This window comes from Schistosoma haematobium, chromosome 7, assembly GCF_000699445.3.
Source record: "Schistosoma haematobium chromosome 7, whole genome shotgun sequence".
Taxonomy (NCBI): Eukaryota; Metazoa; Platyhelminthes; class Trematoda; order Strigeidida; family Schistosomatidae; genus Schistosoma; species Schistosoma haematobium.
In genome coordinates this window covers 15,603,342-15,808,267 of record NC_067202.1, presented here as the reverse complement: position 1 = coordinate 15,808,267, position 204,926 = coordinate 15,603,342, and the positions used below count along the sequence as shown (strand labels likewise).

General features: G+C 36.7%; 4 protein-coding genes across 5 annotated transcripts; 3 read left to right on the top strand and 1 right to left on the bottom strand.

The window, feature by feature from the left end:
* The first annotated feature begins 20,957 nt into the window (after positions 1-20,957).
* On the top strand, positions 20,958-40,577 carry CSRNP2 (cysteine-serine-rich nuclear protein). The gene is made up of 7 exons (XM_012939258.3): positions 20,958-21,928; positions 23,312-23,454; positions 24,555-24,671; positions 26,187-26,609; positions 28,957-29,518; positions 30,564-34,881; positions 37,018-40,577. Exons 1-6 carry the CDS (start codon positions 21,043-21,045, stop codon positions 30,968-30,970), a joined length of 2,538 nt encoding a protein of 845 aa, XP_012794712.3. The 5' UTR covers positions 20,958-21,042; the 3' UTR covers positions 30,971-34,881; positions 37,018-40,577.
* Positions 40,578-44,826: 4,249 nt separating this feature from the next.
* AGTPBP1 (Cytosolic carboxypeptidase 1) lies at positions 44,827-110,832 on the top strand. The gene is made up of 20 exons (XM_051218096.1): positions 44,827-45,002; positions 45,047-45,208; positions 46,551-46,672; positions 47,943-48,038; positions 50,791-51,604; positions 54,555-54,701; positions 58,053-60,276; positions 61,968-67,386; positions 70,607-71,170; positions 73,577-73,655; positions 80,166-80,540; positions 82,838-83,486; positions 88,730-88,811; positions 91,242-91,398; positions 96,719-96,838; positions 98,312-98,560; positions 100,411-100,615; positions 102,286-102,415; positions 105,306-105,502; positions 108,599-110,832. Exons 8-20 carry the CDS (start codon positions 66,970-66,972, stop codon positions 109,218-109,220), a joined length of 3,846 nt encoding a protein of 1,281 aa, XP_051064533.1. The 5' UTR covers positions 44,827-45,002; positions 45,047-45,208; positions 46,551-46,672; positions 47,943-48,038; positions 50,791-51,604; positions 54,555-54,701; positions 58,053-60,276; positions 61,968-66,969; the 3' UTR covers positions 109,221-110,832.
* A 9,133-nt stretch (positions 110,833-119,965) lies between these two features.
* On the top strand, positions 119,966-161,968 carry SMC4 (Structural maintenance of chromosomes protein 4). Its single transcript, XM_051219602.1, has 16 exons — positions 119,966-120,016; positions 123,172-123,422; positions 123,470-123,666; positions 125,027-125,263; positions 128,399-128,680; positions 133,743-134,078; positions 135,581-135,997; positions 137,259-137,493; positions 138,355-138,581; positions 140,269-140,577; positions 143,515-143,793; positions 147,213-147,413; positions 153,823-154,273; positions 156,652-156,915; positions 158,396-159,138; positions 161,709-161,968. Exons 2-16 carry the CDS (start codon positions 123,194-123,196, stop codon positions 161,751-161,753), a joined length of 4,452 nt encoding a protein of 1,483 aa, XP_051064532.1. The 5' UTR covers positions 119,966-120,016; positions 123,172-123,193; the 3' UTR covers positions 161,754-161,968.
* A 2,118-nt stretch (positions 161,969-164,086) lies between these two features.
* On the bottom strand, positions 164,087-203,951 carry NSUN5_1 (putative 28S rRNA (cytosine-C(5))-methyltransferase). 2 transcript variants are annotated; one of them, XM_012939262.2, is made up of 13 exons: positions 203,892-203,951; positions 201,714-201,886; positions 198,024-198,375; positions 194,992-195,115; positions 193,582-193,726; positions 192,751-192,899; positions 191,150-191,579; positions 184,259-184,544; positions 180,646-180,719; positions 178,881-178,949; positions 178,541-178,813; positions 175,286-175,486; positions 168,825-169,328 (listed from the first exon to the last, which is right to left on the bottom strand). In XM_012939262.2, the coding sequence occupies exons 2-13, from the start codon at positions 201,822-201,824 to the stop codon at positions 168,939-168,941; spliced, it is 2,604 nt and encodes an 867-aa protein (XP_012794716.1). In that variant the 5' UTR covers positions 201,825-201,886; positions 203,892-203,951; the 3' UTR covers positions 168,825-168,938. The 2 variants fall into 2 exon arrangements, with proteins under 2 accessions (XP_051064531.1, XP_012794716.1); XM_051218095.1 differs by lacking the exons at positions 201,714-201,886; positions 203,892-203,951 and adding an exon at positions 164,087-164,199 and having other exon boundaries at positions 168,951-169,328; positions 183,351-184,544; positions 198,024-200,676.
* Positions 203,952-204,926: the final 975 nt, after the last annotated feature.

The window sequence follows — 204,926 nt, the reverse complement described above, 5'->3', positions numbered from 1 at the left end:
GTCTGTCCCAACAATCGAGAATAGATTCATACGTTATTTGTCCCCTCAGGATGTTGAAGTCTATGTGCACCATAGGTCCGATTCTCTCAGGTAGGTCCTCCGTACCCTGAGTTAGATGTTAACTTTCCATCTCAGTTGCTTAAACAACACTCCTGCCACGAAAAAAGATTGTTGGACTTCTCTGGCAGTGGCTGTGTGCACATAGCTGTACGATAGAATTTTAGTGAGAGAGCGGACTCTACTCACCTTCGTTCTTAACCAGCCCACTTCTGCACCAGCAAACATATCTTGTTTAGGCCGATGGTATGTATTTGTAGCACAACTCTTAACCACCTCTATCGATAAAGATTTGTGATCCCATCAGCCAATTAACTATTTGTGTCTATGAGGGAAAAAATTATCCACGAGACTGTGTTTGATTCACAACTGTTATGCAGTCCATGAATATCTGGTAACACACTTCTAACTTTTAGGTATTATCTATGCGTTCACCCAGTATGGTACTATACCATGTACACTTATTTTGTCGTTTGTTAATCTACTATCAGCATAATTCAACATAAATATTGTTGGATCTGGATTCACCCCAAAATAAGAAATTAATAAGATAATATGTCTAGGGGAAGTAGTACATACTGATTTCTGCTCTAGTATAAATTTAGATGTATAGTTTGGTTCTAAAACAGGAAACTTAACAAGAGGAGTAACAATAATAGTGAGTGTATGGTATCTATCGGTCCAAAATAATTTGATTAAACTTTTCGTACTTCTCAGCAACTTATTCATTTTGTGGCGTCTATCGGCAATAAGTGCTGATTGAAATCGAATTATTCCCTTATCCCTGGTCTAATCTGGCTAGCAGTTGCAAGCGATGCATAGCACGGCGCATCCGCTCATGATGTGGCGCGAATACGTGACCTCGAACATTCAGCTGGGTGTGCCCAGTAAAACTAATGAGGTCGTCGCCAACGTCGAAGACATACAGAACTATTTATTTTAGGATTTTATTTACCTCTACAACTGAATGATGTAGGGATTAATTGAGTAATGTTCGTCAACATCTACGAAAAGTACTCTGGTGTTTAAATTGATAGTAAACGTACATCAATTTACTACCTGTTATAATATGTGGTTTCTATTGTTGGTTGTCCTGGTAGCTTTGATCCTCTACTAGCCTGTTATGATTTAGACGATTACTAATGACTGAATGTGCTGTGAAGGTTTATCCCTCATCAGTACTGTAGTGAAGATGGAATAACTTTGATTTGTAACCAAACGATCCTTTAAGCTGAATCTATTCTGACCTCTAAGTTTCACCTCTGGACATTAAATTGTGAGTTAAAAATGGTGACAATCAATGTGGAAACACTATCGAAACTTTATGGTTCGGTCAGGCCTGCCTCCCCACTTTACCTCTATCACCTTTATATTAAATACATTGTTCTGTTGGTTAGCTTGTATTTATTCAAAGGTTCATACCAACCATTAATCCCGTCTAGCGCGATGAAGCGGGTCATGTTATGGCTAGACAACTACAATATATTATGTCCATTATCATAAATAGGTTCATTTGTAAACAATCACAGACCTAAATTTACACACTTTCTTTGAAAACTCTGAATGCTCAGTTGTATTTGATTTCCCTAGTCATGCAACCATTGTTTGTTCGCAAAGAAGCTGTTATTTCACAAAAGTTAAGTTGAATTTTTTTGATGAGCCTAAAGAGAAAGTATTAAAGGCGAGTCGACCTTTCTATATTAACTTGCTATATATATCTAGTAACAGTCAACTACAGGATACCTCACTAACCACCACTGATTAAATAATATAATATAACTAGGAGTGACTACGTCTTAGCATTCTATTGATCCATGAAATCAGTGATTGCTAGTTTGAACTGATCTTGAGAACTACATTTCTACGTCTACAACACGAGGTATAAATAATCTGTGACTTCATACCTTACGTAAAACGACCCACTTTCATTGTCAGTGAGCAAGTTACACCAATATTTCATAATTTCAGTAGTGAACTTTTAATTTCACTCGTTGATTTTTATTTAGGTTTTATTTACTTGACTGTGTGACCTTTAAGTACATACTGTCAATCTCCTGTCTCTTTACTTTCGAAAAGCTTGGTTATTCTAGGTTATATGTGTTTTCCAGGTCATTTATTTTATTCTATTTAAACACATAAACATTCGTACAAGGAGGCATCAAGTAGATATGCGCCACATAAATCATTCGATATGTGTGAGGGCTGTGATACTGCCCGGGTGCCCAGACCGAAGCAGGTGGTTTCCTTAGGAGGCCACACCCCGAGCCTTTGACCTGAAGGTCTGACCCACAAGGCAGTGGGGCATCGTGAGGAGATGCAGTCTCATGGTAGTCGGTGGCCAACAATTGGTTCATACGCCATTTGTTCCCTCAGGATACTGGAGCCCATGTGCACCATTGGTTTGGAATCCGGTTAAAGCGTCGGACATTCGCTTTTCGTCCTCTCACTTTCGTAAACAACACCCTGTCACGAGAAGGCAGTGAGTAGGACGTCCCTGGCAGATTCTGTGTACGCGTGGCCATGTAAGAACATTTGGAGAGGGAGGGGGGGCCCACCCCACTCTCGCCCATAGCAGGGCATTTGGGGTCTTTTCCAGGTCAAAAACCTCTGGAAGTGGCCGCTGCAAGATAGTTTTGGTATATTTCTGTGTTGATATGTTTAGATGCAGGTGAAAATCCTTCCATGTAAATGTTTTATGTGATAATAGCATTTTGTTTTACTCTTAAATGTAAAGCTTTGTTACTTCAGACACTTTCTTTTATGTACTTCGTGTATGTTTGGCTCTAGGTTTCATCAAAGATTTGTGTAGCCTATGTTCTGATGTTTCTCATTCTTGTGTGACCAACCTTTATTATGTGACTTTTGTTTATATTCGCCTCTTATATTCTGCTGAAAACTATTGAGGCTGGACTTGTTTTTGAGAATAGAATTATAGTCCTATTCATTTGGGAATGTTGCTGCTGACTAGTAATTACTTAACTGTTGTTTTATCAACCAGTTATAGTTGTACAGTAAGCCATTTTGTGCGAGAAGATATATTTGACTATGAAGTGGCTGTTATTATTGAGGCATTTTTCATTTTGACATGATTTATTATTGTTGAGTTGTGCCTTGCACAGAAAAAAAGCAGTGGTTCGGTTTAGTCGAAATAAATTTGGTTTTTCGAACTATATTCTGCGTTCAGATGAATATTCTTGGTTTTATTATCACACCTGTTCTTCGGACACTAAATTTGACATGAAGGATATAGATCGTCCTAAGCTTTCATGATTCTCGGCCATGTGTCGATACACGTATTTTGTTATTATTTACTGGATCTTTTTGCGGTGAATTTTGTGTGGATTTGAGTACGTAATTATTCAAATCAAGTTAGATAGAATGAATTTTGAACCAAATTCAATCCGAATGGGTTAAAAGTTAAGAAATCACTCATTTGTAGTGGTATTTAAGTCACACAACGTACCCCAACTAGGAGAATATATATCTGACATATTAAGTCTAATTTTGTGCATTATCGTTCATTAAAGGAAATCATTAGATCAAAGCATCTAACAGGTATTCTGTGATATTTATAAGTATTTGAATTATAGTATGAACTAAGAATCCCAGAAATAACGTAATAGGATCAAGAAGTACTAGATAACCACAAACGAATGTGCTGTATTTAGAATTCGAAATCAAGCATTCAACAAGTACGAGGGCATCATTAGTTCATTCAGACACCACACATTCCTAGGCTTAAGTCCATCTTGACATAACTTCATTTATAGACGTTTCCAAATAGCATGTTGTTCATATTCATTTTTATATGTAATTGTATCTTACTGTGAGAAATATTTCCCATCGGGCTAATTCGATGATACAATTAGGAATCAAAGAAAGTGAAAATCAAGTACAAAATTCTAATTTTTGTCTACTGGTTTTTGTTTATTGCCAAAATCTATTAAAACGGTCTGTGATGTTCAGCATTCTTATGTCGAAGTATTATTCAGTTATCTCACAGTGAATACGTTCTTAACTTCCAGTCTCCGCGATATCCTGATACATGTAGGTTGGCTAAACGCGATAATCAGCACGTGTCAAATAATTGGTTATGAAATATTCGCAATGGAGAATAACTCTGGAAAATAAATTATGTGACACTACTGTTGACTATACTTTAATGAAAATCAAGGATAACTACTAAATAATCGACATCTTGCTTCCAAGCCATCTGACCAAAGCAGCTTGTGTGGTCTGAAGTATAATCATTACGGTATATTCTCGTTTAAAAGTTACCTAGTCGAATTTGCCCTAGATAAAAACTACAGTTACAGTTTATGCACGAATTTTCACCAGATTCTTTACAAAACAGTCATGTCAACAAGTTTATAGCCACTACAAGAACTAATTTGCAATCAATAATTGGTCAAAGTTGTTCATATAGAGGATAGGGATATCTCTCAGTGATATACTCAGTGGGCGCTTCATCACTACTAGAACGATTAATTACCGAAAATGTGTCCCAGAAAACGGAGTGACAAACATTAGTGTTCCTACATGAGTTTGTAAAGGTTATGAATATTCTGCTCACTGCGTAGATTGTGATGACATATCTAAATACACCGAAGAGGCTATCAAGAACTAGAAAACACCATATAAATGAAGTTGGGTGATGATTAACTACAAATACCTACTGAGGATTTCAGTCTTAAATAGTTTGAAATAAGAAATATCTGTGGAGGTTGGTGTTGTGACTTTAAGTCTGGCGTTTTACCACGTGATTTATTTGCCAATCGAAATACGACTTCTCCACTCCCGTACTGTGCTAAACCAATGGCGTTCGGCCGATATGAGCAGCCCAGTGTCCTTATTGAGCCTTTATTCGCCTAGCCTGTCCAGTTGAGTCCAGAACGCCAATACCAGCTTTCACTATGCGAATCATTTATTTCAAACACGCAGGGTTTACATATCAGCCAAACAGACCGAATCGCACCATTAAAATAGGAGATAACATTAAGCCAAAAAAGTGGCTGTGAACGTGGTAGTAATTAATAAACTGAGTATAATTTAAGAACAGTAACTTGTATAATAATAATTTATAGGTCAAAAATGAAGGTTATAATAAGAGGAATACAAATATACATAATCTAGTTACTGAACAAATATGCAATAGGAATACATATTTATAATATTAGTCCATTAATAGATCCCAGAAGTTACCGGCAATTTAATCTTCACTAGGATATAACAGTTAGTTCAGACCCTCATTCTCCTGTCCAGCCGAAATCTAAAATAGAGTGCTGGGGTAAAAAACGATACTATACACAACTTCAAATTTACTTGTACATTATCACCGAAGCAAATATTACCACCCGGCTATTCAACCAATAGTTGTTCAACAGATAACCAAATCTAATTAACATAAAGTGGGTTAAGTGATAAAGGATATAAGATAGGTATTAATTTCAACAAATAGACGTTTCTGTTAGCAAAGACATATCATTCTCTCTTTTCTGGATATACCATGTACAGATAGTTCAGAAAGTAATATTTGACCATAAAAAATTATCAAAATAAAAATATCAAGAATTACTTGTCACAACACTGAGTGTTTTCAGTTCTGAAATCAGGCTTCAACTCACACCCAAAGAATGTACTACTGCTGTAGCACGTATTCTTAGCGTTTACTTGCAGGCAGGAGCAATCTGAAACACAACACAACAGTCAGGACTGGCAGATGCCACTCAAGTGAGAACACGGCGTGCGAGCACAACAGAGATATATTAAATATTGAAATACGCGGTTTTTGTACAAAAAGAGAAGTCTATTACAAAATAGTTTTACTCATCATCCAGCAGGTTTAGTTTGCGCAAGCTTTGTTCTATTTCTAATACGTTCACTTTCTGTTGTCCTGAAATAAGGAAAACAAACTTGCATCAGTAAAGTTACACGTAATGATTTTTGATACTGTTACACTATCCCCTCTCTTCATGAGGCACTGTCCTCAGTGCCTGGTGCTGGACATGGGTATGCTACCCCTCCTTCTGGTGGCACTTCATAATGGCTGACGGCAGTCGGGGGGTTGACAAACGGGGTATCTAAGTGCATCGTTGTCTTGTCTGGCTTTAATTGATTGTAGTGTACTGTTATAACATCGTCTTGGGGTCTTTGGAGGTTACGTAAGACGAATGTAGTGGGAGACCGCATAAACACAACTTCGTAGGGTCCTTGCCAAGGGTGATGGAACTTGCTGCATGTCCCCGGTGGAGCCAAAGGGCGGTGCAGCCACACACGATCTCCGGGTTCATACACAGGTCCGTTCGCCTTGCGATCGTACACGTCCTTTTGGTGCTTGCTGGCATTTTGTAGGTTGATCTTCACTAAGCGATAGGCGTCGGCTAGGCGGCTCCGAAGATTACGGATGTATACTACATGATCTTGGGCCTCGCATGGTAACAGCGGTAATTGCAGCTCAACGGGTAGGCGCAATTCATGCCCAAAAAGTAGGGTCGCCGGTGAAAATCCTGTAGATCCGTGCACTGATGAGCGGTAAGCTAACAGACATTGTGGTATCACGTCATCCCAGCATTCCGTCGACGACTTATTGATAAACGATTGAAGGAGAGCTTTGATGGTCCTGTTGGTTCTTTCCATCAAGCCGTTACCTTCTGGATGATATGCGGTAGTGTGTTTTTCGGATTCCCAATAATCGACATACCTGAGCGACGAGATGACTTTCAAAAGCTGAACCTTGGTCAGAATGGAGTGAAAGGGGAGCGCCGTACCGGGATACCCAATGATCAATGAAAGCCCGAGTGACTGTGAGGGCATCTTGTTGTGGTATAGGAACAGCTTCACACCATTTGCTGAAATAGTCTACCATAACCAGTAAATAACAGTTTCCGTTCTTTGACGTTGTGAGTGGCCCCATAATATCGATGCCAACTCGCTGATGCGTACCTTCTGTCGCCATTGGAACTAAGGGTGCGCGGGGTATTTGTCGGGGTGACTTGATAGCATAGCACGTGCTACAATTTTTGCAGAATTCTGCAACGTCTTCGTGGATGGATGGCCACCAAAACCTTCGGCAGATAGCATGTTCAGTTTTCCGTTTTCCTGAGTGCCCCAGTTCTCGGTGTACCTGCTCCATAATATTCTGAACTTGTATACGTGGTACTATCAATAGTGGTTGTTTTGATTCACTGACTATAAACAGCGTGTCTTCATACAATTTTAGACTGCCCCACTTGGCACAAAGACGGCGCGTCGCCAAGGAATGATCCTTTAACTCTATCATAGATGGTTTATTATTGCCATGTAGTTGCCTCTGATAAATAAATCGCAGATCTGGGTCTGCTGCTTGAAGAGACGGCCAGTCGATCTCGGGGGCTGTGCTAAGGACGGCACTAATGGCATCAGGAGAATAAGGTATACGAGATAGAGAATCAGCGTTTGTGTATCGGCTTCCGGGTCGGTATTCACAAGTAAAATCAAACTCCTGCAACCTCTCCTGCCAGCGCGCTACCTGAACTTCTGGTTCACGGAATGAACGAAGCCACTGTAGTGCACGGTGATCTGTGCGTACACGAAAGGGTCGTCCTAAGAGATAGTGACGAAAATGTTGCGAAAATTTTATCAAAGCCAGCATCTCTCGGCGCGTCGTAGACTACCTTGTCTCTCTCTTATCTGACCGCCGACTAGCGTACGTAATGACCCGCCCCCTGTCCATCTAGTTCTATTTGAGACAGGACTGCTCCAATAGCTGATGAACTAGCATCTGTATCGAGTATAAACTCACCTGCTTTAGCAGAAGTGTCCGGAAAAGCTAGTATGGGTGGAGCAGCAAGACACGACTTCAAAGTGCTAAATGCTTGTTGACATTCTGTGGTCCACAAAAATGTTCGTCCTTTGTGCGTCAGGCGATGTAGAGGTGTTGCCAGGGATGCGAAATCGCGTACGAAACGTCTATAATAAGAAGCGAGCCCCAGGAAGCTGAGAACATCCTCTGCAGATTTCGGTTGTGGCCAGTTAATAATGGCGCTCGTTTTTCCCTGATCTGTTGCTACTCCCTCTTCCGTAATGCGATGCCCTAAAAAGAGCACTTCTTTTTGCAATAGTCGACATTAAGATGGTTTTACTTTTAAGTTGTGCTGCTTAATACGTTGTAGAACTGCCCTTAAACTGGCATTATGCTGTTCCGGCGTGCTGCCATACACAATAATATCATCCAGGTAAATTAAGCACTTGTGTGGTACGAGATCATATGGAACTGTCTGCATCAGTCGTTGGAAGGTGACTGGGGCATTAGTTAGCCTGAAGGGCATCACTTGTAATTCATATAGACCATTGGGTACTATGAACGCGGTTTTTTTTTCTATCTTGAGGTCGAACCTCCACTTGCCAATACCCTGATGCTAAGTCTAGAGTCGAGAACCAGCGAGCGCCTTTCATAGCATCTAATGTAGCATCAATCCGTGGAAGTGGAAAAGAATCGCGTTTGGTTATAGCATTAAGGCGTCTGTAGTCTACACACAGTCGTAGGGAGGAGTCTTTCTTTTTCACTAAAACAATAAGCGATGCTCATGGTGATGAAGATGGTACAATGATCTTTTTCTCTAGCATATCTTTTATCATTGATTATAATTGAGGCTGGTAATGTACTGGTACTCGGCGAGGTGGTTGACGTAATGACATGTGATCACCTGTGAGGATGGAGTGCTGTACAGTGGTCGTCCGATTTCCAGAGATATTCTCAGAGAAAACGGAACTAAATTGTTGGAGTACATCAGTGGTTGCTCGACGGTCTTTTTCACTTATCATTTTATTATCCTGTACCTGACGTATAATTTCTGAAATTCCCACCTGGGCTACGGACTTAGTTGGTATTTCATGGTGTTGTATATGCACGACAACTCCACCAATACTCGCTTCTGACTTATTCATGTGTATAGAGACCTGGTATTTTAACATGAAGTCGACCCCGAGAATCATGTCCCAAGTCAGTGTGGGGCAAACCCAGAATTCATGTTGAAAAGACTTCTTGTCAATCGTTAGCTCTAACCCTGTCTTAGAACACGCTTTCAAGGGTTCTCCGCTCGCGGTAATTAAGGTAGAAGAGCATTGTTTACGCTGCGTGCTGTGGTTAAGTTTCTGCAAGAGGTCTTCCTTGATCAAGGATACTGAAGCTCCTGTATCTAATAGTATATTAATCTCAGTACTTTGCACTCTACCCCTAATAGTAACAGGGCACAAATGTTTAACATAGCAAGACGATATATGCAAACGACACTGCTTACCTCTGTTTTTCACGCGGTTATGCCCGCATTTCTTGGCATTTTTGCCGAAACGTCTGCAGTAGAAGCATTCTGTTTGCTGGTCTCGATAGTTGTCCCTTGACGACCGTCCGTTCCATGTGGAAGTCGGCTGCCCTCGTCTACTATTCCGGTCAGGGAACTCTCTAATAGCCGAGGCACTTTGAAAGCTATCTTGTCGATTAGGTTCGGTGGCTTCATCGATAGTCATCATGGTTGGTCGATAGGTCGCCAGTGGAACTGACAGTCTTTCAGCAGTCAAAAATCGAAGTGCCGTTCGTTTCAAGTCGGCTGTGTCAGCCGGTGGCACTCGAAGTAGATGTTCTCGCAGTGCACCTGGCAGCAGTCCTTCAATAAAACGGGAGCGTGTAATTTCTTCTCGCCCCAAGATGTCCAGGCTAGGGAATGCCTGGGTTGCTGTCTGCTGTAATGAGTGGAGATAGTCGATGGGGCTTTCATGAGGTTTCTGGTGGCGAGACAAAAATTGGATGGCTGTCTGCTGGGTATCCACCTTCAACGAAAAACATTCATCTAAAATCTTCCAATTTTGAGATGGTGAATTGCACGCAGTAAAGCCGTTAGCTGTCGCTCGTTTCGCTGCTTCGTCATCTAAGTAGGACAGAAGGTAGTCGAAGTGTTCCGAAGCTGAAACTCGACGTAGGCACGTCATTACTCTAATTTTCCAGATGTCATAGTCTGATGAGATGCCTAACAGTGGCGGTTGGCGAGGGGTTGTGTTGACTGTTAACTTGCCAGGGATGGCTGGGGGTTCATCATGTTTTGACGTAAACACCTCCATCACCACTTGTAGCACGTATTCTTAGCGTTTACTTGCAGGCAGGAGCAATCTGAAACACAACACAACAGTCAGGACTGGCAGATGCCACTCAAGTGAGAACACGGCGTGCGAGCACAACAGAGATATATTAAATATTGAAATACGCGGTTTTTGTACAAAAAGAGAAGTCTATTACAAAATAGTTTTACTCATCATCCAGCAGGTTTAGTTTGCGCAAGCTTTGTTCTATTTCTAATACGTTCACTTTCTGTTGTCCTGAAATAAGGAAAACAAACTTGCATCAGTAAAGTTACACGTAATGATTTTTGATACTGTTACACTGCAGTCACTTCAAACAGTGCGGTCAAAAAAGGGGAACGAATCAATATGACAACTGCCCTAACCAAAATGTCAAGTAAACTAACGTAGATATGGTTCATGAGAAACACAGAAATTCGGTTATCGTTTAATAAAAACAAATTCTGACATAAAAAGTAAGTAGTACCGTCCCCACTAGTATCCAGAGCTAAACGGAATGTACAGTTGGAGGGATCAAAAATAGGCAATTGCAAAGGTGCGCAACTCGAAGGATTATCATGCATAATCACGCAAAAAATCTAAAAAGATCTTACTCTAAAACTAGTCGAAAGAAAAAATTTTTACGCCGCTATCACCTTTATGAGAATTACATAAGTTCCCAATTATGCAGTATGAAGTAGTACTCATTCATTTCCTTTAACCTCTATTATAATGTCCTGTGTAACCTTTCGTGTTATACTGGTGATTTGAAATTCTTTAGGTTGAGCTTCATTTCTCAGATATTGGACAATATCGAGGTCTGTTGGCATTAGATCTCCAGGAATTTTCCTGTTTTAAGCTGTAGATTAGTCTTTCCTTTGGATAAAGGTGTTTGTCGAACATGTGTGATTAGTGCTTAAATGATATCATTTATATCTGGGATCATTATGCTTTCCCACTTGACCTATTCTGGAGCGATGTATCATCTCTAATAGTCCTACATCTGTTTTATTGCAATGAAGCGGGGTAGGTGTCCTTGCCCCAATTTATGAAGTGGACTAACGATGATATCTTAGAGTTCTCGACTCACTTAATAACCTTGTTAGTCACATATCTGGTGAGAGGGGGTATGTCCTTCTCAGGAGTAAGGGTAGACGAATATCGATTCACACGACTGATAACGTACATAAAGGATGGGGTCTGTTTGAAGTAGTTATATTAGCTCGTGTTAATGATGGCGATTGAAGTGTTACTGAGAACGTTGTCGAACGTGTGAGGTTTTTCTACTACGAGGAACACCTCAGTATTGAGACCTTTGACGATCCATAGAACCTTGTCGAAAGAGAAATGGATAGGATCAGCTGCACTATCTTGATATAAAATAAGTGAAGCCTGCAATTATCACAAGGGCTTAAAATGTAAAAATCGCATAATATAGCCTATTGACTTTTCATTAACTACTTGTTCTTCACATTCATTTTTCCAAACCTTATGAAGATTAGATGTTGTAGAAAGGTCTGTCTTACTGTTGCCTATCAGTTAAATCACTATTCAGTACAACCCTTCGAAGATATTTATACTTCCTTATAAAATCAGTACAAAACGCATTGTATATAGAACTTTTTTTTCGTCAGCGCGATGACAATGGTACAACCATCAGGAACCAAAATTGGTTGACCGTTCGCGGTTACATGTTTAGTTCAATGAGACGTACGTTCTAAATCATCATTTAGATTTGCTATGGTATCGCGCTCACAAATAATGTCGAAGAGAAAGTTTTTCGTGCAATATGGTACATGTATATGATGAAAAGTTCATCCGCTCTTGATAAAATTATGTTGAGGACGTTTATTTTCATCACTGAGCCACCTGGTATTCACAGCAGCTGGTGACTTGTAAGCGCCGGGAAAATAAGCTTCTAGTATGGAAGTTTTTACGGTCCGATACGGTTAACTGTTCATCACATATCCCGACCTATGTTTCTTTGGCTGCCTCACGTACTCATTTGCTGACTTAGCAGTGGTGACGGGATGATAATGTGAGCGGATAACATTGATCACAGCACCAGTATCTAATAAAAATCCAGCAACTCAAGACCTGTCCTAGATAAGAAACAGACTCCTTGCTCAGTGATCATAACTAGCCGTTCCTACTACTGTGTAGCCGATAGGTTTCCTTAGGGTTCTTTTGGATTAATGGGAAAGTCGGCATTAAGTTCACTTGTCTTTGCTACTAGACTAATAGATTTGCTATGGTGTGACCACCTAATCTGACTGTATGTTAAATTCACATCATTATCCATACTGACTCGTTATACGTGACAACCAATGGTTACTGCTAAGGATTTCTTAAGAATGCATTTGGGCTGAGTAAAGAATAGTATATCTGATATAAAAGATGCTAGAGGTCACATTAGGTGAACACAATTGCATGGTCGAGCCATAATATACGAGTCAAGATTCCTGTGTTCACCGTGTCTGATCTCCTCGAAGTACTAAGTGTAGACCTTCTCAGTTATCGTGTGTTCGGCTTTTAGGATCGTATGGTTAAGGACCAATTCCACTACATATCCATGGGACCATATGAAAACGTTCTAAATTGCTAAGAGATTTAACAGAGTTTGTCGCAAATCCTGTTAGCGTTTATTTTAGTAAATCTCCAACACAACGCAGATTACCAAAAGACAGGAAGAACGCCATAGTTCGTTCTGCCTTTAAAACAGCTGTGAGACATTAAATTATGAACCATGAACATGTAAAACTGATTTTGTGGTTACTGGAGTTTAAAAAAGGCTATTCGGAAGAATACTTTTAAGTGTTTAGCCGAAAACTGGTTTCTTTCTGAAAGGCAGCAAGGCTCTAGAACAGGTTACTCATGTCTCGCAAACTAATTAATGGTAATAATATATTTCTGCATGAGCAGGTACACGCCATTTTACAGGCACGATCTATAAATTACAACATTTGTTGGCGCACAGCATGCTTCCCAACTTATTAAGTCTATAGTTGTTATAAAGCAGTCTGGTTAAGCGCTTGCTGTAAACCATGACTTTGAGGAGACGCGTACGTCAAGTTTGTTCCAGACGTCAGACGTTCCATAGCTGTGCCCTCAGAGCAAGATTCTGAAGAAAAAAGAAAGACAGGAGAGCAGCAAGGCACTCGAATAGGAACGCCAAAAGTTGCTTAATATTTTGTAGTAGAACAGAGAGAGGTATAATAAATTAGATTAAATTCATATTATCTCTTGTTAGAGGGAAATGAAGTCAGAGGCTCCATATAAAAGAATGTAGTAATAAACAACAATGAGTTGTGATGCTTAACAAGTTGGAGTAAGCTCACATGAAGGGAGGGAAGTCAAGATTGGTACAAGGAAAGCGGTTTATTAGAAGGGAGTGTGCATATAGAGGGTAAAGTGTCAAGAATACCAATAGCTATATCTTTTGTTGTCTAATTTTTTATTTCTTTTCTCTTTTGTCCATCCGATGTCATCCACGCAATCCTACAGCAGAAGTCCGAGTTAGCATTTTATAAGTTGTCTTAGTAGAATAGCTAATCCAGCATAAAATTGGAAACATGTGTCTGAATGGTGAGCGTAGGAGAAGAACCTCAATATCACAGATTGATTAGCTTATTCTCAATCATAAAGAGCCTGATACATACAAAATGTTCTGCCCCACAAACACAGGTGGATTGAGGTCATTGCCCTCACCATTAATGCTTGCTAGTCAGTAACTCCCCACTCCCCCTTTTTGGATGTTAGGCTCATTTAAGCTTATTTTTGGATATATGTCATATCTCACACAGTCCTCTGTGTTTCACATTCTGTTGGAAAACACTATTTCTATAAGTGCCACTTTACAACTTATCAGGCAGTTACAAGTTATGGACTGTGGGTAAGGCATCGATGCAGTGCTTTAATTGACTATAGTACAAAGAATAGTTTGCCAATCGGACTATAAGCATTAAGAAGGGTATAATGTAGGATAGTTGTTTAATAAAGCAGGCGGAAAAGTATAAAAGTATATGAGTTGTAGATAGGATAACGAGTGAAGAAATAGTACTAACTGCTAGTCAGCATGGTGTACAGAAAAGTAAAAAGCTAATAAAGAATAAACAGAACGAGGCTCACACCAACTTGGTGCTGATGTTATTTTGTGTTGTCATAACCAGTTGATGGGTAACAGGCTCCATAGATGCAAGACCACTGGTAGTAGACAGTCGATTGTACGGTTCTCTTGACTTTTTTGAGGTGGTAATGAGTGTCCCTTAGCGACCGAGTTTAGTTGAACAGTATCGATAGGTCCAGTGAGTTACCTGTCTACTTCAAGTGAAGAAATAGGGTGGAAAAAGTAACCAACACAACTGCAAATTCGGAAAAATAAGGCAAACTGAACTTGAAGTCCATTTCGGTCTAGACATGAAGAGAGCCGATGATGTCTGAGTGGGGCGAAGATTTATTCGTACATGCTAGATCAGCGCCAGTGAGGGCTTGATTAAACAGTTTTACAAACGTATGCAATTCATCTGCCATGCGAATTTTGGACGGAAGACTGTTTCATATTATTGCATACTTGGTGAGGAAGAACTTTTCCCGAGGTTTTGATCTTTATTTCTCAACTTTGACGGTAGATACTTTGTTTCGAAGTTCGTATTCATACGAATCTTTGAAAAGAATTATCTTACATGTTGAATAAGTAAGGTTTTTGAGTAGTTTGAAGTAGAGAATCAAATTAGACCTAAGCGTTCTCTCCAAAAAGGGAGCTGTTCCTAAGATTTGGCATCGGGAACTTTAGTCAGTGACTGAGTCAGTCCTAAGTACTTCGCGGATGAAGTCTCGTTGTATTCCTTCCACCTTTAGTATATCAGATAAGTTGGAAAATAAGAACGAGCAGTATTTAACGATAGGTCTTACACAAACTTTATAAAGAAGGATTTTAGATTCATTTTGATAGGAATTACGGAGAATGAAGCCAAGCAATTTAGGCATTTTAGATGCTTTGGCTGAGATGTGTTCAGAGAAATTAAGACTGTGTGAGTAATGTACCCCTAGGTCAGTTGCTGATGCCAGTTTGGGAAGTGTGTTGTTGCTAAATGTTAGTGTTATTTTAAGAGACGTGTCTCCTAAGTATAACCAGCCGCATTTCTCTGCGTTGAGCTCTAATCTTCAGTGTTTGCACCAGTCGTCTACCATGTTGTGTTCATTTTGGATTGTTGGCATAGTACTACGTACATCGTAGATGTCAGTTTTATAGATTACTTTCAAGTCATAGGCATAGAGGTAGGTCTTACCTGTCTAAAGCACTTGCGAATATTGTTGATGTAGATTATAAAGAGCAATGGACCCAAGACACTACCCTGCACAACACCACTGGTTATTGGTCGAGGTGTGGATGTTGTAGAGTTAATCTTGGTTATTTGGTATCTTTTCGTAAGAAAAGACTTGGTCCATTACAAAAGGGGATTCACAACTCCAACTGACTTAAGTCTGTTGATTAGAAGATTATGAGGTACTTTATAAAAGGCGTTCTTAATATAGAAAGATGGTATAACCACTAGTTTCTTCTGGTCACGTATGCGATTAACCCCGTTAAAGAAGTTTATCAGACATGTACTACACAACTTTGTTCTAATGAGTCCGTGTTGTGACGGATCTATCAGATCTTCCTTAGGTATGTGATCAGATAGTTGATTTTGTATCACTTTTTCCATTATGCGTGATATAATTGGAGTGATATTTATTAGTCTTTAGTTTTCGACTAGGTTTCTCGGTCCGGATTTGTGTTTGGGAAGAACATACGTTACCTTCCAGGTTTCGGGATATGTACCTGTCTCTAAAGATAATGTGTATATTTTGAGTAATAGCGTCTGTATATCCGGTCCTGACATTTTATAAAGAATTGAAGGGATGTCATCGGCACCAGAACTCGCATTTGGCTTAAGGGTTTGAATGGCGGTATGTATACTCTTAATGTCGAGGTTTATGGTACTAAGATAGTTTTTGCTGATGCATTTTATGTTGATATCTGAAGCATGAGATGTATTCCCATTGTGGGAAAACCATCCACTTAATAGTTCACATATGATGGTCCGGTCATTATACGTCACTCCATCGTGCAATAAGAAGTGAATGTTGTGGTCTGCGTTATTTCTTATGCGTTTCGTGAGGAGACGACATAGGGCTTGGGCTTTAGATGCAGCAGTGAGTGCAGTACGTTCCTCTACATGTTTATGCTTGTTGTGTTGACTTTGTACTCCGTCAAGTACAGAGTATATCTGGTGCAGGGCACTGAAGTCTTTTGATATATAGTACGTCCTTTTCAGTTTTCGTAGTTTAGACCTAGTCTTTTGATTTATATAGGGAGTAATTGTTTTAAAACCAATTTTAGAGGGTATGGTAGTGTCTAATGCACATTTGGTGGTGGTATTGAATATTTCAAGTGTTTCTAGGAGGTTATCACTGGTAAAGAACCTGCCCCAGTCAGAGTGCTTTATTAGAAATCGGAAGTCTTCCCACTCAGCGTTTGCATAGTCTCTATATTGGAAACGCGTATTTAATATCTTTACTTTGTTGCACATGGCAAGAATCGGAAGGGTGCAGGGGACTATTTTATGATCGCTGTTGTGAAACTTTGGGGTCAGCCGCAGTGTCTAAATACTGTCCACAACAAGTGGTGCTTTTGTTTGGACTGACAAATGATATCGACTCTAACGTACGTGACTGCTCTTATTTATACCTACAAGCGAGATACAAGGTAGTGATATGTCATGCCCAAGTAAACTGTGCACATTTTGTGTAGCTGAAGGAAGATCAGAGTAGGATGCAGACTGATCAGTGTGTTTATAAGGTTTCAAATTATTCGCTTTATTAACTGATTTTGATCTTTTGCAGGTGCTATAGGTATCAGGAGGGATTATATGTTTTTTAGATGGCCTGGATATTAATGTAATGTAAACATAAAGTTTAATTAAGTGAACAGCGACAGTTATAATTTTACTTAATAGACGTGTAATGTTCTACGGAAGGATCAGATCTAGCATTATTTAAGAGCAAATATGTTACCGTCAATTAGTGAAAAGAGATAGACAGCGTGAAAACCAGCAAAATTAGTGTATGACGTTAAGTTCCAAAATGAGGTTTCAAGTTGATAGAACCCTATCAATGACGAATTATTTATCGATAATAAATAATAAATTAAAGGGAAAAACTAATAGGAAAATAAAATAGTACCATGTGAAAAAAAGTCAGCTCATGAGATTTGGTGTGCTTTAAATGAATAAAGTTTACATAATGATATGGCTTTTATTGACTACATTAAAGCTTCTGAAAAAGTTCCTCAAAACCGGCTGTTATCTATGTAGGTGATGTGGAGAACGGGGTCATTTTGTTTGTATGGATAAAAGAGCGTCAAATAAGTGTAGAAGTGGACTACAGATTGTCTAACTGGGAAACTGTGCTTATCGGAGTGACTCAAAGAAAAGTTTTGAGGCCAGTATTGTCCCACCTGTATTTAAATGACGTTCCTAGTCTCCTATCACCATCAGTTTTGTTATAAGCTGACGATGTCAAGAAAGGCAGAGCGAAAAAAACATGAAGGTGATGGTTCAGAGCTTCAAAAAAACCTGAAGAAATCATCTGATTTATTTGGGATTTGGCAGTTGCAGATAAAGGCTTTCAAGCGTATCGTGATGTGTATTGGTCGCCAAAGTATAAATATATACACAATGGGTAACACTGAGCTACCTATTATCCAGAATCACGGTAACATGGGTTTTGTAGTCAGCCTATACGTGAAAACTTCTAAATCTTGCCGTACGACAGCCCATAAAACTTTAGAACCCTGTCTTGCCGATGCTAGAATCCTGTTAACCTTGTGCGCAGTCTACGTTCTCTCTAAACTTCAGTGTTACACGCAAGCGGCTACTTATTTACGTCCGATACTGCTCGTCTAGTAGCATAGGACGCCCATCAGTACTGTCCGTGCAACTCTGCATTAAGCACTACTTATCAGTTTTTTCCAGCCGCCATCCATCCACCTAATGTCTTTCTTTTTCCATTTTACTTCAGGATACCACGTTAGGTGATGCCTCGTGATGCAGTTCAGTAATTTCCTCAATATATATTCTATCCACTTCCACCATTTTTCCTTTTCAACTGTAAGATGGTTTTTTCTTCTTCATAGTAGGATGCTGTTGGTGGTATCTAGCCAACAAACACTGAGTATCTTATGTAGACAATTATTTATAAATAAATGTACCATTTTGATGATGGTTGTAGTAGCTCTCCATGTTTCAGCTTCGTACAGTAGGACTGTCTTGAGGCTGCAATTAAACGCAACTCAATGTCGTAAATGTGCCCTTCAGCTTAGCAACCAACCAGAATGAGACGGGCATTATTATATCCGCCATCTTTGTAAGCAATGGCGGTCGGCTTTCTTCGTTCTGTGCTTCTTTCAGCTATTTCTTTTGTGTAGCTATGTAATTTAATGTTTCGGTGTGCTAAAATGCCGCAGTTAGTGTAATGTTCTATATGTTGGTGTGAAATTTATTTCGAATCAGCGATTTTTTCTGGTTTTTGCTGCTTCTACTCAAGTCAATGTATTTCTTCAGGCAATCTAGCTAGTCTTGTGTTATAAAATGTTAATGCGTTTTGTTCTGAGTTCTTTTTTTCAGATATCGAAAGCCAAGGTTAGTTTTGTTAGCTTAAATAAGTGTTGGGGCTGTATGGAACTCGAAATGTCGGCATAATCGTTCCTAACTGGCAGGCAAGCTCGTTTTTCTTATGTCATAAAATCTTAATCCGCCATATTTTGAGCACTGCTTTTTAGATATGGAGAACGTAAGTTAGTTTTCTTTGGCTAAAATAATTGTTGCTGCCGCATGTGACCATAACTGGCCGCATATTCGTTCCTAGGTGTTATTTATTGTTATCAGGAAGAATGAAAGATTTGTTATTTTCTGCAGTATTATGGATTACGCTACTCCATCAACCCGTCAAACTAATACTGAGTGTCCAGTGGCTGTGGATACCAGTGATGTCTTCGAAATGATTATGAGACCCAGTGCAACAAACCTTTCTTCAGTAAAACCATGCACTGAGTCTATCTGGAAACAATCAACTATGTAAATAAACTCACTATGACTTGAGATATCATCCCAGCGTGCAATGGACGTACAGTGTAACGCAGTCGGACGTGGCGAATAAAAATTAAAAACAGAGCAAAATTAACTACATAATCTAGCTATTTAATTAAAAATACATTTTGAAATGACAAAATCTGTGGTTACTTGAACGCACAGATGACCCTGTGCGATACATAAAGTTTACATGGTTGCGTTGCGGATAAATTCACCCCTGTCTTGACGTTTGTATTGAAGATTTTGATTTCGATGTTAACTGACGATTGTTTTGAGGTCCATATGTTCTTCAGTTGCAGGAATGAAGCCCTTGCCTTACCACTAATCGCCTTCACATCTATATCAGATCCTCTTTGTTTGTCGATGTTGTCCAGTTACGTGAAAGATTCTACCTCTTAAATAGTTTCCCCAACAAGTGTGATTGGGTTTGGTGTTCTCCATGTTGTATTTTGGGATCTTGCATTCTCCCCTGTTTATGTAGAGGGCTAGTGACGCAGAGGCTTTCGCCGCACTGTTTGTCCTGACATGAGTTTTTTGATATTTATGGGATTGTAGATCACCAACGTAGATGATCTATGTCGAAATGATTGGAGGCCGACTCGAGTTAGACGTGAATAGTGTGACGAACCAACTAACGTCGAAGTCACACCTCGTGGTCAGCACCTTACGTGGACTACCCCCATTGACGTAACAAGGTACTATAGATGCTTTGAAGACTGTACAACACAAAGGACGTTACTACAGAAATATATTAGTTAAGGTAGATACAGGCGAAAGTAAGACCACTGCCGCATGGGCCAGTCCATGGCGTATGATTAACTAATGCGCGTTGCTTGTACATGACCTTGGCAGGGAGCGATGATCTGTTCGACATTCAGTGATCCAACTGCCGGATGATTTGGCTAGGGCTCAGTGACATTTCACTGGCCCTACAGGATCGAAGAGCCAAGCAATCTGAGTTCAAATCGTCTAGTTGTATGTAAGCTGTACATTGTATTCCATGCTTCCCCCCAGATGTTGAGGTCTTTATAACCCAGTCAAATAACAGAAATAAGGCAATGAAGAGTAAATCAGCCTTGTCTAACACCGGCACTCACTTAGAATGCATCTGTCAGCTGTCCTTCACTCACAACTTCGCAGTGTTGTCCGTTGTATGAACTCCGGATAACACTGACGACTATCCCCTACCTGAGGAGGGACAGCTGTCTTTCAAAATAACTTCTTGAAACCGCAACCGACCTGATTTTCGGTATAGCGAAGCTTTGTACGATGATTGACTGGCTCAACTAAACAGTGTTTCCGAAGTCATATATAAAAACCAAAGGTGACTCGATCATAGTTTTTAAATTACTTAGTGACAAATTTTTATTTGGTATGAATTTATTTTTCCAGTCTTTCGAAAAAGAGGACTTACGAGGACACTCTAAAAATGTCCACAAGTCCAGAACAAGTTACTTGCCTATTGGCTACTGACATCGTATAACTCATTAACTCAACGCATGATTCAAGCACTGTCTGTCGACCCATTCGAAGTAAAGTTACATCAGTTAAGAGACCGACATCACCATGTTTAACACGGGCCACTCAGCCTCCTTTCCTTTCAAAACTGAAACTGAAAATTAAGACATTGGTTCTGCAAACAAGGTATTGTATATAGTACTAACACGTTGCAACTTCAAATAATATATGTGGAGGCTACTTTGAATGGGTCGACTCAGGCGTTCTGTACACGAAAGGCTCGTCATTTTCTTTAAGCGTAAAAATGCGCACGACTGTTGAATCAGATTGTTGCTTGGCTTCGGTGATCGGTGTTGATAAGACGGCGATTACCAGCAATGAGACTGAGATTCTCCTGAATTCGCAGACCGATCATGAATCGTGTTCTCCTTCGGTACAGTCATCTAGTTGCTGTTCCACAACACCACATCTTTCACAGGAGTATCCTCCTTCTCATAATAGCACTTGTCATACCAATCGAGAAGAAAGCAAGTGCAAGGATAATGTTGGAAAGTCTATTAGATTTTCTGGTGTTACTGTGTATTCGTTCGCACGTCAACAAGGCTTTTCATCGATTCCTGACAATGGCTGGTGCACTCTTGGTATGGCACAAAAACACTTTAGTGTTTCTCGGCTAGATCTTCGGCAGCATAGAATTTTACAGAAACTCCGACGCAGACAACAAAAACTGTTCTCCCAAAAATGTCAGTTTGTCGCCAATATATCTGGTCGCGGACGTGGCAAGAATAAGATTAGAGGAAAAGGTAAGCGTGCAAATGGACTATGTAGTCGTAGTCCCGGTGATTCATGTCGTGTACCAATTTTGTCACCACCTCCACCACTGTCTCCGCAAATCAGTTACGACAAGGTTAATTCTGTCGATCAAACAGACAACGCTATTCTTAGTTCTTACGCTACTCCTCCTCCACCTTGTTTGTCCCCTCCTTCACCAAGAAGGTTTCTCCACACTTTGGATGAATCTTTAGTCAACAACAATATATGCAACTCACTTGATTCTTTGGATACAGACTCTGAAGCTTCTCTTGATTATGTTCCTTCTGTAAACTCATCTAAACGTACACAAAATAATTCGCGAGAAAAGTTGATGCCTATACACTCAGCTGCAAGAATAAGACTTTTGAGATCATCCGGTAAGTGTTTACTTAGTGTTTATGATCTGTCTCTTGTCTTCGCATATGTTTTACTATGATAGCTTTTAATGTTGTCATTTACAAAATCTCATATACGTAAGATGATTTGGCGGAGCGATTTGAGCGACCGTGTCAAGCCTCTGACATGTTAATAGTAGATTTCAGCTTCATAATCTATAAACTTGGTAAGTTTCTGTAGAAGAAATTAATTGTACAATTAATGTCGACTAATTTGTCACTGCTGAAATTGACCGATTTTACATTGTTGACACTGTTAATTTATTTGTTCTGCACTCACATACAGGTTTTGTGTCAAGAAAATTAATGCAACAGAAATGTACCACTTTGCTTCCGTGCCTTTAGTTTTACCAAATCTGTGAGCTAGTGATTACACTTCGTGATAATTTGTGTTATCGAACCCATAGTCCTATTTAACCATGGTCAGGCTTAAAAGATAATTTGATTCTTTTGCCTTTCTGGTTGCAATTCTTATTTAAATGTGATGTTACAGAAATGTTTACAGTCCTTGCTCATAAATCATAACGCTTGAGACTAATTACATGAAATTGCGTTCAAAATGGAAACTCAGACTTGAGTTTTGGCCATTTAGATGGTACTCTCGAAATACTAAGATAACCTCTTGTGATCTACTTTCTTGCTTCAAGTTATAGTTTTAATTTTGCTAAAAATATGAAGGCTCGATATGGATAGACTGCTGAAAAGGCAGTTGGAACTCAGCCAAAAATACTCAGTGTTCTGTCCATCGGTCTAGTTAGTCTTGAAGTGAGTCACTGGTTCGTCTTTTTGTGCGCTAATTTCATCAACTATCAGAGTCATTATTTTTGATAATTTTGCAAAGTCTCATCACCAATATCTCTTCGGTCCATATTACTTTCGTTGCTTACCACCCTTCATTTGGTAGAATTAGCTTCGATTTGCGTATGAGTCGTTTAAATTCATATATGGGATCTACCAAGATACATTTTTTACTATTGATCAGTTTGAAAACATTTATCATAATTAATTGGCCTCCAAAATAAACTTACGGATATCATCGTATTGTAAATTTTGTGATTTCGGTGGTACTCAGCCATTTATGTACCCAATACACGGTCGGAATCTTAACTTTCCCACAAGCAACAGCAGTTTTCAATTATTTCCTGTGGTAGCTGACATAGCACTTTGATTCACTTATGTCCACTGGTAAGGTAGTCAGGTAGCCGGGTCAAGCGTTACTCCCTATTCCTGAAGTTGGAACTTGTTAGGAACGGGTGATTGCTAATAATTTGGTAGTAACATATGGTTTTTGTTATTTCAAAACTCTGAATGTCACTATGGTATTTCCCTTAAATTAAAAATATTCTCCATGTACCTTCACTTTAGGTGTTGTGGAAATTGATGAATCCGAACGTCTTGTGTGTTCGTTTATACGGGCTATGCGCTCCCGTGTTGGTTGCAACTGTGGTCCAAAGAATTCATGTATACCTGGTCAATGCTCATGCGCAGATGATGGAATTCCTTGTCAGGTAAAGTTAATGTAATCTAATTGCTTATTACTGAACCTAACCTAGTTGCTTTTACGTGATAGCTAGTTTGACTTATCATCACAGTGTTTATATGATTTATTAGTTTGGATCACGTGAAAAATTATATGGGCATGCTTTTTTCCTCTATTTAAATTATTAAACAGAGTAGCGTTCACATACTGCTTCAGCTAAGTAATGAATTCGTTTGTTTTTTAAAAGCAACATATTTCAACCCTGTAAAACCATATTAGTTGTTAATAATCTGTAAGAATGTTAACTGATAAGTAGTCCATTCCTCAAGTATCATAAAGACAAAAGAACTGTAGTTGTATTAAAGACGTAAAACACACGAAGCTTGTAATTCGAGAGCATTTAGTAAACTACTTTACGAAAATACTTTTATCATTATGGTAAAGTAAAATAAAATACCTATTCTTATAATGATGATGGTGATTAGTGATTAGTTGGTGATATTCAGCTAACATGTTTTTTAGTTTAGTTTTGCTTTGTAGCTGAGTTAATATGTTTGTTTTTAAGTGGAACTAACCTTATTCAAGTCAGAGGCATTAATATTACTATAATCATTGCAAATATGTAGAGATTAACAGCCCATAAATACTAGTTAAACGGTAAAACAATAATTTTGCCATTCGGCTTCAACTCAATGAATTTCAGGTCAGAATTTTCGTCTCATATTCTTTGTATAAAGTTGTCTGTTAGCGCCACCAGCACTCATACAAGTATACTTCATTTCATTACTACTACTATTATCATTACATTATTAAGAAATTGCTAAGCACTTAAATAAATACTTCACTTGTAACTACCTCTCAGTTCAACATGAACTTGATAAACTGTTTTATGGTGTATTATGGAAAATGTGCTGTATCATTCACAATAAACTTATACTGTAAACAGTATAACTGCATCCCATAGAATTCACTATTGACTTCCAAAATTAGCGTGGCTTTAGGATTATTTACCAATGATTAAATGAAAAAAATTATCTCAAAAGACAACAAATATGTTCGGTATCAACTGGCATCGGATCGTAGGAGACAGATTATTAATTCGTTGTTTTTCGTTCTGTCATAATGCAGGTTGATCGAGCATCCTTTCCTTGTTCTTGTGCAGCCAACGGTTGTCGCAACCCAAATGGTCGTAATGAGTTCTCTCGTGAACAAGTCCGTACACATACTCAACATGTATTGGCACGTGTAAGTTGATAGGATATTATTCTGTTTTTATCAGACCTATTTCGTCGTTAGTGCGAGTTTCGTGTTCAAATATTATGATTAGGATTGAAAAAAGGCTCTGTAACATCTAATATTGTGTACTTCAGTTAATCTGGAGTAAAACTAGGAAACATAACTGGGCAGTTTTGGGGATTAAATAGGAACACTTTGTATTTTTTATGTGACCAATGAAAATAAGCTTGGTCGTGTATTGCGATTCCTAAACTGCTGTATTCAGTAACGCGGAGACTTCGTCTGAACCGTGTTGTGATTCATGTATTCTTGTAACTCTAGTTAGTCATAATCAATATAGAGCCTGATACAAATTCACATCAGCTCAAGTCCCAATATCATATCAGAACGAAAAGCTAAAATCCAACTGATTGGTAACAAAGGAGTTGAATTAATTGTATCAACGATAATAGTGAAAAACACCAGACATTGAAAATATGGTCAAAAAATGAATGAATTTAGCCTATGAGAAACCCAGGATTTAATGGAAGGTAAGAAGATGTGTACCATTGTGACTTATTCCGAGTCATGTCACTCAACACTAACCGCTAATCGTGGCAAACAAATGCACCCTTGCCAAGTAGAGTGCATCGATCAACTTAGGCCACTTCAACAATCAATCACTTTATGGGCTGATGTCATGCTTTGGTTCGACCGCCCTTACGTTTCTTCTAACCTATCACCATATCAAGAAACATCCTGTGTCGAGGCAGATGGTGTTTAAGGATACGTAACGCATATGTCGACCATTTCAGCCGACGATTCACAGTCTCGTCAACCGGTTTGCCATATTTGACTATCACTATATCCCTAAGCGTAACATTACCTACGAAATGTTAATAATGCTTCAAAGGTACCTATGGTCAGAAAATTTTCATCTACACAGTCGCCCTCCCTGATAGTGTGTCTTCTGTTGGATACTTTGTTGCACTGGGAAATGCTAATTTTTATTCTTCATCCAAACATAGTTAGAACTTCATCGTCTGTCATGTCATTATGAGCTTATCTTTTCATCCCAGTATACATCAGAATTGTTCTGATTAGTTAAGGAATTTTTAACCGTCAGTGCTATTGTTTCTGTGTATGCAAGTTAAACAATGTAATTCTGTCATATTCATGTTTGTTCTGTCTGTGTCACATCTGTTATGTATGTGACGACCTTGTATCCGCGGTCCTGCTGTTTGTACGGTAACCACTGCAATTTGCACGGTACAAAGTTAAAACATTACACCTCGTACAAACGAAGATTTGTTGGTTGCATTCCGTTTACTCATATAAATATTTACGAAGATTACTTGACCACGGAAATCATTCTCAAACTAATCAAAGTCTTTAACTTGAATAAAATGCTTTGTGACACTTAGACTTGTTGTATACATTGTTTTGTTGTATTTTTTACACAAACATTTGTCTCGTTTTAATTTTTTTCATGTATATTTGTTGTTTATGTATCATAATAATGTTTCTTTTCAATTTTACTGCTAGTTGGCCAGTGATAATTCTGTTCAGCCTGTTAAATCTCCACTGGATATGTCAGAAGCAGTGCTTAGTACTCCGAACGGTGCTTGTTCACTCTGTTTGGACTATTCCAAAACAATGACAATGTCACCAAATAGTCCTATTTCTTTGTCCGGTAATAAATATTCTGAACCAGTCCAACAATTGAACTTATCTTTGGACAATCAGTTTCTTTTAACTTCATGTACAGATGTAACACACATAAAGGACTACAATATATCTCCTATAGATATAACCGAAGATAATTGGTCGGATCATAGTCCATGTTCCAAGCCTTTGAAAAGAAGTCGTTTAGTTTCAAATCATAATAACAGTGCTGATAATCAAGTTGTACAAAATTCTGTCGTCCCATCTCTTAGCTTTTCTGGCTCTCCATTGATAATCGATTTAGTGAGCAGTTTGTTTTTTCTGTTAATTTATTTAAACAGAAAATTGTGTATTCATACATAAACATGTTCAACTACAGAAGTGTTGTGTTGTTTATATCGACAAAGGGACGAAGTCCTAGCTTTTTCATTTATATACTATGTAACACGATACGAACCGCAATGTGTTATGTGGTTGAAGGTATTCCCCAGAAAACCTTAGGCCTTATGATTAGTCCTTATTGAAACGTTAATAAGGCGTACCTTCAGTCTTGGTGTAGCTGATACTTCCTGACAGATTTGAATTCGCATCACTCAGTTCACAGTCTGAGGCGTTACCACAACTATCCGGTTCACGTATGCTAGTTTTTTTGCAAGAAATGACTTTTAGTATGTAATTAATCATATTCTCCGTTCATTTTCACAACTGTATTATTGTCTATTAGTTTTGTCGCCTCACAAACTCTCATCAACTAATTATATGGTAAAAATCCGTGTTACATGTGTTAGTTATCGTAATGCAACTTGTTAAACTATTTTTACTAAGGTTAGTTATTACTATTATTTAGTGGTTACCAAGATGAAATTAGATGGAGTAATGATGCGGAGAATCTGCGAGCCAGTGTTGTTAGAATTACTTACAGAGTAAAACATTTATTTTATTGTCAGAGTTATGCGTGTATCATCTGAAATTTATCAAAAATAAAAATAAATCCATTGATAACTGGAGATCATTTATTCATTTGATTCACTTGAAATCTGGCTCCAAAAATAGTATCCTAGTTTTTTCGTAAAGGCTAGAACATTACTCCGGGTGCCCAAAGGGAAGCAAGTGGTTTTATTACGAGGGTACTTCCTGAACCTTGAACTCAGAGATCCTATCTACAAAAAAGTCAAACAACATCAGGAGATTCTGTCTCATGGCAGCTAGTGATCAGAAGTAAGTTCACTCGCATTAACTCCTTCAAGATCCTGACGACTAAATATAGTTGTTTTAAATTCGGGCTTCTCCAACATCCGTATGTGAACCTTCCGTACTCATCAACTCAGTTCAATCTCCGGACATTCACTCTTCATTATCTCATGTAAAAAGCACCCCTCCTACGTGAACTTGGTGAATAGGACTTTGTCGGTAGTGGTTATGAATGTATGACTACATAAGAGTATTTCAAGAGGGCGATTGGATTTTCCTCATCCCCAACTGCAGTAGTGGATTTAAGGAACTGTATTAATTAATAGGAAGCGATAAATGGCATGTCTCATTTTGTAACCAGTTTTAATCTCTGATAAAACTCTAGTGATAGTTTCAAATATCAGAAGGATTCTGTGAATTATAGTCTCATCTTACGGCATTTTATTGAAAGATTCTTACTCTACTCACCATAATTTGTTCTTAATGCAGATGAAATCGTTCTTTAATTGTGGAATATTATGTAATTGCTCATTTTCACTCAATTGGTTATCGTCTACTACTCTTCGACCTAGTAGATTTTTCGTTGAAATTGACATATTTACTGGATTCGGTCATAACGATAAAACTGATGGTTCTAGGTAACAATTTAATCATATACTTTTCGAGTATTAGACGTTTCTCAATCAATGGTTAAAAAAAACAGTCTAAGTTTTTTTACATGATTACAAAATAATTATATGTCAAAATTGACTTGTAATAATCCTATAAAAGAAAACCAATGTCGGCTTTCCAGTGAAAAAAATAACGAATCTAGAACTTTAACTAAATCCATCTGTTGTCGTTGACGCCATTAGAAGTTGTACAACTGTATGAGGTCGGTCACATAAGATTTCTGTAAGTGGTTTTTGGTGAGATAGCTTAAATTTAACACCTTGGCACTTGCACGGTAGTCCATGTAATGAGTTTAGGTGCACTGCTTTTAGTGGAGACGTTTACTAAATCCGCGTTGTGCGAATTCACGGTTGCTATAGATGGTGATTGAGGGGAACACCTTTTTGACTTCACACCCCAGCACAGTTAGCAGTGAGATTTCACCTCCAAACCATAAATTTATAGCTTTTATTCTTACCGCTCTCTAACTGACCTGAAAGCATGATAGGTCATAAAGGAATGGGTGTCTTAGTCAATGTACCTCGGTTGGATTATCATGATATTCAAGCCTGATCACCACATCGAGGTGAAAACTACAAACTTAGACTAAACGTCCATCAGGTCCTCCCTAGCTTCCAATACTTTCACAACTGATAACGGTCTGTAATTGTGATAAATCCCCATCGACAACGCATCTGAATTTATTAGTAATTCATGTTTTCATATCATTCATTTTTTGATTTAATATAATATTCCCACCATCCGTTTCTTATGAGTGTGGTTATTTTCCTTAAAATTGCCATTCTAGACGTTGTCACCAGATGAAGAATCACCCAATAACACTCGAAAATCTACTCGTGATCGGAATCGATTGACAAATAACGAACAAACACCCCTTAGTAAACAGTCAGGTCCGATGTATATTCCAAAAGTTCCACTTACAGAATGTGCTTTACAGGATGATAATTATATTACAACTAGTGATATTCCTGAAGCACCTAGATCATGTTTTACAAATGGAATTTCAAATGATGATTCATTATTGGATATTTCAGTAATTAATAACAATGATAATAATATCAATAAGGATTCTCAATCTGTGACAATAATCATTCATCGACGAAGATCACGTTCAGCTGATACCACAGGATCATGTGACGGTGATAATTTTCCCATGGAGATGAGAAATAATCATCCAAAAAATGTTGATAGCATTCTTAAGCATATCTTAACAGTAGATCCTGTTGTTTGCGATGTGACTAAGTCCAGTTCAAGTGTTAAGCAATTATCTGAAGTCCCCAATGAGTTTGAATATGCGAAATCAAATACTTGTTGGCCTGTTACTTCTATTATGAATGCCGATAATAAAGGTGATTTGTTTAATGATTGTTGTTATGCGATTACTATATATCGTTTTCTTGTGTTTTCATCCACACTAATATTTTTCCATGCAATTCACCAAGCACAGAACCCTGTACATAGTACTTTGAGCCACACTTTATGCATGATAGCTAGTGAAACTACCCGGTTACCTGAACTGGAATAAATGAAACAGGATTCGGATCTGTAACCTAACAGTTAGATCCCACTAGCCACAATCCAAATTGTTCAAATCACTTTTAATATTCTTTTCTTTAAAATGATTTTTCAGAGTGTACATTTTACGCTATTTTCACATAATTCATTGTTTTTCATGTCATTAGTTATATTTATATTTATATTGTTTGCTTAAAGCTGGGATCACTGGGTAAGCAATAGTGAGGTTAGACACAGGGTACTAGGGAATGTTGGTAAATCAGTTGATAAGTTTGTGAATCTTCATCGACTGAGATGGTTGGGTCACGTGTTACGTATGCCTGAACACCGATTCCCACGACGTGCAATGCTAATCGGTGTTGGAGATAGTTAGAAGAAAGTTAGGGGCGGTCAAACCAAAACATGGCATCAGTCCTTGAAGTCACTGACAAGTGAACTGAGCCATGCTGGTAAGTGTAAACTACCTGGTTGGGGACCGCGAGATGATAGCAACCGATGGTTAGGGACCCTGAATGACATGACTGAAAATCGTTTGCAATGGCACAAGTGCATTCGCTCTTTGTAATCTCCTAAATTCTAATCTTCCGAATTCTTCATGTCCCTTGTTTTTTCCTCTTTCCAAATTTATTTCACTGGATTATACTCCTTGAATAACATTTTCAAACCCCAATGTTTCCGATTACTGCTTATACTTTTACTATCTCTATCACTATGGGATTTGAATCGACAATTGTATCTTTGTGCTAACGTGGTACGGCAATTTGAACTGATGTATGTACGTAAGAAGTCCTACGTTGTTATTGACTGACTGACTAACATTTTATTATTATTATCAAACTTATAATTGTTTTCTCTGTTCTTCTATTCTTCATATTATAGATTGTCTTTTGTCAAAATCAGCACCAAATAGTCCATGTTTACAAAAAACTGATTTTCCATATGGTAGAATATCTTTACGTCGTCGTGCTATTCCACGTACTCCAATAATAACACCATCTAGAAAAGTATTAACACAATCTAATAATCGTTTTCATAAACAATTTAATTTATTATCAACTTCTAGAAATAAATCGAATGTATCGATTACTGATAATCTATCAACATCTAATTTACAGTCTTGTTATAATGATAATACTAGTAGTAGCAGCAGCAGCAGCTGCTGTAACAGCAATAATAATAATCTAATCACTGAAATTCCTTCACAACCATCATCATCATCGTCAGCAGCAGCATCATCAGCATCAGCTTCATCTAGTGACATGAAAATTCAATCCATTGTATATTAATCATTGTTATTATTGGATAAATTCAACAGATAATATATATGTACAAAGACTGTTAGCATTTTTTTTTCTACATTTTCATTTCTATCTTATACTCTACATTGTATGTTATACTTATGTGAATATTTAAAAATAAATGAATTCTAATCAATAATGATTAGTATCAGATGGGGTTTCTGTGTGGATATTCTTAGTAATTTCAATAGTTGAGATCATAAATTCATTGAAACTATAGACCATCAAAGTATTGGAGTTCCACAATAGAACAAAACAACAACCATCCAATACTTTCAAGTTTTTCTCATGATGATCTAATTACAATTGATTTATGATCTCAATTATTGAAATTACATCATGATTGATTACCTTAAAGTATTATTAATACAATACACATAGTTATCTAATTGATTTTCTCTTATTTTATTTAATTAGTAATACTACTATCAGCAATAATAGTAGTATCTTTCGGGGGCGGGGTGGTAAATAAAGAGACAATGAGAATTGTATCCGATTATATGTTTATTGATCATCTTCAATTCTCTTTCTCTCTCTATTTCACTATTTTTTTGTTTCATTCTTATAAAATAAGTTGATTTTGTAATCATAACTGAATACAATAAACATATCTTGTCCTTTTTTCGTTCTATTACTTTATTGAATGGTACTTTTTATAGCTGAAACACGTTTGTTAAAAACATTCGACTATCATCCAGCTGAACTCCTTGTTCGAGTCCTTCTTTATTTTCATTCTTTCGATTTTGGTCAACCGGATAGTATTTCATAATAAGAGTATGACTAATATCTAAATCATCAGGAAAAATGTTACTTTTTCTTTTTAATTTTCTCTTCTTTTTTTTCTTTATTCACATTTTTTGTATGTAATTTCTGCTTGTTTTTCTTTTTTTTTTACTTTCGAATTTCTCTTCTCTTGTCTTCTTTATTCACTTTCTCTCTTCTTAGTTTTGTTATTCAACTTATTTCTAATCACTTGATATTAGTTTCTTTCTTGTATTATTATTATTATTATTATCATCATCAAATTGTTTTCATTTCATTATCTAATCATCATTTTGGATTGAATACTTGTAAACTATATAGAATTGATGTGTAGTTTTCTATTGTGTATGATGTACATTAATATAGGCATAGATACCTACACATAGTTACTTAAGAAGAAAAAAGGAAAACGATGGTGATTAGTAATAAAAGAAATTATTCTATCGTCTTATTCTTCTTCTTTTAATAGTAACTAAATTTTTTACAGTTATTGTTTGTGTTTTTAGTGAATTCATTTATTGATGTGTGTGTGTGTGTGTGTGGTGTATATTTAAGTTGATTAATAATAATAATAAAAAGAAAATTGTGTTGGTTATATGAGCATGATGATAAAGTTGTAGTTGAATGATAAGTCAGTAGTTGAAGAACTTGACTTTTAATCATTACGTCGCAATTTCGAATCTCACTAGGTTGTGTTATTAAATTGACTCAAAGCCAGTTACACAAATTTTCACTTGGCATATGTGTCTTATTAATTACTAGTATTACAAAATTGGATAGCGTAGAAGATAATAACTCGAAAATATCTCAAATTCATAGTTTTAGTTAGTGAAATCCAATTTTGTAATTGTCTATCTATCCAGGGAGTTTGTGGTGATTATTGAATGTGGCTAATAATACCATGAACCGACTTAAATTAGACAGCACTTAAAAAATATAATCACTGGAAAGCTGTTTTGGTCTTAGTATAGGACTCCTCAACCCATGCTCATCCACTTTGGTCTCACTGCAAATGTTTACTCTTTGAATCACTGGACCAGCAAAACCTCAACATTCAGTCAATTCACGCCATTTCATATCTCCCTTTGCCACTTATCTCTAGTAAGATGAATAGTCAACATGACTAACTTGTTGTTGAATGGAGGTTTGTTAATGTACTTTTTCCTGATGATTGATGTTGAGTTTTCCAATGTTTGTTTTCACATTGTGATAAAAAGTCAAACTTTAGATTGTGAGGTTGTTACTTGATCATATGCATAAGGTTTCTCTATACCATTGAATTCGTACATCAACCCAATATCTTACTAGATGTTCAAATTACTTGTTAGTAGTAGTGCACAAAATTGTTGTTTACTCATAATAATTGAAAATCTTCAATGTGTTTAAGCCCACATATTCTAGTAAATCTGAATTGGATTGATATAATAATATTTGGATTATACATATTGTGTCTATTTCATCAATTAAGTAGTATATTCAGATGAATAATTAACTATTCAATGTCTAATTTCGTTACATATTTCATGATCTATCTTGTCAGGCTTGTACGTAATGCTTCTTTTTAGCTTATCAAAACACTCATATTGTCTGTAATCCTTTAACTGAACTATTGAAGTTATCCATTAGTGAATTCATGACAAACTATGGTATCAATCGCGAATGGATGTGCTTTAAAATCGATTATGGTTGCGTAGATTCAATCACTCTTTCTTTATCTTACTTTAGATGTTCAGTTTCGCTATTCCTTTGTGCATACTTTCTTTTCATTTCATCTTATTGAATCATATTCTCAATATTCAATCATCTTTATTATCATTGCTACTACTACTACATGATTTCGATCTCTATTACTATTCATTTGGTTAGTTTTGTGTCGGCATTTCAGTTTAACCTGAGAACTTGAACGGACTCGAATTCGGTATCAGACTGATAGTTCATTATAATTAATGGATTGAAAACCAACCTTGTTCGTTAAATATTGTCAAACTAAATTGACTTCTATTATTGAACTGTAAAGTATTCTGAAGTTGATTACATTTAGATTATTTTATCCCAGCACAAGATAATTTGTACTATGTTTATTCAATTATCATTATTGTGAGATGTATATATAGGGCTACATGTAGAGATAGTATACTATGTCTTTGAATTTGTAGCCTATCTACTTGTCACTATTCAATATGTGAGTGATATATCTAGCACTTTTTTCATTTATGTAATGACACATAAGAGGACAATTTTCCCTGAGAATTTCATTTCAAGCTCTAACTTGTACGTTGAGATGGTCTACAGTGGGTGTATTTACAGAAGACATATGTAGATAGGTTCAGATGATCAAAATGTAGTTACTAGTAGTGAGAACTGCACTCGTATGCAACACTGATGCACGAGATGAACGGAAAAATACTCGTAAATGCTATAATGCAGTTTTATTGAAGATTAAAAAAGGATGCTCTTTTCCGTACCTTGTAAAATCATGCATCATCTATTGACTTTACAACGTAGTTTTGAAATGCCGTGATTCGATCACTGGTAGGGTCATAGGTTCACAATAATGAATAGTTTGATCCTAAGACTAAGCAGCTGTCTATTAAAACCTAGTCATTTTACTTAGATCAGTCCATAATTCAACAGTCTTCATAAGTACTTTATCGTCATAACACATGTGCGCACTAGTAACTAATTTTTAATAGTAATTCACGGATTTCTAGTGGGCTTCCCTATTTATGTAGAGTGTAAGACAAATACTCACCAGTGATATTGAAAGATAGTTATGCAGTGTCGCAAATTAATTTAAGTTAGAAATTCAAACTACTGGACACCGACCTAGTGCTTCTTTCCAATCTATTGAATCTTGTGAATTTACTTTACTTATGACGTAATGGGTTATTTGTCTTAGTTCAATATATTTTCTATAATTTGTATACCCTCAGTTAAACATAAATTATTATAGTTACTGAGAGAATATTAAGATTGTTTTTCATTTCAGGTCGTTTTTGTTAATGGTCTTCATGGATTCTCCCAACGTCAGTAATAAGCAGATCTGGCCATTAGTTGATGTTAATTCAGACGACGAAGCATGTTGGGACGATAAAGATTTAATTGCTGAATATGATAGAATTGAGTCTCTTGTTCAGGTAAACAATTTTCCATTTTTATATTGACGACATGTTTTTCACAGAGTTGTTTATTTCCAATCACGTTTTTTTGTTGTCAGGATAATACTGCATTACCTATGGAATTTATTCATCAAGTACATGTTTGTATATTTGGACCTTCGAGGGACTTAATCTCGGTTGTTTTAAGTCTAGCAATGCTACCTCATTTGCCTAAACTGATATGGGTAGAGTAGAGTGGAACTCAAACCTGCTATGATTGATGTAATCACGAGTTCTCTTAATTTGCGACAGAACGAATACTCAGTGACAATTATCAAATCAGCTAATTATTCCAATATGCCCCAGTCCCGCTGACTAGAGAGAGAAGTTCGAGTTCAGAATAGGGAAATATATTCCACAAGCAGCCAGGAGCACGAACGACAACAACAAGCACAACTCAAGCGTATATATACAGCATAAAAATGTCCTAGGGAAACGATACAAAATAGCATATTAAAAGAGACAACGAACCAATGACATTTCAAGTCCTCTCAAGTGGGAAATACTACATGAAGGTGAAAACGGGTGCCTTTGACGCGAAAACGAGAAATTCAAATTTACAATATAAAATTGCAAAACTAAGACATTTATTAAATCAGTTCTGGGGATTTAACATCCCTACCTCTAAATGCCTTGGTACGGCCGAGAGTAGGGAGAGTCAGCTCTCCCTCTCGAAACGCTCTCAAGTGGCCGCGTGCATACAACCACTACCAGGGAATTTCTACTCACTGCCTTCTCGCATCATGGGTGTTGTTTACGAAACAGAGAAGACGAAAAGCGAATGTTTGACAGAGGCTTCAACCGGATTGGTGGATATGGAGAATCCACCTAGGGAATTTGGAAATCCCTCTTTTCAAACCACTGGTGCACATGGAATCCAGTATCTTGAAGGGAAAAATGGTGTTCGAACCTATTGTTAATCACTGGCTGCCATGGGACTGCATCTCGTGACGTTGTTCCATTTCCTTGTGGGTTAGACCTTTAGGTTAAAGGCTCTGGGTGTGGTCCTTTAAGAAAGCCACCTACTTCGGTCTGGGCATCCAAGCAGTATCATATCCCACACACAAATCGAATGACTTATGTGGCGCATGTCTGTTTGATGCCTCGTTGTACTAATGCTTATGTGTTTAAATAAGTAAAATCAAATAATTTAACATTCCCAACAAAACCTACAGTCTAATAGTTAAAAACCGAATGCTTTCACCCTTCAGTCATCAGTATACTTATATATGTTTTTTCAAATTACAGACATCTTTTAAAATCTAAATTGAATATCATTGTAATCTTTTTGCAAAACAAATGAAACGTGTGATTCAAAACGATTAGGTGTTACTTTGATTCGAATAAGGATGTATCATCATTGGTAAATGACCAAATATAATTGATGAATTTTATTGTTGAACTTGAACTAGTTCACATAGTATGATCGCATCACATATTACTTAGCTGATAGAATTCTGTTTAGGTTGTCAAATGGTTAAAAGTTTAATTTGATTTATCAACAACTTGGTCTTATTGTTATGATCCACTGTCTAATATCACATGACGAAAACGCTATTTGGAATCCGTTTACAGCGCGAACAACTGAGTTCTGAAATTGGTTCACGATTCTCTAACCTTTTTTTGCCTTGTATTGGAGTCGATGAATCAATAATCAACCCCTAAAACACGAATATTATAAATCATAACATGACTTAGATGTATCAAGTGATTGATTATTGAACTGATTCTTGTAGGTAAATACAAATCATTTGTTCAGAGTCACGCTAGATTGATTGATTTCTGCTATTTCTTCATTCATACCTTCTTTCCAAACTTTATTCTCACTGTTTAGTCCTTCTTCTTCTTCTTCTTCTTCTTCTTATTATTATTATTATTATTATTATTATTATTATTATTATTATTATTATTATCGTTACTCCATTATTTCTACTCTTTTGCTATTCATGTTGTCAATTTTGTTGTTGAGCTAATGTAGTACGGAAACTTAAGTGGATATATACAACACTTGTATTAGGCTTTAGTTGATTACAACTGACTTGATCACTTTTTTAAAGATGCAAATTCATCTTTAAATTGTTTTGGTATTTTTCATATTTATTTTATTTTTTTTAGGATAAATTAACAAGAGAACTGGATAAAAATGCAAAACACAAGTCTTATGGAATCAGTGGCAATTTCCATAAAAATTTAAATAAAAATTCATCCAGTACGTGTAATAAATCGAAGGTCTGTTACGTTTCGTTTAATCATATTTTGCCGTATATATATGCTTTCTGTTCCCGTTCTTTCCTTCTGGATCTTCTACTGAAATATATTCTATTATTGACCATCGTTATATACTACTTATGAGGATGTAAGTAGCTCATACCACACTCGTCCTCCCTTTAAAACATTCGTTCTTGCACTGGTTCTGCTCACCGTGCCACATCCCTCTTTTCTGCAGTCTGTGCCACGCTCGCCGTCAAAATTTCGAGTCTGCGGCGCTCTGACTTTTATAGCTCCGTCGACCTGCCGGGGTATCTACATCCGATATCCACCCGGCACTTAGGACGTTCAACGCCTCCCCTCCAGCGACCTGTTCAGCCATCTACATTCAATGTCCACCCGACAGCCGCACGTCTACGTCGACAGCACCCGTCACAACCAACGCCGCCCCGCCAGAACACTCCACACGACGTCACTTCTCCGCACCTGACCGCCCAAACTGGTACCTTAGATCCAGGCCCACAACGGCGTCTGCGGAACAGCACCCTTCCCCCTCCTTCTTGACAGCGACACCAAATGTACCTACACAAAGACTCATACACATATATGTCGTGTGGAAGTTTGCGTCATATTTAACCAATGACATGTCTCGTGCCCGACTCTGATGGTCAGCTGGGCTTGCGTGCAGAATGCCTGTGCATCAGTTTCAGGATCGGACATCGCATAACAACAGTTTTCTACAATTCTGTACATAATTATCTCTTAAACATTTAAGCTTCATAAGAAAATGAAGCCGAATCTTAGCCAATAGCGTGCACTTATCATTTGGCTGGTACATAAATACCATATTATATATATATATATATATATATATATATATATTGCGATTCCGTAAGTTAAGAAGCTTTAATATTGCATACAGATTTTGTGATTGATAAATTTGAATAAAACAAAACGAAAGAACCAACATGGAAGACTATCGTTGTGTATTTTCGTCATCCAGGTACACCATACTAAAGATATTCATGGAGAAAATGTCGGCTTAGCGAATATTCAACCACTCATTGTCAATAGCAATCCAGTTTGTGACTTCCAGTGGATTCCGCCGTGTTTAAAACCTCCGCCTCAATTATTTTCTAATTTGGCTTCACCAAGGTATTTTGTGCAAATCTCTATTTCGTTCAACCAATTATTGTATTTTATATTCAAATTAACTTTTGCCAACCTTTCGATAACTGTTTAAAGAAACACCTATTTCACTGAACTAAATATAGGGCTCACCCAAACAAGTTCTATTGTATTTCATATAGTAAATAACGACCTATTTCTAATGTCAATTTGCACATTATTAAGATATTGATTGAAACTTGTAGACATGGTTTTGAATTTTTCAGAGTTCTAACTAGTGCTTTCAAATTAGATTTGTGACCAACAGCATAAGTGCTGATAGACATCATTGCTCAGAGAAATACTCTCTGGCATATAAACCCTTACTGAAATCATGTATTAGTCACAAGTGCCTAGTTTCCACGATAACATTCCGTGGGCATTTTCCTCTTCCATAATATACCTGTGTCAGCCAATTTTATTGTCTTCTGTTTACCAGAAGTGACGGTGACAAACTGTTTGTCAGAAATGGTGACCGATCAGATAGTGGCAAATTCTAGTGTGGTAATCTAAAGCAAAAACTATCAAGGACTTTCTTATTAGTCAGAACTACATTTTGACCACAACTTGTTGATCAATTCATTAGCGCACACCATATCAAGCTTAATGAGAAAGCTAACTAATGAAGTTGAAATTCAGTTTTCCCCAGTGCTACTTTTGTGTTCTGTGTTGTGTGACAATCTTTTTCAACTTAGATATTCTCGCGAAGAATGTTGCTATAAAATCAGTGGTCTTTTCATCAGTTTCAACTAATTATATCATGTCACCTTCATATATTGACGATTCGAACACTGAGAAATGAATTCACAGTTCCTATGCCGTACGACAGGCTAACATATTGTACACGGATAAGCAGTAATCAAAACAAACAAGTAGAAATATAAGTTTACAACTGTGGAACAATTTTGTAGTTTCACATCCTGAGCTCTTTTAAAATCATTATCTCAACCATAAACGAAGCGGAAATTAAGTAACCATATGAAATATTATTTCTGAAGACTAATTAAAAGGCTAAAAAATATGCGAATCTGCATTATTGTCACTGACCCCTAGGAATAGTATTTGTAACTTTGATTAGGATTCACATTCGTTTGACGGATCGAAGAGAAGAAATCTTCACCTCTTCCAATTGTCTAGTTTGACAAAAAATAGTTTCATAGAAAAATGTAATAGTCGCATTGTCATGCTTTTCTGAAACGAAATATTTTTTTCACGTTCACTTAGTAAAGTTATCTCAAATCCTACGGTTTAGTGTATACTTGGATTATAGAGTTATCATATGTTTAAATTATTTTGAAACGTTTGTTATACAATTTTACAATTCTCTGTTTTCACTCATGTAGGAACAGTCATCATCCTAGTGATGTTCAACCTTCTGTTCCTTCTCAACCAATCTTTAATAGCACGAAAAGTGGCTTATCAACTATTGAGCCTATACTACGCTCCTGGTATGAAGCAGGTTACCAACTTGGTCGTTCACATGCTATGAAGTTGAAGCCAACCTCATCTGTACCTGCTGCAAACTCTTATTAATTTTTTTTACACTGAACGTGTACTGCTTCACATATTTTCGCACAATACTTCAGATTATCAATAAAATCCTTATTTATATTTGTATCAAGTGATGATTGTTAGTAGGAGTAGGGTAAATTCCTTTTCGGGGTGTCTGGATCATAAACTCGTCGGTTTCTGTTTTTGTTCAATATAATCCTTGAAGTGATAAAAATTGATTTTCCCTAGTTGATGGCCACCTACTCCTCTCTGTTTGTTTGTCCAAAATTTTAGTTCGGCGCTGTAAGTAGGGACATGTGTGTTTTACCCGCAACCCTCCAACATTAGCTGAAAACACGGCATCTGTTTTCATTATCCTGGTATTTTCGAAGATGTGCTATGTTTATTTATATCCCAATATACTTTACAGACAGGACTAAGAGCAAGGTCTAGTCCTGATAGCGTATGTGGTTAACTGCTATTTAATGTTACTGATAGTAGTCCATGGTCATGTACAGGTATGTATTGATACGCACCTACGTTTAATATTTGTTCTAGTCATCCAAGTTATTCTGTACTGAGATGCCGTTGTCACATGTGGTCTCGAACAACCTCTCTTATATACACGACATCATATTTATTTCCATCCAATTTTCATAACCTTCACCTGATCTATAGTAATTGAGAAATCGTATTACTTGCTGGGTCAATAGATTACTAGATCTCGGAGTTTTGTGTGTTTGCTACTTTTGTAACACTGGATGAAAGCATATATGAACTAGTGTTCAAAATGCGATTAGATCTAGACTTATCAATCATGTGTACACCTGGGATCGCACAACTGCTATCACTTAACTAGGGTCGATAGCGTATGTCAAAGTAGTGTTATGTACTTTTTATTGACTAGCCTCGTTAACATCAGTAGTTGAATAATATGGTATTTTAGAAATACAGGTTTTATTCATGCACATAAGGTGCATAAAGACAGGATACAAAAAATCCTTGAATAAAGCAAGCACTTCAGCCTTGTTCTGCCCAGGATGAACTCTGACCTGAAGTACGCGTAAAAGATGGTGTACGACCGTCATGTGCTTGTTGAGATACAATTTTCTTCATGTCTGGGTTTATGGAGTATGTCGAAGATTCTCTACACTATATATGTGAAGTTTTACCGACCTTAGAGGAGAACTAAGTAACTTCTTTCTGCAATGGTCCCATGAATTATAATGGGTACTTTAGTGCTTATAAATAAAGAAGTTCACATCACCATAAGCTAGAAATACTTGTAGTTAAATATGGAGAGACTAAGGTATTAACATGGTCTAAATACTCTTTGCTAGTTTCGTTCCATTCAGTCTGAATTCCTTCAATCGCTCCCTCAGTTTTTTTGCATCATGCATCGGTGACCGACATAAAGTCAATATCTTTTTCTAATTACCAAATTTATGCAACTGTCAGTGTGACATCCCAAGGAATAAACATTTCAGCATCTCTGCAAAAGAGATACGACTTTGAAGATCAATTAGAAACCCATAAAAAGCAAGATTTAAGTACCTTTTTCGTGCCTTAAGGTAACCCTTGTGCTATTGATAGAAGAAACTAACTTAAGCTGTTACACCTTCATAGTTTCGGGCAAAAATACATTAGCGATAGCTAATCGCTTGGATCTAAATCTTACGTTGCCTGATCGGCCGGTGGCTCTTCTGTCATTACCTTCAAAACTCATGGAGTCCCCGATGTGCGACAGTCTAAACGACTGTCTACTGTCCCCAACAGCACGGTTCCAGGAAGGGCTACTCTTGTATAACCAACCTGCTGACTGCGGTGGACAGATGGACAAGCATCCTCGATCGCAAGAGTAAGGTTGAGATCATCTACTTAGATTTCTTAAAAGCTTTTGATAAGGTCAACCATTTGTGTCTTATCAATAAGCTCAAATGACTAGGTATCAGAAAACCTCTAATCGATTGGCTTACTTCATACCTGAAAAATCGACACTTTAGGGTTGGGGTTAATTTCACTTTATCTCAGGCTATGGAATGTCCTAGTGGGGTCACCCAGGGCTCAGTACTAGGACCTCTTCTCTTCTTGATCTACATAAATGGTCTTCCTCAACAGGTAACGTCGGAGTTATTATTATTTGCCGATGATGTTAAACTTTGGAGAGAGATACGCAGTCAAGACGATATACAGGCACTTCAGGAGGATCTGACTCGACTTCAAAGTTTGGCAGACGATAACGGACTTACCTTTAACACTTCAAAGTGTAAAGTACTCCATCCGTTACATGTCGCAGACTACAGTTATAACCTAGGAAACTCCTCTCTAGTAGTACCTCAAGTCGAAAAAGGTTTAGGAGTCCTGGTGCCCTACGATTTAAAGTCTTATGCTAACTGTGACAAAAATGCCTTACGAGCAAACCTTGAGCTGGTAAAATTGAAACGCATTTTTGGCCAGTTTGACTGAAGAACTTTCCACATAACCTTCAACAGTTTTATTCGTCCCTATTTAGAGTATGGAATCATAGCATTTCCTCTCTCACTCCAAAAGGATAAGGACACTCCGGAACGTATCTGACCGCGAGCCACGAAATCAGTTCGAGGACTCAAATTTAAACCTTATGAAGAGCGGCTCAAATCACTTTACCTTTACCCATTAGAGTATAGGCGACTTAGAGGTGATCTATTAATGGCTTATAGTATTCTCAACACTTCTGGACATCCTCTAAAACACCTACTTAAGCTTAGTTCGAACACTAACCTAACACCCAGAAACTGGAGACACAACATAGCAACTGTTGTGGATGCGGAGGAATAGACCAATATTTATCATGTTAAGTCCAATGGTGTCCTTGGACTTTAAATGGACATTTCTTATTGGTCGATATCTGTTCACTTGTTGAATATTGTACAAAATGTTGTTTTCTATTTTATGGTACGATGTGGTATGCTTGATTGGTATATAAACAAAGTATGTTTGAAATATAATGGTTCATATCTCTGAGGCTGTGACTTGTGTTCTTGACTCAACTGGCTAAGACAGACAGCGAAGCAGAGCCAATCAGGGCACTAGGTCGTCCACTACGTGTAACCGTGTCACCGAATCGATCGATATAAAAGCTGCGTATCAAAACCTGCAGTCTCACACGTTACAACAATTGGCAACCTAAAGCCATAACAATTGGCGACGGGGTGGAGAAAAATTTTGAACCTTGTAATTGGACGAGATTCAAGCTAATCGTTTCGACCAATCAGAGTCCAGATTTATCATCAGCGTCCTTGAGCAACATTTGTCATTATTCCTACAGTTAATTTTCATTGCTGGTGCAGAAAAGAAAAAAATGACTACGTTTTCCGGCCAATTACAGCTTCTACTTGAGCAACAACAGCAGTGTTTCAAAATTAGCTAGTTGAATTTTTTAGAAAATTTACGCACACTGTTGGTAAATTTTCCATGTTTCGGAAATGCAACAGAAGTTGGTGAGTTCATTTCTCATCTGCAGACTGAGCTGGAAAACAACTGCAGGACATATGAAGCTGTTTATAAAAGCCTCTGTGGATCCCGGACGACCAGTGATGTAAACGAGACAGTTATTCATGATCCGCTCAGTTGTCCAGAAATGTCAAATTCCGAAACATTCCCTGTCGTGGGTTCAAATCCCACTGTTCCTGAAACGTGTACAGACAGTGATGTACCCAGCTCACAGGAAGAAGATCTCTCATTAAATGCTCATAAATTAATTACAGTACCCTCTCACAAGGAAACAGGAAACAAATCGTGCAGTATACTGAGTCGAGCTGCTCCAAACGGTCCTCATCAGTCAACAACAGGAGATTCTGACGAATCTTATTATCTAGATCATCTTGTACCAGAAAATGTGTTAGATGCACCAAATGATGATCAGAAGCTTAATACAATTTTGATAGATGTTAATTATCCCAGTGATCAACTATCCACAAATGAGATTTTCAAGGAATTCTATGATAATGTTCCAGAAGAATCGAACGTTGATGACCTCATATCAAGCGACGTTGGTCCACACTACTTAATCACTTTTAGTGACTTCTCTGTTCCATGTGACAATTACGTGTTAAATAAAGTCAAATTAATTTTAACTTGGGGATATGAGGACCCAACATCATTTCGTGGGGGAGGATGAACCCAGAAAATTTCAAAATCCGGATATCAACACCGGATCTTCAAAAAAAGGGGAGGTGTTGTGGATGCAGAGGAATAGACCAATATTTATCATGTTAAGTCCAATGGTGTCCTTGGACTTTAAATGGACATTTCCTATTGGTCGATATCTGTTCACTTGTTGAATATTGTACAAAATGTTGTTTTCTATTTTATGGTACGATGTGGTATGCTTGATTGGTACATAAACAAAGTATGTTTGAAATATAATGATTCATATCTTAGAGGCTGTGACTTGTGTTCTTGACCCAACTGGCTAGGACAGACAGGAAAGTGAGACCAATCAAGACTCTAGGCCGTCCGTTCGTGTTTACGTGTCACTGTAATCGATCGATAACACAGGGTAAAAATCGACAGCAACATAAAGCCATAACAGCAACATTACTTTTACTCATTGGGAGTTGTCAAATGCTGGAACTCGCTGCCGGCCGAGATGGTCCGGGCGACTTCCCCGGAGTCCTTCAAGAGGCAACTTGACCTATTCTTGAGGACCTAGGACAGCATCAGACTATGGTTTACCAATTACTTTTTCCTTATTATTGTTGACATATCCAGGTTCCTGCCTAGAAGATTTGGTGATCACCTGCTACTAGATATGGAAGCCTGTTAAGCGAAAGCTTCTTCTATTCTGTCCACAACCATTTGAACCATTTTGACGACGGATTCCATTGACATACTATAAAAACATTATTTTACATATGTTATATCTCTAAAGAGTAATAAACTCTGAAGAATGCTATTTTCATTTTTTTAAAGCTGATTATCTGCAGTCAACAAAGTTCAGTAATTCTCTTCATGAGAAGGTAAAAGTTTGTTTTAGTTCTTCAAAGTCTTAGGTCGTAGTTGTGGCAAAGTTTTGGAGTGATGTCAACCAAATGTTTGACTTCTTAACATAATTATGGAAGAAAAGCTGAGAGGTTATATGAGTTTGTTTGCCTCTTACTGCTCCGAGGTAAATGCTGTCAAATGTAAGGAGGAGGATTTGCAGTTTTTGAGAGCAAACGTTAAAAAAATTAGCCCACTGTTATCTTCGAGTAGTATGACATTATTTTGTGCGTATTATTTATTGTTCTGATTATAGATAAGTGTCGGAAAATGCTCTTTGAACATGAATCTTACTTTAGTGACTTTTCCTTTGCACTTCAAGTATCATACTAATATTACCGTTATTCTTAGTTTCTCAACGACAGGGTACTTAGGACACAAATTGTACTGATTCTTTTCAAATTGGTGAAAAAATCTAGTAAGTTTGATGTTTTACATGACAAAATGCTAAAAGTAGACTAAACGTTTTCATGTTTGTGGAGACGAATACCGACTGTTTGAGTTTTAGCAGGTGTGCATTTTATAATAAGTGTCGTCAAAGCTCCTACTCTGTTTTTAATACCTAATTTTTTATACACCTCATGCCCGTTTATATTTTCAGTTTAGACAACGATGTTGTTTCGATACTCTTCATACTTATTGTGCGTTCCATACCCAATTACTTGGTGAATGTGATATTTTCACAGTGGATTCCACGTCATATAAATTGTTTGCCACACATGGATTATTTTATCAGTCTCAGTTTACCATATACTTTATATTATGCATCCGTGTCTTCCACTTCTTATGACTCAAGATTTGTGGGTCCATAACTTTCCAGTTTCATGTTAATTATTCAGTCATGGGAAAGTTGCTTCGTTCCACTCTATAGTCACGAAAATGACCTATGCTGCATGCTTTATGGTTAGCTGTGAGTTTTGTTCCAGAAGGAAGACATTCTCAAATATGTCACTTGCTAAATATTAAAATCAATAGTAGTATGCAGTTGCACTCTAATCAAGTTAATGAGATTTCTCAGATCACCTGGTCATTTTCAGTGTAAGATGATTGTGAATTGTTTAAGTTTCATTCTCTAAGCAGCGTGTTCTTCCGTCCTTTATCTGAAAGCGTAGAAGTTTTCAGTAGTTTCTTGCTTCAGTATAAATGTTCATTTGACAAATATATCAACTTTTGTTCAAGCATACATAGGTTTTAATATTTTTGCTGGATATCGGGGTTTGTATTAGCCATCATATAAACTTATTTATTCTCAATTTGCTGGAATACTGTCCAGTTAGTCGGTAACATGTTAGATGAAAAATTTATTTAAAGGGTTACATAAATAAATATCAATTCATGTCGGCTCAAAGATTGTCTTAAACTTGTGAACACCGTTAAGTTTGTCTAATCAGGCTCAAAACTATCCGGTAATATATACTTTTAATTTATATAATGTTGAACTTAGTGCTGCCATGTTCTTTAAAGAGCACGTTTATTTTGTCGAATCGAATTGGGGACACAGCGATTTCATTGACTTCTCAAACTATCATGAAATTTACTACAAAAATATTCAGTTTATCTTTGAGAAGAATTATTCACTATGAATAGATGCGTATTCATTACTTATGGATAATATCTCAAACCGATTAAACCTATGATCTTACTATTTAATTGATAATAAATAATGTGGTATATACAATGCTTTTGTCATAAATAATAATGTTCAATTTTTTCAAGCAATAATTATTATCCTTGTTATGAAAAATTATTTTGTTCTTAAGCGCCCCAATTCCGGATCACAATGTTAATACAAAAAGGGATTACTAGAGCTCTATTTCAAGCTCTTTACATGGAATACTCTGAAGAAACTCCAAATGTTGAACTTTTATTAAAAATACATCAGGTGGGATTTTTTATGTTATGTGTTAATGGTTTTCAAAATATTCTTGGTTAAATGTAGTAACTCCACTTATACTTAGAATTTAATATTATTATTGGGGAATCTAGTTAGATCAACAAAGGGCTTTTTTAACATTTTTGTGTGAACATACAATCAGTAAATTATATGCGCTTACGCTACAAAATAGAAACTTTGATCAGTAGACTTAACTCATAAGACCAAACGCTAATCAAGATGGTATGACAGTGAGTTTGTCGCCGGATAGAAATTAATTAACGAAACACAAAAATGTAGTTCGAGAAACTATTCAGTCCTGTCGTGTTTCATTTTTAAATTAGAAAACAATACATTTAAAGCCAATCCTTTTGCAGTTGCTTGCAGTCAGCATAATCCCAGATTCCATCCAACTGCTATGCAAAATAGACGTATTAACGTTCTTGTCAAAATGATGTTTCTGCGTTCATTTGTTTTTATATTTATAGGAACCGTCACACATACCTACATAAGTAGTTATTCATCATATCATTTTACTAACAAAAATCATATCTAAGTTTATAATATGTTTATTAACCCTTATTTTGTTCGTGACTAGTACATTTGATTTTATTGAAGGCATTATTATCTTTTCAACGTAAGATTCAGTGACTGGTGTATTATTACGTATTGTCCTGTTCTATTAGAAATTTTTATTAAATGAAGTCTTTTATTAAAGTGAGAATTAGTAGTAGCGTAGTATTTGATGTCATAATCAGGAAATTCTCGTGAATGCATGAATTAACTATATACACATCTTTCATATTTCTGTACTTGTTTTGAAAAGAATAAAATCACCAGAACTCTTCTGTCAGTATTGTTTTTGAATACATTGAGGGTACTAGTATTCCTTATTGGATTTTTATCTACCTCATCCAGTTTTACAGTTTGAAGCATTGCCACTGACCTATCTGGGTCACGATTGACCTCCTGTAGAATTGAGAAATAGTTACAACTGTTTGATTACTAAATGTTATGTTTGTCTAGTAGTTTAGTGTTAATCGAATCCTGTCGATTAGTTTGCAATCTGTCCACTAGTTCTAAGTGACTCAAAAACCTGTACATTGTATTACACTATGTTTTCAAGCTCTTCCAAATATACCATCATGTTTTTTAAGTACACATATTGATCGTTTTTCTTTATTTAATTAGTTAATTATCTTAATTTAGTTACAAAATGATAACATGTCCTATTAACAACCATAATGCGCTGAAATGAACAATTTTTATGAAACTTTAGTTACTCTGTCGTCTTGGTCCGATGGATAAACGTTTTGGTATTCGAGCAAGAGTGAGCCATTGTATTCCAATTACAATCCATCTTCTAAGAATTCAAGTTAGTACAAATTATTTTGTTTTACCTGTTTCATATTTATATATTTTATAATCGTTAATAATTAAAAAGGATTACTTACGTTTAAGAGATTGGCTATGAATTGCAATATAATATAGGACACATGTTTTGTCCAGTTTCGGACTGGTCGGTTGGATTTATCTGCCTCGCAGTGTCAGTGTCCAAATTGGGGCTCAAACCTAGTGTATTTCACTCCAAACTCGCAATGAATTGTTCACTGCTATACTGAGTTCAGTTACCCATCAGCCTACTCAGTGGATATAATGTTTGTATGTTCATTAGAAGGGGCTTGGATTATACATTCCGGATACTCAGGATGAAAGTGTTATCAGTCTTAGCTTATGTGCATCCTATGCGGATTGGCTTATTATGTCTATTTCATCATAAGTTATTTTGAAATAAAGTCATCCTGGGGTTTATTGGTATTAAATGGAAATCTTATATTGACCAAAACCCAACTCAATATTTAATTCTTGAAGTAAGTGGTAAGCAGATATTCTCACCATTAAACCTGAATAAAAACGATTAAGAACTAATTCTCGTTAAACCTATAATATTTTTTATTCACGAGCGATCAAGATTATTCTAATACGAATGGGTTTATAACTGATTGATTGTTAGGTAGTGACCAATGTCAAGTCTTTCTTAGTGCTCATCGAATTCTACAGATCAATTTGCCATGTGGTCACTATTCTAGGTGACTTGATATCGCGTGAGCTATGTTAAGATGTAAATTGGTGGTCGAAAGTAGTTTGCAGGAAACCTTGAAGCAGGGTTTCATTCTATTCAACCTTCGCCAGTAAGGTGTGTCTGTAAACTTTATGGGATTGATAATTCCTGGTGGATTCGATACCATATCACCCAACTTCACAGTCTGAGACGTTACCACTGAGCTATTCAGGACGTGACTGACTTTCTGAAAATAGGTTCTAGTCCCCCATAAGGTCAGTCGCGACCCGAATATCTCACTGATAACCTCGCTGACTGTGAACGTGGATGACATGAGATCATCCGGCCAATAACAAATACTAGGTTTAGGATTTAGTGTTGAAGATTAGAATTTTAGGTGTGTTGCAGTTAAGATTGGGATGTAGAAATCAATATTACAGTTAAAATTGTTGTCAAATTTTACAATTTGGTTTAGATTACATGCTTACTTTATATATGTACCTTAATTCTTGATCCAATATCTAGCCCTAAACAATTATATTGTAATTAAAAAGCAGCAGAGTTAAAATCTATAGATGAACCGATTAGATTTAAGATAGAAATTTTTGGATTTCTGCATGAAACTCGTTCATCTGTATGGATAATTAACATTTTGGCATTATGGCTGATGTCATTTCGTGATGAAGACCCTTACTCTTAACTCTTACGTCTGGTCCTAATTCCTCACACTAACTTATAACTCTCTTTTGACCCTGGTAAGTGATTGACGTTTCTCAAGGCCACTTTACAATCATTCAAAAGTCGTTTATACATGATGTTCCTAGCTTTAAATACTAACCTTAAAAACAAAATCTAAACTCGTAATCTTAAAGCCTATCTCTTATTCCTTACCTTAGCTTAAGTTTCCAATAATATTTTCATTATTGAAATAAATTCCCTTTGGTCGAAAGACAATATTGTGTTCTGGTATACACTATGTGACATTGAAATGACCTGCTCTTTACTGATTGGTTCAGTTTTATAAGTCAGGTCTGCCAATTTTTTGATAGGTCCCCAAATGCCCTGGTACGGCCGAGGGTGAGGAGGGTCCGATCTCTCTGTCTCTAAATGCTCTCACATGGCCATGTCTTCTCGCACCACGGGTGTTGTTTACAAAATTGAAAGGACTAAAAGCAAATGTTTGGTGCTTTAACCGCGTTGATGGATATGGAGGATCCAACTAGGCGAGTTGGAAAACCGTCATTCCAAACCACTTGTACACGTGGGCTCCAAGATCCTGAAGAAACAAATGGTTTATGGACCTATTGTTGGTGAACGACAATCATGAGATTACATCCCATGACGTTGCTCTACTGCCTTGTGGATTAGACCTCTAAGTCAATGGTTCCGGGAGTGACCCTCTAAGGAAACTATCTGCTTCGGTTTGGGCATCCAGACAGTATCCCAGTCTTCACATTTATTGTCTTATTTCTAATCTAATGTTTTTCCGACCGTTGTTGCTACCTTGACGTGGTGGTCGAGCTTGCCTATCGTGATGAAGCAACCGAGCTACACTGGCTGGACCAACCGTTCCCCAAGGTCCTACCATGTCAGACAGGTCGGTTGAAGAGCGGTAAGACTAAAAGCAACAAACCTAAGGTCCTAAGACAAAGTCGTACTGTTGACTGTATAGAGGTGTGACAGCAGTGAGGTGTTTCCTTCAGACAACCAGCATGACAGCGATGCTGCCTTCCCACAAGGAGGGGTGGAGTTAGAAAAGGTCGACCCTGAAAATGCACACCTCGCCTTATCCCACGGATATCCATCTCCGGCGTTAAGGTCTCAACAAGTACGGAGCTAACACAAAAATTACTCATAAAAAGGTTGTGTGTGATCGACCTCAAGCAGTTGTCCCTTGAGCACTGCGGTCACGCTCCCAAGTCACTAAGACCACCTCTAATCCAGTTTCTTTTCCAGGCACTTCCAGAAGAACCCTTCCACGGTGTGGGCAACCAGGAAGTGATAACCGCCCTCATACGTCTAACAGCACTCAAGACCATAATCTAATGTTTTTATATATTTATAGGTTGCTCTATTAAATTCATCCATACGTACAACTCCTTCTAATTTTTATAAACAACTAAAGAATCTATCCAATTTTAATTTCTGTTATTCAACAATGAATTCAAATTCTTTTCAAAATAATATTAAACATCTTCATACTATAAATGAAATGTTACGTAATCATCGTCATCCTCCCCATCATCATTATGTAACTATGCCAACCGTTTCATCCATTATACAACATAATTTAAATATTATTTTACATATGATTTATTTATATATATCAGATAATGGTAAAACAAATTCATATTTATTAGGACGTAATGGTGTTGTAAAACTTTTAATACAATTAATTACTTTATTATCTGGACTTTATATATATCGTACATCATCTATTATGAATTCATTATTATCCTCATCGTCCGCAGCAACAACACCACCACCGCCGCCAGCAACAACCACAACGGTAACAAGAAGAAAGACAACCGTGTCACCAACTGATATTCCTGAACAGAATTTTATAAAAATAACTAAAAACTCAATGAATGATTACAATATAAATGAAAATGAATTGATTATGAATAATAGTCCAGTGAGATATATTATCATTGTCATGGCATCATTAATGAAAGGATTGGTGAAATCTCTTGATCATAATGAAAATCAATCATTTCTTGAATTTTTAACAGAATATGGTTTACATAATAATCCTGATTTAATGAATTCAATTATATCATTAATTACATTTAAGCCTACATTGATTGCTATTGGTGTAAAGCGTAATATTCATTTACTTCGTCTTCTAGTGAATACATTATATTGTCTTACTAAATATAGTAAGTCTAATTATGTGTAATAAGCTTAAAACTATATAGAATTTTAACAGTTGAAATCATAAATCGATCTAAGCTTAGGCCATCATTTCAAACATGGAAGCAATAGATGACCTTTTCATCTTAGTATGGGACTCCTCAGCTGCGCGCATTCATGTCCTCGTATGCGGGACTCGAACGTAGTACTTTCGGTTTCGCGAAACAACGTTTAGCTTCTAGACCACTGAGCCAGCATCGAACGGTATCAATGTCTGACTTCAATCGATCTATGGTTCTATATTTCTATTTTTAGTTGAAAATCTATAGTGCACTACTGAGGAGTCCTATTATACTAGAACAAAAATGTATATAAGGAAATCTAATTTTTTTTAAAGATTCGTCCGCTAATGCTGATTGATTGGAAAATGGACTAATGAACATACTCCGACTTGATCGTCACTTAACAATACAACATTCAATGTTTTTACAGGATACATACTTTGATAAACTTCCTAAGTATCAGATAAATGACAGAAAATGTAATCCATCATCAGAGATGATAAAAAATCGATCCAACTGTGAGACTATATTCTGACTCCAATTAGATCGTATGAATGATTGTTGTCACAATCTACATGCTGGCTATTCTCATATATAATTATCGACTTAACTCGCGTTAGTGAATAACGGAAATGCATAAGCCGAATACGAGAATGGAGTTTTGAATACATATTTACTGATCTGGACAGGAAATGAGAGGGATGAAGTAAAATGATGCACGGTGGAGAATGCATGGGAGCCAACTCGATTTAATCAAGCGTTAATCAATATTTATAGTCACACGAAATTAAGTTACAGACATGTGATGAATAGGATAAGAAGTGAACACACATACGCTCAAATAAGTACAGTTCAAGATTGATAAGCGGATAATTGAAAAGGTCAAAATGTAACTCAAGGAGAATGGATAAATTGGTCTGTCCAGAAGTAGAATAAATTATATGGGCTTAACATAGTAACGGATACTACAACATTATGGAGATGGCATGTGAGCATAAACATGTAATATATATTGAGTACTCTCCCCTCCAGCCTATCGAAAGTACATTCAGCATTCCTTGTTCATAATAATACTGATCTTGAATAGGAATTAAGGTTCAATCAATTTCGATCTAAAAAAGAAATGTTTTTTTAAATACATGCAAAGATATGCGTGTATTTTAGAGACGAACCAATCAGAGCTGAGGACGTAATATTCTCAGGTTCTTCCATGCAATCAAAATACATTTGTTATGATTTGTGACAGCCGATTAGAGAGAGCAGTGACTTATCGATCGGATCACGACGCGTAAAACACATGCGAACAGTCTAGAATTCTGACTGGCTCTGCTTCTCGCCTAGCCCAGCCAGTTAAGTCCAGAACACAAGTCTCAGCCTTTGCGATATGAATCATTATATTACAAAAATACTGAATTTATATACCAATCAAACAGACCATAACGTACCAATAAAATATTAAACAGCATTTGTACAAGAATTAGCCAGATGTGGCTGTGAATGAGGGAGGTAGTAATTAATATACTGGGTATAACTCAAGAATTGTAAAACGTATAATACTAGTTCATAAGTCAACATAAAGCTTATAATAAGAGGAATATGAATATGAATAGTTTAGTTATTTAACAATTATACGATAAAAATATACGTATAGTATTGGTCCATAAACGGATCCATAAAGTTACCATTCATTATGTTTATCGGGACATAACAACATTGTATAACGTGAAGTCGAAATACCTTTATATACTGTTCAAAACATTCCACGTAATCACAGAGAAGTAATTGTTTTTGACATGGTGAAGTAAAAATGATGTTCAATGTAGCAGCTCCTCGATCTTGTTTCTGTAAATTGCAATTACCAATGGAATCGACACTATCCCTAAGTTCTAACTCAAACCATTTAACTATGAAACAATTATTCATTATTTATTTATTTGAACACATACATATGCACCACACAATAATAATGAGAATGGGAAGAGATGAAGAATGTATCGCGCGTATAAGAAAAAGGGGGACGGTAACAAACAGCGAAGATTCTTCCAGCTAAAGAAGTCATATCTTTTCTTTTTGTGAAGAAAGTATAATAAGGTTACATCAGGATCGCCACTGGCTTCTATTCTAAGCCATATCTGATAACACCTCTAGCCACTGTGTTGCACCATCTCTAGTACCCCAATCTGGGAATTGTGATGAACTGACAGAAGCCATTCCTGTACAATGTTTTTTCATACTGTAGTGAACTGGTGGGGCGGCGTTGGCTGTAGCGAGTGATATCGATGAAGAAGAGTGGTTGGACATGCGACTGCTGGGTGGACGTCGAACGTAGATGGCCCGGTAGGTCGAAGGATCTATGAAGGTCAACGCGCCACAGACTCGACATTTTAACAAAGTGTCACACAGACTGCAGAAAAGAAGAAAGTGACAAGGCGAGCAGAACCACCACAAGAACGACTGTTTTAAAGAGAGGACATGTGTGGTGTGTGCTACTAATGTCGATAGATCTAAGTAGTATGTATCATCAGCCGAAAATGAAATGCCTGACAGCACAACGTTAGGAGGATCAAAGAATCGAGATCTAGAACATACAATGATTAATGTGGAAACGAAAGAACAATGAAGTCCGAGACAATTAATGAACATTTATAATTGAAGTATTTACTGTATGGTTCTCAGATTTTAGTAAGAGATTCTGTAATGTATTTAAACACATTCGACTGTCCCCACTTGTGTTCTCGTTCACTACAATACTACTTATATCTGTCGACATCAGTAGTAGCACATACCATAAGACAAGTAGTAAATATTCAAAATGGAGGCCTAGCATTCCATATGTTAGTTTTAATTATTCAAATGATTAAATAGTAGTAACAATAATTACACACTACAATGTTGTTGTTTTTTTCCTCCACAGAAAATAATGCTGTACGTGCTAACAATAATAATGCAGTCCCATTACTATTGGATTTATTCCTTGATATACATCGATGTGATTTACAATGGCGTTGGATTGATCTACAAAAAAGCTTGTTGAATTGTTTAAAACTATTGACAGAAATAAGTAATTTAAAGTTTAATCATTGCTTTTTGGGGGTGTGTGTATATATATGTATATCTGTATGGTCCCGACCGAAGCTGCTACCTTGACGCGGTGGTCGGGCTTGCCTATCGTAATGACCCAACCGAGCTATATTGGCTGGAACATATGTTCCTGTAGGTTCTACCATGCCAGGCAGGTCGATTGGTGAACGGTAAGACTAAAAGCAGCAACTCAAGGTCTGAGGGCGAAGTCGTACTGCTGACTGTAGAGGGGTGTGACAGCAGTAAGGTGTTTTCCTCGGACAACCAGCATGACAACGATGCTGCCTTCCCACAAGGAGGGAAGGGGTTAGAAAAGGTCAACCCTAAAAATGTCACACCTCACCTTACCTCACGGATTTCCGTCTCCGGCGGTAAGGCCCTTTGAAGAACGGAGCTAACACGTCAAAAACCTTCCACAAAAAGGCCGTGCGCGACCGGCCTCAAGCAGTTGTCCCTTGGGCTCTGCGGTCACGCTCCCAGGTCGTTAAGACCACCTCTAATCCAATTTCCTCTTCAGGTTCCTCAAGAAATACCCTTCCACGGTGTGGGCAGCCGGGAAGTGATATCAGCCCTCATACCCGTAACAACACACGAGACCAAGTTGGTCACATTCAAATCCTTCCTACACCTCCTAATACCTCTCTTATCTCCATGACTGACTGATATCTGTATGGCAGTTTCTTTTGGAGGTTTACTGTCTACCATATTCACCTTACTACTTATATCAGTCAGTAGTGAGAGCTGAAGAGATTATTTCGTCAATATAGAAAGTGTGGTACATCTTACAACATTATATGAAAGATCAAAGTGTTTTAGTATATGTCTATCAGATCATTATTGATATGATAAAGTATCAAATAGAATTTACCGGTTTTAAGCTCTTATATTCATTCAAGTTAATGAGTCGATGAGATTATAGTTTATAAATGACGTTTGAACAACGTTTAAGTGAACTTGATGTAATTTAACTACTCACTAGAGTTACTAGGATCCACTTAGAGGTGTTGGAAAACTCTTATTCCAAACCAATAGTGTATATGGACTCCAGGATTTTAAGGAAACAAATGTTGTATGAACCAATTGTTGGTGACCGGCTACCATGCTCCACTGCCTTGTGGATTAAGCCTTTAGGTCAAAGACTCGGGTTGTGGCCCCCTAAGAAAACCACCTGTTAGGGTTAGGAACTAGAATTAAAGTTTTCATCATGAATTGACATCAACTATGAGGCTAAAATATGATTTAACCATGTGGATGAATGAATTTCATGCTAAAATCGAAGACTTGCTAACTTCAATCTAACTGATTCATCCATAAATAATAATCCCGCCAATGAATCATACATTACGCTTACTTAGTCATTGTATACACTTTAGTATTAGAAATATTGGTTAGAATTATAAATGAAATATAATTGTGATAGACTGTTTCAAAAGATTTTATTAAGAACTACTAAGATGATGCTGTTAGATGGAATCAGATATTCACAGAAGGTAAAACATTTAAAATTCTTATTACTTGCTTACCTATACATGTTACCTGTCGTAGACTAGCTGAGTCATTTGCGAAATCTAAACCATTTAGTTGCATGCAAGCTGTACACTGTATTCCGTGCTTCCCTTCCGATGTTGAGGTCCTCACAATCCAATCAACCACCAGAAGAAAGGGAGAGAGAGAGAGTGAGCAACCTTGTCTGACTCCGGTCCTCACTTGGAATGCATCTGTTGTCTGTTTTTCATTCACGACTTTACTGTGTAGTCCGTCGTACAAATTCCTGATGATATTGACAATTTTCTCAGGTACACCATAGTGTCGGAAAAGGTACCATAACATCCTCCTATCCACACTATCAAATACTTTCTCATAGTCAATGAAGTTTATGTATAGTGACTAGTTCCATTCAATTGATTGTTCAACGATAATCTATAGTGTCGTGACTTGATCTTTGTACGACCGATTATATCTTTTCATTTTATAGTTATGACGTACATATTATTTTAATTATAAGCTTTCATTTAACCTATTAACTGTCGATGTATCTTTCATCGTACCGGAATAATGATAAATTAATTAGTGTAACACCTGATAACGTTTAGTGTGAGCGTTTTTTTTACGAGTTAGCTTTCTACGGGATCGGGTCGCTAACCTCATGCCTAACCCTCCTTTATCCGGACATAGGACCGGAAGTAGCCTCAAACGGGCTCCAGACGGAGCCCTGTATTGTATTATATATTTTTTTACATTTATTTAGAATTTTACTATTCTAAATACTTAATATATGTTGACTTACTTAATGATAATGGATGGCTTAAAAAACTCCACACTGAAGGTTCACGATATAAATTCCAAAGATGAGAAGAGTTTCCTCTATACTTTATGTGTAATTGACTGGTTATTAAGTAGTGATGTTTTTATCTAGTTTTTCAGTAATGATAGAATTTTATGAATCAAATTGCAATGTGGACAATAGTCTCAGTGATTTGGAATCGCGTGCATTAGGCTATAAGAGACTGTGTACTACAATTTCATGTTAGCTGATACACGTCAGTAGAGTTGATTTGAAATTTTAAGGGAACTAGTGACCACATTGAAACTTTATTGATATAATGTAGTCACTATTAAGGGATTAGACAAACATAACATTGTTCACTATTCAATGATTAGTCAGTTGTTAAAATCCTAGTCCTACAGGAGATCATCCACGGTCTAAATAGCTCATTGAAAGCTTGTCAAATGGTAAAACAGTATAAACGAAGTTCAAATCTTCTAGTAAGCATCAAGATTACGTGTATACTATGCTGACAAATCTCAATGAACATGAAACCTAGATTTACTCAGATCTACTATCATCTAACGCTAGCGATATACGATATTTTGTGTTGTTGAAATTCATTAATGACAAATCAATATGAGAAACAGCACATTTATTGTTTTCTCTACTGAATCATAAATGAGTTAATTGAAGCTAGACCACCATGGTAAACCTCGAAGCGTTGGACGACCATTTTGTCTTATTGTGGGACTCCTCAGCAGTGCGTATCCACTATCCTGCTTCTCAAGATTCGAACCCAGAACCTATCGGTCTCGCACGTGAACGCTTAACCTCTAGACCCCTGAATTGGCCGGCATCCAACAATGGTAATGTCCAAATTCAACTGTCCAGTGTTTCAAGATTTTCCATGGTTATCTAACTTCAACTGACTCATGATCTCAACCATTAAACTTACTATAATACCCACAAAACCCCTTCTGATATGAATGATAAATGTCATGTATAATTCATTCTAGATATGATCTTACTATTGTTTCTTTTATCCTATATCTTTCTATTTAGATTCTGGACGTAAAGCTTTAATGAAATCTGATGGATTTCATACATTATATGCTATTTGTATTGGTTATATAGGACCTGATCCACTGAATCGAACTAACCATGTTATCTTATCAAAAGTTATTTCACAATATAAAACTATAAAATCTTCTACTCATCATAATAAACAAATAAATCCAAATATTAATCAATATAATCAATTACATTGTAAAACAGGCTTAGCAACAACAACAACAACAATCATGGATACTGTTGATAGAACCTATTCATCATTAATAAATAAAAGGTTACATATAGAAAATGTATATTCTAATAAAAAGAATATTGATTTGTCAACTTGTTCATCTTCAATTTCATCGACTATCAAATCGCCATCATCATCATCAGCAGCAGCAGCAGAAGCATCACTATCATCATCAGCAGCAACAGCAGCAGAAGCATCGTCATCATCATCAACTTTATCTTCTTATAAAACTATCTGTAGAAATGTGAATCAACTTGAAATGAATAAATCGTACATCTTTGATAATGATCCAAATAGAATTCATAAACAAGATCGAATATATTCTGATCCAATTAAAATTCTAATACAAATATGTATATTATTACGTCGTTGTAGTCCAAGATGTAGTTTACCAATAATTAGTGCTGAAAATATTCTTAATTGTTTATTACCGTCTAATGGTTTGTAAATAAGAATTATTCTTTTTTTCTTCTTTAATTTGTGTATATTCATGATATGGAAAATGTGTCCCTGAATGCTCTGGTACGGCCGAGAGTGAGGAGAGTCAGCTCTCTGTCTCCAAATGCTCTCACATGGCCACATACATACAACTACAACCAAGGAAGTCCTACTCACTGCCTTCTCTTAGTCGGGGGGTTGTTTACGAATTAGAGAGGACGAAAAGCTAATGTCCGATGTTTTAACCGGGTTCGGTGGATATGAAGGATCCATCTAGGGGAGTTGGAAAACCCCCATTCCAAACCACTGGTACACATGGGCTCAGGATCCTGAGAGAACAAATGGTTTATGAACCAATTGTTGGTGACCGACTATCATGGGATTGCATCCCACGACGTTGCTCTACTGCCTTGTGGATTAGACCTCCAAGTTCAATGGTTCTTAGAGTGACCCTCTAAGGAAACTATCTACTTCGGTTTGGGCATCCAGACAGTATCCTAACCCTGACACAAATCGGATGATTTATGTGGCGCATATCTATTTGGTTCCTCTTGTGCCAATATTTATGTGTTCAAATAAATAAACATGGAAAATGTGGTTGGATACGAGATAAGTAGTAGTTTTTTATTGTATAAATGTAATGTAACTAATTATGGAATCTAGGATGTGTATTTCATAGAATTGGGGACTTAAGAATTAGATGTGTACCTACATTGCAAAGTTGATGTTCCTCTTCGAGTGTTAAAGAGATATAGATTGGATTAAAATATGTTCCATACAGGATTGCGTTGGGGCACGGTGATTGGCTATTTCTTACCCAATCAGCGTTAGTGGATACTTGGAGCAGACTCTAGAATCTTCTCATGTAAAAACTATAAATATATAAAACGTTTTATTGTGTTTCTTACTTCCATTTACCCTTCTTATTTGGAATATGATTTCGTTCCTATTCAACTGTGTTCTTATTTGGGGATTTGTCAAGTGAATTATTGTTCAAGAATACTAAGCAATAAGAGTAGCTGGGTGATCATAAGGGGAATTATAACACCGGGATTCGAACTCAGTACTTTTGGTTTCAAGTGGCAATGTGTTATCTACAACAAGATATCCCATACCATTATAAATTTTGTGTGCCAAATTTGACATTGAACATCTTACTTTGTTCGTAGTGTAAGTGATTTTTGAATTTTTGTGAATCTTATGGTTCATATCTTAAACGAATTATAACAAGTCAACAATCGAAAACCAGGAACTCCTAGAGATAACCATTTTTGTCCTAGAAAGCCATCCCATGCAATTGCATATCTATGACCTTGCTAGGATTCGGACTCAAGACATTCAGACCACGAGCAAAGCAGTAATTAACCATGGTACAAATTTTACTAGTCAATTATTTTGTAGTACATTTCATCAGTCATCAACGTAGATACTTTACAAAAAAAGTCAATCACCGGGTTCAACTTTCCTCTGAAGTTGTATTTATTTATTTATTTTAGACGCATCATCGGCTTCGTTGTTACGTCGCAATTTAGAGCCACTGATTCAGTGAGTTTACAAGCACATTGTTTTTTAACTTAAAATTTCCCCCTAATTCTAAAGTGTTTATTTTCAGTATGGGCCTTTGTTGAAATTGTTCAATGTCATTAGGGTCATAAAATGACATAAGTTTGACATCTATGAAAAATCAAGAAGCACTGAGCATCTATGTCGCCCTGCTATGGGTTTCCTCTGTCATCTGTAACCACATCCCATTCGGGATTATGAGGTAATTCGTAGAGTTCTGGTGAGAAACAATGATCGATCAGTGGAAGTTAACTGTATCAAGTAAGAGGCAGTTACCTACCGAATACAATGAAATGTGGTATCGTAATATCACAAATTAATTGAGTTTATACTTGTAAACCATTGGATATTAACTCAGTGATCTAGAGATTAGATGTTCAATGAGTGACCTAAAGGACATTGCCTCGACTCCCGTTGGTGAGGTCGTGAATGAACACTACTGAGGAGTACTTTTATAAGGCAAAACAACTATCTAAGTCTTCGTGATCTGAAGTGCTTATTTGGCGAGACTATAATATATGGATGACCTTTGAACGAGTCATAAGTGACCTTGAGAAACACTAGCCAATCAGAAAACGGTTAGTATAGAGTGAAAATAAGTTATGCAAAACCAAAGAATTAAAGTGGATACCCTTCTTTTACATGTTTCAAAAGTTTGTCAATGTAAGAAAAAGGTTTCAAGGTTCTAAAATCTTAATGTATACGGTAGAAGAACTCATCAATATGGCTCCATAATAGTCGGCCTTTGGATCCATGATAAGGTCGCAAAACTTTCAGTCTCGACCACATAGCTTAGATATCGTTCGTGTGCACTTCTGTTGTTGAGTCCACAAAATGCCACTTGTGGACGACGAAGTGATGCACATAATCAAGTCTATGTAGGCATCTGTACGGTTTCCAATCATCTGTATACATTGTAGTACTCGGCCGCAGCCACTGTTACTGGTGCTTTTATTATCCAGTTCGCAATTTGCTTTAGTCTCAATCTGAATCGAGCGAAAAACCATATTCTAGCAGACTTCTTATATATATATATATATATATATATATATATATATATATCCCGTTCTCTCTACAATCCTCTGTGAACCGATCGTACGTTTGCATAAGGTACTGAAATTGGCTCTGTGACCTTGAAATCCCTCAAACCCTTCTGATTGACTCGTCCATAAATTACAGTTTCGCCTTTTTTGGAGGGGGGTTGTTTTTACTTAAAGCTGATTAACGACTAAATTCTCTTTTCATTAGTATCAGTAATAGCACGTATAACACATCATGATTGAGTATTATTGGTAATTCACAAAGTTTGCAGTTTTTTTTTACAAATAGAGGACTGATGATGTATGGCTTGCACTGGAATAAAGGACGCGCATTTCATTTCATATGGGTTTCTTCAGTTAAGTGTATCTTCATCCTAGTGTTGATGTTTACACTAAGATTTGAGCCTGGTACCTTCACATTTCAAACACTCACGTGACTGATACTAATTACTTAGTTCTTTCCGATTCGTTTCTTATCATGCCTTGACAGTGATTTGTAACGTTACATTTGAATCAATCGCTTATCGATACTTTAGTAGTTAAGTATTAGAAATAAGATGATATTGATCGATATAATACTCTTATCTGTTCCAGTGTTTCTCTTTTTTTATCTACTTTTTTTCCATAGAAAAGATAAGTCCGCTTCACCTGGAATAGAAAAATCCAGTATGTCAGTTTTTGTTAATTTATTATATTAGTCCTCTTTTTTTTATCTCATTTGCCCAGTGGACAGTTAAAGTCCTGCAGTGGCTTATAGATCAAATCTCTTCTTTAATATATTTATAATATTATCCTTGTCCGTAGACCTATGTCTTGTTGTTTAAATAATTCAACAGATTAAAATATTCCCGTCAATTAAAAATTTTTTAATACCCCCCTGATAATAATGTTAACTATCGTACTTAAACTTGGACAAGACTTAGGCTAAGTACCTAGTTTTAACAGTTCTCACATCTTCCATATTGACAATTATCATGTCCTCACTAGTGACTAGAATCACGAAGAAAATTCTGGGATTCTAGAGAGCAGTCATGACTAGTGAAATTAAATTATGTCGGATATGAAGAGAGTATTCACCGAAGATAAAGGGAAATGGTCGCCTAATATTGTATGTTGGTTGAAGTTCAACTCCCACATAATTGTATATCGGCTCACTGGTTTGGGGGTGAGGTGTTTATACGTGAGATCGAAGGTTCATGGTTGAGTACTCGGATTAGGAGTCACGGATAGGCACTGTTGAGGAGTCCTATAATGGTGTAAATCGACCGTTTAGTGCTTCCATGTTTTCAATGGTTGTCTAATTTGGGCCGATCCGTGATTTCAAAGAAACACCTAATTCCTATAAAAAAAGTCGGTCTGGCAAATTCAACTAGTTTTATCGAAGCCAAATATTGAATATTTAGATCGTTGTTCCCGAATAATAGTTTAGTAAGCAAGAGTAGAGTTTCATGTTAAGATAGGAGTATGTACACTATTAACTACTATTATACGATTTACCATTCTTGAACTATTCTCTGTCTGTTAATCACTACCTCCCTCATTCACAGCCACGTTTAGCCAAACTTTGTACAGATGTTATTTTCTACTTTATAGTACGGTGTGGTCTGTCTGGTTGGTATATAAACCGAGTATGGTTGAAATAAATGATTCATATTGCAGAGGCTGAGATTGGTGTTCTGGACTCAACAGGCTAAGTTAGGCGGGAAGCGGGACCAATCAGGACTCTAGACTTCTCGAACGGGTTTGGTTCGATCGATAAGTCACTGCTCTCTGATTGGTGGTACCGTTGCGTTATCCAATATACAGGGCACACAAGTTCACAAGTTATAACACATATGTTAGCAGTACAAAATAATATGACGAATTTCTAACTGTTATTCAGGCTTGACTACTCGTATGATTCCTCGTTCAATAACTTACCGTCATTAAGCGTTCAATTTTCATCGATCTGTAAGCCATCAGCTAAGAAACCAGTATTTTTTTAGTGAAGTGTAATTTTGAATTGTTGTATTATGCAGTAATGGATACACTATTTATTTATTTGAACACATAAATATTGGTTTAAAAGGGCACCGAATACATATGCATCACACAAGTCAATTGATTTGTGTGTGAGCTGTGATACTACCCGGGTGGTCAGACCGGATGTTTTCATTGATCAGGAGCGAAAGTCAGAGTTTCGAAGACGACCATATACCCTCGTAGTTCTGACCATAAACGCTGCAAACTGACGATCCGCGTTTGTTCTATAATTGACATCGCGGGCAGTCCCCGGGAAACCTTTAAGTCTTTGGGCTCCTGGGGGAGTATGGTTGCAAAGCTGAAACTTAAAGGAATTGACAAAAGGGCACCACCAGGAGTGGAGCCTGCGGTTTAATTCAACTCAACACGAAAAAACTCACCCGGCCTGGACACTGTGAAGATTGACAGCTCTTTCTTAATTCGGTGGGTGATGGTGCATGGCCGTTCTTATTTGGTGGAGCAATTTGTCTGGTTAACTCCGATATTAGAAACACTAGCTCCTTAAGTATCCGAATTGAAAGACAACTGTACGCTCATATATGTATATATAATGTATTTCTTCCTTAGAACTTTAAACTACATATTCAACTATTGATATGCGTCCCGTTCCCTAGAGAAAGAAGCTAGATCTCAGTCACTATCAATGTCTGATTGATCCACTGTATCATAAGCTATTTCTACCTTTGAAAAATCCAGACCCTTAACATTGAAAATTAAAAAAAGCGTCTTATACAGGTTACTCTACCTTCAAGTAGGAAAAATAATGACGTATAAATTCGGACTGTCTATCTTCTTGAACCTGTTAAATAACTCCAACAGATTTCTCACAAGCAATGTACAAAGGTGTTTCTACTTCTTGTTATACAATTTACTGCTTTCTCGACTATAATCGGTTCATTCTTAGGTCATATTCTAACAATTTCAAGTTCTAGTTTAATTTGTAATGATTTAAATTATCCCATTTTTATCAGTATGGAGATTTTTGGAGATTCTAGTAATCTACACAGTTGAATTCACGAGTCGATCTATATTAAACAACCATTGTAAACCGATTTTTGATATTTTGACTGAAATTTCATCAGTTTACATTAGCGTATGTACAATCTGGTGTACTGTTACCGGATATGAGGGGTGATGTCACTTCCCGGCTGTCCACACCGTGGAGGGGTATTTCTTGACGAACCTGAAAAGGAAGTTGGACTAGTGTTGGTCTTAGCGACCTGGTAGCGTGACCACAACTGTATTGGATAACCGTTTCGTCCTAGTATGGGACTCTTCAGCAGTGAGTGTCCACGGTACCGCTCGAGGGAGTCGAACCGAGGACCTTCAGTCTGCAGGTTAATCGTTCGCCCGCGAGGCCAAAGGTCCTGGGTTTGAATCCTGCAAGAGGAATTGTGGATACGCACTGCTGAGGAGTCTCATACTAGTATGAAACGTCCGTCCAGTGCTTCCAGGTTTTCCATAATGGTCTAGCTTTAATCGATTCGTGAATTTAACTATTAAGAACTACTACAATCTCCACAAAACCCCATCGTGATTCTAATTTTATGTTTTAACGTCTTATGTGATTATTTCTTTTGTTTATACACATTTATTGTCAAAGTTGTTGCCAAATCTAAACTTAATCAACAAATATCTTGTTCAACTAATATTAATCCAATTTCAAATGTGAAAAAGAAGTAAGTATGCATTTACTGTTTGTGTAGATTAAATGTTAACACTTATCCAACCAATTCTATTCAATTATGCTATATGTAAGACTTCTCATTTGGATACATCATGATAGTAGTAAATATGTAGAGAGAAATTCAAGGGACTTTCTGTTATAAGCAAAGATGTATGGTGATTAGCAATAAAATCCAGAATGTTCATTTCGTCCTTCTTGGGACTTGTTTTTAGTTAGATGTTCTGTCGGACTCGAACTCAGTGCTGTTCGCTTCAAACATCATCGCATTATCCATTTAATTACTGCGTCCCGATAGCCACTTGGTTGTGCAATAGGGTGAAATATATATATAGTTATTATTGATAACCTCTTGTCATTCCGATTCTTTTCATCTACGTATATCAATTGTTTCACACTATATTTTACCTTAATGTAAACTTTCAATATATAAGTAGCTGATAAGGAAGCAAGAAATATATAATGAATTCATATTATTCTGTAACAATGTGTATTCTGGCTTTGTTTAAATTCATAAATGGAATTAATTGTGTGACATTGAAATCCTTGACTAATAAGACCATCACTATACTTTCAATCAACCGAGCATTTTGACGATGATTTTTTTCTTGATAGTTTTTTTCTTTTATTTTTGATTAGATGGTTGTCAAGTATACTGATAGTTGTGTTGAAATCACGAACTGATTCAAGTTAGACAACCATTGAAAACCTAGTAGCATTAGACGGCCGTTTCATATCAGCATAAAACACCTCAACAGTGTGCATCTACGACTTCCAATCCAAGTACTGAACCATAAATCTTCGATCTCACATATGAACACCTCATCCCCAGACAAGTGTTCTGATATCCAATCATGCTGAAGTCTAATTTCAATTAATACACGTTATTAGGCGACGATTTCGCATTATCTTCGGTGAATACTTTCTTCACACTCGACATGATTTAACTCCACTAGTTATGACTTCTCCCCGACCGTTGTTGCTACCTTGACGTGGTGGTTGGGCTAGACTATCGTGATGAAGCAACCGAGCTATGCTGGCTGGAACAACCGTTCCTCAAGGTCCTACCATGTCAGACAGGTCGGTTGAAGAGCGGTAAGACTAAGAGCAACAGACCCAAGGTCCGAAGGCGAAGTCGTACTGTTGATTGTATAGAGGTGTGACTGTAGTAAGGTGTTTCCTTCAGACAAACAGCATGACAGCGATGCTGCCTTCTTACAAAGAGGAGTGGGGTTAGAAAAGGTCGACCTTAAAAACGCACACCCTGCCTTATCCCACCGATACCCGTCTCCGGCGTTAAGGTCTCAACAAGTACGGAGCTAACGCAAAAATTACTCAAAAAAGGTGGTGTGTGATTGGCATCAAGTAGTTGTCTCTTGGGCACTGCGGTCACGCTCCCAGGTCACTAAGACCACCTCTAATCCAATTTCCTTTTCAAGCACCTCCAGAAGAAGCTTTCCACGGTGTGGGCAACCGGGAAGTGATAACCGTCCTCATACTTCTAACAGTACTCAAGACCACTTATGACTTCTCCCTAGAATTCCGGAAATTTCTTATCGAAAGTAGTTACGGGAATGAGACGTCTGCACAGAACTTTTAGGTTTTCAACGATTGTTTTACTTAGATCAATTTGTGATTCCAACATCATTTACTTGAAAATCACCCATATTTATATACATTCTCTTTCATATTTTATAACTTTTCTATGGTTCGTTTTTTTTCTTTCTTTCCTTCCTTCTACTTTTAAAATAATGAACCATTGATAAATTTATTTCTTTTTATTAATGAAAGAAAGTACATTTTACACCATGTTTTTTTCTTCATACATGTTTCACTGTAGATACATATGTTACAAATTCACTCATCTCTCCCCCCTCATCTCTCGTATATATATATATATACCCCCTATCCTTTTTAATCTATCTTTTCATGATTATTTTGTTTTCTGTTTTCCATTTTTTTCTTCTATTTATAACCTTTCCAAGGTCAAGTGGAACTTCACTCCTACACAAATCTTCCTCTATTCATGCTGGTGATGTAACCAACAATCGAAAATCTTCATCACAACAAATGAATTCAATTAATTTTATAACGAATAATCCATTTATTGGTGTAACATCATCTGATTATTCTAAATTATTATTATCACTATGCAACACTACTACTACTACTACTACTACTACTACTAATAATAATAATAATAATAATAATAATAATAATAATAATAATCCCAAGGTTATTCGAAAGAAATCCATTGATGATCGGAAACAATTAATCAATGTTAATAATAAAGGAATTACAACTAAATTAAATCAATCTTATTACTATGAAGTTAATTCTCTCATTGTAAGTGTATCGTTTGTTGTGAATTGTAATTAAATTGTGATCTAGATCATTTGTACTGTATAATTTGATCGTTTCATACAAAAAACAGAGTATTTATAAGCAAAGATGAATAGTGGCTAACAGTGGAATTCAGAACTCAGTAGCTAAGTGGATAACGCTATGGGGTTTGAAGCGAATAGTACTGAGTTTGAGTCCCAGAGTGGACATCAACAAGTCTGAGATGCAGGTATATATCCAGCTGACGAGTCCCAAATAGGATGAAACGCGCGTCAAACTGGATTCCACTGCTAGCCACTATCGATCATTGCTTACAAAAAGATGAATAGTGACTAGCAGTAGGATTACAGGATGCGCATTTCGTCCTATATGGAACTTGTTTTTAGCTGAATATATCTGCATCTTAGAATTAATGTTCACTCTGCGACTTGTATCTAGTACCGTTTGCTTTAAACGTCATCGTGTTATTCACTTAACTACTGACTCTCGATAGCCACTTGCTTGTGCAATGGGATGAAATTTAATTCACTTAGTTTTGTTTGCTTGTATATTTCCATTGTTGTTTAGGAGAGAAATTGACCAGTCTCATATTGACTTATGTGCATCTTATGCGTACTGCTTCAATATTGTCTTAATTCACAAACTTTATAAGCGAATATGGATAGCCACTATCCAAAGTATTTTTTGGTGATATGGAAAATGTGGTATAGTTTAATCTTCTTTCTGGCGAACTTAAGTGATTCCTGAATTGACCTTGAGAAAATGTCTACTCATCGTAGTCAATAGGGTGAATCTAATTTATTGGAACAAGTTAATCAGGAACGAAACTGTATTCAGCGAATCACGATTAAATATATATGGATGAATGATTTGTAATGCTGGGAATATGATTTATATTTTAGCATTAGGATTTAATTTCTATAAATGTTCATCAAAAACTGTACATTCTAACTTCTAATTGTAACTCAAACCCTTAATCCTGAACTCTATATTCTGATTCTGTATCTTAAATTTTATTCCTAATCTCAACTTGAAGCGTGTGCTTTTGTCATAAAAATTCAGTTAGTGATCTTGAGTGCTGTTAGAGGTGTAAAAGCGGTTCTCACTTCCCGATCGCCCACACCATGGAAGGGTTTTTCTGTTGGTACCTGAAAAAGAGATCAGATTAGAGGTGGTCTTAATCACCTGACCACGTGACCACACTGCCCAAGGGACAACCGCTTGAGATCGGCCATACACAACCTTTTGGTGTGTAATTTTCGTGTTACCTCCATACTTGTTGAAACTTTACCGCCAGAGACGGATATTCGTGGGATAAGACGAAGTGTGCATTTTTAAGGTCGACCTTTTCTAACCTCACCCTTCCTTGTGTGAAAGCAGAATCGTTGTTATGCTGGTTGTCTGAAGGAAACACATTACTGCTGTCACACCTCCGTACAGTCAGAAGTACGACTTCGTCCCCCAGTATTGGGTTTGCTGCTTTTAGTCTTACTGTTTCTGAATCGACCTGTCTGACATGGTAGGACCTTGAGGAACGATTGTTTCAGCCAGTATAGGTCGATTGGTTTATTACGATAGGCGAGCTCGACTACCACGTCAAGGTAGCAGCAACGGTCGGGTTATGTTTGTTCGATAAACAGCAATCTGTTTTAGTACATACACTTGGGCCTTGAAACAACTTGTTCATCCCTAATTAGCTCATAGTTATAATTTAGTTTTACCTGAAATAACTCTGTTAATGCTTTGCAGTTTTCAGCAACTTCGTAACTGATATCAGTTCACGACTGAAACTGTTATCAAAATAGTTTCTTATTTTGAATCTTGATTCATTGATACGAAATAACGTCCTATTCTATGGAAGTGATTTTATGTTGCGATTATTCGCTGAATTTTCATAGTGGAATGATATCAACTATGTAGTCAACTAAACACCAGTTTTAAACCTATCACATTCACCCTAGTGACTAGCTCCAAGATTCAATTCCTGGACATCTGGTGGAAAAAGTTAACTAGTAAAGTTCAGCCACGTTACATGTTAGATAGCTACCGAACGTAGGCAATGATCGAGGGTTGGGCAATATCGTGAATTGACTGAAGTTAGAGATTAACATCGTCGGACTCCGCGTCAGTGATCTAGAGTTTGGGTGTCCTCACGCGAGGTTGAAAGTCCTGTTCTCGGTTTCCACTATCGGAACCGTGGATACGTACTGCCGATATATCTCATACGAAGACGAAACAATCGTCCAGTGCTCCCAGGATTTCAGTTGTAGTTCAGCTAAGATCTGTTTTTGATTGAAGCTATTGGAAGTATTAACAAAAGTTCTATTATCGAATCTTTGACTCAATTTGCAAATCTCATATTGTACAATTAAGGTTCAATTAGAGCAATGATTTGAATATCATTCAACAGAAAATAATTCATGGGCTCTGATTCAAATGTCTTTCAATCTTTTCTCTATCTATTGTCACCGTTCGATAAATGCTAAACGGAGAAGAGGAAGGCCAAAGAACACATTGCCCTGAGAATTGAACGTAGAGATGAAAAGGATGCATAACAACTGAAAAGGATTGCCGAGGATATAGTGGGATGGAGAATGTTAGTGGGCTGCCTATACTCTACCATGAGGGGTAACAGGCGTAAGTTCCTTCACCAATCATAAGAATAATAATACATAACTTATTCCGTTGATATTTAATCATTAATGAAACAACCTCGTTTAATTATAACGTCTACCAACCAAACACTTCTGACTGATAGTCATCAAAGTGATCCGAAATGTCATTTTGTTTTTACTCCGAATAAGCCTTTGATAACCATACAGCCTAATAGTATATCGATATCTTGAGTGTCTTTTAAAGTACAAGCGCGTCCAAATGATGCATTCAGCCAATCAGATATCGACTGGATGATAGCCACATGTGATTGCTTAAGATATGGCTTCTTTTTTCTATTCCTCCAGATGCATCTTATTAGTGGGAAAATGTTTCTAAAATACCTAAGAGACAAATATTCAGTTGGTCAATAAAAAGCTTTCTTCTCATTCAAGTAGTTGGCTAGGTTCACAAATAGGAAGTTTATTTATCGGTATCAGAATTGGACAGGTAACAGTAGAACATTAACATCCCTGAAACCTGAATAAGAAGTACTCATTTTACATTGAGTATATTTAATTTCCCTGTGATGATAAACAATTCACACTATTATATACATTTGTATTTCTAGAATAAAAGGGTACCTAAAATCACCAATATGAATTCCAAAAATCTTCATAGTAAATCAATAAACGATCTGTATACAAATAACCAGGTATACAATAATTCATCAATAGACACATTCATCAGTCAGTCTTGTACAGAATTAGCAAATACACAACAATTGAATAAATTATGTCGTATACAGAAAGTGAAGATTCTACGAAGAGGAGAAGATGAGAATTCAAATCAACCTGAGAAGCAACAGGATTTGAACGGTGCAAAAAGTGATGAATTACCCGTTACCGGTGGCAAATTTACTTCATATCAACAGATCAGTTCATCTAATACATCATTAAAATCACCAGAAATATTCGATATAATTGAACAGAATACTCAGAATATTGATGGTGATGGTGTTGATGACAATGACGAAGAAGAATTGGAAGACGAAGATGACAACGATGATGATGAAGATGATGGTGCTAATGTAATTGGACACGAGGATGTCACAACAACTAGTCAACGATGCACATTTAGTGAATTAATTTCAAGTCATTTAAAATTTTTTCCCGAATGGTTTGATCTACCCAATGTAGGTGGTGTTTATTCTATACCCATCGTATATTAGTTTTGTAAAAATGTTTTTTCAAAATATGATTTTATCAAGAAACTAAATGTTTACAAACTTGAGATGGTGGATAGGATTTGTAGCTCAGGCGAATGGTTTTGATGGGGTTTTGTTCTCTGGGCTGGATGGTTTGGTCGTGGAGCTTTCATCGTTCTTCTGAACGACATCATCAGCATAAACTCCAGGTAGAAGTGGAGTTTGTGCTGATTATGTCGTTCAGAAGAACGATGAAAGCTCCACGATCAAACCATCCAGCTTAGTGTTTACAAACTGTTCAAACTTACACTTTTATATTTCTCACTGGACAAGATTACTTCATAATAGAATCTGCTAATTATGAACTTCATTTATACCTATCGAACTGATGATCCCCTCTTCGATCAATTACATAATGACTGAACCCCAAACGTCTGTTTTCCGTGATCTTCAAACTTCACTATCCAACCAGGGAATAAATACGAACCTTAAATACATGATCACAATAAACCACAAATATGTAAATAAAAACAAAATGGTTTAGTAGATATCTAATTCATTCACAATAACTCCAGAACGATTAGATATACAATGAGTAAGATAGAAGCTTACAATTAAAGAGGATATAAAGTATTATAACCCAATATTTATGTTAAATAGACATACCTTACTAATCAATGATTTAATATACTTGTATATCAATCAATTAAGGTTCAAGCGACTGATAACTATCAAAATGCCAGTAAATGATCAAGAAATATCGATGAAATAGTCGATAATATCGGAGTTCTGTTTTGTGATTTTGACATGTTACTGTGATTAGCGTCTCAGGACATAAAAGGTGTTAGTATAGGGTTGTGGAGATTGTTGAGTTTAGATTGAAATCATGAATGGTGGATAAATATTAGACCATTATTGAAAAGCTGGAAGTAGTGGACGACAGTTTTGTCCTAATATGAGATTAGTCAGCAGTGCGCCAACGCCTAACCTCTAGACCACTGAGCTGGCGTCCAGTGGTATCAATGTTTGACTTCAACCTATCCACGATATTGCACGACCGTCTTCCATTGTCTTCAGTGAGTAGCTACCTTACAACAGACACGGTTGAACTCTACTAGTTACGTCTTCTCACTAAACTTCCGAGAATTACCTCTCAAAGTTAGTCAATAGTGAGAACATAATAATTATCAGTATAGGGTTGTGTAGTAAAAATTCCAGCCTAAGCATTCACACTAGAATGCAGGTATATCCAGCTAACCTGTATCAAATAGAACCAAATGTGCCTGCTGACCTGCACTATAAACTACACACCAACTTTACTATACATACTAAAGTTTTCAATTTGTGCATTTTATTATGTCTTGAGACTCTGATCGCAATGGAAGAGGGTTGCGCAATATGGTGGATCGGTTGAAATTAGATATTAACATCGTTGGATGCCGGCTCAGTGGTTTAGAGACTGCAACAATACAATTATACAGTAAAAATATAAATAATAATCCGAGAAATGTTAAGCATAGATGGATAGTCGCTATCAGTGGAATCCAGGAAGCACGTTTCTTCTTATTCGTTGTCAGCTAAATGTACCTTCATTCCAAAGTTGATGTTCACTCAGGGACTGAATTCTGCTGCTAGTCACCATCCATCTCTACCTAAAATGCTTTCAACTTTATAGGAATATCGAGGCAATCTGTACATAATGCATTTATTTCAAAAGAGACTGATTAATCTCAGTCCTAAGCAACGACTGAAAGATTCAAATAACCAATACAAATGAATTTTTTTTAAATAGTACCGAAAGTTTCAACCTTTTCAATATTCTCCTTATTGAATCTTTCATCATATTTCTACAGACCTAATTAGTGATGATCGAATTCTATCGATCATATCACAATGTGACCACTTGTCTAATTGACTTGACATCACATATACTATGCCAAAATGTTAAGTTGTTGGAAGTAGTCGATAGTAAACCCTGGCTGGATATGTGTTTCGGCCTGGTGTTGACACTCGTCAGAAAGGCGAACATACACAACGTTGGTCACTTACCAGTGATCAATTAATTGTAAATATCTCAGTCCTACTAGAGGTCAGTCACGATCTGAACAGCTCAATAATAACATTTATGAATATGAATTTACCAGAGAGCAATGATTCTCTCAAGATTGCAGGTGTAGACCTTGCTGATGAGTACTGACTTGCATAAAACTCAGGTCATGCCATGGTTTCCTAGTAACTACATTCAACTACCACCTTATCTCTGAACTGAGTATTGATATTTAGTGTTATCTCATTGCATTTCTTTTTCCGATTACCTCCTATATCATTAAACATTCAATAACTTGTTTCTTTTATAATTACTCCAATAACTATTAACTTTGTATATTTCAACAGGAAATACCAAGTAGATTGATGAAAGAACAAGTTGAAAAACCATTGGATATGATGAATTCTGTCAATTGGCCTTATGAATGTAAGTTGTTTTCCTCTGATATACCTTTTAGTTATGATTACGGATCGATATTACATCATCTTAGAGACCTAATTGAAGTATTAGTCCTTAAGAGATATACACTTATATCAAATAATAATCATCTATTTTATATTCATTGGATTTATTCAGTTTTGTAGAGCAATAGATAGAAGGGAGTTGAAGTACAAGATGTGTGTTTCAACCTAGTTTAACGTGTCTTAACAGTGGACACACATTTTGTCAGATGTTGGCTAATATAGAATTATGTTTGAAGAAAGCTGAAGGAAGCCAAACTGAAAGGTGGTATCGGTCCATAAAGACTCCTCGGTTGGAATTTATATGATAATTACCACCAGTGGTTGCAGGCGACACATGAATTGGCTAATAATCATTAGCAGTGGCACATATTCACTCAATTTTTCTCTTCAATTGGATCCTGAGTTTTGAAATTATCTAATGAACTTTTATTACATAAATGTATTCTTCTCGAATCATATCGTCGATACTTAATCTTCCGTTAATCATTCTTCTACCTTGGGATTTGTCCTGGAAGTTTCATTTGGTTACACTAACATGGCGCGTAATGGCTGGAACTGATGCACATTTGTACCCAGGTTCTATGTCGCGTATGTCTGGTTGACGAACTCATACACACACACACACCACGTCATACAAGATCCTGAACAAACATGTTACTGGACTCATTTTTCGATTGCATCACTTGGGGAGTAGGTGAAATATTCGTCTACCAAGCAAAGGGCGAGCACACTGAGCAGCGGTTGGCTCTTCGTCACTCTATAACCGTGAAGCATTGTTTGTAAAGTTATATTTAGGGTGCAGGGTGACCTTGAAACACTGATAACATATATTTAAATGACCAATTTAGGAACGTTGAGTTTATAGATAGATTACTGGGCAAAAATGATAGATCGATTGACAAGGTCGTAAATTTTAAACAAATCGGTTATACTGAATTCATGCTTCATTTTCTTCGAGTTGTTATGTCCTAGTATTTCTTCATATATACCTTTTCTTTTTACGTTTATTCATATCAGATTCTCAATATTCATTGTTTCACTTTTGCATTAGCACTAGATTATATTCATTCCTTTATTATCAATCTTGTTACTTTCATCTCATCATGTTATTATGATGTATTAACTTGCCACATAACATTTGTGTCATGCCCTATATTGATTATATACAACTGTGATTGACAGATAGCTCGCTAAATATAATCCATTAAACAACTGACAGGATTCATTATTATTAGAGGATTTTATCTGTTACCTATGTACTATCATATTTATCCTTAAATAATCTTAAATAAAAACAATTATTTATTTAAACTAGAAAATGTTTACATAAGGTAAGATGATCAATATTGAATTCTGTCCATCATCAGTTTATATGTCTATCACCCTTACCCTAGTTACTTTTTTGAAGAATGATTATATAATCTGTTAAGTTCATTGTTATCTGATCCCAGATACTCTTTTAGCTTAGTTTGTCTTCAAATATTTTACCTCATTGAATCAAATCCTTAAAATCAAGATTTTTAAGTCATCGTCATTTATCTACTAGCGTCAATCGGCTACACCTGTTACTCCTTGTGAAAGAGCATAGGCCGCCCATCAGTACTCTCTATCCAACCCTGTCCTGGGCAATCCTTTCCAGCTCTTTACAGTTGTTATTCATCCTTTTCATATCTGCTATTTCCTGACGTAATGTGTTTTTTTGGCCATCTTCTTTTCCGCTTCCCTTCAGAATTCCAAGTTAGGACTTGCTTCGTTATGTAATTTGATGATTTCCTCAATGTATGTCCTATCCATTTCCATCGTCTTTTCCTCATTTCCTCCTCAGCTAAAGGTTGGTTTATTCTCTCCTACAGTAGGTTGTTACTGATGGTATCTGGTCAACAGACATTGAGTATCTTGAGTAGGCAATTGTTTATAGATATGTGTATTTTTCGATAATGGCTGCGGTCGTTCTCCACGTTTTAGCTCCGTACAGTGGGACTGTCTTGATGGTCGTATTGAATATTCTCACTTTGAAGTTGGTTGATGGTTGTTTTGAGTTCCATATGTTCTACAACTGGTGAAATGTAGTCCATTCATTGTCAATACTTACATTTACGTCTGCATCAGATCCTCCATGTTCATCGATGATGCTGCCAAGGTACGTGAAGGATTCAACCTCTTCCAGAGCTTCTCCATCAAGTGTGATTGAATTGGTATTCTCCGTCTTGTATTTGAGGATCTTGCTTTTTCCTTTGTGTATGTTGAGACTTTTTGATTAAGAGACTGCTGCTACATTAGTTTTCTTCACCAGCATTTGTTCGTGTGTATGGGATAGGAGAGCTAGGTCATCTGCAAAGTTCAAATTGTCTAATTGGTTCTGGGCTGTCTACTGTATTTCGTGCTGTCCCTCTGATGTCGAGCTCTTCATAATCCAGTTGAACACCAGGAGAAAGTGGAAGTAAGCGACCTTGTGTGACTCCGGTCCTCACTTGAAATGTATCTGTCAGATGTCCTCCATGCACGACTTTGCAGTTTGGTCTGTCGTATGAATTCCGGATAATGTTGACAATCTTCTCAGGTACTTCATAGTATCGAAGAAATTTTCATAATGTTCTCCTATCTACACTGATGTATAGTGACGAGTTCCACTCAATTGATTGTTCGACGATGATCCGTAGTGTTGCAATTTGGTCTGTGCACAACTTATTCTTACGGAATCCAACCTGTTGATCTCGAACTTTGTCGTCTACTTCATCTTTCATCCAGTTCAGCGACACCCTGTTAAAAACTTTTTCTGGTATTGACAGTAGTGTGATATCTCTTTCTTCAATCAAAGTTACTTACTTACACCTGTTACTCCTCGTGAAGGAGCATAGGTCGCCATCCCGTAGAAAACTAACTCGCTAAAAAAACGCTTACCAGAAAAAATAATTCAAACCATTTTAACTCTGCCCTGAGAGTTAGAAGGTCTTCATTTAGAAGAATTATGACGCTTCATGGTGAAAGCCGAATTCCTTCGGAAGCCACGAGGCCGATGCCCCTTCTAACAACCAGAGCAAAAATTTTTATAGGTACATGGAACGTTAGAACAATGTGGGAAACCGGGAAGACCAGCCAAATAGCAACGGAAATTAGGAGATACAACTTGGCAGTACTGGGAATCAGCGAAACCCACTGGACCCAAGCTGGACAGAAAAGGCTAGCTACGGGAGAGATGCTGCTATACTCCGGTCACGAAGAGGAAAATGCTCCACACACACAGGGAGTTGCTCTAATGCTGTCCAAAGTATCACGAAATGCGCTTGTAGGATGGGAATCTCACGGATCCAGAATCATCAAAGCATCATTCAAAACAAAGAAGGAGGGAATTACAATGAGTGTTGTCCAGTGTTATGTGCCCACCAATGATAGCAATGACGACGATGAAGATCAGTTTTACGATAGGTTTTAATCAATCATAGAGAAGTGCTCAAGAAAGGACCTCACCATTCTGATGGGAGATCTAAATGCCAAGGTCGGAATAGACAACACTGGATATGAAGATATTATGGGACGACATGGACTGGGAGAGAGGAACGAAAATGGAGAAAGATTTGCAAATTTGTGTGCATTCAACAAATTAGTCATAGGAGGCACAATATTTCCACACAAACGTATACACAAGGCTACATGGATCTCACCGGACCACACTACAGAGAACCAGATAGACCATATTTGCATCAAAAAAAAATTCCGAAGGACAATGGAAGATGTGAGAACCAGGAGAGGTGCTGACGTAGCTTCAGATCACCACCTAGTTGTAGCCAATTTAAAACTGAAGCTAAGAAAGAACTGGACAAGTGGACAAACAGCAATACAAAGGTTCAATACAGCCTTCCTTCGAGATACTGACAAACTCAATGAATTCAAGATAGCTCTCAACAACAGATTCCAAGCCTTTCAAGATCTACTGAAGGAAGAAGAAACTACCATGGAGGACAACTGGAAAGGCATCAAAGAAACATTGACTTCAACGTGTCAAGAGGTTCTGGGCCTAAAGAAACACCATCATAAGGAATGGATCTCTATAGAAACACTGGACAAGATCAAAGAAAGGAAGAACAAGAAGGAAGCAATTAACAACAGCCGAACACGAACAGAGAAAGTCCAAGCATAAGTTGAATACATAGAAGCAAACAAACAAGTGAAGAGGAGCATTAGAGCCGACAGGAAGAAATACGTGGAAGAATTAGCAACGACGGCAGAAAAAGCTGCTAGAGAAGGAAATATGAAACAGCTCTACGATACAACGAAGAAACTATCAGGGAAATACAGTAAACCAGAGAGGCCGGTCAAAGACAAAGAAGGCAAGCCAATCACTGAAATTCAACAACAGCGAAACAGATGGGTAGAATACTTCGAGGAACTCCTGAATAGGCCGGCTCCAATGAATCCACCGAACATCGAAGCAGCACACACAGATCTTCCTATAGATGTCAACCCACCAACGACGGAAGAAATTAGAATGGCCGTCAGACAAATCAAGAACGGGAAAGCAGCAGGACCCGACAACATACCAGCTGAAGCACTGAAATCAGACGTCGAAGTAACCACAAGCATGCTTTACCCTCTATTCAAAAAGATTTGGGAGGAGGAACAAGTGCCAATGGACTGGAAAGAAGGACACCTCATCAAGATTCCAAAGAAAGGAGATCTGAGCAAATGTGAAAACTACAGAGGCATTACACTACTGTCAATACCAGGAAAGTCTTCAACAGGGTGTTGCTGAACCGGATGAAGGATGCAGTAGATGCCCAACTTCGAGATCAACAAGCTGGATTCCGAAAGGATCGGTCGTGCACAGACCAAATTGCAACACTACGGATCATCGTCGAACAATCAGTTGAGTGGAACTCGTCACTATACATCAACTTCATTGATTATGAAAAGGCATTCGACAGTGTAGATAGGAGGACATTATGGAAACTTCTTCGACACTACGGAGTTCCTGAGAAGATTGTCAATATTATCCGGAACTCATACGACGGACTACAGTGCAAAGTAGTGCATGGAGGACAGCTGACAGATGCATTCCAAGTAAGGACCGGAGTCAGACAAGGCTGTTTACTCTCTCCCTTCCTCTTTCTTCTGGTGGTCGACTGGATTATGAAGACCTCGACATCTGAAGGAAAACACGGAATACAATGGACAGCTCAGAACCAATTAGACGATCTGGACTTCGCAGATGACCTAGCCCTCCTATCACGTACACGTGAACAGATTCAGATAAAGACAGCCAATGTAGCAGCAGTCTCTGCATCAGTAGGCCTCAGCATACACAAAGGGAAAACCAAGGTCCTCAAATTCAAAGCGGAGAACAGCAATCCAATCACCCTTGATGGCGAAACTCTGGAAGATGTAGAATCCTTCACATATCTGGGAAGCATCGTCGATAGACATGGAGGTTCAGATGCAGACGTAAAGGCGAGGATTGGCAAAGCAAGGGCCGCATTCCTACAATTGAAGAACATATGGAACTCAAAACAACTTTCAACCAATATCAAAGTGCGAATCTTCAATACGAACGTCAAGGCAATTCTACTGTATGGAGCTGAAACTTGGAGAACTACAACAACCACAATCAAGAAAGTACAAGTATTTATAAATAGCTGTCTACGCAAGATACTCAACATCCATTGGCCGGATACCATCAGCAATAGCCTTCTGTGAGAGAGAACAAACCAACTTCCAGCTGAAGAGGAAATTAGGAAAAGACGATGGAAATGGATAGGACATACATTACGCAAATCGTCAAACTGCATCATGCCCAACCCTCCTCCTTTACCCGGGCTTGGGACCGGCAGTAACTCTAGAAGAGCTACAGGCGGAGTTCTTCAATCAAAGTACTACAATATTATCCACTATGGAACATTATTATTTTATTTATTATTTAAACACATAAACATTGGTACAAGGCGGCACCAAGTAGATATGCGCCACATAAATCATTCGATTTGTGTGAGGGCTGTGATACTGCTAGGGTGCCCAGACCGAAGCAGGTGGTTTTCTTAGGAGGCCACACCCCGAGCCTTTGACCTAAAGGTCTGACCCACAAGGCAGTGGAGCATCGTGAAGAGATGCAGCCCCATGGTAGCCGATGACCAACAATTGGTTCATACGCCATTTGTTCCCGCAGGTTAGTGGAGCCCATGTGCACCATTGGTTTGGAATCCGGTTAGTGCGCCGGACATTCGCTTTTCGTCCTCTCATTTTCGTAAACAACACCCGTGGTGCGAAAAGGCAGTGAGTAGGACTTCCCTGGCAGAGGCTGTATCCGCGTGGCCATATGAGAGCATTTAGAAAGGGAGGGCGTGCCCTCCCCACTCTCGGCCATACCAGGGCATTTGGGGGAACACTTAAATTACAAATCCATATCACAAAGTTCCCATTTTTTTCTAACTGTTTACAACATTTAGATAACAATCTTATCTTTTGAATTTCTATGTAATAGATAACCATTCTAATGGTAATATAACCATACATCCTCCTACCAAAGATAATACTACTTTGGAATATTATTATTTTGCTCAAAGAGTAAAAAGTTTATTACCATTTAAAATCATAGCTTATCCTGATTTATTTGATGCACATGGATCAACTGATTGTGAACCATTTTATTCAACAGATCAATTAATTGAAAGATATTTTAATCAACAATCAAATCTATCCAATGATGATATAACTACTTCATCTTATTGTAAAAATAAATTATCCCAAGTTACATCAACTGTTAATGATAATGCGAATGATGATGTGGATGATGATGATGATGATGAGGAGGAGGAGGAGGAGGAGAAGTGTGCTCATTTATCAAAAGTTCATGAAGGTATGTAATTGATTCTAGCTATAAGTTTAATCAAATCATCTATTTCGCTTCTATTGTCAATCATCGTAATCTGAACTTATTAGGTCTTATAGCTGCTAACTCATATCACGTAACAAAACCACTAATCAGAATCATGATTTCTTTGATCTAGTATCTTTGAGTTGATCAATTACACATCCACTTGGCATTAATAAATAACCTTGAGTCAATTGCTAAGCACTTATTAATCCATGACCTTATAGCTTCTCTCTCTCTCTCTGCTTCGCTCCTTGAATCTAAAATTTAGTATCCATCCTCCATTATACGAATATTATATTTCAAAAATAAGATGTTATTTCCAGACCTAACTGACCACATCACAGCATAAAATGAGAAATAATAATGATTCATTATCAAGCTAAAAAGTGTCTGTACCTGCATCTCCGAGTTGATGTTCACTCTGGTACTCGAACCCAGTACCGTTCGCTTCGAACGCCATCGCATTATCCATTTAGTTACTGAGTCCTGATAGCCACTTGTTTGTGCAGGTACATCCAGCTGATGTGTCCCAAAGGGGACGAAACGCGCGTTCTGGATTCCACTGCTAACTACAATCCATCTCTGTTTAAAAAAGCTTGTGACTTAATGCTATGTCGACGCAATCCGTACAGGATGTACATATGCCAACATGAGACCGATCAATTGCAGTCCTAAATAACAATAGGAAGATACAAATATAACAACAAGTGAATTGAGATCAATTTTGTTCAGTAAGAATTTAAATACTGTAAAGGAATAACTTATTGGTATAAAAATAAAATGGCTAGGAGTTATAATTATAATGTCGAGTTAAAAGCTCAGATCAAACTTTAAATACAACCTATCCTTCTTTGTATATTTGAAATAGTTTGGATTATCCAGGAGTAAGGACCAACCCCAGGATGCATGTAACATCCAGCTGATGATTCGCGGAGTGGACGAAACGCGCGTCCTGGATTTCACTGTTAGCCACATTCTATCTAATTATCCTTCTTTGTTTTGTTTTTCTGAATTTTGCGCAAAAACCTAAAATCATCTATATCTGAATGGTCCGTCAAAGTATGACACTTTTACCAAATTATTTTGAGAAAGAAATACTATAGACGTTTATTTTTTTCTCTAGTTTTTTTGAGCACACAGAAGTATCGAACGTTTCTTATACAACGGAAAATAGAGTAACAGGCTACTTCAATTGTATTTGACCACGTGTGATCGGACCGCGATGACAAACAAGTGGTTGTTTAATCTCTCTCCCTCTTGTCCCGTTATGAATTAGTACCCTCATATTCCCAGTAGGACTGACCGATGACCTTCTGCTTACCACATGGCACACTGACTGATGAATAGCAACGAACATCTTAACGCCTGTTGGCCCTCGAGCCCCGTCTAACCCAGCAGACAATCAAAAGATAAGGATAGAAAACAGACTACCTCTCGATTGTACTCAATTCATTTTTAACTTGAAACATACTTGAAACGTCTGATTACACAACAACACTATCGGGAAATTACAATATGCATATAACTCAGTCATAAGTGATACAAAACCGGAGTAATAGAGAAATGATTCATTAATGATAAAGCTGGGTTAACGAGACGTGACAACAATTACTGAGTAAGATAAAAGTAAAGAAATAAGGAAGTATAAAAATACAAAAGTCTAAGGGTCTGCTAACTATATAACAAATATATATAATCCTTCGTATAATATTTTCAAAAGTTATAGTTTCTCACACTATTTGCCTCATTTTCAGTTTAATAGTTGAGATCATGAATCAGTCGAAGCTACATCACCATGTATAACCTGAAAGCACTGGACGGCTGTCTCGTCCTATTGTTGGACTACCTCAGCAGTGCGCATCCACGAACCCGTCTCACGAGACTCGAACCCAGGACCTAACGGTCTCACAGTGACCAGTGGAGTTCATTCGGGTCTGTTGTGCGATACTAACTCACTGATGACAATGGTGGATGCGTCGTTCAATTTCGTAGATTTAATGAAGTTAGACATTAATACCTTTAGATACCGGCCAACTCAGTGGTCTAGAGGTTAAGTGTTCGCGCGCGAGACGGATTAGTCCTCGGTTCGAATCTCGTAAGGTATGATCGTGGATGCGCACTGCTGAGGTAGTCCCACAATAAGACGAGACGACCATCTAGTGCCTCAAGGTTTTCCATAGTGATCTAACTCCAATTGTTTCATGAATTTAACTGTTGGAATTACCATAATACTTACAAAACCTCTATCTAATTATTACTGTTATATGTTTATTTTATAGCTGATGGCTCCACTAATCCGATCATCCAAACGAACTCATCTATAAACAATTTAAACAAAACTTCTAAATCAGTTAAATTAAATAAAACTATGAATAAATCATCATCAAATAATAATAATAATCAATCATTCCATAGACCATTTAATATATCTGATATACCACATATAGAAATACTTGATGATCTAAGACGATTTATTGAATCCAATGATTTAATCAATCGTGTTGTATATGATATAGATGAATTAATTAAATCTCAATACCAATCATTATCATTAAAACAAATTCATCAGTCTCAGGAGGAGGAGGAGGAACAACAGCGTCGACGACGACAACAACAACAAGAACAAGGTCAACATTCGTCAACATTGAAAATCAAATCAAATCAACTTTTATTTAATAGTAATTTAGAACATAATGTTAGTGATACAATTTCAGAAGTCTTAACTAAATCATCCAAAATGAACGTTCTATCATCAACAGTTATATCAACTTCTTGTGTACAAATAATGAATAATAATCCTACTGTAGATAATAGTTCGATAGATGGTACAAAGTTGACAAGTAATAATCATCAACAGGATTATCATTGTCCTTTAACCATATCATCTTCATTGGATAACTTCAACTTAACGAATCATGATGAACTAGTGTAAGTTGGCATTTATTAGTATGAGTTTATTCAATTAACAATATTCATAATCGATAAATAGTTATTTATCTTTGAAGTTATATAAAATCTAGAAATAATTGACGCTCTTACAATTCACAGTGGGTTTTATACCCGATTCATGAATGTCACCAGGAAACTATTTCAACCATGCATGTACATTGTTAAAAAAAGCTTCAAGCTATAATATGCCATATTTGAAGCGATGATGAATTCACTTAGTCTGAGAACGAAAAAAAGATTCTGTGATCAAAGATCAATGAGCTAGCTATTCTAACGCATCCCAACCCCGCTAACAAGAGAGAGAATTCCAATTTCGAAACGCGGAAATATATTCCGCAAACAGACAGAAGCTCGAGCAACAACAACAGACACAAATAAAACATATGTATACAGCATAAAATTGTCCTTGGGAAGCGTTACAATATAGCATACTGAAAGATACAACGAACCAATAGCATTTAAGATTCTCACAAGAGGGAAATACGACATGAAGGTGAAAATGAGCGCTTTTGACGCGAAGACAAGAAATTCAAATTTTTGAAATAAAATTCCAAAAATAAGGTATTTACCAAGTGAGTTCTGGGGTTCTAAAATCCCCAATATAATGCTGAACAACTGTTTACCATTAGTTGATCACTAGATATTAACCATTCTGATGTTTCTTTAATCCTTTAATGTTGATCGAATTCTATTGATCAAGTTTTAATGCAACTACTTGTTCCTCTAAGCTCTAGGGTACCGCCTGTTGACGTATGCCAACTAATACGAAACCTAGGTGTAGTAAAGGTTTACTGTCGACTGTCTTTAACCACTTAACAAGTGAGCATCTAGTTTATCGCACTCAAGTTTACTACAGTTCTCTGTGACGATGAGATGAAATAGATAATCCGATTCCATTATAGACTGTTTGATTGAGTAATTGTAAATGTGTCTCAGTGAAAGATCGTTTATCAAATAATTAATTATGACATACATTTCACATGCCTAATCACTTTCTACGTCGATAATGAATGATTTAGGAAATAGTTGGAAGGAAACTATGAGGGGGGTGACTAAAAACAGACCTGGCATGTTGTAACGGGACTTTTGTAATTGTTTTTCAAATTATGATCAATTATAATTTTATTGTATAAGTATTAAGTAAGCACCAGTCAAAAGCAAGGAAGGCAAGGTAATTACCAACATTGAAGAGCAACAAAACAGGTGGGTAGAACACTTCAAAGAACTCTTGAATCGACCAGCTCCACTGAACCCACCCAACATCGAAGCAGCACCCACGGACCTCCCAATCAATGTTGGCCCACCAACAATTGAAGAAACCAGCATGGCCATCAGACAAATCAAGAGTGGCAAAGCAGCAGGACCGGACAACATTCTAGCATAGGCACTAAAAGCAGACGTAGCGGCAACTGCAAGGATACTCCACATTCTCTTCAATAAGATTTGGGATGAGGAACAAGTACCAACAGACTGGAAAGGACTTCTGATCAAAATACCGAAGAAAGGCGATCTCAGCAACTGTGATAACTACAGGGGCATCACTCTTCTCTCAATACCAGGAAAAGTCTTCAACAGGGTATTGTTAAACAGGATGAAGGACTGCGTAGACGCCAAACTTCGTGACCAACAGGCAGGATTCCATAAGGATAGATCGTGTACAGACCAAATCGCAACTCTACGGATCATTGTGGAACAATCAATTGAATGGAATTCATCACTCTACATCAACTTCATTGACTACGAAAAGGTATTTGATAGCGTGGACAGAACAACACTATGGAAACTTCTTCGACACTACGGCGTGCCCCAGAAGATAGTCAATATCATACAGAACTCATATGATGGATTACACTGCAAATTTTTCATGGAGGACAGTTGACAAAGTCGTTCGAAGTGAAGACTGGTGTTAGGCAAGGTTGCTTACTCTCACCCTTTCTCTTTCTCCTGGTGATCGACTGGATCATGAAGATGTCAACGTCTGAAGGGAAGCGCGGGATACAATGGACACCTAGGATGCAGTTGGATGATCTAGACTTCGCAGATGGTCTGGCTCTTCTATCCCAAACGCAACAACAAATACAGGAGAAGACTAACAGTGTGGCAGCAGCCTCAGCAGCAATAGGTCTCAATATACACAAAGGGAAAAGCAGGATTCTCCGGTACAACACAGCATGCACCAATCCAATCACAGTTGACGGAGAAGACTTGGAAGATGTAAAAACCTTTACGTATTTGGGCAGCATCATTGATGAACAGGGTGGATCTGATGCAGATGTAAAGGCGCGGATCGGAAAAGCAAGAGCAGCATATTTACGATTGAAGAACATCAGGAACTCAAAACAACTGTCAACCAACACCAAGGTCAGGATTTTCAATACAAATGTCAACACAGTTCCACTGTATGGGGCAGAAACCTGGAGAACTACAAAAGCCATCATCCAGAAGATACAGGTGTTTATTAACAGTTATCTACGCAAAATACTTCGAATCTGTTGGTCAGACACTATTAGCAACAACCAACTGTGGGAAAGAACAAACCAGATCCCAGAAGAGGTAGAAATCAGGAAGAAGCGCTGGAAGTGTATAGGACACACATTGAGGAAAGCACCCAACTGCGTCACAAGACAAGCCCTCACATGGAATCCTGAAGGCCAAAGGAAAAGAGGAAGACCAAAGAACACATTACACCAGGAAATGGAGATAGACATGAGAAAAATGAACAAGAATTGGATGGAACTAGAAAGGAAGGCCCAGGATAGAGTGGGTTGGAGAATGCTGGTCAGCGGCCTATGCTCCATTAGGAGTAACAGGCGTAAGTAAGTAAGTAATTAAGTAAGCGGATTATTATGTTCCTATATTCCGTTTATCGTCAGCTTTGGTTTAATTCATTAATTACAGTTGTACGACTTGTTGTTCTCAAGTTCTTTTCAGTTTATTAATTATAGCTTGAACTACTCACAGCCACCTTTGGCCTGTTTATGTATAATTGTGATTTTTCGATTCATTGCATGATATGGTCTAGTATATATATAAGTTCGCATACGCTTGAAATATAGTATATAATAGAGGCTGGTTGCTGTCTTCTCTTTAGACACAAAGCAGAAGATGGAGAAGGGCTTACGGATGGTTAACCAAAAAGAGCTCAGCTTGCTCTGGTTCTACGTCAACTGTAAACGTCCGAACTTTAATTAGTCAGGTCGAGAACGCTAGGCTATAACCAAAATATTATATATGGGATAAAGAAAACTAGAATCGGAATTGCAATTGGGGAATTTTACATGTGATATCGATAGGCAATCTCAAGATATAACTATGCTATTAGTCCATGAAGTCACTGACTATTGATTTGAACCATATTGATGGGCGAAGACCACCTGGTTGGGATTTTCGACGTTTTGTTTTCACAATCGCAACAAGTGAAATATTATGTACAGAAAAATAAAATATTTTATTCTCTGAAGAACCCAGCACTCAACGATTTCCAACTTCACTCAGTCAGTCAGCTACAACGTAGGATCAGGCACATATGTGCATCGGTTCAAGTTGCCATACTTCATTAACACAACAAGATGGACACCGGATTCATATAAGTGGTTAATTCAGTGGTGGCAATGTATAAAAGAAAGATTGCAATAAGGATATAGTACAGGAAGAAAGAATTAGTTCGTAGAAAGAAAGATATGAAGCAATTTTAATCTCTTAGTTTAAGAGAAGACAGAGAGTGTATACACCGACGCCATTGTGACCGATTCTGAGCCATGTCACCAAGAGTCTCCAACCATTGGTTACGATAGTCACGTGGACCCCAACCAAGTAGTCTGCATCTACCAACATGGCTCAGACTAGGGGTTAGTGTCTTCAAGCACTGATGCCACGTTTTGGTTTGGCCGCTCCTAATTCTCTTCCAACGATCTCTAACACCGATTAGCATTGCACGACGTGGTAATCGGTGTTCAGGCATACATAACACGTGGCCCAACCATCTCAGTCGATGAAGATTCACAACCTCATCAACTGATTCACCATCATTACCTAATACCCTGCATCTAACCTCACTATTACTTACCCGGTGATCCCAGCAGATGCCAGCAATATTTCTAAGGCATCAGTGGTCAAATACTAATAGCTTACGAGTGTCTTCTACTCTTAGAGGCCATGTTTCGCTGCCGTAAAGTAAAACAGAACGGACTGCCGCGCAGTATACTCGTCCTTTTATTGATAGACGGATATCTCGCCTTCGCCATAGGTGACGTAAGTTGGCAAAAGCCAAACGAGCTTTTCGAATCTGTGTTGAGATTTCGTCCGATACCAGCCCATTAGGGCTGATCGGACTTCCAAGATAAGTGAAGTTGTCAACGTGTTCGACTACTTCACTCCCTATCCTTAGTTCTGGTGTTGACGCAGACCAGTCCTGAAGCAACAACTTGCATTTCGAGGGAGGGAAGCGCACTCCAAACATTCTGGCATTGTTGCTTAGTGCTACCAGAAGACTCTGCATTTTGTCTGCGTCTTCACCAATTTACAAGTTCCATACTAGGACGAGACGGCCATCCAGTGCTTCCTGGTTCTTAATGGTGGTCTAACAGTAATCAGTTCATGATATCAATGAAATTCAAAAATTTCCATATCCCCCTACCAGCAATCAAAATCTTTTTTAAATTATCATGTTTATTCTTGGTGATGACACTTTCACTGATTTAGGTATTCGGTGACATAACTCAAAATCATTCACAATTTCATCCATTAATTATTCTCGAATCATACAGATTGTGTGTATTATTTTCTTCTACTATTGCTACTCTGGTAATCTTGCTGTTGTGATGTTGTATGGTAATTTAAACTGATGCATAGATCGGTTAGGTTCCATGTTGTGCACAACTGACTGTCTAATCATTTTAGTATCTTTATTCATTCATAGGTCTTGGTCAAGTCTGACACCTATACCGCAAAATGTCAATTAATCATCTGAGACTTCATTGTTCGTTAGTTTTTCTACTAATCATTCTCTGTTCCTGTTCTCTTTTCTTCAATCTTCTTAATGTTGTACCGCCAGGTATTTCACTTTCGACTGGTGATACATACTACTTATATCTATCGATATCAGTAGTATATACCACAATATCTTTGTGTTTGTTGAAAATTTATTTTTAGGCTATGGATAAACTTATGGATATGAAAACGTATAGTCTATTGATATCATATGTTTGTTTCTTTTTACTTAGGATTGGTCAATTTGACGCTGAAAAAGGTCATTTAGAGTTTGAATCTCGTTTCGAATGTGGTAATTTGAGAAAAGCAATTCAAGTAAGTCAATCTAATTGAATGACATTTTTTCATCTGTATTCCAGTATCCCTTCATACAAACCTTTCAACTCTGTCTTTTCAAAGCATATTCCCAAGGTTGTGTCATTACTTTTAATCATTTTACCATATTATTTTGATCGGTTTTATCATTCACATCTGGTCTTGTTAATCCAGGTCATGGGGACTTGCACATATGTACCAGGCTGTATGCTATCGATATCTATTTATCCGTCTATATTTAAAAAATCTGCGACAAGATTCTACGTGAAAGTGAGACGCAATCATTTTTATGATTTTCTAAAAATTCAACAGAACGACAAGATACGCTAAACTATTCCGATGCATCCTAGCCCTGCTAACTATAGGGATAAGACCAGGTTTAGATATGCGGAAAGGTATATCCCACAAGAGGCCAGAAGCATGATCAACCAAGCACAAAAGTCAAGCATATATATATAGTATAAAAAGGTCCTTGGGAGACATCACAAAATAGCGTATTAATAGAGGCAACGAACCAATGACATTTGTGGTCGTTCCAAGTTCAAACTACAATCTTAAAGTATATATATTAACTTTGAATAATTTCTTATTTATTCACTGTTCCATATTTCAGAATACTTTCATTATCAAAAGGGTTTTTGTGGAGATTGTAGTAATTTCAATAGTCCAAATCATGAGTCAATTGAAGCTGGACTACCATGGAAAACCTGGAAGAACTGAATGACCGTTTCATCCTATTGTGGGATTCCTCAGCAGTGCGCATCCACGATTTCGCTTTGCGAGACTCGAACCGAGGGCTAATCGGTCTCGCGCGCGAACGCCTAACCACTAGATCACTGGGTTGGCCGGCATCCAACGGTGTGAATGTCTAAGTTCAACTGTTCAGTGCTTCCAGTTTTTTCATGGTGGTCTAGCTTCAACTGACACATGATCTCAACTGTTGGAACTTTCATCATCAATAAACCTATCTAGTCTTGGATGATAGTTCAATAAATCTTTGTTCAAACTGACCGTAAATTTATAAGAAATAGAATTAAAATAATGAATTCCGGCTTTTAGAATAAATCACTTTAAATAAGATCCAGTTAGAATTTCAATATATATATATATATATATATATATATATATATATATATATATATATATATATATATATTTCGAATTTGTACTTGTACCAGAAGGGGTTTTATAGATATTACAGTGATGTTTATAGTTGAGATCATGAGTCATTAATACCATTGGATGCCGGCCAGCTCAGTGGTCTAGAAGTTAGGCGTTCGCGCGTGGGACCGATAGGTCCTAAATTCGAATCTTGCAGGGGGACGGGATCGTGGATGCACACTGTTGAGGAGTCCCACAATAGGACGAAACGACCATCCATTGTTTCCAGGTTTTCCACGTTGGTCTAGCTTCAATTAATTCATCATAACTACTAGAATTTGTATTTATCAAGTAGAATCGAATTTAAGAGGAACTCTTGTATACCACATTTCAAAAACTCAGGTTAATATTAATCTATAATCACATATCATTGATTATCAAAACATGTCATGATTTATCAAGAATAACTTTATGAGGAATAGATTATGAGAAATTGTGAACAAATTGATGAATTCACAATAAGTAAAATACCATTTGTTGCATCAAAGATTAATGTTAAACAAATATTGAAAACTTGAAAGTGCTTAAAAGTTGTTTCGTCCTATTGTGGGATTTCCTGACGGTATACATTCAAGACTCTTATCTAGGATTGAACTCATAACTTTCGAGTTTTGTAATGATTTGTTTTACCTTTAAACTATTGAGCCTTCATTCAATAGGTTTCATTTCTAATCTCACTCAATTCGAATTATTACATAATCATCTTCCGTTGGCCTTTGACGGACAACTATCTAACAATGGAGTTGATTGAACTCTATCACTTTCTTGCTTTTTGATGATTGTCTAATTAAAAACCTGTCAAAAAAGTAAACATATTTAAGTAAATAAAAAAGATACTGTGGTGTATGCTACTTATATTGACATAAGTAGTATATGACGCGAGTCAAGAATGTAATGTCTGGCAGCAGAAGATTAGGAAGATCAAGAAAGGAAGAACGGGAATAGAAAGCAATTAGTATAGAAATGAAAGAACAATGAAATCCGAGACAATTATTGAACATTTTTGCAAATTAAGTATTATAGTGTATGGTTTTTCTATTTTACCAAGTAACTCTGTAATGTTGTGCAAAATATGATTCGATTGTCGTCAACTGTGTTCCCCTTCACTACAATACTACTCTATATAATATGCACACAAACGTAAAAATGGATGGTTGTTTTGTTTCCCTCCCTTCCCCGTCCCCCACTTTTCTCTTTATAATCAGTTCCTAATCAACCACCTTCATTATGTTGTTACCTTTTATGTATATTTTTTTTCTCAATATAAAGGTTCGTCAATATGAATATGATTTAATATTAAATCCTGATATTAATACAACTACTTATTTACAATGGTTTTACTTTCGAGTATCTAATATGGAATCGAATATTTCATATCGTTTCAATATTATTAATTGTGAAAAAGTAGATAGTCAATTTAATGCTGGTAAGTTATACATTGTGTACCTAGAAACTATATGTGTGTTCTGTTTGTTTATTTGTTTGTTTGTATTAAACCTTGACAATTTTCTATGCCAGTGACCAGTGAGTTACTTGATTGATTGAAAAACCGCTCAAGGTCTTCGTCAGGAGAGGTAAATTTTCCCGTTTGATGAAATATATAATGTTAATATCAGATAGGTTTTGTGGATATTACAATAATTTCAATGGTTCAGATCATGAGTCAGTTGAAGCTAGAGTTATATCCTGGAGTTCTAGTGAGAAGTAGTGACCAGTGGAGTTCAACCAGGTCTGTTGTGAAATAGTAACTCATTGAAGACAATGGTGGATGCCGGCCAGCTCAGTGGTCTAGTGGTTAAGTGCTCGCGCGCGAAACCAATAGGTCTTGGGTTCGAATCTCGCAGAGGGCGAGGTCGTGGATGTGCACTGTTGAGGAGTCTCATAGTAGGACGAGACGGCCGTACAGTGCTTCCAGGTTTTCCATGATGGTCTAGCTTTAACTGACTCATGATCTTAACCATTGAAATTATGTAATATTAATTTACAGAATATATATGGGTAAGATAGGGTGAGAGATGGTAGCTTAATTACAGATGAAAATCAATGTTTGGTCAAGGATTAAATGGCTGCACATTGTTGAAGAGTCTCATACTTGAACAAAATATCTGTGTAGTCCTTCAAGGTTTTTAATGATGATGTACCATAGATCAGTTTGTGATTTCGACAATAGAAATACTATAATCTCCACAAATTCCCTACAGTAACATGAATTAGGTAAGAACTAGTAAATACGGGTGGGTACTAACTAAATTCCTCAAAACGTTCGCCAGATTTCTATATATATATATTAGATAAATTTATGCTGTGAAAATACAAAGAAGAAGGCTGTGTACATTAATCAAACTAAAAGAAACGGTTGAACGTATTTCTTCTGAACGAAAAGCTCTGGCTTTTTGATCCAATTAGCTATTGCTTCAGTCATTTGAAGGATTCTTATTTTGATGGATTTAATCAGATAGCTATTAATACTATATATCACTGTAAATGATTATTCTATGTTGGTTGTATGACTCGTTTGTACTAGATGAATGACGATTAAGGTATTTACAGGTTTAACTATGCTTTTACTTAGTCGCCCAGAAAGATGCATCGCGACTACGAAAAATACAAATTCCTAGAACAGTTAACAATGTAAGTTGTTGTTCCACAAGAGCTGGTCGACATCCAACAACGTGAATATCTAGCTTTAACTAATCCACAAAATTGAACGACATATCCACCATTGTCTTCAATGAGTTACTATTTCACAACAGACCTGGTTGAACTCCACTGATCACTACTTCTCACTAGAACTCCAGGATATAACTCTAGCTTCAACTGACTCATGATCTGAACCATTGAAATTATTGTAATATCCACAAAACCTATCTGATATTAACATTATATATTTCATCAAACGGGAAAATTTACCTCTCCTGACGAAGACCTTGAGCGGTTTTTCAGCCAATCGAGTAACACTACTCAGTTATAAAACAATGAACAATACAAGATAGACAATTTACAACGAAACAATAATTTCAATATGAAAACTAATCCCATATGTGGTAATCTATTCATTATAATTATGGAATAAGGTTTATTTTACATAGAAAGAATTGGGTGTATGTATGTGTGTGTGTTGAAAGATAGATTGGGTTATAATTAAGTGATGACTCGCCATTCTTTTGACTGAAAAGTTGACAAACTTGAGGTATTTCTTGTGATCTAATTTAAGCGCTATGTCATATTTACTGTTTTGTTGAATGATAGACAATTTTTTTATTAATTTCAAGCATTTTACGAGGCAAATACTGTTATATCCTAATGAGGAATAAATTACGAGTAACTTCCGAGACCTATTGATGGACTTACGTACACCTGTTACTCCTCGGGAAGGAGCATAGGCCGCTCACCAGCATTCTCCACCCAACCCTGTCCTGGGCAATCCTTTCCAGTTCCTATTTATCCTTTTCATATCTGATTCTATTTCCCGACGTAATATGTTCTTTGGCATTCCTCTTTTCCGCTTCCATTCAAGATTCCAAGTTAAAGCTTGGCTTGTGATGCAGTTTGATGATTTGCGTAATGTATGTCCTATCCATTTCCAACGTCTTTTCCTAATTTCTTCTTCAGCTAGAAGCTGGTTTGTTCTCTCCCATAGAAGGCTGTTGCTGATGGTATCCGGCCGATGGATGTTGAGTATCCTGCGTAAACAGCTATTTATAAATAGTTAATGAACTAATATTATGTAAATATTCCTATTGTAAAACTATTCAGTAACTAGATTAGATATATTCATATTCCATTTATTATATGATTCATTTTGATCCATAGATTATTATTGTACGATTTACTGTAACTAAATTATGTTCAGTTTACTGATTACAGTTTCCCACGTTCACAGCCATTTTCTGGCTTGATCTTGTACAAACGTTATTTCCTATTTTATAATGTAATTTGGTCTGTTTGGTTGATATACAAACTAAGTATGTTTGAAATACATGAATTGCATAGTAGAAGCTGTTATTGTCGTTCTGGACTCAACTGGAAGAGCTAAGGGAACAAAAGACCAATAAGGACGGTAGGCTGCTCATACCGGTTGAACGTCATTGTTTTAGCACAGTGCTCAGATTGATCAAGTCACATTTCGATCGGCGAATAAATTACGTGATAATTAACCGGACTTAAAGTCACAACAAATACAACCAATTTTTATACTTACTTAATCATAACGTAGAAGCTTTGTAGCACTGCAGTTTCAATTTCGTGCAAAAGTAAACAAGGTGCTCTCTTACTTTTGATTGGTCGACTGAAAGCCGGCAGTACAGTATACTTTCACCTTTTTAACATATAAATTTATGCAAAATACCTTTACATATCTATCAAACCAACATTTACCATCTTAAGCAAAGATGGATAGTAGTTAGCAGTAAAATCCGGGATGCACGTTTCGTCATATTTAAGACTTGTCAACTGAATGTACATACATCTTAGAGTTGATATTCACTCTGGGATTCGAATCCAGTACCGTCTGATTCAGTCATTATCGCATTATTCACTTAGTTATATCACAATCCTGATTATAAACGATGTGTATGCCCCCCACCCCCCTTATTCATTTAGCGCCATAGAAAACTTCCATAGTGCTATAACTTGTAAAGGTGTACATACATTTTCTGATCTAGCTAAATAAATAACTGTTACATCGGAATACATGCATACAAAATGTATATATCCGTCAGCGACCATCTTGTAGTCGTCGTGTATCAATGTAAAATATACAAAATTTAATTTGTTCATAATAGCTAGACATGATCAAACTAATAAGAGTATAATGTGATAAGGATGAGTTCAAAACAACCGCGATGAATTTTCGACCAGTTTTTAACCAGTTAGAATGCAGATTTTGTAAATGGGTAATTAATGATGCGAAAAAGCATCAATAATATTACAAAGTGTACACAGCGTTCTTCATGTTTAATAAATCCAAGAAAAGTCAGTGTGCTTATGAATCGAAAAAGAACGGTGCATAAACTCATCCGAATGGTTATAGATTATCCGTCTTCTTGAACCTTTGAAAAGACTCAAACAGATTTTTAAGAATCCTTATATTTTTCTAAATTAGAGATCAGTTATTTCATGTTATTACTTACTTACTTACGCCTGTACTCCCAATAGAGCATAGGCCATTGACCAGCATTCTCCAACCCACTCTATCATGGGCCTTCCTTTCTAGTTCTATCCAATTGTTCTTCATTCTTCTCATGACTCCCCATTTCTTGACGTAATGTGTTCTTCGGCCTTCCTCTTATCTGCTTTCCTTCAGGATTCCAAGTTAGGGCTTGCCTCGTGATGAAGTTTGCGTAATGTATGTCCTATCCATTTCCAACGTCTTTTCCTAATTTCTTCTTCAGCTAGAAGCTGGTTTGTTCTCTCTCAAGGAGGCTGTTGCTGATGGTATCCGGCCGATGGATGTTGAGTATCCTGCGTAAACAACTATTTATAAATACTTGTACATGTTTGATGACGGTTGTAGTAGCTTATATTGCTTACCTTGAAGTTTTTAACCTTTTAAATCTATAAATGTCTTCTACTGTGCTACTGTAATATAGCATAGCATTCATAACTTGTTAATAGTATATTCCTCACTTAGAGAAATATTCCATGAAATCACTATTTTCAATATCCGAATAAACTTTCAACGGCACAGTGAACCTGAAGAGAACATCAACATCATGTGGAATTCATACGACAGACTACACTGGAAAGTCGTGCATGGAGGAAAGCTTACAGATGCATTCCAAGTGAAAACCGGTGTCAGACAAAGTTGATCACTCTCATCCCTTCTCTTCATTCTGGTGGTTGACCAGATTATGAAGACCTCTGTATTTGAGGGAAGGCACGGAATACAATGGACGTCTCAGAATTGTCTTGACAATTCGGACCTCCCAGATGACCTTGCCCTCCTATCCCATACACACGAACGAATGCAGGTGAAGACAACTAGTGTAGCAGTAGCCTCTGCACCAGTAGACTTCCATATACATAAAGGAATAATCAAGATACTTAGATTCAACACAGAGAACATCAACCCTATCATACTTGATGGAGAAGCTCTGGAAGTTGAGGAGTTTTTCACGTACATGGGAAGCATCGACGATGAACGTGTAGGATCGAATGCTGACGTAAAGGCGAAGATTGGTAAAGCAAAGACTGAATTCCTACAGTTGAAAACATATGCAACTCAAAACAACAGTCTGTCAACCAATATCAAAGTCAAAATCTTCAATGCAAACGTCAAGACAGTTCTGCTGTAAAAATCTGAAACTTGGAGAACTATTACAACCATCATCAACGAAGTACAAGTACTTCTAAACTATTGTCTGCACAAGATACCCAATATCCGCTAACCGAATAGTATCAGCAACAACCTACTATGGGAGAGAACAAACCAGCTTTCATCGGAAATGGAAATTAAGAAAGGACATATATTATGGAAATCACCAAACTACATCACGAGACAAGCTCTGACTTGGAATCCTGAAATTAAACGGAGAAGAGGAAAACCAAAGAACACATTGCATAGAGAGGATAACATCGAAAGAATGAATGGCAATTGGAAACAACTGGAAAGGCGAGTTTAAGACAGAGGCCTATGCTCTGCCACGAGGTGTAACACGCGTAAGTAAGTAATATCCGACTGAAGTCTTTCAAAAGCATTATGTTTTGAAGATTAAAGTCTTTTTTTAACTACAATTAATTTCTAGGTATGCAGCCTCTTCTTTTCTCAGTTCATGAATCACTTCAATCTCATCCATGCTGGCGACGTGTTGGTTCAAATATTATTTATTATAGAAACTATTTTACTCGACCGTCAACTCGTAAATGTAAGTATATAGGTATATATATAAGTCATTGTGGAAGTGTTTGTTGATAAGGCTATTGATGATAGAGCCTATAATATTTAAGTAAGCATCAACTTCACTGCAAATTCAGTCAATATTTAGTCTCATCACTCATTTGATTGATTGATTGTGTTAACTAGCAATTCCACTCAATCGATCATGTACAAACTAGAAAATCATGAAAAGTATTAACATCAGTGTCATTCAAAACATCCCAGGTAATCGTGTTACAGATAGAGACAGACCTTCATGAGTAACAACAGGAATTTCTTATTATATTTCTGAATGTATGGTTCCAATTAGTTGATTAGTTTTACTTCATATTTTTTATTTAACAGACAAAGAGGCATGATTCATAATCCTCAGCCAGATACTGAAAGGGTTAAATCCTAGTAACATCTTACTATTTTGGCAAGATCTTAGTTGTTTTCACACTTGTTTTGTCTAACCACTTATTATTTCTGTTCTGTAAGAACTCTAGGTATTGAAACTACTTTATGTATGAGTATAATTTTTCTGTATTAGAGTTAAAAGCCAATACCGATTGCTCGCTCTATGTTCACTTTTCTCCTATGAAAGGGATTCTGAATCTGCTATTTTAAACAATGCTTTTTGATCAATCTTAACTTTTCCATCTTGACTAGCCTAGTTAAGTCTTTTGGTGGTGGTGGTCAGTTCATAAGATGTAGTATTTTGTTATGATTAGTAACCTTACAATGAACTACCGTATGTGCATCCAATTTTCGGTTGGTTCTCTATAAGCTATATATTTGATAAGGTAGATTGAGTGATATCAAGATACACATAAGCATTCTAATGATTGGTCTGAACAGAAGCATATTTCTTGCTATTATGTTAATCAGTTCTGTTAGAAGCTACGATCGTCTTAAATATAAAATGATAAACAATGCACATTGTTGAATGTAGCCCATTATGCTTCCAATCAAGGTCTCCGCCTACCTGTCCTTGTCTATGTCGGAAGGAAGAATTGATACACACTAAAAAGAATTGTACATATTGTAAAACACGACATTTGGTGGGAAGAATGTATATTTATTGCGAGAAGTTACAATGTATTTGTATAATACACATACATAGCCTTCACTCGTTCACGTAGATCTTCCAATGTGTCCCACAATCTGAACTGTCTTCTCGACTAGCCTCCAAGTGCTCGACCAACAGCGTGCTTTCAATGCGCTGAAATTTTTCAATATTATTTGGTTTGCTTCCTAGTCGTTTCTCAATCTTCACTCTCCCTAATCTATGATTGGACAAGTTTATAAGAGAAATGTGTTTATCTATGGCTAAATCTGACGACCTCAGAGCGTCATAGTTAAAACGTTGAATAGGTCTCTCATAACCCAATGTATCTCTAATTTAGTGATTAACCTACATGATACACTTTCATCATCATCATCATCATCATCATTATCATTGTTGTGTTTTTTTTTCAAGGTAATTTGGATGGTGGAACGTATTATACAGCTACATTCACGATATGCTTTCCATATACTGGCGATGTCTGCTATCTTGCTTATCATTATCCATATACCTATACACGTTTATTAACTGATTTAAACAAATGGCAAAATAAAATATTAAACCAACCAAACAATATTTACTTTCGTATTCAACAGTTAACTTCAACTATCCTTTCCAATCCAGTCCCATTAATTACAGTAACACAAACTTCGGACTCTTCAAGTGAGCATTTATTTAGAAATTAATTTTCCTATACAAACTAGACAACTAGTGAAAATTATGAAACATCGGACACTTGCTTCATGTTATAATGGTATTCACGATCTATCCAGATCCATGATCTGAGACTTTGATGTTTGGTTATGAGCACTTAAACTATTGGACTACTGAGATGAAATGTGGTATTGCGAAAGCTCATTCCATTACCATTTAAAGGCAATTGTCTAACGCCCGATGTTGTTGAACTCCACTGGCGATGGTTTCTAACTAAAGCTATGTAGAATACCTTTTGAAATAGATCGCTAGTGAACAAATGATTATTTAAACATCAAGGAAGATAGTTGTACAATTTTTTGAATAGGTTAAAGTTAAGAACTCATACCAATAAATGTTGAACCAGTAGTTTATAGGTTAACCATTTGTCACTAGAACTGGAGGTCATACGTTCAAAACTCACTCCAGTCGTGGGTGCCCGCTACCACTTGGGAAATAAAACAACTGTCCAGTTCCTCTTTATTTTAAATGTATGTTTAACCAAAATCGATTCATGATCCAAATAATAGTTTTATTCATTCTAATATTTTTACCTTGAATGACATGATTAGAAATCGTTCGCAGTGGCACAGTTGCATTCACTCTTTGTGTTCGCCCAATTTCTAATCTTCTGAATTCCTCATATCCTTTTTTTTCTCTTTCCACTGGATTATACTCCTTGAGTAACATCTTCAAATTCTAATCTTCCCAATTACTGCTCATACTTTTACTACTTCTACCACTATGGGATTTGAATCAACAATTGTATCTCTGTGCTAATGTGGTATGGCAACTTCAACTGATGTACTCACGTTTTTATTATTTATTTATTTGAACACATAGATAATGGTACAAGGGAGCACTAGATACATATGCGCCACACTAGTCTCATTTGATTTGTGTGAGAGCTGTGATACTGACCGGGTTCCCAAACCGGAGCAAGTGATTTTTTTAGGAAGGACCACACCCGGAACCTTCGACCTAAAGGTCTGGTCCACAAGGAATTAAAGCAACGTAAAGAGATGCAGTCCCATGATAGCCGGTGACTAACGATTGGTTCATACGCCATTTGTCTCAATAGGATCATGGAGCCCATGTGCACCATTGGTTTGGAATGAGGGTTTTCCAACTTCCCTAGGTGGACTCTCTATATCCATCAACCCGGTTAAAGCCCTCACCGAACATTCGCTTTTCATCCTCTCAATTTTGTAAACAATACCCGTGGTGCGAAAAGGCAGTGAGTATGACTCCCCTGACTTCGGCTGTATACGCGTGGCCATGTGAGAGCATTTGAAGAGGGAGAGATGACTCTCCCTACTCTCAGCCGTACCAGGGCATTTTAGGGAATGTACGCACGTACGAAGTTCTACGTTGTTGACTGACTGACTAAATTTTGTTAAAATGTATGAGACTAACTATTGATTCGGCTTTCCGAGAACTGCAACGGAGCCTCCAGAGGCCCTAAAGGAGCTGAAGAGTCCTGGCCAATCAGAATATGATGGAGTTTTCTAGAATATCAACGTGGCGTGCTGCTATTGGTTAATAGCATAATATATCTTTTAGCGGATTGGTGAAAATATGATGTTGATTTAACAAATGTGAACATCTATGAATACCCGTATTTTTTGCGGGCCTTTTCTCTCGAATTCAAGTCACTGCATAGTTTCTAGCTTGCGAATTACCAGAATAGCTTAGGAACTGAATAAAGCGTTCAATTTAACAAGACTTATCATTAACACATTTGTATTTCAGTATCTTCTTGAATTCCTTTGCATTAATCCTTATTACATCATTTCTTAACAATTTGTATTCTAAATTAGATGAATCTACAAATATCAATAATCAACGTCCTTACATCATTCTTACATGTCGTGTACATCCAGGTGAATCAAATTCTAGTTGGATAATAAAAGGTTTAATAGAACAATTATTATCTAATGATAATATGAAACTGAATGAATTACGTAAAATGTTCATTTTTAAAATAATCCCTATGTTAAATCCTGATGGTGTTATTGTTGGAAAGTGAGTATTATTCAGTTAGTTGTCAAGGGAATTTTATGATGAGATTATAATTTATGAATGAACCAATCAGATTGAGGATAACAGGTCTTAGATTTTAGCGCGAAATCCATTCATCCATTTGGCTGAATAGGCTCTTGGCATTAATAGCTGATATCAGTTTGTGATGAAAACGCTAAGTCTAATTCCTAACCCTAACCATCAACTATGAATCATAATATTTATTCTTCAAACTGTTTTATAACCCTCGTTTAGCCCTGGTAACTAGGTAGACACTCTCAAGGTTACTTTGGCGTCACTCAAAGGTCGTCCATAAATTATAGTCTCACCGAAATTGTTTAATTTTATCCAGAAATGTTATTTTATTCGACATTTCTGGATCTGTAGACTATGGTAGGTGTTTGAAATGTACCGACTCGAACTTGAAAGATACAACGTCTAAATGACTTGATATAGAATGGCTTATTGAACATTTGACTGAGCCCTTCAGTTGGACGATAGAAAGTAGACAATCGATCTAACCTCTACAAATCTAACTCAGAAATTCACTTGATGAAATACAAGACTATAATGCACTGTAAATAAGAATTCATAACATGTATCAAACTGCTGCACTTAGGAAATAAAATTGGAATAGTTTGAGAATAGAAAAACATATGAGAACAGATCAATATGAATATTGATGCCTCCTGTTATTTCGACGAAAAGATTTCTTGAGCTTTATTGAATCCCATATGATCGTGTTGTAATGGCTGGAAATTAGTTGTGTGATTTCTTCCTCTGTTCTGATCATCGATTAGTGTACTTATATTGCCAGTAGGACCGGTGACTTATTTACTAGTTGACAAATCGACCAAGAAACAACAAGCAAGATCCTAAGGCTTATTGGTCCTCAAGCTCCTTCGAACTTCAGTGTCCAATTAGAGGGCGAAGATGGGAAGTAGATTAGTTCATTATTGTATTCAATCCAATCATAACTCAAACTTATATAATAATATACTTGAAGTATCTGACTAAACAACGAAACTAATTGGGAAGTGATACCAAACCGGGCTAATTAATTAACGATAATAAGATACAAAAACGATTTCTGAGTTAAACAAAAACTAGGAAATAAGAAAATATGATGTATGTCAGTCTGAGAGTCTACTAATCAATATAACAAAAATATGGTAGTCTAGCTTAGATCGACCCATGAATTCAACTGTTACTACAGTCTCCACAAATCCCCACTCTGATAATAATCATGTACTCACTAGTGACTAGCTTCAAGATGTATTTCCTGGAGCTCTCGTCGTGAAGCTGTGACAAGTGGAGTACAATCCGTATCGTGTATGAGACAGTTGCGCGAGATGATGGATCAATTGAAGTTAAAGATTAACAATGTTGGATGCTGGCTCAATGGTCTAGAGAATAAGTGTTCGCGGGCGAGACCGAAGGTTATGGGTTTGAATCTCACGTGCCGGATCATAGATGAGCACTGCGGAGAAGTGCCACAATAGAATGAACCGGTCGTCCAATGCTTCCAGGTTTCCAATGGTGGTCTAACATCAATCGGTTTATGATTTCAACCAAATACTTTACAATTACACAGTTTTTTTATTATTTTTGTTTGACTGATTTCATTTCTTCTGTCATACATATATCTCTACATATATGTTTTTTCTATGAAGTCATCGATGTTCAATATCTGGTAAAGATTTAAATCGTCATTGGATTAATCCATCATCTTTAATTCATCCAACTATTTATCATACTAAAATGTTAATGGAACTTCTTACATTTTGTGAACGTTCACCTTATGTAAGTCGGTTTGATATATATATTGATATGGGTTATTATGTAATTCATTGTTCAGTTCGGTTGTATATATACAGCTCTGATAATTAATCAGAGCAATTAAACAGAAGAAGAAGAAATCAGTTTTATCATAGCCTCCAAATGCTCTGGTACGATTGAGAGTGAGGAGATTCCGCTCTCGCCTCTCGAAATGCTCTCACATGACCACGTGTATACAATCATTGTCAGGGAAGTTCTACTCACTGTCTTCTCGCGGCATTAATGTCACTTACGAAATTGAGACGATGAAAATCGAATGTCCGGCAGAGGCTTTAACCGGGTTGGTGGACACTGAGAGTCCACTGGTCAACATGGGCTCCAGTATCCTGAAGGAACAAATGGCGTACGAATCAATCGTTGGTGACCGACTACCATGAGACTGCATCTCCTTGTAGTGTCGGTTATTATGTTAAGCCCATATACCTTATTCCAGCATTGGGAAAGCCCATTCTATTCATCTTACTTGAGTCACATTCTGACCTTGTTAATTATTCGCTTATCAATCTTGACTGTTTTTATATGAGCGCGTTAGTGTGTGTACATTTCTTATCCCATTACTCATCACATGTCTGTAACTTACTTTTGTGTAACTATAAATATTGATTAACGCTTGGTTATATGGGAGTTGGCTTACCGGTCATCTCCATTGTGCGTCGTTTTGATTCGTTTCATTCCATTCACTTCATACACAAAATCTATGTATTCAAAAGTCCATTCTCGTTATTTGACTTATCTAAATCCGTTATTGACTAACGTGATTAACGTCGATGATTATATACGAGGATAGGCGACATATATATTTCAATAACAATCATCATTACGATCTCCTTGGAGTCAGATCTCGGGTCACTAAAGTGGACAGCCCTTTCGACAACATCGTCCGATTTAAATGACGATTAAATAACGGGCCTCCACAGCTTACAACTAATCTATGTTTATAGATGATGAACGAATTGATTCCCCTTACAAATATGTCAATAGTAGTGGTGATGTTAACTAGATAAATAATTTATATATTCATTAATAACTTGTTGACGTCTATATTTCAGTCAGTGAACAATCTCATTGGGATCTGTTGGGAAGATCCAGAAAACTCCTCGAAAAAAACTATGAGAAGCTCTGAAAACACTGTGATGCACTTTATCCAATCAGCGTTTAGTAGAAGTTTTGCCAGAAAAATCTAGAAGTCAGAAAGTCATATTTTGAGTTTCTGATTGGATGACTACTATATTGCTACTATGTTTAGTAGCTCAATGGGCTAATGGTTAGGCGCTCGCGCGTGAGACTGATAGGTCCTAGGCTCCAATCTCTCAGAGTGGTGGGATCTTAGACGCGCACTTCTGAGGACTCCCATACTAGCACAAAACGGCCGTCCAGTGCTTCCACATTTTCCATGATAGTCTAGCTTCAATTGACTCATGATTTCGAATATTGAAATCTCTAAATTTTCCACTAAACCCCTCATGATATTAGAATATGTTATATAATATTAAGAGTAGTAACATTACATTTTTATTCAACTCCCTTATGAAGTATTAGTCAAAATATTTTTTATATTCCCTTACTTAATTACTTACTTTCGCCTGTTACTCCCAATGGAGCATAGGCCGCCGACCAGCATTCTCCAACCCACTCTGTCCTGAGCCTTCTTTTCTAGTTCTATCTAATTCTTGTTCATTTCTCTCATGTCTATTTCCATTTCCCGGCGTAATGTGTTCTTTGGTCTTCCTCTTCTCCTTTGGCCTTGAGGATTCCATGTGAAGGCTTGTCTTGTGACGCAGTCGGGTGCTTTCCTCAATGTGTGTCCTATCCACTTCCAGCGCTTCTTCCTGATTTCTTCCTCCACTGGGATCTGGTTTGTTCTCGCCCACAGTAGGTTGTTGCTAATAGTGTCCGGCCAACGGATTCGAAGTATTTTCCGTAGACAACTGCTAATAAACACCTGTATTTTCTGGATGATGGCTTTCGTAGTTCTCCAGGTTTATGCCCCATACAGTAGAATTGTCTTGACATTTGTATTGAAAATCCTGACCTTGGTGTTGGTTGACAGACAGTTGTTTTGAGTTCCAGATGTTCTCCAATTGTAAATATTTCGCTCTTGCTTTTCCGATCCGCGCCTTCAGATCTACATCAGATCCACCGTGTTTATCATTGATGCTGCCCAAATATGTAAAGGTTTTTACATCTTCCAAATCTTCTCCGTCAATTGTGATTGGATTGGTGCATACTGTGTTGTATCGGAGAATCTTACTTTTCCCTTTGTGTATATTAAGACCTACCGCTGCTGCTACACTGGTCGTTTTCTCCTGCATTTGTTGTTGCGTTTGGGATAGAAGAGCCAGATCATCTGCGAAGTCTAGATCGTCTAACTGCATCCTAGATGTCCATTGTATCCCGTGCTTCCCTTCAGATGTTGATGTCTTCATGATCCAGTCGATCACCAGGAGAAAGAGAAAGGGTGAGAGTAAGCAACCTTGCCTGACACCAGTCTTTACTTCGAACGAGTTTGTCAATTGTCCTCCATGCACGATTTTGCAGTTTAATCCATCATATGAGTTCTGTATGATATTGACTATCTTCTGAGGCACACCGTAGTGTTTATATTCCCTTGAAGTGGAATAATATGATTGAGTGAGTATATATTTAAAGTGCATTATCTATACTAACTAATTGACTTCATTCATGTATACTGTGAATATTCTGATTGAATCTCACTTTGAACTTTTGAATATCAATACCTTTCATAAAATTGCTACATCAGTTCCCGTTGCTAATCGTAATCTTATTTATACTTCTGTTTCTTTTCTTTCTTTCTTTCTCGTTTGTTTGTGTGTGTGTGTGTATGTATGAACAGATTTTCATTGATTTCCATGGTCATTCACGTATGAAAAATATTTTCTTATATGGATGTAGTTCCATTGAATCATGGTTATGTCCAGATATAAAAAATCCAACTTATCGTGGTATCAATCAATTAGAAGATAATTCATATCGTAAATTAGCTGATATATTAAATCAATTATCACCATATTTTTCAAAACAATCATGTTTGTAAGTTAATTTTTTTTGTTATGCTAATATATATACCAAACTCCCACGAGCGGGGTCGTCGATGCGCACTGCTAAGGAGTCCTACAATAGGACGAAACGGCCGTCCAGTGTTTCCACGTTTTCAGTGGTGGTCTAACATCAATCGGTTCATGATCTAAATCAAAAACATAACAATCTCCACAATCCCTAAACTTTCATTCTATTGACTTTATTTACTAGATTATGGATTAGTTGATAAATTTCCAGGTTTTAAATTGTTACCATAGTGTTTGTGAATATTATTGAATTTTGTAAAGGTTACATCATGGTTAGACAATCATTAAGAAACCAAAAGACAATGAGCACTTGTTTCATCCTAGTGTTGAACACCTCGGCAACAAGCATTTACGACCCCCCTTACACACATCACCATCACCATAACGATCGAATCGTGGATCATAGAATTTTCGTTTAACGATTGGATCATTGAGTAACTATTCAAAAGTTTATATATTTGATTGTAACCACTTCTTAATATTACACAAATATCATCTTTTTATATCATCGGTGATTAATTGCCTTACACTTAATATGGTTGAACTCAAGTGGTATGTGACTAATAACCCCATGTCTAAATATCTAGCGACATGACTGAGTACTCAGAGTTTTTCTAGCAAGGTTGTTTTCTAGGGGATGTGATTGTTGACTATATGCCTAGTAGTAACCTTAGAACAGTATAAGAAGGAGTTGTATAATAAAGTGGTTATAAACAATTGTTTACGTAAGATACTTAATGTCCGTTAACCGGATACCATAAATAACAACCTATGGTAGGAGAGAATAAACCAACTTTCATCTAAGAAGGAAATTAAGAAAGGACGCTGGAAGTAGAAAAGACATACATTGCAAAAATCATCAGACTGCATCACGATACAAGCTCTAACTTTGAAATCCTGAAAGGAAATAAATATGAAGAAGACCAAAGAACACATTACATCAGGAATTGGAAACAAATATCAAAGGAAATGAATAAGAACTGGAAAGGATTTCCGAGGATTGAATTAAATGCAGAATGTCAGTGATCGATCTAACGCTCCTTTATGAGGAGTAACAGGCTTAAGTAAGTAACCAAGTATTGATCGAGTATTTAAGTTAGTATTGTAAAATCACTGTAAACAGTGACAATCATATTAAACTTTCACGATGCAAAAGTTTGTTTTCTTATTCATTATCTTTTTTTGTAGTTTAAAATGTATCATTTTATGGATATGCCTAAAATTATATTGTCTCTATGTTTAGTCAGTCAGTCAGCTACAATGTAGGATAAGGGACATATATGCATCGGTTCAAGTTGCCATACCGCATTAGCACAACAAGGTGAACACTGGATTTATAGTAGTGGTGGTAATATATAAAAGAAAGATTGCATATACAGGAAGAAAGAATTAGTTGATAGAAAGAAAGATATGAAATGATTTTAATCTCTTAGTTTAAGGAAAGACAGAGAGTGTATGTTAACCGTTAGATACTTCATATGGGATTTATTCATTATCTATAAGATAATTCAATGTGTCAATAAAGTTTGTTTATTCCGATTTGTACAATCTATGTACATGTACGTGTGTGTGTGTGTGTTTGTGTGAAGGGAGGATTAATGAATGGACTAGTTTTAGGTCATAAACTATGAACAGGAATACATATCTAAATACTTTATCATTCAATCAAATTATGATCTATTTCTTCCTTTAAGAGTTAAAACTTTATATTCATATTTATAAAGCCTTCAAAATTCGAACCAATTCATCATTCAATTTAATAGTTTCTTCTTTGAATTGATTCAACATGCATTTCCCTGGAGTTTCTGGTGAGAAACTGTCACCAGTGTGCAGTCCAATCCATGTCGGATGTGATGTATAGTTATCTACCTCAAACAATAGATGAAGGGTTAAGCAAAATGATAGATTAATTGAAGTTAGACATTAAAACCGTTGAATACCGGTTTAATAATCGAAAGGTTAAGCGTTTTCATACGATACTGAAGGTCATATACTATGACTAAATGACCGTCCATTGTTTTCAGGTTTTTCAGGATGGTCTAGCTTATGAATCAAACCATTAATTTCATAAGTATTTTGCTCATATTAAAATGTCACATTAGTTTGAGTCCTATTCATTTTCAATTATTTTCATCATCAAAATCTAATCCCCTTCCTTATAGAGTTACCTTCGGGATCTCTCAAGTTCATCCCCATTCATTAGTCTTATTATATTTATAAATTTTAAGATTTTTTGTTGCTAAATGTTTCCAAAATTTACTTAACTTTAAACATGCATCAAACTACATGTCATTGTCATCTGAATCTCGCACAAATGTCCAACAGTCATTACTTGATCTGTTCATATTGTAATGTACGGCATGCGTTTCAACCAGATTAGTGGATATAGAGGATCCACCTAGAAGAGTTGAAAAACCCTCATTTCAAACCAATAATGCACATGGGCTCTAGGATCCTAATTGAACAAATGGCGTATGAACCTCTTGTCGGTCACCAGCTACGATTGAACTGCATCTCCTGACATTGCTTCATTGCCCTGTGGATCAGACCTTTAGGTCGAAGGCTCCAGGTGTGGCCCTCTAAGAAAACCACCTGCTTCGGTCTGGACACCCGGGCATTATCACAGCCCACATACAAATCACGTGAATTGTGTGGTGCATATGTACAGAATGCCCCATTGTACCAATATTAATGTGTTTAAATAACAATAATAATATTAATGCATACATATATACTGTTATTATTATGTTACACCTTTAATTATTTTTTGGCCCTTGCATTTGCCTAACTGTTTATTACTTCACGAATTGGTTCGAGCTAAACCAACATTGAAACCTAGACTTAATGGACGACCTTCCCGCCCTATCGTGGTATACTTTAGTCCCAGTTTGCAACTAAAGACCATTTACAAGGAAATGAACTCTTTGATCTAACGTGTGTCATCAGTTAACATCTATACCACTAAGCTAACATTCATTGGTTTTGGTGTCTAACTTCAAACAATTCACAATATTTTTTGCTCAACCTTCATTCATCATATTTCTTTTCTTTATCATTTCAGATATATAGTTAGTAAAGCTAAAGAGACTACAGCACGTATAGCTGTTTGGCGACAATTCAATGTAGTACGCTCTTATACAATTGAAGCTTCTTATTGTGGTATTCGCCGTAAATGGTATGATAATCAGTTAATTCCAAGAAAGATACAAGAAAAACACCAACAAGAAGATAATGATAATAGAACAATAAAAGGAAAACATTCAAATGAATCTGTAGTAGTTATTGAACATCAAATAAGACCAATTGATTTAATGAATTTTGGTTCACAATTATTAAATGCATTTTTATTGTTATCAGAAGAAGAAACAACAATATTGATGTCAAATACAAATAAAACAGTTTCATCCATATCTTCATCACCATCTTTAATGACATCTTCAATGTCATTATTCAATGTATCTTCCCCTGAACATCCATCATCATCCTTTTATACAAACATTATACCTCAGTATGGTGAAGATGATACTGACGTTTACGATGATGCTGATGAAAATAATAATAATAATAATAACAATGGTAGTAATGTAAACGACAAACCTAAAATATCGTTTAAATTACATTGTAGTAAAAGAAACTATCAATCTAAGTTAAAGAAGTTGAAACAACACAAACAAAAATCATAATAATTATAAGAACTACAATATGACAAATAGAAAGTCACATATATTTCGACTATGTTGCCTTCGTTTAGTATAGTGAAACTCAATTGTGTTCTTTATTCATGATCCAACTATTCATCTTTCTTCATGAATCAATATTATGATCATGATATAGATATAGAAGAATGGTGATGGTAATAAAGTGAACTAAATAAACTGTAAATAAATAAAGAGAGTATCATGTCATTGAAATGGAAAAGTTTATCTTTTTCAACATCTCATTGTATATTTTCAAATGTTTTTATATAATTAAAACTAAATTGAAACAGAATGTTGTAAAATAAACATTTATTTGAAAAATATTGATATTCAACGTTTCTTAAACAAGAAAAACACTATTTCCTTTTAAATCTGGATTATTTTTTTGTTTTTCATACTTAACCTACTTTTAAATTTGTCAGTAGTACAGATATTATTTTAGATTTTTATTGATCCTTTAGTTTTCATATTATACTTTTTTAAAAATCTGAATGAATGTATGATAACACTTGTTATGCTGGAATGTACTATTGTAGTGAATGAGAGGATAGACGGGGACAATCAAATGTATTTGAATACAAAATTACAGGATTTATTAGTAAAACCGTTATCAAGCGATCTAGCTGTGGATAAAACTATCGAAGTTGATTTTTTATCACTACATCACCCGTTACACCTAATAAAAAGTGAGTATCACTGTCTATCGTCTGTGGATTTCTGAAATCGAGAGAAAAAAACTTGAGTCCTTCGGGTTTATTAGAACCTGAGGAACGTCCTTCACAGCCATGTCCAATGCCATTAAAACTAAGTTAGTCCAAAAAGACAACTACAGGACAACCGAAAAAGTACAGTTCAATATCAGTTGGCTCCAAACAAACCATGACGATGAGAACTGAGTTTATTGTAATACTACATGCGATACACAGGGAGGAGATTAACATTGGTTGGTTCACCTGGAACTGATCAAACTTAACCAAACTCGAAAAAACCTGTACTGGTTTAGGTCATATAGGCAAAACACAATCTTTCGTACTGAAACAAACTTTTCTCCAGTCCGATAATGTTAAAGTTGCTTTTCCCAGGAACTTCATGGTTCTGGGATAAACACACTCATTTATATTTAAGAAGTATTAACTCTAGCTTACAAGTGGAGGTATATCGCACGTCGAGTATGCTGTGATGAGCAAACCGATCAGTTTGTTGGAGATCGCCAGTGAAGTAAATCCTCCGATGGAATGCGCACAAACTATCACTTCAACTAGTATCCAGCAAACTACAACTGTTCAATCAAAAGTAAAGATTCAAACAACAAGTCGGCCAGTATTTTAAATCAAACTCCGATTTTATCTTACAATGTTGCTAATGTTATATTGCTTCCCCATCTTTTAAGCGTTGCTTTCAATCACTTTCAATAATCTAAGCATAAGAAATTTCTTTTCTTTTTTTCACTTTTGCGATGAAAAGAACAACAATCCGTAAGACGTATAGTAATAGTTCAACACAATAGTAACAGAAACACATTAGTAATTTCACGACCATATCGGAACACAAAACGTGACAAGAAGTCACAACAAGATAAAGTTAACTTCTCTCTCACTCTGGTATCTGTAAAAAATAAACAAAACAAAGTCGTAAACCAATCTATTTAACAAATAACTTAGATATAAACGTTGGTGAACCATATATCATTTAGAGTAATATGCAGGTTTTAGGCAATTTTAGTGAACTATCATAGGTAACCGAGAATCGTCTCTGGTGTTTTTTCATTTCGTACCTAGATTCTGTTGAGACCCTGGCCATTTCATAAGGAAATGTCTATCCTTTGTATATTTTAGTAACTCTTTCCTCCCGGTAGGTCTTCAGTTTTCAACCATACTGGTTGTCAGGAAGCTCTATGACCCTTCTTATCATAATATTTATCCTTATGTTTCTGAACCACACCTAACTGTACTCGAGCCGTATTACAAAGCCTTGATATATCCTTCTGCAGCTTCACCACTATGTATGATAATAATAGAGGTTCTTAATATATGGATGATGTCAGTAACTTAAGTGGAAGCCTCATATACCTCTCTGTTTATAATAAGTGAGACATATGACCAGTAAACATATGGATGCTGCCGCAATATCCCAGTAAAAGTTTATTTATTGCTGAATCCAATGATCTAGCTTCTTTCTGACTACTAAACGCTCTCAGTAACGTTTTGAGAGTCCGATTGATTTGTTAGACAACCCTATTGTCAGTTGTTTGTTGTTTGCATATTTCCAAAAATTCGCATACTTCCTTAACTTTAGTACATCTATACGAATATAACTAAACTGGAGCACACCAACGAGCGACTCAAATTTCAAATACCACTAGCTACAGTTGGGGCATCCAAACTTTCCACAGGGATCGCTTCACGGTACTTCCTAAAGTGATCAATTATAAATAAAATATATTTATTTCCCCCACCAGTTTCTTGTACTGACCCACTATCTTGTTAGGATAAACTGGTTTCAGATTCGCAAAAGTTGGATTTGGGTTGTCTTTTGAGCTTTCAATCGTTTGACAAGCCTTACAAGATCTGACATAATTCCAGATATCTTTCCTTTGTTTGGGCCACCAACATACATTTGACAGTCTTAATCACTTTGGCCTCCATACCCCATGTCTTCATAAACTTTGTCCAAGACATGGACCGTATAACTACTAGTTGTCTCAAACAGTATGACCCGTAGCAAAAATACAAAACGTCACCTTTTATTATGAAATTCCGCATGGAACGTAGACATCTACCTTTTCAATAGACATCTTGGATTTCTTCTGAAGTTGACCGGGAAATTCGGATTCTCAATTTTCCGAATCTGTTGTTTGAATATAAGTCTATTTAATATCTACCATAATTTTCAGCTCTATTATATTCACTGTAGATGTGACGCACGAATGACAGTTTCCATGACGTTTATCTGCTCTACGTGATAAGGTGATCACGTTCCGATGGTGTTTATCAGGCTTGTGGATGCATTCGCAACCATATTCTAGTAAGCATTCCTGCTCTCCGGGATCTCTAAAATTCTGGCATTATATTTGATGTCAGTTCGTGATGTAAACCTCATATATAATTCCTAACTAAGACAAATTACGACAATTATTGCGAACTGGATAATAAAAGCACCAGTAACAGTGGCTGCAACCGAGTGCTTCAATGTATACAGATGATTGGAAACCGTACAGATGCCTACATAGACTTGGTTATGTGCATCGTGCCGTTATCCACAAGTAGCATTTTGTGTACTCAACAACCGAAGTGCAAATAAACAATAATGAAACTATGTGGTCGAGACTGAAAGAGTATTTGAGACCTTATCATGGCTCCAGAGGCCGACTATTCTGTCACCGTGTGGATGATTTCCTCTACTGCATGCATTACGATTTTAGAACCTCTGAACCTCTTTCTAACCTTGACAAGTTTTTAAACCATGTAAAAAAAGTGCGTACACTTTATTTCCTTGGTTTTGTATAACATATTTTTACTCTATACTGACTGTTTGCTGATTGGTCAATATTTCCAAAGGTCACTTAAGATTTATTTAAAGGTCGTCCGTAAACTAGAGTCTCGCCACAGACGTTCAACATAGTAACATAGGTAATAAAGTCACAGCTTTAGAAATGATTGGATTACATTGGTATAATAACTAAGTATCACACAGTTGTTAGTGTTAGTTATGTCCATAACTAACAACTCAAATCGTTGTTTAAGTGACAACCACGTTGATCTGGTCTGGTGTGTCTGTAAATTATCCCTGCTGCATGTTGCCTGCCAAGACATTATCCTATTATATTAATGTGACTCATAATTTTATTCATCTTCGATAAGACACGCAAAATTGGTCGAAACAGTTAGTCAGGTGAACGTTTAAAATGAAAACTCTTCAGGCTACGAATAGAATTAAAACTTAGTGGATAAATATTTTTGAATCGAAATTTGTAATATAATAAGGCAGCTTGGACCCTTCAATTCTACGAACTTTTGATATTCCAGAATCATTCAGAACAATGACCATTTCCCACTAGCTAATTGATAATCAACACTATAAGTAGATATTGTCAAAAATTATTGTCATGACTTGACAAGCACGTAATATGATTGATAGGATTGGTGAAATCACTAACAAAAGCTCGATCGTTAATCTTACTTATATTTATCATTAAATAGTGTTGCTTTCTTGTGCTTATCTTTTGTCTATTATCAATGATTTCAGTATGTTTCTCTATCAGTTGATCATTTAGTAAACATCTTAGAACCTTTTCAGTCTAGTTGATGGTTTAGCGACAGAATCATGCATGCAAATCATCGTAATAAGCAGTCTAGCAAATCCCCTCCAAACTGAAAATATCACTGTCAAATTTACTCCAACACTAACAGAGGTTCGTGTACTTCTCATGCTTATAGGTTACCCTCGTGCTATTGATAGAAGAAACCGGACTAGTAGTGAATAGGTCTTTATTGAGATCTTCGCGCACCCACAGTGGAGTGTGAGATTACCTGTTCAGACAAACATAGCTTCTCAACATCCAATATAAGGTAATGGGAAATATAATGCCTATACAAAATAAAGGAAGTGAATGAATACTTGAACTCTGTTGTTTTGACATATACTTAGTTGTTTTTGGTAAAATATAAACTAATCAACCTAAGCTGTGACATACTCTCCTTGGTTACAACTTATACTCTGCCTGATAATCACATAAGCGGCACTCATTGTTTAGCATCGTGTAAAGATTTATTTAACCGAAAACACCGTGCAACCCCATTTCACCTATATTTGTGGCACATAGGCTTTGTTGGGTTCAGCAATTTATAATCACTCTACTTCAAATAAGTCGTTTTCTAACTTGTGCTAAACTTTATACTTGCAACTAACTTATATGCACTATCAGGCGGTAAGTATGAATAAAAATAAAAGCATTGAATCTAGAGCAAGTATCTCACGGATTCATTCATGTTTTACGAATAACTGCTAGCTGTCTGTCCGAACTTCACACAGTTATCGTTGTTTTCGAGTGATAAAGTCATTTTGATAACAATTCATATGTTATGGTAGTACTACTAAATCTTATCACGTTCAAGCAATCATGAGGTCAACAAAGTCTCTTCGTAACTAAGTAGACCGTACTTAACAAACTAACTGCAACACTAGTTGAAATTCTTCTTTTCCGCGGTTACCCTACTTGTACAGATGCGATCGGAAATCAACTCATACAAACAGCATGTATGCATAAACATTAAACCACCTTCTAGATTAAACTGAACATAATCTTAATGTCAACATCCCTGAAATATTGATCGTTCCTCTATTTGTAAGCACAAAATAATGCTAGGCAACTTAACGTGACCTGTTAAAACATATATGCACTAAATCATTCTTAGTTTAGGTAATCCCACTTTGTATAATGTCCAAATAATATTCATGTAAATTTTCATTTTGAGTGCGTTGAGAATGACCCCGATTTTTCGGAGTTGTTACAAGCGTTTCACGATTAGTAGCTTCCGCCTTTTTGATTTATCATTCAGTCTATCAATACTCTTTAGGATTTGCATTATTCTTTTGATAACCTTCGGCGCACAACAATTCCAATCGGTATGGTATCGAACCAATGTCACGTTGATCCTAGTGGCAGAGTAATATAGTGGTGCTGGCTCCTAGCCACACGACCTTTGAAGCTGAGCGTATAATTGCTGAGTATTTGCATTCAAAATGTAACACTGAGACAAGGTAAAAAAAAAGGTGAACGCGGCTTCAAGTAACCGAAATGACATGGCTCGGCCATGCAGGCGAAGTCACTCCATACTATTTATTGCTTTTTGTATTGAATATATTACTCTCTATCCAGCTCAAATATATTCTTCATAGGTGCTAGACGTCATAGTGCCGATTGGTATGATGAGAAGAGTGGGTGTGGACAATGACGTGACGTTCAAGTAAGATCTTATAGATTAGGCAGTCACAACATGATATATCTACACTTTGGGGTCAGATCTATTATAACAGTAGAGGAGACAAATGTGCTAATATTTAATCAGACCATAATTTTACAATAACACTATTTTAGGAGCTGAACTGTAGAATTATGGTTTACATCGTTATTAGTACTGTTCTAATAATAGACCTAACCCTAAAGTTGTAGATTTGTCATAGTTATGTGAGTTTGTAGAGTTCTGGTCTACTATGATATTAGTACTGCACTAATAATAGACCTAATACTAAAATTGTAGATTTGTCCTGATATAACTGCATAATATATAAGATCTTACGTGGAAGCCACACCATCGACTACACCAACTCACTGTATCGTATCAATTACGAATACACGAAGTAGAGAAAGAACAATATATTTTATATGAATAGAAAACATAAGGTAACATTCAGCAGGGACCAAGCCTGCATGGCCGAGCAATGCAATTCGGTCAACTTCAATATATTGATCGCCTTCTCCACCGTTACGTATGTCCCCGAGTTAAATATTCAATATGCATTTTACGAGCAATCCCGTATTTAGCTGTCAAGAGTGTATGGTTATTGTCCAATGCCACTACAAGTTCCGTCTTGACTATTCATCATCAGCTTTTTACTCTCCAGTACACTATGTTGACTTGCTATTAGTTTTATTTTACCCCTCGGTACCATATCGATAACTCATATATTTCCATACCTTTGCGCCTACTTTGATAAACAAATATCCTACCTTATACCCTTCTTAATGCGTATACTCTGACTGGCAAACTATGCCTTATACTATAGTCAATCAAAGCATTGCATCGATAAGTTACTGACCAGCAAGTATTGATGGTAATGGCAATGACTACAACCCAACGGCATTTGTAGGGCAGAACATTTCGTCCGATTACTGAGCTTCATATTGGGCCACTCCCTCCTCATTTTAGACATGCCGGCCAATTTTCTTGAATTCTTTTGAATAAAGTACGCATCGAACGAAAGAATTCAAGAAAATTTTCCGGCATGGCTAAAAAGGGAGGACGCGGCTCAATAAGAAGCTCAGTAATCGAACACCTTGTAAACACAGGTCACCCTATCAAGACAGACTGTGTACAAAGTCATCTACAAGGTAAGTAGAAGTCTCCCAAAACAATTAGAATGCATCTTCTTTGCATTGCCGAAGCATTACCCATGCATCTGGAAAGACTAGAATTGTGTGTGCAAAGCGACAGGTGCAACCTCTTCTTGCACCATGATCCTGGTGTCTTACAACTTTTTATTTTGAATTTTTTATTCTTATTTTTATTTCATTTTTTCCCTTCTTGTTCTCCTTCTTCATACTCTTCTTCTTTTGCGAACATCTGCCTCACCGTCCACCTTCCACTTATATTTTCTACCTCCAACTGGTTTAATGTGTTTCCATGATCATCCTCATTACATTTAATCTCAATTTCAACATTTATCCTAGCATGCCGAGCTATCCTTTACCAATGATAATTAAACTATATATCCTTTGGTGAATACTTAAGCCGTTAACAATCAAACGATTATTAAACTTTCCTTCCTTTTAAAAGAATTTTTTAATAACTTTGTTTGTTCAACCTCAATGATAACATATCTAACAGAAGTTTATTATCAGTATTATTATCATCCTGTAAAAATAAGTATATATATATATATATATATATATGAGATTGTATAGCTTTGAAAGTGAATTTCCCGAAAAGAGAACTCTTCGCTGAACTAACCTTTCTTAGTTTAACGGCGAGCGTAATATATGGTGCGACAGGAACGCGTGAGGACTTATTATACATGAAAAACATGACAGATCCATACCGGCCAAATACAACTGTTTTACGCCTATGATATTCAAAAACCTAACACTAAGTCCTGTTACGATAATTTAACAAAAACGTGGACTCAATACATGCGTAAAATCAAATCATGATTGTTTGCTGTATTTACCTAACACCATTATACAAACAGTGAAAACGTAACTTAGTACAAACACATAGACACACAAACTACTTGGGTATAAATGGACGAAAAACACCCGTAGGGGATACTCAAGTGAAAATGTCATTTTTTATGATGAGATTTTATCATAAGTCTGAAAAAGAGCAAAATAGTCTACGGTGTGATGGCTAATGAACTAATAAGAGCAAAATAAATATTCTGAACAAATCTTTCTTGACGAAGACCATGTTGACCAATATTAGGCCCAAGACTGTGTTTTTTATTCAAGACAGAAGGAAAGGTCGTAAAACAGTAAAAGAATTACCGGTAAATATAAGGGTGACACGAACCATCCGGAGTTGAAGCCCCGCGTTCCTACGAATTTTAAAGAAAGCTCTGTGATAACAGGGTTCCAATACTCATTATGTTTTGTAACATTAACAGCACTGTACGATAGAATCAAAGTTTGATTTGTGATTACAGATTGATTGATTATTTGGATTTATGATCTAAATTGAACGGTTGTATGTAGTTGGAAACCAATGCGCATTTCTTCGGAGGATTTATTTCGGTGGCGATTTCATTGATAGGTTTGGTGAGAAATGTTAAAGATGGTTAAAAAACCTGTTAAATTCAAAAAAAGATTATACAATGGAACGCATGTACAAGCCAAATTAAAAAGTAAGTTGTTGAGGGCTATAACAATTGGAAAAGAAACTTAGCAGAAAAAGTCTGAATTTTGATACATGAATTAAAGAACTACAGTTAGGAACATGACAAGTGTAATATAGAATTTTCATAAGTGGTTAGTGTAGTTAGCCTGGTGACATTCAGAAACATGTGGTGATAATCAGAAAGAAGAAGTGTAGAATGAATTTTGAATGAAATACTGTTCTTCAGCAGAAATCACTATTTCTCATGCCGGTTCGTTGTCATTTGAATTCCATAAATATATCTTATCCCCAAAACGGTTTTGAGAGTGATTCATATCAGGTATAAACATAACTAGTTCAAGTAAAATATATACATGTTAAGAAGTATCAAAAACATGGTAAGTCATCCCGTAAAATAGTAAAACGTTAATGGATTATTTTCGGGATTCTGTTTATCAGCCACTTTTGACGTATATAAGACCGATTGTGTCAATAATGATCCAAAAAGAAACAGATTCAACCAAATCTGGTGTGAGCGTGATGCCATTAATTTTGTTACTTGGTTGATCTAGAAGAAAATTCAAAGGGTCCAGACAAGTTCGCACCTCTCACCATATGGACGATCCGAAACGTGCTTAAGATTGCAGAAACTTTACAGATTAAACCCGACGAAGCTCATGAAATATTGTCTTTATTGTTTCTCAATAGAACTAGAAAATTGGAAACTAGGCAGGCAATGGTCAAAAGAAAAGATTCTAAGAGATAGTCCACACGTAAAATTAGAGTAAAATGTTAAGTAAGGAAACAAGACGAAGAATTAGATCCCGATTACTATTTAGTCCTTGCCTACATTGTTGGCTAATATTAACTTGTAGGATGTGGTCTATTATTAAAGTAGTACTGATGCCGAACCAGACCATTATTCTACATCAAAATTAGTCGACAAAGTTTGAGTGAATATGGGGATTGATAACAGGCTGTATATTTATGTTGATCAAGAGCCATATATACTAGTGGTTGACGTTTTTACAGGTTTATGTCACCGAAACATGTAAATGCTACTAAAGTTTGTTAATGAACCATAATATCTAAACGTAAATGTAGACGATCAGTTATTAGAAGGGATCGATCTAGTAAGCTGAGTACTAACCAACTTTACAATACAATAATACACATGAGCGTTAGTAGAATAATAGGATAGTAGAATAGTGGGTTATAATTTTAAAACACCGATCGATTAAGTAAAAGTAAGTATGAGAATTAGTAACAGGCCTCATTTTTTTGTCAGTATCATCAATGTAGATAACTGTTTTTCCCAAGTTAATTCCTCACAAGTAGCTTTGAAGACGTAAGACAGTTGTTTCAATGACTGCTTTTGTGGTACTTGTAAGTTCATGCCTTCGATAAAATGATCAAGGACAGTAACCTCGAGTTCCTCTCTTAAATATTTTGGAAATGCTGCTGCTGCCAGTTTTTCTTACATTTTACGCAGCATGGAAAAACTTTTCTCAACAAAACAGGATGATTTGGAGGTCCAAATACTGTTTGCATTGTGGCAAAAGGACCACTTAGGCTTTCTATCCTCAGAATCACAATACTAAATAATCTTAGCTTCCTTAACGCTTTCTTATGTGGATCCACGTATATCGGTTGCTGGTGAAATTCGTCAAGTATTGCCGATATTCTAGTTCCCGAAAAGCACGTGATTCGCCTAAACTATATTCCTCTGGAGTTTGGCTTCGTGGTTCGGCTGACTTTATCTTTAAACTGATATTACTTCACAGTTTTGTTCAGCAGTACCAGAGTCGTTCGCTTATGCATTAGATTCAGACTTTAAGGTTAAATTTAATGCTAATGTTTTAGGCATACGGAAATTCCAAGTCTTCTATTACAGACCGAGCGAACATGTGGTGAGCAACTCTTTCAGTTTTCTGAAATCGTCGCCGAAATAAATCCTCCGAAGAAATGCGCATTGGTTTCCAACTACATACAACCGTTCAATTTAGATCATAAATCCAAATAATCAATCAATCTGTAATCACAAATCAAACTTTGATTCTATCGTACAGTGCTGTTAATGTTACAAAACATAATGAGTATTGGAACCCTGTTATCACAGAGCTTTCTTTAAAATTCGTAGGAACGCGGGGCTTCAACTCCGGATGGTTCGTGTCACCCTTATATTTACCGGTAATTCTTTTACTGTTTTACGACCTTTCCTTCTGTCTTGAATAAAAAACACAGTCTTGGGCCTAATATTGGTCAACATGGTCTTCGTCAAGAAAGATTTGTTCAGAATATTTATTTTGCTCTTATTAGTTCATTAGCCATCACACCGTAGACTATTTTGCTCTTTTTCAGACTTATGATAAAATCTCATCATAAAAAATGACATTTTCACTTGAGTATCCCCTACGGGTGTTTTTCGTCCATTTATACCCAAGTAGTTTGTGTGTCTATGTGTTTGTACTAAGTTACGTTTTCACTGTTTGTATAATGGTGTTAGGTAAATACAGCAAACAATCATGATTTGATTTTACGCATGTATTGAGTCCACGTTTTTGTTAAATTATCGTAACAGGACTTAGTGTTAGGTTTTTGAATATCATAGGCGTAAAACAGTTGTATTTGGCCGGTATGGATCTGTCATGTTTTTCATGTATAATAAGTCCTCACGCGTTCCTGTCGCACCATATATTACGCTCGCCGTTAAACTAAGAAAGGTTAGTTCAGCGAAGAGTTCTCTTTTCGGGAAATTCACTTTCAAAGCTATACAATCTCATATATATATATATATATATATATATATATACTTATTTTTACAGGATGATAATAATACTGATAATAAACTTCTGTTAGATATGTTATCATTGAGGTTGAACAAACAAAGTTATTAAAAATTCTTTTAAAAGGAAGGAAAGTTTAATAATCGTTTGATTGTTAACGGCTTAAGTATTCACCAAAGGATATATAGTTTAATTATCATTGGTAAAGGATAGCTCGGCATGCTAGGATAAATGTTGAAATTGAGATTAAATGTAATGAGGATGATCATGGAAACACATTAAACCAGTTGGAGGTAGAAAATATAAGTGGAAGGTGGACGGTGAGGCAGATGTTCGCAAAAGAAGAAGAGTATGAAGAAGGAGAACAAGAAGGGAAAAAATGAAATAAAAATAAGAATAAAAAATTCAAAATAAAAAGTTGTAAGACACCAGGATCATGGTGCAAGAAGAGGTTGCACCTGTCGCTTTGCACACACAATTCTAGTCTTTCCAGATGCATGGGTAATGCTTCGGCAATGCAAAGAAGATGCATTCTAATTGTTTTTGGGAGACTTCTACTTACCTTGTAGATGACTTTGTACACAGTCTGTCTTGATAGGGTGACCTGTGTTTACAAGGTGTTCGATTACTGAGCTTCTTATTGAGCCGCGTCCTCCCTTTTTAGCCATGCCGGAAAATTTTCTTGAATTCTTTCGTTCGATGCGTACTTTATTCAAAAGAATTCAAGAAAATTGGCCGGCATGTCTAAAATGAGGAGGGAGTGGCCCAATATGAAGCTCAGTAATCGGACGAAATGTTCTGCCCTACAAATGCCGTTGGGTTGTAGTCATTGCCATTACCATCAATACTTGCTGGTCAGTAACTTATCGATGCAATGCTTTGATTGACTATAGTATAAGGCATAGTTTGCCAGTCAGAGTATACGCATTAAGAAGGGTATAAGGTAGGATATTTGTTTATCAAAGTAGGCGCAAAGGTATGGAAATATATGAGTTATCGATATGGTACCGAGGGGTAAAATAAAACTAATAGCAAGTCAACATAGTGTACTGGAGAGTAAAAAGCTGATGACAGGACTTAGGTTTAGGCTTTTGAATATCAAAGGCGTAAAACAGTTGTACTTGTTTGGTATGGATCTATCATGTTTTTCATGTATAATATGTCATTAAATATACTCATTCCATATGACTTTTTTTCACCATTACATTCGATCTCATGTTGTCCTTTGATCTTGACATGCTTTTAAGTATGTACGTAATTGAAATACCTAAAGGTTATGAAACTTCACGGTTATTAGTTACTACGGAAACAAAATATGCATGTTGCGTTTAAGCCTTGTGTTGTAGTCGGCGAGACCATAATATATTGACGGACCGATCGGATTCTAGATAGTAAGGCTCGTTTTGTTTGCTCCAAATTCATTCATCGATACGGCTAAGTAATGTTTCGGCATTATAGCTGAGGTCAATTTGTAATCAAACTCATTCTCAACCATGTCGTCCAACTGTAGATCATAATTTCTCACACTAATTTATAATCGTCTTTTAACCCTTACCTATTTTATTTGAACACAAATATTGGTACAAAGGGGCACCAGATATATATGCGCAACACAAGTCGATTGATTTGTATGGACCATGGTACTGATCGGGTGCCCAGACTGAAGCAGGTGGCTCTCTTAGGCGGCTACGCCCGCAGCCTTTGACCTAAAGGTCTGACCCACAAGGCAATGAAGCAATGTCTTGAGATGCAGTTCAGTGGTAGCCAGTGTCCAACAACTGGTTCATACGCCATTTGTTCCTTCAGGATCCTGAAATCCATGTGCACCATTGGTTTGGAATGAAGGTTTTCCAACTCCCCTCGGTGAGCCCTCTATATCCACTAACACGGTTGAAGCCTCGGACATTCTCTTCCCGTCCTGTCAATTTCATGAACAATATCCGTGGCGCGAGAAAGCAGTGAGTAGGACTTCCCTGAGATTAATTGTGTGCGCGTCGCTATATAAAAGCATTTGGAGAGCGAGAGCTGACTCTCCCCTCCCTCAGCTGTGCTAGGGCATTTGGGGGCCATTTAGCCCTAGTGAGTTGGATATTCTCAAACTCACTTAAAAATCGCTCAAAGGTCGTTCATAAATTATAGTCCCACCGAAAATTCAGCTATTAATGAAGTCACTCCATTTTGATGTACGTAAGCGACTAAGTGGATGGTTCAGCTTATGAACTACAAAATGCAGTATACCATGATGTCACACTTCTTGGCAGATCAAATTCTAGTGTACTTACATAGCATATTCACCGGGTTGATCATTATCCTTTGATAATTCATCCACCTGACAGTCCCATTTCATTTAAGTTATCAGCGAAAGGTTATCAATTATTATCATCTATATGCTGTCTTCCGTTTGATTATTATGAAAATTCCTCATTGCCTTTTCAAGTTTCGTCAATTCAGTTGTGTGCAGGACAACATATTCATAATAAATATAGATAACACAACTGTCCTACTCAATTTTATCATCTAATTCGGGTTTTGTGTTGTGTTCTTATGTATTTTTTTCAGTCAGCATTGAACTAGTCCACAAATGACGAACACATCTGAACTCCTTAATGAATGTCCACCAATCATGAATGATGAAGATATTCTTAATGATTGTGGACCTGTAGATATCCCTCCACCGCCTCCGTTAGCACAGTCTTTAGATGCTAATGGCCCAAGATTAATGATCACTCAAATTGTTACGGAAAATTTCAAATCTTATGGTGGTATGCGTGTTATGGGACCATTCCATAAAAATTTTAGTTGTATTATCGGTAGGTGGACATGTTTTATTGTGTGTAATGAAAAAATATAATTTCAGGCCCTAATGGAAGCGGTAAAAGTAATGTAATTGATTCAATGCTGTTCGTGTTTGGTTATCGGGCATCAAAAGTTCGTTCGAAGAAAATTAGTCAACTTATACACTATAGTGAACTGGTACCTAATGCTAGTAGCTGTGAAGTGTCTGTACACTTTCAAAAAATTATTGATCATGGTCCTGGTGCTTTGGACTATGAAGTAAGTATATATATGTATTTATTTATACCTTCAGTTATTCAGACTTTTACTTTTTATTATCTCTCGTCGGATCATTGTATTTAAAGCTGCTCCATCCACTTTAGACTGGACATCTGTGTCGTGCCACTAATTCTTATATGCCAAAAGTTACTACTACAACAAAATTAAGGTCTTGTGCTTATTATTATTAACACCGAAGTTATTTTCAACTTGCTACGACCACATTCTATAACGCGAAATAGCAATCAAAATGTTAGTGTAATAAAGGGATCCTTTAAAGACTACTACTTCTATGAATCCGGTGTTCATCTTACTGTTCTAAAGAGGTATGGGAACTTGGACCGATGCATATATGTGCCTGGTCCTACGTTGTAGCTGACTGACTGAATTAATGAAAGACTATACTTACATGTGGTTGCTCAAATTCTGGAAAAGTTAAGTTTCTGCGAAACCAAACTTGAACTCTTTTGTTTATTATAATTTGTTTTGTGAAATGAAATGCTTTTCTTAGTCGCCTTCAGATACCTATCAATCAGTCATCTACAATGTAGGACCAGGCACATATATGCATAGGTCAAAGTTGCCACACCTCATTAGCACAACAAGATGAACACCAAACCTATTGAAGCGTTTACCTTAGTGATAATATGTAAAAAATTGCGTGTAAGGATATGATACAGGGAAAAAGAATTATTTTGTAGAAAGAAAGATATGAAGCGATTTTAATCTCACAGTTTAAGGGAAGACTGTGAGTGTATACACAGACGCCATTGTGATCGATTCTGAACCATGTGACACAGAGTCTAGAACCATTGGTTACGATAGTCACGTGGACTCCAACCAAGTAGTCTGCATCAACCAACATTGCTCAGACCAGAAGTTAGTGACTTCAAGGGCTGATGCCACGTTTTGGCTTGGTCGCCTCTAACTTTCTTCCGACCATCCCTACACTAGTCAGTATTGTGCGTCGTGGTAATCAGTGTTCAGGCATACGTAACACGTGGTTCAACCGTCTCAGTAGATGAAGATTCACAACCTCATAAACTGATTTACTATCATCATTCCCTAATACCTTGTGTCTAACCTCACTATTACTTACCCAGTGATCCCAGCAGATGCGAGCAATATTTCTGAGACATCTGTGATCAAATACTAGTAACTTACGAATATCCTCTAGCTCTAATGGCGTTTCGCAGTCAGCCAAGCTTTGTTTTTCCATTCTTACGTATTTTGTAGCAAAAAGCATTTTCCAGTTGTTTCGTAAGAAGAAAATTATGCTTATATAAATACTTATAAATAATTACGTTCAGAGCAGTCATATTATCCTGTTTCATGAAAAAGGTATTGCTTTTTGTGATAGGTTGTTCCAAATAGTCAGTTTGTTATTTCACGACGAGCATACAAAGATAATTCAAGTTGCTATTTGGTTGATGGTACTCGAGCTGTTTATCGTGATGTGGCTAATCTTTTGCGCAGTCATGGCGTGGATATTGATCATAATCGATTCCTTATATTACAAGGCGAAGTGGAGCAAATTGCTTTGATGAAACCTAAAGCTCCAAGTGAACATGAGGATGGATTTCTTGAATACTTAGAGGTAAACTACTGTTCATATTTTTATTTTGTTTCTAATATGTTTAAATAACCGCCCTCCTTCCAGCTAATAAAGTAAGGACACACAAACAGAACTATTTTGATCTACAACTAACAAATGCACTATAAACTTCTGTTTTTAATGATGACCTACGTATTATTCAAAGGTTCATATAAATTAACTACTAATAACTCTGCTTATTAGCTACATCTAAGCTTTTTAAATAAGCACTTGCTCACTAAATGATTTCTAGTGGTATAGACTGTTTCTGTTTGATTATAGATTTCGTTCTAGTCTTAGTCGTTTCTTGGACTGCATCTCATCTATCTTACCGTGTGACCGGCGGAAACTGTTAGCGGTACTAAGGAAGGTATATGTCCATTCTTTATGTAAAAATTTGTCGTTTTAAACGCGGGAATTTTCATAATTAATGGCCCTTCTCATTTGTAATTCTGTCTTCACATCTTAAGAATTAACCAGATCATCTAGTAGATAATCTCTGTTCATCATGTGTTTCATAGCTTATGATAGCATAGGAAACTTTGGCTATGTTGTTAAGGTTCTTAACTCTGTATCAATAATCAAGAGTTCAATCCCTATTTCTACACACAGACTTAAAGAAGAGGTACGAACAAATGAACTAACAATGTTATGGTAAAGTGCGACGATAGGTCATGTGATTTGGATTAAATATATCTTCATGTTTTATTATAATTAAATTCCCATTAGTAGTAGTACCCCTAACATTTTCTTAATCATCCTTACATCATTATTTTAACTAACTACAAAATCTTTGAAATAACTTCATATGTATTAGTTTATGGAAAAGACGACAATAATATTGCAATGTAGATCGAAAAAATCAACGATACATATACTCGTCTGGATGATTCTAGATTATCTACCTCCTGGAACCCCTAAAATAACAGATTTTTAAGTCTCTACATTTTTGCCAGTTAAAAATTAGGGAATTTGTGGTCAAGATTAAGGGTCCATGAACTGACATCAAATGAAGTGTAAAGTATTCTATTTATATTAATAAATGGATTTTGAACAAAAAAAGATTATAGGAGCTATCTGATTAGTTCGTCCATAAAATACAGTACCACCACCAGGTTTCAAGTTAGGATTTAGAGGTGATGTCGATTAGCCTGTTGTGTACAATCTAAAGAAATAGAATAGACCACTTGATAGGTTTAACATTATCATTTATACTCCATGGTTGCAAAAACGTTTTTCTGCTCTGTCATTTTAAAAATTTTGAGTAGTATACGAAGACATTTTTATTTCCCATATATATGCTATTTGAATTCCGCACAAAAACATGAAAGTCGTGTCCTCCATCATGGTATGCTCTTTCCTATGCCATATTTCTATCATTACTGAAGCAATGATTATTTTATCATTATTATTAATAATGGCTTTATTCAATATTATATCTTCGGTACAATACAGAATTTTCAGCATAAATCATTTCAATAAGCTTCCTCTTCTTATTTCTTGATCGATACTGACGAGATAAGTATTGAATGATCGTCAGTTAGATGTTAGCAGTTCAGGAATCGATATGTGAATAATGTTCATTCCTTTCAATGTATATTGCCAGCCATTACGATATTTCTGATTGTACTTTTTTGTAAGTTATATAACGAAAGGCTGTAAACTTTTCATAAACGCCACCTGAATAGGTTGTGCGACTGATAGACATAATGATGTATTAAAACAAACAAACAAAAAGCAGATAACTTGTTGAAGGCGGAACAGATAGTCCAAATATTTAAGAGGGCCATTAACACCGTTGGATGCCGGCTTAGTGGTGTAGAGGTTGTGTTCGCGTGCAAGACGGAAGGTCCTGGGTTCGAATCCTGCGAGCCGGATTGTGGATGCACATTGCTGAGGAGCACCACAATAGGACAGAACGGCCGTCCAATGATTCCAGGTTCACGAGCTTAATCAAAACAAAAGATAATTTTAATCTGTTTTACCATTCATTTTGTTACTTTACATACAAGTCATCCCAATATTGTAGTACAACTGTAGTGGAGAAGAACACGAGTGGGGACAATCGAATGTATTTGAGCACAAAATTACAGAATATCTCACTAAAATCTGAGAACCATATAGTCAATAGTTAATTTGCAAAATATCAATCCATCATCTCAAACTTGACTATTCCTTTCACAAAAAATCAATTCATTGTTCATGCATTTTCATACCAGTTGTGTTCTGTTCCGGTTGTTTCCTTCTCAATCTTCTACTGAAATACATTAGTCTACCTGACCACCATTATATTACTTATTATTATTTCAACACATAAATATTGGTACAAGAGGGCACCAAATATATGTGCACCACACCATATCTATGTGTGTGTGGTCTGTGATATTGCCCGGGTTCCCAGACCGAAGCAGGTGGTTATCTTAGGGCGCTACACCCCGAGCCTTTAACCTAAAGGTCTGACCCACAAGGTAGTGGAGTATCGTGAGGAGATGCGTTCCCATGGTAGCCGGTGACCAACGATTGGTTCATACGCCACTTGTTCTCTCAGGATACTGGAGCTCATATGCACCATTGGTTTGGGATCTGGTTAGAGCGCCGGACATTCGCTTTTCGTCCTCTCATTTTCGTAAACAACACCCCCGCCACGAGAAGGCAGTGAGTAGGATTTCCCTCACAGAGGCTGTATACGCATGGCCGTGTGAGAGCATTTCGAGAGGGGGCGGTCCCATCCCACTCTCGGCCATACCAGGGCATTCGGGGGCTACCACTACTCATATAGATATAAGGAACCCACACCATATAACAACAACTTGAACTAGATTACATATAGTATCTAAGCGTCTATGTGAATATTGACTGTGAACATAGACTATCAACAACTAAATATCATCTTTAAGATATTGTCTTACTTTTGAGATGATGATTTGTTTACTTGTTTTTTGTTGTTGTTGTTGTTTTCTTTCTTTTTTTCTTTATCACACACACACACACACACAAAACAAAAACAAACAAACCGAATATTATATTTATTTCTTAATTTTTATATATTTATTATTATTATTATTATTATTATTATTATTATTATTATTATTATTATTATTATTATTATTATGATATAAAAGCTTTCAATTCATCTAGGATATAATTGGTTCATCACGATTTAAACAACCATTAAATATATTTATAAATCGTATTGAAAAATTAAATGATTTACGTTTGGAAAAACTTTCACGTGTAAAATTAATTGAAAAAGAAAAAGATGAATTAGAATCTGTACGTAATGAAGCAATGGATTATTTACGTTTAGTAAATCAATTAATTAAAATGAAAAATATATTATATCAACAAAATTTATTCAATGAATATCATACTATTCAAATGATTAAAGAGAAATTAATGAATACACAAAAAGAAACTGAAGTAAGTAATGAATGAATGAATGGTGTTATCATTATTAGTTTTGTTATTTGTTGATCATTTTATTTGTCAGTTCTCCTTACTGAAATATACTCTCACATGGTTGTGGTCTTCTGATCGCTCTAAGCAACAAAGCAGGCATGTTTGGGATGCAAAATATATTACTTCAGGATTGGGTTGCATCGACACTTGAACTAATAATAGGGAGTGAAGTAATTGAGCGTGTCAACTGCTTCACTTATCTTGGAAGTCTCACAAGCCCTTGTGGTCTGGTGTGTGACGAAATCTCAGCACGGATACAGAAGGCTCAACTAGCTTGCTTTTGTCAACTTGCGTCATTTATGGCGTAGGCGAGATATCCGTCTATCAACCAAAGGACGTGTTTATTGATCAGCGGTTCGTTCCATCCTACTTTATGGCAGTGAAACATGACCGGTAAGAGTAGAGGATATTCGTAGCTTACTAGTATTTGATCATAAGTGTCTTCGAAACATTGCTCGTATATCCTGGGACCATCGAGTAAATAATGCAGTTGTTAGGAAACGGGTACTAGGTAAGGATGGCAAATCAATTGATGAAGTGTTGAAACTTCATCAGTTGAGATGGCTGGGACACGTGTTACGTATGCGTTCGTGTGTGCCATTGATCTGATCGATAGTACGCTTCGCTCCTATCTGCAGCCACGCACCACAACGGGTGGACTGCTGATTAGAGGGCAGCAGCGTATTTATCGATCGGATAGATGACACACACGAACTACCTAGAGTCCCGATTAGCCCTGCTTCGCTGTCTATCCCAGCCAGTTGAGTCCAGAACGCAAGTCTCAGCCTCTGAGTTATGAATCATTATATTTCAGACATACTCTGTTTATATACCAACCAAACTAACCACATAGTACCATAAAATAGAAAACAACATTTGTACGATATTTAACAAGTGAAATAAATATTGACGAACAGGGAATGTCCATTTAAAGTCCAAGGACATCATTAGACTTAACATGATAATTATTGGTATATTTTTCTGCACATCCTAACACCTCCCTTTTTTTTTTGAAGATCCGGAGTTGATATCCGGATTTTAAATTTTTCCGCGTCCATCCTCCCCCGCGAAATAGTGTTGGGTCCTCATATCCCCAAGTTACAATTAATTCGACTTTGTTTAAAACATGTTTCTCGCATTGAATGTAGAATCCACTAGAAATGACTAGATGGTAATGAACGATTTTTGATTTGAGGTCAGAGTTTGGTTCTTCTGAAGCATTATTTTCAAATTCATTAAGAATCTCATCAGCGGATAATGAGTCATTAGGAAAATCAACATCGAGCAAAATTAAATTACATCTTTGACCATCATTTGACTCAGTCGATATATTTTCCTCATTTTTGTGAGAAATTTCATCACAATTATGTGCATTATTATCAGAACCCATATCTGGTACACCGTCATTAGAAACTGGATAAGTTGATTCAATATAAATTTCTGTTTCTTTGTGGACGGGTACTGCAATACATTTATGAGCATTTAATATGACATCGTCTTCCTGTGGTCTGGACAATCCAGTGTCTGTACATAGTGTTTCGGACGCAATGGGACTTAAGCCCACGACAGGGCATGTCTCTGAAACGGACATTTCTGGACCACTGGACGGATCATGAACGACTGCTTCGTTTGTTTTACTGCTCGTCAGGGATTCATAGAGGCTTTTATTGGCACACTCATACATTCTGCAGTCATTTTCCAGTTCAGTATGCAAATGAGAAATTAAGTCATCAAGTTCTGTCACATCTCCGAAACATGGGAGATTTAGCAGTTGTGTGCGTAAATTGTCCAAAACATTTAACTGGCTCTTTCTGAAACGCTGCTGTTGGCGGTCAAGTAGTAACTGCAATTGATCATCGGGAGAGGTGACCATTTTCTGAATCAGCACAGTAATGAGAAATACCGTATGATTAACTAGCAACCGATGTCTCCCAAGGACACCGATGATAAATCTGGATGCTGATTGGTCAAATTAATTAGGCTGAATCTCGTCCAATTACAGGGTTCAAAATTCTCTCTACGCCGTCGCCAATTGTTGTAGCGTGTCGATTGCAGATTAGACGCGCAGCATTTATATCGATCGGATCAATGACACGTAAAACACGTAAGGACGACCTTAAGTCACGATTGGCCCTGCTTCCCTGTCTAGCCCAGCCAGTTGAGTCCAGAACACAAGTCTCAGCCTCTGAGATAACATCTTCAAACCCTAATGTTTCCGATTACTGCTTATACTTTTACTATCTCTACCTCTACGGGATTTGAATGGACAACTGCATCGCTGTGCTAATGTGGTGTGGCAACTCGAACTGATGTACGTACGTACGAAGTTCTACGTTGTTACTGACTGACTGACTGACTAACATGGTCATGTGCATACAATCACTGTCAGGAAAGTCCTACTCACTGCTTTCTCGCGATGGAGGTGTTGTTTGTTTACGAAATTGAGAGGATGAAAAGAGAATGTTCGGCGAGGGCTTTAACCGGATTGGTGAACACCAAGGGTTCACACAGGGGAGTTGGAAAACCCTGATTCCAAATCAATGGTGAACATGGGCTTCAGGATCTTAAAGGAACAAATGGCATGTGAACCAATTGTTGGTCACGAACTATTGTGGTACTGCATCTCCTAATGTTGTCCCACTGCTTTGTGGATTAGACCTTTAGATCGAATGCTTCGAGTATGGCTCCCTAAGAAAACCACCTGTTTCGGTTTTGGCATCCGGGTAGTATCTCAGCGCTCACATAAATCGAATGATATATGTGGCGCATAACTATTTGGTGCTTCCTTCTACCAATATTTATGTGTTTAAATAAAGTCAATAAATCATCTTATTATTATACAAATATTACTATGAAATATATCAATTATAATGTGTTGAATTATGTTAATGATATAGTTGTATTATTTCTTAACCTTACGGAGACGTTTGACTTTGTTGATTGTGAGATTCTGTGGTAGTGTCTGTCATTGATAGGTAAACTAAAGAAATACAATAACCTTGTACAGGTTCTCTACTCGAACATCACTGGTCAAGTCAAAGCTTATAGCGAACTGTTATAGGAACTGCTTACTTCGATTGGTGTTTGTCAGGGTTACTCGCTTTCGTCTTTTTTTTATTTAGCTTTGTCATAGATGTACTCTTAGAGATAATTTCGTCGTCTGACTTTTCTGTGGTTGATCTGTTACCAGGAGACTCATCTGTTGACGTGGAACACGCAGATGGTATAGTTCTGTTTGGTGAAGGCGCTGACAAATTACAGTCATCTGACCGCCTTACGCAACAATACAAGGATATTTGGGATGCTATCGTCTTCCTCAAAGTGTAAAATGTTTCTTTAAGATTGCTTTGCGTCAGCACTTGAATTAATGATGGAGTTTCTGGTGTCTGATGAAATCTCGGCACAGATTTAGAAGGCTTGATCGGCTTTAGCCTCCTTGCGTCATTTGTGGCGTAGGCGAGTTAACATGGCATCAGTTCATGAAGTCATTGGCAATTGATCTGAACCCTGTAAATAAGTATACACTATCTGTTTGGAGTTTACGTGATTATCGTAACCAGTGGTTAGAGACTTTTAATGACATCGCTCAAAATCGTTTACAATGGCTCAGGTGCATCCATTCATTGTCTTCCTCCAAATTCTGAATTCCTTATAACTTTTTTTTAATTTCACTAACTTTTATATTCTTGAATCGTATCTTCGGTACCTAATCCTCTCTATTACCACTGATACTATTACTATCTCTACTATTCTGGGATTTGGTCTGTCAAATTCATCTTTCTTTGCAAAAGGGGTATAGCAACTTGAACCTACGTACATACATACCAGGTTCTACGTTGTGACCGACTATTGGTGATACACAAGTTTCCTGTATTCAAACCCACCTAGCTAATTTAAGTAAAACAAACCAGATTGAATAGGAGAAACGAGACCTAAAACTAATGGAGTATATCTATCTTCCTCTAGTCAAATCATGACTGACAATGTGCACCCACTAGCATTTCTCTCTTATCATTTGGCCTTAAACTGATGTTCATAATCGACCAAGCTTATCATCTTTAACCTCAGAAAAATATCTCTAGGTTATTGGATTCTACGGCAAGAATTTAGTTCTGTATCGATCATGATATACAAAACGTCCAGACCATATTAGGTTTGATAAGTTTTGAATTCATAGCTAAATAGTTAAAGCCGACAAAATTGACAAACTATGCATTTACTCCATTCATATTGTAATTATATATATCGAGAAATTGGTTTGAGGATAGGATTTTATGGAGATTGGTTTAATTTGTAGATAGTATTTGTCTCAAATCGATTTCAATCAAGGTATAATCAGATATTTTAGATTGATTTCAATTATAAATGTGTACTGTTGTATGATAACCTAGTGGTCTAATAATTATGTGCTCGCCATGAGACTTTAAGATGGTGAGTCCGACTTTCAAGAGAATTATGGATGCACACTTCTGTAGAGTCCTATTCTAGGATGATAAGTCCGTTCAGTAGTGCTTTGTAAATCTCAGTGATATCCCAACTGAGCTCACTTTGACGAATACAACCATGTTTCATAACTTTAGAATTGTTAAGATCATCTGTTTACTTCAAACACTTATCATAATGTTATTCATTTAGTGCAAGTTAGTCGGCAGTTTATGTTATTTCTAGGACCATTTGATTTCATAGTTTTCAGCCTTAGTTGGGATATATTTATTTATATCCGATTTCTACAGGAAAATAACCTTTAATTGTTTTTGCTACTTCAATGGTTAAGTGCTCGATGTCTTGTGGGTAGGGCATTATTATTAGGTTCTAGGTCTTAGGTTTTCTGATAATTATGTTAGTCGAAAGAAATGTTTAGTATCTCCTTTTTCTGATAGTTTTTCAGAGGCCATTATCTAAGTTAATGAATTATTATTATTCACATTCATTTTTTATTGCAATGAGTTATAATTGTATTTTGTCACAAAGCTACGACGGTATTAACCACCGATGTACTTCATGTTTTCACCTGTTTTTTTAGAATTTATCAAGTCAGGTACGTGAAAAAACTCGACAAATTAAGCGATTAGAATCTGATCGTGATGAGCTTACTCAACGTCATGCTCAATTGCAAATAAGACATCGTGATGGGAAAGCAAAATTTGCTGAATTTGAAGCTCAAGATGGACAACTGCGTGATGAACATGCACATACAAAAACTTTAGCACGTCGTTTGGCTAAAGCAATTCAAGTAGAACGAACTAAGTTAGAAGAGTTAGAACGATTACCTGGAGAAGCAGATGCTCGTCGTGAAGCAATTAAGAAACAATTAGCAGAATTTGAAGAAGCTAAAAAGAAACATGAAGAAGTTTATAAGGCAAGTTTCTTCATCAATTCTGTATAGGCTGGATATGAGTACCTTCAAGAATTGTTTTTTTCTCAACCTGGAACTATTTTGTAGTTATAGTTGAAAACTACTATCCAATACTAATGTTTCTTTCTCTTCAGATGTGATCAGCCAAATACTCATGCATTTCAAGGAGGCAATGCGTAAAGCTTTTCCAGTCTCATTATTTGTTTGTTATAATGCATTGTTACGTCTTTGTTGCTTCACAAAAATTTCCACAGTCCCAGTGGAGTGTCTGATTGTTTCGTCAGTAGACATATCGATTTCCCGGTTTTTTGTAACTATGATCAGTCTACTTTTAAAATCTAATAATCTTTGATATTTGTAAGTCTCTGTTAAACACAGAACAAACCATACATGAACACTTGGAACTACAATCAGGGTTTGCAGTCATCCAGTAAACTGGTTACTAAGAAAAAAGGTTATCATCAAAGTAATTTTAAACAAGTGTTTCTCAAATATACTTAGTTGGTCGTAGTCTGCCTCGTTATTCAATCACAAATACATCGGAAATTCCTCAGCATAGTAGTGGGATAACATTCTGAAGATCATGTTGAAACATAAAACCTTTCGAAGAATCATTAACTGTCAATCTTATTGAATCTTTTGACCTTTGTGATCAAGAGTGGGTATATGAAGTTAAAGGCTAACTGTTTTAGTCATAGTAAACATATTTGAAAGTGATAACGGGGTTTATTTGTTGGCAAGATGATCTCGGGTACTGTTTGATGTATGAAGAAAGTTATCATTTCCCAGCTCCCCCAAACTGTGAGAGGATAATTATTGAGGGACTTGAAAAGAAAACTAGATTAATAGATGTCTTAAGGACCTAGAAGCGTGACCACAAAGGCCATGGGATATTTGCTTAAGGCCTATCACACGTGCCATTTGTTGGGTGTTTTAGGAATAGTTAACCCCATCTTTAAAGCCCTTACTTCCTGAGACTAAAATCCATGAGTTAACGTAGGGTGTGACACGTGTAGGGCAAATCTTTTCTAATCTCTTCCATTGTGGGGAGGCTGCATTTCTGTGGAGGTTATTCACCTTACTACCGTCGAACCCTTGTACAGTCGGCAGTATCATTTCACTTTCGCACCTCAGGTTGCTACTTTTAGTCTTATCTTTCACCAACTGATCTACTTAGCATGGTATAAGACATACAGTCAATGTAGCTCCATTGGGTCATCACGATTGGCAAGCTTGACTACCACATTTAGGTAACGGCTACGAAAAAATAGTCGACTTTTTAAAAATCAGTTTATAACGTTTTTCATCCTTGGACATACTCAAATATAACTGTTCTAAAATTGTTGCTTTCTTTTCGGAAAACTATCTCAGAACTCATCATCCTTTATAAAACTTGCTTTTTATGACTAAACCAATCCCAGGTTTAGGACGGTTTTCTTTCTCTCTGTTTTCATAATTTCATGTGATGTGATGTGATTGTTATATTAAATTGTTTATTGGTGTAGGAAACAGCTGATAATCTGTCTAAAGAATCTGCACCTTTACGAATTAAAGTTGAAGAAAGTGAATCCATGTTGGCTCCTTTGCAAACAGAAGCTGATCAAATTACAAGTAAACTAACACTGGAGCGTCAACAATATGATCTTATGATGGCTGGCCAACGAAGAGAATTAGAACGTATGGAAACAGCAAAGAAAAGTATGCAATCAACTCAAAGTAAACTTAAAGAGAGAGAACAAGAATTAGCTGATGCAAAAAAACAATTATCATCTTCGGGAAGTGGAGGAAATAAAGGCAATTTAGAGATGGCATTAGCATCAGCTACACGTGATCTAGCTGAAGTGAAAACACATGAAGCTGATCTGACAAAAGAACTAAATGATTTACGTAGCAAGTTGACAGAGTCAAAATCAGCTCTTCAGGTAAAAAGAAAATTAAGACAGTTTTGATTGTGGTCACCATAAGTTGGATTATGATTCTCTGTTGTTTTTTATAAACTGTATATAGTCGATAGAAATCGTAGTCGTGACTGAATATGACCAAAGTGTTGTAATCATATTCAAAGCATTGTAATTCTCAAATTGTCCAACTGCTTCATTAGTATGTGTTATAACATCGTTTATTAATATCAGTCATTATTTTCCTTTTCATGGTTCTGTTAGTAGTTTTAAAGGTGAGGCTATAATTTATGGAGCGACGCTACAGTACATGCCTACTAACTAGGACTAAATGAGGTTTATAAACCAGCACGAGGAGTTTGGATTATGATTTACAGTTGATGGTTAGGGATTAAATTCAAGGTTTTCACCACCAACTGATATCAGCTATAATTCCAAAATGGTGTTTAACCAAATGGATGGGAATGGATTCCGCGCCAAAGTCCAAGCCTTGATATTCCAAATCTGATTGGTTCATCCATAAATCATAGTCTCGCCGTTTTAAACTAAAAGCAAACTTTCAATCTCAGAATTTCGGTTTCCGACTGTTAACCATCATCATAGATTTTCTCATAATGAGCCTTGTATAGACATATTACGTAATAAATCTCGCGACCCTCCCATCTGGTTTCAATGTTGTTGTTCTCAATGGATCTCCATATTTTCAGCGTAGCCACCTATACAATGTAATTTTTTTCTCAACGAAGCACGTACTACTTATATTTATAAATTTGACTTGAGATGCCAATTCAAACTCTACTACAATCGTGTTTTAAATTTCATTAATGTAATTCATCTTACTATAAAAATACATACAAGTTGATCCGTTTAGATTTAAACCTAAGTTTTTGTGCTGTGGTACGACCGAGGGTGGCGAGAGTCAGTTCTCCCTCTCCAAATGCTCTCACATGACCAAGCGTTTACAGCCACTGTCAGGGAAGTTCTACTCACTTCCACAAGTCATTCTTTCCTTATTCTTTTGATTAATATCCTCGTTTTCTTATATGATCAAGTTTTACCATGCCTCATGTTATACAACATCCAACAAATTTATTTTCAAATGATCATTTTCATTAAAATGTTATAAAGATCATTGATCGGCTACACTATGTGTCACACATACTATAGATTAATATCTTGTTAGTGTTATACTGATCATTTCGAATTATCAATAGTTTTATATTGTCGTTGACCTTGTTCTCCCATGTGTTCAATATTTTCTTTGTTGTTTTGTTCTTGCAAACAGGCGGATAATTCAAGAAATCGTATGTTGAATGCTCTACTTGAAGCAAAACGTTCTGGAACATTGACTGGAATTCTTGGTAGACTTGGTGATTTAGGTGCAATTCCATCACGTTATGATATTGCAATTTCAACAGCATGTGGAGCTTTAGATCATATTGTCACAGATACCTTGGATACAGCTCAGAAAGCGGTGAATTTTCTGAAACAGAATAATCTAGGACAAACTACTTTTATAGGTAATACTGATTGATTGCTTGAAATTCTTGACAGTTTACTTAATATTTATTTATTTGAACACACAAACATTGGTAGAAGGAGAAAACAAATATATGTGCACCACATCAATCTTTCAATTTGTGTGAGCTTGGATATTGGTCAGGCGCCCAAACCGATGCAAGTGGTTTTCTTAAGGAGCCACCCCCGAAGCCTTTGACTTAAAGGTTTAATCCACAAGACAGTGGAACATAGAGTCTAACAGATGTGTACTCTAGCTTAGGTTGTCATACCATATAATAGGGCGAGTAGCGAAGGAATCGAAGTGATATAGTAGAAGCAGTAATGAGAAAGACTAAGTATTGAGAAAATAATTCAGAAAGACAAAATGAAAAGATACTTTTGGAAGAATACTGGCGCTTAAGATCTAGAGGAAGATAAAATATAAATTCATCTAGATGTGAATAATATCACCCGTATCCAACCACTGATCGCAGTTATCACACGAATATTAACTAGATTGTCTGCATCTCTATCTACACGGCTTAGACCAATAGTCAGTGACTTCATGAAATGCTGTCTCATTTTAATTTGACGGTCCCTGTTTCTTCCAGTGAACTCATACTGACCAACATTCCCCATCGAGGTAGATGATTGTTGAACATATCCTTACTACTTCAACCAGTGAAGATTCACAACTTCATCAATTGATTGATTCGCCATCAACAATATTTGTACGTATTGATAACCTTATGTAATTTGACAACCAATTAACGCTTAAGACATATTTCACTATTAAATCTACGTTCATTAATTTAGTTCTTTATCATTTTAAGAGAACATTTTCTCTAGGATTAACTGTGTTTTATGTATTTATTTTCTAGCTCTGGATAAAATGAAAAAATGGGCGGAAAAATCTTCAATTCCATTTAATATGCCTAAAGTATCATTTCAAGTGGAACGTTTATACGATTTAATTCAAACAGTTGATTCCAATGTGAAACCAGCATTTTATTTCGCTTTAAGAGATACTTTAGTAACAGAAAATTTAAATGCAGCTACAAAAGTTGCTTTTGGTCAACAACAACGTTATCGCGTTGTTACTCTTCAAGTAAGATTTCATTTATCTATGCAGTTTTTTTGTAATTTTCAAGATCTAATCTGATATGTTTTCGTTACCTTCTACTCACTCAACAACAGGTCTTTAGTGATTGCCAGGTTGATCCCGGATAAGTAGATATATTTTTGGATTAGTGATTGTATTCCAAAATATTATAGGTACAAGTACTTGTTTCTAAGTTTAATCAATTTTAAACATAAGCATTGAAACTAACTGCCTTGTTGACCCTTGACGAATTTCATAGATACATCATATTTTTATTATCTTTGTAGAAGATACTTAGGATAATCAATGTTCTTTTCACAGTTTTCGCTTCCAAAATGAGATTTTTGTTGACGGAGAAGTCATTTAAACAGTTATCAATGTATGAGAACGACTAGGACCTTGATTTGGTTTAAAGAAGTACTCAGTTTACTGTATAGGCCAGTGGTAAGGACTCTAACATGTTATAGATCAATCTAGTGAATTTCTGGATTCTATCAAACTTAATGAATGAATGGTTGGAAGCTCACTCCGACTAACTATGAATGAGAAATGAGACGAACTCAGCGAAAACTAATGATCATTATCTTGATGGTCAGAAAATACTGGTTAAATTGACAGAAGTGGATAGTAACCTCAATTTCCTAAAGTTTTCATGCGAAACATTTTCTGACCTTAGGATGACTGAGTGGAAGAGCTTAGAGAGTCAATTAATGCACAACATCGTACAATGAAATAAAATTTGTTTTATTTACTATGTCTTGTTACTCACATCATACCTTCCTGTACATTGTAAAATTCAGTGTCTTCATATATAACCGGTGATTGCATAATAATAGAAATAGTAAATATCCACTGTAGTAGTAAGCAAGATTTGGTATCAAGAAAGACCGATTTCAAGGTTCAGGATCTAAGGGAAGACAATGATTGAGTGCAACTACGCCGTTTCGAACAATTGTGAGCCGTGTCATTCAAATTCTTTAAATACTTGTAACAATCACACGGACGCTAACTAGGTAGTCTGCATCTATCTACGTCGTTCAATCTAATCACCAATTACTTTTTGAACTGATACCACGTCTTGGTTTGGGAACATCTAGCTTTCTTCCATCCGACTCCTACAGTGTACTGTATTCACAGAATGAACGTAAATCATATTAATCGTTTTCTACTTGTATTGTGTTCTTTAACATACCTATTTTATTATTTACCCTCTTGTTCCACAAAACCAACATCCCGTATATTTTGTATATCACTTGAATATCTTGATCCACAGTGTTGAGCGTTGAGTGTTTATAGGTTATCACCAAAATTCTTACAATTGGTTTTTTAGATTACTCAGCTAATGCTTAGCATGATATTGGGAACTTAATCAAGAGTGAGATTACTAGTCATTACTTCCAATCAGCGTACTGTAAATACTCCCGATACACTTTACAGTTAAAAAGTTTTTCATAATATCTTTCTGAGCAATTAAGCCGTTTGACTTTCTCCAACCAAGTCCGGGGTTCGAACTTCGTTCTGCTTACTTCGTTTCAGGCGATCTGATAGTATCGTTAGCCCTTACACAAGTCGATTGTGGCCCATACCATAGTAGCTAGTGAAAAATGAGTTTATTAATTGGCTACTTGTTATTGAATATTTGTAAAGTATGCTGTTTTGTTTTTTTTCTGTCTCGACTTCTTTCCTTTTTCAGGGACAAGTTATTGAAGTATCTGGTGCAATGTCAGGTGGTGGAGGTCGTCCACTTTCAGGTAGAATAATGGCAGATATTGTACAAGTGAAAAAACTTCATGAAGCCAATTATAGTTGTGAATCTAGACACAAACGACTATCAACCGATAGTTCCAAAGAAACAAACGATCTATCTGCATTAGAACGTCAATTAACTCAAGGGGATGCTGAACTTGGTCGTTTACGTGACACTCGATCACGTTTGGAAGAAATGATTGTACGTATGACTCGTCAACGTGATGAATCCGAGCGTACAATTAAACGGTGTGAAGTAAGTTGTTCACTCGTAAATTCGGAGATAATCAAACCCTTTCTCTGTGTGAAGCGTCTTTCATGTTTTCTGATATGTACTTTTACTTCTGAATACTGTAATAAGTAACTCATTCGTAAGTGTTTGTGTCTTCCCGTTGTTGATGTTAATATCTACGATTGATCAGACTCTTTTGATCTTATTTACACCTTGAACGGATTACCTCTATATTGCCATTTAGTCTCATGTTTTGTGAAGTAGTTGGATAGTGGCTAGCAGTGGAATCCGAGATTCACCTTTCGTTCTTTTTGGGACTCGTCAACTGAGTGTGCTTACATTCGACTGTTGATGTTCACACCGGTACTCAAACCCAATACCTTTTCTCTAAACTCTCAGCACGTTACTCCACTGAACTACAGAGTCCAGATTAATAACCAACTGCTTGATTAATTGCATTTGTTAACACAAGCAACAGGGAAATACATACACTTACAAATCAATTTAAAGTGATTTAGATTATCCCGTTGATATTTTAACTGAAGTTTCATCAGTCTTGGGGTCAAAGTCAACTCTTGGATACAAGTACAATCAGCTGATGATTCCGAAATAAAACGTCCGGAATTCCACTGCCAACCACATTTCATTTATTCTATATTTAAAATGCAAATTCGTACCCGTCGCACAATGAGTAATTGAAATTTCATATCAGTAATAATACAGCTGTAGTTGAAAGATGACGCAGGAAACTGGTCTTGATGAAAATTGTGGACTATGTGAAGTCCATCGAAATGATCACCATTTACCGCCCAAATGCCCTGATACGGCCAATGTTGAGGAGATTTTACCCTCCCTCTCAAAATGCTCTCATATAGCCACACGTTTATACCATTGCCTGGAAAGTCGTACTCATTGTCTTCTCGAGGAGAGGTTGTTGTTTACCGAATCGAGAGGGAAAAATCCGATGTTCGGTGGGGTTTAAATGGGGTTGGTGGGCACGGAGTGTCCACTTTGGAGGGTCGAAAAATCCTGATTCCAAACGAGTGGTGCAAATGAGCCCCAGGATCCCGAAGGAACAAATGGCGTATGAACCTATTGTTAGCCATCGGCTACCATGAGACTGCATTTAACGTTGATGCACTGTCATGTGGATTAGACTTCTTAGTCGATAAATCAGGGAGTGATCCATTAAGAAAGACATCTACTTTAGTTTGGGCACTCGGGTAGTATTCCAGTCCGCACACAAAACATTATGTGGCGCATATATATAAGTTGGTGCCAATGGTAATGTGTTTATATAACTAAACAAATCACTGCTTTATCAATGTTGCTACCCACGTAAGGATTTCGTTTGCTTTCTTTAACAGAGATGACATCGACAAGCATTAATTAATTGATTGATGAGTCAGTGACTTACAAAATTGATTTCCTCCAAACACCTATGATATTTTATCACGTTTATTCTCTCTTAATATTTTATATATAAGATTGTTGATGATAAGAACTTGTTTCTCTGACTAAAATGTCTTGTTGGTGAGACTATAATTCCTGGACAACCTTTGAGTGACTCCTTGGTGACCTTAAGAATATCCACCTAATTACCAGATGGTTATAAACCAGTGTGAGAAATCAGGATTATGATTTTTAGTTGGTGATTATAGTTGGGTATTAGATTTAGGGTTTTCATCACGAACTGACATCAGTTATAATGACAAAAATGTTATTTAGGCAAATAGATGAATGAATTTCGCGCCAAAATCCAAGACCAGTTATCCTAAATCTGATTGGTATGTCCATAAATTATAGTCTCACCGGTCTTGTCTTAGATATCACTCCATTCCACCACTCGACCACATTTATCCAGTTGCGTATATCTTTATCGACATCTATTCTATTCATTCATTTTAGCTAAAATCAATTCTCCTATATAACACAAATCGTATAATTTGTTCCATTCAAGTACCATTACATGGTCGAAATCTGTATATTTGTTGTAATGTAATAAATTATTTTCTGTAGCGATAAATATTTCACTTGAGATCATGAATCAATCACTGTTAGACGACCATTGAAAGTCTGAAAGTTCTAGTATGGGACTCCTCAACACTACACATCCACAATCCCGCGCTCGTGATTCGAAACCAGGATTTTCAGTCTCGGCCGTCTAGTACTTCCAGGTTTTCAATGGTGGTTTAGCATTGATCGATTTATGATCTCAATCCTGGCTACCATGGGACTGCATCTCCTAACGTTCCATTGTCTTGTGGATTAGACCTTTAGGGCGAATGCTCCAGGTGTAGCCCCCTAATAAAACCACCTGTTTAGGTTTGGGCACCCGGTCAGTATCACGGTCCTTACGTAAATCAAATGAGATTTGTGTGTCGCATGTTTGTCTGGTACCCCGTTGCACCAATATCTATGTGCTTAATCTGTTCTATTTACTTATTTATTTGAACACACAGATCTCATTTGATGTGTGAGGGCTGTGACCAAACCGAAGCAGGTGGTTGTTTTAAGGGCCACACTTAGAGCCTTTGACCTGAGGGTCTGATCCACAAGGCAGTGGAGCATCGTAAGGAAATGCAGTCTCATGGTAGCCGGTGACCAATACATGATTCATACGCCATTTGTCCCCTCACCATTCTAGAGCCGACGTACACTATTGGTTTCGGATCAGGGTTTTCGAACTCCCCTAGATGGATCCTCCATATCCACCAACCCGGCTAAAGCGCCGGACATTCGGTTTTTGTCCTCTCAATTTGATAAATAACACCCGTGGTTTGAGAAAGCAGTGAGTAGGACTTCCCTGGCAGTGGCTGTAAACGCGTGGCCATGTGAGAACATTTCAAGAGGGAGAGCGGAATCTCGGCCGTACCAGGGCATTTAGGGGCTTTAATCTGTTCACTATTTCAATTCACCCGAAAAATACTACTACTAATAATAATTTTTTTCTTTCTAAAGAATGAATGTGTTCGCTTACATGTTGAATTGAAAGCATTAACAGATGAAGTTAAACAATCTGAAGAACGTGTCAAATCAATAGGACCATCCGATATTGAACGTAAAAAATTTGAAAAACAATTAGAAAAACTTGAACATTTAACACAACAAAAATGTTCAATTGCCGCGAAAAAACGTGAAGAATTAGAAATTTTAAAAAATCAATTATTAAATTTTGGTTCAGATCGACTAGCTACTGTAAGAACTCGTCTTGATATTATGGAAAAGAAAATAAAAGATGTAAGTTTCTTTGTGAGTGTTTTTTAAGAAAAAAAGATTTTATTCAACTGAAATCATCAGACTGACTAACTGAATTCATCACAAACTGGTAGCTAAATACCTACTAGCTACTTACTTACTTACGCCTGTTACTCCTAATGGAGCATAGGCCGCTGACCAGCATTCTCCAACCCACTCTGTCCTCGGCCTTTCTTTCTAGTTCTATCCAATTTTCGTTCTTTTTCCTCATGTCTATCTCCATTTCTCGGAGTAATGTGTTCTTTGGTCTTCATCTTCTCTTTTGACCCTGAGGATTCCATGTGAAGAATTGCTTTGTGAGGCAGTTGGGTGCTTTCCTCAATGTGTGTCCTATCCACTTCCAGCACTTCTTCTTGATTTCTTCCTCCGCTGGGATCTGGTTTGTTCTCTCCCACAGCAGTTTGTTGCTAATAGTGTCCGGCCAACGGATCCGAAGTATTTTGCGTAGACAACTGTTAATAAACACCTGTATCTTCTGAATGATGGCTTTTGTAGTTCTCCAGGTTTCTGCCCCATACTGTAGAACTGTGTTGACATTTGTATTGAAAATCCTGACCTTGGTGTTGGTTGACAGTTGTTTTGAGTTCCAGATGTTCCTCAGTTGTAAATATTCTGCTCTTGCTTTACCGATCCGTGCTTTCACATCTGCATCCGATCTACCATGCTCATCAATGATGCTGCCAAAATATGTAAAGGTTTTTACATCTTCTAAATAGTCAATAGTTATTATGATTATCTGTGTTCAACAATTGTATGGCTTTAAATAGACAGAATAATTTGAATTGGTGTTGAGTATATCCAGAATATTGTTGGAAAAAAAACTCTAACGGGTCCTAAGATCACTGAGAAATAGTTTAGCCAATCAATAGCAATAAATAGAAGTTTTTCAGAAATATCTAGGAAATGATTAGATGACTACCTATCCTCCAGCTATGCTTAGTAGGGTTCCAAAAGCCTTAGGTCATCTGGACTGCTGCTATAGATATCCTCGACTTTCTGTACATGAACTAACATTAGACGTAAAGCGTTCTTTTCACACTTCATGCCTTCTCTCCCATGAGCATGTTGGGTGGATTTAGCCTGAGGTTGTTAGAAAAGTTTAGGAAACCAATTCAAATGTTCAGTCAGAAGATTTATCCATTGGTACATAAGGTCGCTGATTAGTTCCTTTCCAAATTATGGAAATCATTTGTCTTCGGATTCGCAATTGTTTATACTCACCAAAGAAAAAAAAAACTATAATCTCTCTAATCCAAAAAGTGGAATTCTTTGTTTTCCGATTAGCAATAGTTAAACAAAAGAGGAAATTGATAGTCAACAGGGTGACCTCAAGTTTTCCTGAGATTGTATAAATGGTTTCTACATCGCACAACATTATTTCTTTTCAATACAACTGAAGTAATTTTGAATTTAATCTATTCAAACAGTTGTTCAAAAGGTTGATCAGAAGGCCTTTATTAAAATATTCGTTTTCAGCATAACATGATTGAGTTTTCACTTTCAAAGTCTCACAATTGTTATCAAACAATGTTCTGCTTCATCTATTCGAAATGTATGATGATGGTTGATGTAACAGTCGGTTGGAAAAGTGCTAGTAGCGGACAAAACCAAAACATGGCATTAATCCATGGAGAATTACTATTGAACTGAGCCATGTTGGTTGGTGCAGACTACTTGGTTGACGTTCGTATAATTATTGTAACTAATGATCAAAGACTTTGGGTGGCATTGCTCAAAATCATTGTACATACTTTTTAGATCTCAGCACGGATTCAAAATGGTCGTTTGGCTTTTACCAACTTACGTGACGTAAGGCGAGATATCCGTCTATCAATAAAAGGACGAGTATACTGCGCGGCGGTTCTCTCTATTTTAATTTACGGCTGCGAAACCTGGAGATTAAGAGTTGAAGAAAGTCGTAAGCTACTAGTATTTGACCACAGATGCCTTATAAATATTGCTCACATCTGTTGGAATCACCGAATAAGTAATAGTGAGGTTAGACACAGGGTATTAAGAAATGATGATGATAAATCAATTGATGAGGTAGTAAATCTTCATCTACTGAGATGGTCGGACCACGTGTTACGTATGCCTGAACACCGATTACCATGACGTGCAATGCTAACCGGTGTTCGGGATGGTCGGAAAAAAGTTAAGGGCGGCCAAACCAAAACGTGGCATCTGTTCATAAAGTCACTAACTTCTAGTCTGAGCCATGTTGGTAGATACAGACTACTTGGTCGGGGTCCGCGTGGCTATCGTAACCAATGGTTGGAGACTGTGTGTGACATGGCTCACAATCGATCACAATGGCGTAGGTGTATACACTCGCTGTCTTCCCTTAAACTAAGAGATTAAAATCGCTTCTTATCTTTTTACGAACTAATTCTTTCTTCCTGTACTATATCCTTATTGCAATCTTTCTTTTATATATTGCCACCATTGAATTAACTACTTCTATGAATCTGGTGTTCATTTTGCTGTGCTAATGCGTTATGGTAACTTGGACCGATGCATATATGTGCCTGGTCCTACGTTGTAGCTGACTGACTGAGATTTTGATGTTGTTCACAACTGAAACTGATCTAACTCCGTTTGACAATTTGAAATTGATCCATGAATCTGTTAACAACTCTCTGAGAAAACCATTTTACTTTTGTTACACACAGTGTGGTACATTCAGTCACTCTGCGACCTGAAAGTTGCTTTACTTTAGTTATACCATCTAATAAGATCTCAAATAGCTGATATTCTCGTCAAGATTCTACTTGTTAGTCATTATGATAATATACAATGTCCATTTAACAATTCATTCACATTTACATACCTTGTAACATTCTTGGTTTGTCCAACCACTAGTCTTAACTCAATATACAACGAAAGAGTTGTCTCAATCTAGTTTACGGATAAGATCCAGTATGTCCCTTAGTAACGACCTTGAAATTTTTTACTTATACTTTAATTTATAGATAAGAAATTATCCCACTACTGATCTGATTAGTTGTCAAATGGAGAAAGTAAATGATTTAAATGGAATAGTATATATATATATATATATATATATATATATATATATATATATATATATATATATATATATATATATATATAGCATTTCAGATGACCTTAGACACTTGGAACCCTACTAAACATAGCCGGAGGATAGGTAGTCAGTCATCTAATCATTTCCTAGATATTTCTGAAAAACTTTTATTTATTGTTACTGATTGGCTAAACTGTTTCTCACTGTTCTCAGAACTCGTTAGAGCTCTTATTTTCTTCCAAGAATATTCAATTGGTTCCCTAATTCAATTCACACTTTACAGACATTATTATTCTCTTAACATTTATATGATTGTAATTATTTCTATGTTGTTTTTTTCTGATCTTCTTTATAGACAAATGATGAATTAACTAAATTAGAAGTTAGTTTAAAAACGGTTACACGTAATCAACAAAAATCTATGGATAAATTAAAAAATATGGAAAATGAAGCAGAATTATTAAAAACAAAATTAATGAATATTGATAATAAATTAAAACAATTAGAAGATGATGCACGTGCTTGTATGTTAGATTATCAAAATATTCAAAATGAAGTAAGTTATTTTAATGTAGTCACATTAATGTTGTTACTATGGCTACTAATAATGTGTGTGTGTGTGTGTGTGTTATGTTTCTAACTCTACATTTGACTCTGAAATCCATAATTGAGGAATTTCAATGATTTAAACGGTCTATAATTGTTTCTATGGGGTCACAAGATAGTTTTTGTACTAGAAGAATTATGAAGTAGCATGAGTGAAGAGTTGGAGAAAAGAGAAGAACAAAAGAGGATAGGTTGATAATAATGTGTGTGTTATGTTTCTAACTTTACAGTTGACTCTGAAATCCATAATTGAATAATTTCAATGATTTAAACGGTCTATAATTGTTTCTATGGGGTCACAAGATAGTTTTTGTACTAGAAGAATTATGAAGTAGCATAAGTGAAGAGTTGGGTTGTGACAACACAGCAAGCGCTTATACAATGCATTTACATGTATTAGAGAAAGCAATTGATAATGAACAGAAATAACACAAGTGTCAGATGAAGATAAATTGGAAATCGAAACTAGAATCAGATGTCTTAACTCGCTATAGATCACACTTACGAACTCCTTCCTGTCTCACTACATTGAGCTAGAAATATGAGTATTTAAAACAGTGAATTAATACTGTGGTGCGTGCTACTTATATTGATATAAGTAGTATATAACGTGAGTCAAAAGAACGTTACGTCTGGCAGCAGAAGATGGAGAAGATCAAGAAAAGAAGAGCGAGAAAACAATGGAATTTGTAAGAAATCGCATGAACAATGAAATGCGAGACAATGGATTGATGTTTGCAAAAGCAACAGTCCGGTTTGATATGATAGAATAATATTTTGCAAATTAACGATTTACTATATGGTTTTTCTATTTTACCAAGTAATTCTGTAATTTGTCCTAAATACAATTTGGTTGTCCTCACCCGTGTTCTCCTTCACTACATTTGGTGTCGCTGCCTCTACTAAGGATGAAGATTCCATGGCCGAAGGAGTTTGAGGACGGAGATGTGCTGAGCTTCCTGAAGGAGTTTGAGGCCGTGGCGGAGCTGGTGGGAGTGAAGGTGCCGAAGGCGAAGCTGGTGGTGCTGGGGACGCTTCTGAGAGGCAGGGCGAAGGCTGTGTATGACAGCTTGGACGGTGCTGGCGGGAAGACGACATGGGAGACAGTCACGGAGCGGTTGGCGGCGGAGTTTGACAGCCCGGTGGACAGGGAGGACGCGCTGCAGAAGTTCCGGCTGGCGAGGTTGCCGGTCGATGGTGACCCACTGGTGCTGGCTGTGGAGCTTACCAGATTGTCACGCCATGCGCTGCCGAGTCTGGATAAGGAGTCGGAGGCACAGTTGTTGGCGTCACAGTTTATCGAGAGTGTGCCTGCCACCGTCTCCTAACAGCTGAAACTGGTGAACGCAGCGCAACCGATGGATATCAGTGAACTGGCGAAGGTGACTCGTCAGCTGATGACGCGAACAGTAGCTCCGGTCGGGTGCGAAAAGCAGGAGATGAGTAATGTCGAGAAGAAGATTGAGGAGCTGGAGCGTGAGATTGCAGCAATACGAGTGAACAATAAAAGGAACGATAAATGTTACGCTTGTGGAGGGACAGGACATTGGAAGATAAACTGTCCAACAAGACGAAGACGCAGATATGTTAGACGTTACAACGAGTGTTCTTTCTATCCTAGGAATCTGGGGATTGTTGCGTTAGTAGACAGAGGGGCAGTATATACGAGAGTGAACATAAATGAGCGAGATTTAGTTTGTCTGATCGATACAGGTGCAGCAGTATCGTTAATAGGCAAAGAGCAATGTAAGAGAATCAAGCCGTGTACATTAGCTGTCCACACGATAGGGGGCCATATGTTAGAGGTGTTTGGCGTATCTAACAGTATCGTAAAGTTGGGGGATGCTGAGATAAATTTTCCGTTCGTCGTAACCACAAGCTTATCGAGACCGATATTAGGAGCAAATTTCCTAAGAGAAGTAAAAGCGATAGTTGACTTAAGAAGCGGTAAGGTGGTCACGAAATATGGTCCATTGACAATACACGAAAGTAGCGAAGTGGCTGAAATAAGAGTTGCAGCGGATGTCTCGTCAAAGAAACCAAACATTCACGAGTTATGCAAAAAGTATGCGAAACTATTCACTGGAGATGGGGAGCCGTATGGATTTTGTGACAGAGTAAAGCACGAAATACCGATAAAGAACAGTCGAGTAAATATATTTGCAACACGTCGTGTCCCGGTGCATTTATGGGCCGAGGTAAATCGTCAGGTCCAGGAAATGTTAAAAGAAGGTATAATTGAGGAAGCGGACAGCCCGTATAGCTCGCCGTTACTATTGGTAAAGAAACCAAATGGAAAGTATAGATTTTGTGTCGACTTCAAAGAATTGAATAATATAACAGACCTGAAGCCTTGTGCAATGCCAACAGTGGTGGAAACATTAGATCGGCTACAGAATGCCACGGTGTTTACAGTGCTGGATTTACGGTCAGGTTATTGGCAACTGCCTATAAAACAGAGTGATCGAAGCAAGACAGCGTTTACTGTACGTGATAAACAGTATCAATTTAAACGAATGCCGTTCGGGTTGGCGGGTGCACCGTTCACGTTCAGAAGATTAATGACACTACTGCTCAAGAATCTAGATAATGTCGAGGTATATGGCGACGATGTAGTTGTGTACAGTCAAACAGAAACAGATCACATCAAGCATGTGGAAGCGGTCTTAAAGCGAATTGACGAATTTGGACTTCGGATTAATAAGGACAAGTCGCAGATAGCGAAAAGTAGCGTCACATTGTTGGGACATAAAGTGGGAAATGGAGAAATAAAACCATTGCCGGAGAAAATTCTTACCATAAAAAATATTGCAGTACCTAATTCGAAAAGGAAGTTGAGACAGTTCCTGGGAAGGGCGGCGTTCTACAGTCGGTTTGTCAAGAATTTCAACGAAATAGCAGCACCCTTATATAAGTTATTGAACAGCACCAAGTTTACGTGGACTGAGACTGCCGAACAAACGTTCAACCGAATCAAAAACATGCTAGACGATCGCCAGATGACGCTTAGACTGCCTGAACCGGGAAGACTGTTTACAGTGGCCACAGACGCGAGTGATCATGGTATAGGTGCTGTGTTGAGTCAGGCTGATAGAGTGGTGGAATATGCGAGTCGCGTCCTCACACCCGCTGAACAGAAGTATTCAACCATCGAAAAGGAGTGTTTAGCGATCGTGTGGGCAGTGGAAAAATGGAGACCATACCTCTTAGGTAGACGATTTCACATTGAGACCGACCATAAACCCCTGCAGTGGTTGAAAACAGCAAGAGACCCCCGAGGGAAGTTGGCGCGATGGATGATACGCCTGCAAGAATACGATTTCAGTATCGGCCATGTTCCAGGAAAAGAAAACGTAATGGCGGATTACTTGTCAAGACCAGACATGGAAGCCGACCTGCCATTAACAGCATACGCGGTGAATAGTTTAGAGGGAGACCCATTAGAACTCGTCCGGCAGCAGAAAACTGACCCTAACCTTCGAGAGGTAATCAGAGTGATAAAAGAGGGAGCAGACGTAGATAAACGAACAATGGACAAGGAGGTAATAACGCTGCTTCGGCAAAAGGAACGACTGAGAGTGAACTCATATGGAGTCCTGACCTGGCAGGACGATGATGAAAATTGGGTGGCGGTGATCCCGAAAGACTGGCGGCGTAAAGTGATACACGAGTGTCACCAGGTAGCACATACAGGCATCGCAAGAACGACGGACTTACTACGACAAAGTGCATACTGGCCGAGCATGAGAGACGATGTGGCTGAATACGTGTTAACCTGCCAGCAGTGTCAGCTAATGAAAAGCGATCGATACAGACAACCGCCATTACAGTCAATCCCAGTAACCGCAGTCGGTGATCTATGGTCGGTGGATGTGATGGGACCGTTTCCACAGACGGCGAGCGGTAACCAGTACCTGTTAGTGATGACGGAACATGCTACACGTTGGGTAGATGCCGTACCCATTGCAGACCAGCGGGCAAGGACAGTGACCGAGGTGGTAATCCGGCATATTGTAGCGTGTCACGGAATACCGAAGATGATATTAACTGACCAGGGTCCCTGTTTTGAAAGTGACGAGTTTAAAGCCCGTTTAAAGCAGTTTGGCATCAAGAGAATACGAACTACACCGTATCATCCTCAGACAAACGGGCTTACAGAGAGAAACAATCGAACGTTAAAGGAATGGTTAGCATCAAAAGGAGGAAATTGGGAGAAAGAGTTACCATTGATTTTGCTGGCACATCGTTCCTCCACACAAGGAACAACCAAGAATTCACCTTTCTTGCTCATGTATGGCAGACAACCACGACTTCCAATGCATAATAAGACCTGGCCACAACAACAGAAGTGGACGACAACAAGGTTAAGAAAAGAGAGTAGAGAGGCAATAAGGAACGTGGAAAAGAAACAAATATCAGACACAAAGAAGGCAGAACAACAGAGGAGAACGTGGAAACCCTTTGCAGTGGGGGACCTAGTAAGGTGTAGAGAACGAAAAAGTAACATAGCAGGGGGAGCAGGGTCGGGGAAGCTGGCCTCAAAATGGGAAGGACCGTATGTTATCACGGAGAGACGCGGCTCGGTCTACACGATCCGGGGAGAAGACAAGCAGAAGCGCGTAAATGCTAGTCAACTACAGAGATGGTTTCAAGATCATCATGGGTGTGAATCACGAAAAGCACCAAAGAACACAGCGGTACGGAGATCAGAAAGACTACGACAGCAACTTGTTAAAAGGGGGGACGAGTGTGGTGCGTGCTACTTATATTGATATGAGTAGTATATAACGTGAGTCAAAAGAACGTTACGTCTGGCAGCAGAAGATGGAGAAGATCAAGAAAAGAAGAGCGAGAAAACAATGGAATTTGTAAGAAATCGCATGAACAATGAAATGCGAGACAATGGATTGATGTTTGCAAAAGCAACAGTCCGGTTTGATATGATAGAATAATATTTTGCAAATTAACGATTTACTATATGGTTTTTCTATTTTACCAAGTAATTCTGTAATTTGTCCTAAATACAATTTGGTTGTCCTCACCCGTGTTCTCCTTCACTACAATACTAGTGTGTTTGGTTTATGTTGTGTACACCGTCCGTATGCCTATCGTGTTGTATACATAATCTACCTAATTCCATATATCAAAATTTGGTGAATTCAATACAATGTGTAACTTGATTATCCTAGGTCCAGCTAAAAATTAAGCACACAACTGTTTCATTAAAACAAGAAAGTTAATTTCTCTTTTATTTAAATGTGATTTTAGTGACTTACTCTGCGGTCAACAAGAGATCCTGATCGACCTAGGTTTCGTGCTAATTGAGGCTCGCTAGCAAGTTGTACTTGTAATTTAGAGGGGACTGATACTCTTTGTAGGATTCGAATTGGCATCAGTAAACAAACTAAGATTTTGACAAAATAAAATAGAACTGATTGATTACTGAGTAGTGATGAATGTCATGTTTGATTAGTCTTTTAGTGATTGATAGATTACTATCCATCTAAAAGACTAGACAAACATAGTATTTGTCACTATTTAGTAATCACTCAATCGCACTTACTTAACCTGTTTAAATTTGTTTATTTACTTGAACACATAAACATTGGTGCGAGGAGGCAACAAATACATATGCGACAGACAATAACAATAAGTCCAGTAGCAGTTATCATTAATTAGTATGAGGGCTGTGATACTGACCGGGTGCCCGAACCAAAACAGGTGGTTTTCTTAGGAGGCCACAGCCCGAGTCTTCAACCTGAAGGTCTGATCCACAAGGCAGTGGAGCATCGTAAGGAGATGCAGTCCCATGGTAGCCGGTGACCAACAACTGGTTCATACACCAATTGTTCAATAAGGATCCTGGAGCCCATATTCATCATTGATTTGGAATCAGGGTTTTCTCACTCCCTTAAGTGGATCCTCTATATTCACCAACTCGGTTAAAGCGTTGGGTATTCGCTTTTCTTCCTCTCAATTTCGTAAACAACACCCCTAGTGCGATAACGGAATGAGTAGGACTTTGTTGGCAGCGGTTGTATACGCGTGGCCATATGAGAGCATTTGGAATGAGTGAGCTGACTCTCCCCACCTTCGATCGCAACAAGGCATTTGAGGCTAACCTGTTTAAAAACCTAGTTTATTTACTCATCCCCATTTAAGAGAGATATCAGGTATAATTGACGGAAGTTTTGCCGATTACCTGCAAAAGTTAAGTGAATATATTCACTAATCGTTTCAATGGATTTTTCAAAGTGATTAGGACAATAGAGTCGGTCAATCTATTTATAAGCAACCTAGTACTGGACATCTATGTTCAAGTTGCTGTAGCACCTTATTTATTGTGTTATTATTATTAGGTTGAAGAATTACAAAAACTTAAAGAAAAATGCCAAACTGAATTAACTGAAGCAGAAAATACTTTGGCAACGGTACAAAAGGCTGAAAATTCATCTCGTCGTTTAATTGGTCAATTCGAAAGTGAATTGGCTCAAGCTACAACCAATGCTCGTCATTGGGAACGTGAACTTAGAGGTCTTCGATTACATCGTATTGACGATGATGATGATGATGATGATGATGATGAAGAAGAAGAAGGAAAAGAGGGATTAGATGTTGTAATAGGAGAGGAAAATGTAACAGTATCATCAGTTTCTCAAGATGTTTCTCAATCGATTGTTAGAGATTCAGTAGTTCATTTGAATAATGAAAAATCACCAACTTTACAACTAAATGAACAACAACGAATCAATAGAAAAGCTGATCGTGAAACTAAGAATCTTCCGAAATTCACAGATGAGGAATTGCAAAGTAAATAATGATTGATTTAATTCGAGTTAATGGTCTAGTACTACTCTTCACTGTCATTAAAATTGATTAATTCACCACGTTGTATATTCACAGTTAATTTATAGTCTTGGTAGATTCCCTTTCTTCAGTGAGTTTGTTTTCACTACGTGCAACAGCTCTCCATATTTCTAGTACATTTTAGGATCTAATGTGGTTGGAGATAGTTGATTTCGGTTTCGTGACATTTTGCACTTGTCAGCGAGGTGTATCCAGGGTCTTGAGGCGAATGATACTCTTTATGGGATTTGATCCCATATCGCTTATTTTCACAGTCTCATACGTTACCACCTAGTCATTCGAGGCGCAATTGATTGCCTGTATGACTGATAAATATACAATTGACTCGTAACTAAGTGGTAATTAGCGTCATTTCATGACTGCCAACTACCACGAAGTCTAGGTTAATACAAAGGGTTACCTTCCAGCTAACATCTCAACATAATACATGCTTTGTCTAGTAAATTAGACTAGTGATCACAGTTCGAGTTCATCTATAGAATTCGGTCATCAGCAAAGCAATCGGACAAGCGTGAAATTAGTCACACTACTCAGTTAGTGACTAATCAATTACACTTAATAAGATGCATTTCATAAATTGGAACATAATGTAAAACACACTTCGATTTTTTATTGAGAATAAACTCATTTTGTGACACCTTGTTTCTCAAGTTTCTCCATGTAGTTCATGCTATTCAAATTTTAAATTGTTGTCTCCTCTTCATTGAATGACATCATTAAAATGGTTCTGAAATGAAGCATGTGGCGGTGGTATGACGCATCATAGGCTACACAAACCGAACATATTCAGTTGACTATCAACTCAGAGAAAATCAATCGTTCTCATGTTAAACTAGATACCCCTTGATTTCTTAAGTGTTGCCATATTTTGTTGACTTTAAGACTCTATATTATCTGTCTATTCGGAATAAACAATTTATTGTATCAATACAATAGTTCGAACTCGTTCACTATTTATGATACTTTAGATCCTTAGTTTTGAAATTATTTTATACCTTTCATTCAGCAAATTCATACTTTCTTCTTGATACATTGTTTATACCCAATCTTTGCTACCAATATTAATACTACTACTAGTTTCACTACTCTGGCTTTCATTTTCATAGTTTTGTCTCACTGTTCCGATAGTTTGATGCGGAAACATGTACCGTTGTACTTGTCCCAGGTTCTACATTGCGTATGACTGACTAACTGATCAGTACGAAATATATCATTAACATTATACTCTTTGTCGGAGAAACTTACTCATGAGGCATAGGCTATCGATGAGAGATCTTTATGCTTCTTTATCTTGGGTTCTAGTTTCCAGTTGTTGTCAAGTGGGACTCCGAGTCTTGATGTCTACCTTCAATTTCCAGTGCCATATGTTCTTTAATCTACCTATTCCTTTTCCCTTAAGCATTCCAAGTAAGGTCTGGCCCTGTGATGCAGTTTAATGATTTCTGTAAACAATCCACCTGAAACGTCTTTTCATGAGCTCCCTTTTAGTTGAAAGCTGGTTTGTTTTCTCGCAGAGGTAAATTATTCCTGACGGTCTCTGATCAATGTTTCTGGAGTATTTTGTGTAGACAACTGTTTATAAATACCTATACTTTTTCGACGTTGACTGTGGTGGTTTGTTTCGTATTCCAGATATTCTTCAACTGTAGGAATGTTGGTTTTGCATCGGACTGTACCTATTTATCAACAACGTTGTCCAGGTACGTAAAGGCTTTCACCTCTTCGTGATCTTCGCCATCTATCGTCTGTGATCTGATTGCTGATCTCTGTTCTGTTTTCCCTTGTGTAAGTCTAGGCTTACTTCTACGCTGACTGTCTTCATCTGAATTCGTCTCTGTGAATAAGTTAGTACAGTTAAGCCATTTGTGGAGTCCAAATCATCCCGTTGCATCTAAGACATTTTCCTAGATGTAAGGGCTTTCGTAATCCAGTTAACGGTTAGCTGACAGAGAAAAAAGAATGGTAACCTTGTTCGACAACAGTCTTCACTTGAAACCCATCTGTGAACTGCCCTTTGTGCAAGACTTTGCAGTTTAGTTCCTCTTAGGAGTTCGGAATAGTGGTGACAATCTTCTCTGGTACTTCGTAGTGTCAAAAACGTTTTCTATTTTTTCGTTATCAAAGAAGTTTATGTATAGTGATGAGTTCCATTCAGTTGACTGTACAACAGTGATCCATAGTATCGCAAATCGTTCGGCACACGATCATGGAATTAATTGTATGGAACAGCTGTGCAGCTTTATTATTACTATTATTTAAAAAAAAGGAATCCTCATTCATATTATCATTGATCTCTTTTTCTTTTGTTTCTAAATTTGTAGATCTTCATGCTGATCTAAATGAAATGAAACACTTGGAAGAGCGTATAACTGCAATGGCACCTAATATGGCCTCTATAGAAGAATATCGTCGTAAAGCAGAAAATTATTTAACACGTGTCAGTGAATTAAATCATATCACTAATATATTAGGTGAACAACGTAAACATATGGAAGATGCTAAATCAAAAAGATTAAGTGAATTTCTCGATGGTTTTCATGCTATTACAAATAAATTAAAAGAAATGTATCAAATGATAACACAAGGTTCGTGTTCTTTTGTTGTTGATGAATTGCATTAGTGGTGTTTCATTCAGTATCACATATTTTCCAATAAAGTCACAAACCAATCCAAGTTAGAAAACCATTAAAAACCTGGAAGGCCGATTTTTCCTGGTATTGAACTACTCAATAGTGCGAACCGATGGCTCCGCAACCGAGAATTGATCCCATGACCAACCGTCTTGCAGTTGGATCCTTAAATTCAAGACCACTGAGCCAAAATCTTGTGGTGTGCAAGTCTAGATTCAATTTATCCACGATATTGTATGACCATATTCTATGTTTGTCGTTACAAAACTGTCCCTGAATACATAAGGTGACAGACATTTTTGAATGAAACAAGCAGAGATCTCATTAATTCAAAGATAGTTACAATTTCCAACTGATTGTTCTGTTCTGTTTGACGCTAGCATATAAACTGAGGAACTAATATGTCTATCATAGTGTAAGGTAAACATTAAAATTATAACCACGTAAACTGAATCAGTGGTCTAAATGATCATGAGATCTGATGATCCCGGATCCTAATCTCTGGTGAGATCACGGAGTGATACACTGCTGAGAAGTTGGCGCATTCAATATTCATCCACAAAGCCCCACTCCACCTGCTCTGATTTTGGCGACCGAATAATGTCACTAAGCCAGGTGGTTATATTGCCTTATTTCTACCGAGTATCATTTCATCTTTGATTCTTGATCAAATTACACTGGACAGAACAGTTTTTTAAATATCATCTGGTTCATATTCCTAGGCACACATCTTATGACGATACTTTATCAGTATTTTGTACAGTTCATACTGCATAGTTTTTCTAAGTTGGACCTCGTCACCAAACTAGATTTTATTATATCCTGAGAGATAAATTGATTTTTTAGTGAGATTTTGTGACTGCTCGCTCACACATGATCATTACCGGGAGGTGCTATCTGTATATCGGAAATCGCGTAGTTACCATCCAGCACTGAGCTATTATTCATATCTATTCAAACATCAACAGTAACCACAATATATTAGTTGTTTATCACCAAGTTTGTTGTGTTTTGTTTATGAGATTCTTAATTAAGTATTCAACTAATTGAAACACTGATTAATTATGTAATCTTGAGGGAAATGATGCTCCCTGGGAGATAATACTCAGTAATTGACCAACTGTAAATACATCTCAGTCTTATATGAGTTCAGCCGAGGGTCAAACAGCTCATTGGTATCATTCCTGGCTGTGAATCTCGGTACCATGAAATCGAATCCTCCAGGAAGCATCAGTTTCCTCGAGATTACAGGGAAATGGCAAACAGAGTTATCTGTAAACTACCTTTACTCATCACCGACTTACGTCTCAATACAGCGCACTCATACCAACGGTAATCACATTATAATAGTTGTTTATCACCATATTTGTTTTGGTTTTGTTTATAAGATTCTTAATTATGTAATTTCTTTTCATTGATAACAAAAACAATATAGGTGGAGATGCAGAATTAGAATTAATCGATTCACTTGATCCATTCTCTGAAGGTATTGTATTTAGTGTACGTCCACCAAAGAAATCCTGGAAAAATATTGCTAATTTATCTGGTGGTGAAAAAACTTTATCTAGTTTAGCATTAGTATTTGCATTACATCATTATAAACCAACACCATTATATGTAATGGATGAAATTGATGCAGCATTAGATTTTAAAAATGTTTCAATTGTTGGTAATTATCTTAAAGAACGTACAAAAAATGCTCAATTCATTGTGATTTCATTAAGAAATAATATGTTTGAATTATCGGATAGATTAGTTGGTATATATAAAACATATAATATAACAAAAACAATTACATTAGATCCTTCACCATTAATGGAACATTTACGTAGTTTAGTTATGCGTGTAGCTACTGCACATGGTCATGATAAAGATTTATCATTGTTACCACAACAACAACAACTAAAACAATTATCACCACCACCATCCTCACAACAAAAAGCAATGATGATTATGAATTCATCAACGAATACAAATTGTTTAACACCAGTCAAATCAATAAACTATTCAAAAGTAACTAACTTAGAAAATCATGATACTGTTGTACTAAAATCAAATATTACAGAGATTATTCTAGTTAATGATGATAATGATGATGATGAAGATAATGATACGGATATGCAAACAAAAAGGATAACAATAAATGAAGAAATTGATAAACGAAAAACATTGATTACAGTAAGTTTGTTTTTCTTTTATATATATATATATATATATATATATATATATATATATATATATATATATATATATATATATATATACCTGGGGCTATCGCCGGTTCCAAACCTGAATAAAGGAGGAAGTTTGGGTATGGGGTTAGCAACCTCATCCCTTAAAAAACTAACTCGATAAAAAAACGCCAACCAGAAAAAAAAGATTCTGTAGATGGAGAAAAAAAATCAATTGTTTATTCTACTTGAAGTTTGTACTGTTGATATCATTCAAAAGAATGATGAATGCTCCATGATCAGACTATTCAGCTGAAAGAATAAAACTTCATCAAAATAATTGACTAAATTGTTATAGATATTGAATGAGTTCTATTCATATTGATGAATCGTATATTACTTATTTCAGTTAGTAAGTCAGTTGTAAATAACATAGAACCATATCAGATATGTTCATCGGTTGAAATTCTCATACTAGATATCATGACAGCTAGATAACAACGTAGTAGGAAGTACTATTTGTAATAGTGATACTAGTCAGTGTAAGATCATAGAATATCAGAATTAAAATAAAGAGTGAAAGTATCTATGTTATTGTAATTGATTCTGAGGCTACCTCAACTTACAAAGATAACTGATATTGCAAAATTGGTTATGTAGAGTAGAAGTGACCAAATCAAAATATGACATTCGTTCCAGTCTGTCAGCTACAATGTAGGACCAGGCATACCTCATTAGCACATCAAGATGAATAACGAATTCATAGAAATGGTGGTAAGATATACTAGATCCCATTTCATACTAGTCGACTAGTTTTCATCAGGAGGGTCTATTAAACTCTTCAAATTTTAATTCCGTTTCCTCAGCGACGGTCGTTATGCTCTAATCGGTGACTATACTATCTTATTTAATGAAAGAATCAATGTATCATTCGGAATCACTATTTTTCTTTGCTAAGTTATCGGATCTAAAATTCAGGTGAAGATATACTTCTTGTTTGAATTTCTGATCAGGTATTACCTCAGGTAACAGATCAGAATCACCTTCGCTTTCACTTCATTTGTCATGATTGGTGCTCTTTATCTAAACGGATGTCAGTCAGTCAGCTACAACGTAGGACCAGGCATATATATGCATCGGTCCAAGTTACCATACCGCATTAGCACAACAAGATGGACATCAAATTCATAAAAGCATTTACTTCAGTGGTAATAATATATAAAAGAATGATTGTTTACTAGAATATAATACAGGGAAAAAATCAGTTCGTAGAAAGAAAGATGTAAAATAATTTTAATCTCATAGTTTATGGAAAGACAAAGAGTGTATACACCTATGCCATTGTAATCGATTCTAAGCCACGTCACCCAGAATTTCCAACCATTGGTTACAATAGTCACGCGGACCCCAACCAAGTAGTCTGCATCTCCCAACATTGCTCACACTAGAAGTCGCAGTTAGTGACTTCAAGGACTGACGCCACGTTTTGGTTTGGTAGATATAAACTATCTGCTTGAAATTCATGTGTTTAAAAACTTTGGTTTTCATTTCTTAGAATCATTCACAATAGCACATATATATTCAATCTCTCGTTCTTGAATTCCTAGTATTCTATTTTGTCCTTTCAAAACCTATTCTTCATGCTTAGCCATTCCCATTATCACTGCTACTAACATTACTCCGATCTTATTTACCATACATCTTGTTAATTTCATTTCAAACTAACGAGTTTCGCAACTTTCGCCAACACATATTTGTGTTATACTCTATGTTTTTTTATGTCTGCTGATATACCGTGATAACTTGAATTGATACACATATGTGCCAATTTCTACACTGCATATGACTTACTGATTGAGGCATGTCACCCAACATCTTTAACCTATTGATAACGATAATCGCACATACAGTCAGTCTAGATTTATTTCCAACACAGTTCAGTTTAAAATTCAGTGACCTTACGAAAATTCTATCATGGTTTAACTTCTAGTTAGTTAGTTCTATTTCAACCCCTAAATGCCCCGGTACGGTCAAGGAGGGGAGAGTCCACTCTGTCTCTCGAAACGCGTATACAGCAGCTGTCAGGGAAGTCCTACTCACTGCCTTCTCGCACCACGGGTGTTGTTAACATAATTGAGACAACGAAAAGCAAATGTTTGGTGCTTTAACCGGGTTGGTGGACACCTGGGGGAGTTCAAAAACCCTGATTTCAATCCAGTAAGGCACATGGTCTCCAGGACCACGGAGGAACAATTGGTGTATGAACCAATTGTTGATCACTGGCTACCGTGGGACTGCATCTGCTTACGTTGCTCTATTGCCTTGTGGGTTTGACCTTTAGGTCAAAATCACCGAGAGTGTTCCCTAAGAAAACCACCTGTTTCTGTTTAGGCACCCGGTCAGTAACCCAGCCCTTAGACAAATCAATTGACTTGTGTGACGCATATAGATCATTCGATACCCCTTTATACCAATATTTATGTATTCAAATAAATAAATAATATACAACCAACGAAGTGTATTACACTCCATAATATTTAATAATTATCCCTTATCGTTTATTTCTGTTCATTTCAGAATCAGACTAATGATAATAACACTGAGTCTGCTATGGAATGTTGAATAATATATCTAATATAATGTAGTGAATGCGATGATGTTTGGAGTGTATATTATAGAAGTGTAATTGATAAATAAAAACATTAACGATGATGATAATGTTAACATTGTATATATTTTGTTTTGTTTATAAGATTTATGTCCTTTTTTTCTTGCATTTATAACTATGGTATTTATTATTCATATATGTATATATATATAAATACATAAATTTATGTAAAAAATATGATTTGTCTTCTGTATGCTTAGTCGTTTTAGTTCCCTGATGTTTTCTTCGGGGAGAAGGAATGTACGTTTACGTAACAACCCGTGAAGTTTGTGTTCATATCCTTCGCCAAGGCAGTGAAATTCGAGATTGACGACCAACAAAATCCTATAGTTAATATTGGTAGTCACTCACATGTTACTAATACCAAAGTCGTAACATTGATGGTGTACGAATATAAGTAACTAGATAATTTGATTAGTCTTATGCTATAAAACAATTATCTACTTATAAGCATAGAGGGTTTATGGGGATTGCTGAATTTCATAGTTTATGACAGAAATTGAGAATCAGGAAGCGTCGGATACCTGTTTCTTCCTGGTACAAGATCGTTTATTAAATAGAGTTAAGAATGTAGTCTATCCTATGCCATCTCAGTGGTCTAAAGTTTGTGTTCTCACCACGAATGTTCTGGGCTCTATTCCCTATGGTATAATCTAATATGAACTGCCGATAGTGGGACCCATTAACAATATAATTGATTTCACCGTCATGAAATATTGGCTTCGTTGACTCAGAAATTTAATGCGTGTATCGTCCCAGTCATTTCAGATTTTCATGTCTGTTCTCGACTCCAATAAGATTAAACGACTAGTGAAATGTATAGCCTATTAGTCTCGTATGTATTCTATCAATAAATCACCTTAGTAAAAGTCAAGCACAAATCTTATTTAAAATAGGTATATTTCAGGCATGCTAATTACTGAACCGTACAAAGACGAACGAAATATGCAACGATCTTATAGAGCATTATAGATCGCAAAACATAGCGACTTAAATAGCGTAGATAATACAGGAAGAGGGTAGAAATACATCCTCAGGGTCATAATTGAGTAATCGATTAAGCAAATGTGTGTGTGTAAGAGGATACATGGGATGGTTAAAATAGCTAGTTAGGATAAATCACATAGTTGTGAATTAATACGAATGGCTAAGATATCAAGGTAACATTGAAATGATTGTAGCATTTTAGTCTCAAAAAAGCTGTGGTGTGAGCTATTTATACCCACATAAGTAGTATTTAACGATGGACAGGAACAGAATGTATTTCAATAGAAGATCGAGAAGAAAACAACGGGAACAGATAGCAATTGGTATGAGAATACACGAACAGTGAAATCTGAGACGATGGACTGACATTTGCAAAAGGAACAGTGAGGTTTAAGATGATGGATTGATATTTTTCAAACTATTTCCTATATGGTCCTCAGATTTCAGTGAGATATTCTGTAATTTTGTACTCAAATACATTTGATTGCCGTCACTCGTGTTCTTGTTCACTACAAAAACACTTAATTATTCATTGGAACTATCGTATTAAACTAGTTCGGATATGGTGGCGAATTCAGTATAACATTCAATGACTAGCTTTATTATCAGTACAATACAGGCTTCATGTCTTCCAATGTAATATTTTAGTGAATGAGAACACAATTGGGGACAATCGAATGTATTTAAACACAAAATTACAAAACGACAGAGTACAATCTGAACACTATACAGTAAATACTTCATTTGCAAAATGTCAATTGATCGTCTCAGAATTCACTGTCCTTTCATTTCCACACCAATGATTCTCTAATCTCGTTCTCTTTCCGCCATACATTTCACTTTCGATTGATGATACATACTACTTATATTTGTCGGCATCAGTAGCATATACCATAATATTACTTCAATTAATAGATTTGCACAAATCTAGTGTACATTTTATGCAATATGACAGGTGTAAGCTTTCTCTCACTGAATTATGTTATTTGTACTATCGTATTCACGTGAAATTGCGATATTAATGAGTGTACTTGTTTTAATCATGATGTGATTTCGAACATGTTTTGAGTATACATTTATGGAGAGTCATTAAATGTTCATTTGAATCTGTGGTTCCCGTTTTCCAAGTATAAACAGTAAAATTGTGGATACAACAGACCCTTTATGTACATAACAGATGCTACCAGGACACAACAAATTTATTAGATAATTTTCTATCCGTGGTTTTGGGAAAATATCTGCATAATTGTATAATTAAGTAGTATAGGTTAATTAGAGTGTTTAATTTTGATTACCTCTGGATAGTACTCAATTAGAAATTATATATACAGTGGTCTTGAGTGCTGTTGGAGGCATGAGGGCGGTTATCACTTCCCGGTTGCCCACACCGTGGAAGGGTTCTTCTAGAGGTACCTGAAAAGGAAATTAGATTAGAAGTGACGTGAGAGCGTGACCGCAGTGCTCAAGGGACAACTGCTTGAGGTCGGTCACACACGTCCTTTTTATGAGCAATTTTTTTGTCAGCTCCGTACTTGTTGAGACCTTATCGCCGGACTGATATCCGAGGGATAAGGCGAGGTGTGAATGTTTAAGGTTGACCTTTTCTAACCCCATCCCTCCTTGTGGAAAGGCAGCATCGCTATTATGCTGGTTGTTCGAAGGAAACACCTTACTGCCGTCACACCTCTGTACAATCAGCAGTACGACTTCGCCCTTGAACCTTGAATTTGTTGTTTTTAGTTTTACTGCTCTTCAACCGACCTGTTTGACATGGTAGGACCTTGAGGAACGGTTGTTCCAGCCAGTATAACTCGATTGATTCATCACGATAGGCAAGCCCGATCACCACGTCAAGGTAGCAACAACGGTCGGGATAGTACTCAATTACTCCAACATAAATATAACTCATTTTTTCCACATAACATACAAAATCTATTTTGTCAGAACGATAATCATGTATTACATGAACCAGATGTCACGAACCCTTGGTGTTAGAAAAAAAATATATCTAACAGCTCATTTACTTAAATTCATGCTCACTATTGGATGAATGACAGAAGAAGAGGAAGAACAAAGATGACCATTTTCTATACTTAAAAATTTTATCAAATATGTATGTATATATTGTTATCGAGATATAACATCTAGCCCAAAACTACCGCTACATTTTTTCTTGAACACTCATTAATCACTACAATGATTGAAAGTAAGTAAATATGAATTCAAAAAAACCATCCATTTTTAATCTTCAATAAAACTGCATTATAGCATTTACGAGTATTTTTCCGTTCATCTCGTGCATCAGTGTTGCATACGAGTGCAGTTCTCACTACTAGTAACTACATTTTGATCATCTGAACCTATCTACATATGTCTTCTGTAAATACACCCACTGTAGACCATCTCAACGTACAAGTTAGAGCTTGAAATGAAATTCTCAGGGAAAATTGTCCTCTTATGTGTCATTACATAAATGAAAAAAGTGCTAGATATATCACTCACATATTGAATAGTGACAAGTAGATAGGCTACAAATTCAAAGACATAGTATACTATCTCTACATGTAGCTCTATATATACATCTCACAATAATGATAATTGAATAAACATAGTACAAATTATCTTGTGCTGGGATAAAATAATCTAAATGTAATCAACTTCAGAATACTTTACAGTTCAATAATAGAAGTCAATTTAGTTTGACAATATTTAACGAACAAGGTTGGTTTTCAGCCCATTAATTATAATGAACTATCAGTCTGATACCGAATTCGAGTCCGTTCAAGTTCTCAGGTTAAACTGAAATGCCGACACAAAACTAACCAAATGAATAGTAATAGAGATCGAAATCATGTAGTAGTAGTAGTAGTAGTAGTAGCAATGATAATAACGATGATTGAATATTGAGAGTATGATTCAATAAGATGAAATGAAAAGAAAGTATGCACAAAGGAATAGCGAAACTGAACATCTAAAGTAAGATAAAGAAAGAGTGATTGAATCTACGCAACCATAATCGATTTTAAAGCACATCCATTCGCGATTGATACCATAGTTTGTCATGAATTCACTAATGGATAACTTCAATAGTTCAGTTAAAGGATTACAGACAATATGAGTGTTTTGATAAGCTAAAAAGAAGCATTACGTACAAGCCTGACAAGATAGATCATGAAATATGTAACGAAATTAGACATTGAATAGTTAATTATTCATCTGAATATACTACTTAATTGATGAAATAGACAAAATATGTATAATCCAAATATTATTATATCAATCCAATTCAGATTTACCAGAATATGTGGGCTTAAACACATTGAAGATTTTCAATTATTATGAGTAAACAACAATTTTGTGCACTACTACTAACAAGTAATTTGAACATCTAGTAAGATATTGGGTTGATGTACGAATTCAATGGTATAGAGAAACCTTATGCATATGATCAAGCAACAACCTCACAATCTAAAGTTTGACTTTTTATCACAATGTGAAAACAAACATTGGAAAACTCAACATCAATCATCAGGAAAAAGTACATTAAAAAATCTCCACCCAACAACAAGTTAGTCATGTTGACTGTTCATCTTAGTAGAGATGAGTGGTAAAGGGAGATATGAAATGGCGTGAATTGATTAAAGGTTGAGGTTTTGCTAGTTCAATGGTTCAAAGAGTAAACATTTGCAGTGAGACCAAAGTGGATGAGCAGTGCTGAGGAGTCCTACAGTAGGACAAAACAGCTTTTCAGTGATTATATTTTTTAAGTGCTGTCTGTCTAATTTAAGTCGGTTCGTGGTATCATTAATCACCACAAACTCCCTGTATAGATAGACAACTACAAAATTGGATTTCATAAACTAAAACTATCAATTTGAGATATTTCCGAGTTATCTTCTACACTATGCAATTTTGTAATACCAGTAATTAATAAGACACATATGCCAAGTGAAAATTTGTGTAACTGGCTTTGAGTGAAACTATTTCTGTGAAAGTTAATGATATTACCAAGTGGCTTACATCGAAATACGTGGAATTGGTTTCGGACAGCTAGAATACATTGTTAGGAGTATTAGTCCACATGAAATTAACCTACTAATATTTTCAAGACACCCCACTAGCTCCCATTAGTTGAAAAAAGACTCATCTGCGAGTTTCGACGTGATCCTGACTTAGAAATGTAGATTTATGGACATTATCCTGCTAGATGTTATAAAATAATTTACTATCAAATCATATTCTACTTTACATCAACTAACCTAAAACACTTTACTGTTTGAAACGGGACGATAAGCTAGTGAATATCTCAAGGGGTCTAGGTTTACTTGATAGGATGTTTTATTTAAAGTTCTTCGTTTAAAATGTCTCACTATATTGTTAACATTGGAGTCAAAATTTTTTATCATGTATGATCGATGTGATGTGCTCCGGTATACTTATATGTAGGCCACGTCTATTTGATACATTAATATTACAGAAGCTGGTTGATACTTATCACCTCAAGGTATAAGTTAGAAACAAGCTTGTGAACAGTCAGTGCACCTATTAGAAGTTAGTGGTCGGTTCAAGGTCAATTCAGGGACACTAAGTGTTAGGATAGTCGGAAAAATATACCAATAATTATCGTGTTAAGTCTATGGTGGCCTTGGACCTTAAATGTACATTTCTTATTGGTTGATGTTTATTTCACTTGTTAAATATTTTGTAAATGTTGTTTCCTATTTTATGGTACGATGTGGTTTGTTTGTTTAGTATATAAATAGAGTATGTCTGAAATACAATGATTCATAACTCAGAGGCTGTGACTTGTGTTCTTGACTCAACTGGCTAGGACAGACAGCGAAGCGGGGCCAATCAGGGCACTAGGTCGTCCTTACGTGTTTTCCGTGTCACTGTAATCGATCGATCAATAAAACGCTGCTTATCAAAACCTGCAGTCGCGCACACGTTACATCACTAAGCTATACAGTAAATAATAAACCAAATTAAAATCAGGATACTGATCGGTGATTTGGAACGTGACACTGGTCAGAGATCTACAGGGCATAATATTAAGGGCTTCGAGAAATCAATAAGTTAGGAGATTGTTTCAAATATCGAACGAGTGCGATTAAGAGATTGTGTATCTGGAGACTCAGCAACATTTTCTTGTGGTCCTGCTGGAGTAGGTATAGTGCTAAGTTCGAAAATAGGACAAATAATTCTTGAGTAGATAACAGTAAACAGTCGCTTACAGGTTGCCAGAATAAATGTACAGTTAGAATTCTGAAATTCAGAGATATATGCCGATGTCTATTCGTTATTTTTGTATACGCCCCCACTGACTACAATGCAGATGAAATAAAAACTCAGTTTCATCAAAAGTTTCCTGACCTCTAGAACGGTAAAACATTCAGGTGAATTAGTTGTAGCCCGATTAGATAGATCAAGAAAACCTAAAATACACGTGGATGAGTCATATGTCATTCCAATCCAGAACGTAGATAAGTGACCGTCTATTACAACCATATGCATAGAAAACCGTTTATGTCCTAACTTCTAAGCATAAAGAAATGTATTGTCTAGCTTGGTGTCTATCAATATCATCAAAAAGTTGAACACAAATAAGTGAAGTTCCTATCAGTCATCACAGAAGCGTTGCGATCCGGTCCTCTTAGCGGATATGTCTGTATTACGAATGCACGACTATCGTAACCAATGATTGCAGACAGGGTGACATGGCTCAGAATCGATCACAATGACGTCACTGTATACACTTTCTATCTTCCCTTTAGTTTAAAGGGGATTAAAATCGCTTCATAACTTTCTTTCTATCAACTAATTCTTTCTTCCTGTAATATATCCTTATATGCAATTTCTCTTTTATATATTACCACCACTGAATTAACTACTTCTATGAATTTGATGTTCATCTTGTTGTGGTAATGAGGTATGGCAACTTTGATCTATGCACATATGCGCCTGGTGCTACGTTGTAGCTGACTGACTGACTGACTGATTGTAGACTTCGGTATTAACATTAAATCAGATGAAGCTTTTATTCAGTTAATGTAACTATCTCATTTCAAATGTTTGAGAGAGAAAAAATAAAACGGGAACATTTTTTGAAGTGGAGAATATATATATAATAAATTAAAACATAATCAATTGAATTATACACAAACCATTAATTTTCTTGGTGGTATTGCTTGTTTTAAACTTTCTAACCAAGTTTTTGTACCGGATAATACAGGACATAATGCTTGAAATACATGTAGAGTAGATAAAACAAATCGACCTTCAATATGTAAATTAATTTCTTTTAATGGTAATCTAGCTGTTCTATAACCACGTTCAATGGCTTGTTGATAACAATATCCTTTTAATCTATTATGATCAATTAAACCACCAATAACATAAATATCATCTTGAGTAAACTGAATAGTCTCATTATTGATTAAATTAGTTTGATACTTGGTATTAAAATGTTCTGGTAGAAGATATTCTGATTCAGCGCATAAATAAACAATTTTATCAGCTGAAAATAGTTTAGTAAAATCATCCTATAAAGATAAAGAAAAATTTTGTCTATAAAAAAACAGAAATCATTAAAAAAAGATATTGATAATAAACAATATTATCCGTCAATTATGTCTACAGGTTAGGGGTTCGCGCTCAACACCGAAGGTTCTGGGTTCGAACCTCACATGCAAGGTCGTCGATGTGCATTGCTGAAGAGTTGCACACCAGGACAAAACAACAGTCCGGTGTTTTTGATTGAGTTTTGTTCTCTGAGCTGAATGGTTTGGTCGTGGAGCTTTCATCGTTGTTCTGAACGACATCATAAGCACAAACTGCAGGTAGAAGTGATGATGATGTCGTTCGGAACAACGATGAAAGCTCCGCGACCAAACCATCCAGCTCAGAGAACAAAACTCCATCAAAATCAGCCACCTGAGCTACAAATCTTTTCCAACATTTCGACATCATATGAGCGTAATACGCTTCTCGTCGTTCGAAGATGGGAGAATTTCGCCAAAAGGCAGGCTTCTACTCGAAAACAACTGTATTTTCTCCACGACTGTCTTCGCCAGCATGTTCTACTAACATATGTAAGATACAGAACTCCAATCAACTGGCCAGTGAGATGGAGAATAGCTGAGCGAAGTGGAAGAAAAATGATACAACCAATGTTAACCATTCAGTGTTTCCAGGTTTTCAATGATGGTTTAACATTGATCGAAACATGATCTCATTCAAAAACTTAACAATCTCCACAACCCTATTCTGACTATAACTCGTATGTTACTCATTGACCAAGTTACCACCACCTAATTGGAACTTATAGTGATTGAGATGTTGTCAGCGAAATTTATCAAACGTTTGAATATAGATATCCGAATAACGGTATTAAGATCACATAGTGAACATCCGACACTGCATGAGAAAAAAATTTATTATAGATCTAAAGCTAGGATTGTGAAATGACGTATTGTAGAACTATTCTTTGACTTCAGAAGATCTATATTGATTCTTTTAAACTGATGATCACTGATAGATTAATAAATTATCACAGATTGAAATCATGAGTCAATTGAAGCTAGACCACCATGGAAAACCTGGGAGCACTGGACGGCCGTTTCGTCCCGGTATGGGACTCCTCAGCAGTGCGCATCCACGGACCCGCACCCCGCGGGATTCGGACCCAGGACCTACTGGCTTCGCGCGCGAGCACTTAACCATTAGACCACTGAGTCGGCATCCAACGGTGTTAATGTCTAACTTCAACCAATCCACGAAGTTGCGTCCCATACTAGGACGAAACGGCCGTCCAGTGCTTCCACGTTTTCCATGGTTGTCTAGCTTCAACTGACTCATGATTTCAATCTGTGAAAATTTCTAAAATCTCCAAAAACCCCTTCTGATAATAAATTATCGTCAATTTTTAATTAACATGATTCGGAATCGTTTGCAATGGCATAGATATATTCACTACTTTGTCTTTGCTTAGATACCTAGGTATCTAAATTATTGTATCAGTTTTTTTATCATTCCGCTAAACCATATTTCTTTTCTCGGAGCATATCTTTTATGTCTAGGCTTTGCTATTACCATTAATGTTATTATTATCTCTACTACTCGGGGATTGGCCCTGACAATTTTATCTCCCTATACGCTATTAGGAATGCAGCAACTTACATTGACATACACATATGAAACGTCTTAGATTGTGTTTGACTGACTGACCTCTATAATAAGGTGTGTATTTTCCTACACTTTTCATTGTCCTAATATCATTTGTCACTTTCTATGTTCAATTTTCATTACAATTGATGTTTTTGTTTGGTTTACATCAATTACATTAATTTCACCTCACACGATGCCAACGTGAAATAAGGCAATTTATATCGATGTGAATTTGTATAAGGTTATGTAGATACACTAATCTGTCACATATTAGTAACCAAAGTTTTGTTCTACCAGTCAATTCATCCAATGAGACCGATTAGGTGAAATGATTCGGGATTGTGGCATAGTTTGATAAGCTAAAACACTTTTCCAGTAACTGTGCATTTAAGAGACCGAATAATAGGTCTCCTCGGTATACAGCTCTTTGCAAAAATATGTTATTAAAATAATTATCGAAGATCAATAAATACTTTCTAGGGCTCTTAGGAAGTAGACGTTCTTGTTAGATGGAGATAGTCAACAGGGTGGTGATCAATCAATTGTGATTACATCTCAGTCCTACAGGTCGGTCGCGGCCCGGATAGCCCAGTGGTAACGTCTATGACTGTGAAGCTGGGTGACACGGGATTGAACCCGTTAGGGAGCATCAGTTTCCACAAGATTACAGGTACAGTTTACTGACGTGTGCCAAATAGCACGAAACCTAGGTCCAGGGTTTTCAGCCAACTACCTCCAACCACCATCTTATCTCAACATAGTGCACGAAATGTCGAGTCATCTAGACTAGTGCCTAGTGATCGGCACTACGAAGGACTTGACACACATAACATTGATCACCACCTAATGTTCAATCACTTATAAACGCTAAAGCCTCAGTATAGTAGATCGAGCATCCAACCTTAATGTGCTGATGATATCGATTTCATATCGATTTTATGCACCCAAGTTTAATGAATAAAATAACTCCAACATCATAAACCTAAAAGTTCGATATCTGGATAAGTTGAGTATACTGTTTAACAACACCATATATTAGATTCAAAAAATGTCAATACATTAGATTAACACTTTTCAAAAGTTCATTCTCTGTGTGTGAATTTATGTTATTTCATCAAAAGATGAACATATGAGGTTAAATTTACATTTTATTGGAAAAGTGTGAAGATAGGCCTGACAAACTTATTTTGTAAAAAGTATTTAACACTATTTGCATTTATTTTGTCAATATTTCACTGTATGTATATTTATCATTAAATGACTGTAACTGTTGTTTTAGTAAATGACCTCGAACTCACTTTCCGTTGTGATACTGACATAGCGTGACACACTTGTGGTTGTTGTCAAATACACTACTACACACACACACACACACCTTGTTCTACTCTCACTCGTTATTGAGCTAATTGCATGCTAAATCGAATATTATCCACATTTATAGACTGTGAGCTGAGACATATCGCACATAACAGTGGATTACATTATTGGAGAGTTCAACAACCTGTATGGAATTATCGAATATTTATAATTATGGATTTACAATACCAGACCCAACCAGAACACGCAACTCTTGGTGAATTTAAGTAAAGTCCATATTTTTTTATGTTGTATTAATAACTATTAACATTATTATTTATTCTTCATAACTTGGTTAACACTTTTTCGCGTTCATATTTGTCTGGTCCACCATAATTATTTGGTGAGCCTCGAATTTGTTATAGACATTTACTATTTATATATATTTATTATTATTACTTGGCACGCCACACCATTCTTGTTTCTCCCATTATGAACTCTCCCAGTAAACTTATTGATATAGATAGCCCATCGACCAACCCCTCAATTCATCACAACCAGAAGATAATGTTTTAAGCTCGATAAACGCCATTTCTGAGTTAAGATTACCAATGTACGGTGCCAATAATCCCAGAATTTGGTTTGCACAGGTCGACGCATTATTTATGGCACGAGACATACGATCACAGGCAACAAAGTATGCATATGTAGTCGGCGCACTCCCCATAGAGATTGCTGCAGAGGTTGGACACTTGATTGACCATGTGCCAGAATCAGAACACTATGATAAAATAAAGGCAAGAACAAATATTGGTGCAGAATAGTATGAATTCATATTATTTCGAGGTTTCTCGTCAGCTGCTTACAAACCAAAAATGTGATAGAATTTTTACATTGAGATAGAGTGAAAACAATTGACATAAATGAGTGTAAATAACTGAGTTACATTAATGACTATATATATATGACCACCCTCCGTTTTGCTGAAGCCATTATGATCAAAAAACTTAAACCTGACTTATGCATTCAAAAAGAGACTTTAATTAACTTATCAATACCCTGGTAACCAGTTTTTATATTTTTTTGTTTATTTTATTTTTATTTATTTTAAAATATTTATACTCCTCCTCTATTACATAATTCTTAAACCACATTATTATTCACACATTTCCAGGTTTTCAATGATGGTTTAACATTGATCGAATCATGATCTCATTCAAAAACTTAACAATCTCCACAATCCTATTCTGACTATAACTCGTATATATATATATATATATATAATATCTCAAAGAGTAGAAAAATTGTATTTCTGACGTTTCGTCACTTAATGTAAACCACTTCTTATTATGAGGAAGTATTCAAATGAGAATTGGTTCAAATGTTTGATTCATTGATTATTAAGTCAACTTAATAAACATCTATACAGATAAAATTTCCACCACTAGATCCTCTTAAATTATCTTAACTTTTCAAATTCTATTTAATTATTATTACGTAACCTGTCTTATGATTATTGAATTCCATTATTACACCACCCAACCCGAATTAATTCCTTTTGACCTCTGACCTGTTCTAGCATATATATATATATATATATATATATATATATATACGAGTTATAGTCAGAATAGGATTGTGGAGATTGTTAAGTTTTTGAATGAGATCATGATTCGATCAATGTTAAACCATCATTGAAAACCTGGAAATGTGTGAATAATAATGTGGTTTAAGAATTATGTAATAGAGGAGGAGTATAAATATTTTAAAATAAATAAAAATAAAATAAACAAAAAAATATAAAAAACTGGTTACCAGGGTATTGATAAGTTAATTAAAGTCTCTTTTTGAATGCATAAGTCAGGTTTAAGTTTTTGATCATAATGGCTTCAGCAAAACGGAGGGTGGTCATATATATATAGTCATTAATGTAACTCAGTTATTTACACTCATTTATGTCAATTGTTTTCACTCTATCTCAATGTAAAAATTCTATCACATTTTTGGTTTGTAAGCAGCTGACGAGAAACCTCGAAATAATATGAATTCATACTATTCTGCACCAATATTTGTTCTTGCCTTTATTTTATCATAGTGTTCTGATTCTGGCACATGGTCAATCAAGTGTCCAACCTCTGCAGCAATCTCTATGGGGAGTGCGCCGACTACATATGCATACTTTGTTGCCTGTGATCGTATGTCTCGTGCCATAAATAATGCGTCGACCTGTGCAAACCAAATTCTGGGATTATTGGCACCGTACATTGGTAATCTTAACTCAGAAATGGCGTTTATCGAGCTTAAAACATTATCTTCTGGTTGTGATGAATTGAGGGGGTTGGTCGATGGGCTATCTATATCAATAAGTTTACTGGGAGAGTTCATAATGGGAGAAACAAGAATGGTGTGGCGTGCCAAGTAATAATAATAAATATATATAAATAGTAAATGTCTATAACAAATTCGAGGCTCACCAAATAATTATGGTGGACCAGACAAATATGAACGCGAAAAAGTGTTAACCAAGTTATGAAGAATAAATAATAATGTTAATAGTTATTAATACAACATAAAAAAATATGGACTTTACTTAAATTCACCAAGAGTTGCGTGTTCTGGTTGGGTCTGGTATTGTAAATCCATAATTATAAATATTCGATAATTCCATACAGGTTGTTGAACTCTCCAATAATGTAATCCACTGTTATGTGCGATATGTCTCAGCTCACAGTCTATAAATGTGGATAATATTCGATTTAGCATGCAATTAGCTCAATAACGAGTGAGAGTAGAACAAGGTGTGTGTGTGTGTGTAGTAGTAGTGTATTTGACAACAACCACAAGTGTGTCACGCTATGTCAGTATCACAACGGAAAGTGAGTTCGAGGTCATTTACTAAAACAACAGTTACAGTCATTTAATGATAAATATACATACAGTGAAATATTGACAAAATAAATGCAAATAGTGTTAAATACTTTTTACAAAATAAGTTTGTCAGGCCTATCTTCACAAAATCATCTATAAAATAACTTACCTCACATAGATTCACATCCCAACTCTCACAGTTGCTTAACTTTAATCTATCATATAATCGGGTAGATATACATTTACCTTCAGCTAACAAATTATCTTTATTGTTGATGTTAGTCTCTGTGGTGTTATTGGAACCTAAACCGGTGATATAAAGTTGAACTGGATGTTTGGCACGTCTATTGATAGAATAACAATTAGCAACCTAGAGGGTGTAAAAAAAAATATGCAAAGTTTAAATGGGCTTCTTTAAGCAAATTCATCATAACAATCCATGATATAAATGAATCTGAAATTAGTAGGTTCCATAGTTTGATTACTTACTTACTTACTTACTTACTTACTACTTACTTACTTACTTACTTACTTACTTACTTACTTACTTACTCACTTACTCACTACTACTTACTCACTCACTACTACTCACTCACTACTTACTCACTCACTCACTCACTCACTCACTCACTCACTCACTCACTCACTCACTCACTCACTCACTCACTCACCTCACTACCTCACTCACTCACTCACTCACTCACTTCACTACTCACTCACTCACTCACTCACTCACTTCACTCACTCACTCACTCACTCACTCACTCACTCACTCACTCACTCACTCACTCACTCACTCTCACTCACTCACTCACTCACTCACTCACTCACTCACTCACTCACTCACTCACTCACTCACTCACTCACTCACTCACTCACTCACTCACTCACTCACTCACTTACTCACTCACTACTACTTACTTACTTACTTACTTACTTACTTACTTACTTACTTACTTACTTACTTACTTACTTACTTACTTACTTACTTACTTACTTACGCCTGTTGTTACGTGTGCGACAGAAGAGCCTGACCTTTTGCGAAGCCTAGATCGTCCACCTGCATCCTAGCTGTCTACTGTATTTCATGCTTCCCTTCAGAGGTTGACGTCTTCATGATTCAATTGTTCACTATTAACCAGTAACTAAGTTATTAATTTGAAACCATTACTCTTCTTGACTTTATGCACTAGAAACTCTTACAGATTAGTCATTAAATTATCTCGAATTAGTAGACTACACCATTATCTAGTAACAAGACTTAGATTAAAGAGATATGTTTTTGATAAGTTCTAAAATAAAACCGAACTCTTCAACCCTCACTTGATTTCAGCTATGATATGACTTGGTACTAGTTTATTTTGAAAAGTTATAAATAACAAAGAAAAGAAAGAACACTATGATGTATGCTACTTATGTTGACAGATATAAGTACTATGTAACACTTAGTTAGAAGTGGAATGGATGCCAGCAAAAGATTGAAACGAATAGAATAGAAAAGTTTATTGAAAGCAATCAAAATAACTAAAGGAACGAAGAAACAATGAATATTGTAAGAGACAACTGATGGAAGATGTGCAAACGATGGATTTAATGTATGATTTTCATATTTTACGAAAGCACTGTAACTTTCTCGTTTACTACACTACTAACATTAGTATGAATGTTATAGATTAAGAGATATAAGGTGTTAAAAGATTTTGTGGATGATAAAGAATAAACAAATCTGTACTACCATAATCAATTTCACGCATTACCTTTCAGATTAGTTCTCAATATTTCAAGGAATCAAACAAAACGCCGAGAGAGACTAATACCTGATGAATTTAAAAATGAAACAGCCTACTCTATATTGAGTCACCAGTACAACGTGTAACACGAATCCGAATAGAAGAAATCAATTTCAGGTTCACAATATTATGGATCAAATCAATTTTCTTGACTGATAACACACATTTTTGTTAGATCTGCTACTGCATAGTATTTTCTTGTACATTACATCGTCCAACTCAGCGGACAGAACTCCACCAAAAATAATCCATCTGCGCTACAAATCTTCTTGACAATCTTAAAATCAAATAAGCGTAACACACTTTTTGCTGCTCGAAAATAGAAGAATTATGTCAGAAGCTAGGCTTCCATAAGAGAACACCTTTACATATTCCATAAATATTTTCTTCAATATGTTTTTGTTGGGAATGTTAGATCCCCAGAACTCACTTGGAAAAGGACCTAATTTTGTAATTTTATTTAGAAAATTTGAATTGTTTTCGCGCCAAAAGCGCTCTTTTTACCTTCATGTCGTATTTCCCACTTGAGAGAATCTTGAACGCTGTTAGTCCGTTGTGCCTTTTAGTATGATATTTTGTAACGCTTCCTAAGGACGGTTCTGTGCTGTTATCGCTCGTGCCTATGGCTTTTTGCGGAATATACTTCCCAGTTCGGACTTCGACTTCTCACTCTAGTTAGCGGGTCTGGGACGCAATAGAATAGCTAGTTTATTGGTCTTTGATCACAAGTCTTTGTTCCGTTCGCAGTCTAAGTGAACCCGTAATCGCCTCAAACTTAGTAGTTTTGTTAACACACGATTAAACTATCCAGATTAGAGAAAGACACTCCAACCGAAACTCTTCCCAAATCAGGACAAGAATCCAGTCAGTCAGCTACAACGTAGGACCAGGCGCATATATGCATCGATCCAAGTTGCCATACCTCATTAACACAACAAGATGGACACCGGATTCATAAAAGTAGTTAATTCAGAGATGGTAATATATAAAAGAAAGATTGTATATGAGGACATAGTACAGGAAGAAAGAATTAGTTGGTAGAAAGAAAGAAGGGAAGACAGAGAGTATATACACCGATGCCATTGTGATCGATTCTGAGCCATGTCACCCAGAGTCTCCAACCATTGGTTACGATAGTTGGAGACAAGATATATCCAAGTGAACTGGAACAACAAACATATGGCGTAAAGAATATAAGAGTATTGAGTATCCTCTCAAACAGTTAGAAACGGGTTAATCAGCGTGCTACGACTTGATGTTAACTTAATATTAATTCACTTGATAGTTTTACTTGAATCTTCCCACTGATGTTTTAGGACTGAAATTGATCAGTCTCTTATTGGCATATGGACATACTGTGCGTACGCCTCGATATTGCCTTAATTTACAAGCATTATAAGCAAAGATGGATAGTGGCTAGCAGTGGAAACGCGCGTCCTGGATTCCACTGCTAGCCACTATCCATCTTTGCTTATAATTAACTTAATATTAGTTTACAAATTTAAGTTTATTATTATTATCATTACTATCATTATTATTACGATTATCACTAACAAGGTGATGGGTAATGTATACATATTATCAAATATATAATAAAAACTGTGAATATGGATCTATGTATAAAATCTACTTACTTGACTAGCCAATTTACAGATATCTTTGAATGACATCAAATGATCATATGCACAATCAATGACAACTTTAGTTTGACACAATGATTCTGACATTTTTAAACGTTGAATTTTGTGTGAAGTAAAAGTATCATTTGGAATTGAAAGGTTATTTTCTGTCGATATACAAGTATCATTATTCACATCATCAACAACAACACAAGATGATTGTTGTTGTTGTTGTTGTTGTCGAAGTTTACGACGTTCTTTACACGCTTTCCTTGTTACACGTCTTGCCTATTTATATAATAAGAAAAATTTTTTTATTTTCTAGATAAATCTGATTATATTTTATAAAAATTACTTCTTTACGCTTTAAATACTGATCCAATTTACGATTTGCTCGTTTTGATACACTTTCTTTATTAGTTTCCTGAAACAAAAAAATTAGAGAAAAAGGTGATAATTAGCATTAAAAATCAGTTAAATCACTTTCAAGAATAAAACGATTTGATAACCAACATCTGCAATACCATTGTCTACAAACAAAATGATGGAGGAAGTTAGAAAACATTTGATATCCTTTAAATACCTTAACTACGACCAAGAGTGAGGAGTCAGCTCTCCTCGAAATGCTCGCATATGGCCATGTGTACACAACCACCAACAGGGACGTTCTACTCACTGAAGGAACAAATGGTGTATGAACCAATTGTTGGTCACCGGCTACCATGGGATGGCATCTTCTGATGTTGCTCCAATGCCTTGTGGATCAGACCTGTAGATCAAAGGCTCTAAGTGTGGCCCTTAAAACAACCACCTGCTTCGGTTTGGGCACCCAGCCTCATACAAATCGAATGATTTATGTGACGCATATCTATTCGGTACCTCCTTGTACCAATGTTTATGCGTTTAAGTAAAAAAAATAGATAGAAAACGTTGACCTCAAAAATAGCACACGTTACTTCGTTACATGGATTTCCGTAGCTGGCAGTAAAGTCGGATAAGTATGGAGTTAATTTGTTTAAAACAATTTGAATAAAAGATGTGTGACTGGCTTCAAGTATTTATCTTTGAAGCACTATGACTACACTCTTAAATCATCAAAACCAACCAACCACTAAACCAGTTTCCTTCTCAAGTTCCTCAGGAAAAAAGTATACATCGATGGACTGACTAGTCGGGAAGTGATGCATCATGCTTAGTGTTGACTACTCATTAAATATATACAAACTAGGGGTTTACTTAACAATTGCACTTAAGATATTATTAAAATCCTAGCAGAAGTGTCTTCAACATACGATTCTATTATAATGGATTCTTCAGTAATGAATCGATAGCAGATCCAATATCACGAAAAAGAAGTACCATTTCTATACTATATTTGCCTGTCACAATGTTCAAGCATTTGATAGAGGATGATGACGTAACCAGTGTTATAATAGAAAGAATATTGTAAAAGTTGGAACTGGTTGTTTGAATAATTATTAATTATAATTGCATTGTATAATTACTGAGTAACTAGATTACTATGTTTATACATTTCAATTCTATTAATTACGGTTATACGACTTAATATTCATCATTTATTGACAATCTATATGCTGCAATTTGTTCTATTTAAAGTCACTTTCAGCTTCTTCATGTATGATCGGTGTGATGTGGTCCAGTATATTCATATGTAGACCACGTCTGTTTGATATTGTCAATATTATAGAAGCTGGTTGATACTTATCAACTCAAGGTATAACTTAGAAACAAGCTTGTGAACAGTCGGTGCACCTAATAGAAATTAGTGATCTGTTCAAGGTCAATAGCGCTGGTCGGGTGTGTAAATCATCAAGTCAGAGACACTAAGCTATATCATAAATAATAAACCAAATTAAAATCAGGATTTTGATCGGCGATTTGGAACGTGACATTGGTCGGAGATCTACAAGACATAACAATCAGAGCTCTCATGTAAATATACTATACAATGCCCAGGAATCGAAACACATCTGGAAATAAATGTATCCATCCCGAAAACAGAATATAGTTTAAATAAATATTAAACATTGACAGATATGTCATAGTAGTAGCAAGGAAAATATCTGTTAAATATTTAAAATAAAATAAAAACCATTTACCGATTCCACATTCTCAAGATGTTCTGTATTCATTATAATCAACGACACTTTCAATAGAGAAGAGATTAAATAACCTAAAAATAAAGTCATATATAATGGCATATATAAAACTCGTAACAGTTATGAATCATTTATAATTAATGACAATATTCGATAGGAACTATTTGGTTGAGGGTTACAATGTTTTTTTTCAAATTTTTAATCATTATTTTTATCACTCACTGAAATCATGAGTCAATTGAAGCTAGGCCACCATGGAAAACCTGGAAGCACTGGACGGCCGTTTCGTCCTAGTATGGGGCTCCTCCGCAGTGCATATCCACGATCCCGCACCCCGCGAGATTCCAACCCAGGACCTATTGGTCTCGCGTCAGGCGCTTAACCAACTAGACCACTCAGCTAGCCGGCATCCAACAGTGTCAATGTCTAACTTCAACCAATTCACGAAGTTGCGCCACCGTAAACCATTGTCCTCGGTGAGTTGATAACTCACAACAGACCTGGTTGAACTCCACTAGTAATGGCTTCTCATTAGAACTCCAGGAGTATCCCTGGAAGTCATTCACTAGTGAGGTGATTATTATCAAAATGATAAAACAAAATCAACATTGTACTTGTTTGTTTAAGTTTTGTTAGCTATCTACTCATAACAGATGCTTTAGAAGAGCGTTGTCTTCGCTTGATAGAATTTTGTAAAGGATGTTTATTTATTTATTTGAACACGCAAACATTGGTACAAATTGGCACCGAATAAATATCCTCCATACAAGTCGTGATTTGTGTGTGGGATGTGATACTGCTCGAGTGCCCAGGCCGAAACAGATAGTTTTCGTAAGGATCACTCCCCGAGCCTTCGACCTAAAGGTCTAATCCACAAGGCAGTGGAGCAATGTCAGGAGATGCAGTCTCATGGTAGCCAGTGTCCAACAATTGATTCACACACCATCTATTTCCTCAGGATCCTGAAGCCTATATGCACCATTAGTTTGGAACTACAGTTTTTCAAACTCTCCTAGGTGAACCCTCCGTGTCCATCAACCCGGTTAAAGCTCTGGACACTCGCTTTTCGTCCTCTCAACTTCGTAAACAGCAACTGTGGTGGGATAGCGGAGTGAGTAGGACTTCCTTGGCAGTGGCTGTAAACGCGTGGTCATGTGAGAGCACTTGGAGAGCGAGCTGACTCTCCCCACCCTCGACCATACCAGGGCATTTGGGGGTTGGTTGAACATACTGATATAAGAACATTAATGTAGACAAGCACTTAATAATACATTATTCTATAAGCATTTATAACCATTTAAAAATATACGATTTCAAGATGATGCACAAAGCAGGGAATGATCATTACAAATTCAGTAGCTTAAAAGTTACGTACACCGGAAACACAAAATAAGAGTAGCGAGCTTTAAAACAGAAACACGATGGTAGAAAGTTTGAAATCAAAATGAAATAATCATTCTTTAACCATTTTAGATGCCAAAATGACATACTTTGTACTTGAGAGATTAAAAAATCAACTTTTTAACACACCTCCTAGTAGTCCCCAGTAATTTCTACCATTACACACCGAGTTGGAAACAAAAGGTAGAAGGTGCGGGAAGAATTTTAACAGTGGAACTAAGGTATAAGGATGATCTTGAATGGTTTCAAATATGACATTACGAAATCTCTACAGTTAATTCGGCCCAAAATAAGGTTAGGAATAAGTGTTGAGAATTAAGATTAAAAGGTAGGATAAAAATGACATCAGTTATAGTGCATGAATCTTTTGTAACCTTTCATAAGTAAATGGGTTTCACAGACAAATTCCACAGGTGCTATATGAAATCTGATTAGTTCGTCTCCCAGACTTCAGTCCCACTGCTTTAAATCCCAAGGTTAATTTGTGTACAGAAAACAAGGATATTTACAGCATTGTGTAACAGTGAGATTCTAGAAGCTTTTGAAAAGCATACTAAAAGTGTTAACACAGGCAATTAACGTTCAATCCGATTAATAAAAACCCAATCTGTCATCATATAGGATTCTTTCGATTATCTATTTATTTATTTGAACACATAAATATTGGTACAAGAGGGCACCAAATACATATGCGCCCCACAAGACAATGAGAATTCGAAGAGAAGAAGGAAAAAAAGAAAGGTAAGGAGCGTTAAAAAAGGACAATAACGAACAGATTATTGTAAGGTAGTGTAATAATAATAATAATGGGAGAAACAGAAACGTACAATCAGAAGAGATCTTTCAGTTAAGGAAGACACAACCACTTTTTATGAAGAAAGTAAAATAAGGTTACAGTAGGATCGCCACTGGCTCCCATTCTGAGCCATATCTGATAACGACTCTAGCCACTGTGTTGCACCGTCTCTCGGACCTCAGCCAGGGAGTCGTGAAGGACCAACACAGGCCAGTCCTTTGCAGCTTTCTTTCATGCCACGACAGTTTCTATAAATCACTGATTAATCCAAGTATATTCATAGTAGTCAAGAGCTTTTCCAATCACTTATCAATATCAATTCATGATGATAGACTTTAAGAAAGTAAATAATTTAAGTATTAACATATAAACAGAAAAACTATATCCCCCCGCACAAAAATACACACACACATACATACAGGGCAAAAACACAAAAATATGTGAAAAGTTTGTCTATTTATATGTATTTTTCTTTAATTCAACATAAGATTACATCATATCCTCTTACCCTCGATTTCTAGTCTAGTTGACCTATTATTTTTACATATAAATGTTTTTGACAAGTATATGTGTGATCAGATTGTTCGAAATGCATTGCGCTAATATAACATTATTCCATTACATGAGCAGGTGGCTATCAGTACTCAGTAGCTAAGTGGATAACGCGATGACGTTTTAAGCAAACGGTACTGGGTTCGAGTCCCAGAGTGAACATCAACTCAGACGTAGGTACATCCAGCTGACGAGCACCAAATAGGACGAAATGAGCATCAAACTGGATTTCACTGTTAGCCACTATCCATCTTTGTTTGTTCAAGCAATATCGAGACAGTTCGCACAGGATCCACATATGCCAATAAAAAACTGATCAATTACAGTCCTAAATAACAATAGGAAGATGCAAGTAAACCACACCAAGTGAATATCATCACATAGTTTTCTGATAATCTTTATTTTCTTATTATACCATCGAAATTTATCATTATCAATTCATGATGAGGAGTTCCATATTAGGACGAAACGGCCGTTCAGTGCTTCCAGGTTTTCCATGGTGGTCTAGCTTCAATTGATTCATGATTTCAATCTGTGAAATGAAGGTATTAACACATAAACAGAAAAACTATACCAACACCACACCCCCCCAAAAAAATGCACACACATACATACACACAAAAATATATGAAAAGTTTTGTCTATTTATATGTTCTCTTCTTTTCTTTAATTAAACATTATAAGATGACAACATCATAGTCATAGTTACTAATTTACAAAATATAATACAATTTTCTGACAGAAATTTAAACACTTAAAGATTAGTTCTACATTTCTTTCGTATTTTAAAAGTAAATAATTCTTGTTTTTCCAAATTAACATTTTCATTATTATTGAATGTCAACGATGAGTTGCCAGGTACACTTAATTCAGTAGTCATAATTGATGATGATGGTGGTGGTAGTGATGTAACATTCAATGAATTATTTGATTTATATTTTATAAATAAAGCAACAAAAAATCCATTTGTTAAATCTTTTTCAGATGAACGTATACATGATTCACATTGATATATATCAGATAGACCACGATGTTTCCATATTGGTTGATTTATAGAATTAGAAGATGATTCAATATATGGCCAAATTGTTTCTAAATAAAATTTATCTGATGCATAATCAACAATTTCACGTACAACTGCTTCATTTTCCTAAATAAACATAACCATGCAGCAACAACAACAACAAAATGCACAATTAATATTATCATTATTTCAGAAGAAAATCTCTTCAAACAAATTAGAAATAAACTTTATAGGTGTTGTGTCTCGATGAGAATATCTCAGAGGCTGAGACTTGCGTTCTGGACTCAGCTGGCTGGGATAGACAGGGAAGTGGGACCAATCAGAACTCTAGGTTGTTCTTACGTGTTTTATTGTCATTGATCCAATCGATAGTACGCTACCATCAAATCTGCAGTCACAAGACAACAATAGGTCAATCTGCTCAGGATGAACATGTAATCCATAGAAAGTTATTCACTACAGTCTTTAATATCAAGAATGAGAAGACACAAACTGCTACAAATAAAACAGTCAATGGTTTGAGACTATACTGATTTTCAATGGCTTTCATAAAAGAGTTGTGAACGGCGTTTTTTTGTTTTATAAACAGTTTTATTATTGAGTTTGAGTACCCTATTCCCAAAATAACAAAAGTTGACAAGATTCCCAAGAGGAGATACATTGGTTATACGATGGTACAGCTTAGTCAAGTTAGAAAGAACCTCCCTTACTGGTTGGGAAAGAATCTAACAAAATTGTTTTGTAGCCCCGTTTTATCACTTTCGGTTGATAGCGCGTCATGAAGTAGACCAAACCGTTTAAAGTGATCTAGTAAATGCCTTCAAAATTTCTGAATGGATTTTTATTTGATTTTTACACATAGTGTAAGTTTCAGGGACTCAAGCCAAGAACTCTAGTTATTGTTTTTAAAAATGTTTGTAATACGTATGTCCACTACCTAGACAAACGATGATACTAATTCTTACCACTTTTAATTTTCTCCCCTCTTCTTTACAAGCTGCATCCTGAGATTTCCTATTCTCAATTCAGAATTTTGTGCAGATTGACATGTGCTAGGTAACCATTTAGGTGTTAATATATCATGGCACTGCTAACCCTACGAATTCAGCATACAACAGTAACACTTCCAAAACAATTGTGACTACACACTAGTAATCTACCCATATCGTCTCAACGTCCATAGATCAAGTTACACTGCCTCAAGGTAAACAGAAATAACTGTCAACCAGTATAAATATTCCCTTAAATTTACCCAGAATGGATATTATGTAAAACACTTGACATTAAAATGCAACTCAATGATCTAACTATTCAATTTCCCAAAACTGGATCTGTAAAGTTGAATTGTGGCGAGCAGTAAAATCCAGGATGGGTGTTTCACCCTACTTGGAACACGTTAGCCAGATGTACATGGCACACCCCAGTGCTGATATCCATGTTGGAGCTTAGACCCAGTACATTTCCCAGGTACATACAGCTGATGACCCCTCAAGTAGACAAAACGCTCATCCACTACTAGTCACAATCCAACTTTACTAAAAAGTATAATCGGAACAATCTGCCCAGCATTTACATTATCTTAATGGAAAATGATTAAATGAAGTCCACAATAATATTAACAATGGATTAATTCTAACCCTCGTGTATTTAAAACATTGGATGATGTCATTATAAAGTTGTAGAGATTGTTGGGTTTAATTGAAATCATGAATCAACCATGATCTCAATGAAAATCATTCGAATATGCAAAATTGCATCAGCATGGAGCTTAACAAGGTAACACAGTGGTGCTTAAAATGGCAACTGGAGCTTAATACGGCTAAATGTGGATGGATATGCTTCGGCGATACATCACTCAACCTAGACATTACCATAAATGGTGAAGTGTTATCTAGGTTACATACAGTGGTAGACTTAGGACTTAGATATTCCCAAGACTTGTCGTTTATTATTATTATTTATTTGAACACATGAATATTGGTACAAGAGAGCGCCAATATATATGCGCCACACAAAACAATGAGAATTCGAAGAGAAGTACAAAAAAAAACTAAGGAGCGCAAAAGAAAAAGAGAACAATGACGAAGAGATTGGAGTAAAGTAGTGTGGTAGTAACGACGGAACGAAAAGGTACAATCAGAAGAAATCTTTCAGGTAAAGGAGACACAACCACTTTTTATGAAGAAAGTAAAAGAAGGTTACAGCAGGATCGCCACTGGCTTCTATTCTGAGCCATATCTGATAACGTCTCTAGCCACTGTGTGGCACCATCTCTCAGACCCCAACCAGGGAGTCGTGAAGGACCAACACAGGCCAGTCCTTTGCAGCTTTCTTTCATACCACGACACTATGTCATGCACTGACCACCTCTCCGCTTCTTCCAACCAGTCCCAGAGTCGGCAAATAATGCACGACGTGGAATTCTCTGGGACGACATTCGTAGAACATGTCCAAGCCACCGAAGTCGGTGTTTCAAGATGGTGACACCAATTGAATTATCATCTCTGTGCCCGAACACACGATGCCGAACCTCTGCATTACTGACATGGTGTTGCCACTGAATGTCAGCAATCCTTCGGAGACAGCGATGATCGAACACAGAGAGTCGTCTTAACGTCCTCAACTTGGAGAGACCAGGTTTCACAAGCATAGAGCAAAACTGCTCTCACCGACGCGTTGTAGATCCGACCTTTTACAGTCAGACTAACATCACGGAGGCGCCAAAGGTGGCCCAGATTGGCTTAAGCAAATCTGGCTTTCACGTGCATTGATCTCATCACTCACACCCCCACCAGCACTTATGCAGCTACCCAGGTACACGAACTTCTCAACTACTTCCATCTGCTCACCATCCAGGGTGAGTACAGGATTAGAATCCTGCCAGTCTTGTAGAAGTACTTTGCACTTCGAAGGTGCAAAGCACATACCATACCTACGGACACTGATTGCCAACTGATTAAGTGCGGATTGCATGGCTTGGGCATTATCGCACAGTAAGACAATATCGTCCGCATACTCAAGGTCGAGAAGTCTTTCTTCAGGCAACAGATCCACACCCCCATTACTTACATTCATCAGAGCTGTTTCCAGAATGTCATCGATGGCAAAGTTGAAGAGGAATGGTGAGATTGGGCAACCCTGCCTAACCCCACTGCTCGAAAGGAACAATGGAGAGAGGTGGTTGTATGCCCTCACTCTGCCTGAGGTGTTTTTATATAGGGCTTTCAGGATGTTAATAAACTTCTCAGGCACACCCTTCTTCAATAGACAATCCCAGAGAACAGTCCTGTCCAACGAATCGAAGGCAGCCCTGATGTCAAGAAACACTACGATTGTTGGCCTTTGATAAGTATGGCGGTGTTCTAACATTTGGCGGAAGGTGAAGATATGATCAATACATCCTCGACCAGGACGAAACCCAGCCTGCTCCTCGCGAGTCAATCTTTCTCGGGTTTTGAACAGCCTACGAAGAATGACGGAAGCCAATAGCTTGGACGCAATCGGAAGTAAACTTATCACCCGATAGTTGTTACAGGAACAACGTGAACCCTTTTTAAAGATAGGGACAACTATCGACTCATTCCATGACGTTGGTACACACTCTAGTTCCCAAACCTTTGTAAACAACGTCGTCAATTCCTTAGTCAAAAAGTCACCACCATCTTTAAAAAGAGCCGGAGGTAAGTTATCTGGGCCCAGTGATTTGTAACGCTTCAAGAGTTGGAGTTCCTTGCGGACTTCCTCCTCATTTGGTGGATCAGTCGTCACCGGCCATGGAGGGCAGGACAGTCTGGCCGATGTTGCCGGAGTAGCAGGCCAGTTGAACTGCCCTTCGAAAAATTCTGCCCATCGTCCAAGACGTCGATGGATGTTAGTGATTGGCATCCCATCATCCTCGCAGATTGTTTCACTCACACCAGACTTCTTGCTGCCAGTGGCTCGGATGAGCTGGAAGAGCTTCCGGTAGTTACCAGATGCAGCTGCTGCTTCCAGCTCATTAGCACGCTTCGACCACCAGGCTTCTCGGTCCTTACGCAAGCTTTGCCCAATTTCCTTACGTAACATCCTTCGTTTATGATCAAACTCACGGTCACCCGGAGTAGACCGACGGGCTTCAATGAGTTGTAAGGAACCTGGAGAAACCCAGTGCTTAAAAGCGGGACGTTTCGCAAACCCACAACTGACTGTTCCCGCCATTTTCATGGCGTCATGCAACTGCAACCAATGCTCATCTATACTTTTCGGTGGAGTGGTAGCTAGCCTAGAGGCTAGCTCGGTTCGATACTTACTTGCAACAGAAGTTGCAACCAGCTTGCTAACATCAATCCGTTGGTGGTGGTCACTTCGTTGGCCACTGAAAAGTAAGGCAAGATTGGCGCAGACCAAGGCATGGTCAGAGTCCGGATAGGTACTCCAAAAGGAGCGGCAGTCTTGTACACAACCACGCCAGTGGTAGCTGATCGCGATGTGATCAATCTGAGTCCAGGCTTGAGATGCAGAGGGAGGACGCCAGGTGGCACATCGGCGATGACTGTGCCGAAAGTTAGTGCTAGCCAGAAACAGGTTGTGGTCTGTGCAAAGTTACAGTAGACCGCCCCTGTTATCTGACCTGCGACCAACGAGTCCCCATCGGCCACCTAAACGACTCTCTTCTGTGCCTAGACGCCCGACCTGAGCATTCAAGTCTCCGGCTAGTACTACAATATCTGTCGAACGCACTTTCTGGAGAAGAACTGATAACTGGTGGTAAAACTCATCCTTGATTGCATCCGGGCTGCAATCTGTCGGGGCATAGGCGGAGATGACGAAAAGACATCGTTTCTCACGCCGATTTCTTCTCACTTTGATGGAACTTTCTAATCTAACAGCACATAACCGACTGTTAATGGGGATCCAATCGACTAGTGCTGCCTCAGCTCTAGCGCTTAGTGCGACACCAACGCCAGCAAGACCAGACGAAGATGCCACAGGGTCCCCGGATATGCGCACGTAAAACAAGCTTTTCGAAGCGACAGATGGAGATCGAATTTGTAGTACTTCGCCAGAGTCTTGAATACGGGTCTCGGATAGACAACAAACATCAATATTAAGACTTTCCAAAGACATAGCCAGCCCTATCTGTTGTCCGACCTGCATAAATGTGCGAACGTTGAAGGCAGCCAGTTTGAATGGTGCACGTGGTTTCAGAAAAACTGCTTCAGTCCTCGTATTCGGTGGTAACATACAATTTTCAACCGGACAGTGACTCGAGAACGTTTAGATACAGTCGAATTTCCACCAAAGACGAGCCGCTGTATAAGTATAAAAGAGGGTGAATAATGTGGAAAATAATAATAATAATAATAATAATAATAATAATAATAATAATAATGACAATAATAGTAGTAATAATAATAATAGTATTAATAATGACAATAATTGTAATGATAATAATCTGAATCAATTGTTTGTTTTTCAAAGCGAGAAAGGTAATTTCCATAGGCATAAAGAGTTCATCAATTTGTGTGTGGGCTGTGATACTGCCCGGGTGCCCAAACCGAAGCAGGTGGTTATCTTAGGGGGCCACACCCCGAGCCTTTGACCTAAAGGTCTAACCCACAAGGCAGTGGAGCATCGTAAGGAGATGCAGTCCCATGGTAGCCGGTGACCAACGATTGGTTCATACGCCATTTGTTCCCGCAGGATACTGGAGGCCATGTGCACCATTGATTTGGAATCCGGTTAAAGCGCCGGACATTCGCTTTTCGTCATCTCATTTTCGTAAACAACACCCCCGCCACGAGAAGGCAATGAGTAGGACTTCCCTGACAGAGGCTGTATACGCGTGGCCGTGTGAGAGTATTTCGAGAGGGAGAGCGGACTCTCCCCACTCTCGGCCGTACCAGGGCATTCAGGGGGACAGACCTCTAAGTCTCAACGTCTAATAGGTTACATAACTCGGAATCTTTACAACACTGAGTCACGTATTCTAATGTACAAAGTTTGTGCTCGACCTCTTCTAGAATATTGCACGTTTATTCTTAGCAGTGCGCTCATAAAGGATAAATTAAGGCTGGAATCAGTACAGAGACAATTTACACCTCGTATTCTTGGAGCTGATTGTACCTTAACTTATAATTCCAGATATAATAAACTTGGGCTAGACCCTTTATGGAGGAGGAGACTCAAACTAAATCTTATCTTTTTCTTCAAACTACTTCATAAACTATCGTTTACATCCGATCACGCGATTCAATATGCAGAAACCTCTCATTATGACATCCGTAATTCCTTGGCACTAGTGAAACAAACTCATTCTGATTCATCTCTTTATATGAATTACTTCACCTGTAAATTTTCTAGACTCTGGAATAACCTACCACAATCTATCCGCACGATAAAATCACTCCCATTATTTGTTCGCTGCATCGATGCATACTGTTCTTCTGAAAATGCATTGAATGGTCTAGCGCCTTTAAGTGTATCTCATTCCACAAGTGATATTTTAGGAACCTTAAATGTTTAGCCATCTTTATTAGTGAATTCCCTTAGTAAAACCACCCACTTGCTGTCAATATGTCAACACCGCCCCTAGCAACTTTAACTAATTTGAATAACACAAACAGTATATCACTTTGTCACATAACACACGCATTTAGGTAGACCTGATTCATATATTTTGGTAATTACTTTTTTGTTGTTCCGTGCTCTCTGTTTTCGTTTTAATTAGATTATATTAGAAGAATTCTTACTTCAGGGTGTATTGAACAAGTTGAATAGACAACACGTTGAACATTTGGAAACTTTAATGCATGTTTTAATAACATAGCTTGAAGATTCGATAATCGTTTTAAACGAGATGTATATTCTTCATTATATTCATCTGTATAATTATTACTATCTTTATATGTGCATTTTTCATATTGTTCACCACCATCTGGTTGACGAATTGATAAACCAGAACCACTACAAGAAGGATCAAGAAGAATTGATTGAACATTGGAAAATTTTGGATTATATGGATCTATAGATAAGAAATCTGAACAATACGCTTCAACGGATGGTTGTGAACTTTGAACAGATTTTCTATGTTTATTATTTTGTTTATTAGAATTAGACCAATCCATTATTGACAATCGTTCTACTCCATTGACAATTAGATTTTCAGTAAAACGTCGGAATCTAAAGAAAAATTATAACATTTAATCTATACTAAGAATTGTTTACTAATAAGTTTATAAAACGATTTGATTCTGAGGGTTAACAAAGAAAAAAGTACACATTGAATAAACATGATAAAAGACAAATATATGGATCCTTGAAAAGAAATCCAATGGTGTTTGATCAGCATTTTATCCCAACAAATCGAAGCTGATATCTAAGGATTAATCTTTGCTGAATTATGCTCGTGTGAGGAAATCACTAGGATGACATTTGTGAAAACATTTCGAAATCAATGAAGCAAATGCAATCTATACTCTGTCGAATGTGAGGCAGTTACCCACTGAAGACAATAAATGATGGTCACGCAATGTCGTGAATTGATTGAGACTAGAGATCAACATCGTTTAATGCCGATTCAGTGGTCTAGAGCTTGAGGACTCACGAGCAAGACGGAAAATCCTAGGTTTGATTCGTGCGTACAGGGTAACGGATACGTACTGCTGAGGAGTCAAGACCAGGGAAGAAATCGCCGTCCAGTGCTTCCAGGTTTTAAGTGGTGATCTAACTTAGATTACCTCATGGTTTCAATGAAACTCAACGGTCTCTACAACCCCTTACTGAATCTTGTTCGAGATGTCCAGAGTATTCCTCGAAAAAAGCCCAGAGAGGCCCTGAAAACTCTGAGAAACATTTTGTTCAATCAACATTGAATTGAAGTTCCACAGAAACATTTAGAAAGTGAAGAGTCACGTGTCACACCACTGGCTGGATGATTACTTATACTGTGATTATGTTTAGTAGGGTTCCAGAACCTTCCAGAAGTCCAAAGCCATCTGAAATGCTATAAATACAATCGAGTTTTTGTACGTGAACTAACCTTGGAGTAAAGCGTTCCTTACACATTTTGCGCCTTTGCTCGTGTGTCGAGTAGATTTAGCCGTGAGTTATTAAAAGAGCTTAAAAAACCCATTCGAACGTTCAGTCAGAAGGTTCATCGCCCTGATTAATATTTGAAATGTTGCCGTTATGCAATAGTAAATCAAAAACAAAATAGCTGTCCTCAAGTCAATTAATGAACAGTTCTTTAAAATTCCCCCATAGTAAGTGAACCGAAGGCTACTTCTACTTTTATATGGATTGCAATTATTAGTATTTAATAGCGTAGAAAAAAGAAACAGAGAGAGCTAACCTGTTTGGATCACGATCTACGGCGAAAATGGTTGATTTATTGGACAACATAGAAACTAATTGTAATGTTTTATTTCCTGGAGCAGCACAAGCATCTAAAACATCTGAATTTGGATCTGGTTGGAGAATCTCCGGACTGAAACAACTGGCCTTTAAAGAAACAGTTACAAATAACACACTCAGAAAATAATAAATGAATAGCACAAATAGTAACATCTTGGTAAAAAAAAAGTAATTTTTGAATACAAATACAACATGATCATCTATCAGTTTAGGGGTTGTGGCGATTATCAAATTTTTGATTGAGATCATGAACCGATCGATGTTAGACCACCATTGGAAAGCACTGGACGGTCATTTCGTTCTGTCGTGGGACTCCTCAGTGGCAGTGCGCATCCACAATCCCGCCCGCGGGACTCGAACCCAGGGCCTTCAGTCTCGCACGCGAACGCTTAACCTACTGGACCACTGAGCCGGCATCCAATTGTGTTAATGTCTAACTCCAACCAATCCACGAAGCTGCCCGACCATCTTCCATTGTACTGAGGTAGACACCTGTCTTGTGAGAAAATTCTCTGAGTTCTGATGGGAAGCCGTGACCATTGGAGCTAATCCATGTCGGGTAGAGACAGGTATCAACCTCAGTACAATGGAAGTTGGTCGCGCAATCTTGTAAACCAAATAATACCTAGTAGATTAACCGCACTCACTATTGCATTCCATTCTTAACAATACTAATCACAGAATCTGATTTCTTTTATTTATAACTTCTTGTTTCAAGTACTTCCTAGAATAATAAGAAATATTTGTTCAATAATCTATGAAACTTTACCTTGTCTTGAATAAGTAGAGATCTAGATTTGTACAATTCTAAATCATGTAAAGCAGTACCAGAGGGAAATACTAACAGTAGATGTGGGAGATGATAATCCAACATGAATTCACCACGATCAAGTTTATAAACTTTTTTACGAAATCTGAATAGGAAAACAATGAAATAGTAACAATTCTTGAGAATTTTACTTAATATTCACATGTGAGGATATTATCTTTAATGGTAATCGTTATAATATCTGTACATGAACTGGGATGTCAACCAGACCGCTACAGCGAATCAGGTAATTTCCTTAGGAAGTCTCACTCTCCAAGGCTCTGAACCATAGGTATACTTCACAAAGCAGTGGAGCAACATCCCATGGGTAAGAGATGATCAAAAATATGTTCATATTCCTTTTTTTTCCTCAGGATTTTGAAGCTTGTTTACACGATTGGTTTGGACCCGGAATTTTTCCCTAGGCGAATTCTTTACATCCAACATATTTGTGTATTCTATGCTTAGCAAATAAAAAGCAGACTACCATTTCGAGTAATACTCTATCACCTATTCACTAATTTAAGTACTATGTTCGTATCGTTTTTAGAACATATATTATTAATGCTTTACTACAAGACTTAAAACTATATTTTCTTTAGTCTGTCATATTCCTTGATAAAATGTTTTTCTTGTTTAAAATGGTTTTCTAAGCTCCCTCCTGAGCAATTAGAGCTTGTAATATCCCACATTATTGGTATTCACAAGATCATCTCGGATTCCCTTATGATCTAACGTAAGAGTATTTCCACGATCATTTCATCATCATATGAGAACCCGAGTCAGTTAAAACTATTACAAATTTATTAAGTAGTGACTGGGAATATATGTATGGATGAGTATACACAGATTGTTCGATTTGGTTTTAGTCCATAAAGCTTCTTTCTCGCTTAATTCACTATGAAATGGTTTGGATTATCCCATTCCCAATATGAACGTTATGTGACTAGCAGTGGAATCTAAGGCGAGCATTTTGTCCTATTAGGGACTCGTTAGTTAGATGTATCTAATCTATATCAACTTGTGTCACAAAGGTTATATCGAGGTAATCCACACAGGAAGCTCATATACCAACCAAGAGTGATCATTACGCCTTAATTTCAATAATCACTTCATCATTTATAAGATGACTGTAATTTAAATACAGAATGAAATGAACAACCTGCTCTTATCCTATAACCATATACAAGACAGATATAGAACGTTGAATATCTAAAGAGATTAAACCACAACTGAGTAACGATAGTCATCTCACAGAATAGAAAATAAACACCTAAAATAATAACTATGAAAATAATGAAAAAGAAATTAATCATTTACATTCCTTACTGACTGTTTAAGAGAAAAATAAAGAGAGAGAAATATGTTTACTTTCGATAAGAAGTTTCTGATCGATTATATTCCACATGTTTAAGTCCACAAGTTTCAAGCTTTTCAATAACATCAGCTAGTGTAGTTTTCAAGAAATTGACACGAGCATAACATGGAAGTAATCCTGAAAGCACAATTATATTGTGAATATTACAAACTTAGCATGAATGATTTCAATTAATTTAGCGTAAACAAATCAAAAGTTGGAATATATAACCACATATTAAAATAATAACTAAATAAAATTTGAACATTTTCAAGACTTCTATCTTCAAACTAGTCAGCACTGACTGATAAAAGTCGGTAAAGCAGTGATTTAACAGTTAAGATGTTCAACTTTAAGCTAGTAAGTTTGAGGTTCGAACTCCGCTCCACCTACTGTGTTCTGGGCAACCGAGTAGCAGTACTGTTAGCCCTCATACCCAAAGTGTGGCTCATACCGGTAAAGGTCAGGATGTGACAACTAATTTATGTGGTTTAAAATATGACAGTAATTTGACCAAACAAAATGAAGACAATTCAGTAAAGAAAAATTTATATTCGACAATGTCATTTAACTAAGCTTTAGAATAGAACTGATGGTTAATTTTACATGTGGTGGTCTATACTAAGATAGAAGAGTATTATGCTAGTCTGACTTAACTATGAACTACACTTATTATACCTAAACTAGAAGTACTTTATGTATATTCACACTCTATGACGTACACCGAAGTCAGAACTCGAGTACCAATATTTCTATTGATTGCATTGGTGTTTCACCCATACGAATCCCAAATCAATGCAAACTATTATTGTCAATAGAGTGTAAAATGTTGTATTCGATTTCCAGACAGTTATAAATCAACAAAGTTTTGCTGGAGCTTTGTTTCTAGAACTGGATGGTTTGAACGTCAAACTTTCAACGAAGTAGAAGCAGTGATGCACGGACTACAAGCCTCGATTTTACGATTGGTCAAGCTGAAAATGTGGCCTCGTTTTGTGGATGACACATTCGTCATCATCAAAAAGGACAAGCTGGAAAACATTTACGATCTGATCAACAACGTCTTCGATGACATAAAATTCACAATGGAAAAGGATTCGAAAAACGAACTATCATTCTTGGATGTACTGATCACCAGAATCGACACAGGAAAACCGAAGACTCGAGTACATCAGAAGCCAACCCACTCAGATTAACTTCCCAACTACAGTGGCAACAACCCAAGAACTTACAAAATCAACCGCGTATAAACTTTATTTAGATGGATGAAAACATACTACAGCACATTTACAACGCGAAGAAATGAAGAAAACATCTAAAGATTATCTTTAAAAAACGGCTACCCACACAAATTCGACGAAAAAATACCAACCCTACTCATTAGAAGGAACGAAGTCGGATACAGAAACCAACAAAAGGATCATCGTACGATATATAAAAGACATGAGAAATTGTGAGATTATTGACGCCGTTTGGGATAGATGTAGTATAGAAACCAGCAAAATCACTCCAATCAATCTTATGCAAACCAAACGATAAAATAGCAAACAAGGAAAATCAGAACATCATCTACAAAATGAACTGTTCCAATTACGAAAAACACTACATAGAACAAAGTGGACACTCCTTTCATCTTCACCTGAATGAACAACAATTAGCGATCGAACGCCATGACATATCTTCGCTTACATGAATATATGTGGACAATTTTGGACACACATTCGATTACAATAATTTCTTGGATAGAGGAAACACTAAAAACATCAGAGAATTTTTAGAAGCTTAGCCCTTAGGTCAATCAGAAATCAACAAACACATCAAAATCGATCCAGTTTATCAACCAATCAGAAAAACCATGGACAAATATAGGATCAAGAATCAGATCAAAAGGCGATCCAATCACAATAAATAAGCGGACGATGACAACAACAATCAATCAAGATCGCACTGGACAGGACAAGCTGTAAGTCATATGTGGAGAAATCCAGACACTTCGCTCCATTTCTACCAGAAGTTTGCACCGGCGATATTCAAAAAAGCAATGAAAGCTCCACAACTAACCCAACCAGCTCAGAAAACGAAACTCTATCAGAAAGCTACCTCTATACTATCCAATTGCCTAAGCTAATAATACTTTTGTGTATAAACAAATGGTTACTTAACAGGTACATGCTCTCTTCGGAATGATTTATCGAGTTCTTGAGGGACGAAACACTTATTTTACCTAGGGGCGTCAAACTTTTAAACAAAATTAATATGCGATATAACTTCAAGAGGCAATAACAAAGCAACCAAAGCTTTTACTTGAGCATTGAATATAAAGATTTTTCGTTTGAAGTATGCTAATGGTAATGCATGGGCACGTGTTACGTATGCCCAACCACCGACTGCCTCGACGTGCTATGTTCAGTGGTATAGGAGTAGATTGGAAGAAAGCTAAGGGCGGCCAGGCCAAAACATGGCACAAGTCCATGAAGTCACTGACAAGTGGACTGAGCCATGTTGGTAGGTGTAGACTGCCTGGTTGGGTTCCACGAGATGATAGCAACCGATTGTTAGAGACCCTGAATGGCATGGCTCAAAATCGTTTGCAATGGCGCAAGTGCATCCACTCTTTGTGTTTTCCCAAATTCTAATCTTCTGAATTCTTCATGCCCCTTTTTTCCTCTTTCCAAATTTATTTCACTGGATTATACTCTTTAAACAACATCTTCAAGCCCTAATATTTCCGATTACTGCTTATAGTTTTACTATCTCTAGCACTACGGGATTTGAATCAACCACTGCATCTCTGTGCTAATTGTGGTATAGCAACTTGAACTGATATACGTACGTACGAGATTCTACGTTGTTACTGACTGACTGACTGACTGAATGGTAATGCACAACTATCTAAACTGTAATTAGTCAAACGAAATTAAAACTCATCATTAATTGATTGAATGTTAACAATTCAGATTGACAGTATCTAAAAAACAACATTGAATACATAGTTGACTACAAATGAAGTTCAATGTTAAAAAAAGAGTAAATATTGATGACAAACCCTTATTTTGTCTTTGATTTTCAGTTTGTGATTTGAATGATTTATCAACTGATTGATAAGCATGACGAAGTTTTTTTACAGCTAAAGAATCTTTAGTTAATTCATGAATTTGTGAAAGTAGAAAATGATGAGATATTTTCTTTTCTTTTAATAAATCATGAATTAAAACAATCAAATAACAATGAGCACAAGCATGTAAATCATTATCATCATTATTATTGTTAGGATTGTTTTTTGAAGATAAATGAATAATTTTAGTTGTTGGTTGAAGATTGGCTTTTTTAAGAGTTTGAAGTAATATCCCATAGGAACTAAGAGTTTTTGATGCTAATGCATAAATTTTTCGTAAATTCTAGAAATGTGCAAAAGTAGCTTATTAATATGAATAAAAATAGGAGATAAATTTATAATGATGTCTTCACAAAAAACAGGTAGACAATATTCAGTGAAACTATGTGACAACTTTTTTTGTCCCCAAATGCCCTGGTATCGCCGAGAGTAGGAAGAGTCCGCTCTCCTTTACCAAATGCTCTCATCACATGGCCACTGATAGGAAAGTCCCACTCACTCCATTATCGCACCACGGCTGCTGTTTACGAAGTTGAGAGGACGAAAAGCGAAAATCAGGCGCTTTAACCGGGTTGATGGACACGGAGAGTTCACCTAGGGAAGTTAGAAAACCCTCATTCCAAACCAATGGTGCATATCGGCTCCAATATCCTGAAGGAAGAAGTGGCATATGAACCAATTGTTGGTCACTGGCTACCATGGGACTGCATCTCTCAAAGTTGCTCCACTGTCTTGTGGATTAGACCTTTAGGTCGAAGGCTTGAGCTGTGGCCCCCTAAGAACACTACCTGTTTTGGTTTGGGCACCCTGGCAATATCCCAGCCCTCACACAAATCGAATGATTTATGTGATGCATATCTATTCGGTGCTTCCTTGTACCAATGGTTATGTGTTTAAATAAATAAATAAACACAAAATTTTAAAGGACTTTAGCCACACTGAATCTGTGATACCTGCCTAATGTAAAAGATTACCGACATCATTATAGTTTAAAAACTTAACATGATAATAGGTAACCTTTATACACATATAAAATGACTCCGCTCTAACTACTTTCGTTTAGCAGTCAAGTACTATCACTAATCCTAACATGCAAACAAAATCGATTAAAATTAAGTACATGTACCAGCGCTTGGCAAATGATTTACATATTTAATAGGAATTACAATCATCACTGATTATATAGGATCATTTGCAAAATGTGTGAATTTGAGAAGTAAAAAGTAATTAGAAATGATGATTCACATGTCTACTGTTAGTTCAAAGATTTAGAGGTTATCAGTATAAGCCAAATAACATTTACAAAAATTGAAAATCCTGTTATTGAATTGCATCAAGGTAAAGCACTAAACCCAGGTGGACTTTCAAGAAACATCAAAGCATGTTTTGGAAAATTTTTCACTTTGTTCATATTATCTAATTATAAGATTCCATTTGACTTTGCAGATCAGAATGCCTTATTTCAATAACTAATATGATCAGCAAACTAGATCGATTAACTTTTGTGAAGGAATTTAAAGTTCTCATCTCAGTATACTACAACAATTAGTATACGACAACATTCACTTCAATCACAAGATAGTAGTTAGCAGTGATATCTATTTGGACTTATTGGTGAAAGGCTATTGCGAGATTAAAAGTTAAACACTTAACTCGTTTGTGGTGAGAGTATATGCTAATAGTAAGAAGGTGTTAGATATGTACAACCACAAGGCACTCGATAATTTGTCACTTGGCACTCAGTGAACTCTGGTATGTGAAGTTTAAATAAGTTTTCGACTGTGTATGTATTGACCATACTAAGATGAAGCCTTCTTTGGTAAAGTTGAAATTTTTTTGATGAAGCATAAATGTGATACCGAAGAGTGACCTGAATACTGTAAAATCCTATGGTATAAATGTCATAGTTATAAATGCAAAGTGACAGTGAAAGGTTGGTGTAATTAGTTTTGCTTGTCTATGGAAAAGTGGAAAGCTGAAGATATCAGTCACCTTATGTATTAAAGGTGATAAATCTCAGTATACATAAAGAGATTATGATTACTAATACGACAAGTTGGGCCTGGCATTTCTCTTTATACATTACATTTAAAAGAAAAATTTCAAGAACACATTACATACAGTTGTTGATACCCAGTTAGACGATAGAATGAATTCGAAGTACACAGTGGACCGACAAACGTAATAGTCCGTTATTTAGTGGCAAGTTTAGTACACATTTTCTTGTATTTAACACATCGTTTGATTGTAAAGTAATCTTATTTCAGTGTTAGACGGATGAGATTCTTGTAAAACTGATGATTAGTGTTGGCGATGGTTGGAAAAAAGTTAGGGATGGTCAAACCAAAACGTGACATCAGTCCACAAAGTCACTAACTTCTGGTTTGAGCCATATTGGTACATGCAGACTACTTGGTTGGGGTCTGCGTGACTATCGTAACCAATGGTTGAAGACTCTGGGTGACATGGCTCAGAATCAATCACAATGGCGTCGGTGTGTGCACTCTTTGTCTTCTTTTAAACCGTGGGATTAAAATTACTATCTATCTATCTATCTATCTATCTATCTATCTATCTATATATATATATATATATATATATATATATATATATATATATATATATATATATGTTATATATGCGGGATTTCGTGGGACCAGGAGTTCTGGCATATGGGTGCTCATGTTGATCGGGCGTCCACGCTAAGCACGGCGCCGATATGGATGACCTGTCGGAGGGTGGGTTGTCCAGGTCGTCTAAGGAGGGGCGGACCGGCCCAGGGGAAACCCAGCAGGCAAAGGTCCCCGCGTGGTGCGGTAGCGGGATAGCGCCTGTGAATGGTGTCCATCTGACAGCCCGGTTGGCGCGTGGAGACCGTCTCCTTTACTGTTATAATCTCTTTCTTCTTACGGTTATTGTTATAACTCTGTTTTCTTACAGTTATGACCCAGCTATTCCTATTGCTTAGTATTCTCGGACACCGATTCACTCGACAAGTCCCCAAATCAGAACACGGTTGAACAGGAAAGAGATTATATTCCAAATAGCAAGTCAGAAGCACAATAGAGAAAACGTCAGTATATTTATAGTTTTTACATGAGAAGATTCTAGAATATTCTCCAACTATCGACTAGTGCTGATTGGGTAAGAATTAGCCAATCAGCGTGCACCAAAGCAATCGTGAATCGAGCATGCTTTAATCCGGTCATGTCCCGCTAACAATATATATATATATATATATATATATCTTTCTATAAATAAATTCTTCTTCCCTGTATCATATGCTTATAAACAATCATTCTTCTATATATTACTACCATTAAAGTAACTACTTTTATGAATTTGGTGTTCATCTCGTTGTGCTAAGGAGATGTAGCAACTTTGACCGATGCATATATGTGCCTGTTTCTACGTTGTAACTGACCGACTGACTTTTGTGACTCTAATTCGTAGTTAAGCGTTTCTTATCAATATTACACTTCCAAAAAGACAGAATTTACTGTGTAACTAGAGTACTTCAACTGATAATATTGTATGAGTAAAACATGCGTAAAAAGATTATCTGAAATTCGTCGGGGAAGAAGGGGAAAACAGGAAACTGTAGGCTGTTTGAAGACTTACGCTTGTAAATTTGTTAGTATACAAACCAGTTTTCAATCGACAAACTTGTCCTTTGACTACACAAACTAAATAAGCAGCCTCCGTGTAAAAAATACTCAGGTCGTTTTTCATGCTACGAATTGAAATGAACTGAACTGACAGCTAGTGCGACATAAACGCCTGAAAGTAGCGAACTAGTTTATTTTAAAAAAGATTTGGAAACAAAATATTAAGCGAAATACAAAACAAGTTGTAAAGTAAAAATTAGATATAAAAGCATCATAAATTTCACTAGAATCTAATCGTCACAAACGACTATTTGTATTGAATCTCTACGAAAGAATTTATGTCTAAAAGACATAATTAAAATCATTTATTTATTTAAACACATAAACATTGGTACAAGGAGGCACCAAATAGATATGCATCACATAAACCATTCAATTTGTGTGAGGGCTGTGATACTGCCTGGGTGCCCAAACCGAAAAAGGTAGTTTTCCTAGGGGGCCGCACCCCGAGCCTTCGACCCAAAGGTCTAATCCACATTATTTTATTTATTTTAGCACATTGATATTGGTACAAGGAGGCACCAAATACATATGCGCCACACAAATCTCATTCGATGTGTGAAGGCTGTGATACTGCCCGGGTGCCCAAGGCAGTGGAGCAACTTTGAGAGATGCAGTCCCATGGTAGCCAGTGACCAACAATTGGTTCATATGCCACTTCTTCCTTCAGGATATTGGAGCCGATATGCACCATTGGTTTGGAATGAGGGTTTTCCAACTCCCCTAGGTGGATCCTCCGTATCCACCGGTAGGAAGTAGTGCTGCTTATTGAAACACACCTTTGCACGATCACTACAATTCAGACATCTGTGGATAACCAGCCGACATATGACACCAATCCCTATTGCATTCTGAATGAAAAGCAAGTTAATTGCTTAAAGTAGTGCTTTATACAAGGAACAGGAAGACATCTTCCTTAAATACTCTGTACATACTCCCACAAAAACGAAACGACGCTTAATCTAAAGAACAAGATGGTCATTATGTAGTTTTCAATTCTCTACTGATTTAGTTATGATGCCAGTCTAATCACACAAAGTTTGTTTAATCTTCATTAAAATAGCCTGATAGAATAGTTTAGACTGTTGAATATTAATAATCGAATGCAACAACGTTATCTGCGTGTAGCTTACTTCTAAGTGATTATTATTCAGCCTTTCTTGGCATGAAATTTTATTTAAAAACCTTTGAAAACACTTAGCTCCATGAGATAATATTAACTGACCATTTTGTAGTGAATTAGGAAGGTTCAAAATTTGTTCTGGGTTTCGATAAAGTAAGATTTATGAGGCACCACAGGCTAGGTTCAGAAGCTGAAGTCAATAAAAATGAATAAGAGCTTTTTCGGTAATTATTGAATTTTACGAATGGTTAAAACAGGATACGGTGAGTATTCAGCCAAATAGCTAGAATCTTAGTTGTCCGAAAGTCTAATTCAGTCGACCACTTTGGTAGACCAGAACAGTAGCAATGGTCCTAAAATGTACGGTACACAAGTAATATTCACGAGGATTAAGTATTAGACCCTCATCAAGAGGGTCGGATTCTTGAACATAGATTTAAGTTCACCAGTTTGAGCAGCGTATGCTGGTATTAGTGGTAGTGGCTGCAAAGTGCAGTAGCTTTATGGTGCGACCAACGACCTACTCATGTACTTGGAATACTAATGACACTAACCACGCATGTCTTTCAATAAAATCACTTGTGTCAAAAAAACTATCATGTCTTTCACAGTGTTTTACCTATCAGACATTATTGGATTTTACGTGTTGTGGACTGTTGATTCATGATACACTTAATAAGCAAGTGGATTTCCTTATAAGGAAATAACGACTTCAGTTTGCTGAAGTCGTTATGAATTAGAAACAGAGAGCTGATTACCATCTTAATCTCTAGAGAAGTTTCGAAGACCCACTAGAAACTTTGAGGAGCCCAATCAACCAAAAAAGGGGTAATGAAGGAGAACGAAGGGGAAATAAAGTGGAAAAAGATTTGGAAAATAATGAGAAAACGCGCCTTCCTTGAAAAAATAAAGTTATCAACAGGCAGATTTAGTTGCATCTGCATATAGGGTGTACAATTCCACAAACTCCAAACGAAAATCAAACCATCAAATAATCAAGGAATTTACATGACAACCACATGGACAACCTGTGCGAATGACCTTGAGGACAAATACCCTCCTCCTGTAACTCCAGCTTCAGTGATTTGTAAAAAGATAGTAGGTTAGTGGACCTGTGTTAATCCTGACAATTTTGTCTTCCAGTTAGGGTCCATCTTCTCCTCGAAAATATTCACTGATGGGCTGATGCCACTTGTTCTGGTAAGGCGTTCCAGTCATTGACCACTCGATGGGAAAAACGGAACCCCACTCTAAGTTTATTAGATCGTGGTTTGTGAACCTTCTTGCTATGACTTCGGAGATTATAAATGCTGGAAGGATCGAAAAAATAGGACGTATTAACGCCCAAATCCTAATTAAAAATACGAGATGCCAGTATAAGGTCACCCCGCGTCCTACGATACGACAAGGGGGAAAGGTTTAGATATTTTAAGGGCTCATCGTAAGGGGGCTTAGAAAGGCCCTTCACACACACTGAACACGCTCAAGTGAGATTGCTCGTATATCCAAAGTCCTTCCAGCTGATGAGATCGCAGACCGATTTTGACGTGATACTCTCTATCATGTCCGTACTTATGGTTTACCAACTGCCAGCTAAAGCCGCCGTCAACTCCAGGCGCTAACAAAGATAAACGTTAATAGATTGATTGAACCTACCTGCAAGATGTGGGTTGGTTTATTTATTATTAATAACTGATACTTGCGTAGTTCATTTATCATCTCGATTTACAAGTTGATACTATATATTTATGTATCCACAATTTTTATCCGTTCAACTTTATTTATTCGTTTTGAACTCTTGTCCACCTTCCGCTTCTTAGCACTCAAATTTTACAGCTTTCATGTAACGAAATGAGGCTATTCTAATACAGCAGCAGTTTGGAACTTTGGTATTACCTTGGTATACCTGCAAATCAGAAGTTGGTCTTTTTGTGGCGTTTCTGTCAATTACCAATTATTTTTATAAATCCCTTACAATAACTGTCAAAAAATAAATGCAACTCCTCACAATTTTTGCTTCTTCAAACAGCCTTGTAAAGCTCT

Bases quoted from the DNA above. Each gene is read 5' to 3' on its own strand.
- CSRNP2 (XM_012939258.3), top strand. From the start codon at position 21,043: ATGCGCACGACTGTTGAATCAGATTGTTGCTTGGCTTCGGTGATCGGT. The intron at 21,929-23,311 runs GTAAGTGTTTAC...CCTTCACTTTAG, and splicing joins AAGACTTTTGAGATCATCCG to GTGTTGTGGAAATTGATGAA. The intron at 24,672-26,186 runs GTAAGTTGATAG...TTTTACTGCTAG, and splicing joins CTCAACATGTATTGGCACGT to TTGGCCAGTGATAATTCTGT.
- SMC4 (XM_051219602.1), top strand. From the start codon at position 123,194: ATGACGAACACATCTGAACTCCTTAATGAATGTCCACCAATCATGAAT. The intron at 123,667-125,026 runs GTAAGTATATAT...TTTTTGTGATAG, and splicing joins CTGGTGCTTTGGACTATGAA to GTTGTTCCAAATAGTCAGTT. The intron at 134,079-135,580 runs GCAAGTTTCTTC...TTATTGGTGTAG, and splicing joins AACATGAAGAAGTTTATAAG to GAAACAGCTGATAATCTGTC.
- AGTPBP1 (XM_051218096.1), top strand. From the start codon at position 66,970: ATGATTATTTTGTTTTCTGTTTTCCATTTTTTTCTTCTATTTATAACC. The intron at 67,387-70,606 runs GTAAGTGTATCG...TTGTATTTCTAG, and splicing joins ATGAAGTTAATTCTCTCATT to AATAAAAGGGTACCTAAAAT. The intron at 98,561-100,410 runs GTGAGCATTTAT...ATTCTAAATTAG, and splicing joins ACAAACTTCGGACTCTTCAA to ATGAATCTACAAATATCAAT.
- NSUN5_1 (XM_012939262.2), bottom strand. From the start codon at position 201,824: ATGAAAAACGACCTGAGTATTTTTTACACGGAGGCTGCTTATTTAGTT. The intron at 178,950-180,645 runs GTAAATGGTTTT...TTTTTGTTTCAG, and splicing joins ATCTTGAGAATGTGGAATCG to GAAACTAATAAAGAAAGTGT. The intron at 169,329-175,285 runs GTAAGTTATTTT...TTATCTTTATAG, and splicing joins GGGATGTGAATCTATGTGAG to GATGATTTTACTAAACTATT.